We start from the raw sequence: 288,358 nt of genomic DNA on the forward strand, positions 1-288,358 counted from the left end.
AATTATTACCTGCTATGTTTAACTTTTTAAAATATGCAAAAAATTATGACCTTAATGTAAACATCTTAGTAAACAGTTTCCACTTCTGGCAATATTATTGAAAGTCAAAGAGCAGTGGAAAAAAATGCAAGGATATTACTAAAAGGTATCGGAAAATAGTATCTAAGCAGTATGTGTTTTAGAAATGTTAATATAGAAGGCAAAAACAATATAGTATGTAGGTAACTTGTACTGCATTAAATATTGTATTGCTGAAACGAGACAGTTCCCTGATTCCCCTCACAGGACATGCGAAAGGGGTGTGACTCATCTGTTTTGTGGCCCCACAGCTCCAACCCTTACGGGGAGCATGCAGATGGGCAAGTGCAGAGGCCCGGGTGAGTGCTTAGGGCTCTTGGTCACGCGGTAGTGTCTAGGGGTGGGTGCCTGCAACCCCAGTGTTACCAAGCTGTTTCAGCTTTGCCGTCTGCAGACGTCTTGTGTATTAATCAGCTCAGTGGACCCTCTACCTTATCGCAAGAGCAGCAGGACAGTGTGACAGCTTTCTGTATCCTGAGATCTTGCCCAGTGCCCTGAATAAATTGGATCACGCGAGGGCTCGAAGGATGAGTGAAAGGTGTTATTGAGTGGTGGATGTGGCTCTCAGTGAGATTGATGGAGATCGGGAAGAGGGGATGGAGTGGGAAGGTGGTCTTCCTCTGGAGTCGGGCTGCCCCATGGTCGGACTCTTGTCTGACCGCCCAAGTTAACTGAGCTCCCCTTGGCGTCTAGACATCCCTCTTCTTTCTTTCTCTGCCGTGTCATTCCACCGTCGCTCCTCTGCTGGTCTGCTGGTCTACTGGTCGGCCCTGGAGCTTGGGGTTCAAGGTTTATATATGGGCAACATAGGGGATGTGGTGGGTTAAAAGGCAAGTTTTTGGGAGCGAATACAGAAATGCCTGTTCTCATTTAGGGCCGTGTATATCCTGGCTTGAGGGTGGGGTCTTTGCTAGAGAATCGCCCTCTTCTACTCAGTATTTCCCTGTTTCCTGTTCATATCATCACCGTTAGAAAAATGTAATCTTACTTGAGTTTTTTTGTGAAAAGTATTCTATCCTCAAGGAGACTGAGCATATCTTCACCTCCTTAACCATAGGATGCATATAGTGATTTATTTCCAGAGTACAACATGGAAAGAAAAAATGATGTAACTTTACCATATAGAATTGTGACAAAAACTACCTCAGCTAGGCTGATCAAGGTCAACATCAGCAGTGGTAAATCATTTTGATAGTGTGTATTCTTGAAAGAATATAAGGATCAAGCAGAGGAAGATAACTTTTTCTTTCTCAGACTTTTATTGCATTCAGGTCCTCAACAGATTAAATGAGGCCTACCCTCATGTGGGAGGGCAATCTGCTTTACCAAGCCTACTAATTCAGTTGTCTTTGTTATCTAGAGACACCTTCACAGACATACCCATAAATATTGTTAAGCCAAATATTGGGGGACCTTGTGACTCTGTCAAATCGCACATAAAATTATCGCTTAGACTATCATAATCAAGAGTAGCCTAAGGAGACATAATGACTAAATGTAATATGTATCCTGGATGGAATCTGGAATAAAAAAAGGACATTAAGTAAAACCAAGTATATATGAATAAAGAATGGAGTTTAGGTAATAACAATATACCAATATCAGTTCATTAATTGTAACAAATATACCATACTAATGTAAGATATTAATCATAGGGAAAATTGGTACATGATGTATGTGGGAACACTGAAATATATTTGCATTATTTCTGTAAATATACAAAGTCATAAATAATGTCTATTAAAAATGAACCCAAAATTAAGAATTTAGTTCTTTAGTTGCTGTAAACACAATTCAAATGATCAATTATCACAAGTGGGTAATGGATGCCTCCATGGACAGTTCTCATGCAGAATATCACTGAAAAGTCTATTGAACCGTATTGTATATATGTTCTGTGTTCTTACGTAATCTGCTGTGCCAAATATCTGCAACAGAGTACGTCATCATTACGTGCTATATTCACACATTTTGGTTTGTTCAGAAAATCCTCAGTTATTATTATTTTAAACCTAAATTCAGTGTAATTTTAACAACTGAAAAGCAGAATGCCTGACTGTCCTCTAGTAGGGAGGGTACAAGTATTCTTTCTGTCTTAGGTTCATTCTATTATCAAATACCTTTATGATCTGCATGTTGTTTTAGGTACACTAGCTACACACCCTTTTGCATGAGTAAATAAGAAGATGAGTATTTTCATGTATTATATATTATAATCTTGGGACCAGATTTTATACATGGAAATGCCCAGAAAATATTTCTTTCATAAGTGAAATAAAAGTTTATCTGATAGGGTAGTTGCACTGAGTTTTGGAAGTTATTTTTTTTAATCAAATAAAACCACATCTCTGGTAATAAGTTTGCAAACAAGACAGGATAAAACTTGTAATTTTATTAACAAGTTAAAACTACTATGTAAATTTGATTCATTATTTTTAAAGAAACTTCCAAATGATTACCTAAGCTTAAAATGAGCAAATATGAAGAGTGTTTATACTGGAGGCTAATCTAATTGTATCTGAAAAGCAATGCAGTTCTCTCCACAGTTATCCTAACAGTGTATCTTGAGATAGTACCTCTTTTTGAAGACACAGAAGGTTTTTGAATCTCTTTTCATTAAGAGTATCTGGGTTTATATTGCTTGTTATCAATTCACTATTAATAATTGTCTTTTGTGCTTAACAATGGTTAATCTAGACTTACATTTATAAGCATTACTAATGATTACTTAAGCTTACAGATGACTAAACATGGCGGGGGATGCTGTCTCTAGAGGTAAACAATGGCTAGGGAAAAAACACCCTTTTCAATAAATGGTGCTGGGAAAATTGGATTGCCACATGCAGAAGAATGAAATTGGATGCCTATCTCTCATCACATAGAGGTGATGGTTATACTAAAAGCCCAGATTTCATCTGCGCAATATATCCATGTAACAAAATTGCACTTGTACTCCTAAAATTTATATGAAAAAGAAAACACACACACACACACACACACACAAAATGGTTTTATTACCAGTTGATTTTGGCGCATAGATACCTGTTTGTATGAAAGTATTTAACTCCTTAAGCATATTTTCTAGTCCAGACAACAAGCCTTATAGTTTCTTATAACTGGTAACAGAGATTTTCAGTTTTTACTTTAGTTTTTTTCCCCACTTACTAAAGGTATTTTGTTTAAGAATTAATAGAACACAAATTGTGTGTTAGGCACTATTCTAGGTATCTGGGATTCTTTTGTGAACAGAAGTAGAAAAATACCTATTACTCATGGTTTTCTAATAAAATTCCCAGATCTCTGAAGAAAGGGACTTCAGAGATTATCCAAGCATTCTTAGCTTTTATGTCCCTTATGAGAAACAGAGAGCTGTGCAATATTCATGTGGTGTATAGGGCGCTCAGAATTCTCTGAGAAGCTCCACTATTTGCCTGTGTCATTTTGATTTCTAGCCTTTGATTCTTAGAAACAAATAAAACAATGCAGAATGGACATTTATCTCTGAAGATATATAGATGGTTTTTAACCTTAGATTACAAAGATGTTCGAGCAATGTTTAGAGTATGACTGAATACACAAAGTGATCTGTCAGAATTACAGAGAAATAAGCAAAGAAGCTGAGATGTGAGAGGACTCCAAAATCCATGCTTATTTCCTCTCATCAGAAGAAGGAAGGACAATTTATTATCCCTAACTCACTGAATCAAGGAAAGCTCCTTGGGCGAAATTTTTGATGGGCTGTTTTGACAGAGAATAATAATGATAATTTTTAGAAAATCACTACTAAAGAAAACATTTGCCAAGGATCTTATTTTGATTTTCATACTCCAGGAATGATAAAATGGGTTTCCTGAAGATTTCAAAGAAAGTATTATAAATCCAAGAGATATGCGTGCATTTGCTTCTCAATGCAATTTGCTGAAAAGGACTTTGTTTAGAAAGCAGTGCATTTACATCTAATCATTTTTGAAATCCCAGGTGAAAGGATTGCTTCTTTCTCTAAAGATGGGCATCAATGAGGGAAACAGTGTTAGATGTTTTAAGTTCTAGTATATTTGTTAATCAACAAGCTTTAAAGATTCTGATGGATAAAAGCAAATGTTGTTCCATTTCTGAGCTCTGATATGTGCTGATTATGTTTTATCACAACCATTTTCTATGTGTTGGTTTATAGTATCCGACAATTAAAAAGACAACAAGTATACTAAAAATAAAATAGAGCTCCAGTAGCTTATTGAATGAACTATGTGATTGACCTCAGAGATTTTTTTCCATCTTGAATGTGAATGGACATGTGATAGTCTCTGAATTTAAATGAACTCTGCTAATGTCCACATTGAAAATCTTATATTGTTAGAATCAGTTGCACTGATGGGAAATACTGTCTCCTATTTTAACCCCTAGTGCTTTTTCATTAAGAGTATTTTCTTTTTCATAGCTTTGTTCTCTTTCAGTACACAATATTTTTATTAATTTTTTTATGTGTAATAGATTTTTTAAAATAATTGCTTCTTTTGTTTTTAACAAAAACTGGCTAAATCTTAGTGTATTGTTCTTTTAATTATTAATTTTATATTTACATACTTGTGTTTTATGTGCTTTTGTTTTATACAGCAAATGGTTTGACAAAGCATTTGTGAAACAAGGTAATAGTTGTATTGATATATATATGTATATATATAAAATACATACTTTATACTTTATATACTTTATATATATGTATGTGTGTGTGTATATATATGTATATATGTGTATATATATATATGTATATATGTGTGTGTATATATATATATATATATAACGTACTTACCATGTTCTAGGCAGCAAATTTATTAAGAAGGCACCTGAATATCTTTATGAGCCCAAAGACAACAGACTTTGGGTTATGGAAAAGCCAGAAACTGGAAAACTCTTGGCAATATTTTCTCTCTCCTTTTAATCTGTGTTTCCCTTTTTGAGTTATTTAATTCTTGCTATTTTTATTTACTTAGTTTTTTGGAAGATAGATTTTATCTACTACTCAACACACATAATATTTGCATCTCTTTTTCACTATTAAAGTTTCAGTTAAGGATTTTTGAGGATCTTGAATTATCTTTCTGCCAGCAATACAATCATCTGTGTCCATGGGTGTAGGGTCATAGCTTTCAGGATTGTACCCATGGAGTGACATTATCATAGAAAGAATATCATTGTTTCTTCTGCTAGCACTACAAAAGATGTTAGCTGAAACTTTGTGCTGGAAAGCTGACACATGTTATCTAAGTCAGTTCCTCCTAACAACACTTGGCAGGAATCAGAAAGGTTTTACACTTAGCCCATGGTGACAGGATTGATTGATAGATCTTTATTTAAATGCATCCTGTCTTCACTGCTGAGCTCAATCAAACCCTCAGAACCCCTGTAAAACAGATGTGGAAACTTCCAGTTTGTACTTTGATGGGAGAAAAAATCACATATGTGTGAAAGCAACCTTCAAAATTGAGCCATTTGTCCTATAGCTGCACTTATCATGAATGATCTTATTGTTTTTTATCAGATCCTGTACCAACATTTATCAATTATTTATTTGTGTTTCTGGTGAATACTCTGTGAAAACCAATAAACATTTTATTATGGGGAAAGAAATTACTAAACTTCTATTTCAAGAGAAAAGATGTTTAAGGTGATTGTATGTTCAACTAGGGATACAGTTTTACTTTTTTCTTATCCCAGGCATCAAGTTTAATGGACTTGTGTGTGGATAAATAGCACCACAAACCACAGTAGTAGCAGTGGTGCGTAGGGCTGCAAGTTACTGATAGGTGCATGCTCTCTTAAAGTGATGTATATCTATACATTAGGGAATGTCTACAGCCCATTCCTCAAGGTAACCTGAATGGCTGAGCAAGTGTGAGAGGAGTTTAATATTAGAAAAGTTGGCTTTAAGGAGAGGGGCATTTCCATATGTTCGTGGCACTCGCTTTTTATTAACCCACTTATGCCTGACATTTGAATTTGAAAAATCAGACCTTGGCAATGACCTTGAGCCAAGGTCATTATAATAATGACTCCCACATGCTTAGCGTTCCAATAATGGAACACTAGACATAAATGGCTTTTAATAACATAAATTCCCCAATTCCTTTTACAAACTGAATACCCTGTTCTGAGTCACCCAATGTACATTATATATGACACAATAATGCAAATACGGAAGGGGATCAAAGGAAGGCAAATATAGGAAATGCCATGTGAAACAAAAGCATTGTGTGAGCTATGGTTTAGAAGGTAAAAGCTGAAGAACAGAGTGTAGTTTCTGAATCATTACCAGGGCTCAGTTATGCTAATGTATGTATATCCATGGTATAAATATTGTATTATTTTATAATTAAAATAATTATAAGTTTAAATATAATATTTTAAGGAATATACTGTGTCTCATTTAATATGATTTATCACAAAATTGTCAGTGTTATCACTATGTAAGAATGGCCACTGAAATATAAATGTATTACTCTTGAAATCCCAAGAAGAGTATACTCGTTATCCAAGTAAAACAGTTTATGAAACAGATTTTTAATCTGTACACAAGTTGGGTATAATTTATCAGGGTAGGTATGTTTTCTAGTTTTTAGACGTACACAGTGTGTTAACAGAAGCACTTGGTATATAATGAGTTCTCAATTGTTCAGGAGACAGCCGACTTTATATGAAAATAGTTATGAATGCAAAAATGAAGTAACAGTCAAAAGTGAACGTTGGAAATTCTATACTGGTAACAAAAAGACATTTGAAGTAATTTTTTTCCCATCAGGTTGGTCTTGAATTAAAAAATAAAAGTGGCCTCTCTAGCTATTTGACAGCCATAATATTTCTTTTCATCAGGATCCCTATGGAATGAACCACATTTGAAGATCAGGGATGTAAAATCATGTTGTACACATAAAAGTAACATGTATTTTCACATTGACCTCTATTGAGAATATGACTTCTTCAGAATAAACTACATGAAACGACTGATGTCTCCTGCAAGATATTTGCCCTCTTGTAGAGGTGCTGTGTCACCCATGTGACAGGCACCACCAGCCAAGATTGCTGGGGCTTCTCTCCATTCCCTAGGGCACCAAATGCCTTAGTATAGTCTCCCAGGTATAACCCAAATAAAATACAGAAGTTTATTCACACTGAATTATGAATGACTCTGTGTGTATCTTCTTAATATAGAATAGCATTTAAACCATAATCAAGTAGGGACAATGGGGTGTTGTTACAAATATAAGTGAGCACTACTGGTAGATTGATGAAGGCTATAAAATCAGGTGATGGCTTCATAGATTTTCAATATAGTATTCTGCTTACTTTGTATGTGGCCAAAACTTTTCACTATAAAGGTAAAGATTACAAAGTGAACATATATATGTATACACAAACACACATTGCATGAGTGTGTGTGTGTGTGTGTGTTTGTATACTTCAGTAGTAGAATGGGGCTTGTTATAGTTTGGATGTTTGTTCCTCCAACCTCATGTTGAAATTTGTTCTTCAGTGTTGGAGATGAGACCTAATGGAAGATGGTTAGGTTAAGGGAGTTGATTTCTCAAGAATAGCTTAATGCTCTCTCTGAAGGAGAAGAGAGAGTTGTCACTTGTTTTAATTGCCACAAGAGCTAGCTGGTAAAAGGAGCCTGTCATCTCCCTCTCCTCTCTTTTGCTTCCTCTCTTATCATGTGATCTCTGCATATGCGGGCTCCCCTTTGTCTTTGGTCATGAGTGAAAGCAGCCTGAAACCTTACCAGAAGCAGATGCTGGTGCCATTCTTCTTGTACAGCCTTCAGAACTATGCATCAAATAAATCTCTCTTTTTAATAAATTACCCACCCTTGGGTATTCCTTTATAGCAATACTACATAGAGTAAGACAGTTTCAGTTCCCAAATTAGTCAATGGCAAGCTCTATTACTTTGGGTAACTTGCAGTCTTTCTGAGCCTTAATTTCTTCAACTGTAAAAATGTGAATTTATTTCTTCAACAAAGGTTGCTATATAAAATATATATGTAAACTCTAAAAGCAGGTCTGGTTTATGCATCTGCATTGTTTTAATGGAAATGACTCATCTACTCAAAGTATTTTCTATCATGTGTCAGAAAAATAGCAAAATATGTACACAAATTTGTGATAAATATGAAGCATATGGGGCTCCTAGTGTTGCTGCTAAACAGTCTACATAACCATATAGAGTAGCATTAAGATCTTGGCATACAAGAAGTGCTAATATATGTTGTTGCAATTCTCAATCACCAAAACTGTATAACAATGATAGGGAGCTGTGACTGTGAAATTGCAAACCAGCCAGTACACATGAGAGAAGATAATGATCATAAAGCCATGTGCTGTATTCTCAATCCCTGACCAGGATCCAATCCAATTTTAGCTTTGCTACTTACCAGTTTACCTTAGTTAAACATATTTGTTGGTCAGAAAATGAAAAACAAACACATTATATTTTATGTCAATTTTACCCATTTTACTTTACCTTCCAAAAAACTGTGAAGTGAGTTCCTGGTGGATCCCAAACTATTCACTTGCCTCTCCCAAGGAAGAAAACTATGAGCTCCATTGACTGATCCCCTTCTCTTTAATCATCACTTCAGTTGTCTCTAATTATCCTGTTTTGCATTATACTTGCCTTGTAAAGCTGTTTTGAATCATTTAGCTTAGGAGAAAATGGGGTTTGAATCAAAAATTATTACCTTCATAACTACACAATATATTTGAAATGGAAAATGAGTGAAACTTCACATTTTTCAGAGTTGTTAAGCAGAGAACTATCCTATGAGTTATGAAATTGTATTGAGGTGAGAATGCTAATGAGGTACTGAGATGCTGTATTGTTTGCTAAGGCTGCCTTTAAAAGTACAGGCATACCTCATATTCTCGCACTTTGCTTCGTTGCACTTCACAAATACTTCAATTTTCAGAAATTAAAGTTTTGTGGCAACCTTGTATGGAGCAAGCCTGTGAGTGCCATTTTTTCAACAGCATGTGCTCACTTTTGTATGTATGCATATTGTTTTTTAGACCTAATCCTATCAGACATTTAATAGACTACAGTATAGTGTAAACAGAATGTTTATATACACCGGAAAACCAAGACATTTGTGTGACTCATTTTATTGCAATATTTTATTTATTTTAGTGATCTGGAACTGAACCCTGAACAGCTCTAAGGTATTCCTGGACCACAAATTGAGTGAATTAAACAACAGAAATTTGCTGTCTTGCAGTTCTAGAGATTAGAAATTCAAGATCAATGTTTCAAAAGGGCTGTGCTTTCTCTGAAGGAGGGAAAGACGTGTTTCAGGGCTCTTTTCTGGCTTCGGATAGTTTATTGAATGATGGTATCATAACTATGATCTTCACATGGCATTCTCCTGTGTCAGAATCTGTGTCCAAACTCTGCCTTTTGTAAGGACTCTACTCATATAAGATTAGGAGCCCATCCTACTCTAGAATAAGCTCATCATAACTAATTATATCTGATTCTATTTCCAAATAAGTTCATATTCTAAATTACTAGAAGTTAGAACTTTAACATATTAATTTGGGTGGGCGGGAACAAATCAATCCATAACAGTTGCAACAGCATGCATTCCATAATTTCACTTAAAATTAGGATTCCAATATCATTATTTGAATTTAGGATTCAAAGATACTAGAAATATTCTTTCTTTCTTTATTTTAATAAAAGAATTTTAATATCTCTGTATTGAAAGTATAAAAATTAAAGTTAATTTTTTTTTTTTTTTCTTGAGACGGAGTCTCACTCTGTCACCCAGGCTGGAGTGCAGTGGCGTGATCTTGGCTCACTGCAACCTCCATCTCCCGGATTCAAGCAATTCTCCTGCCTCACCCTCCCCAGTAGCTGGGACTACAGGCGCGTGCCACCACGACTGGCTAATTTTTTGTTATCTTTAGTAGAGATGGGGTTTCACCGTGTTTCGATCCCCTGGCCTCGTGATCTGCCAGCCTCGGCCTTCCAAAGTGCTGGGATTACAGGCGTGAGCCACTGCACCCAGCCTAAAATTTTAATGTTAATTTAAAATAGACATGAAATAGAAGTTACTACTTTGATTCTTTTCATTTTATTGACGCTAAGTGTTATTTAGAAAGTCATTCATTTAATTAGCTTTTTTTCTCTGCATAAATCTGGGTAATATCATTTATTTTTACCGAAGTCGATTTTATTTTTTATTAATTTTGTTTTGTATAAGTAAGTACTTCCTACTGAAAATAAGCTAAGCCAAATGATAAATTGTTTTACATTTGACTTCTACATCTTTAAGGTTTAAATATCACCAGAGAATTTATCTGTATCTTGTATATACAAGATGGCATTGATGTTAACCTAGCTTTTTCACTGTTAAAGGCTACAGTTACATAAAAGGATTCTGTAGTAAATAAACTACAGATATGTTTCTTAACACATAATTATGCCCTGGAAAATTAAAGTTGTTTACTACACATGTTTTTAATTTAGTTAAATAAAATTATAGTAAAACTTTAATATAAAATCCATATGCTGAGAAATTCATCATGTCATTTCATTTAATCCTAATGACAATCTCACAAAAATATGATTATTATCACAAATTGACAGATGATCCAAGACCGAAAAAAAGGAAGTCCTAGCTCTTTCAAGGTCTCAAGAAATTCCAAGTTCTAAAGCCTATGTGTTTAACACAACCCTACATTGTTACTGTTAAGAATAAGCAGATTCCTTCAAAGAATTCATACATGAGAAAAAAAATCCTCAGAGAGGCAGAAGTTTCTATTTCCCATGATAAAGAGTTGCCTATGTTTAATGATTTTTAATAACTGAACCCTAACCCTAACCCTAACCCTTAAAGGAGAAAAATACCCCCAATCCCTCCATTTTACCCAACTTATTTAAATAAACCTAAAACTAGAATACTGTTAGATGGGGAATGGAGGAGTGGGTCTCAGAAACTTGTTTAATCTGAAGCATCACATAGACACTGACATCTGAAAGTACCCATTCCTTTCCCCCTACCCCACAGATAATAGGTGAGGTGACTGGACCTCAAAGAGGCAGAATGGAGAAGGTAAGTTTTGCGCAGTTCTAGAACAAACCACAATGACTGAAATCAATCTCTCTGGAAAAGCCTGTTGAGGGTTACTGTTCTGATCCTTGTTTAAAAGGTGGTGTAATAATGGGTAGAGTCAAAGAGGACAAGAGTGATGTAGCAATGCTCTGTGAGGAGTGAGCTAAAATATATCTATTTTTTCTTGATACGGAAGAGGATAATTATCCTAATATTATATAAAACACTAGAAATAATTATAAGAATAATTGATCCCACGCTATAGAATTAGCAATAAACAGAAACGTACTTTGTATAAAGATGAATACCTTAGGTTGTTTTATATTAAATTGTAATAATATAAGGTGATGTCATGCAGATTGTCTCCAACTTTTTCTAGTGCTAATTTTATACCATCCTTTGGATCTTCTAATTCTTATATTACTTTCATTACACTAGTTGTCTCTTGTACTGTATCTTAGCAATCTTGTATCTAAAATAGCCCAAAATGGTTCTCCGTCATGAATTTATACTGATCAATCTATTTTAGTTCCAATTAGTTACTGCAGTTTCATGTAAAGCTGAAATTTAGGAGAGTTTTAGCCAAAAATTCCTCTAGGAAACATCTGTTTTACCTTTTTTTAGATTAAGTGGTATATTAAGAAACTAAATTTTAGCAGAAAGTTAGCACCTAAACAGCATTCTCTCTAACACTCTCTATATATAAAAGTTACTAATTTATTTACTTCCTTTTATGTCAAACACCTTTCTACATCCCCAACTAGGATTTAGTTGTATAATCAACCATTTATTGTACATTCGCATGTAAAATATTCATTGGGAATAGTAAGAATGATCACAATTATCTCTAATTTTCTTTATAATACTTTAATAGAAAGAGGATAATACATGGGTGTTTTCGTGTGAGGGTGTGCATGTGTGCATGTGTTTTTTAATCCAGGGGTTTCTGAACCCCAGGCCATGACCAGTACAGGCTACGCAGCACGAGGTGAGAGGCAGGTGAGCAAGAGTTACCACCTGAGCTCCGCCTCCTATTAGATCAATGGTGGCATTAAATTCTCATAGGAGGGCAAACCCTGTTGAGAACTGTGCATGTGAGGGATCTAGGCTGAGTGCTCCTTATGAGAATCTAACTAATGCCTGATGATCTGAGGTAGAAAAGTTTCATCTTAAAACCATTCTCACATCTCTGTCCCTAGAAAAATTGTCTTCCTTGAAACCAGTCACTGGTGCCAACAGGGTTTGGGACCACTGTTCTAATCTATACTTGAATGGTGGTTAACATTTGAAGTTCTCTAATGACTTACACACTGTTCCAGTATGGTGTACTAAAAATGCCTCATTGTGGCCATATGATCTTCACTAGAACATTTGCTAATCACTATAAACAATTAGAAATATTTTTAATTGGAGAAATGTATGAAATTCTGTTTATGTGGATTAGTTAAGAAGATTCTATAGGCACCTGTGCTGTAATAAAAATCTCATAAGATCTCATTAGTAGCCTGTACCCTCAGGCTATGGCTCTCAGCCTAGGTTTTAGATTTGGTCTTGTGTCCTTGCAATTAAAATAGGATTCTGATGGATCATAAAATAAGCGTTACCTGCCATTAAATATTGTTGCATCTGCCTAAGTGAACTTCCCTGCAAAATACTTTTTGGAGGGTTTACAAGGTAAACAACTGAAACTTTATTAGAATTATAAAAAGATGTTTTATGATGGCTGATTGTCTATATAAAAGCATACTTATCAAAAAATATTTTTATGAGAAGAATAAAAGCTAAGAATTGAATCTCACTAAAACAGGCTACCTGATTAGTGGAGATAGAATAGAGACTTTTAAACGTCACCTAAACGTACTCTGAAGAAGCCATTAAATTTAAAAAACGAAAACTATAATTACAAAAGTCAAATTGACTTATTTTATTTTCCAACAATAGTTGCAATAGCATATGAATCTGACACTGTTCTGAGCATTTTATTTGTATTATTATATTTGATTTCCATAACAAAGCCATAGTTAATATTTATGTTATTTTTCAAATTGAGCAAAAATTTGCACAAACATAAATAGGTTATTATAGTCATTGAATACATTTAAAATTACATTATCATTTTATGTCAAATGTTTCCCACTATCATTATCTTTAGTTTTCATCATAATTATATACATTTAAGGACAAGGAAATAATAACTCCCATTGATGTGCCATTTCAATATTGTTGGACACTTAAGTTATCTCCAGTCATTTTGTCTTCTTTTAACTAATAGATGATGCATCAATGACTATCTTAGGGAAACCAAACATTTTTGTGTTTGGTTTTATGATAGACTTAGAAACACAGCACCCCAAAAATGGCATGTGATTATAAGGCACAGTGCATAAATGCCTTTATAATTATTGCTATATACTATTTAGTTGATGTTTAAAAGTTTAAACCAATTTACGAGTTCTTAAATGATCTCAGTGCTTTTGTTTTGCTACATCTTCTAGAAATTAGCATTATAATTGTAATATCTAGTGTTCACATTATAAACAGGGTGCCTCAAGGTTTATTAAATATGTAATCCCTTGATTACTCAAACACGAGAATATTGTTTTTCCATTTGTGTTTAGGATCTCTTTTTCTATGTTAATTGACCTCTTTTATTTAACTTTTTAAAAGTCATCTCCCTATATAGAAAAGTACATTAGGCAGTCTCTTTGTATTTGTCCTTTACTTTCAAGAGTGAAAAAAAAAAAAAACAGTTTTGTTTGGCCTTTCCATTGTCAAAGATGTTATCTCCACTAAGATGTAATGACATGACATTTGACAGATAACTTGGACAGTTGGAGGGTAAAACTTGAGCATGCTTAGAGTTTTCCTAAAATCTGGTGTTCTTCCTCTTAACTTTCCTTATTGACTAGACTTAAAATGGCAAAAAGGAAAAATAAAAACGAAAAAGATAAGCACTTCTTGAAAGCATCTGAAACAAAGCCATGTAAGTAAACAAATGGCATTTCCCTTGAAATGAAATTTTTAAAAGAAAGACTATAATTTCTCTGAAGTCTATAATGCAAATAGTATAGATATCAGCTTTAAAGTATAATTGGTTACAATGTTTACATGAAAACATAAATTGGTTGGGCACAGTGGCTCATGCCTAGAATGCCAGCATTTTGGGAGGCTAAAGTGGGCAGATTGCTTGAGCCTAGCAGTTTGACCCCTGCCTGGGCAATAGGACAAAACTCTATCTACACAAAAATAGACAGGTGTGGTGTTGCATGCCTGTAGTCCCAGTTACTCAGAAGACTGAGGTGGGAGAATTGCTGGAGCCCAGGAGGTCAGGCTGCACTGAGCCGTGAGCACACCACCACACTCCAGCCAGGGTTGACAGAGTGAGACCCTGTCTCAAAAAAAAAAAAGAAAAAAAAGAAAAAGAAAATGTAAATAAAGACATAAGCAAAACCAAAAGAGAATAAACATGAGAAAGAAAGAGATGATAGTATGAGCATGATGAAAAAAAGATCCCTAGTTGTCAGGGAAATAATAAACCATTTATTTAAATTTTCCAAATTTATTCCACAGTAGTTATGGCTAAAGTGATCGGGCACTGTAAAGAAATTTATAAATAAAACATCTAAGCATGGAGCCTTGCTTGAATTAGATTAGTCTACAATAAATATTACTGTGCTGTTATTAAATATCCCCCTTTCTCTTGCTTATAATGTAAGGCACATGGTAAGAGCTGAAAGAATGTGCTGAAAGAGTGGGAATCTTCTCTACAGCTTGTGTTTCTCAATCTTGTTAAGATCACTATCCCTGCAAAATCCAATTCTTTCACTGTTAGAGGCCCATGATGTGTAGGACACTTTTTGCCATCAAGATATTTCTTATATCCCTACGTCTGTCAAATCAATATCTTTTTTGGAAGTGATTTACAATTGAAAAATATAATTGTGATTATTAGTACATAAATTTCCTGAAATTTTTGCTTTGGTAATCTTTTAGCTAAAGTTAAATACAGGTAGACATAATGCAAGAACAAAGATCAAAGCAGAATTTTTTCAGTGATTAATCCATGAAGCTTAGGCAGAATAGAAATGTATATTTGTAATTCATGTTCTTCTGCTAAATTTTAAAGACATATTCATTCTATTTCATATTTTCTCTTATCCTTATTTTAAAGCATAAAAAAATCAAAATTCCCCTGCATAATACATGCCAGTCCAGGAAATGCTAACATCTAACATCTCTGTAAATAAAACCCCAACACACTCACATATATTTTTACTTCTCATTAATAATTTTTCTTGAACATTGCTTCTTTAAACAAGACTAAGTAAAAATCTACACATCATTCTTTTTATAGGTTAAAATCACTTTAGAAGTATATTTTTGAGATCAAAGGAGATGTTTTCCATCAAACAGTTCAGAATTGTACCTGGAGATCACCAGTTGTTACACTGTGATGAAGCATACTTTTTGCTGTGATTTAATTACATGACAGAACAGATTTGAAATCAGAAAAAAAATGAAAAAAGACCTATTGCTATAACAATGAGATTCTCGTATGTTTAAAATGGTTTCTCTTTAGACTGTAGTTCATACTCATTTTAGAAAATATAGAGAAGTATAAAATCTAAAGCTATCTACAATTATCTATCCAAGGAAAACATTATTTTTTTAAATTTTTTAATTTTTTTTTTGAGACGGAGTCCCGCTCTGTTGCCCAGGCTGGAGTGCAGTGGCGCAATCTTGGTTCACTGTAAGCTCTGCCTCCTGGGTCCACGCCATTCTCCTCCCTCAGCCTCCCGAGTAGCTGGGACTACAGGCGCCCACCACCACACCCAGCTAATTTTTTTGTATGTTTAGTAGAGCCGGGGTTTCACTGTGTTAGCCAGGATGGTCTCGATCTCCTGACCTCGTGATCCACCTGTCTCGGCCTCCCAAAGTGCTGGGATTACAGGCGTGAGCCACTTCACCCGGCCTGGAAAACATTATTTTTATATTAATATATATCATTTTCTGAAGACAGAGATAATTATGTTTCTGTGTGAATTTTGTGTGTGTTCACGTGCATGTGTATGGAGATGTATACATATGTGTATGTATACATGTAAAGATATGTATATGCACACATCTTTACGTAACTATATATAACATATACAAATAAACATGCCTAATTATATTTGTATCTATATAAGTGTTGTTTATATATACAATTACTGATATATTTGTTTATGACCATTTGTCCATTTCTTTAAATCCTCTTTGAAAACATGCTTAAAAATATTATATTTAGGGGGCAACAAGTGCAGTTTGTTACGTAGATGTATTGTTAGTGGTAAATGCTGGGCTTTTAGTGTATCCATGACCTGAATAGTGTACAGTGCACACAATAGATAATTTCTCATCCCTCACTCCTCTCCTAGCTCCCACTTTTTGGAGTCTCCAATATCTATTATACCACTCTGTTATATCTATGTGTGCACATTGAAAACACATTTTTTATAGCTGTGGAATATTCTATTGTTGGATATATCTTATTTTTAATCATTCCTCATTAAAGGATATTTCATCTTTTCTAATGTTTCACTATTTAAATAACATTTGGAGTAATAGTTCTGCAATAATTTTAAATAATCTCATTTGGCTCCCTTAGCATGGATTTCTATAAGTAGACTCATACCTCTTTCTTAGTAATTATTTTAAGGCTCTTGATACAAATTGCCAAAACACCCCATTAGGTACTCCATTTGTCCTTAATGTCTTTGTGGACTAGGTGGAAAGGAGGTCCTGCACTTTTCCTATAATTATGTGATGGGGTTGGGGAGAAAGTTAAATAACCAAATAGATACATTTCAAAAGCCTCGGAATAGCCTTCCTATTGCATGTCTGACCATGTCTTCTATATTTTAGGGCTTTGCCATCAGCTCTTCTATCTTCATGAATCAGTCTTTACATGAATATTTGCATAATTTTGTAGTACGAGTCCTTGAGTTGTTTTCTTAAATGTAATCTTTTCAAAAATACTTTTCCTAACTATAATATTTAAGGTCTAAATTCATTATTTTCCCTTATATGTTCTACCCTAATTTTTTCTTTAACACTAGGACCCTCTAATATATTATGAAATTTAAATATTTATTATGATTTCTTTGTTGCTAGATATAACTTTCTAATTTATGTCATTTTGTTCAATAAAATATCTCAGTCTAAAATATCTCTTACATGTCAGGCACATAATAGTTGTTCAATATGATGGTACTGAATGAATAAATATTTAATGGGTGATTGAAGAAATAGGCTTTCTTTGGGCCACTGTATTAGTCAGTTCTCACATTTCTATAAAGAACTACCTGAGACTAATTTATAAAGAAAAGAGGTTTAATTTACTCACAGTTTATACAGGAAGCATGGCTGGGGATGCCTCAGGAAACTTATAATCATGGTGGAAGGTGAAGAGGAAGCAGGCATGTCTTGTGTGGCCAGAATGAGAGAGAGAGAGAGAAATGAGAGAAATGAGAGAAATGAGAGAGAGAGAGAGAGAGGGAGGGAGAGAGAGAGAGAGAGAGAGGTGCTACACACTTTTAAACAACCAGATCTTGTGAGAACTCACTCACTATCAGAAGAACGGCAAAGGGGAAGTCCGCCCCCATGGTCCAATCATGGAGCAAGGAATGCAAGAGATACAGCTCTAGACATGGAAAAGGATGAAAAAGCAGATTTTCACCTAGTGCCTTAAAGAAAGTAGAACCCTGTTGACACCTTAGTTTTAGCCCAGCAAGATGCACTTTGGACTTCTGCCCTCACATACTGTAGAAAAATAAAAATGTGTTGTTTTAAGCCACTAAGTTTGTGGTAATTTGTTACATCAGCAACAGGAAACTAATACATTTTCTGTTCCTATATTCTGATCATATAACAAATAAATGTAAGAATCTAATCATTGCTGTAAAGGAACTTACAAAGTATTTGAAGAGTTTATACATGGATATATGTATAACAGGACTAGAGAGGCCAAAAAATTGGTAGAGATGATAAGTGATATACACATAACTTGAAGATGTCGACAGCCAATATTTATTTAGCATGGACATGCATTGCCTTGTATAATTTTACATAAAATGTTCATAACGAATTTTCAGAAAGACTCCAAATACCCTTACTCTTCAGGTGAAGGAAGTGAGCTAAGACAGATTATGTAACTTCGCAGGTCACATAGCTGGTAATAGAAGCTGAGATTTCAGTCTACATGTATGTTTCCAGAGTCAAAGCTATAAAATCTCATAACTTCTGCTAGGATCCAGAATGATTAAAAATAGCTTCCTGATTGGGGTAGAAACTCAGTAGGTCTCAACATTCATTGTGATTTATCTTTGACGAAGAAGGAGGAAAATAACAAATCTGGACAGTGATATGGAAGCAGATTTTTCATCTCTTTATTTTAGCAGTAACCAGAGTATCTTCTTTTGGCTTGTATCCTCAAGCTTTAGCAAAGGAAGTGAATTTGAGGTTTACGTATAAATATCATCTTATTTCATGCTGCTAACCAGGATTTGGAGTGAGAACAAAATGAATTTGAAAGGTATTAGGCTCTGAGATGATCTTGATCATACCATCTGGATAATACTAAGGAGACTTGAGTCTGGAAGGAAATTTCTTTCTCTAATCTTCATAGTATGAAAGTAAAGAGAAAAATGATTTTATTCTGTCCAAACTCATGAAGCCTTATTTCAGAGCCTAGAGGATTCATTATCCTGTAATGCCATCTGAATTGTCACATCTTGCGCATAATAGTTCCCAAGGCAGATAGAAATATTGGTGAAGACACCCATAAAACAATTAGGGTTAATAATAAACACACATTTTTCATAAGATAATATTGCAGTAATTAGCAAAAGACGGGCTATAATAGAGTTCATAAAAGAAAATAAATGATAAAGTATTGAAAGCCAAAACTTGGCCCAATGGTTTAGTGATTTGTTTTCATTTTTAACAAAAAGAAGAGATTTCTCCAGATGGAACACTCGGAAGAATTAGCAACCAACACCTCCTAACTCTGGCCTGTTCAGTAGTGGAAGATGAATTACTTCCTCCAGGGGAAAAAATGAATCAGGCTATTTGGCATTAGCAAGACTGTGAATAAAAATTTTAAAAATCAGAAACTGGCCAGACATGGTGGCTCATGGCTGTAATACCAGCTACTCGAGAGACTGAGGTGGAAGGATTGCTTCAGGCCAGGATTTCGAAACCAGTCTGGGTAATATAGCGACACTCCCCATCTCTAAAAAAGAAAAATGAAAATAAATGAAAAAAAAAGTTTGGCATGGAGGAGCATGCCTGTAGTCCCAGCTACTTGGGATGCTGAGGCAGGAAGATCACTTGAGCACAAGAGTTCCAGAATGCAATGAGCTATGATCATGTCACTGTATGCCAGCCTGGGCAACAAAGAAAGACTCTGTCTCTTAAAAGCAAAACAGAACAAACAAAAAATGAAAATAAAACTTTGGCGGGGGGTGGGGGGGAAGCACTTACATTATCATGTTATTATCTGTCTCTGTATTTATTTGGCAACACAAGTAAGAGGCCAGTTGAGACTAATATTAATCAAAGAATATGGGGAAAATTGTGTATCTTGTGCAATGGTTAACTGAGAATGTAGTCCCATGTCTCCCACCACAGATAAGCATACATTTATAAACACTGAAAAAACTTTCTGGAATTACTGAGGGCAGAACAATTTTAATAGTATTTATAGTGTAGCCCAACACATTTTCATATGTTTATTTTATGTATATCTATTAAACATGCATTGGAAAAAATATTCTCTGAAAATAAGGTGAATCCATATGTAAGAAATAGTTGTGATTTTCTCAGGCACAGATGTCTCAGATTCCAGCAAAGAGGAAAATGTTGTTAGAAGAGTTGCAAGTTTCACCAACCTAGCCAATTCTTCAGTTTTGCTATTAAAACTTAGATATCATCTGCAGCTGTTATGCTATTGAGTGATAGCACTGTGTTCTTGGCTTTTATGCTACAGAATCATTTTCCTGCTATTCAGCTAAAACACCCATGACCTTTGTTTCAGTCAATAGTGATTAATTCCCCTGAATTTACCACCCAGCCTAGCAACACATTTGGTTGTCTGCCCAAAAATGAGAAGATAGAAGCACTTTTGTTCCATCAGGTTTGAGTGATCCTAAACATTTTAGAATCTTTTAGGAAACTCATAAGTGATATTACTTTGCAAAGCCCACATATCAATGTGCAGATCTGTTTAAGAGAGGTGTGGACATTTTCTAGACATTGAAGATACCAGGATTAGAAAGACTTCACAATCCTAAATTGACAAAGTTTAAGCAGATGGTATTTCTGTATTTCAGGTATTAAATAAGTGATTCCACAAATAATGATGTAAATGAAATCTGAGTAAATTATTTGGGCCAAAACATGGTCACCATCTTATGATGTTTTCTTTGAAAAGGTCCATAGGATGGCAGTTGTGGAGGCCCCCACTAATGCTATTACTAATGCTATTTTGAAAAATGGAAATAAAGTTATTACTCCTTTCTACCTTAATTGTTTACATGACCTTTCATGTCCTGAACTGTAGAGTGGAAACAGTATGAGATTTCTTGCTTTGTCCCCAAAATTCAGATAATACTTAAGAAGATAAATTACGTTGCATATTTTTTTACTTCTCCCAATGTGCCTAGCATAGGTCTGGCCACTTTGTAGGCATCATGGAAAGCTTATCATTTAAGAATTTCTTCACAAACTTATATTAACTGTGATTACATATCTATATGTGTGTGTGTGTATATATATAGATATATATGTATATATACACGTATATATGTGTATATATATACACACACGTATATATATATACACACACACAGACACACACGTATATATTATCCATATATAAATATAAATACCTTATAATTCATATATTTATAAACTATCCATCACAATTATCTCTATTAAACATTTACTGAATAGTTATATACACATGGGAACTTCAATACATATTAATGGCATAATGGTTTTCTAGGAATTAAAAATGCTGTAGACATCAGCCAGGTCAGATAGTTATCAACACGGATGATTGTCTAATTGACTTGGTGTGGTGCCTAGAGGACTGGACTTAGGAGGATACTAAGCCACATTCACAACTGGAGAGAAGATATATTGGGAGATATCAGTGATATTTAACTTGGATATTAGACTGAGGCTTGTGACTGGTTTATCAATTACTTGACATCTAATGCCTTTAAAGTTATTGAGCAATAATTTTCTCTGACAGATTTTATCTAATTAAATATACCTTTCATTCTTTATTAAATAAAATTTTCTTTTAATGTACTTTTGGTATATGTATTATAGCATATAGCAATAGTTTGAAAACAAAGTAATTAAACTTACTGTTGGAATTGACTGCCTAAGAAAACATAAAACAGAGAATTATGAAAGATCAATAGATTAGACCATATAAAAATAAAAAGGTTAAACTTCTGCACAAATAAGAATTATGTAGAATTTCACAATTTAAAAAGAGTAGACAAGAAAAATACTTTAAATATAACTTATAAAAAGATAATATTAAAAATATATAAAGAAATCTCAAAATGAATAAAAATTAATTTTCCAAGAGCAAAAAGTACAAATGATATGATCTGATAATGTAATATTATTTCTCATAATTATATTAGAAAGAGAAATAAAACATCCAGTGTTACTTAGAGTGTAGTGGATAAGGCCCTTTAAATTCTGGATCAGTAAATGTCTATGAGACCTTCCTGGAGGATAATTAAGTTAAATTCAATTTAAGTTAAAATCAAAATAAAAACTGCACATACCACCTTACCTAATAGTTGAACTTCTGGCCATCTTTTCTAAAGATATATTTCTAGATACAGAAATTTATGTAAACAGGAATATTCTTTGCAGCTTCATTTTACTTTAGCAAAATTAAAAATACAGTGAAAGTCCATCAGTAGATTACAAATTAAATCAATTTAAGGCCTACATTGTAGTTATAACTTTGTGACCTTCAGTTTCTTTATCTGTAAAATGGAAATAATATATTTCCTGTTCAAAGACTCATCTGCCACTACCAAATTAACTACTTCCCACATTCTGGTCATAATAACTGATGATAACCTTTATTAAGGTCTTACGACGTGCTTTGATGGCTTCTTATGAGTGGCAAAAGCTCCAGATCTACACTCTCGACTATCATCTTTCATTACCCCAAACGCTGTTTCCAGCTCCTCAATCAAAGCATATCTTCTTACATCTCCATATTTTTATTCTTTGCACTAGTTTTGCCTATAAATATTCTTCCTCTATCCTTTCCTGGTTGCAAAAGAAATTTCCCAGTTCTCCAGTATTTGTCACTCTTTAGTGACCTTGTACTCTGTGTTAACAGCACTTTTTATAGCAAATCTCAAATGCTTTTCTTTTTCTTTCCTAAATTCCCAGAAGAATTTAAGAGAATAAAAATTCATAAAAGTTAAGACTTTTAGCAAGAGTTAATGGTTGACATGTGGCAGAACTGGGATTATAGCCCAAATTTTTATAACTCCAAAAATCTTGTTATTTCCGCTACAGAGGTTGGGGGATAAGACAGAACATAAAAAGTTCAATAAATAATACGACTTTCAGAGATAATAAATGCTCAGAAACAAATAAGCAGACAAATGATCCTACTGATGAAGAAACTGCTCATAGTTTAGGCAGTTTGGTTAGGGAAGGCCACTCTGTCGAGGTGTTACTTGAACCTCACATGTGAGAAATGAAGGAGTGAGTCATAAAGGGCTAAAGGCAGGTGTCTCAGACTGAGGATTTTGGGATAAATGAGTTTGTCTTGTTTCAAAAATTGTAAGACTGATTTCAGGCTAGTAAGGCTAGACCAAAATGAGCAAAGAGAAATGTTGCATGATTTCAGATTAGAGAAAGATGCAGTTACTGATTCACAACTGATCTTTATGGGACTTTGGACTATTTCAATCTGAAAGAAAGACAATCTGATTTTTTCCCCTTAATATATTACTCTTACTCTAGTGTGAAGAATACCCTGAGTGGGCAAGAATAATACCAAGGACATTAATTAGAAACTAAGTTTATTAGTCTAAGTGGTGGTTGATGTGGCCTTGGATGAGATTGGTAATGGTGGACATAAGAGATCAGAATAAGAAATATTTTCACAGCGGAAATAACCTGACTTGTTGATGATTTAGACAGAGAATTCTCAACAATTCGGGTAAGGTGTTGACATTAAGATATGAAAGATAAGTTATTGATTGCTTTTGTTGGATGGTGGCAGAAATGATAAATTTTGCTTCGAAAATGTTAAATCACATAGTAAAATAGCTTATGCAGTACTATTATCTCTGCTTCTATTATTTATTTGTCAATAACAATCTGCTGAGACACAAATATTTAATTAATGATATTGTATTTTTCCTTTTGTATATCTTCAGAAAGTTGAATTTTACATATAATCATCTGGGCATGTGGCTCTCTGCTCTAAAAGAAGGCCTCAGGGACTCTGAGCTTTGAAGTTCTTTACTCAGAATGTTACGCGTCTTCGTGTCCCACTCCTATTATTTATTGTTTATAAATAATAAGTTCCCAATCATTTATTTATTAATCACAGTGCACTGGGACACAAATATTAAAAGCCAAAATTATTATGTGGTTGTATAGATTTCTTGAATATAAGAAATATGGGTAATATTCCAACTTTAGATAGTAACAAGTTATAGATATTATCACAGGATAGCATCAACTGTAATATGGAAATGTGGAAAGCAAAGAAAGATGATTCACAACATAGATTTCAACCTTATCTGGGTTTAGGAACATAGATGGAAATGAATTGAACATAGTATAAAATCTATAATCAAGTGAGGAATTCATCTGAGAGACTCAACTAAGTACTGTAGGTAGCAGGTAACTACAAGGTGAGGACTACATAGGCCAGATAAATTTAGCATAAACAAAGGTAGAAGATTTTTAGTCAAGAGAAGATGAGGTACAGAGATTATTAGCAAAGGCTAGTAGAGGTGATGGATATTACAATTGCTTGAAATGTTTTAAATTTCAGTAGTACTTCATTCTTTCAATTTGTATTCCTATAGGAAAGAGCATATGAAAGAAGACAGTTTAACATAATAAAGGAATTTCATAAAAAGATGTGGGCAGACTTAAACAACAAGTAATGATAAAATGCCCAGACCTATCAGTATCAGGAAGTCACCATCATATTTGTAGGGAAAAGAAAGAGAGATCAGACTGTCACTGCGTCTATGTAGAAAGGGAAGACGTAAGAGACTCCATTTTGAAAAAGACCTGTAGTTTAAACTATTGCTTTGCTGAGATGTTGTTAATTTGTAGCTTTGCCCCAGCCACTTTGACCCAACCTGGGGCTCACAAAAACATGTGTTGTATAAAATCAAGGTTTAAGGAATCTAGGGCTGTGCAGGACGTGCCTTGTTAACAAAATGTTTACAAGCAGTATACTTGGTAAAAGTCATGGCCATTCTCTAGTCTCAATAAACCAGGGGCACAATGCACTGTGGAGAGCCGCAGGGACCTCTGCCCTTGAAAGCAGGGTATTGTCCAAGGTTTCTCCCCATGTGATAGTCTGAAATATGGCCTCGTGGGATGAGAAAGACCTGACTGTCCCCCAGCCTGACACCCATAAAGGGTCTGTGCTGAGGTGGATTAGTAAAAGAGGAAAGCCTCTTGCAGTTGAGATGGAGGAAGGCCGTTGTCTCCTGCTTGCCCCTGGGAACTGAATGTCTCGGTGTAAAACCCGATTGTACATTTGTTCAACTCTGAGATAGGAGAAAAGCTGCCCTGTGGTGGGAGGCGAGACATGTTTGCAGTAATGCTGCCTTGTTATTCTTTACCCCACTGAGATGTTTGGGTGGAGAGAAACATAAATCTGGCCTACGTGCACATCCAGGCATGGTACCTTCCCTTGAACTTAATTATGATATAGATTCTTTTGCTCACATATTTTTTGTTGACCTCCTTATTATCACCCTGCTCTCCTACTACATTCCTTTTAGCTGAAATAATGAGAATAATAATCAATAAAAACTGAGGGAACTCAGAGGCCAGTGCTGGTGTAGGTCCCCTGGACCCACTGTTGTTTCTCTATACTTTGTCTCTGTGTCTTATTTCTTTTCTCAGTCTCTCATCCCACCCGACTAGAAATACCCACAGGTGTGGAGGGGCAGGCCACCCCTTCAATATTTAAGATTAAAAAGGATGTATACACTTCTTCCCACACTGAGTAATTGGATAATCACTCTGTGATTTTCCATGACATGCATTGATAAATTTGCATGCCTTTTCTCCTAAACAAAGAAAAAAAAGAAAAGAAAAGAAAAGAAAAATGATTGAAAAGTCAAGAGGAAGGAGTGGTTAGCAAAACAAATGAAATTTACGGTTGTACATATAAGAGGTCTTAACAAAAGAAACAGATTATGACCTTTGGCAGAGGAATTTATCTCGATGGCACAGCAGAGATGGTACTTAATAAACTAGCTTTTTTTTTAGGCCTCCTTCAGATTATGTGATGGATCACTGGACCACTTTATTGGCCAAATCCAAAAGGAATCCAGAGAATAATTATTGCAATTTATAGTGGCAGGGCCACTGTTAGGTCATGTAAGGTGCCAGGAAAATATAATTCCTGGGTTACCTGTTATAATAAATAATTTGTTTATAAGATATATTTATTCATGGGTCAGGTGAGTTATAGTAATTTTTCAATGAAGATTTAACTCATAGAAAGAACACTTACATATTTTGATTACTAAATCTGCACATGTGAAGATTCTTCATGTTGTCCAGGTACCATTTTTTCTAGTTGATGCCCTGAAAATATCTTTTTGTATTCTTAATTTTCAAATATATTATTTCTTGCTAATTTTATATATCCTCCCACAAGAAAAATTTAACAATTCTGTTATTACCCAGAGTGACATGACTATTTAGAAGCTGTTTTCCATTTAAAATGTGCAGATACTGACGTTTAAGTAACTTAATACCATTTATTAATGTGGCTTATATCATTACTTCTGAAGCTATATCATCCACCATACTTCCTAGGAATACTTCCTACCAGTGTTTTTCACAAATGTTATTATTGTGTTTTGTTGAAAACACTAACAAACACGAGTTTACTTGGATTGTGCAACAAAATGTGAAACATAATATATTTTCTGATTATGCTAAATCCACGATTTGGCATTTTATATCATAAACATAGAACAAAACAACATCCAATTATGTTTCCTTTTGAAACCTTCAGAACTACTACATTTTCAGAATGCCATCTTTATTCAGTATTAATTACACCCCTAAAATCAACAGGATAGAAAAGTGAGTGCCAATGTGCGGAACAGGAACAAAAGTCTCCTTTGCACAGGAAATGTCCATCTCTTCCTTAGTATGGCTTAAAGCCATGGATGTTACCAAATCAGTTGGAAATAAGAGAGAACACCCATAAAAAGGGACTGTTAATATTGCAGGAATATGACCTTGAAAGCCCTGAAAGGAAAGAGATGCGCCACTCCTAGAGTATTGGTTGCTACCTGGCATGGGACCTGAAAAAGGGGTGAGATGATTGCTCTGAGACCCAGTATGAATGATTGCATGTGCACAGCGCAGAAAATGGTCATTGGGATTCCTACCACCCTTGGGTACTGTAGATCAGAGGCAGCACTCTGTTCAGAACTCAGATAAGCAAGAACCAACACATAGGCCCTCATAATGTAGCTCAAGCCCATGGGTCAGAAGTGGACTATTTATGTCCCAGAAACTTTATGGAATACTGTGGCTGATACTATGAGGGAACATTGCCCCAAGTCAAGGAGTCAGCACAACTCTGGCAGCCCAATATCATGTGATTACAGACAATGCTGCACCCACCAATAGGAGGAATCTTCTCACCAGGAAGCATCCGTGGAACCAGGACTCAGTCATAGAGACCAGAGACAACCACATAGGTACGAGTCCTGAAATTCCATATATATGCACTTTAGTCCTGGTCTGGAGTTTAAGACAGAATGTCTGGAGAACAATACTGGTCCCAGCCATTCCTGGCACATTTTTTTTTTTTTTTGGTATCCCAGCATATAGTTATCAATAAATAAATAATAGGAGGGTTATTATCTATAAATAATAGAGGTAGGACAGAGGGGACTTAGAATATTCTGGGGAAAATATTTCAAAGCTCAGAGCCCCTGAGGCATTTTCTCAAAGCAGGGGCCAACTTGCCCTGATGATTAGGCATGAAGTTTAGCTTTCTGTGGATATGCAATAAGAAACCATTACGTACATTTACCTATGTAACAAACCTGCACATCCTGCAAATGTACCCCAGGACTTAAAAATAAAAATTAAAAAAAGAATATTCCTAAGATTATAGCCATTCTCCCTCCAAAGATCTCTATTTATATTTTTAGTCTAGATGTAAAATATCTCCAAAGTGAAACACACAATTCCATTATTGTGTTTTCACAAGTAATGTCAATTAAGTTGGATCCACACCTGGGGAAACCTCAGTATCCACACATATATTCTTCATAGTAGATAAAGGGGTGGTAATAAATAATCAGTTATTAAAACAACATCTATATTAGTTGTCATTTCTGTATCCCATCATACATTTTAAATAAATAAGATAGTTTCTTCTTTGCACGATTCATCCATTCCATGTTACCTTGACCCAACTTCAATCACTTTGAATAGATATAATATTTATTTGGAAGTATAACACAGATTTTTGTATTTTGTGGTCATCTTCATTTGGTCACCATACTTTTCAATTGGCTAGTAAATTTAGACATGAAATTACAAAAGAGCACCTCAGTAAATACGCTTGCTTCTGGGTATTGCTTACCCTGCCCCTATTGTCTGGCAGCAACCCAATTTTTTGCACGTGATTAAAGCAATAACTCAGTCACTACAGTTTCTCTCTTCTCTTTCTCTTTTCATAGCCTCCTGAGGAGCCCCATATGACCATGACAATGATCCCTGGTCAAAGCATTAGCAGGGAACATTAACCTTGTGAATTGTGGGATGGGAAGATAAAATGGTGCAGCTGCTGTGGAAAAACAATGTGCTGGTTCCCCAAAAAATTACACACAGCATTACCTAGGATTCCCCAATTTTGCCTCTGGCTGTATATCCATAAGAATTGAAATTAGGGATTCAAACATATATTGGGACATTCATGTTCACAGCAGTGCTAACCACCACAGCCAAAAGGTGGAAGCAAACGAAGTGCCCATTTACAGATGAATGGATAAACAAAATATAATATATACATGTAATGGAATGTTATTTAGCCTTAGAAAATAATGAAATTATGATACATGCTACAACCTGGCTAAACCTTGAAGACATTATGCTAAGTGAAATAAGCCAAACACAAAAGGACAGATACTGTATGATTTCACTTATATGGGATATCTAGAGAGGTCAAACCCATAGAAGCAGAGAAGAAAATGGTGGTTGCCAGGAGCTGGGGGGAAGGGAGAATGAGGAGTTAATGTTTAATAAGTACAGAGTTTCAGTTTGAGAAAATTAAAAAAAAAAAAAAGGAGATAGATGGCAGTGATGGTTGCACAAAAATGTGAATATATTTAATGCCACTCAATTGTATGTTTTAAATTGTTAAATTAGTGAATTTTATGTTATGCATATGTTACCACCACCACAACAATAAAAAACTTTTCTACATTGAGCACCAAGAATTCAAAATTTACTAAAACAAATATTATAGGAATAACATGCAAAGCTTTCTTAAGTGAGTTATTAAGTAGAATTATAATCTGGTCACTTTTCCTGGGCCAGCTGACACTGTAGAGAATGGAAGAAGGCCAGTTTTCTATTGTACAAATCAGTCATTAGATTTTCACTCAATTCTTTAAATTCCTGGACACATGCATTTTAACTGCAGTGGTGACTTCATCATGTTTATATGTTTGAGTCCTATACTAAATCCCATTGAAAAGCATAGCATTCTTCTGGGGCAACTTCTCCTAGATTATACTACAGCTCAGTTTTTAGCAGTCTAATTTTTTTTTTCTATTCAAGCCTATTCCTCTGGTTGTTGGGATAAGAGTGGGATATTAATGCAACTTCAAACGCTAAAGACAACACATTAAATCCCAGGTGAGTGCATCATGGTATCAAATATAGAGTCCCTAGGTAAGATCCTCAAACATTAAAACTCCTAAGGGGCTTTCTACTTTTTCTCTTCACCCTAAGTTTGAGCAGTTAAGCTTTTACTCTGCCCTTTACTCTATGTACACTCTCTACTGTTGTCAGAAGTAGCAACTTATGCCATAATTGCTTTTTTTTTTTTTTTTTTTTTTTTTGAGACGGAGTCTCGCTCTGTCGCCCAGGCTGCAGTGCAGTGGCACAATCTCGGCGCACTGCAAGCTCTGCCTCCCGGGTTCACGCCATTCTCCTGCCTCAGCCTCCTGAGTAGCTGGGACTATAGGTGCCTGCCACCACGCCCGGCTAATTTTTTGTATTTTTAGTAGAGACGGAGTTTCACCATGGTCTCGATCTCCTGACCTCGTGATCTGCCCGCCTCGGCCTCCCAAAGTGCTGGGATTACAGGCTTGAGCCACCGCACCCGGCCCATAATTGCTTTTTAATAATTATTGTCTCTGTAATGACACAATGCCACAGACACTTCACCTCTCAGGAATTTTTCCCATACTTCTACTACTTTCCGTATGCCACCCTCAGTGATAATCTCATAATCATGATACCACCCCATGCCAAAGAATATCAGTGCTCTATTTCTCCTGATGAGAGGATATGGATCAATTTGTCAAATACATGAACAACCCCATATCAGATATCCATATTGAAAATCTCTTCCTCAAGTCACTAACGGTGTTAATTAATGTGTAAGATGGAATCCCAGAAAAGAAACAGATGTATGCTCAAAAGAAGTGATTGTATAGAGTGTAATGAAAAGCCTATGAGCACAAGCATAGTCAAAGTTAAAGGTAATTAACAAGATATGTGAAATGCTCTTGCGTTAGGAGTAGTAGGAAGTAGATATCATTCTTAGGCCTGAAGGAATCAGGAGGAGCCGTTACCAGAGCCTTCCAGAAATTTCTAGCTGTAGATGGGGACTCTCTGAGAGGATCTGTGGCCTTCAGTAGAGGAACCCATCCTCTACCAACCCAAAACCCCGAGTGGAAGGAACCAGGGAAATAAATATCTGTATCTCTCTTTCCCTTCATGTTCATGGCTCCTGCAGGTGCTTCAAATTCAGAGTGTGAGGGAACCATACATATTACACTCCTGGCACACAGTGGGGAAGGTAGAGAAGAAAAAACACTGTTGGCTTTTTCAGAGCCAACAGAATACACTCAGCACAGCTGTCTTTCCTTTTCTTGAATTGTCTATCTGGCAGTAGCCATCAAATAATTTTTTATCCTGTAAATTCTCTGTGCTTAAGCTTAGACATATATAACAAGGCTAAACTAATCCCCATTTGTTTTCAAACTTTAAACTTAAAATTTCACTACCTCAGTGGGACACTGCCCAGCTGAATCACAATTGCACATACATATTTTATGAGTTGTTCTGCAGGATGATAGCAGGCATGAGAGTCATTTGTCAGTGACGGTGGATTTTTTTTTTTCCTTCAAAACAATCAGTCAATATGGGTGCTAAATTACATCAATTCACTGAAATTGCCATAGCTTAAATAACTGCTGTACAGGCAGCAATTTGAAGTGAACTATTAGATACAAAGCTCTATAGATTTCCTTATTATGCCAGTCTCTTTTTATCGCTATCTGTGTTATAATAGAATAACGATAAAAAAGAAAGGCTTTGTGGAATAATGCACCTTAGCAGATACATTTTTATCCATTACATACCATGATCATCTTGTTGGAAAGACAATCTTTAAAAAGTTTCTATAATCTAGTCAGGGGTATATAAATCAACCCATAGACACGTTTTTTGAAATACGTACTGCTCTATCATTATTTTAGGCTTTCATGAATGACAAGAGCTCTATAGCATACATCTTTTTGAAAGATAATTGACTGATTTTTATAATATTAAAACTATTTGTATCATGTAAGTCGGGGTTCTTGCTTGTAAACAAGAAAATTATTTGCAACTAGTTTAAGACAGGAATTTGTTTTAAAATATTAGGTAGCTCACAAGATCTCTCAATGAAAGGCAAAAAGATTGGGACTTTGAGACTATGTAGTCCAAAAAAAAAAATTTAAAAAGTCTAGTTACAACCCAGTGGTGTTTCTGCAAAGACCCCACATACCCAGTGTGTGGACACATTAGCTCACACTGCTGACAAGGGGCACTGGACACTAAAATCTCTGCTGTTCTACTCCCAAAACTGGCTGTCCTTGATACTGTCCTCACTGAAAAAATAAATTTCTTGAGACATCTGCTTTCTCACATTGTTTCCTCACATAAAAGCCTCACACTGGTACCTCTGATTGATAGAACTGGGTCACACGCTTCCACTCCACCTTCAAGGAAACTGAGAATATGCGTTTCTGATTTTCAACTCAGAGAATAAGACTCAAATTACAGCACATTGACCAAACATAGGAATGTTGCCACAAGAAGGAATCTTTACCAGAGATTGGAGTATAAAAAAATTATCAATATCCTACTTTAACAAATGAAATATTTTTATGGAGATGGAGAAAAAGAAAGTAGTACTATGACCACGTAGTTGTAAAGGAAAATGAAATACATTTGATAAGAATTTTTTCTAACCATATGGTGTCCTTCAGGGGTTGTTACTAGTGATTCATATCCAAAAGTCATGCTGTGACATTAGCTTCCCCTTTGTTTTAGCTGTTCTACAGGGGAAAAGGACAATTAAAAAATGTATAAGTGTTATAAAACTTTTACACTTGATTTGAAAATAAAGCCACTCAAAAATAATATAGGCATTAAAAATGCAAGTTTCACTTTAAAGTCAAAGGAGCAATATTTAATATGTTCATGGAGATTTAGGAGACCAAAGAAGCTAACTAATTTTTTTCTCATGTTCTGTAACAAGCAGTTTAAGACCAAAATGTAATTACCTATATTGTTTACCTAAATCCTACTGTGGCAGAACCCATATGTTGGAGCACTCAGAAACAGTCAGAAAGACTAGATGTCAACTACCCCATAATAATATTTAATATTTATAGAAACTAAAGTTAAATTAACAGTTATTTCCAATAATAAATATTTGGAAGCAAGATATTAAATAGTAATTTTCAAAATTGTGTACTAAAGCAGTGATTCTAAAATTTAACCTACGTAAATCTTGCCAATTTGCAGATTCAGATTCACTAGATCTGGGTGGCACCTGCAAGTCTGCATTTATCAAAAGTTCCCAACTTGCACTTATGCTCCTGGTCCATGAACCACCCTTGGATCTACAGGTTTATTAAAAACATTATTACTGTGTTATATTAATAGATGTTCTCTTAGAAGAGGTTCAATGGTCAAATTAGTTTGAAAAATCCTGTTTTAAACACTGATAAAAAGGCTTATTTACGACAGAACATCTTAGAGCCTTAAATAAGCAAAAGAGAATAGAGCATGTAATATTAACAATTTCACACTTAAAAATGAAGCCTTCTGTTCACGGATTATCCTGAAGAATTTATGTGCCATAAAACACATTTTAAAAAATGTTGTACTAAAGTTTTAAGAACGTGATAGACTAACTTAAATGTTTTCTATTATGTTATTGATTAAATAGGATGTACATATTATCTTTAGAAAATGTATAAATTATGTTTGTAAAACATGCATAATATGTAACTAATGTATATTGGGGCAAATGTTTTTCCAGAATTAAAAAAAGTACAAACATAAGCCAATACTTCAATATTTAGTGGGAAAACTTCAAGTGAAAAACAATACCTAAAAGACAATATATATCCAACATAAGGCTCACTTGCAAGCTTAACCTTTAGAAAGAAAACATCCTATAATAAAATAATTATTAGGCAGACTCTCTGTGCTTATTCACAAATATTTGGAACACTTACTGTGGGATAGGTACTCTGATAGGTATGTAGTAAATTGTAGTGAAAGAATAAATTGTGTGTACAGATAATTAATGGACTTCAGCATAAATTATGGAATTCATTCAGTAATGGAAAAATATATCTTTATAAAATTATCTCTATAAAAATTGCACTGAGTTATTGAAGAAAGTGACACACTATTTTTTAAATTTGAATGAGGAAGCAAAAGATATATAACTGACTGTCAAAATAACCTTGAAAAATAAAAACGAATTTGGAGAAATTATGTCACCAGATTTTTAAACTTTCTATAGTCAAGACAGTGTGAGGCAGAGTAAGGATAGACATGTACACCAAGTGCACAGAAAAGAGAGTGTAAAATTGACAGACATACATGGTCAAGTATTTTTCAACAGAATTATCAAGACAATTCATTGGAGAAAATGACTTTTCTTTTTAACTACAGGTTTGTGTGATTAATAATGAATTTGAACCTCTATATTTCCTCATAAACAGAAATTAATTTGTTACAGGTCATACATTTAGACATAAGAGACAATACTTTAAAACTCATAGTATACAGTGGAGAATATCTTTATAACTCTGGTATTTACCTACCACTGAATAACAAATCATCCTAAAACTTTTTGCCTTAAACAGCAATAAATCACTTATTATCTTTCACTGATTATGTGAGTCAGATATTCAAGAGTAGCTGGTCTCCGGTCTCTCAAGAGACTCCTTCAAATGGTTGCTGGAGCTGTACACATTTAGGATATATAATTATTCTCTTCAGTCAATATGATGTGTTCGTTATGTTTGTTTTATTTTAGTTATCAAATAAGGAAAAATGTTAATAGATTCACTTATGGATGTTTCCCATAATCCATTTCCCTAATAAGGTTTCAATTTTCTTACTTATCAATTGACTACCTTGAGGTTTGTGTTTTAAGAAAGTGTTGTAAAATCAGAAGTGGTATAAAGGTTTCACATAGTATTAACAATTTATTGTTAATATTATCTGCCATCTTTTTTCCCCATGTAATCATACTGTGTATATAACATCCATTTTGCATGGAGGTTCAATGTGTTTTTTCAAGGGTTAGATAGACTGTATATTATAATTAAATGTACTGTAGTATTGGTATATATCTTCCCAAAAGATAGTAAGGTATGAGGTGAAATAAATTTTCTCACGGTTATTTTAATCCTCAATACATAGTTCACAGAAGTAGTCCATATTTGAGAAATAAATGAATGATGAAATAAATTCTGGAATGCAGGCCACAGTTACAACCCAGAGCACTGACTTTAATGCTTCTGTGTTGGACACCACTGGAAGTTGGAATGGAGATGGAGAGAGGTAGCCTTGCCTTGAAAGGCTTTAGCATCATCATGTTAGAAACTGTCTCTTCCACGACATATGAAGTGTACTCTCAACACAGTTTTTTCCTCCAAAATGAAAATAGTTATTTGCATGAAAAAAATGCTAGTGGTAAAACTTTTTTTCAAAACAGAAACCTTGTACTATATGACAAATGTCCACTAAATGGCAGCTATTCCCATGATGGCATGCAGTACCATGTATTGTTCAATTACAAAATTATTAAATTCAGCATTGTAAGAATTAGAAAAGGGTCAAAACTGGCAGTATACTTACTATTTAAGGATTAGGAACAAACACATGAAGACAGACATGAGCAAGTGAATGCTTAAGAGATGAGGGAGACAACAGGGGAAAGTGTCACTAGATAAGGTTATTTAACCTGGGTTTCAAATTGCCTTCAAACTTTCCCATCCTTTTCTCTTAACTCGTTTTAGTAGAATGTTAGAAGCATTTCATCATAACATACCTGTTAGTTCTAACCAAATTCAATAATGGTTTCAACAAACAGATAAAATCATTTAACCAGTAGTTACAACTAACAGAAATTAATTTTACCTCTCTTCACTTCCAATGAGATCCAGGTTGCTCTGCCACAAATGAAATATGGCAGTCCTTATATTTTCTTAGAAATTAATGTGTTTCAAATCAGTACTGTCTTGGCCTAATATACCCCATTAAACCATCTTTTATACATATGACATCAGCATATACAAACAGTTTAAACTTACCCAGATTGCACACGGCAGTAAAGGAAAGGATGTCATAGCTGTGATCTCGTAGAAATGTGTAATTTCAGAGATATCATAATATAAATGATAATAACTTATTTGTTATATATTCCCTAATGTAAACTTTCAGGCTCTGAATGTAGATATTTGATCAAGCCTTTTATCAAGTGCTTTTTATAATATGTTAAGAACTTTGTATCTGAAGAAAGAAACTGCTAATGAAGTAATAGAATTTAACCTTAAGAAACGTACATTCCCATTGAAGAGTAAAACTGTCTGTAAAAGAATTAGAGGGTAAAACTGAAAAATAGCATGGCAGGAAGCTTAAGACACAAGGGCAATCAAGTATGTTGAAGTGGACTTGAGAAGAAAGTAATGATATGGAGGAAATTAAAATCTCCCGAAATATGGCAAATTTTCACTAGATCTAGAAGGGCATGTTTAAGTTACAAACATACAGGGAAGACAAATAATGGACATTGGAGGCTGATGTGCTTATGAGTTATGAAATACAGATAGATATGAGCAAGTTGTTGAGAAGAGAAGCACTATGTACGAAGCATGGCTGTTAATATACATTGATCACCAGCTATGTGCAAAGTGCTAGCTAGGTGTTTTACTTTAATTATCTCAAGCTTCTCAGTTGTTAATAACATGTTAAAGGTTAGGACACAAAGACTGGAGAAATGAATTAACTTTGACATGGTCAAATAGCTGGGAAATTTAAGGCCCAGGTTCCAGACCATGACTATATAACAAATCATAATATATTCTATAGTTTTGTTTTGCTCACAAACAGATGAGCTTCATGTTAGAAGTTTTCCCTCCTGTAAAAACTCTTGATACTTACTTTATTTAATCTTAATCAAAACTCATGGAATTAAGGTACATTTTTTGCACTGTAACAATTAGAGAACATATTATGCTTGATGTCTTCAATTATTGAGTAACCTACAATTCCCATCACAAGGTCTTGCATATAAGCATGGCACCAATGACAAATTGATAGTATCCAACATAGAGGAAGTAAAGCAGATTCAATAATAGATTCCTGATATATTAATGATATAAAAGCAATAGTATTATATTTTTGAAGAATGTGGGCATAGGTTGTGGGTTATAAAAATGAGAGCTTTTGTCTAGAATACTCAGAAAGATCATGTTGACATTACTGATAAGAGGAAGACTGCTGTGGGTGGCCTAGGCCTAGGAGACAGCTCACACTTTCATTTTAAACCTGTTAAGTTTGGAGAACACTAATTCAATGAGTAAAGAGAAAGAAGGACCAAGTACTGAGAGTACTGAATACTGCTCATTCCAAAGCTAAAAAGATTGAGAAGCAATGGAACCTGACGAAAAATGGCCAGTGATGAAAAGGAAAAAATAGATCTCCAAAGAATAAATAAAAAGCACAACTATAATACCCAAAAGTATGAAAGTGAGGTGTCTTAGAAGGCCAATAAAAATTTCTAGTAAAGATAATGATCAACCATCAGAAATTTTACTGATAATATGAGGAAGAAGATTTCAGAATCAAGAATTGGCCAATTGATACAGCAATATGAAACTAATTGCATCAAGTTTCAAATCATTAAGAATTATGTTTATAACAGTGTTTATGGATTCTGTTATATATGTAGTAGTAGCTTTCTAAAAAGTACAAAAATATGTACATCAAATTCAAGGATAATTCTTGCCACTGGAGAGAAAAGAAAACAAATGGGATTATAGCATTAGAGGCAAATTTGATCTCCTTTACATTTTGTAAAGATTCCACCATTATTATCAGTATACTTTCATGTAATAAGACAAAGATTGTTGTCCTAACAATATCATAATCAATGTAATATATTTATGCCATAGGCAAGTCTACCTTATCCTGGTTTTCAATAATAAGGGCGGTGATACTGCCATTCATATGCCCCTGATCATTCCACCCTGCATGGAAAATTCTCAAATGATGCTGATGGAGGAAAATAAACCAAGCACATTGTATAAACCATCTTGCTTCCTAAATATATAATAGCATTTTATTGTCTGCTTGAGGTAAACATGATAGTTTAGATAGTAATCAATTAAGAACTAATTGTCCACAACAGTAAATATTTGGCGAGCTTTGATCAATGCACAAATAATAACAAGGTGTTCACTTATTCCATCTAATTAACTTTGATGTCTTTTATATGTCCTGTTTACAGACTGTTAGTGTTTAAGCATAACATTTGTTAAAGCAAAACACACTTATTTTTATTCAGGTAAAAATACAATTAATTTGGAAATATGCATTTTTATATCTTTGGCATAAAAATAAGAATCATTTTGGTAAACTTCAGACAATTTTTCTATGCAGTTAAGAGTGAGATCTGTTTTTAATCACTGTATTCACTCAGTCGTGTTCCTGAGATGAAATGATTTTATTGGTCTTGGGATTCACAGCAAAATATCAAGGAAAAGGCAGCAGGTGTTCAGGCCTTAATTAGGGATGTCAGGGCAAAAATATCCTCAGCATAATCATGGGTGAATTAACTGTTTATTTTCATAATGATTTCCCAGAAAATGTGTCTTGCCTAGTTACTGCTCTAGGTATAAGTTACTTCTTGCATCATAATGTTTTATATTGCCTGATAGAGGTTTGCATTGACTTGTGAAAACTGCAGGCTTCTGGCAATAAAAAATCTATTAAATTTTTATTCATCACACACATTTTGGTTATGAAGAGCTAGCTCATTTGTTCTTTCAAAACAAAATCTTCTGTATATCCTTTTGTGAATTATTTGTCCTAAAATCAGCATTTTAACTAAGATATTAACTCACCTACAGGTTTTCAGAATTAAATGATACATAAAAACTTTTCATAATTTTTATTTTTAATTTTTAGAGGTACATAATAGTTGTACATATTTATGGGTATATGTGATATCCAAATACAAGCATACAATGTGTAATAAATTAGGGTAATTGAAATATCAGTTACCTCAAATATTTATCATTTCTTTGTGTTGGGTACATTTCAAATCAACTTCTCTAATTATTTTGAAATATATAACAAATTATTATTCACTATAGTCTTCCTATTGTGCTACTAAATGATAGATCTTTTTCCCACTATCTAACTGTATTTTCATACCCAGTAACCAACCCATCTTCTTTCTCTTCTCCAAACTACCCCTTTGATCCACTGATAACCATCATTCTACCCTCTGCCTCAAGGAGAATCAGTTTTTATCTTCCACATGAGTGAGAATGGATAATAATTGTCTTTCTGTGCCTGGCTCATTTTGCTTAAGTTACTGACTTCCAATTGTATCCATGTTGCTCCATTGACATTATGTCACTTCTTTTATGGCTGAATAACATTAAAATGTGTATATATACAACATTTTCTTTATCCATTGATGTTCACTAAGATTGATTCCATATTTGCTGTTGTAAATAGTGCTGCAACAAACATAAAAGTGCAGATAGCTTACTGATATACTGAACTTCTCTATTTTGGTTACGTATCCATCAGTAGGATTGCTGGATCATATGGAAGTTCTATTTTTAATTTTTAGAGGGATCTTTATGCTGTTTTTCATAGTGGCTATACTAATTTACGTTCCCACCAACAGTGTGTGAGTGTCTCTTTTCTCTTATGATGATATGGTTTGGCTCTGTATCCCCACCCAAATCTCATATGGTTTGGCTCTGTATCCCCACCCAAATCTAATACTGAATTGTAATTCCCAGTGTCGGAAGAAGGACCTGGTGGGAGGTGATTGAATCATGGGGGCAGACTTCCTCTAGTGCTATCTTGTGACAAAACTGTCATGAGATCTGGTTGTTTGAAAGTGCATAGCACCTCCTGCTTTGCTCTCTCTCTCTCTCTCTCTCCTGCCATCCATGTTAATATGTACTTGCTTCCCCTTCATACTCTGCCATGATTGTAAGTTTCCTGAGGCTTCTCCAGAAACAGAAGCTGGTATAGCCTGAAGAACCATTAGGTGATTAAACATCTTACATCTTTCTTTAGAAATTATCCAGTCTCAGGTATGTCTTTTTTCTTTTTTCTTTTTCTTTTTTCTTCCCTGAGATGGAGTTTCACTCTGTCGCCCAGGCAGGAGTTCATTGGCACAATCTTGGCTCACTGCAACCTTCTCCTCTCAGGTTCAAGCTATGCCTCAGCCTCCTGAGTAGCTGGAATTACAGACACGCACAACCACACCTGGCTAATTTTTGTACTTTTAGTAGAGAAGATATGTCTTTATAGCAGTGTGAGAACAGACTAATACAGATGATATCTCATTGTACTTTTGATTTCAATTTCTCTGATGTTTAGTTTTGTTGAGAATTTTTTCGCATACCTTTTGGTCATGATAGGTCTTCTCTTCATGAAAGATGTCTACAATGAAAATTCTGAAACACTGATGAAATAAGTTGAAGAATACACAGAAAATGGAAAGAAATCTCATGTTTATGGATTGGAAGAATCAATATGGTTAAAATGCTCATACTACTGAAGGTGATCAACAGATTCAATGCAATCCTTAACCTATGACATTCTTCACATAAATAGAAAAAACAATTATAAAATGTATGTAGAACCACAAAATACCCAGAACAACCAAAGTAATTATAGGCAAAAAGAAAAAAGCTAGACACATCCCATTACTTGACTTCAAATAGTAAAGTTGTAATAATCATTGCAGCATGGTACTAGCATAAAAACAGACAAATAGACCAATGGAACAGAATAGAGAACTCAGAAACAAATCCACAAACTTAAAATGAACACATTTTTTACTAAAGTACCAAGAATTTACACTGAGGAATAAACAGCCTCTTTAAAAAATGCTGTTGGGAAAACTGGATCTCTGTAATGCAGAAGAATGAAACGAGACCCCCTTTTCACCATATAACATCTTAGTTAAATATTAAATGGATTAAAAACTTAAATGCAAGAACTTAATCTATGTAACTGCTAGAAGAAAATATTAGGGAAATGCTTCAGGATATTGGCCTGGACAAAGATTTCTTGAGTAGGACCTCAAAAGCACAGGCAACCAAAGCAAAAAATAGACAAATGGGATTAAATCAAGCTAAAATGTTTCTGCACAACAAAGGAAAAAATTAACAGTTACAACCACCTACAGAATGGCAGAAGATATTTGCAAACTATTCAACTAATGAAGAATTAATAACCAGAATATATAAGAACATTGACATTTTAAGACATTGGTTTGGGCAAAGATTTCTTGGGTAAGACCTTAAAGGCACAGGCAAGCAAAACAAAAATGGACAAATGGGATCAAATCAAGCTAAAATGTTTCTGCACATCTAAAGAAACAGTTAACAAAGTTGAGACAACCTATAGAATGGGAAAAAATGTTTGCAAACTGTTCAACTAACAAGGAATTAATAACCAGAATATATAAAGAGTCAAACAACTCAATAGCAAAATAAACACATAATTTGAGTAAAATATGGGAAAATCTTTTTATCTTTTATAAGCCGCATCCTGATTTCAGAAATTTTTAAGTAAAAAATTGTGTATCTAAGAATTGACAATGTAAAATATTTTCATTTCACTTTCATATTAATCACTATACACTACGCATTATCTTATGATTGACTCATGTTTCCTTATCACTTGAAAACTTACATGTTTGAAGGACATATACCCTTTTACAAAATATGTAGTTTTTAAATCCCATTTAAAAAATGTTTGTCTTCATTTCAGTAGTTTTAAGGGTACCGGTAGTTTTTGATTATGTTTATAAGTTCCTTAGCAGTGATTTCTGAGATTTCAGTGCACCCATCACCCAAGCAGCGTACACCCAATATGTAGTCTTTTGTCCTTCAACCCCTTCCCAGTTTTCCCCTTGAGTCCACAAAGTCCATGCACATCCTCATAGCTTAGCTCCCATTTATAAGTGAGAACAAACTATATTTGGTTTTCAATTCCTGAGTTACTTCACTTAGAATAATGGCCTCCAGCTCCATCCCAATTGCTGCAAAAGACATAATTTTGTTCCTTTTTTATTCCATGGTGTATATATACCCCATTTTCTTTATCCACTCATTGGTTGACGGGCACCTAGGTTAGTTTCACATCTTTGCAACTGTGAATTGTGTTGTTATAAACATACATATGCATGTGTATTTTTCATAAAATGACTTATTTTCATTTGGGGACTATATTTGTCCATTCTCACACTGTATAAAGAACTGCCCAAGACTGGGTAATTTATAAAGAAAAGAGATGTAATTAACTCACAGTTCCGCATGGCTGGGTAGGACTCAGGAAACTTACAATCATTTTGGAAGAGGAAACAGGCACATATTACATGGTGGCAGGAAACAGAATGTGGGTGCAAGTGTAGGAAACATTTTATAAAACCATCAGGTCTCATGAGAATTCACTCACTATCATGAGAAAAGCATGGGGGGAAAGCATCTCCTTCAACAGGTGGAGATTGCAATTTGAGATGAAATTTGGGTGGGGACACAGAACCAAACCATATCAGGTACATACCCAGTAGTGGGATTGCTGGAGTGAGTGGTAGTTCTACCTTTAGTTCTTTAAGAAATCTTCGTGCTGTTTTTCATAGTGGTTTTAAAAATTTAAATTCCCACCAGCAGTGTAAAAATATTCCCTTTTCACCACATCCAGGCCCACATCTATTTTTTTTTTACTTTTTAATTATGTCTATATTTTATGAAATATTTAAATTTAACTAAATGTGAAGCTCAAGCAGTCATATAAAGTGGCTGCTGTATAATCAGTTTAGTACCTTTAAAATAGGAAATTCTTTACACAACAATGACACATTCTAGTTTTAAATTGGATGCTTCTGCAGGTGATTTTGCTCTTATTTTGAATTTAATTAAACTTACAAAATGTAATGGCATATTTACAGCTGCCTGAGAGCAATGGTAAGTTTTATTTAGATCTGAAAACAATGTGATACACACATTTTCATAATTTATAATTTATGTAAGCATAAGTAATCTATGATTCTGAAATATGCCATAAAAAATTACTGGAGTTCAATCATTTCACTTTACAGTTATGCATAGTGCTATGATCCCATCTCATGATTTTAAACTTGTACTAAGATACTTATATCTTACTTATTCCTTATTGATTTCCTGAGCCTTTTCTCCCAGTCTTTCTCTTAATTCCTAAAGAAAATTATTCCAAAGAGAACATGGTTAATACATAATCTGAAACTGTGGTATAAGTTAGAGGCTCACAGTAATTTTTAAAATCATTGCAAGATTATTTTTTACAATGATAAAGAGAAAATATGTAATGTTAGGTTAGGTAGGACTTGTAAGTATCTATAGTTGTGTTTCAGATAATTTGTAGGGGACTTCTGGTCTATCCAGCATTTGACTAAACATCTATTTAGAAATGTTTCCCAGGTATTGATAAGAAAGTCCTGCCTTTTCATGCAGAAAAAAGTGGTAGGAATACATTTCATTTTTCCTTTTCCTGGCAGCTACATTGTGGACATGTGACCTAAGCTTGGCCAAATGCATATTCCTGTCTGCTCTTCTGTCTTATAGTAACAACAAGACACAACAAGACTTTTTTTAAGCCAGATAAGATTTATGGTGGAATAAAAAGACTCAAGTATTGTGAATGACTAATGATGCTAGTTCTAGAAACATGTAACAAAATTCCAGAAATGTAGAGCTCCAAGGATAGTTGGAGCCGAGCATGCGTTATTGTTCCTAATCAGTATTTCTCTTTCCAGATCCTAACTCTGCCTTTTCCTTTATTGGATCTGGGCATTGATACATTTTCTTCTGCTGGTAACCTCTAACTATTCTCTAGTAATTCTATCAAATATCACATATTTGCAACTAGGTATTCAGGCTTGTGCTGTGAACCTAAACCGGCATTTTGATTGGTTAAAAATGTGCCATGTGTTACTCATCAGTCTTGTGAGTTGAGTCAATACCACCCACACCAAAAGGTTTAATGTGGAAGAGAAATGTGACCCTTGGCAAAAATCTTGGGGTGATAACAAGAAGGAGAAACAGTAGAGGCTAGCTAGATAGGTAGAAGCAACAGCAATTTTCTCCATTTGGTAAAGACTGTTCTAAATGACTCCTCTGTATAATTCAAGAGGGAAACAAGCAGTTTCAGTTTTTTGGGGAACTAAGCCTGTGAGTTGAAAGCTGTAGGTCATGGATAAAATACCAGTTGGGAATAGTGGAGGTGAGTACAGCTACTGGATTTAAAACTATAATGCACAGTTTATTCAAGCCCAATTTTAATATATTCAGAAAAAATTATCTTCTTAAGTATCAGTGTCTTGCCAACGTTCAAACAAATGCTGGGCTAATAATCATTTAAAGAAATTTTTTCAATAAGAGGCATTGCAATCGTAAGCAAATAGGCAAGATGATCAGGACAATTAATGTGAGTTCCACATTTTGAAAACAATTTTACAGCACTTATTTTAATTTAGGCAATTAACATGTCATTCAGCTTTCCCTTTCCTCACACCAACAAAATATTCCTATTCCTCTTAAATCAGATCAATATGAGTAGTGAAAATGATAAAAATGCATTTATGTACAATTGTGCAATGCAATAACATTTTCACGAACATCATCCTGTTAGAACATAAAATCCACGAGGGTAAGGTTTTTCATTTTTTTATCACTATCTGTATTTATAGCCTCTAAAACAGAGTGAAGAATGAATAAATATATAATTTTACTGGTATCAAAAGGCAAAGTAAATTTTAGTTGCTGGGCTGGAAAAAATATCCACTCATATATGTGTTATATGTAATCAATTATATATGTATATTCTCATATATTTTTACAAAAAGTATATACACGGATTTAGAAATATCCATATATATGGTCCTTTCTAAGTTGAACTTGTCTTTTTACTTAACCATGCAATTTGTCAAAGAATATATTAATACTTTAAAAGTCAGAAGACCACTAATGAATGTATCAGGCGATAAGAACTGGAGTAACAGCTTACAAGTTACTCCAAACAAAGTAAAATAAATAAATAAATAAAAAACAATAAAACTTTTAGTTAAATGGGAAAAATATTGATAAATGGCTAAACTCTTTCTGAAAACTAAATAACAATTAGTCCCGACTTCAGTCAAACATCCATTAACTTACGGAGACTTTTCTGACTTCATGGGTTGCCTACAGCTAATTTGAAGAGAAAGGTTTGGAAACCATTATTTCATTAAAAGGTACATAGGATAACTGTGAAAGCTATTCAGATAACCTCCATGAAGGGCACGGGCCCGGTTTAAAGCATTGGGAAAAGCTGACAAGATGAAGTGTCTTCTCAATTTATTCTTAAAGAATGAATAGAAGCTTTCCTAAAAAAAAGAATAAGAGGAAAACTTCCAGCAAGGTGAGAAAAGCATTTCAGGTGAAATTTTCAGTTATTTGGGGAAACTATTTTATAATTGGTTTCAATTTTAATTTAGACTGTCAGCAGACCAGTTGACTCACTATGAAATCTACTTATAGTTGTGTTTCTTAGTGTAGACAGTACCATCTATAAAAGGTGTTTTGAAAATTAGTGGTGATACATTGGTCACAGTATTTGTGCAATAATTGGAAAATATACTGCCATGGAGTCAGAGGCAGGAGCAAAAAAGTGGGATATTTTGTAAAGCCCAGAAAGTTTTATACAAAGGAAATGTATTCCACAGCTCACCAAAATTTTAAATGCCCTGTCAGAACTTCATTTAGAACCACAAAATAAACTTAAAATACATAAAATTATATACTGTAAAATAAAACGAACTACTTACAATTATCTCAGTAGAGAACCTAACTGATTTTCTACTTACAGAAAGATTTTGTTTGAGTTTAATACATCATAAGTCTAGGTATGCAGCTACTCACTGAAATTAGGATATGCTTTTTAGGTTATTTTGTTCAGAACTTTACTAAGATTAGTGCTGCTTGTGATATTTGAGTTGCCAATGCAATAAGCCTTAATATTCTACATTTAATATGGTTGTACTTATGTACTTCCACATATAGGCATCAGCCTTTCTTAATTTTTCTGGAGGGTTGTGCCTGAAATTTACATATTAGGGTACATATTTATTATGAAATATTTTCCACCTATTTTTTATGACAGTGCAAGCTTTATTTTTGTTGTTATTGTCTTAATTATATATATAGATAAGTTATATTATGTGTGGGTATCTTTTCAGGAAAGTAAAATATCACAATGTATGCTTTATCTAAATGATATGATAGGGTTAGGAACTGCTGTTGGGAAAGGATAAAAGGAATAGTACAAATTGCAGAAACCTGTAAAAACTAAATTCTCGAAACCTATGCACTATTGAACTATACACTTTTTCTAAATTAAAAAAGTAAGTGTTGCACTAATCATGAGAGAAAATGTTACAACAGTGAAAAATTTCAAAGTCAGCACCCTTCTTCACTCACCTCTGCTACCTATGTCTCCAAAATGACTGTGTTTCTAACTCATGAATAACCACAGCAGGAGTTGTGACAAGAGGCTGCCCTGAGTCCAGTTCAGCTTTCTGGCTCAATGGGTGCAGCTGCAGCTGTTTTTAATCAGATACATTTTTGGATATCTTTCCAGAGAGTGAAGTGCTCTAATTTTGAAGTTCCAGGAATAACATTTGGCTTAATGGAAATGTATGACTGTACACAGTTGCCTAGAACTACCGCTGCTGGAGTGAACTGTGGACATGCATCAAAATCGCTGCCCATTTCAATGTGCCATATACGTTTCCATGTTCAGGCCTGACGGTCTTCCCTATACCCATCCAGATTTGTCATCCAAATGCGTTGTAAACATTTAACCTGAAACCCTGTGAATTATGCTGTCCAATCATATTGGAATCTGAGAAAATGGACAGAAAGGAATATCAGTAAATTCATCATTGTGTTAGCTGAGACAAATACCTTTTTTTGTCCTTTTTCTATTTAAGCCAATATAGTATATTCAAATGAAAGTGAATGTAGTACATAATACGCAGGGATCTCTCCAAATCTATAACATGCATGAAACCAAAGATTCTCACTAGAAATTTTAAAAATTAAATGCCTTTATGTCAATATAAACCCAAAAATATGCTAGAAAAAAGGAAGGTTTAAAATCATATTAGAACATAGCTATGATATAAAAGTAATGTATCCATCAAAGTAGACAGCCCTCATTTTAATGAACTTAAAAATAAAGTACTTGTACTTAATGAATACGAAATGTAGATATGTAAATATATACAGAGATCCACCAACTAGTTTTAAATGTTTGATCAAACTGACATTTACCAGCATTATTTTAGTTGAAAATCATGTAAATAATTAAATTGAGAATTGTTGATGTGATTTTATAAATGATATTCATCATATGCTCCCATTAATTTGACTTTGATGACCATATGAGATCACCATTTTTGAATTTACCCATTGCTTGATGACTAGCTATTGACAAATAGATTAACCATTTTGTCATGTCATTCTGATTTATATGTGAGAACACTGTGATAGCTAAACTAGATTTTGAGTGGAAAGGAGCAGTTATTGAGTATGATAGGAGCCACTTTTCCCTAAATTAAACTTATTGAGGCACTGGGAACCCCTTTTGCTCTGGCGTAAAGGAGTAAGCTATTTTCTTAATAATCATATAACCTGAATTTTTAAATCTAAAATATATTTTTGTACCTGTGATTATTACTGTAATAAGTATTTAATAATATTCATAAAATTGTGCATAGAAATAAATATATTTGTAGAAATATATGGATATATTTGTAATACTAGGAAGCTCTAAGCACAAAAATAAAAACAAGACTGTAAAGAGAAAATTTAGGACCACAGACGCTGAAAGCCAGGCATTGGACATTTAGAGGTGGTGCAAGACTTACTTTGAATCTCAGTAATACACAATGATATCATTATTATATTATGGAACCAGAGATGAGAATCTATGGAGCAAATCTGGTCTGGCATCTATTTTTGTAAATAAAGTTTTATTGAAACACTGCTATGCCTATTTTTCACCCTGTTATTGCTTTCACCCTTTTGGCTTTTGTGCTATGGCATCAGAGTTAAGTAATTGTGACAGAGACCATATGGTCCTAAAAAATTAAATTATTTACCGTTTGGCATGTTACAAATATGTTCTGCTAATCCCTATTCTAGCATATTAATTAGCATTTGTAGTTGAGTTCTGAGCCATTAAAATTGCATATGTTTATTTAATATGTTTCATTATTCTACTTAGGAAAACAGAAACATGCATGATACCTTTGGTTAATAATTCTACAACCCAAAAATTGTGTTCATAGATTAAACACTCCAGTGCTTCCTTTTAAATGCCCTTCTATTGAATGTGTCTGGAATCAGCAGATAATTTATTATTTTTTTATTCTGACAACCAAGTAGTGTGGCCATTTGGAGTTCAATCATGTGTTTTAGATATAATGACTTTAACTGAGGCCACAATCTCTTCCAGTGTATTTAATTCATTCATTCAACATTTATTGAACACTATATTTGTGCTATTCACTGAGAACATTTCCTAAGTGCAGGTGTATGAAGGAAACATGATTCTAAAGCTAAAGGAGATCTTACCCTAGTGAGAAGAACCAAAATAAGAATCATCACCACTATTCTGTTTGGTTCAAACTCATGCTTCACTGGGGGAGCACAGTGCAGTGTGTTGTAAACTCACTTCCATGTTCAGGGTGCCAAGACATTAGAGAAATAAATACAGTTAAGATTATTGCATAGTATTTACAGACAAGGTTTTCTTCCTTATGTTCTCCAGGAGCAAAATCCAGAAGAAGCTAATAGATGCTTTAAGTGTTTTCAAAATATGGATGTAAGATGTTCAACTTTGGCTAGTGAGTTCATACAACACAATAACATTCCTTGGAGACATTAAATTTCCAGCTCTTTCTATAGCATTAGAACCATCTTAATTAACAAATTTTCCTTGGGCATCAAAAACAAATAGAATACTGTTGCTGGTACAAAAAAGGGAAATAAATATCAGATCTGGATTAAGCTTTCAACTGGGGTGAGGAAATGCCAAATAATGAAACATGACTAAAATGCTCAGTAGACTACTCATAAGATTCCACAGTCTAAATAAAAGATCAGGCCGGATAGGTTCTCCCAATTTTTTTCAAGGAATCTGGCAAGATATAAAAGACCATTGTCTTTGAATGATAAGTCTGAAATCTGGACAGAGTACTCAACCCATGCATCCAAAATATTACTTTTCTTTCTCTGAAGATAATTTCAGACAATATCTCAACCTCATAAAGAGACTGAGGTTCCTTCTCAACATGCTTTTGAGAGGACTGACCAAAGTACTTCCATGGAACCTTGTAAAAGACAAGTGTTATGCATAATGTAAGCAAGGACCAGAGGCGAAAAATGCAGATCACTACTGTCAAATACGACCAAGTGTGAAACAGATTTATTTTGGACCTGATTAAAAAAAAAATAGAGTTTTTCATATGTATTTTTTCCTAGAAGTAAGTTAAATACTTTTATGATTTTTCATCTTGTGTAAACTATCTGAAGAAAAATGAATAATGGAAAACTCTTGATTTCACACAACCAGAGTGCATGTATTTATACTTAGGAAGTTTCTCAAAATAGAAAATTCACATTTCAAGATCATCGCTGAGTGCCTCCCTAGAAAAGTTTTGACTCATTCAGTCTAAACTGTGAGCCCTTTATTATTTTTCCACAGCTCATAAACTTCAGCTCCATTGTACATGTTATACTTTGTAACTTCATAGTTTTAAATTTATGTATTTGTGTGAATATATAGAAAAGTATATATGTATGTATATGTGTCTTTATATATATCCTGTTTTCTTGGATTTTTGATTTTGTTCTTGTTTTTTTTTTCTTTCTGACATATCAGAACTATAAACCACATACTCCATAATGTCTTTTTGAAAACAGAAGTAAGAGATACATTCTTCATTTAAAAGTGATCCATGGAGTGACATCAGCAAGAAAAACAACTAAATTGCCTGGCTTTGGGTGCCTTTGGCACCCCAAAATGTGCCAAAACAATGATTAAACAACTACATTTTGGCTAGAATATCTGAGGAATTGTACTGGAGAGTGCCAAGGGAACAGTGAAATGCTTGTGGAGCACAGAAGCTCAGGATAGTCAATAAAGAGGGCAGTGAGGCATCCTGCCTCTGCCACATTGTCTCTCTCACTGGGATCAGATCAGAGCCAGAGTACTCTTCTTACGGGCAAAAGGTGAGATGGATACCCTTAGCAATCCTCATTACCATCATAGACACCAGCAGTCATTGCTACAGGAGAGTCCTCCGTCCTCCAGTCTTCACAGACCCCAAGTCCAGTGTGAACAGTTAGTTGCCAAGAGTCCACACAACTGTATTTCCCGAGAGCAGGCACCCCCTTTATGTCCTCAAACCTTGAAACCTAAGTGGTTATGGCATACCTTCCTTTTGAAACTATGAACTTTATTTCTCAACTTAAGCTCTATCAACTTCAAGACACTACTGTTAAGTAAAATGATATCAGCCATTTATTCCACCCCTAAAGAACTGAGGTTACTGGGAATTTAGTCCTTTTAATGCAGCCTTTTTTACATTATTAACCGAAGAAAATTGGGTTCCCTTAAAAATAAATTAGAGAACAAAATTAAGTCAGAAAAAGCCAAATTTGGACTGTAAGGTGAATGCCTAATGATTTCCTGTTGAAACTCTTTCAAAATTGCCCTTATCTGATGAGAGGATGAGCAAGAGCTTTGCTGTGGTGATGAGGGACTCTCTTGTGCGGTTTTCCTGGGTGTTTTCCTGCTAAAGCTTTGGCTCACTTTCTCAAAACACTCTCATAATAAGCAGATATTACCATTCTTTGACCTTCCAGGAATTCAACAGGCAAAATGCCTTAAGCATCCCAAAAAACTGTTGCCATGACCTTTGCTCTTGGCCAGGTCACTTGTTCCCAGACTGGCCCACTCCCACCTCTTGGCAGTTCTCGCTTTGCTTGTGCTTTGTCTTCAGGAGTGTACTGTCCTGATATTTGATCTTCTGTTATGATTCTTTGAAGAAATGCTTCAGGATCATGATTCCACTTTGAAATTTTCATTGAAAGCTCTGGTCTTGTCTGCAGCTAATCTGGTGCAATCATTTTGGCACCCATCAAATAGAAAGTCTTCTCATCATTAATAACTTAGAACTGTGTGAGATGAACCAATTGTTATGTCTGTGCTGTTGGCTGTTGTTTCTGCTATTAATTGTTGATCCCCAATTAGAACACTAAGAAGATTATTTTCCTCAAATTGTTGTTAATGGACTGCCATTGCAGGCTTTATTCCTAACATTCTCTTGTCTCTTATTGAAGGATATGGAGATTATGCCAATTCCCTGAATTCAGAAGCTAAAAAATAAAACCGACATAGGCAGTAACTGAAAAATCAAACCAACCTGAAACTGCGACCACCAATACATCTTTTTTTTTTCATTTTCTCACTGATTTTGTAAACTCTCCTTTCAAAACCTCAGCTAGCATATTCCTTCAAGTATAGCCATCCACCTCCAGACTTGCAGATATGAAAAAGCTCTGAGGCTGCTCATATTTTTAGGTTGTCTTGGTTTATGTTATATGATGTGTGGAAACTCTTTACTCTTTTTCTATAAATCACCAAAACCCTTTTATGCCATTAGTGCCTCTTGATAACAATCAGTTTTTCTACACACCACTAATAAGAATCACCAACTATTCTTAATAGTGGTGTGTAGATTAAGAATCACCCACTCGGTGGGTCCCGGACTGCATTGCACGCTGAACCATATAGAGAAAATTCTAACACTAAATGACAGTGTCATTTGTCATGTTTTCTGATTAAACTACTGATTAAACTATAGGTATTTTTAATTATATCTAACCAACATTTTCTACTGAAGATTTGGACATTGCTTCTTGCTTAGGAAACGTAATTTGTATGGTGGAATATATATGTGGTCAAAGTCTCGGTTATTTCTTAGCCTCATAAGTTATCTGGCAACTTAGCGTAGTCAGGTCTCTTAGCCTTGTTGTTTGTCAATATCCCTGGGTGTAAACTGGGGATATGACAAATATATTTCTTTTAGAATTTTTGGAGAGAATCAAATGTGATTATGTTTATAAATATATCTTATAAAATGTTTTACTGTACATATGAAAGAAAATATTTTAAGTTAAATGTGTGAAATTACTTTCTCTTGTAACAACGGATTGCTTTCTATTTATCAGAGAGAAATATCATACCATATTTCTCAATAAATTTTCTGACCACTTTTTCAGAGTTCAGAAAAACAATGATCCTTTTTTCAATCAATAAATGTGTCACACCTTCTTAATTCAGATCTTTCTGCTTTTCCATCTCTGGATTATGTACAAGTATGTGTCAGTCCTTTTGTTTTCATGTGGTTTGCGTTTTTTCTTTGGTAAGTAAGCAATCAACCCAGTTTACCTAAGGCAGGATTCTTTGTTTTATTTAATTAAACATAATAAAGCCAAAAACTTCTTGAACATATTCAGTAGAATCCAAAATTCTGGGGCTCTGGTATATTTCAGGTTTTCAGAAACAAAGGACATTACGGCTTTTATCATGATTTAATTTCCTCGATACAGGGTTCACATGAGTCTCCTTATTAAAGAAGAATAATAGATGTAGACCTCAAGAACTAAATTCAATTTGTTAACATATTTTATTTGACTGTTATCTGGAGACAGTCTACAATATTACATTCTCATCTCCAAGTGCCTTTAACATACTAGCACAGAGTGAATTTCTTGTCTATTTTTGAACCCATCTCAGCTGAATGAAAATAACAACTGTTGTATAGGGATGTTGTAAGAGTCTAAATACTGTTTATAAATTACTACAAAGCCTGGCACATAGTGGCCAGTGAATCATATATTGATCCCTTCTATTTTTCATGTTTATCTTTTACAGAATTATATTTTAGAATTTAACTCATTACATTAGATTTAAACTAATTACTCATTACAAATAGAGTGAAAAGTAAAATATATTTTCCCTTTTCCATGATGCTTCACAGGCACACCTGAGATAGGTTTGATCTATATACTTATATTTAGATGTGAGAGACAAACACTGTACCCACAAGATAATCTCCTGAGAGTAGAAAGTCTCATAGCCTTTCTCTATCTCAAGGTAAAAGCTAAATCTCCATACAACGCTAACACAGTGATACATGGTTGCCCTGTCACTGTGGCATTGGTTCTGAAGTCATTCCCCTTCATACTCCTTAACAAGTCACCTTTAAGGCATGGTTAAATTTGCATTTTTTTTCCTGTTAGGAATTCCAGAACTACTACTAGCATTTTTATTTCCATTTCAAATTCAATAAATAAGAAGGTTGTTTATTATTTCCTTGCCTCTACTAAGAGAGAAAATAGTTGTGATTTATGAATTTTAAATGTGAAAACAACATATAAGAATGCTTGCTAGAATGTTATAGCTACACAGCTACTATAGCTCTGGGTTTGAGCAGAGATTAATCCATTCATTTGATATTTATTGAGTACTTGGTTATATAGCACTAAAAAAGTTAATCATTACATTTATACACAAGATGCTTACAGGGATTAATGAAAACTTTGGATAAGTACCCACACTGTAAATACTATCATATAAGCTTATGTTTTCATACTGTTATGTTTCACACAGTCCTCAACACATCTCAAATGGCATCCTTAATAGATGCAAAATTGGCTTCTTCTGTAATAAAGAAGGGAAGTCAATTGAACTTCAACCAGACAAGAGTGTATTACATTTTTATACTCAAGAATTATTTACATGATTATTGGTTTTCCACAAATTTTCTTCTATCTCTACAAAGTTGTAAAATAGGTCAAAGAAAATGAAAATCACAAACTTCAAAAAAACAAATAACCCAGAAAAGTATATACCAAACAGTGCGCTGTTTTCCATGAAAGATGCCTTTTGGCCCAATAACAAGTCTTTCAGAATTTTCCTTATAGCACATTCAGACCCCTAGTCTTACCCTTTATTTGTGGCCCCCTGTTTTGGAGAACTTACCAAACTCTCTTGATTAGAGTTTTGCACTAATTCTTCTTATATTTTAGCATGATGATTAATATCTCTGGTCCCACAGTTTAAAAGATCTTGATATCAATCTTGGGTCTGCCACTAGTTGTGTGACTTATGGACACTTGTTTAGCATCTGGGTCACTACTTCATCAGTAAAACTGACATAAATCTTGTTGTGATGATTGAATGTGATAATGTAAGTGTTTACCTCAATGCTGGGCACAGTCTATGTCCTTCATAAGTGTTTGATCTTGTAGCTATTGTTATTTATTTCACTGTCATTATTAATTTGATCTTTATTTTTGATTAGGGCAAATACATTTATCCCTAACTTCTGGGCGCCCGCAGTGCTCTAAAGCTCAGTTATCTCACTCTGCTTTGCATTGTCAGTATTTTAGTGTCTGCCTCCTTCACTTACAGAACGTTAAGACCCTGATACTGAGCCAGTATTCAGTGTTTTCCATGACATCTTGTTGATGTATTCAATCAATAAACAGTTATTAAATGCCATTCTCCCTAATCTGAAGGAGCTCATCTATCTGCCAAGCAAATGAAATAAGTAAGACCTAGCCTCTGCATTTAATATACCTCCAATATTTCTATGAAGGTAGAAATATAATAATACCACCCATTTGCTGAATATTTTTTATGTGACAGGTACTATGCCGAGAATGTACACACACATGACCTCATTTAATACTCTCAATAATCATTTAAAATTTGTTCCCATACCACCACTATATATCGGAGAAGCAACCAGACAAATTATGTTCAAAGTATGAAAACAATGTAGACTTTGATGAAGTGTCATGACCATTGAGTTAGACAGGTGCAAGAATTGCTGAAGGATGCTTAAGGTAAGGGGAATGGCATAAACAAAGCACAGAGGCATAATAGAGCATGAGGAGTTCATATTTCTTAAATAATAAAAGATGACTTTGTTGACCTGTAAGTTGCTGATAGGGGAATATAAAGCTAAAATATGTACTCATGTGCAGATACTCTAAGACCTTATATAACAGTGTATAAAAACTTCAGACTTCACTATTTACTAAGGCTTCATTGACTTCAGTTAAACATTAAAAAGATAGATACACTCTTGATGCATAGTTAAATCTATAAAACAGTTTTGTGAAAGTGAATTTGTAGAAAAAAGTAGAGGGACAGTGCCTTCTCTTTATAAATGTAAAATAAAAAACTTTAAGTCTTGCAAATTGTAAACCAGATGCCAGTGGCAAGAGGCACATTTCTCCTAAAAAACAGCTACTTGCCACTGAGAGATTACCAATGTAGTTAGATGTCAAAATGCATCATTCTCATGTATTCCCTTACTCAACTTTACCATTTTCTTATTTGAAAAACCTGAAAGGAATAAAGCATAGTATCTTACTTATCTAATTCTGACATGTAGAAGCCTACAATAAGTAAGATGAGGTAAAATATATCTGTAATAATTGGGTGATTAATTTATAACTACAGAGAAAAGTCAAAGTAACTTTCTTCTCCCTACTACTTTTCTACATCCTTACCTCTCCCATTCTAGTCTGCACTGTCATGACACCATCCAGATCTCTGCAAGAGCAGCTGCCTGAGAGAACTGTCTGCCATTCTTCTGTGCCTCCAAGCTGTTTTCCAAATTGTGGCTAGGAGAGTTTCTATCATGTTCCCCTTTCTGAAATACTTAGTACATTTAATAGTCTCTATTAGATAAGTTCTATTCTCAATAATTATATATGAGCTCCCTATGAACTGCTGACAGCCTCTTTCTTTATCAATCTTGACCTGCTATAAATATTTGTCACTGAAAGTCCTAAATATTACATACTTTTCATTTCTTATTTTTGTTCTTCTGCTCATGTTTTCTTGTCCCCACCCACTTCTGCCTGAAATGCCTTTCCATATTTTCTTTACTCAGATAATTCTTACTCTTTCATACAACTTCAATTTAAGTCTCATATAGAAAATCTTGCTGAATACTAACTTTGGGATAAGAGACCTTTCTCTTTTTATACATCATATTGAAAGTTTATATTTATGTCTCTTGCATTACTCCCAGTTCTAATGCTCTCAAGTTTTCCCCGGTATACCTCAAACACCGGCCAACACTTATACACTATTCAAAATACAATTAGACCCAGTACTCCAAAATTTCACACCGACTGCACATACAGAGGCCTGTTAACATGACTATGAATTTCTAGCAATGTGTGCATACCTCTATCTCTGCACTTATGGTCAAACAATGTATTTGATATCTCCTCCATGGTTTTAAAAGTTTTTAGTTGTTTTCTTAAATCACTTCTGGAGCTCTAGACTCAAGCGTGATTTCCAGCACATAGCAAATGCTTATTAATTAATTCAATAACTGCAAATTGAGAAACAACTGGATGCAGATACTGTGAAATCTTTCACAAACAATGAATACACATCATTCCCCTCAAGTAGTTTATGTCTCAAAACAGGTATCAGTCCACAACTTATCAAATGAATAAAATAGTACTGCAAGTAGAATTACCAGAATAAACATATAGCTAGCATAGTGCTCAGAGAGGTGTATAAAAAGGGCAACAAAATTAGTCAGAAGGGTCAGAGAAAGCACCCCTAAGAAAGTGTATTATTCAGAGTTCTCTTAGAGAGACAGAACAGTGAGGTGAAGAAGAAAAAAATGTGATAATATCAACAGATGCATAAAAACAATTTGACAAAGTTCAACATCCATTCATTCATGACTATATATCATGAATATATATATTTATTTATAAAATAAATAAACATATGTATACACACACATATAACTCTCATTAAACTAGGAATAAAGAAGAACCTCAATTTGATTAAAGTGAAATCTATAAAAAGCATACAATTAACATCATACTTAACGTTGAGAAACTAGATGCTTTCTTCTAAATCAGGAAAAAAGCCAGGTGTTCCCTCTCACTACTTTTCAACATTATACTGGAAATCCCAGCTATTGAAATAAAGGAAGGGTGTGTGTGTGTGTGTGTGTGTGTGTGTGTGTGTGTGTGTGTGTGAAAAAGAGAGGGAATGGGGAGAGAGAAAGGAAAATAAAAGTTATGCACATAAAGAAGGAACAAATAAAACTGCATTTGTATGTAAATAACATGAAAATATATACAGAAAATCTGAAAAAATCATCTCAAAGTGTCTCTCTTGGAACTAAAAAGTGATTCTAGCAAGATTGCAATACAGAAGGGCAATATACAAAAGCCAATTGCTTTTCTGTGTACCAGCAGTGAACAAGTAGAATTTGAAATTAAAAATGCATTTCTACTTCCATTAACACCAAAAAATAAAATACTTAGATAAAATCTAAAAAAAAATACATGAGATCTATGTGAATAAGACTACAAAACTCTGATGAAAGAATTCAAGAAAAAACTAAGTAACTGGAAAGATGTTCTAGGTTTACGAATAGGAAGACTCAATATTGGCAGTATGTTAGTTCTTCCCAGTTTGCCCTATAGAGACAGTGCAATCCCAATCAAAATCTCAGAAAGCTTTTTTTTTGATGATTTTCAACAAACTAATTATAAGCTTTACATGGAGAAGCAAAAAAAAAAAAAAAAGGAATAGCCAACTCCATATTGAATGAAACAAGCAAAACTGGAGAACTGACATAACCTGGCTTCAAGATTTACTTAAAGCTACAGGGATCAAGAAAGGGTTGGGTTTGTAGAATGGACAAATAGTTCAACAGAGAGAGCACTGAAAGTGGCCTAAATAAAGAAGAAAGTTCCGAAAGTCGGGATAAAAAAGGTCATGAGAAAACAGAGTTCTTTAATTCCTTAACCCTGCTATCTATTCAAAAGTCACCAATGTATTTTAGACCCTTGGCCACCCACTCCTTATAAATATACCTCTGATCTTGGGTGAGAAATTAAGAATAATTTCAGAAGTGTTTCTTCAAAAACACCTCTTGAAAAATGGAGAGTTTTCCCATGAAATCATGAGAAAAATGTTCTTTTCTTTATTTTATCTATTTTGAGACAGAGTCTCACTCGAGTCACCCAGGCTGGAGTGCAGTGGCGTGATTGCGGCTAACTGCAACCTCCGCCTTCTGGGTTCAAGCAATTCTCCTTGCCTCAGCCTTCCGAGTAGCTGGGACTACAGGCATGTGCCACCATGCCCAACTAATTTTTTGGTATTTTTAGTAGAAACTGGGTTTCATCATGTTGGCCAGGCTGGTCTTGAACTGCTGACCTCTAGTGATCTGCCCGTCTTGGCCTCCCGAAGTGCTGGGATTACAGGCGTGAGCCATCGCACTTGGCTGAAAGTTCTATTCTTAAATCTAACATGTATTTTTCTTTAATAAATACGAATCAGTTCCAAAATATATTGCTCTTCTCTTCACTATGCCAATGTAATTTTTTATTAAATATATACTTCTACATATTTTGGGTATGTTGACATTAAATTTCCCTTTAGCTTGAAAGTATATAGGGTTTACATTCTACACTAAGAATGTTTAAAATATGTAAGTGCTCTACTGAACTGTGCTGGGGGAAATACTATATTGAATGAAAATTATATCATATGCTTGCTCTGAGCTTGTTGTGTTCAGTTCTTCCTCTGCACCAAAATCCATATACAGATATTTTAAAAACATTGGTAATCTATGTAAACAGCTGGATATTCTAATTTGGGACATTTAGTTTGAAGCCTGAATATCTGTAGTTTTTTTCAAATACTTATATTTGGCCTGTGCAGCCAAATTAAGGATCATTTATTTAAGGAGTCATAATTTAGGTGAGCAAAAGACAAATAACTTAACAATGGTTAGATTTTTTTTGTAAAGCACTTGCAAAAATGTATCAATATTCTAACTAAAAGAGATCAAATGTGCAAAAAGGGGGAAATCCTTTCTTGTCTAGATAAGCTCAATATTATTCTCCTTCTTACTTCTATTGCCTGGCCTGATGCCAAACAATTATCTTTCATACAATTAGGTGGCTGCATGGATGGATGGATCATTTTATGAGGGAAAGCATAATAAGATAGATATATGAATGGACAAATTATTAATTGGTAGATGGGTGAGCGGGCAAATGGATGGATGCATGAAAAATGGATTGATATGTGAGTAACTGAGTGGAAAGATAAAGGATGAATGGATGAGTGAATGAGTAGCAGGATTTATAACTAGATTACTTGGTGAATGAATGGATGCATGAATGACCAAACAAAGTATGAAAAAAGAAAAGGAACTCTTGACATTTTAACACCTTCTTGTAATGCCCAATACCAAATTAAAGAAAATAAACATTTAAAACACTTGGTATCAATGTTGCATTTTGGCAATGTTTATTACTTATCTGGTTATATTAAGAATTTAATTCTGATTAAAATATCATTATGAGCTATATCCAAGTAGGAGTAAAGTAAAAATAGTTTACTGACCATCTTCAAGAATGGTTGAATCAACATTTTGACATACTAAGTACAATTTCAGAGGATGTAATCTGTTGAACCAGGGAGAAGCAAGGCAAGCCTAGACAAATAAAGCATTCTTTAAAAATCACTGGGGAAGCAACAAAGAGGTAACAAACGGATATATTCATTAAACTCTAAATTCTAGATAATCAGCCCAATGGTGAAAGCAATAATATTTATTATGCATCAGCTTTTTAGTCTCCCTAAAATTTTGATTGGCCTAAGAGGCAATTATAAGCTAGGAATAATATAATTGTGATTTACAGCAGTATATTACATTCTACGTGAAGAATGTATGAATGTTCTATGGGTTTTTACATGTAAGAATGTTCTATGGGTTTTTCATCACAGAAGCCTTTACAAATACAAAGATTATATCTAGGCCATATAAATTTAAAAAATATGTTTTCAGTTCATCTTTAAACAGTTAAGTATTAAATTTTAAATAAAATACACATCAACTATTTTCTTTATAGTATTTTAATACATTTTATTTTAAAAATAGTTTTACATTCACAGAAAATATTTTTAATATATTTCATTTTAAAAAATAGATTTACAGTCACAGATAAATATTGTTTTTAATACATTTTATTTTAAAAAATAGTTTTACGTTCACAGAAAAATATTATTTTAATACATTTTATTTTAAAAAATAGTTTTACATTCACAGAAAAATTTCAAAGATAATATAGATAATTCCCATATAGTCCACACTCAGATTCCCCTTTTATGAACATCTTTGGATGGTGCATTTAATATAATTAATTAACTAATGTTGACAGATTATTACTAAACAAAGTCCATATTTTGTTCACATTTTCTTAGTTTGTACTCACTGTGCTTTTTCTGCTCCAGGATACCATCCGGGATTCCACATTGCATTTAGTCATCATTACCTCCTTAGGCTGCTCTCCGATATAAATTTTTCACGTACTTTCCTCATTTTTTATAACCTTGGCAGTTTTAAAGAATTGGGTATTTTGTTGAATGTGCATACTATTATTATGACTGGATATTGATCTTGACATCTTGTGGCTGAAGTAATGATAATTTGGTTTCTTTACATCAAAGTTACTTTTTTATTCCACTTTTCATATTGTACTTTTTGGGAATGAGTCATTATGCACAACCTATATTTATGCTCCACCTCTTTGAGGACAGAGCCTCTACATGAAATTTGAAATTGGCGTGCATATGGTATTTGTCTTTTTTCTTAATTTATTTATTCAAATAATTATCATTATTTGAGAATGAGCTCTGTTCTCTCCCCTCCAGTACCAGGAATGTAGGCTAATTTCACAGTTACTGCTGAGTTGGGAAGAAGGGAATGAGTCTGGGATAAGTTAAAATGCCACAAAGTTATCTGTTCTTATTGAAAAATTAGTCTGAATATGATCAAACTTAAGATGATCATATTGAATATATGAAGTGACCAGCATCAAGAAAGCAAGTGATAAATGTACAAAATCAGCATTATGTTACTATTAGGGAACCTGGGTAATACTATAAAAAGATATAAATAAGGTTATTTGATAGGATAAAAGTTTTCTCAAATTTAACTCTTACTACATTTTCTTGTTTATGTGAGAACCTATCTAATCAGTTATGTATGACTGCAGTTTTCTTAAAAGCACAGCAGAATTCTCAGAGTACATTTAACTTTAGAAATTATAGCATCAAATGCAATAGGTACATCAGAAATGAAAGAATAAAAAGCTATTCAGAAAAGAAATGAAGATTTACAAAAGTAATGGCATTGTATACTAGAAAACAGAATTCCACCTCCAACCTCAACCCCAGGCTGTTTATTTCCATATAAATCACTGACTTAGACTTAATTAAACTTTACAACTTAAAGGCTATGGCTGTTGGACCTCCATAATTGGACAAGGGTTATTTGTCAATATTTCATATTTGTTTGGAAATGCTAAAGTCATTTATGGCAACAGGCCCTACCCAGGAGCTTGAAGACATCTGAATGCAAATTGCATTCTGCTCTGTATCTGCAGGTTTAAAGCAAAGAGGGTTTTTTTTTTATTATTTTTATTTTCTTTGCCAGAAATCTGTTGCGGAAAATTTTCCAAGAACCCTCAATAAGCACACCTGGAAACATCATAGATCAGTGGTTCTCAACCTGTGCCATGCGTTTTAATAACTATGGAACTGTAAATATTCTCATGCCAAAGTTCCATCTCCAGAGGTACTGATTTAATTGGCCTGGATTTCATTATGGGAAATGAACTTTATAAGAGCCCCTAGGTATATGACTTTATAGCCAACATTATGAACAATGGATATTCTTAACCTAGGAACAAAAGCAGACTCTAAGAAAAGGTCTATTTATTTTCACCATTTTCTTGCTTCTTGATAAGATGATCTCCCCTTCACTAGCCCAGATAATGGTTATCAGTATTCCATACATCTCTTTCTGAGCAGTTGTTTGCTGTTAGCTAATCACTCCATTCTTTCTATATTCTATCATTTCTTTAGCTATATTGTCTCCATTCTATTGCTAAGTACATACATTTAAATAATTACCTGAGATGACCAGAGTAATTTTGCAGATGGCAATGAGCACAAGGTATTAAAAACATTTACAAGGTATTACATAAATCTAAGAATTTTATTCAGGCAGATTTTGATGTCTTACCTATATGTCAGCATCATGGCATTTAAAGGGCAAAAAAAAAAAAAAAAACATATTTCTAAACTTAAAATACTTTATTTGTAGGTCAGTATATGCTTTTTAAAGTTTATGTGTATATACATTAGGGTACATTATGGAATTGGTTAAAAATGTCAGCCTAAACTAACTTTATGATATTTTGATGCTGCTGCATTGGTTAGCATCCTAGAATGATCTGAAATAATATCCTAATAAATTTTTACTAGTTCATCTTCCTTAATGAATATCAACTAATAACATTACTTGTAGATCTTGATTTCCTGACATATATCTTTGAATTCTTTTCAAAGGCATTTGTAGAAATGTGAAGAGAAAATTAACTGATTCTCCATCAAGTTTATAACACACACACACACAGACTTATCTGGTTCCATTTCCTTTTAACATGGTATTCTTAAAACACGCCTCTCAGTAGTAATGGTTTTCTTGCTGCTCCCAAAGGTGACCCCAAAGTAGCAAATACTAAGCAATCATAAAAATCTTTTGAAATAAATTTTGCTTGCCACATATATAGGCATAAGTTAGAAAGATGCCCATATCATCTTAAGACTTAGTTTTATCAAAACTAAGGGCAATTTTTGCTTTGAAGATAGAAATTATTGATCCACTATTCTTCCATTTATTTTTCTCCCATAAAATCATTAAGCATATAAATGCCAAGCATAACATTTTATTTCTTTGTAATATGTTTAAAAGGACATTCAATGTGGTAATTTTTTTCTTTCTTAGGCTTATCTCTCAGCCTGTTATGTAATCTGTACCATGAAGCCACTGGCAAATGGATTAAAGTGTCTAAGAAAAGGAAACACTTACCAGATTCGAATTTTAGAAAGATTCCGCAAGTAGTTAAAAGGGAGGGCAAAAAAGCTGGAGACAGGGAGAGTCATTAGAAGACTATTGCCATATTCTAAGTGAGCAATAGTGTCATTTTGGTAAGTGACATGGTAGCTGAAAAAGAGGGAGGGGATAAATTTGAGAAATGCAAATGTAATAATGTTGGCAGGAAGTTGTGAAGGCAAATGTGGAGGCAGAAAAAAAAAGATTCTTCCCTTAAGAGATATAATAGTTTCATGCGTGTCCCTGTGAAGAGACCACCAAACAGGCTTTGTGTGAGCAATAAAGCTTTTAATCACCTGGGTACAGGCAGGCTGAGTCTGAAAAGAGAGTCAGCGAAGGGAGATAGGGGTGGGGCCGTTTTATAGGATTTGGGTAGGTAAAGGAAAATTACAGTCAAAGGGGGTTGTTCTCTGGTGGGCAGGAATGGGGGTCACAAGGTGCTCAGTAGGGGAGCTTTTGAGCCAGGATGAGCCAGGAGAAGGAATTTCACAAGATAATGTCATCAGTTAAGGCAGGAACAGGCCATTTTCATTTCTTTTGTGGTGGAATGTCATCAGTTAAGGCAGGAACTGACCATCTGGATGTGTACCATCTGGATGTGTACGTGCAAATCACGGGATATGATGGCTTAGCTTGGGCTAAGAGGTCTGACAAATAGGGTCTAGGTTCATCAGGGATATTAAACTGTAGTTTTCTTTTAATGTGATATCCCTGGTAGGTTTCAGTATCAAAATAATACTGGCCTCTTAGATTGAGTTAGAGATAATTTCTTGCTTTTTAATTTTTTGAAATAGTTTGAGGAAGATTGGTATTAGTTCTTCTTCATATGTTTTGCAGAATTTGGCAGCAAATTTATCCAGTCCTAGGTTTTTTGTTTGTTTGTTTGTTTTTGATGGGGGAGACTTTTTATTACTGATTCAATCTTGCTACTTGATATTGGTCTGTTCAAATTTTCTATCTTTTTCTGATTAAATATTAGTACACTGTATGTTTCCAGGAATTTTTTCATTTGCTCTAGGCTTTCCAGTTTGTTAGCATACAGTTGTTCAAAATAGTCTCTGGTTATCTTTTGTATTTATGTGGTATCAGTTGTAATGTCTCCTTTTTCATTTCTGATTTTGTTTGTTTGGGTCTTTCCTCTTCGCTTCTTGGTTATTCTAGCTGGTAATTTATCTGGTGAACACAGATGCAAAAATTCTCCACGAAATACTAGGAAACTGAATCCAACAGCATGTCAACAAAGTCACATAGTATGATCAAGTCAGATTTATACCATGGATGCAAGGATGATTCAAAATATGCAAATCAATAAATATGATACATTACGTCGAGAGAATGAAGGACAAAAAACATGTAATTATATCAATACATGCATAAAAAACATTTGATAAAATTCAACATTCCTTTTACGGTAAAACTCTCAGCAAGCTAGGCAGAAAAAGGAACATAACTCAAAAAAATAAAAGGCCATATATAACAAGCCCACAGCTAACATCATACTTAATGCGGAAAAGTTAAAAGTCTTTTCTCTAATAACTGAAACAAGACAAGAATGTCTACTGTCACCATGCCTATTTAGTATAGCATTGAAGTTTTAGACAGGGCAATTATGCAATAGAAAATAATAAAAGGCATCCAAATTGGAAAAGAGGAAGTCAAATTCTCCCTTTTGGCAAATAACATAATTCTATATTTAGAAAAGCCAAAATACTCTGCCACAAGACTTTTAGAATTCGTAATCAAATTCAGGAAAGTTACTGCATATAAAATCAGCATAACAAATCACTAGCATTTCCATAAATAAATAATAAAAGAGTTGAAAAAATCAAGAAGGCAATTCCATTTAAAATGGCCACAAAAAAGGAATAAAATACAGGAATAAATTTAAGCAAAGAGGTGAAAGATCTCTACAAGGAAAACCAAAATCGTTGATGAAAATAATTGAAGAGCATACAAACAAATGGAAAAACATCCTAGGCTCATCAATCAGAAGATTTAATATTGTTAAAATGACCATACCACTGAAAGCAATCTACAGATTTAATTCAATCCCTATCAAACACCAATGTAATTTTCATAGAAACAGTAAAAACAATCCCAAAATTTGTGTAGAACAATAAAAGAGACAGAATAACCGAAACAATCCTGAGCACAAAGAACAAAGCATTACACTATCTGACTTAAAAATACATTACAAACTCTAGTAACCAAAATAGCGTGTAATTGATATAAAAATAGACACATAGACACATGAAACAGAATAGGGAACCCCAAAATAAAGCCATATATGTACAGCCAACTGATCGTCTACAAAACTGTCAGTAATATACATTGGAGTAAGGACACCTTTTTCAATAAATTGTGCTGGGAAAACTGGTTAACCATATCCAGAAGAACAAAAATGGAGCCCCATTTCTCTTCACATACAAAAATCAATTCAAGATGGATTAAAGGCTTAAATGTAAGACCCAAAACTATAAAACTATTAGAAAAAAACATAAAGAAAACTCTTCAAGTAATTGGTCTAGGAAAATATTTTATTACTAAGACCCCAAAAGCACAGGCAACAAAAGCAAAAATAGGCAAATGAGATCATATTAAACTAAAGCGCTCCTGTAAAGCAAAAGAAACAGTAAACAGAGTGAAGTGACAGCCTCTTGAATGAGAGAAAATATTTTCAAATTACTCACCCAACAGGGGACTAATATCCTGAAAATACAAGAAACTCAAACAACTCAACAGTAAAAAAAAATAAATAACAATTCCATTAAAAATGAGCAAACACTCTTAATAGATATTTGTGAAAAGAAAACGACATATCTATGGCCAACAGGTATATGAAAAAATGTTCAACATCACTAACCATTATAGAAATGCAAAGAAAATTTGCAGTGAGATACCATCTTACAGTAATAAGAATGGCTATTATTTAAAAATAAAACAACAAGAGATCTTGCTGAGAATGTAGAGAAAAGGGAATGTTTGGTGGGAAACTAAATTAGCTCAGTCAAAGTGGAAAGTAGTTTGGAGATTATTCAAAGAAATAAAAACAAAACTATAATTCAACCCAGCAATTCCACTATTAGGTATCTACCAAAAGAGAAAAACACATCATTGCATCAAAATGATACCTGCACCAATACATTTATTGCAACACTATTCACAATAACAAAATCATGGAATCAACCTAGGTGAATATCAACTGATGAGTGAATAAAAAATGTGGTATATATACACTATGGAATATAATGCATCTTCAAAAAGAATAAAATCATGTCTTTTGCAGCAACATGGATGAAGCTGGAGATCATTATCCTAAGTGAAATATCTCAGAAACAGGAAATCAAATACATGTCCTCTGTTATAAATGGGAACCAATCAAAGAGTACAGATGGACATAAAAATAAAATAATAGACACCAGGGACTCCAAAATGGGAGAGGTTGGGAGGTTGGTGAGGGTTGAAAAATTACCTATTGGGTACAATGTTCAATATTTGGATGATGGGTACACTAGAAACTCAAACCTCATCACTATGCAATACATTCATGTACAATACCTGCACATGTACCCCGTGGGTCTATAATTTTATGTTATTCTAGTTTATTTTTGAGACAGGATCTCACTCTGTCACCCAGTCTAGAGTGCAGTGTCCCTATCTTGGCTCAACCTCCTGGACTCAAGTGATCCTCCTGCCTCAGCCTTCCAAGCAACTGGGGCCACAGGTGCACTCCACAATGCCTGGCAATTTTTTTGTATCTTTCGTAGAGATGGGGTTTCACTATGTTGCCTAGGCTGGTGTCAAACTCCTGAGCTCAAGCAATCCGACTTGAAATGAAATGCATCTTCAAACAAGGAGTATTTTTTAAAGTAATCATAATACCAAGAGATTAAAAGGAGCTTAGTAAGTTAAATTATGAGCACATTTGGGAGCATTGACCTCCCAAAGTTCTGAGATCACAGGTGTGAGCCACCACATTGGCCATGGATCCATAATTTAGAAAAATAAAAAAAAATACACAGACACATGGATGTACTGTTTTTCTCAGTGAAAAAAAAAATGCATTCCTATGGACTGAGGGAAGCCTTTAGATGTTGAGAAAAAAACATTGAAAATCTCAAGATAACCCTCACCCATGACACTCTAACTCTGCAATTAAAATTCACCCTATAGCATTTTTCTTTTTTTTCAAGTAGTTATTCACCTTCTTTGTCCTCAAATTCTTAAAAAAATAAGTATGAGAAAGCACAATTTTTCCACAAGAGAGTGAATGGTAGGATAGATGAGAAGAGATGTAATGAAATGCGGCTTCAAACAAGGAGTATTTTTAAAGTAATCATAATACCAAGAGATTATAAAGATTACATTTCAAAAATAGATTTAAAAGGAACTTAGTTAATTATGAGCACAAAATTCTGAACAGCATACATTATGAAATTAAACTCACCTGAAATTCATTACTTTCTTGAGTCCTCAAATGTCATCTTCCTAAAGACAGGGTTTGTTTCTTATTAGATCTATGTAAATAACATGGTATGTAGGCAGAGAGAAACTAAGACTGCCTTTTCATTTCTGGCTGCTGATGAGTTACCGCTGTGCTTGCATGACATTTACAAGCCACGTTAGTGAGGTCACCCTCACTATACTAGATTCTCTTTTATACATTATTGCCCTGGATAATTGTGTTGGAAATTGCCATCAAATGCCTTTTCTGCTATGATACTAAATAATTTGACATTATTAAAACAATCCTGGTGCCAAGCAACAGGCATCAGAGTGTAGATTTTGGAGTATGACAGACTGTTTTCGCATACTGTTTTTTTTTGCTATTTTACTCCTTGGTATGTAAGACTTTGGAGAATTTACCTAAAACTGATGCCTTATCTATGAAATGCAGGTGACAATACAAACACATTGCACATAATAGAACAGGATGTATATGTTACATTTCTAACACAGTTTCTGGCAGGTAGCTCGGCTAGTGGTTAGGAGCAGACTCTGAGCTATGGATACCTGGATTGTAATCTCAGTTCTGCCAGTTACTAGCTGCATGCAAAAGAAAACAGATACAATTTCTGCTTTAGATTTCTCATTTGTAAAGTAAGAAGGACAGTGTGACTTTTTTATGGTCATTATGAAGATTGCATGAGTAAATGTGTGTAAAATGCTTAGAACAGACAAATATTGATTAATTAATAAAAATTGTTTAGAAATTTAGTGACATATTTGGGGAGCCAAAAACAATTAAGAAGAAAGATTTAATTCTGTCGATTCATAATACAAAAATCATGTATTAATATATGTTATATATTAATACATGCAAATTTATATAATTAGTATACATTCATATATATTCAATCTATATATACTCAGATATATATAGTATATGAGTATATATGAGTATATGTATATGAATATATATATGAATTCACAGTCAGAATATAGATATACATACACACATATATTTATGTATATGACACTGTGTATATATATATATATGTGTGTGTGTGTGTGTGTGTGTGTGTGTGTGCGCCAGAGGTAAAGAGTTGAAAATGAAGAAGATATATGCAACCACAGTCATTATGCAAATATTTTTAGGTATATTCCAGAACTAGGAATATAGGCCTTTAATTTACTTTTTCTGTTAACTACGTTCAGCTAGGGTACTGTCCATTTTATCTTATACATCCTTAACATTTTTATGCAATGAAAATTGTAATATAAAGTCTGTCAAAATAGCACTCAATAGCCTTTTTTTATTTTTTAATTGACAAATAAAATTATATGTTTTTATCAAGAAAAACATGATACTTTGAAGTATATGTACATTATGGAATGACTAAATCTAGCTAACTAACATATACATTACCACACATAGTTATCATTTTTGAGGTAACAACACATAAAAATTCACTCCTTTAGCATTTTTCAAAGATATAACATATTGTTAACTACAGTCAGAGAGAAGGAATATGTTCAAGAGATGTACACTAAATAATATTGAACATTAAAGCAATAAAGAACACAGAAGTTGCGTCTTAAATAAAGACAGGTAGTTAAAAATGTAACAGTGAAAATTAAATATATTTAGTGCTTCATATGCTCTCACAGGTTACCAAGGAAAGTAGAGTACTTTCCATGTGCCAGGTTCAGGATGCACACAATATCACTTAGTCTTCAAAATGACTTCATGAGGTTGGTCTAATAGCATTGTTCTTTTACAAGCAGGGAACTAGGGGCTCAGAGCATGTCTCTTCTAGACTGTTGGACTATATTTTGCTATTATTTTTAGAGTTTTCACCACTCTCTCCCTTCGATTTTTTAATGTTCTGACCTATTTGCCAGAATGTGACTCCAAGTCATAGATACATCTAGACTATATCTTTCTGGTTTGGTTTGCCACTACTATTTACATTGTTCCACAGTTGCATCTGCCAATAGAATGGGCAATTAGGTGACATTAACCTTAAGGCCCTTTATTTTTAGTTCAAAATAGTTCAATATACTCCACATAGATTGTCTTCCATATGAAGGCAGATGTGGTATATAGTTTTTCTTCTTGTCAGTGTTACCATGATACATATGTATGTTCATACATACCTAACATTTTTCCAATGTAACATATATATATATATATGTTATATAGCATATATATTTAGGTTGGTGCAAAAGTAATTGTGGTTTCAGACTGTAAATTTCAAATCATTATAGCTGATTCAAACACATCTTTATTAATCAAAATAGGAACAATTACAATCAGCACATTTTTGCCAATGAGATATTAGTTTGTTTATTCCTGTAGCGTAAAAATCCATGTTTCCGGATTCGACAAACTCTTGGAAAGCATTTTTCATTATCCTGCTGGTTGTGGAAGTATTTTCCCTGTAAAAAGTTGTTGAGAGGCTTGGAGAAGTGGTAGTTGGTTGTTGAGTGGTCAGGTGAATATAGCTGATGAGGCAAAACTTCGTAGCCCAATTCCTTCAATTTTTTAATTTTTATTTTATTTTACTTTAAGTTCTGGGATGCATGTGCAGAATGTGCAGGTTCCTAACACAGGTATTCATGTGCCATGGTGGTTTGCTGCACCTATCAACCTGTTCTCTAGGTTTTAAGCCCCGCATACATGAGGTATTTGTTCTAGTGCTCTCCCTCCCCTTGCCTCCCACTCCCAACAGGCCCGGGTGTGTGTTGTTCCCCTCCTTGTGTCCATGTGTTATCATTTTTCAACTCCCACTTATGAGTGAGAACATGCGGTGTTTGATTTTCTGTTCCTTTGTTAGCACTGGTTGTGTAACATGTAGTCGGGCGTGGTCATGGAAAAGAATTGGGCCCTTTCTTTTGACCAATGCTGGCTGCAGGCATTTCAGTTTTTGGTGCATCTCTTCAATTTGCTGAGCATACTTCTCAGATGTAATGGTTTCACTGGGATTCAAAAAAGCTGTAGTGGATCAGACTGGCAGCAGACCACCAAACAGTGAGCATGACCTCTTTTTTGGTGCAAGTTTGGCTTTGAGAAGTGTTTTGGAGCTTCTTCTCAATCCAACCACTGAGCTGGGTGTTGCCAGTTGTTGTATAAAATCTTTTCATCGCACTTCACAATCCAATCGAGAAATTTTTTGTTGTTATTGCGTAGAATAGGAGAAGATGACACTTCATAATGACAATTTTTTTTTTCACTCAGCTCATGAGGCATCCACTTACTGAGCTTTTTCACTTTTCCAACTTGCTTCAAATGCCAAATGACCACAGAATGGTCAACGTTGAGTTCTTCAGCAAATTCTCATGTAGTTGTAAGGGGATTCGCTGCGATGATTGCTCTTAATTTGTTGTTGTCAACTTCTGATGGCTGGCCACTATGCTCCTCATCTTCAAGGCTATTGTCTCCTTTGCAAAATCTCTTGAGCCAACAGTGCACTGCATGTTCATTAGAAGTTCCTGGGCCAAATGCATTGTTGATGTTGCAAGTTGTTTCTGCTGCTTTTCGAATAAGAAAATTGCTCAAATTTGCTTTTTGCCTAACATCACTTCCATAGTCTAAAATAAACATAAAATTAACAGCAAGTAATAAGTCATTAGCAAAAAGTCATAAAGCAAGAAATGCCCATTAAAATATGATATAACATAACCACATTTATTTAAGAGTATATTCCAATATCAAACAGCAAAATTCAACAGTACAAAAAACTGCAATTACATTTGCACCAACCTAATATGTATATAAAATACTTACACATCTATGATATACACAAAAGTCTTTAAGGAAGTGTTGATATATCTACACTTCTATATCTCTCTATCATGATCATCTATCTATTTATATCTGTATACATCTATGATATAAAGTTTTCTCCCTATATTATTTAAAGAGAAAAATTGGGAATTAAGCATATGGGTGTCTAGAAGCCTGTGAGGCTAAGTACCTGGTATTTCTAGACTTCGATCTTTAAGTGCTTACTCAAAGGGATGTACTGCTGAACTTGCTCAAGTTGCTTAGCTTAACACTGTGAGGTTAAGAAATATGCCTGATGTCTCACAACTAGTAGAACAATAGATGTAAACTAAGCTCTGGCAGCATAAAAATGAGTCATTTTTCTACTTTTCTGCATTTTCAAACAAAAGAGACATAAACCATTTATCCCTAATAGTTCTCAACCTAGTGTTTCACTATCTAAAACATGTAAAGCTATCCCCTCTCAGAACATGCAGGGCTTTTTATATTGTATGAATTCTTTAAAACTAGAAATATATTTCTAGACTCTAAAACTTTCTCTTTTTCCAATCCCTGGTTTCTTTCAACTTTTTCTCAACAAATATTTATCATCACTGTCTCAGTTCATTTTATGTTGCTATAAGAGGATACTTGAAGCTGTGTAACTTATAAAGAAACAAGGCTTATTTGGCTCATGATTCTGGTAGCTGAAAAGTCCAAGATTGGGCAGTTCCATCTGGTGGGGGCCTCACGTTACTTCTAGTCATGGTGAAAAGCAGAAAGGAAGCAGAGTTGTGCTAAGAGATGACATGGAGAAAGAGAAAGCAAGCGAGATAGAACTAAGAAAACCATACATTTTTTAACAACACACTCTGAAGAGAACTAATCCATTCCCAGGAAGCAAAGAACTTATTCCATAGAAGAACATTAATCTATCAATAATTTTTTTCCCACAATCAAAATACTTTCTTTTTTTTGCATAAGAATATCAATGTATTTATTTTCCTACAGGTAATTTTTCTATGGCTTCAACATTTTCTCTTCAAAATTAAAAGAAAAACATCCCAAAGTTTAGAACTGGATCACTTGTCCCTTTCTCTTCTTATCTCCTCCCAGTTTAAAATGCTTGTATCTCTTAATGGTCAGCATCCTCTTGAATCTGCAGTTAGATTCAACACATTCCATCCTTAGCACAATCTTCTTTGTGGTCTTAGCCTTCTTCTGGAAAATTGGCTTTGTCTGCCTACCGTAGCCACTCTGCTTCTAATCATAGCGCCTCTTTCCCTGGGCATACACGGAATCCTTGCCCTTCTTATACTGCGTCACTTTGTGAGGTTGATGCTTGCCACATTTCTTACAGAAGGTTATTCGGGTTTTAGGTACATTGGCCACCTTTGCATCAGAGCTGTTCTGTCTATATGATGAAAATGAGAAAAGGCATCTGAATCCCTCGCCTCATGCAGCTCTCGCCTAACAGGAAAAGGTCAAACGCTTTCTATTAGGCTCCACCTCCTGAATGCTGTCACATTGGAGATCAAATTTCAACGTAAGTTTCTGTAGGAACAAACATAGCAATTACTTCCTATGGATATTTCAGTGTGTCAAGTAGTAACGATAAAGCAGTCAGTAAGATATACACTGCCCAAACTGCATAGATTTCATGGACTAAATAAAAGCATAGTATTTTTTAAATTTTACATTTCAATTATGAGCAGTGTTACAAAGGGAAAAATGCCATGTTAAATCAAAGGGTAATATTGGAGACTCACCAAATATGTATAGTAGCCGTACCCAGGGAATCATTCTTTGAAGTAAAATTTTAGCTTAACTTTGAAGAATGAATAAAAATGTATTAGGTAAAAAGAGAAGAAAAAGGTAGGCAGAACAATGCTTCTGAAAGCCTTGCATCAGGAAAGATCATTTGTTCTCTGGAATCACCTGTAGTTGAGAAACTATGGAAAAGTGTTGGACATTGATTAGATGTTAGTTACTTAAGTAAAAGACTACTCTTGACTCTTGCTAAGGTTTTGGTTTTTATAGCACATTCATAGTACATCCGTATCTAGGCATCCCAAAGTTTTAAACTCTCTTTATCTAAACTAACACCATCCTTCTCTTTCTATTTTTTTCATTTATCATGCATTCTCTATTTCTACTCAATTCTCCAAATCATGTAGTTTCTAACCTTTTTTTGAACATTATGCCTATTTTCTGTAGATTTTATTTCCATTGATAATTTAGTGCATTCCTTTGTTACCCCAATCTGCTCTATTATTGGTTTAATAGCCTCTGTTTTCAGACCAGTTTTGGGTTCATAGTAAAACTGAACGGAAAGTACACAGAGTTTCCATTTATCTTCTGCCCCCACACACTCACAACCTCTTCTACTATCAACATGCCTCAGCACTGTGGTAGTAATACATATTTTGGCATCGATGAATCAATATTAACACATCATTATCACCCAAAGTTTATGGTTTATATTAGAGTTCATTCTTAGTGTTATGTATTCCATGAGTTTCCACAAATATGTAATGATGTAACATGTATCCATCATTATAGTATCATAGAGAATAGTTTCATTGCCCTAAAAAGACTTTGTGCTCTGCCCACCCACTGCTGCCCCATCATGTTAACAAGAGCTCAAATCAAGTCATACACATATCTTGGAAAATCTAAGGGCTCATCATGAATTTTTCACTTAACTACATGCTGTGAAGTTCAATCTTTGAATTCCTTGCTAACCCTTGTAGCATCATATTCCATGACTATTCTACCCTACACTAAAGCCAATCAAACTGGCTGACTTGTTCCTGGATCACTTTACTTATGTTTTTGTTCATGCTGTTTCCTTTATCTGAAATGCCCTTCTTCAATGTTTTCCATAATAATTCCAAAGTCCACCACTCCTTAAATAATCATATCAAAGATATTGATTTTGTTGGTGTCTTTTCTTGTTATTACAAATAAATTTGTTACCTGTTATTTCAGTCTAAATACAACACTGCTTACAAACTTTTTACAATCAGAGTCTCTATTGTAGGGTAGTGATTTATCTAAATAATTAGAAAGTATATACTGAGCACAAAGACAAACATTACCTATCTTTGTATCCTCCAACAATACTATCTCAGTACCCTGGATTGGTGGTTTTGTTAAACTAAAGTTATAGTTCCAAAACATTAAAGAAATTCACTTGCAAGGCAAAAGAAATTTAAATTTCCGTTTAATTTTGTATATATTTAGAGAAAAGATACAAAAAAGACGAAAAGCAAGAGCATTGTAAAAGATAGGAAATGCTAAAAAGAGAAAATAAGTGAGGTAGAAACGTTTAGTTCCTTTTTAAAGTACATTATTATTTTTATTTTATTATTATTTATTTCAATAGTGTTTTGGGAAACAGATGGTGTTTGGTTACATGAATAAGTACTTTCGTGGTGATTTCTGAGATTTTGGTGCACCCATCGCCCAAGCAGTGTGCACTGTACCCAATGTGTAGTCTTTTGTCCCTCACCCCCCAACACCCTTTCCCCGAGTCCCCAAAATCCATTTTATCAATCTTATGCCTTGTGTTCTCATAGCTTAGCTCCCAAATATGAGTGAGAACATGATGTTTGGTTTTCCATTCCTGAGTTACTTCACTTAGAATAATAGTCTCCAGTTCCATCCAGGTTGCTGCAAATGCCATTATTCCATTCCTTTTTATGGCTGATTAGTATTCCATGGTATACATATACCACGCTTTCTTTACCCACTTGTTGATTGATGGGCACTTGGGCTGGTTCCATATTTTTGCAATTGCTAATTATGCTGATATAAACATGCATGTGCAAGCACCTTTTTTGTATAATGACTTATTTTCCTCTGGGTAAATATCTAGTAGTGGGATTGCTGGATCAAATGGTAGATCTACTTTTAGTTCTTTAATCTCCACACTGTTTTCCACAGTGGTTGTACTAGTTTACATCCCTACCAACAGTGTAGAAGTGTTCCCTTTTCACCACATCAACAATTATTATTTTTGATCATTTGATTATGTCCAGTTTTGCAAGAGCAAGATGGTATCACATTGTGGTTTTGATTTGCATTTCCCTGATCATTAGTGATATTCAGCATTTTTTCATGTTTGATGGCCATTTGTATATCTTCTTTTTCAGAACTGTGTATTCATATTCTTAGCCCACTTTTGATGGTTTATTTTTTTTTTTCTTGCTGATTTGTTTGAGTTCCTTGTAGATTCTGGACATTAGTCCTTTGTCGGATGTACAGATTGTGCAAATTGTCTCCCACTATATGGGTTATCTGGTTACTCTGCTGATTATTTCTTTTGCTCTGCAGCTTTTTAGTTTAATTAAGTCCCATCTATTTATCTTTGATTTTTGCTGTTGTTGTTGTTGTGTTGTTTTGCATTTGTTTTTGGGTTCTTAGTTGATATTGTTTGGTTGTGTCCCCACCCAAATGTCATCTTGAATTCCCATGTGTTGTGGGAGGGACCCAGTGGGAGGTAACTGAATCATGGGTAACTTTCCTGTGTTATTCTTGTGAAAGTGAGTAAGTCTCAGGAGATCTGATGGAATTATAAAACTCCCCTTTATAAGCCCATTGATGGGTTTATAAGAGAGCTCTCCTCTCTTTACCCACCTCCATCCATGTAAGACATGACTTGCTCCTCCTTGCCTTCCTCCATGATTGTGAGGCCTCCTCAGCCAAGTGAACTGTAAGTCCAATTTTCTTTTGTAAATTGCCCAATTTTGTATATGTCTTTATCAGTAGCATGAAAATGGACTAATACAGTAAATTGGTACCAGTAGAGTAGAGCACTGGTGAAAAGATACCTGAAAATGTGGAAGCAACTTTGAATTTTCACCTCTTGTGGGAGAGACCTGATAAGAGGTACTTGAATCATGGGGGCAGGTCTTTCCCATGCCATTCTTATGATAGTGTATAAGTATCAGGAGATCTGATGAGTTTCTAAAGGGGAGTTTCCCTGAACAGCCTCTCCTCTCTTTGCCTGCCACCATCCATATAAGACATGACTTGCTTCTCCTTGCCTTCCACCATAATTGTGAGGCCTCCCCAGCTACATGAACTGTAAGTCCATATCATATAGCCAAAATATCCACTGTTCAATAAAAAAATTATTTAAAACAAGAATCTCAACAATATCTTTGGGATCTATATTATGGAGAGTTCATATGCTTGACACAAAAACACAATCCATAAAACAAAAAATTTATAAATTGAACTTCATCAAAATTTAAAACTTTTGTTCTCTGAAAAACCCTATTAAGAGTGGATGAGAAGACAAGCTAAAGTCTGACAGAAAATATTTGCAAGCCACATATTTCAGTGAATACTGCTATATAAAATACCGAACACTCAAAACTCAACTGTAAAGGTCCAAACCATCCAAACCATCCATTTGAAAATGGGCAAAAGGCAAGAACAGATCTTTTGAGGAATATAGAGATGGCTAACAAGAACATGAAAAGATGTTAAACACCTTTAGCCATCTATGAAATGCAAATTAAAACTATAAAGAGATATGATTGCATACTTATCACAGTAGCTAAGATAACAATTAAAAAAGAAACATAAGGCCAATACCAAATACTGGCAAGGATATGAAGAAATTTAAACACACATGTAATGTTGGTGGTAGTGTAAGATGAAAACCACTTTGGAAAAATATTTGGTAGTTTCTTAAACACCTATACCTGCAATTCCCATGTGACTAATCAGTCACACTCTTCAGCATTTATCTCAGAGAAATAAAAACGTATACTTATACAAAATCCTGTCCATGAATGGTCACAGCAATTTTATTTATAATTGCCAAAAACTGGAAACAGCCCAGATGTCCCTCAAGGGATAAATGGTTAAACAAACCATGGCACATTCATACCATGGAATACCAGTCAGCTCTAAGTAGGAATGAACTACTGATACACAACTTGAATGGACATTGAAAGAATTATGTTAAATAGAAAAAAAAAGAAGGTCAATCTCAAAAGGCTACATCTGTTTCCACTTATATAACCTTCATAAAATGATAAGATTTTAGCAATGAGGTACCGATTAGTGGTTGCCAGGCATTAAGTACTAGGAAGGGTAAGTTTGGGGAAAAAAAAAAAAAGTGCATACGGCCCTAAAAGGCCAAGATGAGGAATTCTTACGATGATGGCAATGTTCTATACTTTGTGTCAATTTCATAGCCTTGCTGTGATAGTATACTATAGTTTCCCAAGTTGTTACCATTGAGCCATATTGGTTAAAGCATACATGGATCTCTGTATTATTTCTTATACCTGCATGTGAATCTATAATTATCTCTACATTTAACAATTTAATATAAAAGCATCAAAACAAAACAAGAAAAACAACAACAAAAACCACCATACCAAATTGAGAAGGAAAAATTTTCTATGTAGCACCTTTAACAGCACAATTTTTCAGCTCTTTATACAAGGGTTCCTCATATGTTAGGTTTGCACTTGGCCCCACAAATTAAGTAGCTGGTAATATTTAAGGAAGATGTGTTTGTGTTTTGTCCTACTTTTATTAAACTTCCAAAAAATGTGTAAGACTGTAAGACTGCTAACTGTGACACCTTAGAAGGGATTTGCTGTCTGCTGTGTCTATCTTAAAGGATTTTCAGTTTCTGTTTTAGGTTTAAAGAGTAATCCTGCTCCAAATTGCAGTATTCTCCCCAATTCATTCACTTCCTTTTTCCTTCAGATGTCTCTCTCTCTCTCTCTCTTTCTCTTTCTCTCTCTCTCTGTCTGTCTTGTCTCCTTTCCCATCACCAGGTTCCACATTACATTCTGAGTCATTTCACTAACACACCATGTAGAGGTTCTCTTTCTAAACATTCCCCAGGAAATTGCTGTCTTTTCTGTTTCTACTTCCAAGAATCTATACCTTCTAACATAGAAAATGTTCAATATTCAGAGCTTACAAAATCAAATATGCTTAAGGGACAAAATGAGCAATGAAATTGAATGAAATGAGCTGTGAATAAGAAGGAAGCTATCAGTAGGGATTATGTTGAATCTCCTTACAAAGCTGGGGTCAGCAGTCTTTATCTCTCTTTGACTGTAAGGTGGTATCACCTGGGAGGATTTTTACAATATACTCATCCAGAAACAATTCAGGATCAACTAAATGAGAATCGTTGTTATTAGAGTCAGGGCATAGTATTTTTTTAAAGTTATCCAAGAGAGCAGATGTGCAGGTAAGGTTAGAAAATCATAATCAATTGTTCTTAAATGTAAATGAGCATAAGAACTACCTGAAAGGGTTTTATAAATGAAGATTACCCCGACAATTTCTCAGGAAATTCTAAGTGAAACAAATGTAATTGTCAGAAATCATCATTTTAGCAATGCCTCCCCACTATTACACATGCTGGGTCGTTTAGATTCAGAGGGTTTATTGACGAAAATCTCAGATTCACTGTTTGAGATTTTAAACACATCTTTTCTAGCATAATAGTGAATAAGTATTCTGCATTACCCTACTCTGATATATTTGCATTTTAATGAGGTTAAAGTTCTAATAAGCCTCCTAAATGGTGGGTATATAGGTGGAGATGATAGACTGTAATATGAGTTTTGATAGTGGGTAGATGGACTGATCTTAGCTCTTTTAATTGTTATGTAACTGTATATAAGGTATGCTCTATTCTGAGGTTGTGAGACTCATCAAAAAGCTGGTATGAGGCTGGGCAGAGTGGCTCATGCCTGTAATCTCAGTTCTTTGGGAGGCTGAGGCAGGCGGATCCCTTGAGGTCAGGATTTCGAGACCAGCCTGGTTAATATGGCAAAACCCTATCTCTACTAAAAACACAAAAATTAACCAGGCGTGGTGGCAGGTGACTGTAATTGCAGCTACTTGGGAGGCTGAGGCAGGAGAATCGCTTGAACTGGGGAAGCGAAGGTTTCATTGAGCTGAGATTGTGCCACTGCACTCCAGCCTGGGCAACAGAGCAAGACTCCATCTCAAAAAAAGAAAAAAAAAAGAAAAAAAGCTGGTATGAGATACAAATCTTGTATAACCTTATCAAGAGAATTATTTATCACTTACCTAATGCTTTAAAAAACAAAATTAAGTTCAGGAAGAAGATGGTATCTCCTGGGCAGGGTCATAGATGGCCTTCTTGTTTTGTATTGAGTACAACAGAGCAGCATGTTCAGATTGGCTCTTACGTGAGTAAAAAGCATAATAGGGTAAAAGGAACCACCAGGCACCTGGAACATGGGCAAATGCAGCACTTCAGTGTCTGTTCGTTCCCAGGTATATTGCTGGATATCACATTTCATTTCCTTTTATCATCAGACAACCATAAAAGAAATCCCATTTTATTTTTCTAAAATACAAGGAAACTCAACTTCAGAGTTTCCTTAAGCAATATGCTCAAGGTCACAAGTGTGATATTAACTGCAATCATAACAGTCCTAATAACACTATAACCCTCACATACTGAGGTATTATTCTATTCAGCATTTTGTTTTACACAAACTGTCTCTTCTGTGCCTCACAACAACCCCAGTATGTCCTGTGAGAAAATAGATACATAAAGAGATTAAGAAATGTGCCTAAAGCCTTATATTAGAAACAACTCTGCTGGGAGCTAAACATGGGAGTCTGTCTCCGGAGCCTCTTTACTAACTCCCTGCCTTAATCACAAAGCAGAGTTTGCATTTTTCTACAAGGCAAGGAAACCAAAGCTGTATTCATGACAAAGTAATAGAGACCACAGAGATTACAGTCAGAGAGAAACAGTTAGTGAATAAATGGAAATCCACTTGCTCAGTGCTAACTCACAGTGGTTAAGCTACAAAAATACTCAATGGAATCGAAGTATAGTGGAAAAACGAGATTGGGAGGAAAAAAAAGATCTCATATTATTGTTTTGAGTGGGTGCTTTTGCTAATTTTTTTCTATTTTTGCTTATATTTTATGTTATTTTTCGAGGAGGATAGTATTGGAGGGGCTGTAATAAGAGAATGTATTACCAAATAATAAAAAGCAACTGAATGGGATGTTTTCAGGCACTGAAACACTGGTGAAGAGGGTGACAACAATGTAATGTTAGAGAAACCTTTTCAACTCTAGGATTCTATAACCATCAGAAACTCAATGAACAGCAGTAGAAATGCACCTGATCACTTAGTGAAAAAATGGTTGCTTTTGATTCTGAGTGGAAGTACAGGACTCATCTGGTCCCCATTTCAAATTACAAGTATCATGGGTGTTTTTCCTCAAGATGTTCAACTGTCCTGATCACCTTCAATTTACACAAGTCAATTAATAAATGTATTTACAAAGTTTCAATATGAGAAAAATATCCTTGACCAAGAAAAAAATAAATAAACAAAACAACCCTATTCGTGGGTAGGTGACTACACTGAGTACTTTCTCCTATGAGAGAAGCATACCTGAGTTCTCAGTGGATAAAGAAGAAAGCGAGTCACCAGACCAATTACTCACACCTGAGATGGATTTATATGGGGGAGAACACTTAGCCTGGTACTCAAGAAGACATAAATTTTACTCCTGCTTTTGCTGATTCCTAATTTTGTTATCTTAGACAAGTAGCTTTGATATTCTAAATTTATCTCCATCTATAGAATATAAAAGAATGGTTCTCAAACTTTTTGGTGCTTTAAAATTCCCCAACATATTTTTTAAAACCATATATATAGGTTCCATTCATTCCTTTTAGGATGTGGGCAGGCCTCGAGTAAGACACAGGAATCTAAAACATCTTAAGAAATAAACTTTGATTATTCTTCTATAAAAGTTTTATGTTCATACTTTAAGAAACTGACACTGATGTCTTTCAAGATTATAACAATAATTATATGCATCACAGTTATTAAATATTTCTCATAAAAATTGTAGTCTGAAATTTTAATGTCAAAGATTTGTGAACCAAGGACACAGTCCCTAGGTTGCTATCAGGGATCATATTTATTCATAGATACCTCTCTGTGTTCTCATGCTCCCTGTACCCTCTTCAAGTAATATAAAAATTAGCATTGGTCCTTTGATTCGTTTTAATAGATGTAGAAAATTTGAAATGGCTCATCAAGACCTTAGAGATATATTAAATTTTCAGTTCAAAATATGTTTAAATTACTTTAGAATGACTTGGTATTCTCAGCAGTTTTGCTTAAATGACAACATTGAAGTCAAACAAGAGAAAAAAATACATATACCTTTTCCCATCTCATTTCCTCCAGCTTCTAAATGTGCCCGATACTGTTTTATAGCATATCTACGATTAAACAAATTGTGCATTTTATTTTAATTTAAGGATTAAGATTCAGTCCTCTATTTAAATGAGTTTTGCAATGTTTCCAACTCAGAGGTAAAAACCATTTAATTTGTCGTAATGCACTGAGGAAATGAAAAGCAACAATGCCTTTTGCTTTGCTTAGCACAGGGAGCCCTACTCAGTTTTCTGTTGTTAGACTTGCTTGCCTGTCCTTGACTAAAGGGAGTTTATTCAACAGAATGGCATTGTCTAGGGACAATGGGAGGAAAAAAATGTGTAGAAAGTAGTAAGTCTTAGAGTTGAGAAACGTTTGCCAGCCTTTTCAAGTTAGAACTGAATTTTGGCAGAGATTTGTGAAATCCTTGCTTGTTATTTTCCATGTTTGTTGTGTGATATTTGCAGGCTTGAATTAACTGTTAACAGACATTTTGTTAAATAAATTTAAAAAAACCGTAGGCTATTCATGCCTTGGTGAGCTGGACAGAGACCACATACCATTGTTACTTGGGCAACACTTCATCGTGCCATCTGAACAAGTTGGCTTCATATACAGCATTCTTATAAATGGCATTTTGCAATAAGCAGGCTTACCTCCAGATACTATAAAACTGAATGTGTAATTTCCAAGGTCTTTGAATCAATTGGCTGTTTTCTCACTGGGTATCTGTCATATAATACCTGAATTTAGAGTATGTCATAATATTACTCTAATTTTATTTTTGTATTGGTAATTAGGGTTAATTTGAGGAAATAAAATGGGAAATATAAACCACATTAAAATATATAGTCAGAAGATGGCCAAAACAACTATGTACAAATACAGTACAAAGCTGTATTTAATCCATAACTCTGTGAATGCTCACACCCTAAACCCCACCACCATACTCGTGATGGCTGCCTTCCTTGTGTCTCTGGAGTATTTCCTTTATAGCAGTACTAGAGCCAGTGTCACAGTGTATGTGATTACTTGTATAGGATTTTCTTAGTTACTTTTTAAGACTTCTCTTTTTGCATTAGATGGTTAACAATTCATCATCAGTTAGCATGTCCATATTGTATTAATTTTACCACCTACCAAAATATTTGCTTGTAACATACATTCAGTAATATTTGTTGACTATAATTACACAATTTTCAAGTTAGATGGCATTGTAGATTGTCATACAGTTAACTCTTTCACTTGAGATGAGGAATTACTATTCAAAGAGGAATCCAATTTGCCTATGTTTACCTGAATGCAGTGGCGTGATCTCGGCTCACTGCAACCTCCACTTCCTAGGTTCAAGCAATTCTCATGCCTCAGCCTCCCGAGTACCTGGGATTACAGGCGCCTGCCATCACACCCAGCTAATTTCTTTCATATTTTACTAGAGATGGGGTTTCACTGTGTTGCCGAGGCTGGTCTCAAACTCTTGCGCTCAGACAATCCACCTGCCTTGGCCTCCCAAAGTGCTAGGATTACAGGCATGAGCCAATGCACCCGGCCTAGTAGTTAATTTATATCAGAATCCACATGGCTTGTACTGTCTCTGCGTATAACACTCATACAGTTCTACAACTGGGTTTAGTCATTGTTTAGTTAAGCATGTAGTATTCCATCTTGTGAATTTTAATCTTTTTATTTATTGCCAATTTCTGGCTTTTTCTGAATAGTAACACTGAATTAAATCATTTTAATGTGAAAATTCCATTTGGTACAAGTGCTAATATTGAAGAAAAACTTGCTCAAAATGCAAATGCATTCCTAAGCAAGCTGGTTCTTGATTATGGTTATGTCCCTTTGGAATATTCTAAATAGGATGTTTGTTTCTGGTCTTCAACCTTTCTCATCTCTTAATTAAATGAGATGGGGGGATTGGAGTGGCTGGATTTTTTAATTTCATTTTGTTTTTCCTTGTTATATATATTTTCTGTGTACTAGAACTACTGGTTGCTTAATTATACATCTGACTTAACTATCTTGAGGTATTTAAATGTGTTTGAGAGGTGGCATAAGAAATTAAACTGGTCTCTTGTAGAACAAAGCAATAAATACAAAAACAAGATAAGAGCAATGGACAGAGAGAATAGAAGCAAATTCAAATGGCTTTGTGATAACAAATTGAATAACCACTTCATCTTTTTTATTAAAAAAAACAAAATGATTTGTTCTGAAATTAAAACAGTTATAAATAAATTTTTAAAAATAAGAAAATACACCTTTTAAAGGATCCAAGAGGGCAAGGTACTTGAGTGAAGACATTTTTTTCTTGCTGTGAATCATATAAAATGAGAGAGAGAGAGAGAGAGAGAGAGAGAGAGATGAACCACCACGAGCTCAGAGGAAAAACGATAGCAAATACTTCGATAATGTTAAGATAACATGAAGACAACAATCAGTATGCTGGCATCAGGGATTGTAAAAAATACAACAAATGTTGCCATTTCTCTTATATACATTAACTATTATAAAAGAAATTTTCATGGAAGAGAAGAGATGCTGGGGAGGGGTAGGAGGAAAAAAACTAAACTTAATTAAGCACCTACCATGTGGAAAAACTCTTCATATAAGGAAACAACACATGTTTTTTGTTTGTTTAAGCCTTCTAACACCCTTTTAAGTGAATAATATTTTGCTTGGTTTGCAGTTGAGGAATCATATTTCCAATGAGATGACACAACTTTTTCAAATCTACACAACAAATGTTAAAGGATTTCTAACCTGAAATGGCCTAACACACCTCTTTCTATTATACTGTGTTACCTATAAAGAGATGAGAAATTATTAATATCATTGTTGAGCAACTGTATTTACTTCCTGAGTTGTGTTGCACATGTCATCACATTTTACTGTGATATCAATATTAAGAATAAGTGTCATTTATCTCAACTTATAAATGAGAAAAAGGTTAAGTCTGTGTTTCCCAAACACTGATTGACAGAAGGGTGTTGCTTGTGGTAAAATTTTCAACATTTCGTATTTGTATTATAGAAAACAAGGCATTAAAAATACATATAATGATAACATAGTGATTTTTCTCCCTGTGTTTTCAGAGTTAAGACATTCTTTACTTCTCATTTTTGAAATACTGGTAAAAAGATAGGAATTGTTACCGATTATACTTACTGTTTTAATGTAAACTTTTAAAGTTAGCAATTATAATATTTATTATTCCTTTTTATTTTATTCTGTATTCATTAACACACAATTGCAAAGAGAAATGGAAAAGGTTTTTTTAATTAGATATAGGTATAAAATTTTAAAATTATAGACTTTATTTGGCATTTTATGGAAAAGCAAGAGATCTTTAAAACACCAATGAAACAATCAAGAGAACCATATTTCAAATTTTATGATAGAAATGATTGTACTAGCTCTCATATATTTTTCCAAATGCAATTTTATTCTTATTGGAGAAATGAGCACTTACGTTTCAATCTTTCTTTATTCCAACATCAAAGTTTCAAAACCTAGTAGACTATTATATTTCTTATCCTTTCACTTTTTACAGGACGGCTTGAGAATAGAAAATTTTCTAATCTACATTAAAATTACTTTTAAAGAAATAAGACATGTCTCTGTGAAACTGAATGACTCAGGAAAGACCTAGACCTCACAAAATCTATCAAAATATTAAAATAAAACCTTTTTAAACTTCTACAACTATTATACTTGCCTCATAAAGTGTCACTGTATTTCACCCTTGCACCTGTAGTCTGTACACCACAAAAAGGCCGTAAGAGCTCATTTAAAACATCGTGGAACCTCTCCCCAGAAATGTTCTTATGGCTTCTAATTTGATACAATATTCTCATCATGGTCCCTTTGTTGACCAGGCTGGAGTGCAGTGGCAAGATCTCAGCTCACTGCAACCTCTGCCTCCCGGGCTCAAGTGATTCTGCTGCCGCAGCCTCCCCAGTAGCCGAGATTACAGGCACGCACCACCCCGCCCAGCTAATATTTGTATTTTTAGTAGAGATGGGGTTTCCCCGTGTTGTCCAGGCTGGTCTTGAATTCCTGACCTCAAGTGATCCGCCAGCCTCACCCTCCCAAAGTGCTGGGATTACAGGTGTGAGCCATGGCACCCAGCCCCTATTGTGCGTTTCTTGTCCTTATCTCCTACTACTCTACCAAAGTCTCACTCAGCAGCTTGTCTCTATACCTCCTCTCAGGGTCTTTCTATTCCTCTTTAGACTGCTATTCTGGGGTTGCTATGCCTTCAATATCAAATTTCTCACTTTTTGGGGGCTTTTCTCAAATACCACCTTATCACAGAAGTGTATACTGATTATCTGATCTAAAATATCATCTCCACTCAGATGCCCCAATTCCATCATTTATCTCCATTTCTTTATTTGTTTTCCTAACATTTATTACTTCTTGACATTATTCCATACTGACTTGTGGCTATCTCAAATATCATCTCCTTTAAAGTAGAAATTTTATCTCTGATTTTCATGACTGCATATCCAAAGTTTGGCACAAAGTAGGGGCTTAACAAAAAATGATGGAATGAATAAATGAAAAATTCACTTTCTCACTGGCCTCCTTCCTTCTTTGTCATAGCCCTATAGTGACACTGAAATTGGCTTAAAATGTTTTCTGTTTAAGCCCTGGCTCTGCCTTTTGCAAGCTAATTATGCTTGTGAACTGAGGAGAGTATTCAGTCTTCCTGAAATGAATGAGCTTTGCCTATCAACCAAGGAGAAAGACACTTGCCCTCCTTACCTCACAGGATTGCTATGAGGACAAAATGGGATAACAAAGGTAAAAATGCATTGTAAACTTCTAAGCACAGTTCTTAAGGGATAAAATTAAAAGACGTGTCTGATAGCTTGGTTTTAGATTTAGTTTAACATCTTGTTAATTTAAATACATAGTTTAATACACTGCATAATTTTACTTAGGAGCAGTGCTCTTTTTAATACCAATTTTCTGGGTACAATTAAGAATATTTTTTTTAGTGTAATTAATGGTCTATTTTGACATTTATATTCCAGTGTATTTAACGATGTTTGTGTATATGTGAGTGCCCACACCAACAACTCTTCTTTAGATGTTTTTTTGTTTGTTTCATGTCAGATACCTCTAGTTTAACAACAAACTGATGTAGTTAAAAAATTAAGGTTACATGCCAACAAAACAGAGAGCAAATTTTTGTTGCATGAAAGAGTATTCAGACATGCTGTGGGTTTTTGAGATAGATATTTAACATTTTCAGAACATGAATGTTGACAATTTATTCTTTCCTTCCAAATCACCAGACAGAAGTATTAATAAAATGGACAAAATTAAATAGTCTGGCTACTTAAGGAGAACTATAAATTATCCTAATGAGAATGGCAAGGATTTGAAATAAAGATAGGTCAGTAAATAGACAGTTATATAAATAGATAGATATTGACATAGATAGAGACATATTAGATATATTTTACGTTACTGCATTATTCAGGCTACCCACACAAATAATTTAGGTGATTCCCTAGTAAAGAGGTGTTAGCTATGACATCCGCATGTGACTAATCAGAGGTTCACAATACAAATATGGATTTTTGTGTCGCATAGTAGATTTACCACAAAATATGTTCTTCAGCTAAATCCTAGGAAGCTGCTTTTTAATTATATACTCAAAATAAACCACTGCACACTCAATTTTAAGGTACCAGCCATACATATACACTATATATATACACACTATATATATACACACTATATATATACACTATATACACTATATATATAGTATACACTATATATACACACTATATATACTATATATACACTATATACACTATACACACTATATACTATATATAGTGTGTATATGTAGTATATATAGTATATATGTAATATATAGTATATATAGTGTATATATTATACTATATATTCTATATAGTGTATATATTATGCTATATATTCTATATATAGTGTATATATACTATATATTCTATATATAGTGTATATATACTATATTTTCTATATATAGTGTATATATTATACTATATATTCTATATATAGTGTATATATTATACTACATATATTCTATATATACTGTATATTCTATACTATATATTCTATATATAGTATATATTCTGTATATAGTATCTATACTACATATTCTGTATATAGTATCTATACTACATATTCCGTATATAGTATCTATACTATATATTCCGTATATAGTATCTATACTATATATTCTGTATGTAGTATCTATACTATATATTCTGTATGTAGTATCTATACTATATATTCTGTATGTAGTATATATAAAATACACTATATATAGTATACATTATATATACTATAATACACTACATATATACTATATACATACACTATATATTATATATACTATATATAGTATATAAATATATATAGTATAAATACTATATATAGATAGTATATATAGTATATATATAGAATACTGCCTACGTAATCAGAATTTTTTGGTATTTTTCCTTTGTATGAAGTCTACCTTGTTAAACTTGCTCCAAGTAAAAAGCAGTGGAATCACAAGCTTCTTAAAAAGAAGGTCTGTTCACTCCCCAGTAATGGCAGTATTTTTTTTTTATTTTTTCAGCTAGTATTAAAGCAAATTTGCTTTTTTCCTCATTCCTGTACCCTGTCTTTTATGTAGCAAACAGTATGCCAGAATGTGTCACCAAGTCTTCCTATGGGCAACTTATATCCTCTTCCTACCTGAATGTATGATAATATTTAAAATAGTAATGGCCAATTATTAGATGATTATTATTAGAATGATTGGAATGTAATCATTCTGATAGTCATCTAGTCAGCCTCCATGCAGAATGTCTGTGATATGATCTTTGTAGCAAAGACGTTTTTTGGAATTTACTGTTTTCATTTTTTTCTATGCTTTTGTAAATCATAATAAACTTTGATTTTATTTTCTCTTAAAAACAAAAAGTTTTGAATTTGACTTGTATTTGTAATGATTACAGACATCTAGGGACATCTCTTGGGGGTGGTAAGAAGAAGAAACTTGAGCCTTAATCATGAGAAAAGAGATATCAGACCATTAAAGTCTAATCGTCAAATGGCAAAATCATAATTCCATCCAAATATCAAACGTATGCATATCAAAGATTTTATTCAAGTTATCAATTTAAAAATGAACAGTAATATGTTACTAACAGTTCAAAGAGCAGTTGGAAAGCTAAGTGTATACAGAATTTTTAATTTTTTTAAATTTTTTATTTCAGTAGGTTTTGGGGAACAGGTGGTGTTTTGTTACATGAATAAATTCTTTAGTGGTGATTTATGAGATTTTGGTGCACCCCTCACCCAAGCAGTGTACACTTTATCCAATGGCTTCTTTCATCCCTCAGCCCCCTCCCATCCTTTCCCCAAGTCCCCAAAGTCCATTGTAACGTTCTTATGCCTTTGTGTCGTCATACCTTAGCTCCCTCTTGTGAGTGAGAACACACAATGTTTGATTGTCCATTTCTTCACTTAGAATAGTGGTGTTCAATTCCATCCAAGTTGCTGTGAATGCCATTCTTTCATTCTTTTTTATGACTGAGTAGTATTCCATGAGGTGTGTGTGTGTGTGTGTGTGTGTGTGTGTGTGTGTGTCTGTGTCTGTATCACATTTTCATATACAGTCATTCATTGATGGGTATTTGGGCTGGTTCCGTATTTTTGTGATTGCTAATTGTGCTGCTAGAAACATTCATGTGCAAGTACCCTTTTCTTATAATGACTTCTTATCCTCTGGGTAGATACCCATGAGTGGGGATGCTGGATCAAATGGCAGATCTACTTTTAGTTCTCCATACTGTTTTCCATAGTGGTCGTACTAGTTTATCTTCTCACAAACAGTATAAAACTGTTCTATTTTCACCACATCCATGCCAACATCTGCTATTTTGGGATTTTTTTTAATGGCCATTCTTGCAGGAGTGAGATGGTATCACATTTTGGTTTTGACTTGCATTTCCCTGATAATTAGTGATTTTGAGTACTTTTTCATACTTTTGTTGGCCATTTGTGTATCCTCCTTTGAGAATTGTCTATTCATGTCCTTAGCCCAGTTTTTAAAGGGATTGTTTGGTTTTTTCTTGCCGATTAGTTTGAGTTCCTTGTAGACTGTAGATGTTTGTTCTTGGTCAGATGTATAGATTGTGAAGAATTTCTCCCACTCTAGGGGTTATAAATTCTTATTATTTCTTTTGTTGTGCAGAAGCTTTTTAGTTTAATTCAGTCACATCTCTTTACCTGTTTTTGTTGCATTTGCTTTTGGGTACTTGTTCATGAAGTCTTTGCCTAAGCCAGTGTCTAAAAGGGTTTTCACAATGTTATCTTCTAGAATTGTTATGGTTTCAGATCTTAGATTTAAGTCTTTGATTCATCCTGAGTTGATTTTTGCATAAGGTGACAGATGAGTATCCAGTTTCATTCTTCTAAATGTAGCTTTCCAATTATCCCAGCACCAATTATTGAATAGTGTATCCTTTCCCTACTCTTTGTTTTTGTTTGCTTTGATGAAGATCAGTTGACTGTAAGTATTTGTCTTTATTTCTAGGTTCTCTATTCTGTTCCATTGATGTATATGCCTATTTTTATACCAGTACCATGCTGACTATGATATTATAATATGGTTTGAAGTCGGGTAATGTGATGCCTCCAAATTTGTTCTTTTTTCTTAGTCTTGTATTGGCTATGCGGGTTCTTTTTGGTTCCATATGCATTTTGGGATTTTGTTTCTAGTTCTGTGAAGAATGATGGTGGTATTTTGATGGGCATTGCATTGAATTTGTAGATTGCTTTTGGCAGTATGGTCATTTTCACAATATTGATTCTACCCATCAATGTTTTGATTTGTTTGTGTTGTCTATGCTTTCTTTCAGCAGTGTTTTGTAGTTTCCCTTCTTGTGGTCTCTCATCTCCTTGGTTAAGTATATTCCTAAGTATTTGTTTTGCAGTTATTATAAAAGGTGTTGTGTTCTTGATTTGATTCTCAGCTTGGTCTCTGTTGGTATATAGCAGAGCTACTAACTGGTGTACATTAATTTTTGTATCCTTAAACTTTGCTGTATTTATTTACCTTTCATCCTCCTAAGTTCTAGGGTCGTTTTGGATGAGTCTTTAGGGTTGTCTGCATATACAATTATGTCATAAGCAAACAGCAACAGTTTGACTTCCTCTTTTACCAATTTGGAAGCCCTTTATTTATTTGTCTTGTCTGATTGCTTTGGCTAGGACTTCCAGTACTGATTGCACAGAAGTGGTGAAAGTGTGCATCCTTGTCTTGTTCCATTTATCAGGGGAACTGCTTTCAAATTTTCCCCATTTAATATAATGTTGGCTGTGGGTTTGTCATAGACAGCTCTTATTACATTAAGGTATGTCCTTTGTATGCCAATTTGGCTGAGCGTTTTAATCATAAAGACATGCTGGGTTTTGTCAAATGCTTTTTCTGTGTCTATTGAGATGATCATGTGAATTTTTTAAAAATTCTATTTATATGGTGTATCCCATTTATTGACTTGCGAATGTTAAACCATCCCTACATCCCTGTTATGAAACCCACTTAATAATTGCAGATTATCTTTTTGATATGCTGTTGGATTCTGTTACCTCATATTTTGTTGAGAATGTTTGCATCTATGTTCGTCAGGGATATTGGTCTGTCATGTTTTTGTTGTTGTTATGGCCTTTCCTGGTTTGGGTATTAGGCTGATACTGGCTTCATAGAATGATATAGGGAGGATTTCTTCTTTCTTTCTCTTGTGGAATAGTGTCAATAAGATTGGTATCAATTCTTCTTTGAATGTCTGATAGAATTCAACAACTGTGAATCCATCTGATACTGGACTTTTATTCTTGGTAACATTTTAATTACCATTTCGATCTTGCTGCTTGTTATTGGTCTGTTCAGAGTTTCTAGTTTTTCCTGGTTTAATCTAGGAGGGTTGTATGTTTTCAGGAATTTATGCATCTTCTCTAGGTTTTCCAGTTTATGCACGTATAAAGGTGTTCATGTTAGCCTTGAATAATCTGTATTTCTGTGGTATCGGTAGTAATATCTCTTATTTTGTTTCTAATTGAGCTTATTTGGATCTACTCTCTTCTTTTCTTGGTTAATCTCACTGATATTCTATTATATTTATCTTTTCAAAGAACCAGCTCTTTGTTTAATTTATCTTTTGTATTTATTTCTTTCAATTTAATTTAGTTCTGCTCTAATCTCGATTACTTTTTATTACTTCTGCTGTTTTGGGTTTGGTTTGTTTTTATTTCGCTGGTTGTGTCATTATTATCATTCACTTAAAAGAATTTTTCATTTCCATCTTGATTTCATTGTTGACCCAAGGATCATTCAGGAACAGGCTATTTAATTTCCATGTATTTGCATGGTTTTGAGGGTTCCTTTTAGAGTTGATTTCCAATTTTATTCTTCTGTAGTAGGAGAAGACACTTGATAAAATTCGGATTTTCTTAAATTTGTTGAGACTTGGTTTATGGCATATCATATGGTCTATCTTGGAGAAAGTTTCATGTGCTGATGGATAAGAATGTGTGTTCTGCAATTGTTGGGTAGAATGTTCTGTAAATATCTGTTACATCCATTTGTTCCAAGGTATAGTTTAAGTCTATTGTTTCTTTATTGACTTTCTGTTTTGATGACCTGTCCACCGCTGTCAGTGGAGTGTTGAAGTCCCCCACTATTATTTTGTTGCTGTCTATCTCATTTCTTAGGTCTAGTAGTAATTGCTTTATAAATTTGAAAGCTCCCCTGTTAGGTGCATATATATTGAGGACTGTGATATTTTCATGTTGGACTGGTCCTTTTATCATTATATAATGTCCCTCTTTGTATTTTTTAACTGCTGTTAGTTTAAAGTTTGTTTCAGCTTATATAGAATAGATACTGCTGCTCACTTTTGGCATCCATTGCATGGAATATTTTTTCCACATCTTTACCTTAAGTTTATGTGAGTCCTTACGTGTCAGGTGAGTCTCTTGAAGACACCAGATACTTGGTTACTGATTTCTTATTCACTGCACCATTCTGCATCTTTTAAGTGGAGCGTTTAGGCCATTTATCTCCCATGTTAGTATTCAGATGTGAGTACTAATCTATTCATCGTGGTATTTGTTGCCTGAATACACTGTTTTATGTTTTTCATTGTGTTATAGTTTTATAGGACCAGTGAGATTTATACTTTAAGGAGATTCTATTTTGGGGTGTTTTGAGGATTTTTTTTCAAGACTTAGAGCTCCTTTCAGCAATTTTTGTAGTGCTGGCTTGGTAGTGGTTACTTTTCTCAGCATTTGTTTGCCTAAAAAGGCCGTATCTTTCCTTCAATTATGCACCTCAGTTTGAGTGAATACAAAATTTTGGGCTGATAATTGTTTGTCTTAGGAGGCTAAAGACAGGACCCTAAACGCTTCTAGCTTGTAGCATTTCCACTGAGAAATCTGCTATTAATCTGATAGTTTTTCCTTTATAGGTTAGCTGATGCTTTGGCCTTACAGCTTTTAAGATTCTTTCCTTTGTCTTGGCTTTAGATAACCTGACAACTTTTCGTGATCAATTTCCCAGGTGTTCTTACAACTTCTGATATTTCAATGTCTAGATCTCTAGCAAGGCTGAGGAAGTTTTCATCAATTATTCCCTCAAATATGTTTTCCAAACTTTTAGATTTCTCTTCTTCCTTGAAAAACCAGTTATTCATAGGTTTGGTCATTTAACATAATCCCAAACTTCTTGGAGGCTTTGTTTATTTTTCTTTATTCTTTTTTTTCTGCCTTTGTCAGATTGGGTGTATTAGTTCATTTTCACACTGCTGATACAGACATACCTGATGCTGGGCATTTTTTTTTTTAAAGAGGTGTATTGCACTCACAGTTCCATGTAGCTGGGGAGGCCTCACAATCATGGTAGAAGATGAAAGGTATGTCTCACATGGTGACAAACAAGAGAAGAGAGTTTGTGCAGGGAAACTCCCCTTTTTAAAACCATGAGATCTCATGAGACTCATTCGCTATTACAAGAACAGTGGCAAAAAACTACCCCAATAATTCAATCAACTAACACTAGGTTACTCCCACAACACATGAGAATCGTGGGAGTTACAACTCAAGATGAGATTCGGGTAGGGACACAGCCAAACCATATCATTCCACCCCTGGCCCCTTCCAAATCTCATGCCCTCTCATTTCAAAACCAATCATGCCTTCCCAATAGTCCCCCAAGTCTTAACTCATTTCAGCATTAACTCAAAGTCTACAGTCCAATGTCTCATCTGAGACAAGGCAAGTCCCTGCCACCTATGAGCCTGTAAAATCAAAAGCAAGTTAGTTACTTCCTAGATACAGTGGTGGTACAGGCATTGGGTAAATACAACCATTCCAAATGGGAGAAATTGGCCAAAACAAAGGGGCTACAGTCCCCATGCAGATACAAAAACCAACAGGGCAGTCAAATATTAAAGCTCCAAAATGATCTCATTTGACTCCATGTCTCACACCCAGGTCATGCATGAGGTAGGTTCCCATGGTCTTAGGCAGCTCTGGCCCTGTGAAAGGGTGTAGCCCTCCTCCTGGCTGCTTTCTTGGGCTGGTATTGAGTTTCTGTGGCTTTTCCAGGTGCATAGTGCAAGCCGTCAGTGGATCTAGAGGATGGCGGCTCTCTTCTCACACCTCCACTAGGCAGTGCCCCAGTAGGGACTCTGTGTAGGGGCTCCAACCTTACATTTCTCTTCCACACTGCCCTACCAGAGGTTGTCCATGAGGGCCCCACCCCTGCAGCAAACTTCTTCCTGAGCATCCAGGCATTTCCATACATCCTCTGAAATCTAGGCAGAGGTTTCCAAACCTCAATTCTTCACTTCTGTGCACCTGCAAGCTCAACACCATGTGAAAGCTGCCAAAACGTGGGGCTTCCACCCTCTGAAGAAACAGCCCAAGCTGTACATTGGCCCTTTTTAGTCATGGCTAGAGCAGCTGGGATGCAGGGAACAAAGTCTCTACACTCTACACAGCAGAGGGATCCTGGGCCCAGGCCACAAAACCATTTTTTCCCCCTAAACCTCCAGGTCTGTGATGGGAGTGGCTGCCACAAAGGCCTCTGGCATACCCTGAAGACATTTTCTTCATTGTCTTTGTAATTAACTTTTGACTCCTCATTACTTATGCAAATTTCTGTAGCTGGCTTGAATTTCTACTCAGAAAGTGGGATTTTTCTTTTCTATTGCATTGTCAGGCTGCAAATTTTCCAAACTTGTATGCTCTGTTTCTCTTTTAAAACTAAATGCTTTTAACAGCACCCAAATCACCTCTAGAATGCATTGCTGCTTAGAAATTTCTTCTGCCAGATACCCTAAATCATCTCTCTCAAGTTCAAAGTTTCACAAATCTCTAGGACCATGGCAAAATGCCAACAGTCTCTTTGCTAAAACAGAAAAAGAGTTAACCTTTGCACCAGTTCCCAACAAGTTCCTCATCTCCATCTGAAACCAACTTAGACTGGATTTTATTGTTCATATCATTATCAGCATTTTGGTCAAAGCCATTCAACAAGTCTCTAGGGACTTCTAAACTTTTCTACATTTTCCTGTCATCTTCTTCTGAGTCCTCCTAACTGTTCCAACCTCTGCTTGTTACGCAGTTCCAAAGTCACTTCCACATTTTGGGGTATCTTTTCAGCAGTGCCACCCTCTACTGTATTAGTCCATTTTCATGCTGCTGATAAAGACATACCACAAACTGGGCAATTTACACAAGAAAGAGATTTATTGGACTCACAGTTTCGAGTGGCCGGGGAGACCTCACAATCATAGTGGAAGATGGAAGGCATGTCTCACATGGCGGCAGACAAGAGAAGAGAGCTTGTGCAGGGAAACTTTCCTTTTTAAAATCATCAGATCTCATGAGACTCATTGACTAACACAAGAACAGTGCAGGAAAGACCTGCCAACATAATCAAATCACCCTCCACCAGGTTCCTCCCATGACACTGGGAATTGTGGGAGTTACAATTCAAGATGATTTGGGTGGCAACACAGACAAACCATATCATTGGGTTAATTAGAAAGTCTTGTTTTCAAGCTCTGAAGTTCTTTCTTCTACTTGTTAGATTTTATTTCTGAGACTTTCCTGTGCATTTTGCATTTCTTTAAGTGTGTCCTTCATTTCCAAAAGTTGTGATTGTTTTTTATCTATGCTATCTATTTCACTGGAGATTTTTCCTTTTATATCTTGTATTATTTTTATTTTATTTCAAGTTGGACTTCACATTTCTCTTTTGCCTCCTTGAGTGGTTTTATAATCTACCCTCTGAATTCTTTTTCTGGCATTTCAGAGATTTTGTCTTGGTTTGGATCCATTGCTGGTGAGCTAGTGTGATATTTTGAGGGTGTTAAAGAACCTTGTTTTGTCATATTACCAGAACTGTTTTCCAGGTTCCTTCTCATTTGAGTAGACTATGTCAGAGGGAGGGTCTGGGACTCAAGTGCTGCTGTTCAGATTCTTTTGTCCCACGAGGGTGCTCCTGTGATGTGGTACTCTCCTGTTTCCCCTAGGGATGGGAATTCCTGAGAGCTGAACTGCAGTGATTATTATCTCTTTACAGGATCTATCCACCCAGTGTAACTACCGGGCTCTTGGCTTTTACTGGGGAGTGTCTTTAAAGAGTACTGTGATGTGATCCATCTTCAGATCTCTCAGCTGTGGACACTGGAACCTACTCTTGTGGAGGAAGCAGGTGAGTGAAGTGGACTCTCTGAGGGTCCTTGCTTGCATTTTTTTAAGTGTGCTGGTTTTGTATTGGTTGACCTGGAACCCAGAGGTGATGCTTTCAAGAGTGCATCAGCTGTGATCGTATAGGGAGGATACAAGTTTGCCCTAGAGTTACCTTTGGATAAGTATTCAGGTATTTCAGGCAGTGGCATGGCCATAGAGCTCCCAAAAGATTATGTCCTTTGTCTTCAGCTACCAGGGTGGGTAGAGAAGGACCATCTGGTGGGGGTAAAGTTAGGTGTGTCTGAGCTCAGACTCTCACTGGGCAGGACTTGCTGAAGCTGCTCTTGGGGTTGGGGGTGTGGTTCTCAGGCCAATGGAATTATGTACCCAGGGAATTCTGGCTGTCTCGGCTGTGTCACACAGGTTACCAAGGATGTAGGGGAAAGCTGGCAGCCACAGGCCTCACCAAGGTACAGTGCAGCATGCAGCCCAAAATGCTGATCTCTCATTGTGCCCCTGCAACAGCACCAAGTTTATTACCAGGCAGCCAGTGAACAGGGCTGAGAACTTGCTCCAGGCTACAAGCTTCCTAGCAGAGAAAGCAGCTGACTCACAGTTCCTTGGCTGTCCCAGGGTGCCTGCAGTGGCAACTCACCGCCTTCAAAGTGTCTTTGGTTTCTCTCGGCTTTCCTGATATGTTCCTGTGGTAGTTTTTGGAGACAAAGTTCACGATGTCGGTCTCCATGCCCTGCTCTATCCCTCCAAGTTGGAGCTGAAAGACAGTCCTGTCCCCTATCTTGCATTTGTTCCCTTTTATATATAGAAAATTTAACCAAGAAATGGTTTAGGATGTTGGCTTATGTACAAATGTAGTTTTTGTCCAGCAGAGCCCAAAACCATAACTTTGAATGTTATCTGTTGTACCAGAAAGAAATTATTTGCATCTCTACTTGACAAAAATTAGCAAGTATATATTTATTTTTGCAGAATTTTAAAAGAGTCCAATCAATATAAATTATATCAAAATTGCAAGCCTGGAATTGCATTGGAAAAACAACAACAAAAAACACCCAGTAATCTCTTTGCCTATTTTTAAGTTACAGATAATTTTCCTGACAGGAGGAGGTAATTTTGTGGATCTTAAAGTTTATCTTCATCTAATTCAGTGTAAATTGTGAAGTAATGGGCCAATATCAGTTGTGAAAGAGATGACACAGAGACCATTTGCAATGAGCCAACTGTTCCTTAGATCATTAAAGGACCAAAATTTGGATGGTTTCTTGAATATAACATAGGAGTTGCTTCAGGCCCTTCTGTGTCTACAAGAAAGATTAAGTACAGCTAGGTAAAAATCAGAGGAGAAATTCTGTTTTCTATTCTTTAAGAAAAAGCTAGACTGCACAAGTGATTCTCATTTTACCATTAGAAACTACTTTCTGAGAAGCCAAATAAATTGGCAACTTGGAGTTGAAACTAACTTAAATATTTACAAAGGGATGGAGAAGTAAAGAAAATGAAATGAAAAATCAGATAATGTAACTCGTTGTTATTACAATTCAAGAGGCTCCCCAACACTTAAAATTCAAACTGCTCCCCAAGGCTGACATAAAACCCTGCAGGATCTTGCTTCTGGATCTTTTTCTGGCCTCATCTCCTCTCATTTACTGCTCTCATTGCCCTTCAGCCACAGTGGCTGAGTACACGCTTTAAAAATACGCGACCACAATTGCTCCTAAGACAGTTTCACACTGAACCACACATTTCTTTTTTTTTTTTTTTTTTAAGTGTGGTAGAAAACACATAACATGATATGTACCCTTTTAACAAATGTTTAAGTGTATAGTACAGTATTGTTAACTATAGTCACAGTGTTGTTTGACACATCTTCAGAATTTTTTGTTTTACATAATTTACTAAAGCATGATTGAGATAAAAAAGTCAATATTTCATTTAAACAGAAAGAATCAATAATAAGTATTTGAGGTAATGGATATATTAATTAGCTTAATTCAATAATTCCACAGTATGTACATATATTATAGCACCACTTCCTGCCCCATAAATACAGTCATAATTTGTCAATATCCAATCTTTTAAAGCTGTACATTTTTAATATATACAACTTGATGAGTTTGGAGATAAGTATACACCTGTGAAATCACGACTACCATCTATGCCATAAAGCTCTCCATCATCTGTAAAAGTTTCCACCTGTCCTATTTATTATTATTATTACTGATAAGAATGGTTAACATAAGGTCTCCCATCTTAGCAAATTTTTAAGTATACAATCCAATATTGTTAACTATACCTCAATATTAACCAAAGGGTACAAAGTTTCAGTTATACAAGACAGATAAGTCCTAGAGACCTGCAACTTTTTCTTCTTGCATGATTGATACTCAGTAATCATTGAACCAGCAGCTCCTCATTTCCCCTTCCCCTCATCCTGTAATCACCATTCTACTTTGTTGACTACTTAAGTTACTCATGTAAGGGAAATCATGAAGTGTTTTTGAAACTGGCTTATTTCACTTAACATAATTTCCTCAAGTTTCAGCTATGCTTTCTTTCATAAATGGCAGAATTTTCTTTTTTTCTGGAGCCTAATAATATTCCATTGTATATATCTACCACATTTTCTTCATTCATTTATCCATCGGTGGACATTTAAGTTGTTTCCATATCTTGACTATCCTGCACAGTGCTGCAATGAACATGAGGCTGCAGATATTTTGTTGAGATTCTGTTTTCAATCCTTTGGATAAATACCCAGAAGTGAGGTGGATGGATCATACAGTAATTCTAGAAAACCTCAATACTGTTTTTCCTAACAGCTGCATTATTTTGCATTCCTACCAACATTGCACAAGGGTTACAATGGCTCACATTCCTATCAACAGTTGTTATTTTCTGGGCTTTTTAGAGAATCGTCATTCTAACAGATGTGAGGCAATATTTCATTTTTTGACTTACATTTCCATAATGATTCATGACAGTTGGACTTTTTTTTATACTTGTGGGTTATTTTAATGTCTTTTTGGGGGAAATATCTATCCAATTCCTTTACCCTTTATTTATTTATTTATGTATTTAATTTACTACTAACCTATAGGAATTTTTTGTATATTTTGCATATTAACTTCTTATCAGATATATAATATGGCATGTCCTTTTGCTTCACTTCCTTCATTTGTATAGAAGGGGTAGTGTTATTACTTACTGCATGGTGTTATTGAAGGTTTGAATTGATTAATATTCACAATATGCTTAGAAATGTGTTTGCTCAACCATCAATAGTACACAATATTAACAGGATAAAGAATAAAAATCACATAGAGAAAAAGCATTTAACACAATTTAACAGCTTTTCATGATAAAAAACACAAATTAATGATAGAAATTATCTCAACATAATAAAAGTCATATATGAAAAGCTCATATCTTATATCATACTCAGTGGTGAGAATGAGAAGCTTTTCCTCTAAGATCAAGGAGCTTCTGTCTGTTGCTTTTACACTTGCAGATCTTCCTGCCAGTAATGCTTCTCCTGTGGAGAATTACATGACTTATTTCCACAGTTTATTCAAGCCATGACTCCTTTGTCAGCTTAGGGAGGCTTTCCTACTCAGCCTCATATAAATGCAAACCACCTACATGCCTGTCTCGCTCACTCCTTTTGAATTCTGTGATTATTCTTCTAAGTTAGTAAAGTGTAGATTCAGATTCAGACAAAAACAGTTTATAGAACAAACCCTCAAGTGGCACTTAGTATGTGCGAGGTATTGTTCTAAGTGGTTTCCACATAGCAAATTACTTAATCCTCACATCAACTCTATGATATAGTTTCTAATATCACATTTTCTGATGCTGAAACTGTGTCACAAAGAGGCTCAGGCACTTGGCCATTAAGCAGGGATTATTCTAATGTCTAAATGCTAATATGAATCAATGCAGTTAATAATCAAACACAGTTTGACCCAAGAATCAAAGCTTTTGACCACTAGATTATATTTCATTTTTTTCAAAAAGTGTACAGGTTGCCTTGATTTTGACCATTGAACATTAAAGACTTAAATGTTAGACCTAAAACCATAAAACCCGAGAAGAAAACCTAGGCAATACCATTCAGGACATAGGCATGGGCAAGGACTTCATGTCTAAAACACCAAAAGCAATGGCAACAAAAGCCAAAATTGACAAATGGGATCTAATTAAACTAAAGAGCTTCTGCACAGCAAAAGAAACTACCATCAGAGTGAACAGGCAACCTACAGAATGGGAGAAAATTTTTGCAATCTTCTCAGCTGACAAAGGGCTAATATCCAGAATCTACAATGAACTTAAATAAATTTACAAGAAAAAAACAACCCCATCAACAAGTGGGCAAAGGATATGAACAGACACCTCTCAAAAGAAGACATTTATGCAGCCAACAGACACTTGAAAAAATGCTCATCATCACTGGCCATCAGAGAAATGCAAATCAAAACCACAATGAGATACCATCTCACACCAGTTAGAATGGCGATCATTAAAAAGTCAGGAAACAACAGGTGCTGGAGAGGATGTGGAGAAATAGGAACACCTTTACACTGTTGGTGGGACTGTAAACTACTTCAACCATTGTGGAAGACAGTGTGGCAATTCCTCAAGGATCTAGAACTAGAAATACCATTTGACCCAGCCATCCCATTACTGGGTATATACCCAAAGGATTATAAATCATGCTGCTATAAAGGCACATGCACAGGTTTGTTTATTGCAGCACTATTCACAATAGCAAAGACTTGGAACCAACCCAAATGTCCATCAATGATAGACTGGATTAAGAAAATGTGGCACATATACACCATGGAATACTGTGCAGCCATAAAAAATGATGAGTTCATTCCTTTGTAGGGACATGGATGAAATTGGAAATCATCATTCTCAGTAAACTATCGCAAGGACAAAAAACCAAACACTGCATGTTCTCACTCATAGGTGGGAATTGAACAGTGAGAACACTTGGACATAGGAAGGGGAACATCACACACCGGGGCCTGTCATGGGGTAGGGGGGAGGGGAGAGGGAAAGCATTAGGAGATATACCTAATGTAAATGGCAAGTTAATGGGTGCAGCACACCAACATGGCACATGTATACATATGTAACAAACTTGCACGTGTGCACATGTACCCTAGAACTTAAAGTATAATAAAAAGTGTACAGGTTGCCTTGATTTTGACCATTGTTGTATAAGTGAAAGCTTAATTAATAATGAATTTTAGTGAATCAGTTTAATCACTAGCCATTTTATTCATTTAATCCATAGCCATTTTATTCATTGTAAATAATATTGATATTTTATTTTTTCTTTAAAAATTGCCATTTTGTAACACAGAGACTCATGCAGCCTGTGTATTAATCATGACATGTACATGTTAAACTTGTCTGAAACAGACATTTGTCCCCGACCTCCTAGATAGCCACATATACTAAGATGCAACAAATGAGTATTTGGTCAAAAATAGTCTCAGTGATCCTGAGAGCTTGCTTTCTTTGAGGTGAGGTGGCATTTTTTTAGTATAGAGAGACAAAATATCAAAATTAATTATTAATCCATGAAATACCAACACCAACCTCTACCAGTCAACATTATTAATCTTTGAACTGTCAATATCCATCTGTCCTCCATATTAATGTTTGATTCAATTCTATTTTTAATTACAGCAGATACTATTATACAGAATTTAGTTGAAATGTGTAAACAAATAACATGAAAATAGCCATGAAAATTTCTAATCTTGAAATTGGTGGGGATCAACAGAAGAAAATCCAAGTTAAAGGACTTTAATGTTGAGTTGTGGAAGTGGCGGAAAACAATTTAAAAAAATGCAGTCTTCACTGAATAAAATAATTTAAAATAAAATCAATCAATATCATAATAAAAATATATGTTTTGGTGTACAATGAATAGTCATAAAGAAACCTGACATAGATTAAGTATTCCTTTTGCTTCAAAGACATGCAGAATATAATGATAAACTTTTTTCAGTTCCTTAAACACGTGGTAGGTGCTAAATAATGATAAAATGAATTAATAAAAGGTTAGTTAACAAAAGTGGTAATTTTCTCCTTTTGTCTTTCCTGAGGTCAATTATTGACTGTTAAACAGCAACTGAATATAAATCACCAGACTACAGTATTATAGATTTCATTTATTCTCTTTATTTCTGTTCATTTAAAAGAGATCCAGTTACATAAACAGATTTTCAAGATGTAAAGCTAGTTATGGGAAATAAAGGAACTAAGAGTATACAGAATTTTCTGTTGTTTTATTACTTATAAAGAGGGATTAGGGACATGGGCTAAATGAAATACCAAACATGGACTAGATATTGAAAAAATAGACCTCCTTTGAATGAGTGCTAAACTGGGAAGATAATTTAGCTAGTCTTTCTTGACAGTGTTCCATTCACCCAGAGAATAGTTGTTGTTAAATATAGAAAGGCTTTAATTAAAAATCCTGTGGAAGAATCTTTTTTTTTTAATTTATTTCAGATCTCTCTCACAATCTTAAAATGATTAAGTTAATTAACTGGAGTAGCACACTCTTATGTGAATCATTGTTTCCAAAACTCAGACACAATGAGTATTGCATTTCTTATTACTGGCAAAGTGTGAAAAGTGATACAGATCATCTTCATTTTGTAGGTTATGATTCAACATGCCCCAAATAATGTGTCCTCCAGGAAATGTAATTTGATTGAACTTTGTGTATGGAAAGTAGAGTCCAACTCACCAACTCACTCAGTTTGTGTGGGGATGTGGTGGGGAAATAAGGAAATATCATTTCAGCAACAAAGAAGACTTATTTAAACATATAATTCATAGTTATGCTATGATCTTTTCCAATTATATCTAGTATTTATGAATCCTTGCTAAGAAATTGTGTTCTGTTATTATGAGCTTGGTAAAAATATAGATATGGATTTGAACAAGTGGTGTTTGGATTACATATAAGCAAAACATTTCATATTGTGCTTCAGTTATGAATAGGTTGTTCATTAACTAAGAAGAATCACTCTCAGGGTCTTCAGGGCATATATTTCCTACCAATGGAAAAGGTTGTCAGAACATTTTGATAATAAAAGAGCAGATGATAAAACAATCCTAATAACCACTTATTCCCCTTATGCCTTTAAATCAACTTAGTTTAAGGAGGTGGATCAATGTCTGTTAGGACAGGGAACAATCAACATTGAATAAATTTTCCTGTATGAATAAATTTCGAGGAATATGTCTTGCCATATATGTATGAAAAAATATATATACATTTCTATTTCTCTATATATTTTTTTCTTTTTACTTTTATTTCTATGTACCTTTCTCATGCCTTTTATCTTTTTCTCTTCTTCTTTATTCATTTCTATGTTTCATACTTTCACACAATATGAGGCACTCTACTGAGCAAATTATGTAACTAGTGTGTGAATGCAGGTTAAAAAGCGGAGGCAGGTTTATGGATACAGGGCAAAAAGCTGGTCACCAAACTTTAGTAGACTTCAATTCATTGAGAGTTGACTTATGCCAGGTACTGTGCTGGAAAATAATAAAGGAAAGCCTGTGTTCTAGCGGAATATGTGTTTTACAGGATTCTCCATATTCTCATGTGCCTGTGTTCAATGAAATTTTCTTCCATGGGATACTGATACCCATTTCCTAAGTTGTTATTCAGCCATCATTTATCCCGGAGGCCTTGTCTAGTTCCATCAGTCTATGTTAGATTACTCTACCATAAGCTTATTTGTAATTTATTTACTTGTTAATACCATATATCTTACTTTTGATCTACTCTTATATTATGTGGGAAAACAAATCTCTTCAGATGCCCCTATGCTACCTGAGTCTGTATTTTCATAGGTGTCTCAGAGCAGATTGTTTTCCTACACTCAGTGTTTTTGTGTGTGTGTGTGTGTGTGTGTGTGTGGTAAAGCTGCTTTTATTACTCTGGTAAAACTGTATATGGAAATTTTTAGCATAAGCAAATAAATTCATTTAATATAAGGAAGATATTTTCTTCTGTCATTAATACATAATCATGATTTCTAAATATTAACCACATTTACACTGTATTAAAGTAAAGTAATGCATAAAATATTTGTATGCAATTTTGAAATTGTGGGATTACCGTTAAGAATAAATATAAATCTGTGTTAATTCTGGGGGGGATTTTGTAGTATTTTACATTCAAAAGAACATTGATTATTATATAAAAATCTATGTTCCTACCAAAAGTCTAAAAAATAGTATAGTAGAGGAATAATTAAAGCCTACTCCTCTTCTCAGCTTGAACTATAATGAGAATTTTTGTTTTGCTTTGTTTCATATTCCTCTCTAGGATCATGGATTAAAACTTACTACTCTGAGCCATGGCCCTCAAATTGAGCAATTTTGTAAGCATCTAACCAAAAATTTGACATATGTTAATAAAAGATTCTACTACAATACAAGTCCATTATACAACCATTCAATAGACTTCATGAATAGTTAGAGTATTATAAATACTAGTTAAGATTAATCAAAAATTTTTTTTTATTTTTTATTTTTATTTTTTATTATACTTTAAGTTTTAGGGTACATGTGCACATTGTGCAGGTTAGTTACATATGTATACATGTGCCATGCTGGTGCGCTGCACCCACTAACTCGTCATCTAGCATTAGGTATATCTCCCAATGCTATCCCTCCCCCCTCCCCCCTCCCCACCACAGTCCCCAGAGTATGGTATTCCCCTTCCTGTGTCCATGTGATCTCATTGTTCAATTCCCACCTATGAGTGAGAATATGCGGTGTTTGGTTTTTTGTTCTTGCGATAGTTTACTGAGAATGCTGCATCTGGGGTTGGCATCATTTCCCTTTTGAATGACAGAATGTGCATAAAAGTCTCTTGCCCGCACTGAACTCACACGTGCCCGGCAGGAAGGAGCTCTCACGAAGTGCCAGCTGGATGTGAGCTTGCTCTGGCAGCAGCAGTGCGGTCCTTGTTTCTGAGCTGCCAGTTAGGTGGGTCAAAGCTGAAATTTAGCTTGGAATTTAAGTTTCTAATTTTATACTTTTCATTGTGGTCTGGTCAGATTTTAGTCGGCTTTAAAATCAAAAGGTCACTCAGTCACTCTAATGTGATCATTTTGAATATGGAAATTTGTTATTTACATGCTGTACCTCAAATCAAAGAAAAAGCAGGCCTCAATATCACAGGTAGGAAAAACTAGAAAATTGTTCCTTTTCCATTTTGCCACCCTGCTCAGTTTTCCTCATAAATGGTTCCAGCTTGGAAAACAAGAGCTTCCCCTCTCAGACAGATGCAGCAGCGGGAGGAAGGGCTTTGGTCTTAAACTAGAAGCTGCAGCTGAAACTCTCCCCGTCTAATCCTGCTGTGTGTATGGCTCACACCATCTTTCCTGAGTGGGGAAAACCGCTGGCACTGAATAGCTGAAAGGTTCGCTGAAATCTGTGCTTCAAGAACGAGTTAAAGACAATACAACAAAACACATAGACACTGAAGGGGTTCAACTAATGTCCATCACTTATTCTGCTAATTTCAGTGCCTTTCAATAAACTTCTCAACATCTGAAAAAAAAAAAAAAAAAGATTAATCAAAATTAGGAAATATTGTACATTTAATGTGAACATAAATGCATTACTATAAAGTATTTTGGAAAGTGTAATGGTGAATTAAAATTTATTTTATATCATATTTACATATTTCTTTTATACAACATTTTCTTTTGTTTCATATTTGGTGAGACTTTATTTTTCTTCTGCTTTGAGATAGTACTTCCTTCTTAAGTGTGTGAGTATAGGAAGCAAAATAGTAGTAAGCTATATTGATAGTATGTAAAATAAATATAGGAAAGGTTTACATTTCATTTGTTAGATTCCTGCCAAGTATTTTAAGTGCAGGATATATAAAAATAATGTTTTAAGTCATGAAAAACACCTTGATATTGGCTCATTTAATTACACTGTAAATTCTTCTCTGAAGGCAAGTATGGTATTTTATATTTTCTTTTTTTTTGTTATTATACTTTAAGTTCTGGGGTACATGTGCAGAATGTGCAGGTTTGTAACATAGGTATACATGTGCTATGGTGGTTTGCTGTGCCCATCAACCCATCATCTACATTAGGTATTTCTCCTAATGATACCCCTCCCCTAACCCCCACCCCTCAACAGGCCCCGGTGTGTGATGTTCCCCTCCCTGTGTCCATGTATTCTCATTGTTCAGCTCCCACTTATGAGTGAGAACATGCAGAGTTTGGTTTTCTGTTCTTGTGTTAGTTTGCTGAGAATGATGGTTTCCAGCTTCGTCCATGTCCCTGCAAAGGACATGAACTCATCCCTTTTTATGCCTACATAGTATTCCATGGTGTATATGTGCCACATTTTCTTGATCGAGTCTATCATTGATGGGCATTTGGGTTGGTTCCAAGTCTTTGCTATTGTTAATAGTGCTGCAATAAACATATGTGTGCATGTGTCTTTATGGTAGAATGATTTATAATCCTTTGCCTATATACCCAGTAATGGAATTGCTGGATCAAAAGGTATTTCTGGACCTAGATCCTTGATAAATCGCCACACCGTCTTCCACAATGATTGAACTAATTTACACTCCCACAAACAGTGTAAAAGCGTTCCTATTTCTCCACATCCTCTCCTGCATCTGTTGTTTCCTGACTGTTTAATGATCACCATTCTAACTGGCATGAGATGGTATCTCATTGTGGTTTTGATTTGTGTTTCTCTAATGACCAGTGATGATGAGCATTTTTTCATATGTTTGTTGGCTGCATAAATGTCTTCTTTTGAGAAGTGTCTGTTCATATCCTTTGCCCACATTGTGAATGGGAGTTCACTCATGATTTGGCTCTCTGTTTGTCTGTTGTTGGTGTATAAGAATGCTTGTGATTTTTGTACATTGATTTTGTATCCTGAGACTTTGCTGAAGTTGCTTATCATCTTAAGGAGATTTTGGGCTGAGACAGTGGGGTTTTCTAGATATACAATCATGTCGTCTGCAAACAGGGACAATTTGACTTCCTCTTTTCCTAATTGAATACCCTTTATTTCCTTCTCCTGCCTAATTGACCTGGCCAGAACTTCCAACACTATGTTGAATAGGAGTGGTGAGAGAGGGCATCCCTGTCTTGTGCCAGTTTTCAAAGGGAATGCTTCCAGTTTTTGCCCATTCAGTATTATATTGGCTGTGTGTTTGTCATAGATAGCTCTTATTATTTTGAGATACGTCCCATCAATACCTAATTTATTGAGAGTTTTTAGCATGAAGGTTGTTGAATTTTGTCAAAGGCCTTTTCTGCATCTATTGAGATAATCATATGGTTTTTGTCTTTGGTTCTGTTTATATGCTGGATTACATTTATTGATTTGTGTATATTGAACCAGTCTTGCATCCCAGGGATGAAGCCCACTTGATCATGATGGATAAGCTTTTTGATGTGCTGCTGGATTCGGTTTGCCAGTATTTTGTTGAGGATTTTTGCATCAATGTTCATCAAGGATATTGGTCTAAAATTCTCTTTTTTTGTTGTGTCTCTGCCCGGCTTTGGTATCAGGAAGATGCTGGCCTCATAAAATGAGTTAGGGAGGATTCCCTCTTTTTCTATTGATTGGAATAGTTTCAGAAGGAATGGTACCAGTTCCTCCTTGTACCTCTGGTGGAATTCGGCTGTGAATCCATCTGGTCCTGGACTCTTTTTGGTGGGTAAGCTATTGATTATTTCCACAATTTCAGCTCCTGTTATTGGTCTATTCAGAGATTCAACTTCTTCCTGGTTTAGTCTTGGGAGAGTGTATGTGTCGAGGAATTTATGCATTTCTTCTAGATTTTCTAGTTTATTAGCATAGAGGTGTTTGTAGTATTCTCTGATGGTAGTTTGTATTTCTGTGGGATCGGTGGTGATATACCCTTTATCATTTTTTTATTGCATCTATTTGATTCTTCTCTCTTTTTTTCTTTATTAATCTTGCTAGCGGTCTATCAATTTTGTTGATCCTTTCAAAAAACCAGCTCCTGGATTCATTAATTTTTTGAAGGGTTTTTTGTGTCTCTATTTCCTTCAGTTCTGCTCTGATCTCAGTTATTTCTTGCCTTCTGCTAGCTTTTGGATGTGTTTGCTCTTGCTTTTCTAGTTCTTTTAATTGTGATGTTAGGGTGTCAACTTTGGATCTTTCCTGCTTTCTCTTGTGGGCATTTAGTGCTATAAATTTCCCTCTACACACTGCTTTGAATGCGTCCCAGAGATTCTGGTATGTTGTGTCTTTGTTCTCATTGGTTTCAAAGAACATCTTCATTTCTGCCTTCATTTCATTATGTACCCAGTAGTCATTCAGGAGCAGGTTGTTCAGTTTCCATGTAGTTGAGCAGTTTTGAGAGAGATTATTAATCCTGAGTTCTAGTTTGATTGCACTGTGGTCTGAGAGACAGTTTGTTATAATTTCTGTTCTTTTACATTTGCTGAGGAGAGCTTTACTTCCAAGTATGTGGTCAATTTTGGAATAGGTGTGGTGTGGTGCTGAAAAAAATATATATTCTGTTGATTTGGGGTGGAGAGTTCTGTAGATGTCTACTAGGTCCACTTTGTGCAGAGCTGAGTTCAATTCCTGGGTATCCTTGTTGACTTTCTGTCTTGTTGATGTGTCTAATGTTGACAGTGGGGTGTTAAAGTCTCCCATTATTAATGTGTGGGAGTCTAAGTCTCTTTGTAGGTCACTCAGGACTTGCTTTATGAATCTGGGTGCTCCTGTTTTGGGTGCATATATATTTAGGATAGTTAGCTCTTCTTGTTGAATTGATCCCTTTACCATTAAGTAATGGCCTTCTTTGTCTCTTTTGATCTTTGTTTGTTTAAAGTCGTCTGTTTTATCAGAGACTAGGATTGCAACCCCTGGGTTTTTTTTGTTTTCCATTTGCTTGGTAGATCTTCCTCCATCCTTTTATTTTGAGCCTATGTGTGTCTCTGCACATGAGATGGGTTTCCTGAATATAGCACACTGATGGGTCTTGACTCTTTATCCAATTTGCCAGTCTGTGTCTTTTAATTGGAGCATTTAGTCCATTTACATTTAAAGTTAATATTGTTATGTGTGAATTTGATGCTGTCATTATGATGTTAGCTGGTTATTTTGCTCGTTAGTTGATGCAGTTTCTTCCTAGTCTCAATGGCCTTTACATTTTGGCTTGATTTTGCAGCGGCTGGTACTGGTTGTTCCTTTCCATGTTTAGCGCTTCCTTCAGGAGCTCTTTTAGGGCAGGCCTGGTGGAGACAAAATCTCTCAGCATTTGCTTGTCTTTAAAGGATTTTATTTCTCCTTCACTTATGAAGCTTAGTTTGGCTGGATGTGAAATTCTGGGTTGAAAATTCTTTTCTTTAAGAATGTTGAATATTGGCCCCCACTCTCTTCTGGCTTGTAGAGTTTCTGCTGAGAGATCAGCTGTTAGTCTGATGGGCTTCCCTTTGAGGGTAGCCCGACCTTTCTCTCTGGCTGCCCTTAACATTTTTTCCTTCATTTCAACTTTGGTGAGTCTGACAATCATGTGTCTTGGTGTTACTCTTCTCAAGGTGTATCTTTTTGGCGTTCTCTGTATTTCCTGAATCTGAATGTTGGCTTGTCTTGCTAGATTGGGGAAGTTCTCCTGGATAATATCCTGCAGAGTGTTTTCCAACTTTCAGGTACACCAATCAGACGTAGATTAGGTCTTTTCACATAGTCCCATATTTCTTGGAGGCTTTGCTCGTGTCTTTTTATTCTTTTTTCTCTAAACTTCCCTTCTCGCTTCATTTCATTCATTTCATCTTCCATCGCTGATACCCTTTCTTCCAGTTGATCGCATCGGCTCCTGAGGCTTCTGCATTCTTCACGTAGTTGTCGAGCCTTGGTTTTCAGCTCCATCAGCTCCTTTAAGCACTTCCCTGTATTGGTTATTCTAGTTATACATTCTTCTAAATTTTTTTCAAAGTTTGCAATGTCTTTGCCTTTGGTTTGAATGTCCTCTGGTAGCTCAGAGTAATTTGATCATCTGAAGCCTTCTTCTCTCAGCTCATCAAAGTCATTCTCCGTCCAGCTTTGTTCCATTGCTGGTGAGGAACTGCGTTCCTTTGGAGGAGGAGAGGTGCTCTGCTTTTTAGAGTTTCCAGTTTTTCTGCTCTGTTTTTTTCCCATCTTTGTGGTTTTATCTAGTTTTGGTCTTTGATGATGGTGATATACAGATGGGTTTTTGGTGTGGATGTTCTCTCTGTTTGTTAGTTTTCCTTCTAATAGACAGGACCCTCAGCTGCAGGTCTGTTGGAGTACCCGGCCCTGTGATGTGTCAAGCTGCCCCTGCTGGGGGGTGCCTCCCAGTTAGGCTGCTCGGGTGTGAGGGGTCAGGGACCCACTTGAGGAGGCAGTCTGTCTGTTCTCAGATCTCCAGCTGCGTGCTGGGAGATCCACTGCTCTCTTCAAAGCTGTCAGACAGGGACATTTAAGTCTGCAGAGGTTACTGCTGTCTTTTTGTTTGTCTGTGCCCTGCCCCCAGAGGTGGAGACTACAGAGGCAGGCAGGCCTCCTTGAGCTGTGGTGGGCTCCACCCAGTTCGAGCTTCCCAGCTGCTTTGTTTACCTAAGCAAGCCTAGGCAATGGTGGGCACCCCTCCCCCAGCCTCACTGCCGCCTTGCAGTTTGATCTCAGACTGCTGTGCTAGGAATCAGCGAGACTCTGTGGGCATAGGACCCTCTGAGCCAGGTGCGGGATTTAATCATTTAATATCCTGGTGGGCCATTTTCTAAGCCCGTGGGAAAAGCACAGTATTTGGGTGGGAGTGTCCCGATTTTCCAGGTGCCGTCTGTCACCACTTTCTTGGACTAGGAAAGGGAACTCCCTGACCCCTTGCAATTACCAAGTGAGGCAATGCCTCGCCCTGCTTCGGCTCGCGCACTGCGCGTGCACCCACTGACCTGCGTCCACTTTCTGGCACTCCCTAGTGAGATGAACCCAGTTACTCAGATGGAAATGCAGAAATCACTGTCTTCTGCATTGCTCACGCTGGGAGCTGTAGACCGGAGCTGTTCCTATTCGGCCATCTTCAATGTTATTACTTCTTAAGTGTCACCAAGAACACAATATTGGAGAATGGCAAATGTGACTTTAAATAGAAATCACTAACAAAATTGAGATATCAGTGGAATCAACTAATGGCAGATGTTTTTCCAAGGGACAAACATGAGTGGTTCACCTAAACTTTAGGCACCACGGTGAATTCCTTCTTATTCTCACAGGGAAAGGGATAGAGAAAACTGTCCATGGTTTCTGTCGTGAAATGAAAATGCAGACCCTGGATTGGGTCAGAGAACTATTCATTGAATAATATTCTGAGGTCACGCTGACTAATGGAAAGTATAGACAAGCAAATAGGCAGAATGTCATGCTGTAAGTCTTATGAAATATTTCATTTTATATTTATGTATCTATGCATACATGTATGCATATGTGTATCTATGCATACATGTATGCGTATGTGTATATATGCATACATGTGTGCGTATGTGTATATAAGTATACATGTATGCGTATGTGTATACATGTATACATGTAAGTGTATGTGTACGTATATATGTATGTATACGTGTATATGGATACATATGTATATCTGTATACATATATATGGATACGTATATACGTATATATCTGTGTACGTATATATGTATACATATATGCATATATATGTGTATATATCTATGTCTATGTATATATGTGTATGTATACATACATGTGTATATATACATATATGTGTGTATTGGTGTATATATATGTATATACGTATACACATATATGCATATAAGTATACACATATGCGCATATACGTATACATACATGCATATACGTGTACACATATATGCGTATACGTATACACATATGTATACACGTATACATACATTATACGTATACACATATATGTATATATGTATGCATATGTATGTGTGCATGTATGCATACATATATGCATATGTATGTATGTGTTTTCATACATTTATGTATATGTATGTATACATGTATGTGTATGTATATATGCACGTGTATGTGTATATATGTATACGTATGCATATATGCATATATATGTATGCATATACGTATACATATAAATACGTATATTTACATATATGTAAACAAATATATATTAGTCACATATATAATATATACATGTAAATACGTATATATGTATACGTGCATATATATATACGTGTACACACATATACGTGCATATTCGTATATACGTGTACACATGTATGTATATACGTGTACACATGTATGTATATACGTGTACACATGTATGTATATACGTGTACACACGTGTACACATGTATATACGTGTGCACATGCGTATACACTTGTATATACGTTTATATGTGTATGCATACACATTTATGTATGTACGTATATATGTACATACATAGATACATATATAATGAAATATTTCATAAGACTTACAGCATGACATTCTAACTGTATGTTAGATATGTATGTATATATGTATATGCATATGTATATATGTGTATACAATAATCTCAATATCTTTATTTTCTCTGTATACATATATGTATACGTGTGTATATACATATACATGTATACATGTATAAGTATGTATATATGTATACATGCATATATGTATATAGATATGTATATATATACGCAAGTATATAGATATGTATATATATACACATGTATATACATAGATATGTATATAGATATGTATATATACGCATGTATATACATAGATATGTATATTGATATGTATATATACGCATGTATATACATAGATATGTATATAGATATGTATATACATGTATTTATGTATATAGATGTGTATATATATGTATTTATGTATATAGATATGTGTATATTTACATATATGTATATACAGAGAAAATTAAGATAGTATTGAGATTATTGTATATACGTATATACATATACACATATATACATAGGTACACGTATGTGTATATATGTAAATATGTACAGGTATGTTTATATATACACATATGTACACATATGTGTATATATACATATGTACAGGTATGTTTATATATATATGCAGATACATGTACGTATACAGAGAAAATAAAGTAAGAAATATATTATTGAGCAAGCATTACCATTTGCTACATTTGTTAAGAGCAGACTAAGGAGACATGACAAGGAGAGCTATATGTGGTACCTAGACTTAAGCACTTCCTGGGAGCTAGCTTCGGAGTTTTATAAAATTCAGAAGCTAGCTTCTGCATAAACATCTTTCTTAGAGGTAGAAGTTAAGACACAAGCTTGTGAATAAATAGAGAAAATTCTGCCTTCATAGATACAAAATTCCATGTGCTTTGAATCTGTCCATGCCTCATCATTTCTACTGCTGCTACTCAAGCAATACCACACTCTCATCAAGCAATACCACACTCTCATGTAGATGTTGATAACTCCATAAGCTGCCCACCACAGGACTTTAATACAACTCATTTATTCTACGTGGTACACTCTTCTCCGGCTAACCTGTATCTCTCATTTTACCTCAAATTTTGCTTTCTTTAGAAAGATTTCCTTGACCTCAGACAGATTAGTCATCTCCAGCATTTAATCTCAAGACTACCTATATTTCCTTAGTGCATTTGTCAAAGTTAAAATAAACTAGTTGATGAGTTTTGTGAGGTCCTAATTTCCACACTTTTTCTTCACTTGACAGTCCTATGAAGTCAGTATTTTATTTCCTGTTTTCTGCTGTATCCCAAATGTATAACACTGCAGATGACTCTTAGTGAGTGCTGAATTCCAGGTGATGAATGAGCCACACATGGCTGCTGTGTTGTCTTTGATTTTGAAATATAATTAACCCTCATTCTTTCCTTCCTAATCCCCTTTGTTGATACCAATTCTGCAGTAAGTATACTCCTTTAAGCTGTGAAGTAATAAGCAGAGTGATCTTTTGAGAAGAGCATATGGCTGTAAATAAAAGCAGACAGATTGCCTGAGTACTTAGTAAAGGCACTGGATGAAATATTTTCTTTTGTAATTGCAATACAAAACATTAATAGAGATTATGGATGAATGTCTTCCTTAGAGGTAGAAGATAAGACACAAGCTTTTAAATAAATGAGGGACAAACAAATTATATTTTCAATTTCTTGGGGCTGGATTTGTAAAGTAAAACAAGTACACACTGACTACTCCTGTTAACATTCTATTCAACTTAAACACAAAATTGTGTTTCTTGCATTTGTCTTCTGCTATAAATAGTTTTAGAATTTGTGGGTTTGTACTAATCTTTTAGGCCATAGCTTACCTGAGGAGCAAATGGAAGAGCTGAATAAAATGACACAAGGGCAATTACTTTCTGGTAGAAGACATGAACATCTTCTTCTCAAAAATTCTTCTGGCATTTAACTAGTGGTGAAGCCTAGAATAAAGGCTGTGGCCCAAAGAAAGGCACTGATTTACTTGATTCTAGCTTCTACTTCCCTTCCAGAAAAGATGAGCAGGTTTGAAGTTTGACCTGTCTGTTGCATCACTTGTAGGAAGATCTCAGAGGATTGATAGGAACACCTACATTGTTTTGTTCAATTGAAAAAAAAAAGAAGAAACAAAAATAAACCATCATTTTACTCTCTACTTCTGTGAGATCTTTTTTTTTATTCCAAATGTGAGTGAGAACACGCAGTATTTGTCTTTTCCTGTGCCTTCTTGAAAAATGCCAAGAGAGTGGATGTTAAGTATTCTTCCCACAGAAATTATGACTATATGAGGTAATGTGCTTATTAATTACCTAAATTTAAGCATTCGACTCTCTGTGTGTGTGTGTGTGTATATATGAAGGAATTTAAAGGGCATATAAACTCTGAGTGCATTTTAACATGAGCTATGAAAGCCATGAATGAAAACATGCAGAAGGTTATTAAACTATTTTGAGAACAAGTAAGATTTTCAGGTGTCTGACGTATTTTTATTACTATACAATCAAGATGAAATTAGCTTAAATGAATCTAGGAATTAAATTATTTATTATTTCATTGCAATCTCAATTCCTAACTAGACTTGATTTTTCCTTTTTTTTTTTTTAGAAATTATATTGGCTTCTATAAGTCAACTCATATCTGTCTGGTTCAAATAGTCATAAAATTTTTAGTGTGTTTATAGGTAGATAAAAAGGCAGGTAGATAGATAAAACATGTGACATGGCCTAATTAATATTTAAAAACCAAATACTATAAAAAACTGTGATATTGATACATCAAAAGAAAAGTACAAATGAAAGAAAATACAGAATATGGTTATAATATTGTATATGTATATAAAATATTAAGGGACATGTGGGGTGTAAATATGTTGTTTTGAGCAAGCTAATTGATTTCATGTTAATGGTGAATATTTATCTTTCTTTCATGCAGTAACATTTCTTAAAAGGAGATGAAACCCCTTTGGAGTCAAAATGATTTTTAAATTTGCCATCTTTTTATTTATTTCCATAGACAAAATATAAGAAATGAGTTAAAATATAAATGATGCTACCTTTGAATAATTTTCGTGGAAATGTTCTAATTTTTTCTCTTTTCATGTTTTTCCTTTTTCTTCCCCCATGATCCACTCCACTATCAGCATCTTGTTCCAGCCTCCTATTTCTAGAGTCTCTTCTGTTTTCCCCTGGAAATCACCTTCCTTTAATAACATTCTTTGCTATCACACCTTATCCCCAAATAAAATGTTAGCATATAAGCATTGTATACAAACTTACCATCAACCAGTGTGTACATTATGGTAGTATAGTATATATATATATATATATTATATTTATATATATATCTGTCTCAATGGCTCCAAGTCAATTAGAACTGTCCCCTTCCCCGATTCACCCATCCTTGGAGTTGTGTTCTGTGGTGATTATATTTTTGCAATTTTTTAAAACTTAAATTTTCTTCTACAAAATATGTTTTTGACAAAACATTTTGGGCCTCTGAGACGTGGTCCTGTGCCAAAATTGTTATTCTAAAATTATTTTGTGACAGTGTCCTTTTAAAGCAGACAGGAAGACAGATAACAAAAAATTATTTATAGGGATTGATTTTTCAATGATTGAAACCTAAATGCAAAGAACTTATGGTATCCTTTTCTCCCAGTATGATAAACCAAATCTGTCAACCTAATTCTCCTAAGTTCACTATTCCTTTCATCCTCTTAAAGTAAGAGAATGGTTTCCATTAATCAGAGCACAAACTTGAAGTCTGGCTCCTTACACCAGTTTATTACAATTTTTTTTACATAATTTGGAATAAACCCATTACATTGTTTCCTCCTTTCACTCTCTAATGAATGATAGACAACACATTGGAATCAAATGCCAAAAATTAAAACATTTCTCAGTATTTATTTTTATTTATTTATTTAGCTTTCAGGAATTGATGGGAGACTCCCAACGTCTTTCTTTGCATTTTAGCAGAGTTCTAGCTTGGATGTAGGCCCTAGGGGCTAAAAATTGAACTATACTATTAATACAAATTATTAACATAATTCAAATTAAAATATAAAGAGGAGGGTTCTGTTTCACAACAGGCTTTGAAAAATATTTGAAAATCATATTGGTTTTGTTTGTTTGTTTTTAGATTTCCTATACAGTACTGAAACAAGTAACTAGAATCAATCATGTAGCAGTAAAACCATCACTACTATTTTCAAGGAAAACTTTCTCAATGCAGGAGAAACTGCCTTGCATCTTTAGAAATAAGATTTAATTATAGTCAAACTAAATATAGTTTATAATCCATGTGTTAACGAAGATAAAGTGCTAGAACATTTCTGCCCAGAAGATTTACACAATTCAGTTCACATGCTTCTGCTTTAGAGTCAAATGACTGAAACTTTCATGGCCCTCCTTTTACAGCTAGAACATAGAAGGAATAAAATAACAACAAAAAGCTTTGGAAGTTGAATAGAGTTTCAGCTTCTTGCTTGCCACATGGAATTTGCCAAGATTCATTTGGCATTTAAGCTTGAACCAAATACAAACATCTCAGTAAACAGTTTCACTTCAAACATACTAAGGCCAAGAAGCAGATAAAATGACGTGCTACTACTAAAGGAGCCAGAAAACTGTTTCCAATTATCATTTGTTGTCAAAACCTTAATGAGGTTTTGACAAATAATGAGGGTAATGAGAAGTGCATGGAATCCCAGGTATCATTTTTTAGGCAAGGTAATCTCACTTTCTCTGATGACTCTTCCTTATAAAGGTTGGCCTATTTCTCTTGCCAATGTGAGAAGGATGACAGAAATTCCTTAATCAAGAAAGCAACTGTGTTCCTGGTACATCCAATAGGATTTAATTAAGTATTGGAATGAAAGGAGTCACAGATCACCAATTCATTCTGCTATAAAGTGCGTGTAATCCCTCTACAGTATTGCTACTCAAAGTGTGATCTGAGGAACAACAGCAGTCTGCATACATGGGATTTGTTAGAAATGCAGAAATTTAAGCCCACCCTCCTGATTCAGAAGCTGCATTTTCTTTTCTTTTTTTTTTTTTTGTGATCCTCCCACCTTGGCCTCCCAAAATGCTGGGATTACAGGCATGAGGCCACCATGCTTGGCCTATTTATTTATTTATTTATTTATTATTTTATTTTTATTTTTATATATATATTTTATTATACTTTAAGTTCTAGGGTACATGTGTACAACATGCAGGTTTGTTATATATGTATACATGTGCCATGTTGGTGTGTTGCACCCATTAACTTGTCATTTACATTAGGTATATCTCCTAATGCTATCCCTCCCCCCTCCCCCACCCCACAACAGGCCTCAATGTGCGATGTTCCCCTTCCTGTGTCCAAGTGTTCTCATTGTTCAATTCCCACCTATGAGTGACAACATGCGGTGTTTGGTTTTTTGTCCTTGCGATAGTTTGCTGAGAATGATGGTTTCCAGCTTCATCCATGTCCCTACAAAGGACATTAACTCATCATTTTTCATGGTTGCATAGTATTCCATGGTGTATATGTGCCACATTTTCTTAATCCAGTCTATCATTGTTGGACATTTGGGTTGGTTCCAAGTCTTTGCTATTGTGAGTAGTGCTGCAATAAACATACGTGTGCATGTGTCTTTATAGCAGCATGATTTATAATCCTTTGGGTGTAGACCCAGTAATGGGATGGCTGGGTAAGCAATGGCAACAAAAACCAAAATTGACAAATGGGATCTAATTAAACTAAAGAGCTTCTGCACAGCAAAAGAAACTACCATCAGAGTGAACAGGCAGCCTACAGAATAGGAGAAATTTTTTGCAATCTACTCATCTTACAAAGGGTAATATCCAGAATCTACAAAGAACTCAAACAAATTTACAAGAAAAAAACAACCCCATCAAAAAGTGGGCGAAGGATATGAACAGACACCTCTCAAAAGAAGACATTTACGCAGCCAAAAAACGCATGAAAAAATGCTCATCATCACTGGCCATCAGAGAAATGCAAATCAAAACCACAATGAGATACCATCTCACACCAGTTAGAATGGCGATCATTAAAAAGTCAGGAAACAACAGGTGCTGGAGAGGATGTGGAGAGATAGGAACACTTTTACACCGTTGGTGGGACTGTAAACTAGTTCAACCATTGTGGAAGACAGTGTGGCGATTCCTCAGGGATCTAGAACTAGAAATACCCGAAGCTGCATTTTCATAACATCCCCAGGTGGTTGTTATGTGCATTAAAGTTTGAGAAGCACTGCTGTTTTATAATATCACCTCCCATTACTCATCAAGACCTATTTAAACTTCCCCATTTAGGAAAAAAATCACTCTCTAGGGAAGCTTTTATAGTGGTGGTGAACAGCTCTCACAGTAATGAAGTCTTTTCTTACATTAATTAAGGTAAAGATCAGCTTCTCTGTTACTTCCAGCTGATTTGTCAAGATTCTTCCCCTTAAGTCATTCAGAATAAATTCAGTTTTTCTCTTTCAGCAAAATATTTTAGATAATTGCAAATAGAACCTTTGTCTTCTTACTCATCTCCAGTTACTTCAATCACTTCTCTAAGGTCATAATATTTACTCTCCCTCAACATGTTGGTGCTCTATTCTAAAATCTGCCTTATTTTTTTTCCCATGAAAGTATGACTTCCAGAATTGAATGCAATATTCTAGGTATAGTCTGAAATTTGCAGAATTTAAAATGATTGTCTCCTCATTTACTCTCCGTATTTGACCTCTATTAATATAGCCAAATTTATTTTCTGTAGAGAAGGGGGGTTAGTATCTTGTAAATTATATTGAGTTTACAAATCTCTAGAATCCTAGTTATTTTCTACTTATGACATGTGTCTTCTTCTTTATTACTCATGTCAAATTGATTATTTGTATCAGGTGAAGCATTTAAGAAGCAGAAAATTTAAAGACTGACATTTTTCTGCCTTCTCATTGAAACAGCTTATCTGAAACAACTACTACAAATACTGTTAACTGTATTTCTTCCCTTCATTTCTCTAAAATTATACTGAGTATGTCGACTGATCCAATTGATAATGATTTAGATTATGACTTTGCATTTCATGGATTTGTCATTCCTTCCAGTTTAATTTTCTAATATATTATACCACCAGCCATCATGCCTGAAAGACTAAGATTCTGATATATTAATCTTATAAAAGAGTTCTTAAAAATGTATGAATTGAAATATGCTACTTTGGGGATTTATGGGTTAAAATGTGTTTTCCTTGCAGACTGATATATAAATACCATACCTTTAGTAAATTAACATTGCATTAGTCAGGGTTTTCTCTAGAAGGACAGAACTAATGGAATATACGTATGTATATACATAAATGGGAGTTTTTTAAGTATTAACTCACACAATCACAAGGTCCCACAGCAGGCTGTCTGCAGGCTGAGGAGCAAGGAGAGCCATCCGAGTTCCAAAACTGAATTCCACCAACAATTTAAAAGGAATGAAGCCCAGCTGACACCTTGATTTTAGCCTCGTAAGACATATCTAAGCCAAGGCCTTAGGTGTGTCATGCTGCACCTAGACTTGTGACCTACAAACGTGTGAGATAAATGGATGTCATTTTAAGCCACTAAATGTTTGATTATTTGTTACATCAGCAATAACCAAAATAACTGGGGTCAGGGCTACTGTAACTGTGTAATTTATCACAGTGTACTTCATTCATCAGCTCAAATCCAGCCTTAAAAGTCTTCATAACAAAGAATACCAGAAGCAATTAGAAAACTTCCAGAGATAACACTTCCAGTGAAACTACCCAAGCTTTGTGTGATATTCAGTGAGTACTTCTGCTGCAGAGTGGATTCTCTACAATGCTTTTTCTAATTGTTTCTTTCAATTTTATTTTGATAAAAACAAATACAGGTTTGTGTGAGTTTTGCAGGGTGAGGGAGAGACAAAGATAAACAGAAAGACAGAGAGAGACAGAGAGACACATTTGAAACTATGTAAATAAAGGACCAGCTCTTAGTCTTACTAGGTCTGTGAATTTAAATGAATCTTAAAACTTTTTGGCTTTTAATTAATTTTCTCATACATAAAAAGAGTAAGATCCCAGTAGTTTAAAATATGAAAAGTTTTCTCTTTCTGTCTCTCTCTTTCTTTTTCAAAGGAAAATTTATCTAGTAGTCTACTCTATATTCATGGAAATGCCAGTCTTTTCTGTTTTAAGGGGATGAAGGGGTACTCCAGCCTCCACTGCCAGGCTCTCCCCTACTAATCCATACTCCATCCACCAACTGAGGACAGTGAAACGTTTTCAGGGACTACTAGAACACCAAAGAATGTTGTCTGCACGCTACTCCACAACAAATTGCTTAACATATCTTTTCTCTCCAATGCTGTCAGCTTTTAAAAAAATAGACATATGGAGAAAAATAATGAAAAAGAAACCTCTCCAGCTCACTGAACTTCATGCTCCAATTACCACCAGATATGGTGCTGCCTAATTATTAAGAGCACACATTTATGTATAAATGCACCTATTCAGTATGTATCATTGATTATAAGAACTAAGGGCAACATTCTGTGTTTTTCTGTAGACATGTAGTCTTATTTGTTTACTGAGGTTTGTCTAATGACAACTAGACTGGTCAGTGATTAACATTCTTTGTGATTCATTCCTTATCTAATAATTCATTCCTTATGCATACAAAATATGAGACTATATGGTAACCAATCTTTAAACTTAAAGATTAAATGTAACATTTTTATCTAAAATACAGATAAACCATAAACAGTAGTGTAAATTATTAATATTAGGAATACATCAGAGAAAACTCAAGATAATGCTATTCTATTTAGTTATTTCAAATATTATGAGGAATAAACCATCTTGGTTGTGTTATTGATTCAAGATGAAATACTACATTACACTAAACAGAAGTAAGGCATATTTTGAAATATTTCAAAAAAATTAAGGCATATTTTAAAATATGCCTTACTTCTGTATAACATGTTCACCTTTTGAAACATAAATTATTATTCGACATTAAAAATTTTCAATAATCGAACAGACTCATTTAAACATAAAGCCTTTACCCTGACACACTCGGTTCATTGATGAACCAAATCTTTCCCATCTCTAAACCTTAGTGGCTGATGTCCACAACACACTGAACTCTATTCGACTACTCTCTAGCATACTGGTGCATTTATTCACATGATAGTTGAACTGCTTGCTTCCATAGATATGACATAATTTGTGCTTTTTATTTTAATTATGCAATTAAATAAAATTATTATGCAAGAAATAAGTTAAAGAAGGTGGGAATTTATGTGAATGCATGGAAGGATTATTAAAAGCAAATCATTAAAATGATTGATTTTTATTATAGAAGTTTGATAGGAAGTTTTAGAGGGATTTTAGCAATTTAGAAATATTTTGCATTCAGATTGTTTTTCAAGTGTCTTTTAATTCTTACTTCAGTTAAAAGGTTCCACATAGTGGAGCAGGTGGGCATGAAATGCTTTTAGTCAGCCATCTTGAAACCCTTCCCTTGTGATTTGCTTCTGTTGAAAGAGATCAGAATGCATTATGGGTGTGGTCATGCCGGAAAGGTGATGCAGAGCTCTGATGTGGATGCCAATTTTATGTACAAGTATATGATTTACGTGAAAAGGAAATAGGCATGGTATGCATATACACACATGTATGATTTTAATGGTTCTGTGCTTTAACAGTTTTTTCTTAATCGAACCACTTTATGCTCTAATCTCATTGGTTAAAAATCTCCTGCAGTACTTTATATGAAAAGGTTTATTAGACTAATAAATTCCATCAATAAGCAGCTAACACCACACATCAGAAGCAGGAAGAAAAATAAGCAATTGGTGAGAGTGGGAAAGATGTATCATTTGGTTGCTCCATCAAAAGAATTGGTAAATATGAACTCTTTAAAATCTTGGAAAATAATTAAACTGAAGGTCATTTTCTTTTTTCTTTTTTTTTTTTTTTTTTTTTTTTGAGACGGAGTCTCGCTCTTTCACCCAGGCTGGAGTGCAGTGGCGCTATCTCGGCTCACTGCAAGCTCTGCCTCCCAGGTTCACTCCATTCTCCTGCCTCAGCCTCCCGAGTAGCTGGGACTACAGGCGCCCGCCACCACGCCCGGCTAATTTTTTGTATTTTTAGTAGAGACGGCATTTCACCGTGTTAGCCAGGATGGTCTCGATCTCCTGACCTCGTGATCCACCTGTCTGAGCCTCCCAAAGCGCTGGGATTACAGGCGTGAGCCACCGCGCCCGGCCTGAATGTCATTTTCAAAGTGATTTTAATCTTACCTTCAGGTAACCTGAACAGAGCATTTGTTTTTCCTATCTTGGTTTAGGAAGTGTTTCTCTCAGATAATAGAGACCTATCAAATTACATACTCAAAACAAAAAAAGAAAGCAATTGTATTAACAAAACTATGCAGAAGAGAAATAGAAATACATAAAAGCACTACACAATCTACGCAAATAACAAAATTCTACTTGTATTCTACAAATATACAAATAAATACATCAGAAGAAAAAAGAAATAAAATCAATAGCTGGGAAAGTTTTAAATAACATCTTATTTTTTTTTCTTGTGTCTCTCACTAAACAATTTCCAATGAAATAGGTAAATTATTTGGAAACACCTTTAGTTAAAATAACCTATTAAAATCACATTATGGTACTCATGAATAATGATTTTCATGCCAATACACATTTTAGGACTCTTTGATACTTGGACATCCTATGCATTTTTTCTATTGTTGTTGTTCTGGCCTCTATCAGAAATGCAGTTTTAAGATAAAATATTTCTGGATTTCAGGATGAAAGCACACCTTTACATATCCAAGTCTTAATTTATTATGCTATCTTTAATAGGGGCAGATAATTAAAAATTACAATATCTTAGAAAAAATTTTTAATTTGCTATCTCTCTTCGTGGAAATAATTATATAGTATATATTAGGTTAACATACTATAACAACATGGTGTAAATCACATTATATTTTTAAATACATTTGTCTAACAGAGACATGTTAAAGAGAGTTGTTTAAAACATAATAACTAGCACCAGTGTTTTTTTTTTTTTCTCCACCACCCTTTTCCACAAAGTGAAGTAATTGTATTTCTAATAACTCTGTTCAATATGTGTGGCTATGAAAAGTTTTACAAATACAAACATGTGGTTACATGTATGTGCAATTTTTTTGTTTGTTTGTTTTGAGACAGGATCCCACTGTGTCACCCAGGCTGTAGTGCAGTGATGTCATCTCAGCTCACTGCAGCCTGGATCTTCTGAGCTCAACAGATCTTCCTACCACAGCCTCCTGTGTAACTGACTACAGGTGCTCACCACCACGCCTGCTAATTTTTGTAGTTTTTGTAGAGACAGGGTCTTGCCATGCTGCTCAACCTGGTCTCGAACTCCAGGGCTCATGTAATCTGCCTGCCTAGGCTTCCCAAAGTGGTGGTATTACAGGCATGAGACATCGTGCCCAGCCCACATGTTTTTTATTGATGATTTGTGAAGCACTAATATGATTCGCTCTGTGTTGCTTTTTGCTGTCCTGACAGTTTGATATTAGACCATTGATTTTGAAATTATTATAGATTTTCAAAATGGTTTATGCATTTAACAAATGGGGTCATTAACATTTAACACAAAATTAATTGTCCTTGGATGATCTTGTGCTATGAATGTCTTTTATACTAGATTCCCAATCAAAAGTCATTAGAAGAATGAGATTTTGACATTTCTCATTTTGGAGTTTGTTAACTGGTTCAGTGTTTAAAATTGTCATAGGTATGGAATCTCCCTATAAATTTCAGCAATCTTTTAATGATAACTTATCAGATTAGCAGATCATGTTGAGTTTTTAAAGGAACATATAAAAATGATCTCCCAATATTCTTGTGAAGAGATTTATCTTACAACCTTCTGATATATAAACACAAGGCCAAAATGTAAATGCTGTAATTGGTTCCACAAATTATTTTATTAAAAATATATTGAATAGAGAAAATGGATAAGGCTTACTATTTGATAGCACAACAAGGTGACTGTAGTCAAAAATAACTGTACATTTTAAAATAACTTTAAGGATGTAGTTGGATTGTTTGTAACTTAATGGATAAATGTTTGAGGTTATTGATGTCCCATTCTACATGATGTTCTTATTTCATATTTCATGCCTGTATCAAAGCATCACATGTACTCCTTAAAATATATACATACTATGTACCCACCAAAATTTAAAAAAAAATTAGTCTCGAAATATCTTGAAAATATCTTTCTTCCATTGAAATTCGGTATTCCTTGTAATAATGTGTAATTTACAGCAATCGCATTTTCTCCCCCTTACCTTTGCCAAAGAACTAAGGAGCAGTTTGTTGGAAGTACATTTAATATTTCAAAGACGCTTTCCTGGAGGTTTGAGATTGATTCCCATATATCTCTATGCTTTAATCACTATGAGTTTGTCCCAAGCCTGAGAACCAAACCTACATTTTAGGTGCTGCAAAATCTGATTTTTGAACTCTGAAGAATTGTAGCACAGATCCTAGGCTGCAGTGAGGCCAACACAGAAATGTATTTTGGAAAAGAGCAATTTTTTTTTTTTTTTAGATACATTGATATAGGGTCTCACTCTGTCACCCAGACTGGAGAGCAGTGTCATGATCTCAGCTCTCTGCAGCCTTGACAACCTGGGTTCAGCAGATCCTCCTGCCCCAGCCAAATATCTGGTACCACAGTCATGTGCCACCACACCCAGCAAATTTAAAAAAAAAATGTTTTTTTTTGTAGAGACAGGATCTCATTATGTTGCCCAGGTCAGTCTTGAACTCCTGGACTCAAGCAATCTTCCCACCTTGGCTTCCCAAAATGCCAGGATTACAGATGTGAGCCATTGTGCCCAGCTGGAAAAAAAAGCAACTCTCTTTGCCATTACTGTGCATCACAATTTTTCTTTCAAATATGATCTTTAGGGATAGTATTTTAATTATCCCTTTGTACCTCTTCGACCTAGGTCCTAAGACAGAACTGTGTGTAGGGTTATAATTCTCTCTCTCTCTCTCTCTCTATATATATATATAATTGCTTCTCAAGCTATTTTTGGCAGTTTTACTTGAATAAAAATTTCATCTCTTGGTACCACATCTACTCATTGAGTCATACCAGCCTGAGACAACAAGGGATTATGGGAAAGACCTTAGGTTCTGGAACTGGAAGACCTGAATTTGATTCTTGGCATCTATCAAGCACAAAGATTGTAATATTCAGAGGGTCCTTCTAACTTTCCTGAGCCTACTTATTCGTATAATTAAAATGGAGATTATAGTATTTACATAATAATATCAATACTAATAATAATACCTATGAAGTACTTCTAGTATGTCAGTAATCATTCTAAACATGCTATGTACCTCTGTGCCACATGGCTTCTCTCTTTCAGTTTCTTTACTTCTCCTTTCTGGTCTATTCTACTCAATTGTTCTCTCCTAACTTGAGTTCATGCATGATTCATTATCACTTATTTCTTTATTGGGAACTTATAGTTTCAGCTTCCATTGTTATGTGTTCATTCTTTTAGTTTCTTTGATTTTGAATACAGCAAATCTTTTATCATGACATATGTTACTCTATGATCTCACTCTGGCCTCCATCTCTGATCTAATTTTGAACTATGTGGAGAGCTCCCATGCTCAATACTGTGTTACTGCAACATGGCAGGTTTTATCAAACTTTGGGTCCTCTAGTTTTTCTGGTCTCTCTTCCTGGAATACTCTTCTGTTATATATGATTTACCTGTCATATTCACATTCCCCAGGTCTCCATAGCCATTTTCTATTTCATTGCTATATTTTATTTATAATCTTTTTAATAAAAATGCATATATCATATTTATTTGCTCACTTGTACATTAATTACCTCCTTAAACTAGAATTCAAAAATTATGAACGCAAAACTTTTTGTTATATTCATGACAATACCCATAATACCTATTGCAGAGTCTACCATGTAGTAAATCTGCAGTAAATATTTATGAAATTGATTAAATAAATGAAATAAAATAAAGTCACCATGCCCAAATACTTATTATGATTATTATTTTATTATGTATTACTCTGTCAATAATAGAAAACAAACTAATATATCTCCAGTTGTCCACATATTGTAGTAAAGACAAAGTGTTGTTGTGTCTTGGACTCCTTCTATTTAACAAATACCAACATGATCTGCCCTATCTTTACATATATTTGATGTATCACTTTCTTCATGACTAAGTAGAAATATACTTACACTTCTCTTCGATGACAGGCAAATGATGTGTGAGTTTATACATGTGTTTTCTCCAGCAAGGAATTCATAATTTTCATGAGCTCATCAAAGATTTGAATATGAGACTCTAAAAATGTTTTAATCACTCTCTTACCTCATGAAAACATAATTATTTTATCATAGTTTTAAGTCTATAACTACTTCCAAAATTGACAGGATGCTAGCCTAAATAGTTGAAGTTTAACTGTTTGTTTATATTTTTAAAGCAAGTAATAATACTTTTAAAAATTAAATACCTACGTCGTACAAGTACACAGTAGAGGATAAATAATCATAGAATGGAGGTGAATTTATGATCTAAGAATGAATAATCAACCTTCAGTAGCTTTGAATATAGATTTTTTTTATTAGTTAGAAAAGTTATAATCTATACAGTCTTCTTCAGTATATTTCATAAATAGAGAAAATGCTTCAATATATACAGTGGTCAAGCAGCATTTGCTAACATCAAATTAAGTTTCATTTTTTATATGCTTGAGAATATTAGAGATTGATTTGTTGGTAATTTATTAACAAGCTAAAACTACAATGTGTATTTTATTTATTATTGAAGTCACTTCAAAGTGGCCCAGAGTCATTTTATGTGACTTTACAGTGACTTTAATGTCCTGTGGCCTCCTGGACCCAATAATTAATCAACTTTGATTGTCCTGGCAGATTCTGTGGCTGATTTTGAAGGATAATCCATACAAAGTTACTGTGCAAATGTTTGCATTAGGACTTTCGGAGAACCTCTTTCCAGATTAGAGAGAGCCCTTAACCACTCGCTTTCCGCTTGCAACAAATACCCAAATACCTTGCGTTTGTGATGGGGAGATGACACATGGTTAAATAAAATGCACCACGATTTAGAATTTGGATACAAATAAGCACTAAAAGGAAGAAGCAAAATTAAAGTATAGTTTTCATTATATCTGACTGAAAACAGATCTGATATCTTATATTGAAAACAGAGTAGAAAAAATATCTGAGATTTTTTTTTCCTTCAGACTATTAATAATAGGTACTGCAGGGCTGTCGTTAATAAGAGAAGGGGGAGGAGGAGAATTGATGTGAGTCTATATGATTAACTCTGGCTTTCTGTCTAAAAGTGCTTTCTGAATCATAGCACAGGGAGAAGAATCCAAGCAGAACATAGTAGTTTTACTAAATTGAAGAGACAGGGATTAAAGTACGGGGAGCCTGAAGTGGCTAAATGTGTAGAACACAATATCCCAAGAGACACAGCTACTCTAAGAAAGGGTTCCATAAACCTTCACTAGGTTCCCACTTTAATCTGTTGCTGAAAAATATGCTGTACATGAACAAAGCAAAACTCTATAGACAGGTTAATAAACAGCATAGAGACCTGAAGGCCAAACAATCCCTGGAAATCAAGCAAAGCTTGTACACGTGTGAGTTCTAATCAGTCATCCTAGGACCATACAAAATATTTAAACTGAAACATGGAGAAGAGAGAGGCAGGAAAAAATATACAATAACAGAGCCTCAGTCCTCACTGACCTGTGGGGCTACAATACCAAGCTAAACTCAAACACGTGAGTAACTGGATTCTAATAATGCAGTGGTGATACTGGGGAGAGTGTCAATAAAGATAACTGAAGAAATAATGGACATTTTATCCCAATTTGATAAAAACTATAAATCATAGCATGTCATAAACATTTTCCTAAAAACCAGTGTTGTTTGTTTTTATTGTTACTTGCAACTAAATATATTTCCAAAATATATTTTCAGATATTTTTCCGGGGGGAGGTGTTAGGAGATGGGAATAATGGCACTGAGGGAGACTAAGTTAGGGTGCTGAGATTTGAGGTGATCTCAAAACCCAAACTCATTTAAACATAAATAATATACCGAGTGGTAAGCTCAGGAGGCCAAAGAGGGTTTACTAGAAAAAAAACAGAAAACAGTGGGTGGATTATCTTATGGAAGAATTACACTATTAATTTTGAAAAAGTCAGTGACATAAATAGGCATTACAATGTTGACAGAAGACCTATAAATTAAAAACAAACAAACAAAAGAAAACCGTAAAGTGTGTTGAAGAGGCACAGAAATGCTAGAGATGTATAATGTGTATACATATAAATACTGTATACTTACATATATATACGTCTCTAGTGTTTCTCTGTCACTCTGAATTTCATTTACTGTAATTAGACTTTCTTGACTTACTGAATACTGTCAACCCAATGCTTTTATTATCATAAGTGAACAATTACCTCTTATCTATGAAGACATCTCAGTGGCTACACAATCTCTTGGGCTTCTCGGTAGCTGGTGTATGACAGCAGACAATTTGGGTGGATAATTCACAGAGAAAACTTTTATAAATGTCCCTTATGATATTTATATAGGTCTGTTCATTTATATTGTCTGACATTTAAAACTAGATGGGTGAAAATATTGTAAAGCAAAGCAAGCACACTCTTCTAAAAAATAATTGATTGTCTGATCTCAGAGGTCATTTTCATCTTAAACTTGTGTGGATTGTGACTTGTCTTTGAATTTACATCAACTCTGGTAATAGAGCTGCTGAAAACCTCTTGTGATTAGAGCCCATTTGCCAGAAGTTTAGGGAAGTCTCTTAAGTCCCTTTTATCCCTTTGTTTTATGGCTATCTCTCTCTTCTTGAGTTTGACATTTCTTTTATCTTTATTATTAAATAAAGAAAGAGATTAATCTTGGCTCTTTTTTTTTCTAACTAATTAATACATGTGTTCATGTGCCTCTCTTTGATAAATAAATCTTAGAGGCAGTTTACAAATCAAACACATGTAGTAATTATGGTTTTTTAAGCCAAAAGATTAGGAGCTTGGGAAATACGAATGTATATAAACACACTGCAGGGAGAGTAGAACAGATTTAACCAGGTCAGATCATTCTAGAGAGTTAGAAAACTGAGCTTCAGGCCAGGCACAGTGCTGTAATCCCAGTACATTGGAGGCTGAGATGGGAAGGTGTCTTAAGGTAAGGACTTTGAGAGCAGCCTGGGCAACATAGTGAGATACCATCTCCATAAAAAGTTTAAAAATTAGCCAGGAAGCTGAAACAAGAAGATTGCTTCAGCCCAAGAGTTCAAGGTTACAGTGAACTGGGATCACACCACTGTACTCCAGCCTGGGTGACACAGTGAGACCCTGTCCAAAAAAAAAGAAGCAATATTGTTTCTATAACTACCACTTATTAAGTACCTGCTATGGGCCAGGCAGCATGTTATACACTAAATCCATACCCTACCCAGACACAAACAAACACACCCATGTCACTCACATTGCATATGCATAGTTTGTTCTGCTACAAAAAGAATAGCCTCTGATTTGGGCTGATTTAGATACCTGTTCTTTGAAATTTTCTGAGACTCTTTTGGGCTCTTTACTTTTTCTAATAGTGGAAAATATATATTATACAACATTTATCATTTTAGCCATCGTTAGGTTTATAATTCTATGGCACTAAATGCATTCACATTGTTGTGCAGTCATCACCACAATCCACCTCCAGAACATTTTTCTCCACAAACTGAAACTGTGCACCTATTAAATAATAATCCCCATTTTACAATTCCCCCACCCAGCCTGTGGTAACTACCTTTCTACTTTCTGTGTCTCTGAAGTTTACTACTCTAGGGATCACATGTAAATGAAAGCATAGAGTCCTTACGTGACTGGCTTATTTTATTTATCCTAATGCCTTTAAGGTCTATAAATGTTGTATGTGTGTGTCACATTTTCCTACCTATGTAAGGCTGAATAATATTGTATGTTGTTTTAAAATATACCCAGGATTTGTTTTAAATAAGTATAGTAAGATATCGTATTAGTGTATTCTCACACTGCTATAAAGAAATACCTGATGCTGGGTAATTTATAAAGAAAAGAGGTTTAATTGACCCACAGTTCCGCATGTCTTGGGAGGCCTCAGGAAACTTACAATCATGTCAGAAAGGAAAGTAGGCTCTCTCTTCACATGGTGGCAGGAGAGAGAAGAGCAAGCAGGGGAAATGCCAGACACTTATAAAACCACAAGATCTCCTGAGGACTCACCACTGTCATGAGAACAGCATGGGGGAAACTGCCCCCATGATCAAATCACCTCCCACCAGGTCCGTGCCTCCAAACCTGGGGAGTATGGGGATTATAATTCAAGATGAAATTTGGGTGGGGACACAGCCAAACCGTGTGAGACATGTAGATATGGAAATGCTTGTCATAAAGGAATAAAATCCCACTCATAGCTTCCTAGAAACAGAAGACAGGGCATGCCACACAGGGCCACATGGGGAAGGACTGGGTTAGTTAGGAGGCAGAAGCAAGAGGGAAAATGGGGATTCAGAACCTTAGTTATGATTTTCATGGGAAGGAGTGAGCAAAAAAGGGTAAGCAGGCTAAGGAGGTTTAAGATTGTCTACTTTAAATAATTTCAGAGGGCTCCCAGGTACAAGGGCTGTCTCTAGCGTCAAGTATTTGGTCCTGGGAAGATTGGGACAGTTAGTTAGTAGCCCAGAGTATAACAGCTAGACAAAAGAGTAGAGGGGGAAGAGTCTTTCGATTGGTTGGTATAAATTGGTTGGTTGATAGGTATTTTGTAAATAATCTTTGTATTGGTTGGTTTGCATATAAAAGGTGCACTTGCAGGCAAGTATTTTACTACCTCTAGAAATTCACTAATCCTGGGAGGCACAGTCTCTCCAGAATCAGTTTGTCCCCAGATGACAGTAGAACATACAGAACATAAAAAGGCATTATATATAAAAAGGCAGTACACACACACACAAACACACACACACCCAAAAAAATACTTCACATTTTGTTTATCTATCAATGGATAGATACAGGTTGCTTTCATCTTTTGGCTATTGTGAATCCTCACAATTCTTAATCTACACTCACTTATCTGTGCAGGGCTTCTTAACATTTTCATTGAAGAGACTCTATTTTTATTTGTAAATTGTCCATCTTTTCATTGATCATTGTTCAATAGTTACTTTAATTACTATCTTATCATTTGGTTTATAAGAATGTTTTGCTTTTCTCTAATACACTCATCAAAATGTCAGCTTTGCTATGCACTCTGATACAAATTTTGTCTCACCTCTTACTGTTGTTTTGCCTCCATTTTTTTGTGTTAGTCTAAATTCTGCCCTTTGACTCATATAATGCTACTATGGAGGTAGTTACTTTCACAATATGGTCCAACTAAATATAGAATTTTGTACCTGTGGAGTGTTGTCTTTATTCACTCTATGTAACACCATTGACTACGTGGTTATTAGCAACAGCTCTAGCAACATGCCTTTTTGTTTGGTTGGGTCTCCTTTCCAATCATTTATTTTCATTGTGGTAAAATATATTTACAACTTACTACTGAAAAATCTAAAATAAACAGTTCAGTGACACTGTGTTACAATATTGTACAACCATATAGCTTTTTAATTCCAGAACATTTTCATCATCTCAAACAAAAACTCTGTTACTATTAACCACTCATAGCAAATGCTACTTAGCTTTTGTGTTTTTTGCTGTGGAGATGAATGGGTGATATTTTCTTTCTTTCTTTTTTTTTTTTTTTTTTTTGAGATGGAGTCTTGCACTGTCACCCAGGCTGTAGTGCAGTGGCGCAATATCAGCTAACTGCAACCTCTGCCTCAGGGGTTCAAGCAATTCTCCTGCCTCAGCCTCCCAAGTAGCTGGGATTACAGGCACCCACCACCACGCCCAGATAATTTTTTATATTTTTAGTAGAGACAGGTTTTCACCATGTTGGCCAGGCTGGTCTTGAACTTCTGACCTCGTGATTCGCCCGCCTTGGCCTCCCAAAGTGTTGGGATTACAGGCATGAGCCACAGCGCCCGGCCAGGTGATAGGTATTTTCTAAAGGATGTGAGGTAGTAAGTCTTTTCTAGCTAAACATTTAATATCAATAATTTAATATTGGTATCTATTCTAGAGAATAGTAATTTTCTGAGATGATTAATTTTATAATCACAAAGTCAATGGTTATAATTTTTATTTCATCATTAACAGTTTGTTTTACACATTTTTGTGTTTATACTCCTCATTCTATTTCACAGGTTAAATCATTTGAATTGATCACTGATCTCATGCAATTTAATTTTTAATGACTAACCATATAACTCGTTTGTGACTAAGGTCATGCTACCACTATATGCTAAGTGAAGTGTACAATTTGCTATAATGAAATATCTTTTTAAGACCTGGACTCTTGACTTGACCAAATCCTGCCTCTGCATTAACCATGGCTGAAACAGGGACAAAACTCAAGCTTCAGGCATCCACTGACAGGTAATTAATTAACTTAAAATTATATGCTCAATTTATAGTATACTTTATAGTCTTATTAGGTTCAGACAGAATTATGTATAGAAAGAAAGCATACAATCTATGTTTAAGGGGAAAGAAACCAAAGCTAATACTGATCAGATAGACAGACATGTTTTATGTATATGGCATAAATGTATGGATTTGGTCTTGAAAACAATGAGAAGCCATAAAACTATTTAAACAAAGGAGTTGTATGAACGTACTTGTGTAAGAATGAACACCATAGTAGCAGTGAAGAATAACATTTTGGGGAAAGGGAGAAGGAAGCAGGTGTGAGTAGAGGCTTCATATCTATTACAGTAATTCAGTCAACATGTAATAAGCAACCACCTGGTTTACAGAGAGACCTGGGAGTTGTGCAGGGGCTTAACAAAATAGAATTTCCTGGGGTCAGGAGTAGTTAAGGGCTTCAGGCAGGGATATATAATAAAATATATCTTATGGCTTACATATATTTTCAGGGCTGCATAGGATTCAATATGCGCATTCTAGCATTATCCTGAAGTCTCTGTAGCAATACACTCTTTATAACTGCCTTGAGTTTGTTAGTATTTGGGAAAGTCATAGGGAAATCCTTATGTAGATTTATACTGAGCCGAGGGAAGAGAGCATTCATAAAAGTTGAGGTAAAATAAACCAAAAGTTCAAAAGTAACAGAAATCAATGTCAGGGTTCCAATGGGCTGCATGCACTGTGAGTTCCCAGATCTATTAGCAATTAGCCTGGACTTCCCAATTGTAGATTAGAACTCTTAACAGTTTTATATGTGTTAATAAATATTAAAGCAAAGGTGATCACAAAAGCTGGATAACCTGAAGATATACATATTAAGGTTACAATATTAAGGATTAATTAAGAAAATATTTTTAAGTGCTTTGCATAAATTATGACATATTCACTACTGAAACATGTAGCATAATTATTGGGAAAATGAATTAAGCTTTCTGAGTCTCATTCTCCATATTCTTTTCATTCCAAAGTGTTAACATTATACACAACACAAAATAATTAACTAAAGATAATGAGAACACAGTAAATGAAAATATATTTTGCCCGTCTGTTTATATTATTTGTCTTCAGGCTTGAATCTAAGTTTATATGAAATCTCTCATACAAAACATATACTCTGGAATTGTGATCTTAATAGAGACACAGACAAACTAATAATAGTGATTGCTTACTTAACCTCAAAACAATTTCAGTTAGTTAATATATTTTATATTATTTAAATTTTTTCATAAAACTCTATTGAGTTGTCTTTGCTATTTGTAGTTTAATAAAATACATGTGGGATCTTAAGGGACATGTTCAAGAAATAATTGACAGTTTCAGATCTTATGTTTAAGTATTTAACCCATTTTGAGTTGACTTTTGTGGATAGTGTCAGGCAAGAGCCCAAGTTTATTCTTCTGCATGTGGATGTCAGGTTTCCCAACACCATTTACTGAACAGACTATCCTTTCCTCATTGTGTGTTCTTGGCACCACTGTCAAAGATTACTTGATCATATATGCTGGTTTTATGTCTGGGATTTCTATTTTGCTTTCTTGGTCCATAAGTCTATTTTTGTGTCACTACCTTATTGTTTTGTTACTGTAACATCAAAATATATTTTGAAATAAGGAAGTATGATGACTCTAGCTTGAAAACATAAAACTCCTAGAAAAAAAAAAAAAAAAAAAAAAAAACTTCTTTGGCTACAACACCAAAGCACAGACAGCATAAACAAAAATGGACCAGTGGGATGATGTGAAAATAAAGTTTCTTCAAAGCAAGGGGAAAAATCACCAAAATAAAAATGCAACCTATAGAATGAGAGAAAATATTTGAAAATTATACATAGGATAAACAGTTCATATCCAAGGTATACAGAACTCAAACTCAGGAGAAAACAAATAATTAAAAAATGGGCAAGCCACCTAACTAGACATTTCTCCAAAGATGACATACAAATGGACAACAGGCTGTTGAGCATATGAAAAATGCCCAACATTACGAATGATCAGTGAAATGAAAATCAAAACCACAATAAGTATCACCTCACATCCTTTAGAATGCCTTTTATTTGTAAAATAAAAGATAAATGTTGTCAAGTGATATAGTTTGGATGTTGTCTCTGCCCAAATCTCACCTGGAAATGTAACCCCCAATGTTGGAGGTGGGGCCTGGTGGAAGGTGACTGGATCATGGAGTGAATTTCTCATGAATGGTTTAATATCATTTGCTTGGTGTTGTCCTTGAAATAATGAATGACTTCTCATGATATTTGGTTGTTTAAAAGCATGTGGCACCTCCCCACTCTCACTTTCTTGTTCCTGCTTCTGCCGCTTGATAAGCTTTCTCCTCCTTCACCATCTGCCATGATTGGAAGCTTTCTGAGGCTCCCCCAAAGCAAATGCTACTATACTTTCTGTACAGCCTCCAGAACTGTTAGCCAGTTAAACCTGTTTTCTTATAAATTACCTAGTCTCAGGTATTTCTTACAGCTGCATAAGAACAGCCTAATATTATCAAAGACGTGATGAAAAGGGAACTCTTGGGTACTGTATATGGAAATGTAAAATAGTGCAGAGACTATTAAAAACACTATAGAGATTCCTCAAAAAGTTAAAATTGGAACTACCATATGATCCAGCAATCCCACTTCTGAGTATATATTCAAAAAAATTGAATTCAGGGTCTTGAAGAAATACCCTCATTTCCATATTCATTGCAGCAATATTCACAGTAGCCAAGGCTTGGAAACAGTTTAAATGACCATCAACAGATGATGTAATTTTAAAAATGTGGTACATAGAAACGATGGAATATTTAGCCTATAGAAAAGAGAAAAAGCCTGTCATTTGTGAAGACATGGATGAATCTGTAGGACATTATTCTAAGGGAAATAATTAAGACAAAGAAGAAAAAATACCATTTTATAGAATTATATGACTCCAAAATAGTCAAACTCATAGAAGCAGAGAGTGGAATGATGATTGATATAGGCTGGAAGTAGAGCAAAAGAGGGTGATATATTTCAAAGGGCATAAAGTTATGGTTACAAAAGTCCTGGAGAGCTACCATACATCATAGTGCCTGGAATTGTTAATAATGTGTTATATACTGCCAATTCTAATAAATCTATTTTGAAATATTGAAGAGCAAAGAATACATTCAAACTTATTCTATGAAGCCAGCGTTACTCTGATACAAAAGCAGACAAATACACCACAAAAAAGTAAAAGTACGAGCCAATATTCCTGAAAAATCATAGATGTAAAAATCCTCTAGAAAATACTAGCAAAAAGAATTTAACAACACATCAAAAAGATCAGGTACCATGATCCAGTGGGATTGACCCCAGGGATGGAAACATGGCTCGAGATATACAAATCAATAATTGTGAAACATCACATCAGCAGAATCGAGGACAAAAATCACATGATCATTTTAATAGCTGCTAAAAATTATTGATAAAATTCAACATCCTTTCATGATAAAAACCCTTAAAAATAAGTATAGAAGAAGGAACATATCTGAGCATGACAAAGATTATGTATGGTAAGCCCATAAGTAATGTCAGATTGAATGGGAAAATAAATTGAAAGCCTTCCCACTAAAATCTGAAATAAGACAAGGATATCCAATTATACCAATTTAACTCAACATAGAACTGGAAGTCTTAGCCGGAGCAATTAAGCAAGAAAAAGCAATAAAATGCATCCATATTATAAAGGAAGAAGTCAAATTATCATAGTTTGCAGACTATATAATCTTATTTTTAGAAAACCCTAAAGACTACACAAAATCTCTTAGAACTGATTATTATATTCAGTAAAGCTACAGGATACAAATTAATATAAAAAAATAGTGTTTCTATACTCTAAAAGTTATTTGGTCAATCTAAAAGATAAATCAAGAAAGCAATTCCTCTTAAAATAGCTACAAACATACCTAGAAATAAATTGAAACGAAGTGACAGATATCTAAAAGGAAAACTATAAAACATTAATGGAAGAAATTAAATATAACAGAAAAATAAAATACACATCATGCTCATGGATTGAGATAATAGTGTTAAAATGTCTATACAATTAAAAATGGTCTACAGATTAAATATAATCTCTATTACCAATAGAGATTACAATTAGATTCCCAATGTCTACCAATAGCATTCTTAAGAGAAATAGAAAAAAAAATCCTAAAATTCACATGAAACCAAAACAGACCTCGAATAAAGTAATCCTGAGCAAAAAGAACAAAGCTGGGGGAATCACACTACCTGATTCCAGATTATACTACCAAGTTCCAGTAACCAGAATATCATGGTACTGTCATAAAAGCAGACATAGACTGATGGAACAGAAGAAAGAGCCCAGAAATAAATCCACACACTTAACAATCAAGTGATTTTGACAAAGGCATCAAGAACATACATTGGAGAAAAAAGTTTCTTTAATAAATTTTGCTGTGAAAAGTGGATATTCATATGCAGAAAAATGAATCTATAAATGTTGCTGTGAAAAGTGGATATTCATATGCAGAAAAATGAATCTAGATCCCCATCTTTCACTATATGCAAAAATCGATTCAAAATTGATTAAAGACATAAATGTATGACCCGAAACTATAACACTACTAACAGAAAACCTTGAGGAAACATTATAGGACATTGGTCTGGGCAATGTTTTGGGTAAGACCTAAAAAAAAGGCAACAAAAGCAAAAACTAACAAATGTGATTAAGCTAAAAAGCTTCTAGATAACAAAGGAAACAATTAACAAAGTGAAGAGAAAACCTACAGAATGGGAGAAAACATTAGCAAGCTATCCATTCAACAAAGGATTAGTAACCAGAATATGTAAGGAACTTTATGGCAAAATAACAAATAATCACATTAAACAATGAGCAAAACACCTGAATAGATATTTCTCAAAAGAAGACGAAGAAATATCCAACAGGTATATGAGAAAATGTCCAACATCACTAATCATAAGGGAAATGCAAATCAAAACTATGATAAGATATCTCATCCCAGTTAAAATATCTTTTATCAAAGGACAAAAAGTAACAAGTAATGATGAGGATGTGAATAAGGTAGAACACTATTATACTGTTGCTTTTTTGCTGCTTTTTTTAGCTGGGATTACAGGCGCCCACCACCACGCCTGGCTAATTTTTGTATGTTTAGTAGAGATGGGGTTTCACCATATTGACCAGGCTGGTCTTGAACTCCTGACCTCAGGTGATCCGCCTGCCTCAGCCTCCCAAAATGCTGACATTACAGGCGTGAGCCACCGCACTTGGCCTACTCACATTCTGCTGGTGGAAATGTAAAGTAGTACAGCCATGTATAAAACAGTAGAGAAGTTTCTGAAAAATCTGTTAGGGTTGGTGGAAATGTAAAGTAGTACAGCCATGTATAAAACAGTAGAGAGGTTTCTGAAAAATCTGTTAGGGTTGTTGCAAAAATAATTACGGTTTTACTACTACTTTTCATGGCTAAAGCCGCAATTACTTTTGTACCAACCTAATAAGTATAGAACTACCATATCATCCAACAATCCCACTGCTGGGTATATATCCAAAAGAAAGGAAGTCAGAGTACTGAAGGGACATCTGTACTCTCATGTTTACTGCTGCAGCACTACTCACGCTATCCAAAATATGGAATTAACCTTAAGTGTCTATCAACAGATAAATTGATAGTGAAAATAGGGTATATATACAAAATAGAACATTATTCATCCATAACAAGAATAAGATCTTTTCATTTGCAGCAACATGCATAGAACTGGGTCATTATGTTAAATGAAATAAAGCAGGCATAGAAAGACAAATATAACATGTTCTTACCTACATGCTGGAGCTAAAATAAAAAAAACTATCTCATGGAGGTAGTGAGTAGAATGACATTTACCAGAGGCTGGGGAGAAAAGAGGAGAATGGGTATGAAAAGCTGGCTACTTCAAAAATACAGTTAGAAATAATAAATAAGTTATTCTATTCAATATAGTACAGTACAGTAGGGTAATTATAGTTAACAAAAATCTCTTCTATATTGCAAAATAGTAGAAGAGAATAATTGTAGTTCTCCCAACACAAAGAAAAGATTAATGTTTGAGATGATGAATATCCCAATTATACTGATTTGATAATTTCACATTGTATACATGTATCAAAATATCACATATATTCTATAAACTAGGATATATCAACAAAAAATAAAAAAATCAGGAAGAGAAAAAAATTGCTAAGAGGGTAAATCTTAGTTAAGTATTCCTGTTACAAAAACATTATTATAATAATAAATAAGAGTGTGAGGAAACTTTTGGAGGTAATGAGTAAGTTTATGGCATTGATTGTGGTGATGGGTTCACACAATCCCTAAGGTCATTAGGTTGTATTATACATTAATTAGGTACAAAATTTTTATTATTTATTTATTCTTGAGACAAGATCTTACTCTGTTGCCAAGGCTGGAGTGCACTGGCACAAACACGACTCACTGCAGCCTCAACCTCCTGGACTGATGCGATTACCCCACCTCAGCCTCTAGGGTAGCTGGGACCATAGGCGCACCATCAAGGCCAGCTAATTTGTTTTTACATTTTTGTCGAAATGAGGACTTGCCATGTTACCCAGAATGGGCTCAAACTCCTGAGCTAAAGTGATCCTCCTGCCTTGACCTCCCAAAGTTCTGGGATTGCAGGAGTGAGCCATTGTGCTTAGCCTATATAGCATTTTTAATGTAAATAAATAAATAAAGTGATATAATGGAATATTTAATTTAGGCCAATTTTCACGAGAAGTATTAAGAACCTTAAGAGCAAGTTTTATCCATTGATTACAAAAATGGAAAAAAAACTAACCTGTCTTGCCCAAAGTGTCACCTGGTAATCCAAAGCAATTTAACCCAGAACTTCTGCTCCCAGGCACTTTTGGTTGATTACTAGATGTTTGTCAGTATTTTCTTTCCATGGGATCAACTTAAAATAAAGTAATGACGACTAAAGAGAATTGCATACTTACTTTGCTAAAATCTAAAATATAATGCCATTTAGCTTCCCTGTTGTCCTGGGAACATTCTCAACTGTTTCTTTGCATTTCTGCTTGCCTCAAGCAATATATTCTTAGGTGCAACAGTTCTGTATCACTTAACTGTGAAATAATATGAATAAGTTTAACATGATATTGTCCGAGGGAAATATAAATTGTGTAAGTTACCAGGAAAATATAGGTAGAAGTCTGTTTAATGGTATAAAATAAAGCCAATGGTTTCTATTTTACCAATAGTATCACATCTCATTTCTGAAGTGTTTTCCTGAGGGGAGATAAAGTGTATCATGATACCTAATAATGTCTGAATAATATGAAAGACTTGGAGACATAGGTGTGAATATTGCTCCTTAAAGTCTCATGGGGAATTAGGGGAGCATCTGCAAGTTTCCCATGGCCCTCTGGGAGAAATACAGTGTTTTGATAAAGGAGACAGGGCACAAAGAAGTCTGGACTCAGAAGAAGGACAACAGAATGCACGAACCTTGTGAGTAGAGAAAAGTGAGGGTTGAGGCTGAAGCAAAGAACCTGAAGAAAACTGCAGAGAGCTGACAAGATAAGCAAACACACAGGAGAAAGATATTAATACACTAAACCTAGATCAGAAGGGGTATGCATGAGAATTCTAAGAGGCTATATTTAAACATGAAGTGATTGAATTCCTTAAACTCTAAGGGGTCCTGAAGATCCAAGCTAATTTCAGTCAAAGAAATAGTTACAGCTATTTGGTCATTCATTTTGTAAACAAAAACTATGAACTGTTCACACTAGCAAAATAAAATTCTTCTAAAATTATATTTTTGTTGCAAATGAGAAGAAATTATAGAGAACCAAAGTCAAAAATATGACTCGAACCTGATACTTGTTTCAGTAAACATAGTGGTCTGGGAATGAAAATGCAAACAGGGTAGAAGTCAAGAAAACCACACACACACACACACACACACACACACACAACCCTCTTGAGCATACTAAGGAAATCTGCATCTGAACCTCACGATGGAATGAATCAATAAGAGTCTTTTTTGGAAAAAATTGAACAATGCAGTTCAAGGTCATAATGTTCTAAAGCTGGTTATTAGTAGACTATGTGATGGGTGTACTGACATGTATTGAGTGTCCACTCTGCTCTAGGTATTTGTTCTGGTTAAAACTGTTTTGATTTCCACTAACAGAAACGAATTGAACTTGCTTACAGAAAAATGGAATATTTACTGGAGAGTATGGGATATTTTGAAGAATAAGAATTGCTATATTTAACTATTAATAGAAATCAGAAGCTTCAAAAGCATCAGGAACTCTCACATTGTTACTTCTCCACTTCTATGCTCTTCATGTTTCTAGGACTGCTTCATTATTGATATCTCTCTTTATATATATATATATATATATATATATTTCTATATGTATATATATATTTCTATATGTATATATATATTTCTATATGTATATATATATTTTATATAGTTTTTCTTTTCCATACACAAAATACAAAAATTGACATCTCCCTGTAGCCAGTCATACAGTATATTGGAATCCCAGTTCCAAACACACGGAGATTTGGGCCATTTGTCCATCAGCCTCCATTCAGATGTCGCCATGGGTTGTAGGTTCATGAATTTCAGGATCTTTCCATTGTGGGGAAGTCTTCAGAGAAAGCGTGTCACTGTTAGCTCAGCAAATACTTTAAGAGATGTCAGTTGCAGCCTGGTGCTGGCTAGCTGTTGTTTGTTTTCCTGGTCAATCCTTTTGACAATATTTCAGAGGAAGCAGTTGGGAAGCTTAATCAGAATGGTTTATGTACTTTGCCAAGGGTCACACAGGTGATTGAAAAATAAGGAATTTGAATCCAATTTGCCATAAGTTTACAATAAAACGTGTAAGACTCAATTTGAGAACCCCTCAGTTTGATCTTTGAAAAGAAATAGATATATAGAGATGGATATATATGTGTTTGTGTGTGTGTGTATTCAGAGATTGAAAAAGAGTGTGTGTGTGCACGAGAGACAGAGAGAAAGAGAGAGAAGGGAAGGGGAGAGCAGGGGTGGGAAGGGGAGGCAAGAAGAGAAACAGTATCACTAATAGGCTGTTCATCAAATAGCTGCACTGATATGAATCTATGTGACTACAAGGGACTTTAAGTTCCTGTAAGCTTGACTGAGCTTTACATAGGGATTTCCCTAACTGTAGGATATTAACCTCCCTTTTGTAACATCATGTACTTTAGAAAACTTAAAATTCTACATTTTTTCTCTGTTCCCCATGAGATGTAAGTCTTTCCAAAAGTTTCTGGTAGGTTTTACAGCCCAGGGATATCTTTCTTAATAAAAGACCTGGGAGCTGTTCCTTTAAAATGTGTTCATCAAGGAAGATAGATAGCACCTTCATCTCCTAGTCTTTCTAGGAGAGTAGGAGTCTAACTTTGATGGGCACTTCTCTCAAGTTGTAAAACTATCTCCTGCTGTGAAGATATGTGAAAGTTTAATTTTCCTTTAGGTAAAGTCAGCTAGTAAACATAGATGACAATGATCCTCTCATCCCAGCTCATACAAATTTTCTCTTTATTTCAGCAGAGTTGAGCTCAGACCAAGGCTGGTATAACTCCCCTCTTGCAAAAGCCTTAAATGAAGCCTTCTTTTCCTATTTACTTTGTCCAGTGCAAGTTTTTCTTTAACATATCAATTCTATCCTTATTCAATAGTTTCTAAATGTGCAATTGTTAATTATGTCTTTGTATTGCTGGTGAATATTGTAGGAAAACCAATAAACATTGCATTTTTTCATAACAGAAATGTTCAGTTTCTATTTCAGTTCAGGAGACAGAATAATGCTATGTTTAGCCAGAATTCAGTTTTACCTTCTTCTTACCTTGGGCATCTGTTTTGACGAAATTGTGTAAAGACAAATGGCACCATAGACATATGGTAGCCATATTCTCTAAGATTCACTGACAACTATTTGTTTCTATCAAAGTGATGCATTGTTATTGTTGTATTTTAGGGAATCACATTTCCTATAGGCTTGTACAACGTATAATTTGAGTGGCTTTACAAGGCATGAAAGATGCTCAATATTGTTAAGTTTAAATTTAGGGAGAGTAACTTTTACAGATGTCTGTGTGGCTATTTATAAATAGGACAAGTCCCTAGACCTGCTTTTAAGCTCTCAGAACCCTACTCTTACTCAGCCAAATATAAACTATATATGACAAGATTCTATAGATATGACTAAAATGTTAATTTCATATGTAATACATGTAATTGGCAATCTCCTTGGTTCAGTATAAATAAAATGTTATGTTGAAATCCGTTTAGAATAAAATATGTCATCCATAAATAACAGTGATCAACAATCAAAACAAGGGAAGATGTTAATAATGTACAGTTCTTCATCTCTGTGTCCTGAAATATGTAGTTAATTTAAATAGATTGTCTACTCTGGTGAAAGAAACTAGATCTACCATTGAATATTCTAAAACAGCCAAGAGGTCAGCTTTGACCTTAGAACATTAAGGTCTGTTAGTTGCAAATAATAATATTTGATGATTATCATATCAATTATCCAAAATATAACCAATGTTTCTTAAATGGGAAGAATATTAATTTATCATGTATTACAGTTATGGACTAGAGGATATGGCTAGGAAAGCTATTAATACTTGCAATAACATCTCTTTGGATTTATATATTTAATAAGAGAAAGAAAACCACCGTCACATAACTTGGACTTTCTGAGGGACAAATTAAACACTGTTCCCAAAAATAATGTGATAACTGAGATGGCTTTAAGTGTAACGTGACAGTTGAGTTTGAATGAAGACATTTTCAAGAAGAAAAATTAACAGGATTATCATTTTAATAGACCTATGGAATTTTTGCTTGGAAACGAGAGATCCTAAGATAGAGGAGGATCTAACTGCATTCTCGCTAAAGAGGAAAAACGAGACAGGGCAGTGCATGACTACGAATATGTGTAGTAAACGGTCATGCATAAATTAGTGGTTTTTGCAATGTACAGTTTTGGTGGCAACCACAGAATAACAGTTTTATTTGAACTAGTGAAAAGAAAGCAGAAAGCAAAATAAGAAAGTGAGCCAATATACATAATAACATTATGAATAGGAAAGGATGAGAATCACAGATTCTTCAGTGGCAATTTCAAGAACATAGGAGATCAAGAGGTACAGACAAGGCAGCAAGGCAGCAAAAGGCCTGGAACATGAAGGTGGCTCCCAATACCTTCCCTCCAATATCACGCATGTTCCTCAATATGATGAAAATGCTAAGTGATATTTTCAGGTTATCTCATACAGTGTAGAGCATTCGAATTACGGAAGATCTTACTTTTTGTTTCCTGAGAGATGTATAATTTACAAGACATTCTCCAGTGTATGCCTCATAGACTCTGAGTTTCTTTTCCATAAGTAATGCATTAGTCAGAAGTATCTTCCTAAGAGCATTCAATAAAGTCTATTTCTCCTAGTAAATTCCATTAGTCCATTTACCCAGAGATTGACTCCACAAAGACATTGGACTTGGTCTCTGTGATGGTTAATTTTAGATGTTGTCTGTGCTAAAGTAAGGGATACGCAGGTAGCTGGTAAACGTTATTTCTGGGTATTACTTGAGATTGTTTCTGGAAGACACTGACATTTTAATCAGTGAAATGAATAAAGAAGATCTGCCCTCACCCAGTGTGGGTGGGCACCACTGAATTCGCTGAGGGTTCAGATAGGCCAGAAAGGTAAAGGAAAAGCGAATTCACTCTCTCTTCTAGAGCAGGGACAACCATCTTTACCTGCTCTTGGACATCAGAAGTCCAGGTTCTGAGGCATTTTGACCTTAGAATTTGCAACAGCAACTCCATGTTTCTCAGACCTTTGGCCTCAGACTGAAAGTTACATCATATGACCTCTTGATTCTCAGGGATTTGGACTTGGACTGAACTACACCATCAGCTTTCCTGGCCCTCCAGCTTGCAGATGGCATACCATGGGACTTCTCAGCCTCCATAACCATGTGAGCCAATTCTTACAGCAAATAATCTTTCATATATCTCTAATATATATCCTATTGGATCTATTTCTCAGAAGAACCTCCACTAATGCAGTCGCTTTCCTTTTATAGTTTCATCTGAGGGCATAACCTGGGAAAAAAAGAGTATATGGATTGCCAGCTAGCTGTCTTAATTTCTTCCCCAGGAAATAAGAAAGAGGAAAGACCAAGTGAAAAAAAACTATATGCATCTGGCTGGATGGGTTTATCGGAAATAAAAATGAATTCAGAAGCCAAAGTAACATTTGTTAAGTGTTTTCACCGGAAGCCAAGAACTGAACCAAATATAGATAACCAGAGACATGGGTAGGTTGAGCTGGTATGTAGAGGAAAGAATATAGGCCAGATTTTTAAAGATTTTTATGAATATTTAACATAGCATTTAAATGTATTGAAGTGAAGTGAATTTAAGCTCAAAATAAAGTTCTTGGACAGAAAGTTTTGGAGGCATACCTTGGCAATTTTCATTTCTAACACTTACCCTGACAATTATTATGGGCATTAAGATTTGAGACCTCTAAGCAAAGGTTAATGGCAATAGGGAGAAAGACATTTCTTCAGGAGGAAAATATCATGAATTAAAAAGAATATTCCGTTTGCTATCTTTAAGTCAATATGGAAAAGGGGCAAAAAGAAACAGCAAAACCATTAAGGAAGTTCTGTGTATAGCTCAGATAAGGTCGATGGCTTGAACTAGAGCCATTACTACAGAAATGGGTGGGAAAACACAGGTGCAAGATATATTTTAGAACTTTATTCTTTAGGATTTCATACATAATTTGGTTCAACAATGAAAGATAAAACAAATATGAAGAGGCATCACATCAAGGGGTCTGGTTTTAGAATAATTTGAGCAGAGTTTCTGGCTCATACATTTCTTAATTGTATGACCTTGGACAAGTTATGTGCTTTTCTAAGTCTTTGGATTCCTTGTCAAAAAAAAAAGAGATAATTAAAATGACTAAGGATTTATTGTGTTATTGAATGAATCATAAGATTATAGCAAATACTAATTTATTTGAATCCATGCTAAAATTGATAAAGAAATTTGAATGGACTTGTTAATTATAATGTTAGATAATGTGGCTAGTCACATATTACTGAATTGTGTCGGAAAAAAAATGACCATAGAACAATGAGTTACATAAGAAAGAAAATTGTGTGATGCTTGAAATCCAAGTATTATTCTGCAGTCAAATCACAGTCTGAGAGTTACATATTAACACAGCAGACTGGCTGGTTTGAATTTATCAAGATACCATTCCTGGCTTTTAAAAATATGGATTGTGCTTGCAAAAGCATTCAGCAAATTGAGTCATCATTGCTCAGAATTCAGCTGATTTAGAATGAAAATACTCAATTATAGATCAGATATAAAAATGCAGATGCATTCATAAACAAACATTAAACACACTGGACTGGCAACAAAAATCCATTCAAAATAATTTTCCTAATCAACATGTTCTTGAGTTAAGATAATTTGACTTTATAGCCTACGTGAGTATTGTGTTAGTAAAAATCCTAACATAATCATCCAAATTTGTAGGTTATAAATTTTAAAAATCACATTTTATAAGAGACATCGACATGCATTTTCACAATGTCCTCCACTGAAAATAAAATCTCCATAGAATAAATAATATAAAATAACTGATTTCTGCTGAGCGAGAACTGTCCTCCTGGTGGAGGTGCTGGGTCACATTACTGACGACCATCAGTCATCGACACACAGGACAAGTTTCAATCTTTGTTTGTTAGTGTTGATTTCTTCTTCAATAAAATGAAGATGCATTCCAAAGAGTTTATAAAGTAGATAATACATTTCACCTTCTTAGCACATGTCAGAGCCATTATTTACCCCTGTGTTGTCTTCATGTTAATAAAAACACATAATCTTCCTCAAAGCATCTTATTGACATTTTGTTTTTTTAAAAAAGTATTTAAGCCAGATGCTGGGGCTCACACCTATAATCCTAAAACTCTGGGAGGTCGAGGCAGGTGGATCACTTGAGCTCAATAGTTCAAGAACAGCCAGGGCAACTTGGTGAAGCCCTATCTCTCCAAAAAAAAAAAAAAAATAGCAGGGTGTGGTGGCATGCTCCCATAGTCCCAGCTACTTGGGAGGCTGAGGTGGGAGGATTGCTTGAAACCAAGAGGTGGAGGTTGCAATGAGCTGAGGTCATGCCACTGCACTCCAACCTGGGGTGACAGAGCCAGACCCTGTTTCCAGAAAAAAAATTATTTAATATATGAATTTAAGTAAATATAATGTCAACAGAGTGCCGGTGTTGCACAGCACATTACATGCTCAATTATAGGCAGCAGCACTAAGTTATCACAGTGCTAAGTGCATCATTTTTATAATTATTCCCAATCATGAAAGCCATATAAGAACGGCAGATGGCTGGGACACTAGAATTTCTCATTGGCTGGTGCAAATGAGAGTAATGTGTGTCTCCCTGAGTCTCCACACCCCATCACCGCTTCTGACTTGATCAATTTTTCTATTTTCATCTTGCCAGTCAGGAAATGACAGCAAGAAACCACAGCTCTGCCCATTTTACTTCATCTGCCAGGAAACCGTGAGGTGGGTTTCCATTATGGAGTTCTAACTATCAGACTCTCCATGGAGAGGATATTGAAATCACCTTCTGACTTCTCACGTCACCTTCCAGGGCTTCCTTTCTGATGTTATCCCTAACAGCACTTTTTATCCCCATTGAGTTTGTCTTGTAAACTGCTTCAAAACATTTCAATTTAAAGAAAATAGGATATTTATATAAACACAGTAATAAGTACAAATTTCATTTGAAACACATAATAAATATAAATTCTATTTGAAAATGGGCAATGTTTCATATTTTCTGGGATGGCTGAGCAAAGATACATTTTATGAATTGTGAGACTGCTGAGTGGAATACTGATGGGGTAGGGAGACAGTGTTCCTTATTCCAAGTCACTCCTGTACTTTCCAGAATTTGAGAACAAATGATAACAGAAGTGGTTTCTACTGATTTTTATTAAATGAATGTTGTTATTCTTGATGTGATCATATCTCTGCTTTTTAACTATGCCAACCAAAGTCACGCCTTTGACATAATACAAAATGCAGAGCTGAGAATTAAGTTGTCATTGTAACCTTTTTATTTTTCTTGACCATAAGACCTATCTAGAACATAATTTGAGTATAGATATTTTCTCAGCATAATTTCAGATAGCTATATATATATGCACAAATTTAATTTGATTTTATTGTATTTTTTAAATAAAGGACTCTACTTAAATGTATTTTGATTAAATAAAATGATTAATTCATTGCTTTGCCTCTTACTACCATGTTCCCACAGGATTTCTTACTAGTCTGTGATCAATATAATTAAAATTATTAATCAGCTTGATCTTCATGTCGCTGATAAGGACTATAATTATATACAATAGTTATGTTAGAAAACACAAAAGGAGTTTACTACAAAGAATTTGGAAACTGCATTTTCAATATATGTTTTAATGTATTCAAATAAGATATTATTAAAGATATTATTAGGTTCGTGCAAAAGTTTTTGTAGTTTTTGCTACTACTTTCAATGGGAAAACTGCAATAACTTTTGCACCAAAATAATATTATAAAAAATTATTTTCAATACAAATTGAAGGTATTACTTTAAAAGTAATTACTATGTTCCAGGAAATTATATACTTTTTAATATTAATAATCTAATGAAATAAGCATCATTGGCCGGGCAAGGTTGCTCATGCCTATAATCCCAGCACTTTGGGAGGCCAAGGCGGGCAGATCGCTTGAACTCAGGATTTGGAGACCAGCCTGGGAAACACGGCGAGACTACATCTCTACAAAAAATGAAAAAAGTTAACCAGGTGCTGTGGCACATGCTTGTAGTCTCAGTTACTTGGGAGGCTGAGGTGGGAGGATTGCTTGAGCCTGTGAGGTCGAGGGTGCAGTGAGCCAACATTGTGCCTCCTGCACTCCAGCCTGGGCACCAGAGCAAGACTCTGATTCGAAAAAAGAAAGAAGCATCTTTCCATTTTCAACTTATAGATGAAGAAACTAAGGCACAAAATAAAACAAGTAACTCTCCCAAAGTCCCCAGGCTTGTAGTGACAGCACCAGGATTCTAACCCCAGCCTCTCCAGCACAAAACTTTCTATTCTTAACACCACGCGGTGTCATCCTGTAGGTAACACATTGTTAGCTTAAAAAGAACATCCATCCTCAAACTTATGTAAGCGGAACAAGAACTCTCAAGAGTGCAGGAGTTTCTATCTTCCATAACAGAAAGTTTCACTTAAATATTATTCCCATAATACCTTTTTAAATGAGAGAGATGAAGTTGTTTTAAGGGAAAATGGACCACAAATCTCTTACACTAACATGATTATCTAAATTAACTTAGAATCAGAATATATTGGATGAGTGTGAAAGCACCACTCAGAGGCTTATCTACATTTCTTCACAAAACATTGAAATTCTGGGGATGGGGTGAGGTGCCTGAACCTCAGAAAGTGAGGAGGGAAAAGGGCACCTGCAGGTTGAGGAAGTCTGGCTGGTGACTGAAATGAAGTTCCCTATGACAAGTCAGTTAAGGTGGCACTTCTCACCTACATTAGAAAAATGTAATAAAAGGCAGATAAATAGCCACTCTTTGCAAAAAATAAGCTGACTGACCAGCCTGCGGAGGCACCAGAATATCACTCCCAAAAGGAGATAGAAACTTAAGTATTTATCACTAAAACCACTGGAAGGGAATATTTGACTCAATAGCATATAAAATCACCAGAAAGCACTATGTGAATAATTGAATTTGTTCTGTAGAATTAGAATGAACACATTTTACAAAATTATGTAGATGGACCCTAAATTTTGAAAACAACACTGAGTTCTAACATGATAATCAATCCCCAGGTCCGTCTTGAAACATAAGTGGTGAGTCTAGTGTGAAGAACGTATATTGTGTTCTTATATAGCCAAGGATATAAGAATCAGGTGAGTTTAGCAGCTTATACCCTAAGAGTGGATCTTTTACCCAAGGGTTCAGATTAGGCCAGAAAATGAGATTCCCTCTCAATTTTACAAGAAGAGGTTGTATAAATACTTGTTCAGATGTGTGCTTTTTTTGCTAATAAATATTGTATTTACAGCAGAATTTAAACTGAAATTTGAATTAATTAAAACAATTTTACCTAGTAATATGATTGTGGTCATACCTTCCGACCATCCTTCTATGCTGTTATAAAACTGTAATTATTATTTAATGTATTTATGACTTACCATGTGAGAGCAACTTCATGATACTTTATACAGTTGATCAGTTTGCATACAGCAACCAGTCATCTACTAGTCATTATAAGAAACCCATAATATCTACCACAAAGGACCTAAATCCTGTGAAGATCAAACTGACTTAAATCAGTTCACTATAATAATAACAGTAATAGGTAGCATCTGTTGAAGGCTTGCTATGAGTCAGATACTACTCTGAGTATGTTGTATGTATCATCACATTTAATTCTCACAACAAACCCAGAATTTAGATACAATTTTACCCCTATATTTAGAAGGATAAGGTGAGTCAAGCCCACACACAGGGATGTACATTTATGTAAGCATAATCATTATATTCATATAAATTTATTTATGATTTTAGATAGCATTTTAAAAGCCCACGCTTCCTCTCACTGTTCTGCTTTGACTTCATAATAATTAAACATTTAATGACAATATAATGGCTGTTTGTATTAATGTATCATTTTCATAATATAGTACAAGTACGTTTTAATTGCATTTTATAAAATTTTTAATCATAGAGAATTCATCTCCAGATTAAATTGTTGGGCTTTTATTGAGTTATAATTATAAATTCCTAGAGTCAGGTTTCTAGATTTGAGTATATAAATGCCTGTATACATATTGTTACGTGTTACCTTTTTGCCTTTTCAAGAGAATATAACAATTTACCATGGCAATCACAATAAATTTATGGCCCAATGGGTATTATCATTTTAATTATGTTTATTTGGTTAGGATAAAACCGGGTGCTGGGAGATTATTTTAATACATATTTATTTGATCAATCACAAGGGTAATTTAGTATCTGCCTTTCTTATGTTAATTGCCTCTTCATATTCATGTACTTTTTCAAAATTCAGCACCAAGTACAGAAGGTTCATTTAAGCATGTTCTGTGTTTAGTAGTTAGTTGTTTTCAATAGTACATTTAAAAGGAAAAAAGCAAAGAAACAACATTCTTTTCCATCAACACATGTTTGGAGTTTTCCATGATGCCACTGTCTCATTGTCTAGGCTTAAAACGGTTAAAGGGAAAAATAAAAATGAAAGAAAAAACATATTTTGAATGGCATTAAAAGGTATATTCAGGGGCCCAAACAGTTTATATTTCTTTGAAATCACTTTTGAAAAACACTGACTATATATTTCTTCTACTATACCGAATGCAAATAATACAGACACGTTTTGAAATATAATAAATTTGTTTACTGTAAAATACAAATAAGTACAGTAGCAAAATAAAGATAACACATATCAAAAGAAATAGAGAAAGGGTTCTGGAACACAAGTGATGAAAAGAAAACCTGTTTTCTCTGTTAGAGCACCATTAAATAAACTATTCATTTAAATATCCCTAATTGCTTTCCAACTGCTAAAGTGATTAGATTTAATATATGTGTTGATGAATGTAATGCCTAATTAAAGAGCTTTTCCTTTTGGTTTCACAAGCCCATATGTTCTTATTTTGTGCCTAACTAAATAGGAAGGTATCATACAGATCTGCCCTATTACAGACTGAAGAAACAGGTCCAGGGAGAGGAAAGAACATGCTAAATTTACATACAGATACAACTTTAAAACAAGACTTAAAAGTTCAGCTATCCTAATTCAGCATATATATGTATATGTACTCAAACATTGTTATTTTCTGTGTGTGTAGACTTAGAGACATTTTAATCTCATAGATATCTCTCTTTTGCCTTCACTACTCCTTTGAGTTCATTTACATAATACTTCAATCAACTTTGACAATGAAAATGCACCTGTGTTTGGCTGGTTGGGCCAGTTCTGCAATATGTCATTCCAGTGAAGACTGGGCATGACTAAACGTAGTGCAGGAACAAAAACCGAAGTAGGAGATAAATCATACCTGTGACTATTTGAATCTTGGGCAAAAAATAAATGAACAGGCCTGGCGCGGTGGCTCACATCTGTAATCCCAGCACTTTGTGAGGCCGAGGCGGGCGGATCACGAGGTCGGGAGATGGAGACCATACCATCCTGGCTAACACGGTGAAACCCCGTCTCTACTAAAAATGCAAAAAAATTAGCCTGGCGTGGTGGCAGGCGCCTGTAGTCCCAGCTACTCCAGAGGCTGAGGCAGGAGAATGGCATGAACCCGGGAGTCGGAGCTTGCAGTGAGCCGAGATCGCGCCACTGCACTCCAGCCTGGGCGACAGAGCGAGACTCCGCCTCAAAAATAATAATAATAAGAATAACAATAATAATTGAATAACAATTTGAAATTGTTCATATTTCTCATCGAAATTAATAGAAATCTTTTTCTACTTTACCAGTTTTTGTTCTGTACTACTATATGTATAGTAATTATTTTAGGTATCTTTATTTTTTTTTATTTCAATAGGTTTTGGGGGAACAGGTGGTGTTTGGTAACATGAATAAGTTCTTTAGCGGTGATTCCTGAAATTTTGGTCCACCCATCACCCAAGCAGTGTACACAGTCCCCTATATACACAGTCCCCCTTACACCCTTTCCCTCAGTCCCCAAAGTCCGTTGTATCATTCTTATACCTTTGCAAGGGATCTTGATACATATTGCCAAATTGCTTTCCAGTAACTTTTTGATCAATCTATTCTGAATACAGCTGCCAGAGTGCCCTTTTTTATTTATTTATTTTGATTATACTTTAAGTTTTAGGGTACATGTGTACAACGTGCAGGTTTGTTACATATATATACGTGTGCTATGTTGGTGTGCTGCACCCATTAACTCCTCATTTAACATGTTAATGCTATCCCTCCCCCCTCCCCCACCCCACAACAGGCCCCGGTGTATGATGTTCCCCTTCCTGTGTACATGTGTTATCATTGTTCAATTCCCACCTATGAGTGAGAACATGTGGTGTTTGGTTTTTTGTCCTTGCGATAGTTTGCTGAGAATGATGGTTTCCAGCTTCATCCATGTCCCTACAAAGGACATGAACTCATCGTTTTTTATGGCTGCATAGTATTCCATGGTGTATATGTGCCACATTTTCTTAATCCAGTCTATCATTGGACATTTGGGTTGGTTCCAAGTCTTTGCTATTGTGAATAGTGCCACAATAAACATACGTGTGCATGTGTCTTTATAGCAGCATGATTTATAATCCTTTGGGTATATACCCAGTAATGGGATTGCTAGGTCAAATGGTATTTCCAGTTCAAGATCCCTGAGGAATCGCCACACTGACTTCCACAATGGTTGAACTAGTTTACAGTCCCACCAACAGTGTAAAAGTGTTCCTATTTCTCCACATCCTCTCCAGCACTTGTTGTTTCCTGACTTTTTAATGATCGCCATTCTAACTGGTGTGAGATGGTATATCATTGTGGTTTTGATTTGCATTTCTCTGATGGCCAGTGATGATGAGCATTTTTTTCATGTGTCTTTTGGCTGCATAAATGTCTTCTTTTGAGAAGTGTCTGTTCATATCCTTCGCCCACTTTTTGATGGGGCTGTTTGTTTTTTTCTTGTAAATTTGTTGGAGTTCATTGTAGATTCTGGATATTAGCCCTTTGTCAGATGAATAGATTGCAAACATTTTCTCCCATTCTGTAGGATGCCTGTTCACTCTGATGGTAGTTTCTTTTGCTGTGCAGAAGCTCTTTAGTTTAATTAGATCCCATTTGTCAATTTTGTCTTTTGTTGCCATTGCTTTTGGTGTTTTAGACATGAAGTCCTTGCCCATGCCTATGTCCTGAATGGTATTGCTTAGGTTTTCTTCTCGGGTTTTTATGGTTTTAGGTCTAACATTTAAGTCTTTAATCCATCTTGAATTGATTTTTGTATAAGGTGTAAGGTTTCAGCTTTCTACATATGCTAGCCAGTTTTCCCAGCACCATTTATTAAATAGGGAATCCTTTTCCCATTGCTTGTTTTTGTCAGGTTTGTCAAAGATCAGATGGTTGTAGATGTTTGGTATTATTTCTGAGGGCTCTGTTCTGTTCCATTGGTCTATATCTCTGTTTTGGTACCAGTACCATGCTGTTTTGGTTACTGTAGCCTTGTAGTATAGTTTGAAGTCAGGTAGCGTGATGCCTCCAGCTTTGTTCTTTTGGCTTAGGATTGACTTGGCAATGCGGGCTCTTTTTTCATTCCATATGAACTTTAAAGTAGTTTTTTCCAATTCTGTGAAGAAAGTCATTGGTAGCTTGATGGGGATGGCATTGAATCTATGAATTACCTTGGGCAGTATGGCCATTTTCACGATATTGATTCTTCCTACCCATGAGCATGGAATGTTGTTCCATTTGTTTGTATCCTCTTTTATTTCCTTGAGCAGTGGTTTGTAGTTCTCCTTGAAGAGGTCCTTCATGTCCCTTGTAAGTTGAATTCCTAGGTATTTTATTCTCTTTGAAGCAATTGTGAATGTGAGTTCACTCATGATTTGGCTCTATGTTTGTCTGTTATTGGTGTATAAGAATGCTTGTGATTTTTGCACATTGATTTTGTATCCAGAGTGCCCTTTTATAGAGGCAAATCACATCATGTACATACTGGCCTAAAATATCTCAATGGATTTCTGGTCCTCTCAGAATAAAATACAAACTCTTAAATCTGGTCCACATGGTTCCAGTAAAACTTGATCCTGTCTGTGTCTCCACATCTCAAACCAACCTCCGTTTCACTCACTATCCTCCGTCTACCACTAGATACCCACCAAGGTTGGTACTTGTACCCACCACAGAAAGCCTGATCATAGGCTCACCAACCCAATCTCACCCAGTTTTGCACTTTCCAGCTGCTTAGGTTGTAGAGTGTAGTGGAATCCCTGAATGCCCCAGGTTACCATGTCCCAAGGGACACCCTGGTACCTTCTCCAATCAACAAAGGCCAAGTAAAAAATTTCACTGCTATTTTGTATGCAATTGCCTCTTGCTTGCAAGTGTCACCTACTGACCTGAAGATCAAATTGCATTTCCTATTACAACATCTGGTGATATCAGTGTACAGTGCTCACCTGGCTCTAATCTGCAACAACCATCTACTGGCCTTTAAGGTGAACTAAAAAATCCAGTATAATTCCTGCTGACAGCAATGCACAGCACTGGGGAATAAGCCTTCCAAGATGTCCACCTCCCCATCTCCGTAGAAGTCAGTGAGCCTGACCATGTGTCCAGCATGCCTTTACTACAACAGACAAACAACTAGCATTTGAGACAACCGTTACAATAAGGCTCTTCATGCCAAGAAATTCGTATAATACCTTTGATCCCTAAAACCAATAGGTGCAAAGCCAAAGGATGACACCTAACTTTCATGACAGGGACACTTTCAGGAAGGAAAGGAAAAAAAATGCCACTCAAATTAAAGTAATGAAAAAAATAATAAGTGACAGCTTCTACAGATAAGAAGGAACCAGCACAATAACTCCAGCAGCATAAAGAAACAGAATGTTGTGATACACCGCCCCCCTCCAACACACACACAAAGGGACACACTAGCTCTCTAGCAATAGATCCTAACAAAATGAAAATTTTCAAATGAGAAATAAAGAATTCAAGATATGAATTGTAAGAAAGCTCAATGAGATCCCAGAGAAAGTTAGAAACTAACATTAAAAAATCAAGACAGCAACTTGGGAGACGAAAGATGTAGTAGATATATTTTACAGAACAAAATAGAACTTATAGAAATGAAAAATTTACTGAAGGCATTTCAAAACACAGTTGAAAGCTTTAACAATTTACCAGATCAGATGGAAGAAACATATTTAGAGTTTGCAGACTGTTTTGTTGAATTAACCCAGGCAGATTAAAACAAAGCAAGTTGAATTTTTAAAAATGAACAAAGCCTTCAAGAAATACAGGACTATGTAAATATATCAAGTCTACAACTTATAGTATTCTTGAAGTAGAAAAAAAGCAAAAAGTTTGTAAAACACAATTGAGGGAATAATTCAGAAAAAATAGATCTTGCTAGAAGATATCCAGATATAAGAACTTCAGAAAATACCTGGAGGATACTATACAACATGAAAATCACCAAAGCATATTGTCATTAGACTATGCAAGGGCAAAAATGAAAGGACAAGTCTTAAAGGCAGCCAGAGAAAAGTGTCAAATCACCTGTAAAGAAAATCCCATCAGACAAACAGTGGACTTCTCAGCAGAAACCTTACAAGCCATAAGAGATTTGGGTTCTATTTTTAGCATCCTTAAACAAATGTCAGTCAATAAGTTTATATCCTGTGTGAACTCCCAAAAATTGAGACAGGTCTCAGTTAATTGCCAGGGTTGCCAAGGTTGAAGACATGTGCCTGTGACACAAACTCAGGAGGTCCTGATGATATGTGCCCAAGGTGGTCAGAGCACAGTTTGGTTTTATACATATTAGGGAGAGGAGACATCAATCAACATATGTAAGATGAACATTGTTTCAGTCTGGAAAGGCAGGACAACTCAAAGCAGGAAGGGGGCTTCCAGGTCCTAGGTAGATAAGAGACAAATGGTTGCATTGTTTTGAGTTTCAGATTAGCCTCTCCAAAGGAGGCAATCAGATATGCATTTATCTCAGTGAGCAGAGGGATGACTTTGAATAGAATGGGAGGCAGGTTTTTCCTAAGCAGTTCCCAGCTTGACTTTTCCCTTTAGCTTAGTGATTTTGGGAGCCCAAGATATTTTCCTTTCATACCTGCCAAGCTAAGCTTCTTAAACGAAGGAGAAATAAAGTTTTTGTCATACAAGCAAATTCTAAAGGAATGTGGCTTTTGTTTGGCTGGTCATATAAGAAATGCTCAGAAGAGTTCTAAACATGAAATGAAAGGACAATATTGTCCATCATAAAAGCATATGCAGGTAGAGAGCTCACATATCCTATAAGGCAGTTACACAATTGAGACTCCAAGGCAACTAGCTAACAAAACTATGACAAGAACAAACCTCACATGTCACCGTTAACCTTGAACATAAATTGCCTAAATGCTGTACTTAAAAGATGTAAACTGGAAAAGTGAATTAAAAAAATAAGACCCAACAATCTGCTACCTACAAGAGATGAATCTAATGGTTAAAGATGGCTACATAGAGAAAGTAAAGAGGTGGGCAAAGATATATCAAGCCAATGGAAAACACAATCAAGCTGAATAACTATTCTTATATCAGATAAAACAGACTTTAAACCAACAACAGTAAAGACATGCACACACACAGGCACACACACACACACAATCACATGCAGAAGGACATTATATAATGATAAAGTGTTCAATACAATAGGAAGATTTAATTATCCTAAATATATATGGACCCAACACTTGAGCACTCAGATTCAGAAAACAAATACAACTAGACCTAAGAAAATAGAGTGACAGCAATACAATAATAGTGGGGAACATCAACATCACTGACAACACTAGAAACATCATTGAGGCAAAAAGTCAACAAAAATACTCTGGTCTTAAACTGGACTCTAGACCAAATGGACCTAATACACATTTATAGAATATTCTATACAACAACTGCAGAATATACATTTTTCTCATCTGCACATGGAATATTCTCCAAAATTGGCTATATTCTTGACCACAAAGCAAGTCCCAATAAATTCAAAAATCAAAATTATATTAAATATCTTCTTAGACCACAGTGGAATAAAATTAGAAATCAATGCCAAGAGGAACTCTCAAAACCACAGAAACACATGAGAAGTAAACAACTTGTTACTGAATGACCTTGAGTAAACAACAAAATTAATGCAGAAATAAAAAAAAATTGAAATGAATGAAAATAGATACAGAACTTGCCAAAACCTCTGGAATATGGCAAAAGCAGTGCTAAGAAGAGAACTTACAGTTTTAAATGCCTATGTCAAAAAGATAGAAAAATCTTAAGTTAAAAAACAAATGTCACATCTCAAAGAACTAGAAAAGCAAAATCAAATCAAATCTAAAGTTAACAGAAGAAAAGAAATAACACAGATCAAAACAGAACTAAATGAGACTGACACCAAAAAAGAATACAAAAGATCAAAGAAAGTATAAGTTTGTTCTTTGAAAAGGTAAACAAAATCGATAGACTACTAGTTAGTTTAATCAAGAGAAAAAGAAAGGAGATTCAAAAAACACAATCAGAAATGATGACATTACAACTGGTAAAGAGAAATATAAAAGATCCTCAGAGATTACTATGAATATCTCTATGCACACAACCTAGAAAACCTAGAGGAAATTGATACATTTCTGGAAGTATACAACCTACCAAGATTGAATCAGAAAGAAATAGAAATCCTAAACTGACCAATAACAAGCAATGAAATTGAAGCAGAAATGAAAATTATTCTAACCAAACTGACTTGGATCCAATGGATGTATAGACAAATTTTATCAGATGTACAAAGAAGGACTAGTATTAATTCTACAGAAGATATTCCCAAAAATGAAGGAGGAGGAATTGTACCCCAACTCATTCTATAAAACCAGTCCTACCCTGATAGAAAAAATCAGTTGCGGACACAACAACAACAAAAAAGACAACTGCGGTCCAATATCCCTGATGAACATAGATGCAAAGATCCTCAGTAAAATACAAGTAAATGGAATCTAACAGCATATCAAAAAGAAAATTCATCATGATAAAGTGGGTTTTATTACAGCAAATACAAGGATGGTTAAACCTTTACAAATCAATAAATGGGATTCACCACAAAAACAGACTTAAAAACTAAACCACATTTATTACTTACAATAATTGTTATAGATGCGGAAAAAAGCATTTCATTAAACATCCCTTCAAGATAAAAATAATTAACAAATTAGATATTGAAGGCACATACCTCAAAATAATAAGATTACATATATAGCAAACTGACAACTATCATCATACTGAATAGAGAAAAGTTGAAAGGACTCCTCCTATGAACTGGAAAAAGACAAAGATGTTCATTCTCACCACTCATATTCAACATTGCTACTGGAAGCTGTAGCCAAAGCAGTCAAGTAAGATAAAATTTTTAAAAGCATCTAAATTAGAAAAGATGAAGCCAAATTACCTCTGTTCACTGATGACACGATCTTATAACAAGAAAACTGTGAGAACTCTTTCAAAAGACTCAGACTTAATAAGATACTTTAGTAAAGTTTCAGAATATACAATCAATATAAAAAATCAGTAGTACTTCTATATACCAATAACATTCAAGCTGAGTATAGCACACAGCAGGGGGACCTGGGCCTGTCTGGATATTTGTTTATTAATTTCATACCAATGCAGTTTTAAAAATCTATTTATTTAATTTTTAGAGGGCATGCCCATGTCATGCTAGGTTGTTATCTTGATAAACCAACAATCACATTCCCTAGCGTATGTCCTCCTGCATCTCCCCTTGGCCTTTGTCCCTAAACCCACATTGTGTTTTGACTACGATGTTGTCTCTGGGTAGTTTTCCTACATGATCTTCTTAACTCTGTTTTTGGATAAAACATAGTCTAACTCTTGTCTATGAATCTGCAATGACAATCTGCCACTTTAAAGCTATCCTCTTCATTTGGGTAATCCCTTACCCCAATTCTTTTACCCCTTTCACATTTCAGAACTCCTGTTGCTAGGTTAAAATATATTATTTAACTCAATTTAGCAATTCACCTTTGTGACCCTTAATTATTTAGACGGCAAGATTAAGATTTCCTTTACAAAGTAATTGTAAAATAATTGAAAATGGGAAAGTAATAACTGAACTCTGTAATAGAGTCTTAAGCGCTGGCTAGGGATATTTTAGTTTTAACAATGGGAATAGGGTGAGGAGTCACATCACCAGGCTTTAATGAAATTAGCTTTATGTAATGTTTGGCCTTATATTTGTTATGAGAATATTATAATAAAGGGTAGAATAAAAATATACTCAGAGATTCTGGAACATTCCTACTGGCAGAATAAGCCGTACAATGTATTTCATCATAGAAATTTTTTCTTTAAAATGTTATTTATATTGAAAACATGTAATATCAAAATTTTTCATATTCTATAATTTTTGTGACCTAGATGATTTGTAATTATTTATGACTTGAAGATGAAGATTGCATTTCTGAGAAGTGAGACAGTAAATTTGTAGTTTACAATGCATAGGGGAATACCCTGACCATGGTGCCATAGCTAAGAAGAAAGACTTCTTCTATTTTATATTTCTTTATTCATGATTAAAATATATACATGGAATATATGGCTAGGCAAGAGTAGGTCAGGATCCTGCCCTCTTTCCCTGTCAGGGTTGTGTGAAGATGTAAGTTTCCGAAATGAGAAGTGTTCTCTCCAGCAATGCTATATAAATATGGGAGTCAGGAGTAATTTCTCCAAAGAAAATCAGCATGCTATTTGGAAAGGAGATGGATACTGAACTCCACCCTTTCACCCAATAACTACCAAAAAGTCTCAGTAGACAGATCAGAAGAGAGAGAAACTTTTCACCCCCTATATGGAGGTCACATGGACATTCTGTATAAGATAAAAATCCACAGCAACACTATGTATGGTTGGAGAGAGAGTCCCCTGGCAGGAATACGTGTTTGCTGACTGTTGTGGTTTAATATACCTCTACTGCCTTCTGAAGCTTTCAGCTTGAAAACTGGCTCACTTAGAAAAGAGGCATAAAACATGCCTTATTATGACATCCCAAAAACAGAGAGGTAAAGTGATTGAAAGAATGTCTTCTATGATCATAGGTTGAGAGAAGGCTTTTAATTTTAATCACCAAACTATACATGCAAACAAATAGCTTTGTCATATTCTATATGCACAGAGTACATTTAATAAACTAATTCTAATGTAAATATGACAGCTATTTTAAAAAATGAAAAATCTTTGTCCTAATAGATATCACTTGCTATAATTAAAGGCTTCTTTATTCCATTAAATTTGATCAATAGAATGAAATCCCTTTTGGTTTGAGATCATGGGACTAGTAGAGCATCTCTCTCTCTCTCTGCCCTTCTTTAGAAGGTAATTTCTAATTTCTTTGAATATTGTTATTAAAATTTATTTTTTTTTATTTTTAAGTGAGGTTTTTATTGATCTATTTCTGTTTTGGGAATGCTTCAGTCTGTCACCTCAACTGCCACAGCTTTTGTTTCAATGTGTGGGTCCCAAGTAACAGCTGCAATGTATGAATACTCTCATTTGGTTTGCAAGAGAAAATGCTGCAAAATTTCCTGATCATGATGAATTATAGTGCTAATGAGCCAATGAGCAGGAGGTGAGTTCATTGTGAGAATTTGTGACACTTCTCAAATTTTGAACATTCTCCTATAAGCTTTGGAATTAAAAGCTAAAGTTATTCCAGTGACTTTAGCAAGAGAAATTAATTACCCCTCCTGGCAATAAATATTGGAAATTTTTCAGAGAATCATTCCTCTGCCCATTAGTGTCTTTGTAATGTATTTCCTCACAGCCAGTGGGATGGTTGAATGTGCTACTACAGCACATTCTCTGTATGATGTATAAAGATTAGGATTTAGTATCTCTGGTTTCATGCAGAATTAACTGATTTTGATACTAACCCAAGTAAATGACTCATGTCTTTCTCACCATCATTTTAGAAATCCCTATGGACAAAATGTACAGCTCTAATGTACTTGCTACAGCAGTAAGTGTTAGGATGGTTAACAAATTGATTGCAATGTAGCAGAAAAAGTTGCCTTTTGTTTTTGCTGTTTGTTTTTAAGAGAATGGGCTGCAAATTACAGAATTAACAGTTATATGCCATCCAACAATTTCTTTCCTTTTAAATTCCTTGTCTGGTAAAGGAACTGATTTAGAACACATGGTGATTGATGACTCCCTTTCAGCACAATATATCACTGCTACTTCCAGACATTTCCAATGGTGAATAGAAATTCTGTGTGTGCAGTCCAACCAAAGGGAATGACCAAATTATTTGACATATACTTAGAAATGTGTAGAGAAGTCGTAACTGATATAAAGTGAAGATGTCACACCACTTTCAGAAAAACACGTATTTTGCAACCTTTCAGACATGCCCTTTATGTGCCTAAGATACACCGAGATAGAAAAAATATTTTTGAAATATAAGAGCCAAATAACCGCATATATAACACCTCTACTTTATAGTGACGAATTCTCTCATGATATAATGCCTGTCAAATCACTGTCATAATTAAACTATGAAGTGAGTTTTCTCTCCTGAAGGATGTCAGCTAGTAGTTTGGATATATTCCTCTGACCACACTATACATGCTTCCTGCATGAACATTTCCAGCAATACTGGTCATTTGCTCTGTGCTCATTAGTGACTCATCTTAGACTTCTTTGAAGTGCCTGACCTTGAAAAATAAAGTTAGTGAAGTGTGACAGAAGAGTAATATACTGTAAAGAACAAAGTGATAGTACATGAAGGAGTACAATTTGACTAGAGTGATCTGAAATGAAATTAAAGCGCACACCAAGTTCCTTGGTTAATGCTTCATCTCTGGTGTCTGTTTTTAAGTGGAGAAATAAAGACACACTTTCTGAGAAAGTGACATAGATCTCCATTTCCCGTGTTTTTGAGCCCTATTAGAGTCAGAAAATATCTTTCTTTTTGATTGAAATTTCCTTTTCCAATGGGTCACAGCTTTAACTTTGAAGACGCACTTTAAAAATTACTTTGCACATGAACAGTTCAGGAGTGTGGTAAAACTCATTTAGCTGTAATGGGAAAATAAAAATTTTATTCCTTTTACTTCTTCATTTTACAAACTCAGTAAATTGCTTAAATTTTGTTTTATGGTATGTTCTTTTTTAAATATAATAACTCTGAGTTTTAAGATATCTCGCAATCGTAAAAATAAAAAGTATAATGTTACCAAAATATATTTGTATATATTTACTTTAGATAAATCAGTGAATAGAATTTGAAGGGCTTGAAAGGCTACTATGGAAAAAGAAAGTCCTCTTTTGACCTATTGTCTGCTTTGGACTATCACAGACTCTGATTATACAGAGCCCAAAATTGACTAGGCCTAAAGTCTAACTCATACCAATTAAACTATTGTAGAAACTGTAATGTCTTCAGATGACACCAGGGCCTGAGTCCGAATGGCAGTAAATACATTGGCTACCTTGAGCAAGAATCACTTAGATGAACACACAGTCCTGTTGCGGGGAGGCAGGGGGAAGGGTGCATGTGTGTGTACATTTGCTGTATACCTATAAAGAACAATTAAGAGAAAATTAAGAAAATCTGAGTTTGACTAGTTATTATGTTATACTAAAAGTTTTTCTTGGTTGTAAAAAAAAATGGTGTTATAGTTAAGTAGAAAGATGTTTATTTTTAAGATTTATTTACCGTAGTATTGATGATTGAAACATCATTGTGCCAATATGTTATATCAAAACGATCCAGTCAAATGTGTGTATGTTTACTCCCTTCAGGTAAAAAGATAAGCGTTAAAAACAAAAGATTGTTGTGCTTCAGTTTTTGTCTGTAGTGTCTCATGATAATAATCAGTTTCATTATAATCAAGTTGATTCAGACTGAGTTTTACTTTTCCCGTTCAATAAATGAATAATGTGGACCAGGAAGGATCAATGCTTAGAGTGTGTCATGAAGATAAAATCATATTTAGTCCAAGTTTTTACACGTGAGATTCAAAACAAGTGAATAAAATACCCAAATAACAGATATTCTTATTTACAGTTTCTATTACTGCACTTGTTAGCCAAAACCATTCTTTATGGACTGCATGGTCATTGGTTAAGAAAATGTGAACAGACATTAAATTTAGAGAAACCCAAAGTAAGTAGTTAAAAACTAGGGTGTGAAACCTGACATCATCAGTACATTCAAGATAACTTATACCAGAATCAGACATTCTCTGAATTGGAAATGAAGCCCCAGGAGTGATGGGAACTGCTGAGGGCCAGGAAATATAGGAATCAGGTGTCTAGGTAAGGAGAAGTAACCAGAAGATGGGCACATCCCTGCCCAACTATTGTAGTAGGTAGATCTACTCCCTCCCTTAACAGCTGTGTTCTAACCAAAGTAATGATTGGTGATAACTTCCTGAATGCACCATGCCCTGCCTTTGTACAACATGGCATTCTACCTAGTATAGTTTTCCCTTTTCTTCAACTAGATGACGTCTCCCAATCTTTCGAGTCTCAGCCCCCAGCACCAGGGTTATTTCTGAGATTCCCTCCCTGTATCCCAGTGTGCACTGAGTACTGCTTCCCTGCCTCTATGATTATGTTCTTAGCTCTGTCACAGCACTTTATCACGTTGCCTTCCTTCTCAGTTTATTCACCTGTCTTGCCTACTGTGTGCACACCATCAGATTGACACCATCTTGATTTATCTTTGTATATTTAGTGCATGTCTGCTATATGCTGAATTAATAAATGAAAGAAATTTTTGAATTTGAAACTAGGGCTCTATCTGAGGGCCATATTACAAGCTGTAAAGGTGATGACTTGAATTCATAAGCAGAGAACATACATCAATACATTTCCTCAGACCTAAGTTCAGAAAAAAATACAATATTGCTCAGCACTCTAAATCTTCCTGCAAAATTCTTAAATTAAAAAAAAATTGACCTTCAAATGTACTTGTATTTAAACTTACACTGTTATATAATATGGATGAGAGTAAGGTAGGATTTTGGAATTTGAATTCTACCTATTATTACTGTTTTACTCTGTGAGTCCCATAAAAAGCAACAACATAATGAGAAATTTCCATAGTATAAATTACGTCTGCCTAGTAAATTCTCTCTCAGGCTTTAATAAAAGTTACTTATATCCTAAGATTTAGAGAGGACTGGCTATATAATTTGAGGGACCAGTATAAAATTAAAAGCCAGAGGCTCTCATTAAAGAGAGAGAATAAAGTATCACAAAAGCTACTAAGCACACAGGTTTTTCCTTTACAAATACTTCAATCCTTATAAAACATAAGGGTGATATATGAATAACATTAGTAACAAAAATTGCATAAACATATTTTGGTATCATGTTTTTATATTACAAAGTAAATAACTCCACTTTAGTAATTCAATAGTTTGATTGATTATAAGACTCTTCTAAGATTTTTTTCTAAAATAATTTTTTGGTAATTAATATTTCTGCATCTAGAAATTTATTTTCAATTGAGGTAGTTGAAAAAATCAGTTTTCTAAGATTTTTTTCTAAAATAATTTTTTGGTAATTAATATTTCTGCATCTAGAAATTTATTTTCAATTGAGGTAGTTGAAACAATCAGTTTTCTAAGATTTTTTTCTAAAATAATTTTTTGGTAATTAATATTTCTGCATCTAGAAATTTATTTTCAATTGAGGTAGTTGAAAAAATTAGTTGATCTTAGTAAATGTAAGATCACATATAATTTTCTACGATTTTAATTTTGAGAAGAATCTTCCCGATAATATAATAGCTGTTAAGAATTTTCATAGGTTGTGACAATATTGGGATAAGTTTCTGATAGAGCATTTTAAAATGTAATTTTTATGCACCTACAGCTTATGATTTTCATGAATCAATTTTTCTAAATATATTTAGCATACCATACAAATCACTTCCTTGTATGTTTGAATTTAATTCAAAATGTAAGTTTATACAATGCTATTTCAGTATTTCTTCCTCTTTTTTTAAATTTTACTTTTAAGTTCCGGGATACACGTGCAGAATGTGCAGTTTGTTACACAGGCATGCATGTGCTATGGCAGTTTGCTGCACTTATCAAATCTTCATCTAGGTTTTAAGCCCCGCGTGCATTCCGTATTTGTCCTAATGCTCTCCTTCCCCTTGACCTCCACCCCCAACAGGCCCCAGTGTGTGATGTTCCCCTCCCTATGTCCATGTGTTCTCATTGTTCAACTCCCACTTATGAGTGAGAACATGCAGTGTTTGGTTTTCTGTTCCTGTGTCAGTTTGCTGAGAATGATGGCTTCCAGCTTCATCCATGTCCCTGCAAGGGACATGATTTCATTCTTTTTTGTTTGTGGGTGCATAGTATTCCATGGTGTATATGTGCCACATTTTCTTTATCCAGTATATCATTGATAGGCATTTAGTTTGGTTCCAACTCTTTGCTATTGTAAAGAGTGCTGCAATAAACAGAAGTGTGCATGTGTCTTCATAATAGAATGATTTATAATATTTAGGTTATATACCTAGTAATGGAATATATATATATGTATATATATATGTGTGTGTGTGTATGTGTGTGTGTGTGTGTGTATGTGTATATATATATATATATCTATATATCTATATATATCAAGAGATTCTTGCTATCTTGATTTGGCTTGGCACTCAATTTTACCACTGCAGCAAAGTTGGGCTTAAAATATGAGTCAGCTTAATTCTCTCTGGATAATACTGTCCTATGGAATACTTTTTTTTTGGTAGAATATAGCAGGTTTAAAGGTCTTATGGATATGAAGAATTTGACACATCCAAATAGATGAGTTAAGGCAGAGTGGCACAGATCACATATAGACTGTATTGAGGGATTTGATTATTATTTTCAGTTTATAAAGGAAGCTAATAAAACAAACATTTTAAGTAGAGAAAATAAAAATTCAATGTACATTTGACAACGATTATTGGTTGACATATTCATTAAAGTCTAATAAGCATGGAAGGTAGGAGAGGATTCAAAAAGCTACCTCCAAAAGTTTTGTTTCATCCTAGGAGGTAGCCCTCATTCAATAACTGATGGATGTGGAGATGGAAAGGCACAGCCCCTGTTCCTTATTTCAGGACAGTTCTGGAGAGCCACGCAACTTCACATTATCTCCATGATTGGGGGGAGAATTGCACATTTTCCCTCTGCCTCATCTCACTTCCTTCTTTCCTTCATAAGTATTGTTCTAGATGCACCTCCCATAATCTTCCTGCACACACCATTTCCCAGTCCATTTTTAGGAAACTGATAAAAGCTATAGATTTTATTCAATTTCAGCATATAATAAAATAAATACATGGCTCTTTTTCTGTCCTACCTAAAATCATTACTGCAATGAAAGCAAACTCAGTGAAGAAACTAAATTTAGTAGAGGTTCATGCAACTTGAGAGAAACCATTCAAAATCAAATTCATCAAGTAAACAAAAAGCTACCTGGAAATACCAACACTGACGCTCCCTCTGACTTTACAATAACCTGCTCTGATACCTCCGAATAGCCAGTCTGCATCCAATGATTAATTGATGTTAAAAGATAAAGGCAGGTCCATCTCAGCCCCACTTGAGAAAACTTTGATGAGCTACGTTAGCTCCAGAGATACCTGGCGTATAGGTCAAGACAGTCATTAGACTTAAAAGACAACTGGACTTGGCTTCTTCCTCTGCTCATTCCTGCCTCCTTCCACTCACTTATGAAGGTGATGATTACAAGGGCACTCCCTAATAAAACACCTACCTGCTAAATGCAGTCTCAGTCGTCTGCCGCTTGAAGAACTAAACTTATGATAGTATTTACAGTATCACACTATAAAAACTGATACATAGGGAAGGTTAGCAAGCTGAAGAATAGGAAAATCAAGATGGAACAGTAACATCTATGGGGGGAATCCAATATCACTCTATTTCAATTTTGTCAGAAATTATTTATTAAATATGTCCTGGATATCAGACACAACTTTATGTACTGAGGATACAATGGTGAATGAAAAGAAACACAAGGAAACTTACTTCGAGAGGCAGAAGTGCTTTCCAAAAGACTGATAATAAACTGAGGTATGAGTACAGGAAAGAATTGCAGGCAGAAGAAACAGTGTATACAAAGACAGGCTAGAATATGGTAAATGCAACAAACAAAAAGGAAGCCAATTATGAAGAGTAGTGAAACAGAGTGGAAGTCTAAGAAAATGCCTAATCCTACAAGGCTTTTGTAACCAATGCTTGAGCCTTTTTAACGTATCCTTAGAATGATGGGAATAAAATGAAGATGTTAGGATCAAGGGACATATATTGAGCTGTAAACCAAGGAAAACTGAAAAAGCAACCTTAAACACATAATAACTTGATTTGCACAATAAGAAATCTTGGAATATGTGGCCCAAGGCTGGTGCAGTTGTCAAAGAATGTCATCAAGCATCTAGACACTTTCTATTTTTCTGCTCTAGAATCCTTACCATATGCCATCTATCTTCATGTGTTCAGAGTAACTGCTGCCATCTACAAAAAATGGAATGTGTGGGTCAGATAGTAAAAGTAAAAGCAGAGATGAGCATAATGGGCAAAGTGAAAATATAACCTCCCTCAGAGACTTCTGACTAAATTATATTTTCCAGAACATATTAGCAATATATAGCTTAGTCACAGCTAGCTATAAAATGTCTAAAGAAATAGGCTAGTTTAGTTTCCAGGTTTTATTGTAGGAGTCAAGGGAGAGGGTATCTAAATGACTTTCATAGTATTCAATAGAAGAATAAGCTAGAGATGTAGGAGGAAATAAAAAAGAATGTGGTATGTTTAAATCAGAGGAACATTTTTTCACCACTAGTCTATTAGACAGTAGTGTTTAATGTTGCTAAAAGTGTAAACAAAATGGTGATTAAGATTATCCAATGATGTAGTGGCAAAAAGGCCAATGGTGACATCAGTGAGAGTTGCTGGCATGGAGTGAAGATGAAGACACCCAATTGGAATGAATTAATGAATAAAAGATAAAAACACAGAAGTAATAAATGTATATATTGGCTGTGAAAGAGAAGAAAGAGGATCATACTTGGGGAGTGAAATGAGTTGAAAGAGATTTCTGTTTCTTGTTTTTTATTTTTGGTTCTTTTATATAAAATGTATTAGAGAACATATGTACATCCAGGATGTGTAGATTCATATGAATTTTAACAACAGGAAGGAAAAAGTTGACAATATGGGGGGGAGTGAACAAAACATATTGTGATCTCCCTGATGTGATGAAAAGATGTGGCATTCAGATATATACTCACACAGACACAACGGAATACCACTGAGCCCTAAAAAAGAAGGAAATTCTGCAGTATGTGACAACATAAACTTTGAGTACATCGTACTAACTAAATTAAATCATGGAAGAACAAACAATGCACAATTCCAATTATATGAGGTATCTAAAATACTTGAACTCATAGAAACAGAGAGTGGAATGGTGGTTGCCAAGGCCCAAATAAAGGGAGAAATGGGGACCTGCTGTTCAGTGAGCATGAATTTTCAGCTATGAAGGATGAATTAGTTCTAGAGATCTTCTGTACAGCACTGTGCCTATAGTTAACACTGTATTGTACACTTAATGTTTTAAAAGAGATAATCTTATGTTAAATATTCTTATCACAATCAAAAAATGGTTACAGTGGGCAAAGATGAAAAAATAATCTAGAAGGCCGAGAGACTGTGGTAAAAAATCAATAGAATTACTTATTTAGAAGATAGAATGGTTTTAAAAATACACCTCATTGGAAAGATTATCCTGCACAGAGCCATGCAATTTCATGTATCTATTATCCTGCTAGAAGAGAGAGACTAGTAATACAAAATCACTTTCTCTTTAGCAATGACTAACTCTCAACTATCATCTTGGGAGATGTTCAATAAAAGTTTATTTCAAATTCTATTACAATAGAAGCAACTAGGCTATGCCATCAGACTTACATGTATCCACATTTCTGCTTCATTTCTTGGGTCTGTGACTTTGGCAAATGACATAATCTGCGTTTTAATTCCTTTGTAAGTAAATTGAGTGAAGCAATATATTTCTCTATGGATTTTCTTATGTAGTAAGTGGGACGACAAATATGAATCACTAAGCACAATGTCTGACATTTGGCAGACAATTTATGCATAACGACATATTTCCCTAATATTCTAAATGATTGGGTGTAATGAGAAATTTTATTCATTACAAAAATGACTTCCCAAGGTGTTACTATACAATTAGATTAAGGGAGAAGGTGGTAATTTCATGTCCAGCAGTGAAACCATTTTCTTAGCCAGCTCCAGAAATACTTGAAACAAGAATGACTTTACCATGGAAATAAAGAAAAGCAAATGTCCTGGAAAGTTGACCATTAAAAGTATGGATGATTTGTCTTTAGCTAGATGTTTGCTAGATTTTGCTTTCCCAACTCTGCGAAAAAAAATGGAATTGTTTCCACAGAAATGTTAATTCCAGAGTTATCCATGAAGAAGAGACACATGCTACTAGATTTAACTGTTCATTCTGTGAACTGCACATACTCTGTATAAACACACATTTTCATAGTCCTTTTTCAGTTACGCATATTTTATTGAAATTTATGTATGATGATTGATATAACATGTGTCCGTGTGCAAAAGGGAAATCATTAGTGCCCTTGTATTTTATAATTCCAGGGTGAACCAAGTTTAGCATGGAAAATGTTTTATGTTATATCCCTAATACCCATGAACTGTAGTAATGATAAAATGGAAGAAGTATTGAAAGGATCTCAGCAAGATTATAGTTAGATTGAAGTACAAACTTACTTTCAATAGGATAACTGAATATGTACAATTCAGTACAGGATCGTGTGACATCAGATTTTTATGTGTTTTCATTAAATAATTTAAAATCTTACCTTTTTTCTGTCAGAGTCCTACATCATATATCCGTTTCAATAGTCTGATGAAAGTCAACAGAAAGCTTCTGTTCAAATTGATCTGATGTTCTCCCTGGTGATTGCCTTCTTATTTATTCTCGGCTGGACGTCCACTGTCTTGGTGGTCTCTTAACTGGCCCTTTCTTCTCATTAGTTTTCTGTATCTCTCACAGAAGTCAGGTTGACTTTTGTTTCTTACAACTCTGATTATACCTAGCTTTTACTCTGAGACCTTCACAAGTGCTTATTGTCCAATACACAAAATGTTTTCAGCTTAGATTTGAAAAATGTTAAGATTTTACTCCAATCTACTTTCCAGTCTTACCTCTCCCTAACTTATGCAACACTATGTATAAACTCCATCTTAGTTGTTATTTTTTTCACCAAAATTTCCCTGATTACATCAGCCTTAGCCAGATGATCTCTCCTATCTCTAATGATTCATAGTTTCTTTGGAAATTTGTTACATTACACCCTGCATAACAGAATAATCATACCCCATACTTCTGAGACTTTAAATTTCATAAGAAGAAGAATCTGTTATTTTAAAGCTGATTTTATCCCTGCCCACTTGTTTAGAGAATAAATATTATTATATATTGGTATATATTTGGTTTTACAGTTAAATATCAATCAATGTAACATATCATATCAATAGAATGAAGGACAAAATCAAATTGCCATCTTAAGAGAAAAAATGAAATGTTTGTAAAAATTGAGCACACTTTCATGATTAAAACTTTCAAAAAAAGTAAGAACAGTAAAGAGCTTCCTCAACCTGGAAAAGTTGTATCAGTCCGTTTTCACGCTGCTGATAAAGACATAACTGAGACTGGGTAATTTATTAACAAAAAGAGGTTTAATGAACTCACAGTTCCACATGGCTGAGGGTGCCTCACAATCATGGCAGAAGGTGGAAGGTGAAAGGCACTTCTTACATGGTGGCAGACAAGAGAGAATAAGAGCCAAGTGAAGGGGGTTTCCTCTTATAGAACCATCAGATCTCTTGATACTTATTCACTACCATGAGAACAGTATGGGGGAAACTACCCCTATGATTCAATTATCTCCCACTGGGTGCCTTCCACAACATGAGGGAATTATGGGAGCTACTAGCCAAGATGAGATTTGGGTGGGGACACAGCCAAACCATATCAAGAGTACCTCTAGAAAACCCACAAATCACCGTGTTCTCTTTTTGGATGATGGGTTCACTAGAAGCCCAAACCATAGCATTACACAGTATACACATATAAGAAACCTGCACATGCACCCACTGAATCTCTAATTATAAAATACAATGAGCAATATGCACATGAAATGGTGCCTAACAATATTAGTTATCAGAGAAATTGCAAGGAAACCACAATGATGGCCAGGCGCGGTGGCTCACATCTGTAATCCCAGCACTTTGGGAGGCCAAGGCGGGTGGATCATCTGCGGTCAAGAATTCGAGACCAGCCTGACCAACATGGAGAAACCCCATCTCTACTAAAAATATAAAATTAGCCAGGTGTGGTGGTACTTGCCTGTAATCCCAGCTACTCGGGAGGCTGAGGCAGGGACTCACTTGAACCCGGGAGGCAGAGGTTGTGGTAAGCCGAGACTGTGCCATTGCATGCCAGCCTGGGCAACAAGAGCGAAACTCCATCTAAAAAAAAAAAAAAAGAGAAAAGAAAACCACAATCATATGCTACTTCATACTCGCTAAGATTTCTCAAATAAAAAAGACATGAACAACTGCAATTGCTGGCAAGGATGTGAATAAATTAAACCCTCATACATTGCTGGTCAAGATGTAAAACAATTGCATCTGCTTTGGAAAAAAGTATGACAGTTTCACATAATGTTAAACATAGAGTTATCACATAACCTAATAATATTGCAGGTATATACTCAATTTAAATGAAAACCTACATCCACAAAAAATTTATATGTGAATGGCATATAGCAGAATTATTCATAATAGCTAAAAATAAAACAAAATAAATGTTCACCAACTGATGAATAAATGGATACAATGTGATATATCCACAGAATGTAATATATTCAGCAAAAAACAGAACTGAAGAATATATGCTATAACATTTCTAATCCTTGAAAATATTATGGTAAATGATAGAAATTGGTCATAAAACACAACATGTACAACTCTGTTTTAATAAGATGTTTAATAAGGTGCTCAGAAGAGGTAATTCCGTATAAACAGATAGTAGACTAGAGATTTTCAGGAACTGGGAGAGGAGAGAATAGAGAATGACTACTAAATTGGTGAAAGATTTCTTTATGAGTCAATGAAAATGTTCTAAAATTAAATAGCAATAATAGTTGTGCAACCCTACAAATATACAAAAATGTGCCAATTTGTACATTATAATTTTAAAATGTTATGGTAAGTATTGAAATTATTTTTCAATAAAGCTTATTTGCATGTGTGTTTTTTTAATTGACTGCTATTAGAAGAATTTTATGGAATTACTGAAAAGACCTGAGTAAAACCTTAGGGCAAACCAATGAAGTAGATACACAGTAACCTAAAGAAACTGTTCAATTTGATGGTGAAATGATGGGTAAGGAGATGGTATCAGAGAAGCAGTATAAAGTATTAGGTAAACTAACAATTAAGATGAGTACATCTTTGTGACTTGAGCCTTTTATTTGCTAAGTGCTTTAATGAATGTGCAATAAATGAAGTGAAATCTAGTTGGTAATTTTTCCCATTCTCTCCATTTCATCCTCTTTTTGCATAAAGCTGTAGAATAAAACGGTAAAACATTGATTAATCCAAGGTTAAAATAAGAAGAAACTGAAGACGACTGTTATTAAGGAAAATCGAAGAGGAAATTATCTTACTTAATGAACTGGTTGCAATTCCAGCAACATTTGAAAGAGTTAAGTACTTAAAGATTTCTGCAACATTTATATAACCAAAAACCACATGTCTTTATCCAAAGCCGAATATTTTTCTCTCTAAATATAAAATTGCAGGATATAGTTTCCTAGGTTTACTTATTTACATCTATTTATAAAAACATTTCAGTTATAATTAATTTTAGTGGACTCTCTTACTCATTGTCCCCAGCATATTCCTGTATATGCCTTTCTCATGATTACTCTAATATTTGTGACATAAAAGGTACAGTAACGCATTGCTTAACAATGGGGATAAATTCTAAGCAATGTGTAGTTAGGCAATTTACTCACCATGCAAACACCATAGAGTATAGTTACACAAATGTAGATGGTATAGTTAACTACAATATGGGTTTGTGCTCCTGGCTACAAACCTGCACAGCCCATTACTGTACTGAATACTATAGGCAATGATAACATAATGGTAAGTGTCTGTGTATCTAAACAGACAAGGTACAGTAAAAATATGGTCAAAAAATTAAAAAAAAATAAAGGCTGGGCATGGTGGCTCACGCCTGTAATCCCAGCACTTTGGGAGGCCAAGGCGCATGGGTCACCTGAGGTCAGGAGTTCAAGACCAGCATGGCCAACATGGTGAAACCCCATCTTTACTGAAAATACAAAATTAGCTGGGTGTGGTGGCACATGCCTGTGGTCCCAGCTACTTGGGAGGCTGAGGCAGGAGAATCACTTGAACCCGGGAGACAGAGTTGCAATGTGCTGAGATCGAGCCACTGCTCTTCAGCCTGGGCATTAGAATAAGACTCTGTTTAAAAAAAAAAATTGAGAAAAATAAATAAAGCAAAGGTATACCTGTATAGAGCATTTACCATGAATGGAGCTCATAGAATTGGAAGTTGCTCTGGGTGAGTCAGTGAATTGATGAGAGAGGCTAGGACGTTACTGGAGACTTTTTGTTTGTTTGTCTTTTGAGACATTCTGTCACTCAGGCTGGAGTGCAGTGGTGTGATCATGGCTTACTGCAGCCTGAACTACCTGGGTTCAAGTGATCTGCCCACCTCAGCTCCTGGAGTAGCTGGAACTACAGGCCTGTGCCAACACACTCAGCTAATGTCTTCTTACATTTTTGATAGAGACGATGTCTCATTATGTTTCCCAGGGTGGTCTTGGACTCCTGGCCTCAAGTTGATCTCCCACCTCAGCTTGCTAACATGTGGGAATTACAGGCATGAGCCACTGCGTCTGGCTTGGAGACTTTATAAACACTGTACACATAAGTGACACTAAATTAATTTAAAATGATTTCTCTTTCTTCAGTAATAAATTAACCTTATCTTACTGTGTATTTTTTACTCTGTAAACTGTAAATTTTTAATCTTTTTCCTCTTTTGTAACAATACATAGCTTAAAACACAAGCACATAGTACAACTGTGCAAAAATATTTTCTTTCTTTACATCCTTATTCAATAAGTTTGCCTGTTTTTTAAAATTATGTATTTCCTTTTACTTTTTAAACTTTTATGTTAAAAATTAAGTCCCCTACACATTAGCCTAGGCCTACACAGGGTCAGGATCATCAGTATCACTGTCTTCCACCTGTACATCTCCCACTGCAGGGTCTTGAGTGGCAATAACAGGAATTTACACAACACCTTAAAGATACAAACAGGCTAATCCAGAATGCAAGAAACTCCCCAGAACAAATAACTGGATTTCTTCAACAAATATGTTGCATAAAATAACAGAATAGAATTGCTTTTAAGCTAAAAGGTACTTAGGAGATGTGTCAGCCACATGTTTGTGTTTGCATGTGTGTGTGTGTGTTGGTGTGAACCTTGCTTGGACCCAGATTTAAACAAATCAGTAATATAAATGTCCTTTTTTAATGCAAGCATAATAAATTGAACACAGACTAGATATTAGATTACAGCTGTTTACAGTTACACACTGTTATACTTTTTCAGACTTCTATAAATTCATATGTATATACATTACATAAGTATCATAGGCACATGTCTATTCACACATAGATTTCTATAATGTGTTTTTACTTTATTTGCTCATTTTATAAATTATCTTGGCTTTCCTTTTATGTCCATGTACATAGAGTCACCTTTTACTTTCATAATGCCTACATACTATTTAATTATACAGATATGCCAAAGTAATATTATTCCCTTATTAATGATAGCCATTTTGTTTTGTTTTGTTGTTGTTGCTATTACAAACAATTACATATATCTTTGTGCAAACATTTCTGTTGAGCCAATTGCTAGGAGAAAATACCCAATTTTTAAAAGAAGAGGAAATAGGGTCTCTGAAAGATTGACTTGCCTAGGATTACACAGTCTGTAAACAGCAGAGCTGGCACTGCAAACCTGGTGTCTGTGTCACTAAAAGCTGATCATATTTCCAATCGCTTTCACTGCCTTCTGCACTGGGGACTCATTTAGATGGTACAATATATTGACAGCAAAAATGTCAGAAGGGGGTGCCAGCAGCATCTCACTTATGTCTCTAATATTTCTGTGGTTCAGAAACATTACTCAATTTGGTAGCCGGTAAACTGATGGAATCCACAAACCATCCTCTCTTAGCATCTCAACAGTCCCCTGGAGGAACAAGGTGATGACTAAATGATGAACCAGTGGAAGCTGAAGAATTCCTGGCTAGGAATTATACTTGGTAACAAACACCCAGCCACACCCAGGGGCTTCACTGTCAATTCTATTGACGAGAGAGCACAGGAGAAGGGAAAACAATGATGCCACTTGAGTGGATGGTTCCAAGAGAGGCTTTCCTGTCCTGCCCCCTTCCAAGGGGAAAGGGGGCTACCTGGAAATAAGAAGGCATTTGTTTGTTGGTTGGTTGGTTGGTTGTGGTATCACCCTACCTTGTTTTGTCCATCTTGGGTGAAGAAGGTGTTTCTTAGCAAGAACAATAACATCCTTGCAATATGCTGTTCCCTCCATGTGATATGTAATACTGGTTGATTAGGAGCACAAAGACTGGGGAGGTGGCAACCACCTTAAAGAAAAACAAATTCTACAAAGTCACAATGAGACGAAAAGGGGACTTCTGGTGTGGCTTTGGGAAGGATTCTGGCTGGTATGAGATTCTCTTAGTTTTCAGAAAGGATCTTTCTTTCTAAGCCCACACGACTTCTTGGTCAAGTGGACAATAGGTGTTAAGAAATATGAGGCATGCCATTTACTCCCTGTAAAACTGAAATCTGTAAAATTGAAATGTAAATGTAGTGTTTGATGGAATGCCTCCCTGGACATTTATAGCCTTTATACTTTGTAATTACATTAAGCAACTAAAAATAATATTATGTAGGTAATTATGGAACTAATTCGCTTTCTGTGTCATTTTCTTTATTTTTCTTTTCAACTTTTATTTTAGGCTCAGGGGTACATGTACAGGTTTGTTACATGGGTCAATTGTGTGTTGCTGGGTTTTGATGTACAAATAATTTCATCACCCAGGTAGTGAGCATAGGGAGTTTTTCAGTCCTCCTTTCCTCCCATCTTCCAGCCTCAAGTAGGCCCCATTGCCTCTTGTTACCCTCTTTGCATCCATGTGTACTCAGTGTTTAGCTCCCACTTATAAGTGAGAAATTGTGGGATTTGGTTTTCTGTTCCTGCATAAATTTGCCTGAATAATGGCCTCCAGCTGCATCCATTTTACTGCAAATGACATGATTTCCTTTTTATGGCTGCATAGTAATCTTTGGTGAGAATGTACCACATTTTCTTTATCCAGTCCACCACTGATGAGCATCTACATTGATTCCATGTCTTTGCTACTGCAAGTAGCGCTGCAATGAACATACATGTGCACATGTCTTATGTAATAACAATTTTCATTCCTTTGGGCATATACCCAGTAATGAGATTGCTGGGTTGAATGGGAGTTCTGTTTTAAGTTGTTTGAGAAGTTGACAAAGCATTTTCCAAATTGGCTGAATTGATTACATTCTCAACAACAGTATACAAGAATGCCCTTTCCTCCACAGCCTTATCAGCATCTGTTATTTTCTGACTTCTTAATCATAGCTATTGTGACTAGCGTGAGATGGTATCTCACTGTGGTTTTGGTTTGCATTTCTCTAATGATTAGTGATGTTGAGCATTTTTCATGTGCTTGTTGGCCATGCATATGTCCTTTTCTGAAAAGTGCCTGTTTGTGTCCTTTGCCCATTTTTAATAAGTTGTTTGTTTTTGCTTACTGATTGTTTAAGTTTCTTAATTTCTGGATATTAGACTTTTGTCAGATGCATAGTTTGCAAATATAGTCTCTCATTCTGTAAGTTGTTTACTCTGTTGACAATTTATTTTTCTGTCCAGAAACTCTTTAGTTTAATTAAGTCCCAGTTGTCTATTTATTTGGTTTTTGTTAAAATTGCTTTTCAGGACATTGTCATGAAATCTTTGTAAAGGCCTATGTCCAGAATGGTATTTCCTGTGTTTTCCTTTAGGGCTTTTATAGCTTTAGGTTTTAGATTTCAGTTTTTAAACCATCTTGAGTAGATTATTGTACATGGTAAAAGGAAGGAGTCCAGTTTCAATATTCTACATATAGCTAGCCAGTTCTCCCAGCACAATTTTTGACATAGGGAGTACTTTCCCCATTGCTTGGTATGGTTGACTTTGGAAAAAGTCAGATGGGTTGTAGGTATGTGGATTTATTTCTGATTTCTCCAACCTGTTGCATTGGTCTATGTGTCTGTTTTTGTAGCACTATCATGATGTTTTGTTTACTGTAGCTATGCAGTATAGTTTGAAGTTGGTAGTGTAATGCCTCTGGCTTTTTTCTGTTTGCTTAGGATCACTCTGGGTATTCGGGCTCATTTTTTGTTTCATATATATTTTCAAATATTATTTTTCCAATTCTGTGAAAAACGATGTTGGAAGTTTGATACAAATAGCATTGAATCTGAAAATTCCTTTGGGAAGTATGTCCATTTTAACAATATTGATTCTCCCTACATATGAACATGGCATGTTTTTCCATTTGTTTGTATAATCTCTGATTTCTTTCAGCAGTGTTTTGTAGTTCTTTTTTTTTTTAAAGTTTTAGGGTACGTGTGCACAACATGCATGTTACTTACATATGTATACGTGTCCCATGTTGGTATGCTGCACCCATTAACTCATCATTTAACATTAGGTATGTCTCCTAATGCTATCCCTCCCCTTCCCTTCACCCCACAACAGGCCCCAGTGTGTGATGTTCCCCTTCCTGTGTCCATGTGTTCTCATTGCTCAATTCCCACCTATGAGTGAGAACAAGCAGTGTTTGGTTTTTTGTCCTTGCGATAGTTTGCTGAGAATGATGGTTTCCAGTTTCATCCATGTCCCTACAAATACATGAACTCATCCTTTTTTATGGCTGCATAGTATTCCATGGTGTATATGTGCCACATTTTCTTTTTTTATTATTTTATTATTATTATACTTTAAGTTTTAGGGTACATGTGCACAATGTGCAGTTTTGTTACATATGTATACATGTGCCATGTTGGTGTGCTGCACCCATTAACTCATCATTTAGCATTAGGTATATCTACTAATATATGTGCCACAATTTCTTAATCCAGTCTACCAATGTTGGACATTTGGCTTGTTTCCAAGTCTTTGCTATTGTGAATAGTGCCACAATAAACATACGTGTGTATGTGTCTTTATAGCAGCATGATTTATAATCCTTTGGGTATATACCCAGTAATGGGATGGCTGGGTCAAATGGTATTTCTAGTTCTAGATCCTTGAGGAATCGCCACACTGTCTTCCACAATGGTTGAATTAGTTTACAGTCCCACAAACAGTGTAAAAGTGTTCCTATTTCTCCACATCCTCTCCAGCACCTGTTGTTTCCTGACTTTTTAATGATTGCCATTCTAACTGGTGTGAGATGGTATCTCATTGTGGTTTTGATTTGCATTTCTCTGATGGCCAGTGATAATGAGCATTTTTTCATGTGTCTTTTGGCTGCAAAAATGTCTTCTTTTGAGACGTGTCTGTTCATATCCTTGGCCCATTTTTTGATGGGGTTGTTTGCTTTTTTCTTGTAAATTTGTTGGAGTTCATTGTAGATTCTGGATATTAGCCCTTTATCAGATGAGTAGATTGCAAAACTTTTCTCCCATTCTGTAGGTTGCCTGTTCACTCTGATGGTAGTTTCTTTTGCTGTGCAGAAGCTCTTTAGTTTAATTAGATCCTATCTGTCAATTTTGGCTTTTGTTGCCATTGTTTTTGGTGTTTTAGACATGAAGTCCTTGCCCATGCCTATGTCCTGAATGGTATTGCCTAGGTTTTCTTCTAGGGTTTTTATGGTTTCTGGTCTAACATTTAAGTCTCTAATCCATCTTGAATTAATTTTTGTATAAGGTATAAGGAAGGGATTCAGTTTCAGCTTTCTACATATGGCTAGCCAGTTTTCCCAGCACCATTTATTAAATAGGGAATCCTTTCCCCATTTCTTGTTTTTGTCAGGTTTGTCAAAGATCAGATGGTTGTAGATATGTGGCATTATTTCTGAGGGCTCTGTTCTGTTCCATTGGTCTATATCTCAGTTTTGGTACCACTATCATGCTGTTTTGGTTACTGTAGCCTTGTAGTATAGTTTGAAGTCAGGTAGCGTGATGCCTCCAGCTTTGTTCTTTTGGCTTAGGATTGACTTGGCAATGTGGGCTCTTTTTTGGTTCCATATGAACTTTAAAGTAGTTTTTCCAATTCTGTGAAGAAAGTCATTGGTAGCTTGATGGGGATGGCATTGAATCTATAAATTACCTTGGGCAGTATTGCCATTTTCACAATATTGATACTTCCTACCCATGAGCATGGAATATTCTTCCATTTGTTTGTATCCTCTTTTATTTCATTGAGCAGTGGTTTGTAGTTCTCCTTGAAGAGGTTCTTCAGGTCCCTTTTAAGTTGGATTCCTAGGTATTTTATTCTCTTTGAAGCAATCGTGAATGGGAGTTCACTCATGATTTGGCTCTCTGTTTGTCTGTTATTGGTGTATAGGAATGCTTGTATACACATTGATTTTGTATCCTGAGACTCTGCTAAATTTGCCTATCAGCTTAAGGAGATTTGCGGCTGAGACGATGGGGTTTTCTAGATATACAATCACGTCATCTGCAAACAGGGACAATTTGACTTCCTCTTTTCCTAATTGAATTCCCTTTATTTCCTTCTGCTGCCTGATTGCCCTGGCCAGAACTTCCAACACTATGTTGAATAGGAGTGGTGAGAGAGGGCACCCCTGTCTTGTGCCAGTTTTCAAAGGGAATGCTTCCAGTTTTTGCCCATTCAGTATGATATTGGCTGTGGGTTTGTCATAGATAGCTCTTATTATTTTGAGATACGTCCCATCAATACCTAATTTATTAACAGTTTTTAGCATGAAGGGTTGTTGAATTTTGTCAAAGGCATCTATTGAGATAATCATATGGTTTTTGTCGTTGGTTCTGTTTATATGCTGGATTACATTTATTGATTTGTGTATGTTGAACCAGCCTTGCATCCCAGGGATGAAGCCCACTTGATCATGGTGGATAAGCTTTTTGATGTGCTGCTAGATTCAGTTTGCCAGGATTTTATTGAAGATTTTTGCAACGATGTTCATCAGGGATATTGGTCTAAAATTCTCTTTTTTTGTTGTGTCTCTGCCCGGCTTTGGTATCAGAATGATGCTGGCCTCATAAAATGAGTTAGGGAGGATTCCCTCTTTTTCTATTGATTGCAATAGTTTCAGAAGGAATGGTACCAGCTCCTCCTTGTACCTCTGGTAGAATTCGGCTGTAAATCCATCTGGTCCTGGACTTGTTTTGGTGGGTAAGCTATTAATTATTGCCTCAATTTCAGAGCCTGTTATTGGTCTATTCAGAGATTCAACTTCTTCCTGGTTTAGTCTTGGGAGGGTGTATGTGTTAAGGAATTTATCCATTTCTTCTAGATTTTCTAGGTTGTTTGCGTAGAGGTGTTTATAGTATTCTCTGATGGTATTTTGTATTTCTGTGGGATCGGTGGTGATATCCCCTTTATCATTTTTTATTGCATCTCTTTGATTCTTCTCTCTTTTCTTTTTTATTAGTCTTGCTAGTGGTCTATCAATTTTATCTTTTCAAAAAACCAGCTCCTGGATTCATTGATTTTTTGAAGGATTTTTTGTGTCTCTGTTTCCTTCAGTTCTGCTCTGATTTTAGTTATTTCTTGCCTTCTGCTAGCTTTTGAATGTGTTTGCTCTTGCTTCTCTAGTTCTTTTAATTGTGATCTTAGGGTGTCAGTTTTAGATCTTTCCTGCTTTCTCTTGTGGGCATTTAGTACTATAAATTTGCCTCCCACGCTGCTTTGAATGTGTTCCAGAGATTCTGGTATGTTGTGTCTTTACTCTCGTTGGTTTCAAAGAACATCTTTATTTCTGCCTTCGTTTCGTTATGTAGCCAGTAGTCATTCAGGAGCAGGTTGTTCAGTTTCCATGTAGTTGAGTGGTTTTGAGCGAGTTTCTTAATCCTGAGTTCTAGTTTGATTGCACTGTGGTCTGAGAGAAAGTTTGTTATAATTTCACTTCTTTTAAATTTGCTGAGGAGAGCTTTACTTCCAACTACGTGGTCAATTTTGGAATAAGTGTGGTGTGATGCTGAGAAGAATGTATATGCTGTTGATTTGGGGTGGAGAGTTCTGTAGATATCTATTAGGTCCTCTTGGTGCAGAGCTGAGTTCAATTCCTGGATATCCTTGTGAACTTTCTGTCTCGTTGATCTGTCTAATGTTGACAGTGGGGTGTTAAAGTCTCCCATTATTATTGTCTGGGAGTCTAAGTCTCTTTCTAAGTCTCTGAGGACTTGCTTTATGAATCTGGGAGCTCCTATATTGGGTGAATATATATTTAGGATAGTTAGCTCTTCTTGTTGAATTGATCCCTTTACCATTATGTAATGGCCTTCTTTGTCTCTTTTGATCTTTGTTGGTTTAAAGTCTGTTTTATCAGAGACTAGGATTGCAACCCCTGCCTTTTTTTGTTATCCATTTGCTTGGTAGATCTTCCTCTATCCTTTTATTTTGAGCCTATGTGTGTCTCTGCACATGAGATGGGTTTCCTGAATACAGCACCCTGATGGGTCTTGACTCTTTATCCAATTTGCCAGTCTGTGTCTTTTGATTGGAGCATTTAGCCCATTTACACTTAAGGTTAATATTGTTATGTGTGAATTTGTTCCTGTCATTATGATGTTAGCTGGTTATTTTGCTCGTTGGTTGACGCAGTTTCTTCCTAGCCTCGATGGTCTTTACAATTTGGCATGTTTTTGCAGTGGCTGGTACCAGTTGTTCCTTTCCATGTTTAGTGCTTCCCTCAGGAGCTCTTTTAGGGCAGGCCTGATGGTGACAAAATCTCTCAGCATTTGCTTGCCTGTAAAGTATTTTATTTCTCCTTCACTTATGAAACTTAGTTTGGCTGAATATGAAATTCTGGGTTGAAAATTCTTTTCTTTAAGAATGTTGAATATTGGCCCCCACTCTCTTCTGGCTTGTAGAGTTTCTGCTCAGAGATCAGCTGTTAGTCTGATGGGCTTCCCTTTGTGGGTAACCTGACCTTTCTCTCTGGCTGCACTTAACATTTTTTCTTTCATTTCAACTTTGGTGAATCTGACAATTATATGTCTTGGAGTTGCTCTTCTCGAGGAGTATCTTTGTGGCGTTCTCTGTATTTCCTGAATTTGAATGTTGGCCTGCCTTCCTAGATTTGGGAAGTTCTCCTGGATAATATCCTGCAGAGTGTTTTCCAACTTGGTTCCATTCTCACCGTCACTTTCAGGTACACCAATCAGACGTAGATTTGGTCTTTTCACATAGTCCCATATTTCTTGGAGGCTTTGTTCGTTTCTTTTTATTCTTTTTTCTCTAAACTTCTCTTCTCGCTTCATTTCATTCATTTGATCTTCCATCACTGATACCCTTTCTCCAGTTGATCAAATCGGCTACTGAGGCTTGTGCATTCATCATGTAGTTCTTGTGCCTTGGTTTTCAGCTCCATCAGGTCCTTTAAGGACTTCTCTGCATTAGTTATTCTAGTTAGCCATTCGTCTAATTTTTTTTCAAGGTTTTTAACTTCTTTGCCATGGGTTCGAAATTCCTCCTTTAGCTCAGAGTAGTTTGTTTGTCTGAAGCCTTCTCTCAACTCATCAAAGTCATTCTCCATCCAGCTTTGTTCCGTTGCTGGTGAGGAGCTGCATTCCTTTGGAGGAGGAGAGGCACTCTGATTTTTAGTTTCCAGTTTTTCTGCTCTGTTTTTTCCCATCTTTGTGGTTTTATCTACCTTTGGTCTTTGATGATGGTGACGTACAGATGGGGTTTTGGTGTGGATGTCCTTTCTGTTTGTTAGTTTTCCTTCTAACAGTCAGGACCCTCAGCTACAGGTCTGTTGGAGTTTGCTGGAGGTCCACTCCAGACCCTGTTTACCTGGGTATCAGCAGCGGAGGCTGCAGAACAGCGGATACTGGTGAGCAGCAAATGTTGCTGCCTGATCATTCCTCTGGAAGTTTTGTCCCAGAGGAGTACCCAGCTGTGTGAGGTGTCAGTCTGCCTCTACTGGGGGGTGCCTCCCAGTTAGGCTTCTCGGGGGTTAGGGGCCCACTTGAGGAGGCAGTCTGTCTGTTCTCAGATCTCCAGCTGCATGCTGGGAGAACCAGTACTCTGTTCAAAGCTATCAGACAGGGACATTTAAGTCTGCAGAGGATTTTGCTGCCTTTTGTTTGGCTGTTCCCTGCCCCCAGAGGTGGAGTCTACAGAGGCAGGCAGGCCTCCTTGAGCTGTGGTGAGCTCCACCCAGTTCGAGCTTCCTGGCCACTTTGTTTACCTACTCAAGCCTCAGCAATGGCAGGTGCCCCTCCCCGAGCCTCGCTGCCTCCTTGCAGTTTGATCTCAGACTGCTGTGCTAGCAATGAGAGAGGCTCCGTGGGCTTGGGACCCTCCGAGCCATGCATGGGATATAATCTCATGGTGTGCCGTTTGCTAAGACCATTGGAAAAGCGCAGTATTAGGGTGGGAGTGACCCGATTTTCCAGATGCCATCTGTCACCCCTTTCTTTGACTAGGAAAGGGAATTCCCTGACCCCTTGCGCTTCCTGGGTGAGGCAATGTCTTGCCCTGCTTCTGCTCACGCTGGGTATAGTGCACCCACTGTCCTGCACCCACTTTCCAACACTCCCCAGTGTCACTCCCCAGTGAGATGAGCCCGGTACCTCAGTTGGAAATGCAGAAATCACCCATCTTCTGCGTTGCTCACGCTGGGAGCTCTAGACTGGAGCTGTTCCTATTCGGCCATCTTGGCTCCACCCAGTCTTTTGTAATTCTAATTGTAGAGATCTCTCATCTCCCTGGTTAGCTGTATTCTGAAATATTTTATTGTTTTTGTGACTATTGTGAATGATATTGAATGCTTGATTTGGCTCCTAGCTTGGACATTATCAGTGTGTACAAATGCTACTGCTCTTTGTACATTAATTTAGTATCCTGAAGCTTTACTGACCTTGTTTATTAGTTCTAGTGGTCATTGTGTAGACACCATGGTTTTCTGTGTAAGGAATTGTATCATTTGAGAAGAGAGATAATTTGATTTCATCTCTTCCTGTTTGGATGCCTTTTGTATTTTTCTTATGCCTGATTGTTCTGGCTAGGACTTCCAGTATTATGTTGAATAGGGGTGGTGAGAGTGAACATACTTGTCTTATTCCATTTCTCAAGTGAAATGCTTTCAGCTTTTTCCCATTCAGTATGACATTAACTGTGGGTCTGTTATAGATGGCTGTCATTATTTTGAGGTATATTCCTTCAATGCCTAGTTTGTTGATGGTTTTAATATGAATGGATGTTAAATTTTATCAAAACCCTTTATGCATCTTTTGAGAAGATCATGTGGTTTTTGTTTTTAGTTCTGTTCATGTGATAAATCATATTTATTCATTTGCATATATTGAACTAACCTCACATATCAGAAATAAAGCCTACTTTCTCATGGTGGATCAACTTTTTGATATCCTGCTGACTTTGATTTGCTAGTATTTTATTGAGGATTTTTGTGTCTAAGTTCATCAGGGATATTGTCATGAAGTTTGTGTTTTTCATTGTGTCTCTACCAGGTTTTGGTGTCAGAATGATTCTGGCCTCATAGAATGAATTAGGAAAAAGTCTCTCCTCAGCTTTTTGCCATAGTTTCAGGAGGATTGGTACCAGGTTTCCATTATACATCTAGTAGAATTTGGCTGTGAATTTGTCTGCTCCAAGACTTTTTTGGTTGGTAGCTTTTTTTTTTTTTTTTTTTTTTTTTTTTTTTTTTTTTTTTTTTTTTTTTTTTTTTTGAGGTGGAGTCTCATTCTGTCACCCAGGCTGGAGTGCAGTGGTGTGATCTGGGCTCACTGCAAGCTCTGCCTTCTGGGTTCACGCCATTCTCCTGCCTTAGCCTCCCGAGTAGCTGGGACTACAGGTGCCTGCCAGCACGATCAGCTAATTTTTTGTATTTTTAGTAGAGACGTGTTTCACCATGGTCTGGATCTCCTGACCTTGTGATCCGCCCGCCTCAGCCTCCCAAAGTGCTGGGATTACAGGCGTGAGCCACTGTGCCCGGCCTGGTAGCTTTTTTATTACTGATTCAATTTTGGAAATTATTATTGATGTCTTCAAGTATTCAATTTCTTCATGGTTCAATCTTGGGAGGTTTTATGTTTCCAGGAACTTACTCATTTATTCTATGTTTTCTAATTTGTGTGCACAGAGGTGTTTGTAATAGTCCCTGAGGACTTCTTGTATTTCTTTGGGTTCATTGGTAATGTCACCCTTGTCATTTCTGATTATGTTTATTTAGAGCTTCTCTCTTTTTTCTTTTTTAGCCTAGCTAGCAGTTTATCAATCTCATTTATTTTTTCAAAAAACAAACTTTTGCTTTCATTGAACTTTTGTATGGATTTTTGTGTCTCAAGTTTGTTCAGTACAATTCTGATTTGGGTTATTTATTTTCTTCTGCTAGCTTTGAGGTTGGTTGGCTCTTGTTTTCCTAGTTCCTTTTGGTGTGATGTTAAGTTTCTAATTTAAGATATTTCTAAATTTTTGATATTGGCATTTAATGCTATGATCTTTGATCTTAACACTGCTTTAGCTGTGTCCCAGAGATTCTTTGTATGATGTACCTTTGTTTTCATTAGTTTCAAATAATTTCTTGATTTCTGCTTTAATTTTGTCATTTACCCAAAAGCCATTCGAGAGCAGGTTGTATAATTTCCATATAATTGTATAGTTTTGAGAGATCTTCTTGGTATTAATGTCTATTTTTATTATGCTGTGGCTCAATAGTGTGGTTGGTGTAATTTTCCTTTGTAAAGTTTCCTTAGAATTGCTTTGTGGCAGAGTGTGGTCAATCTTAGAGTATGTGCCATTTACAGATGATAATATTATATATTCTGTTGTTTTGGGTGAAGTGTTCTGTAGATATCTTATAGGTCTATTTGGTCAAGTGTTGAGTTTAGGTCCTGAATATCTGTTAGTCTTCTGCCTCAGTGATCTGTCTAAAACTGTCAGTGAGGTGTTGAAGTCTCCCCCTACTATTGTGTGGTTATCTAAGTCTCTTTGTAGGTCTTTAAAAACTTGTGTTATGAATCTGGGTGCTCCAGTGTTGGGTGCATGTATGTTTAGGATAGTTAAGTCTTCTTGTTTAATTGAACCATTTATCATTATGTAACGCCCTTCTTTTTCCTTTTTGATCATTCTTAAAGTCTGGTTTGTCTTTATAAAAGACAAATAAGAATTAAAAACTCCTGCTTCTTTTGTTTTCTGTCTGCTTTATAGATCTTTCTCCATCCCTTTACTTTGAGCCTGTATGTGTCACTGCATGTGAGGTGAATCTCGTGAAGACAGCATACAGCTGGACCTGCTTTTTTTTATACAATTTGCCACGCTGTGCCTTTTAAGTGGGGCATTTTGCTCATTTACATTCTAAGAGATTATTGATAGGTAAGGATTTGATCATGTCCTCATGCTGTCAGCTGGTTGTTATATAGACTTGATTGTATAGTTGCTTTATAGTGTCAGTGGGCTATGTACTTCAGTGTGTTTTGTGGTGGCAGTTAACAGTCTTTTGTTTCCATGTTTAGCATTCCCTGAAGGACATCTTATAAGGCAGATCTAGTGGTAATGAATTCCCTAGGCATTTGCTTGTCTGAAAATAGTTTTATTGCTCCTTCACTTAGTTTGGCTGGATATGCAATTATTAGTTGGAGTTTCTTTTCATTAAAGATGCTATATAGAGGCCTCAATTTCTTTTGGTTTTTAAGGTTTCTGCCAGAAGTTTTTCTGTTAGCTTGATGGCGTTCCATTTTAAGGTGACCTGTCCCTTCTCCCCATCTGCCTGTAAATTTTTTTTCTTTCAGATTAACCTTGGAGAATCTACTGATTACGTGTTTTGGGGATGGTCATGTTATATACTATCTAACTGGGGTTCTCTGAATTTCCTGAATTTGCACAATGACCTGTCTAGCTAGGTTGGAAAATTTTTGTGGACAATATCCTCAAATATGTCTTCCAAGTTGTTGGTTCTTGTTCTCTCTTTCTCTCTCTCTCCTTCTGGAATGTCAGTGAGTCATAGGTTTGGTCTGTTTACATAATTCTATGTTTCTCAGATATTTTGTTCATTTTTAATTTTTTTTTCATTTTTTTGGTGTGACTGGGTTGATTTGAAAAACTAGTCTTGAAGCTGTGACATTCTTTCCACAGCTTGGTCTATTCTGCTATTAATACTTCCAATTCTATTATGAAATTCTTGTAGTAAGGTTTTAAGCTCTATAATATCATTTTGGTTCTTTCTTAAAATGGCTATTTCATCTTTTAGCTCTTCTATCATTTTATTGGATTCCTTAGTTTCCTTGTATTGGGGTTCAACTTTCTCCTGAAGCTCTGTGAGCTTCATTGCCATCCAGATTCTGAATTCTATGTCTGTCATTTTAACCATTTCAGTCTGGTTAAGGCCATTGCTGGTAAGCTAGTGCAGTCTTTTGGAGGTAGGACAGAAGATACTCTGGCTTTTAGAATTGCCTGAGTTCTCACATTGGTTCTTTCTTATCTGTGTGGACTGATGTTCCTTTAACGTTTGAAATTGCTGTCCTTTGTATGGACCTTTTTACTTTTATATTATTTGATGCCCTTTAGTGTTTAACACTAGTACAAGTTGGGTTTTGTAATTTGCTTCATTTCTGGGTAATTTCAGAGGGCCAAAATTCAGCTCAGCCTGCTCGGACTGCATATTCTATCTCTGGGAGGCTGAGACAAGGCCCACATTTTTTCTCTGTCCCATTGAGGCTAGAGAAAAGCTTTTTTCTCTGGCCATGAATGTTAAGCACCTGTTGTCTTGAAGGGGCCAAGGTGTTCCCAGTTCTCTGGCAACAACATTCTGTCAAAAGTGTTTTAGTGCACTGCTGGTAGGGAGGGAGTAGGTCCTGTGTGCAGTATGCACTGGCACTGGGGCAGCGGTGGGGGTCCGTGCTTCTGTGCATGGTGGCAAAATGATGGAGGAAGGGTGTGGGCAGGTGCATGCCAGTAAGGCTCTGTCTGCAAAACAAGGCAAGGTCTGCCTCTGAAAAAGCCATGGTCGTAGCCACTGGCACGTGCTTCAGTGGGGCAACTAAGGATGCCTTGCAAGTGGGTGCAGCCAGGCAGGGACCCTGGGATAGGCCAGCAGACAGAGGGACACGCAGATCAGACTGGCTGTATCCCAAAGGCAAGATATCCCTTCTTTGTTCAGATTTGTCACTCAACAAAGGCTAAACCTACGTGCGGGAGTATGGCAAGCCTTGAGGGATGGGCATCCATGGCTATGCTTCACTGAAGCCATTTCCACACCAAACCCAATGGGCTCTATGCAGGCTGGAGTTCTGTCTCTGACAACTGACCTGGAAGTTTTCCCTTTCAGCTCAAATGTCTGTGGTGGTTGTGGGGTGTCATATAGGTAGTATTCTGGAGGTCCATGGTGAGAGTGGGCCACTCCATGCCTATTTTACTCAGCCCTTCCCCAGGAGCCAGTCAAGGCCAGAAATGAGTCTTAGTAGTCGGCAATCCCATACAGCATTCCCAGCTTCCTTTCCTTTCAGCCCAGGGTCTGCATCCTTCCTCCATTTACTCTCAATGCCTCCTTCCCTAGAATCTGTTCAGGATGTTCTAGTCTTCTTGGTGGTCTGGTCTCTGTGAGAGAAGCTCTTTCTGGCTGACTCTAGTAAGCCATCTTTGCTAAGAAGATCTCTCTGTGTTCTTTTCTATAAATGTATTAATAGTTCACATTTTTACCTTGGAGTACTATTGACACAGTGGTAGAAGGACTTTTCATAAAGCGATTTCTATCATCAGGTGGATAATTCTAGATCCACTTTTGGTTATTATGAGACTCAAGTGTCTTGGAAACTTTAAGGAATGATCTTGGAAAAGTCAGCTTGGCTTCCTTCTTTTCATAGGAAAATGGCAATAAAAAAGAAAGTACTTGCTCACACAAAAGAGACATAGGGTGTTTTCCAGGGACTTGTGGTCCTAGAGTCAACACAAAGCAAGAATTGTCTTTGCTCAACACTGCAGGGCAAATTACAGTGATTTTGCCAACACTGACAATCAAAATCCCTATAAAAAGTGAAAGATAAGAAGTCACTGATATTCCAACATCTATAGATCCACTGTTGAAATTTTAGTGCATTTAATTTAAATCCTTTCTCTGTAGTATACGTGTGTTGTGGGATGCAGAGGGTGAGTGGCTTACATGAACTTTTGATAAAGTCGTGGCCATATTGTTGGTGTAACTTCACATTCTGCTTATTTCACTATAAACCTTGTTTGTAACATAAACCTATTAATAAAAATAATTGCAATGCTGGCAGTTTGGGGTAGAGTAAGTAATATCTTATCCTCATCCATTGTAAGGTTCATAGCTGACACCCATATAATGAAAGAGAGTTCTACAAAAGAATATCATAACAAATATATTCAGTCAAAGTTTTATATGACATGAGAGCCCTCAGAAATGAAGACCCAAAGATCCAGGGAAAACTGTACGGTGTGTGTGTATGTGTATACATATATATATGTGTATGTGTATACATATATATATGTGTATATGAAATATGCACACATACACATGTATATGTGTGTTTCCAACAGTTTTGTTTACACAGTGTACATACCTTTCAAATAATAATGTCATAAATAATGCAAGGATTTGGTGCTAACAAATCTACGCTACACAAAATAATAAATAAAACTTGTCAGGGGAACAACATAAAAAGGAAAATCAGAATTTCAGAAGTAAATAAAAACAAATGTGTAGATATAATATATTATGTTTTCTATTTCTTTAATAAAAAATATGACATTGTCTTGTCAATTTTACAGCATATGTAGATATAGTGCATATAAGAAACATGCCACAAAGAATAGAGAGTATATGTATTAATCTGTTTTCACATTGCTATGAAGATACTATGTGAGACTGGGTAATTTATACACAAAAAAGATTTATTGACTCACAGTTCCATATCACTGAGAGGCCTCAGGTAACTTATGATTATAGTGGAAGGGGAAGCAGGCACACCTTACATTGCAGCAGGCCAGAGAGAGGTACAAACAGGGGAAATGCCAGATGCTCATAAAATCATTAGACCTCATGAGAACGCACTCACTATCATCAGAACAGCATGGGACAAACCACCCCCATAATCCAATCACTTCCCAACCAAGTTTCTCCCTAAACACCTGGGGATTAGAATTCAAGATGAGATTTGGGTGGGAACACAAAGCCTAACCATATTAGTATGTAAGTGCATTTTCAAAGATTTTACATTTGAGATAAAGTGGTATTATTATATATTAATTATAAATAGATTGCAAAAATTTAGGAAAATATATCTTCATTCCTAGAACAACCACTAAAATAAAATGAATAAAATAAAATAAAATAAAACAATGCAAATAGGCACTGAGTAAAATTTAACAGAAAAATTAAAATGCAATTATAAGTAATATTTACTTGACCCAAAGACAAGTATAATGGAGATGTAACAGGGGTCAGATTTGGACAGATTTCACGTACAGTGAGACAAACTTTGGATTCATCATGAGGATCATGGAGAGCTCCCAGAGTGAGAGCTGTAGAATTTCTCTCTAGGAATTGTATTTGTTAACACACACCTGACCACCTGACCACCCCTAGAGGCTTCACTTTCTATTTCATTGAATTGATGACTCAGGAGAATAAAGAACAACCATACTACTTGAGTGGGTTGCTCTGAGAATCTTCCCTGTCCTGTCTCCTTCCAACACAGGAAGAACAGTCATTCTTTCATTTCAATTGCAATGGCTGTTTGGCTGGATTTGATTTGCCCTTTAGGAGAATTTAGGTCCTGAATGAAAAGTAGATTAATGAGACATTAAAGTGAGATGAAAATAGGCTAATTAGAAAATTATTATAGAATCAAAATAGAAATCCAGAGAGCCTGAATTATAGCACCAGCAATGGTGTTAGAAAAAAGGAAGGATAGAACACCAAATCCTAATCCTATTCTTCACAGAATTAGAAAAAAACTACTTTAAAATTCAAAGGAAGCCAAAAAAGAGCCTATATAGCCAAGACAATACTAAGCAAAAAGAACAAAGCTGGAAGCATCACGCTACCTGACTTCAAACTATACTACAAGGCTACAGTAACTAAAACAGCATGGTACTGGTACAGGGACAGAGACACAGACCAATGAAACAGAATAGAGAACTCAGCAACAAGACCACACATCTATAACCATCTGGTCTTTGATAAATCTGACAAAAACAAACAATGGGGAATAAATTCCCTATTAAATAAATGGTGCTGGGAGAACTGGCTAGCCACATGCAGAAAACTGAATCTCGACCCCTTCCTCACACCTTTTGCAAAAATTAACTCAAGATGGATTAAAGACTTAAACCTAACAACCAAAACTATAAAAACATAGAAGAAAATCTAGGCAATACAATTTAGGACATAGGAACAGGCAAAGATTGCACGATTAAAACACCAAAAGCAATTGCAATGAAAGCAAAAATTGACAATTGGGATCTAATGAAACCCAAGAGCTTCTGCACAGCAAGAGAAACTATCAACAGAGTGAACAGACACCTTATAGAATGACAGAAAATTTTTGTAATCTATCCATCTAACAAAGGTCTAATATCCGGAATCTACATGGAACTTAAACAAATTTACAAGAAAAAAACAAGCCCATTAAAAAGTAGCAAAGGACATGAACAGACATTTCTCAAAAGAAGACATTTATGCAACCAACAGGCATATGAAAAAAAGCTCAACATCACTGATAATTAGAGACATGCAAATCAAAACCACAATGAGATACTATCTCATGCCAGTCAGAATGGCAATTATTTAAAAGTAAGGAAACAACTGATGCTGGTGAGGCTGTGAAGAAATAGGAATGCTTTTACACTGTTGTTGGGAATGTAAATTAGTTCAACCATTGTGGAAGACAGGGTGGGAATTGCTCAAAGATCTAGAAGCAGAAATACCATTTGACCCAGCAATCCCATTACTGGGTATATACCAAAAGGAATATAAATTATTCTATTATAAAGATACATGCACACATGTGTTTATTGCAGCACTATTCACAATAGTAAAGACATGGAATCAACCCAAATGCCCATCAATGAGAGACTGGATACAGAAAATGTGGTACATATACACCATGGAATACTATGCAGCCATAAAAAGAAATGAGATAATGTCCTTTGCAGGGACATGGATAAAGCTGGAAGCCACTATCCTCAGCAAACTAATGCAGGAACAGAAAACCAACACCACATGTTCTCACTTATAAGTGGGAAAAAAACACATGAACAATGCGAACACATATACACAAGGAGGGGGAACAACACACATTACATTGATGCCTGACAGAGGAGGGTGGGAGGAAGGAGAGCATCAGGAAAAAAAATGCATTCTGGGCTTAATACATAGGTGATGGGTTGACAGATGCAACAAACCACCATGGCACATGTTTACCTATGTAACGCACCTACATATCCTGCACATGTATCCCGGAGCTTAAAATAAAATAAAAATAAAATAAAATAAAGGGGGAAAAAAGAGTAGAAGGAAGGAATATCATTAAATTTGAGGATAATAGAACTTGTCACACATAGTGACTGACTGGGTTTAGGATTATGATGGGAGATAGGGGAGTTGAAATAACTTTCAGGGGCATAATTGTGTGGTTCATCTAACATTATAAAATTCTTTAATAAAATTCTTGAACTTTAGTGGGAAGGAATATTTTCCTGAGGAGCTAGTTAAAAATTATTTTATGAACTCCACTCACCTCCAGAAATTCTAAAGGATTCTGGCTCAGGTTCAGAAATATTGCCCTCTGGAGTTTAAAGTGGTATTTATAGGCAATTTTCAAATCCAATGTTACAAATATTTCCTGAATGTGAATTGTGATTTCAGCATTGCATACGTAATTCTGGCTCTGATTACTGCCAGCATTTTTTTCAAATACATACGTAGATTTTTTTGAATCTTGCCAAGCAAATGGGTAAATAATGAAGCTCTTAGATAATTACAAAATACAAAACACACTGAAATGTCAAAGAGAGTGTCTATAAATAATGAAATTCACTACTGTCCCTAGCTCAAATGATAATGCTTTTTTCTAAGCACATTTTCCTGGCCTATAGTTACTGGGCACAATAAAAGGTGTGAAAACATTTTGGCATCCTTAACACCATTTATAAACTATTTCTTTCTAAGAAAATAATACAAATTATCTGAATATCTAAGTATTTATTTGACTTTCTGTTGTGTTTTTGTGTACTTTCCAAAATATGTAAGTCAGCCAGGTAGAAACAAACCTCTACCTAGATTAAAACAAAAATTTTAGTTGGTCAGTATCTGCTGTTTCTGAATGCCACATCATCCAGTTGTTACTCTCTAATTATTATATAAGAATATAACACCAATATTATTTAAAGATTTTATTTTTAGGTATAGCAGTATAGTGTAGTCTAGTATTAGAGATGTGCAAATCATGTTTAAAGTTAACAGAGAAAATTACACATGTAAGAAAAATAACTAATCCATAGTTTTGTTTGTTTGTTTGTTTTTTTCCTGAAACACTCTGTGAGTGCTGATGGAACTCTGGTGTCAAATATCTTCTAGAATACAAAGAACATTCCATCATCATGATGCACTGTTATGGCTCCCTCTATAGGCAACCCAGGCCTTCTAATTTAAAAGTTGCTGCATTTGTGATGATTTTCATCTTGACTGGGGATGGTAAGTTCAGGGGAAAAAAGAAAAAGATAAAAGACAGAAGCCTCCCTCAGATACAATTTAAATAGACTGGAAGTCTCATGAAGCTCTGAACTATACAGGTCATTGCCATGAAAGAGGTAGTATAGAGTTTCTAAGTGACTCAGAAAATTCCCTTTGCTCAACTACTAGGCAAGGGAACTGACCCTAGAGAGGACTGTTAGGGGCTGAATGGTATCCCTACAAAATTCATATATTGGAGTCCTAAATCCAGTTCCTCAAAATGTCACTGTATTTGGAGATAAGACCTTTAAAGAGCTAATCATATCAACGTGAGGTTACTGGAGTGGGTGCTAATCCAATTATGACTGGCATTCTTATAAGAAGACTAGATTAGGACACAGACTTTCATAGATGAAAGACTGTGCTTTGACACAGAGAGAAGGTAGCCATCTGCAACTAACACATTGACATAACCTCTAGGCTTCATAGTGGTCATTTAAACAGGTAGAGTATGTTTCCAAGGAAGCATTGACTTTGTAGTTCCCTTTTGAATTACTGGAAATTTGATGTGATTTATCTAATTAAGATTATATGTCAGTGCCCTCAAAGCCTTTTTTTGGCCAATTCTGTCTAGGCAGTGAGTCAAGGATGCTTATTGCTTGACATGCTAAAACAGAAAGGTCATCCTTCCATTTTTTTATTTGTAATTAGTACATTTACAGTGTCTTTCATGTCCAGGGAATAATCCTGTATATTTTGAAAACCAAATCAGTTCTGGAATTTAAGAGCTATTATTGCACTGTACTTTCATCAAAAAGCAAGTATCCAAGAAAATCAACCTCATTTTTTTTTTGTACTGGAGAATATATCCTCGAGATATGACCAGAGTCTTTGAAATCCCAAATTGAAAGGCTTGATGTGACAAAGGAATTTTTTTCAGTATGAGCTATGAATTCATTTGGATTGAAATTTTACAAATAGATAAATACAAAATCAATTTTGGTTTATCAAATGAATTACCATTACTGAAAAGAAAAAACTCCTAGAAAATTGGAATTATGGGGAAATCTCAAGACATACATTGGCTGAAACTTTAGAGAGAAGTTTAATAGCTTAGATTTACAGAGAGAATTTTAAATAAGAAAAGAAAAATTGCTTCAGAAGAATACAGAAATCTCTCCTTCTAGCTTATGACTGACTCATGTTTCCCAGGCATGTCAGCTCCAGGCAAGGATGCAGGTTTTGATGAATGAAAAAGCCCAGTTGAGATGACATAAGAAAAGTTATAAGTGTTTTCCCACACACGAAGAAGTCTGTAGTAGATTCTCAAATTGGGAATAAGAAGCCATGGGGAGTTTTTCAGAAGGAGTAAGAGAAAGCCGCCTTTTAGACAGCTCTGCCCAGTCCTTGGTGAATCATATTATTATACGCAGAATCCAGAGGACAGAGAAATCTCCCAGCAAAGGTAGTCTAGGTAAAAGACCTTGAATCCATTCCTCATGAAAAAGAGAAAGAAAAAAGGATCTGGCATTTTGCCATACCCACTCAGCAGCCATTTACCTGATACCTGGTTATTTTAAAATAACTTTGAGTTTGTGTGGTTTTACTAATAGTCTTCAACAGTATCCTAAAATGGAAACATAGCAGCCCAGAACAGAGTCAACATTATGTAAGAACCCATGGGATATTCATATAGAAGAGAATTAGAGAGCCAAGTATAAAGCAAAGAAAATAAAATTTGGGAGGAGGGCACAACAGAAATCACTTCCTGAGGCTTTCTTGTACAGGGCTTTATAGCATCCAGATAATAAGAACATGAAAGTCTTCCAGATCCCTTCTATAAAGTTTTGTCAGTAGTCAACTGTATCATTGTTAATGTTTTACATGTAATCTCATGCCAAACTATCAATTAGTAAATTTTATAAATCTATTTGTTGTGAATATAAATTTCAAAAGTTAGAAACTTCTCTAGGTATTATTAGATGTATATATTCAGGTCAAGTTTACATGTATATCAATAATCTGGTTCCTACAGTTGCTAACTTGGATTACTAGGTTTTCTTCAAGAACACTTTGTTAAACTGTCCATGTGTGCTATTTTTCACAAGTACTCAGAAAACAAAACATAAAGGTGGTGTCTATTGGCCTTTGGTCTACAGTCAAGAAAAGTGTCAAAGGAGCAACAAGTAATTTTACATTGTACTTGGTGACAATTTCTAATGAGCTGGGGAAAATTAGGGATGGAAATATAAGGAAGTAACAAATTAAGTGGAAATTGCCAAGTTTATAGAATGAAGAGTAGGTGTTAGAACACAAGAGAAAGTTAAAGTATGTTTAAGGAAGAAGCAGATCTCAAAATGCAGAGTTGAAGGCCGTCATTTATCTAAGCCATTGATAGTACACAGAACTTTGAGTTGTAAAAGTAAACAGCAGCATGTTTGAACAGAGCCAAAGGCTGAGGTTATATTATTTGGAAAATTCAGTAATATGCTGAATGGGGAGTCTTGAAGGGTACAAAGTGGGGGAGGATTAGCAACTAATTTGTAGGTTAGCAAGACTATTTGAGCCAAAAGAGCAAGATGAATGAAAATTTGTTCAGAAATATAGTCAAATCAGCAACCACAGTACCAGTTTCAATATTCATCTTAAAATACATTTCTTTTTGCATCCTCAGCTCTTTAAGAAAAGTGTGGGTAATGATGTTATTTTTATTACTACAATCACTACTATTTTTAACATCATTGAAGTATAATTTACACAATAAATGCATCCGTTTTACATATACCATTTGATGAATTTTGACAAATATGTACATCTATGTACACTTACCCATTTTTTATAACCATATTTCCATCACTCATAAAATTATCTCATGCTCCTTAGCAGGCATTTGGCAGATCTATGTATTCCCTTTGGGAAATAGCTTCACAAGCTTTAAATAATGCCATATACAAAGAAAATATTTTAATTTAAATGAAATAAAATTAGTCTTTTTTACTTCTTTTACATTTTATAATATTTGTACCTGGTCAAAAATATAATAAAACATCTTCTGTATTTTCTTCTGGAAAGTTTATAATTATAATTTTTATATTTTGTTCTGGCCCATTTATGGATATTTATATCTGGAAAGGTAATATGGGACATGATGATAAAATATTTTAAATGCAAATTCAAAAATAATTTCTATACATTTTGTAATTTAATGTTAATTGATCTAGTTAAAGACTGTAGAGTCATTGAAAATAGCTATATTTAGCTCTATTTTTAAAAAATAATCTGACAGCTCTCTTTATACTTTTTTTTTTTTACTGTTGAGTTGTAGGAGTTTCTTTGAAAGTTATCACCTTATCAGATGTTTGCAATTTACTCTTATTCCATAGGTTATCTTTTCACTGTTGATTGTTTTTCTTGCTAAAGAGAGCTGCTATTGTTGTTATTGTCAAGTTATTTATTTTACTCTTTAAAGCTTCGTTATTTTCAATTATTACAGTCCTATAATAGCTGTATATATTTATAGGTATGTGTGATGCTTTAGTATGTAATCACATCAGGGTAACTGGAGTATCCATTACCTCAAGCATTTGTCATTTATGTTAGAAAAATTCCAATTCCACTCTTTAAGTTATTTTAAAATATACAATAAATTATTATTGAATATAGTCACCCTATTGTATTATCAAATACTAGATTTTATCATTTCCATCTAATTATATTTTTACACTTATTAACCATTCCCAATTTTTACCTTCTTTCCATGACCCTTCCCAGCCTATGGTAACCATCATTCTACTCTCTACCTGAGTTCAATAATTTTAATTTTTAGGTCCCACATATGATTGAAAGCATGTGAAATGTGTCTTTCTGTGTCTCGCTTATTTCACTTAACATAATGTCCTTGAGTTCCATCCATGTTATTTGCAAATGACAGAATTTCATTCTTTTTATGTTTGAATAATATTCCATTGTGTATATGTACTACCTTTTTTTTATTCATTCATCTGTTGATGGACATTTAGGTTGAACCCAAATCTTGGTTATTGTGAATAGTGATGCAATAAATATGGCAGTGCTGCTATCTCCTCAGTATACTCAGTATGTATATATACAGTATAATTTTCTTTATTTTTAATACATACTTACCAGTAAAATTGCTAGATTATTCATGAATTGCAAGAGCCAATATTGTTTAAATGTCTATACTACCAAAAGTAATCTACAGATTAAATGCAATTCCTGTCAAAATACCAATGACAGTTTTCATGGGAATAGAAATAATAATCCTAAAATTTTGTGGAACCACAAAAAATAGAAGAATAGCTAAAATCATCCCGAGTGAGGGAAAACTGAAGGAATCACATTCTCTTACTTCAAATTATACTACGGAGCATTAATAACCAAAGCAACATGGAACTGTCATGAAAACAGTTTCATATACCAATGGAACTAAATGTAGAATTCAGAAATAAATCCACACACTTATAGGAAACTCATTTTTAACAAAGGTGCTAAAAACATGCACTGGGGAATGGATAGCCTCTTCAGTAAATGGTGCTGGGGAAACTGAACACATCTAGGCCCCTATCTCTCATCATATACAGAAATCAGATCAGATGGATAAAATTCAAGACCTCAAACTGTGAAATTACTAAAAGAAAACATTGGGGAAACTCTTCAGGACATTGGTCTAGGCAAAGATATCTTCAGTAATATCTCAAAACCACAGGCAACCAAAGCAACCAAATGATCAAATGGAATCACATCAAACTAAAAATCTTCTGCATGGCAAAGGAAACAGTCAACAAAATTAAAAGAAAACCCACAGAATGGGAGAAAATATTTGCAAATTACCCATCTGACAAGGGATTAAAAACCAGAATATATAAGGTGCTCAAATAACTCAGTAGGAAAAAATTAAATCCGATTTTTAAAATGGGAAAAAAAGATCTGAATAGACATTTCTCAAAAAACACATACAAATTGCCAACAGGTATATGAACAAATTGTTCAACATCACTAGACATCAGAGAACTGTTAGAAAACAACTATGAGATATCCTCTCACCCTAATTAAAATGGCTTTTATCCAAAAGACAGACAATAATGAATGCTGATAAGGACGTGGAGTCCAAAAGATAGACAATAATGAATGCTGGTAAGGATGTGGAAAAAGGGAAACCCTCTTACCCTGTTGGTGGGAATGTACAATAGTGCAGCCACTATGGATAACAGTATGGAGGTCCTTCAAAAATTAAAAATAGAACAAGCATATGATCCAGTAATCCCACTGCTAGGTATATATTCAAAAGAGAAGACATCAGCATATCACCATATTAAACAGATATCTGCAGAACTTTAAAATTAAGCATGCACGCACACACACACACACACACACACACACACACACGTTTCTACTTGTCTATGTTTGCTTTTACATTCGCTATGTTATATGGTGTCATAGCCAAGATATTATTGTAAATAGACTGTGATAAAGATTTTCCCCTATGTGTTTTTCCAGAATTTTACAGTTTAAGGTTTTACATTTAAGTCTTCAGTACATTTTGACTCTAGTTTTGTGTTTTGTGTAAGATAAGGCCCACTTTTATCTGTTCACATGTGATTTTCAGGTTTTTCCAGCATCATTTGTTAGACTATTCTTACCTCCATGGTGATTCTTGGCGCCATTGTCAAAGGCCAGCTGACTGTATATGTGTAAGTTTATTTCTGGGCTTTATTCTACTCATTAGTCTATATGCCTGTTCTTATGTCTCTGATAAACTATTTTAATTATTGTAGCTTTGTGGTATGTTAGAAAATCAGAAAGCATGACACAGATTTGTTCTTTTTTTCTCAAGATTGATTTAGCTACTAGGGGTATTCATAAGAGTTTTACGTGATTTTTTCCTTTTTTTTTTTTTTTTTTTTTTTGAGACAGAGTCTCGCTCTGTCGCCCAGGCTGGAGTGCAGTGGCACGATCTCGGCTCAATGCAAGCTGCGCCTCCCGGGTTCACGCCATTCTCCTGCTTCAGCCTCCAGAGTAGCTGAGACTACAGGTGCCCACCACTGTGCACGGCTAATTTTTTTGTATTTTAGTAGAGACGGGGTTTCACCGTGTTAGCCAGGATGGTCTCGATCTCCTGACCTCATGATCCGCCCGCCTCGGCCTCCCAAAGTGCAGAGATTACAGGCGTGAGCCACCGCGCCCGACCCTACTTTTTCCATTTCTAAAAAAAATGGATTTCTACAGAGATTGCATTGAATTTTTAGATCATTTTGGGTGATATGAACATTTTAATGGGAGTAAAGTTGAAGGTGAGGAAACCATTTAAGTTAGCTATTAGGGGGTCTTCATTTAGCTACTAGGGGTCTTCATATGGTTCCATATGAGTTTTATGTTGTTTTTATCTATTTCTGCAAAACATTATATAGGGATTGCATTGAATTTATAGATCACATTGGGTGGTATAAACATTTTAGTGGGAGTAAAGCTGAAGGTGAGACAACAACTTAAGAAGTTCCTTCCACAGTCCATGGCAGTGAGTAACCAATGACACAACTTTTGCCTTGGGTATTTAAACAAAGAGGGAATGATCTATAGATGCCTGATTTTTCTTTATATGATACAAGAAAAGAACAAGAAAGGATAATGTCCTTGTGTACTGATGCTAAGCTTCCGTCCTAAGAGTTATAGTTGTAGTAGATAAGCTAATTGACCAGGTGGCCAGCAGTAAAGGAAGAACTAATGCAAAAGTGAGTTAAACAATCAGGGGCCAGTGTCAAAACCACAGAGGGAAAATTTCTTTAGATCTGAGGAACAAGTGAAATGTTGAAGGATGACGAATTAAAGCAAATTAGTATGGAACAAGGTAGGAATAATAGTTGAGGTATAAAGGGATCAGTTGGTCCAAATTTCATTCCTGAAGGGACCTTGAATACTAGGCACAATAGGCATTGGGTTCTTATGTGCATGTTGTAGTCCAAGTTAAAGGTAGAGTTTTAGGTATAATCACTATAAACAGTATGACAAATTATCACCAAGATTAAAAATAGAACTTCCATATTATCTAGCACTCCCACTTCTGGTTATGTATCTAAAAGAAATAAAATCATTACCTCGAAAAGATAATTTCACTCATATTTATTGTACTTTTCACAATAGCCAAGATATGGAAACAACCTAAGTGGCATTCAACAGATGACTAGATAAAGAAAACAGAGTAAATACATATGACAGAATATCATCTATCTTTCAAAAAGAAGGAAATTATGGCATTTGTGACAATATAGATGAATCTGGAGGACATTAAGCTAAGTAAGACAAGCCAGATGCAGAAAGACAAATGCTGCATAATCTCACTTATATTTGAAATTTCAGAAAAAGACAAATTCATAACAGAGAGTAGAATAGTGATTGTCAGGGGCTGGAGGAGGGTGTGGTCATTTAATATCCTTTAACCATTAGCCTTAATAACATATGAGTATTATCAAATTTCATGTTCGACTCTATTAAAAATAATGGTTATGAGATTGAGAAATAATTGGCTGGATGAGATAGGGACAATAGGAGAATTTAAAATATTGAGTTCTGTCAAATTTGATGTGGCTTTGCCTTTTGTAGATTGAAAGCAAAATTCCACATTACACTCTCCAAACTTCCATATCAGCATTATACCCCCTCTATAGTCAATCTCACATTATTTCTCTGTTAAATAACTAAAATTGTTGCATTTATAAGCACTTAAGCTGGGATTCCAATCAAAAGAAAAAAAGTTAAAACAGAAATAAAACATTCTATGTGAAAGCCTGCAAGCTCAAAGACAACTAAGCTCCAAAGGGCAAGAAATAATTTGAAAATAGTTTGAGCCTCGGGAGACATTCTTTGCTTTACATACTAAAAAATGAATCTAATTATGTTATAAATAACCAAACATGTAAACACAAGCAGTGATTATCTTAGGCCAATAATAAAGTGGTTTGGACAGACTGCATCATAATGAAAAAATATACCCATGGGCCTATTTTCCAAAGGTCCAAAATCTAAACTTGTGTTTTACACTTAGTGAGATTTCCATGCTGTGTAGAGTTTATTGCACTTATCTTTATCAAGTCTGCTAATTTTAGCCTGCTGATAATTTACACATGATTTTGCTGACAACTTGAAAATTCTGAATGTGTGTTAGATATGAAATTCTAATATTTGTTCCCTTTTGGTATAGCACTGGCTTCCACTGTGAATAAACTGCTATTTCTTACAGGTAGGTCAACAACGGGCTGAAAATGAGTTATTCCTAAATTGTTCCTACCAATTAAAGTTAGATTGGTAATTTTTTGCACCATTATTAAGAAATTTTTTTTTTAGCTATAGGAAAAGTAAAAAATAAGAAGGGTTGGTGATAGCTTACAAACTTTGTGGTTTTGGGATGTATACTGTAACTGAGGGAAAATAAAGGTGATGGACATTATTTAAGTCAAACTTTTCAATGTGCTGACATTTGAAATATTTATATTTTGATTAGTGGTTATGTCACCCAGACAAACAGTATAGCCTGAAAGTGGATTAAAAATAAACGGAGAAGACACTATTTCCTGTAGATTTGCAAACAGAAATTCAAGAATTTAAGTAGAACTAGCCGGGCCTGGTGGCAGACACCTGTAGTCCCAGCTACTTGGGAGGCTGAGGCAGGAGAATGGTGTGAACCTGGGAGGTGGAGCTTGCAGTGAGCCGAGATCATGCCACTGCACTCCAGCCTGGGCGACAGAGCCAGACTCGGTCTCGAAAAAAAAAAAAAAAAAGAATTTAAGTAGAACAAAGAAGAATAAAACATTTTTACCAAATAATGGATGAGGAAGAAGTCAAAATTATGAACTATTAAACATGGAAATGGCAGCATTTTTTGTCTAGATGAAGAAGATCAGGTGTTGAAATTTTATTCTGTGAAATGTCCTTGCTTATTTTATAACATGAATATATTTCTTAACCACCTGATCCTCATATCTAAGATGTAGAGTTTAACGTTTATCATAAAAATCTCATTCATTTGATACTTACAAAAGTAAATGAGGTGAACTATGAAAAACTGTTGTGGAAATCTAGACAGTACTAAGCTCATAATAGCTTCTAAGAGCTCACATCAAGACTAGAGGAAAAGTGGTGATGGAAAAACTTTGTTTTTCTTCACTTCCCTTAACATTATCTGAGTTGTCATCCTTTTGAAATCACAGAGGTGGGAAGTAGCATAGCAGAAAATAAAAACTACAGTAGAAGAAGAAAATTTGAGCCAGAGGTAATGAGGAGAAATATAATCACCTTCAAAACTTCCTAAAATATTGAGGGTAGGAAAGTAGGAATTGTGATGGGATGAGGATTTGGTTATACATTTAAGCCATTCTTTCTCTCTTAGGTTAAGGTAGTAACTACTTATATTAAGCACTCATTAGGCCAATCCTTGAATAATATATAATCTATTGTGCTGCCAAAGATTTAAGCAACTATTCAAATATGCCAGAGTGAAAATAGTGGCTTCAGTAAACAAACACCACTAGCTCATATAAAAGCACATCTTATCTGACCATGATTCATTGTTTTAAAGTAACTTCATATCTTATCCAGGGAGAAGGGATAGTGTTTGAATATATTTCACTTAGGAGAATCAAGAGCTCTACGAAATTCTCAAACTACTCACAGGCTTATTAATATTGCTATTAGTCTACTTTAAGAATAAGTATTGAGTGTATGCTAACATTAAGCATTATATGAATAACGTTTTATTTTAAGAATGCATAATGTTAGCATGCACTTAATATTTAGGAGTGTAGAAAAAGCTTTCTTCTACTTTCATCTTTTTCCCAAGATAGGGTTTGCTATCCTCATTTTACATATGAGGAAATTCAGGCTTCTAATGATGAGATGACTTGTCCAAGGCTATGCAAATAATGGCATAAAAGCAGGATTAACACCTGGGTGTTTTAACCTATGTTATTCTACAAACATTGTTCACTCTTTTCCACCACTTGATTTCATTTGTGCTATAATTTCACTAATGGTAGGTGTCTGATTTTACCAAAGTTGTTGCTCTAATTTTTCTGTAATTATGATTATTTACATAGAGTCTACTCTTGATATTGGGGACGTATGGAGAGATAATTTCATAGAATATTGGGAGTTAGAAATCCCAAATACAAGTAAAATATATAGTTTTTCTTAAAAGACAGTGAAGTCTAAGAAAAAAAGTAAAATCTGTCTACATAAAACAAGAATTACTGTATAAAGAAAACAAAAGTTTACTGCATGTGGACACTCTGTGGTCTGCTAAAGGGGTTATCAATCTGCCTGGCTGTGTTTCTGTTTCAAGTTCACTACAAATAAATAAAATACATATAATGGGCTATATTCTTCGCTACTAATTTCACATGATGTTGTCATTCAGCTCATGTTTGGATACTACTACTTTTCTAATGATTTCTGTCTCTCATTAAATTCATCTGAATATAATATAAATATATATATATATTTATATATTAAGTTGATGCTCATCTTTGTTCTTTTGAGTTCCCTTCCAAGTGAACTTTTCTATTTTGGTCTAAAAATAAATAATTCATTAGACAATATGTAAATGCATATTGTATTATTTTTATATGTCCAATTAATTTATTTATTTTGGGTTTAATCAAAAGAGAAATGCATTAGAACATCCCACAGAAATCAAGGGAAATTTGAATGTGTACCTTCAGAGGTGTGGGATCCAGGATGGTTTCAGAGATCTTGAGATGGTGTAACTATATTTTGGGATTATCATATTTACTTAGGTATAATTTACACAAAATAAAATTCACTATCTGTGGGTGTATAATACAATGTGTTCTGATAAATATATACAATTGCTTAATCATCCACTATATACAATAATTTCGTCACCCCAAAGATTCCCTTGCCACAGTGCTGCAATCACTGACGAGCTTTCTATCCTTGTGAATTCGATTCTATTAAATGTCATGTGATGAAATCACATATGATTCAGTATTTTGTGTCTACTATCGGTTAGCATAATGCTTGTAAGAATCTATATGTTGTTGTCTGTATCAGTAGTTCAGGGTTTTTATTGCTAATTAGCATTCATTGTATGAACATAGCATAAATTCTTTTTTTTTTCTTTTTTCTTTTTTTTTTTTTTTTTTCTTTTGAGACAGCATCTCTATTACCCAGGCTGGAGTGCAGTGGCGCAATCTTGGCTCACTGCCAATTCCATCTTCTGGGCTCAAGAGATCCTTGGGGCTCAAGGAATCCTCCCGCCTCAGCCCCCTTACTAGCTGGGAGTACAGTCATATGCCATCACACCCAGCTAATTTTTCCTTTCTTTCGTTTTGTGGGGGGGGGGGGTTATTTTTATGTTTTGGTAGAGATGGGGCATAATTTATTTGTCCATTCACCTTTCATGAACATTCTCGTTATTTTCAGATCATTGCTGTTATAATAAAGCAGCTGTGGACACTTGAATACAAGTCTTTGTGTCTACTTGTGTTTTTATTAATTTTGAGTAGATATCTACAGGTGAAATTTCTGGGTCATATTGTATATTTATTTTAATTTTAAAATAGTTTGTAAATTATTTTCCAAGGTTGCCATACTATGTTGTATTATCAGCAGCAATATATGAGAGTTCCTCTCAATCTTCCCCAACATATGGTGATTTCAGTAATTTTTAATTTATTCAAGCCAATAGGTGTGTCATAGTGTGTTATCATGGTCCTAATGAACATTTTCCTGAAACCTGATGATCCTGGACATTTTTCAGATGTTTATTTGCCATCTTATATTGTTTCAGTTAAGGGTCCAGTCAAATATTTTGCCCATTCTTTTATTTAGTTGATTCTCATTATTAAACTACAAATGTCTGTGCATGTGTCTGTGTGTACATGTATTTGCTGGAATGTATTATACTATAAATGTGGATATTTTATAAATGTGTAGTATGATATATCACATATTTATACTCTAAGTATGTAAAGTGCGCTATATAATTTCTCACATAAATGGTACATACATCACATATATTTTCATAGCATAGTGATTTCCTATTCATTTAAGTCTAATTATCAAAGTTTCTTATTTTATGTTTTTATATTTGCTTTTTGTGTCTTTTTCAAGAAATATGGAATTAATGTATAGTCACTATAATTTCAATTCTATTTTTTAAAGGTTTTCATTTTGACTCTGACAGTTATTTTATTCTTTATTGAAGAAGAAAAATAAATTTCCCCACACTATTGTTAAAAACGTTAGTATTAGAGACACAACCAAAAAAGAGAATTTTAGACCAATATCCCTGATGAACATTGATGCAAAAATCCTCAATAAAATACTGGCAAACCGAATCCAGCAGCACATCAAAAAGCTTATCCACCATGATCAAGTGGGCTTCATCCCTGTGATGCAAGGCTGGTTCAACATACGCAAATCAATAAATGTAATCCAGCATATAAGCAGAACCAAAGACAAAAACCACATGATTATCTCAATAGATGCAGAAAAGGCCTTTGAAAAAATTCAACAACCTTCACGCTAAAAACTCTCAATAAATTAGGTATTGATGGGACGTATATCAAAATAATAAGAGCTATCTATGACAAACCCAAAACCAATATCATACTGAATGGGCAAAAACTGGAAGCATTCCCTTTGAAAACTGGCACAAGACAGGGGTGCCCTCTCTCACCACTCCTATTCAACATAGTGTTGGAAGTTCTGGCCAGGGCAATTAGGCAGGAGAAGGAAATAAAGAGTATTCAATTAGGACAGAGGAAGTCAAATTGTCCCTGTTTGCAGACGACATGATTGTATATCTAGAAAACCCCACTGTCTCAGCCCAAAATCTCCTTAAGCTGATAAGCAACTTCAGCAAAGTCTCAGGATACAAAATCAATGTACAAAAATCACACGCATTCTTATACACCAATAACAGACAAACAGAGAGCCAAATCATGAGTGAACTCCCATTCACAATTGCTTCAAAGAGAATAAAATACCTAGGAATCCAACTTACAAGGGACGTGAAGGACCTCTTCAACGAGAACTACAAACCACTGCTCAATGAAATAAAAGAGGATACAAACAAATGGAAGAACATTCCATGCTCATTGGTAGGAAGAATCAATATCGTGAAAATGGCCATACTGCCCAAAGTAATTTATAGATTCAATGCCATCCCCATCAAGCTACCAATGACTTTCTTCACAGAATTGGAAAAAACTACTTTAAAGTTCATATAGAACCAAAAAAGAGCCCGCATTGCCAAGTCAATCCTAAGCCAAAAGAACAAAGCCAGAGGCATCATGCTACCTGACTTCAAACTATACTACAAGGCTACAGTAACCAAAACAGCATGGTACTGGTACCAAAACAGAGATATAGATCAAGGGAACAGAACAGAGCCCTCAGAAATAATGCCACATATCTACAACCATCTGATCTTCGACAAACCTGACAAAAACAAGCAAAGGGGAAAGGATTCCCTATTTAATAAATGGTGCTGGGAAAACTGGCTAGCCATATGTAGAAAGCTGAAACTGGATCCCTTCCTTACACCTTATAAAAATTAATTCAAGATGGATTAAAGACTTACATGTTAGACCTAAAACCATAAAAACCCTAGAAGAAAGCCTAAGCAATACCATTCAGGACATAGGCATGGGCAAGGACTTCATGTCTAAAACACCAAAAGCAATGGCAACAAAAGCCAAAATAGACAAATGGGATCTAATTAAACTAAAGAGCTTCTGCACAGCAAAAAGAAACTACCATCAGAGTGAACAGGCACCTAAAAAATGGGAGAAAATTTTTGCAACCTACTCATCTGACAAAGGGCTAATATCCAGAATCTACAATGAACTCCTATAAATTTACAAGAAAAAAACAAACAACCCCATCAAAAAGTGGGCGAAGGATATGAACAGACACCTCTCAAAAGAAGACATTTATGCAGCCAAAAAATGCATGAAAAAATGCTCATCATCACTGGCCATCAGAGAAATGCAAATCAAAAGCACAATGAGATACCATCTCACACCAGTTAGAATGGCGATCATTAAAAAGTCAGGAAACAACAGGTGCTGGAGAGGATGTAGAGAAATAGGAACACTTTTACACTGTTGGTGGGACTGTAAACTAGTTCAACCATTGTGGAAGTCAGTGTGGCGATTCCTCAGGGATCTAGAACTAGAAATACCATTTGACCCAGCCATCCCATTACTGGGTATAGACCCAAAGGATTATAAATCATGCTGCTATAAAGACACATGCACATGTATGTTTATTGTGGCACTATTCACAATATCAAAGACTTGGAACCAACCCAAATGTCCAACAATGATAGACTGGATTAAGAAAATGTGGCACATATACACCATGGAATACTATGCAGCCATAAAAAACGAAGAGTTCATGTCATTTGTAGGGACATTGATGAAACTGGAAACCATCTTTCTCAGCAAACTATCGCAAGGACTAAAAACCAAACACCGCATGTTGTCACTCATAGGTGGGAATTGAACAATGAGAACACATGGACACAGGAGGGGGAACATCACAGTCCGGGGACTGTTGTGGGGTTGGGGGAGGGGGGAGGGGTAGCATTAGGAGATATACCTAATGCTAAATGACGAGTTAATGGGTGCAGCACACCAACATGCACATGTATACATATGTAACTAACCTGCACATTGTGCACATGTACCCTAAAACTGAAAGTATAATAATAATAAAATAAAAAAAGTTAGTATTTATTTTTCATTGATTTGTTCAGTCATCCATGTTAATAATTGGTCACATATATGTGTATCTACTTCTGAACACTATTTCATTGATCTATATGTCTATTCTGTATAAATATTACACTTCCTTGATTATAATAGCTTTATAGTAAATCTTGTATTTATGTGGTGTTGGTACTTGAAATTTGTTCTTTTTTTTGCAAAATACTTTGACTAGTTTAATTCATTTACATTTAAATGTAAACTTTGGAATCACCTTGTTAATGTCTATAAAAATCTCCATTGGAAGTTGATTTCACATTGATTGAATTTATAGATTCAAAAAGAAAAACTATTTTTAAAAAGTAATTGACTCTGTTATGTTCATTAGTGTTAGGTTTATAGAAAAACTGAGTGGAAATTACAGAGACTTCTCAAATCCTACCTTAACACCCTCTTCCTTTGGCCTCAATCTCTCTATCCCGTTCTTAATTTTCCCTATGGTTAACATCTTGCATTAGTGTGGTGCATATGTTAAAACTGATGAGCCAATATTGAAACATTATTATTAACTAAAGTCCATAGTTTACATTAGGGTTCACTCATTGTGTTGTACATTATATGGGCTTTGCCAAATATAAATTGACATGTATCCACCATTAGAGTATAATATGAAGTAGTTTCACTGCCCTAAAAATCCTATGCTTCACCTATTCATCCATTCCTCCCTCCTCCAGAACCTCTGGTAATCCCTGATGTTTTTACTGTCTTCTTGGTTTTGCCTTTTGTAGAATGTCTTAAAATTAAAATCATACGGTGTGTAGTCTTTCCATATTGACTTATTTCACTTAGCCATATACATTTAAGTTTCTTTGTTTTTTCATGGCTTGACAGCTCATTTCTTTTTATAACTGAATAATATTCCATTGTGTGAATGTACCATAGCTTGTTAATTCCTATAATTTTAGTAATTATTATAGTTCTATTGAGCACAGTATAAGTTTCTATTTATTGAGGCTTTATAAAATTACACACAGCAATAACTTCTATTTTTTGTGTAAATATTTTGGGCGACTCTTTAAAATGTTTATGCCTAAGGTCATTTTTATTGTACTGTGAAGGGTACGTTTTTCTTTTTTTGTGGAGGGCATTTTAATCACTTTATGATTAGTTTTTAGTTATAATCACTATGTATGGCAATGCCATCAATGAGTAAATACAGCTATACTTTTTTCATTTTAATATGCATGCTTTCTATTTATTTTTCTTGATTTATGGAATTGGCTGGGACCATGAATATAATGTTGAAATAAAGTGATAAGAGAAGACATCATTGCTATATTGCCAATCTTAGGATGAAAACAGTCTTTCAACATTTTGATGTTAGCTATAGGTTTTCCACAGATGCTCTTCATCAGATTGAGGAAATTCCCCTTTATTCCTTGGTTTAAAAAAGTTTTTATCATTGAAGGATAGTAAATTTTTTTTCAAATGCTTTCTATACCTTTACTAATATATTTATTTTAATACAGTGAATTATTTTTATTGGTATTTGAATGTTAACACCTCTTTCTTTCCTGGGATAAATTCTACTTGACTCATTTGATCATGAGTATTTTTTATATATATTGCTAAGTATTGATTTCCTAAAATTTACTTAAGGGTGTTTGTGTCTGTGTTCATGAGAGGCAGTAGCCTGTAAGTTGCTTTTCACATCTTACTCTTAAGGGAACACTGGTGGTGGGGAGTAGAATTTTGCAGGGCTAGCAGGGTGGTGAGCATTCTCCAATGTTCTCATTAATGTGAGTTGAAAGCCAACTCTGTGTTTCTGGATTTCGAAGTGTTGCCTTCACATGTGCTTCTATTCCTCCTCTATATGTAGCATGGATCTAACAAGTATTTCTGTCTCTCTCTCGGGATAGTAATGTCCTTTTCCCCCTTCCCAAGCTGCAGTGGGTTTCCATCAGTACCTTCAAGATGACACCTTTTATTGCTCTGCCACATGCAGAATAAGGCATTTGCTTTATAGTGATGTAGCGGAAAGAGATCCTGGCAGAGTTTTAGCAATGCCTGCTGTTCTCTCCCAGAATCACCATGAGAATATCTTTTCCAAGATTCTCCCTGTTCTTCTCTATGAGCACTGGTAGAGTTTGTAGAGAAACACATGTAAGAGGGCATAAACCCTTATATAAACACAAATAAGAGGGCATAAACCCAACCTCATGCTAACCCACAACTAGTTATCAGCAATTCATTAAAATTTGTTACCTATATCTTCCTACAAGCTTATGAGGCAGCAAGCAGCATCTGTCCTAGGTGAGCAGATTCTCAATTGCCATTTCTTCCACAAGACACCTGTTTCTTTACAAATTGAAGATTTATTTGAATATTATGAAAATTCAGTTTTGTGCTGAATTCAGAAGCATTGTGAATTTTCAGTTTGTCCATGATGATTGATTTCTGTGAATTGATGCAATTTTAGCATGCAATTACCGTGTGTGTGTGTGTGTGTGTGTGTGTGTGTGTGTGTGTGTGTGTGTGTGCAGTGTTTTTAAAAAAGAATGAAAAAACAAAACACGGTCTCTGACAAATGATTATTTTCCCAATGCTTATTTCCCTGAATAACAATTCTATTGGATACTTGTAACACTGTAGTTCACTGAGGCAGTCTCAAAATTGAGAGTTTTAAACTTTAAATTGCAAATTTTTAGAAAAAGTGAGGATTAGTTGGTCTGTTTCCAATATACAAAACCCATAGGATAATATTTTGGTGGGTGAGTAGGTGGTGTGGGTTTTCCAGGTATATTGCAGAATGCGCAGAAATAAAAGGCCACTGTGCTTGGCATTTATCCTTTGCTGTTTAGGTCCTCTCTCCACCTTTCACCATCTCCTTTGCTCCAGAATGTGGCCTTTATGGATCATATCATTTGAGTTCCTTAGCATTCAGATTCTGGTGCAGTTAGACCAAAGGGGACATCAGCAGGAGATTAGCGGGTGGGAGAAAAGCAAGATAGAAAGTACAATGGTGGTTACCATAGGCTGGGGGCAGAAAGGGAGATGTTGATCAAAGGGTACAAAATTGTAGTTAGAGGGAGGAATGAGTTCTGGTGATCTGTGGCATATCATGGTGACTATAGTTAATAATAGAATATTATCCAATTTGAATATGAAGTTTACTTAAAAATATCAATGGTCCAATTTCAGAGCTTGCATTATTCTGCATATTCCTCAATATATTTAAAATTTTAATTTGTAACCTCTGTATGTTAGCATATTGCTATTAATTAAATGGATAAAACATCATGTTAGGTCTACATCTAAGTAACTTAACATTTCTGAAGAGAACTCATCATTTATTTGACTCCCTGACAAAAATGTACCAAACAGAAAACAAAATTAGTACTTACTTGTTCACATCTTAATTAATGTAAACTTGCTGTGTCCAAAACATACACCTTACTTTCTCTAATTCCTTATAATTTCCAATGTTTCAGCAGGAATTGATGAAAGAATTGAAGAGTTGAAAAAATATACTAAAACCAGTGATTTCTCATTACTGCTACCATTACAGCCTCTTTCAAGCCACCATCAGCTTCCACCTGGACTGCTGCAATAACTAATACCCCTCGCCCCAATCGTAACCTACCTCATACTGGCCAGAATCACAACTGGACTAGACAGGATTAGGCCACTGGTAAATTCTTAGATGGAAATTCCCACAGCTCCTCCTTTTATTCTCTCTGATCTGGCATGTAGTCTTCTTGAAGTTTGGAACACATCAAGCTTAGTTCTGCTAAGGTGTTCAGGCTGGACTACCTGCCCCCAGGGCTTTTCATGATTTGCTCAAATTCTCCCTCTTTAGATAGAACTTTTCTTCTTAAAATGCTTAAAGTGAAAGCATTCCCTTCATCATTCTATACTCTCTGTACCTTATCTATATATTTTCCAGGATTCATGTGGTACTAGTAATTTAGTTACTGATTTCTTTATTGCCTCTGCTCCCCACAAAATATATGTTTTGTAAATCAGTAACTTGATCTTATTTACTTCACCATCCTCAGTCTCTAGGTAATGCCTGACATTTTGTTATAACTAAATGTTAATGTTATAAGTAATTTACTTCACCTCATTCATTTGACAGTTATGAGAATTTAAAATGCATTTCTTGTCTCTGAGTGGTGAGTATTGAATGTTTATTTATAAAACTGAGAAAAACAAAGACATGTCCAGGATCTATGAGATTATATATGTAAAAGTAAAAAAAATAGCAACTTTTAAAATATTTCTTAATATTCTTAGTCTCATCTCTTAGGCCTCTAGCCCATAATTATACCATAAGATACATAGCTCTAGGAATTTTATTAATCTAGTTTCTATCAGAAACTAGACTGCTTTGAATATAAACACCAAACATTTTTTGTCTAGTTAATGCTATATAAAATTTGAATTTTCTTTTAAAATTAGAAATGAAAGCTAATACAAAATAGAACTCTATCTGTGCTCCTCATTTTCTTTTTTTGTAGTACTTTTTTTCCCTGGTATTTTTAAATTTTAGAAAACATAATTTTAACAATGAATATTTATCTCACCATTAGACAATCTTATGATACGTAAATTACTAACAGAAGATTTAAATATTAGTTTAATCATTTGCATAATTTTTTACAGCCTTGTATTAAATTACTATCATAAATGACTATAGTTCAGCTAATAAACAGCATTAACTATGACTTTCAAAGTTAACTCTATAATAAATTGGCTTCATTTTGTAATTAATGAAAACAAAATATTATGGTAGCTAAGATATTAGTTGATAATAATTAAGGAAGCTTCAAGCTACAAAGAACAGAATAGGACTCATTAAGCTAGACAAATTTGGGTAGAATCTTGTATTTTAATTTCACAAGGTTTTAAATTGTTCCTCATCTTCACTTTTTCACACAAAATGATGGTTTGTGGTAAGTTTTTTTGGTTTGAGTAGGTTTTGCTTTTTAAAAATAATATTTAAAAATAATATTGCAAGAAATCCTGGCAAAATAATCTTAGCAAGGACTCATATAGATCTTAGTAAAATAGGCAAATAAACAAATATTAACAAATAAATAATTTATAATGTTATTAAAGCTGATAATATAAATGAAGCAATATAGTTTTTAAAAAATAAGGTGACATAGAAATTGTAATTTTTTTGGCATATTAGATAATTAACACTGCAGCTTTCTTTGGGGCTGCAAGATTCCTTTTTTTTTTCTTTTTTTTTTTGAGATGATGGAGGCTTTCTCTGTCACCCAGGCTGGAGTGTGGTGGTGCCATCTTGGCTCACTGTAACCTCCGCCTCCTGGGTTCAAGCAATTCTCCTGCCTCAGCCTCCCGAGTAGCTGAGATTATAGGTGTGCACCAGCATGCCCGGTTAATTTTTGTAATTTTAGTAGAGACAGGGTTTCATCATGTTGGCCATGCTGGTTTTGAACTCCTGACCTCAGGTGATCTGCCTGCCTCACCCTCCCAAAGAGCTGGGATTGCAGGTGTGAGCCACTGCGCCCGGCCTCCAAGCTTCTTTTGACCTAACTTGGAATGCTCATAATGTCACTTCCAGTGTATCCAATATCAAAAGAATTTACTAAAGCAGGTGAAAATGCAAGGAGAGGAAAGATAAATTTTATCTCTTTGTAGGGGGTAATGTCTAATAATTTTCTGGCATCTTCAATCTGTCATAATTATGAAAAACAATAACTTTTGCATTGAGTAATATAGCTTGTTTAAGTATGTCTCAAAGCATTCCTACTCTGATGTATTTTGAAAGTAACCTAGCATTTCTGAGGAGAGGAATCAATCAGGGAGAAAGCCTTGATGTCAGTGAAAGTAATAGAGAGCAGGAACGATCACAAAATCTTGGCACAAACTATTCAATGCTGCCTAGAAACTTAGCCTTTGAAGGGAACAGGCACAAAGAAGTGACAAATGGCCACACTTACAAATATCAATCTAGTCTTGAATGGGAAGATGCGAAAAGGCAAGGCAGTCAGGGGCTCACATGCCAGGCTGTTTATATTCTTATTCTCCTCAGAATACATTAGATTGGAACACAATGGCTGGACATACTCTTTTCCAAGTTTTATGAATCTTGTGTTGGAATGGGAAAGAGTTTATATTGAGTCTGGAAGAAGGCATATGTCACTGTGTTTGGCAAGGGTAAGCTACCCCAACTTTCACATGTATCAATTACAGATGGGTGTGGCCATATTTAAAAACTATTGGTAAACTGGGTATCCTAATGAGAGGTGACAATGTGCTGGTGGACATCGCTCGCTCTCAGCACCTCCTCGGCCTTGGCATCTACTCTGGCCATGCTTGAGGAGCCCTTCAGCCCACCGCTGCACTGTGGGAGCCCCTCTCTGGGTTAGCCAAGGCTGCAGCCAGCTCCCTCTGCTTGTGGGGAGGTGTGGAGGGACAGGCATGGGCAGGAACCGGGGCTGTGCATGGTGCTTGCAGGCCAGTGTGAGTTCCGGGTGGGCGTGGGCTAGGCGGGCCCCGCACTCAGAGCACCCAGCTGGCACTGCTGGCCATGGGTAGTGAGGGCTTAGCACCCAGGCCAGCAGCTGCAGAGGGGCCACCGGGTCCCCCAGCACTGCCAGCCTGCCCACACCATGCTCGAATTCTCGCCGGGCCTCAGCCGCCTCCCTGTGGGGCAGGGCTTGGGACCTGCAGCCCACCATGCCCGAGCCCCCACTGCAGTGGCCTCCCGCACTCCCCCTGCTCTGCAGCACCTGGTCCTGTCAACCACCCAAGGGCTGAGGAGTGCAGGTGCATGGCGTGGGACTGGCAGGCAGCTCCGCCTGTGGCCCTGGTGCGGCATCCACTAGGCAAAGCCAGCTGGGCTCCTGAGTTGGGTGAGGACTTGGAGAACCTTTATGTCTAGCTGGAGGATTGTATATGCACCAATCAGCACTCTGTGTCTACCTTGGAGTTCGTGGATGCACCAATCAGCACTCTGTATCTAGCTAATCTGGTCAGGACTTGGAGAACCTTTATGTCTAGCTCAAGGTTTGTAAACACAACAATCATTGCTCTGTGTCTAGGTAATCTAGTGGGGATTTGGAGAATTTTATGTCTAGCTAGAGGACTGTAAATACACCAATCAGCATTCTGTGTCTAGCTCAAGGTTTGTAAATGCACCTATCAGCACCCTGTCAAAATGGACCAATCAGCTCTCTATAAAATGGACCAATCAGCTCTCTGGAAAAATGGGCCAATCAACAGGATGTGGGTGGGGTTAGAAAAGGGAATAAAAGCAGACTGCCTGAGCCAGCAGCAGCAACAGGCTCGGGTCCCCTTCCTCACTGTGGAAGCTTTCTTCTTTTGCTCTTTGCAATAAATCTTGCTGCTGCTCACTGTTTGTGTCTGCACTGCCTTTATGAGCTGTAACACTCACCGCGAAGGTCTGCAGCTTCACTACTGAGGCCAGTGAGACCACAAACCCACCAGAAGGCAGAAACTCTGAACACATCCAAACATCAGAAGGAACAAACGCCGGACACACCATCTTTGAGAACTGTAACACTCACCTCAAGGGTCCACAGCTTCAATCTTGAAGTCAGTGAGGTCAAGAACCCACCAATTTCTTACACACTAAGAGGCTATAGCTTCTTTTAGCCAATGAGTTCATGAGTAAGTTAAGGATGGCGTACCTAGATTGCCTTTAGCCAGGATACCTAACTAATAATTTTGAGTAAATTCTTCAAAGAATAACTGAACAACCACTTTACTTTATATTGTGCTTACCGCTGCTCTCCAAAGATACAAAGATGAAATTTGAGAAAGCGTGTAGAATAGACCTGATATATAGGATAGCATAGGTGTTAACTCAGTGAGAGCTGTTGCCTTGAAATATCTATGAAAAGTCACTAATTTTAGGTATCGAAGCCAATCAATCTCTTCAGATAGACACCTATCTTCTATTACAGAGAGGCTTTTCTGTACCATGTAGATCAATATCAAACATAAAAAGAATTCTAGTTTTACACTAGAGGCTGAGTGTTATTAATAATAATTTAGACATTATATTTTTAACATTATAGACATTTTCTATTTTATATTACGTATATATTCATTTGGTACCTCTTTGCCCACTCTGGGCAGACCCTGAATTTAATTTTTTCTTCATGGTGTCAAATTTTGAACATAAAAAGGGATTTAAAAAAAGAAATATGTGGTGACTCCAGGGTTATTTCACATCTTCATTCCATTAGAAAAAATTCAATAGTTCCTGTAAAAGCTCTTCTATTACCATGAAAAATCTAGAGCTAAATATGCATATCAAAGCTGCTAAAAAATATATCAAAGTAAAAAATACAGTAATAAATAATTACTATAAAAGTTATTTTTTTCTCAGAAGATGGGTGATTTCTGCATTTCCAACTGAGGTACCTGGCTCATCTCTTTGGGACTGGTTAGAGAGTGGGTTCAGCCCATGGAGGGTGAGCAGAAGCAGGGTGGGGCATTGCCTCACCCAGGAAGTGCAAGGGGTCGCAGAACTCCCTCCCCTAGCCAAGGGAAGCCTTGAGGGACTATGCCATGAGGAACTGTGCACTCTGGCCCAGATCCTACACTTTTCCCATGATCTTCACAACCCTCAGACCAGGAGATTCCCTCGGGTGCCTATGCCACTGGGGCCCTGGGTTTCAAGCACAAAACTGGGTGGCCATTTTGGCAGACACCAAACTAGCTGCAGGAGCTTTTTTCATACCCCAGTGGTGCCTGGAATGCTGGTGAGTCAGAACCATTCACTCCCCTGGAAAGAGGGCCTGAAGCCAGGGAGCCAAGTGGTCTGGCTCAGCAGTTACCACCCCCATGGAGCCCAGCAAGCTAAGATACACTGGCTTGAAATTCTTGATGCCAGCACAGCAGTCTGAAGTCAACCTGGGTTGCTTGAGCTTGGTGAGGCAAAGGGTGTCTGCCATTACTGAGGCTTGAGTAGGCAGTTTTCCCTTCACAGTGTAAACAAAGCCTCAGTGAAGTTCTAACTGGGCAGAGCCCACCACAGCTCTGCAAAGCCACCGTAGCCAGACTGCCTCTCTAGATTCCTCCTCTCTGGGCAGGGGGGTCTCTGAAAGAAAGGGAGCAGCCCCAGTTAGGAGCTTATAGATAAAACTCTTATCTCCCTGGGACAGAGCACCTGGGGGAAGGGGCAGCTGTGGACACGGCTTCAGCAGACTGAAACATTCCTGCCTGCTGGCTCTGAAGAGAGCAGCACACTTCCCAGCACAGTGTTTGAGCTCTACTAAGGGACAGACTGCCTGCTCATGTGGGTCTCTGACCCCCATGGCTCTGGAATGGGAGATAGCTCCCAGCAGTGGTTGACAGACATCTCATACATGAGAGCTCCAGCTGGCATCTCATGGGTGTTCCTCTGGGTTGAAACTTCCAGAGGAAGGAACAGGCAGCAATCTTTGCTGTTCTGCAGCCTCCACTGGTGATATCCAGGCAAATAGGGTCTGGAGTGGACCTCCAGCAAACTCCAGCAGACTTGCAGCAGAGGGTCGTGACTGTTAGCAGGGAAACTAACAAACAGAAAGGAATAGCATCAACATCAACCGAAAGGACATCCATACAGAAACCCCATCCGAAGGTCACCAACATCAAAGACCAAAAGTAGATGGATCCATGAAGATGAGGAAAAAACAGGGCAAAAAGGCTGAAAATTCTAAAAACCAGAATGCGTCTTCTCCTCCAAAGGATCACAACTCCTCACCAGCAAGGGAACAATGAGTTTGAAGAATTGGCAAAAGTAGGCTTCAGAAGGTGGGTAATAACAAACTCCTTTGAGCTAAAAAAAAAAAAGCGTGTTCTAACCCAATGCAAAAAGCTAAGAACCTTGAAAAAAGATTAGAGGAATTGCTAACTAGAATAAACAGTTTAGAGAAGAACATAAATGACCTGATGGGGCTAAAAACACAGCACAGGAACTTCGTGAAGCATACACAAGTATCAATAGCCGAATCAATCAAGCAAAAGAAAGGATATCAGGGATTGAAGATCACCTTAATGAAATAGAGCATGAAGACAAGATTAGAGAAAAAAGAATGAAAAGGAACCAACAAAGCCTCGAAGAATTATAGGACTTTGTGAAAAGAGCAAACCTACGTTTGATTGGTGTACCTGAAATTGATGGGGAGAATAGAACCCAGTTGGAAAACACTCTTCAGGATACTATCCAGGAGAACTTTCTCAACACAGCAAGACAGGCCAACATTCAAATTAAGGAAATACAGAGTACACCACAAAGATACTCCTTGAGAAGAGCAACCCCAAGACTCATAATCATCAGAAGTTGAAATGAAGGAAAAAATATTAAGGGCAGCCAGAGAGAAAGGTCGCATTACCCACAAAGGGAAGCCCATCAGACTAACTGGATCTTTCTGCAGAAACCCTACAAGCCAGAAAAGAGTGGGGGCCAATATTCAACATTCTTAAATAAATTTTCTACCCAGAATTTCATATCCAGCCAAACTAAGTTTCATAACTGAAGGAGAAATAAATTCCTTTACAGAGAAACAAATGCTGAGAGATTTTGTCACCACTAGGCCTGCCTCACAAGAGTTCCTGAAGGAAGCACTAAATATGGAACGGAAAAACGTGTACCAGCCACTGCAAAAACATACCAACTTGTAAAGACCATCGACACTATGAAGAAACTGCATCAACTGACAGGCAAAATAAACAGCTAGCATCATAATCACAGGATCAAATTCACAGATAACATTATCCTTAAATATAAATGGGCTAAATGCTCCAATTAAAAGACACAGACTGGCAGATTGTATAAAGAGTCAAGACCCATCAGTATGCTGTATTCAGGAGACCTATCTCACGTGGAAAGACACACATAGGCTCAACATAAAGGGATGGAGGAAGATTTACCAAGCAAATGGAAAAAAATAAAAAAACAGAGGTTGCAATCCTATTCTCTGATAAAACAGACTTTAAACCAAGAAAAGATCAGAAAAGACAAACGAGGACATTACATAATGGTAAAGAGATCAAAGCAACAAGAGGAGCTAACTATCTTAAATATATATGCACCCAATAAAAGAGCACCCAGATTTATAAAGCAAGTTCTTAGAGACCTACAAAGATACTTAGACTCACACACAATAATAGTGGGAGACTTTAAAACCCCACTGTCAATATTAGACACATCAATGAGACAGAAAAAATGGATATTCAGGACTTGAACTCAGTTCTGGACCAAGTGGACCTAATAGACATCTACAGAACTGTCCACCACAAGTCAACAGAATATACATTCTTCTCAGCACCACATCGCACTTATTCTAAAATTAACGACATAATTGGAAGTAAAACACTCCTCAGCAAATGCAAAAGAACACAAATCATAACAAACAGTCTCTCAGACCACAGTGCAATCAAATTAGAATTTAGGATTAAGAAACTCACTCAAAACTGCACAACTACATGGAACCTGAACAACGTGCTCCTGAATGACTACTGGGTAAATCATGAAATTAAGGCAGAAATAAATAAGTTATTTGAAACCAATGAGAACAAAGACACAAGATACCAGAATCTCTGGGACACAACTAAAGCAGTGTTTAGAGGGAAATTTATAGCACTAAATCCCCACAGGAGAAAGCAGGAAAGATCTAAAATCAACACACTAGCATCAAAATTAAAAGAACTAGAGAAGCAACAGCAAACAAATTCAAAAGCTAGCAGAAGACAAGAAATAACTATGATCAGAGCAGAATTGAAGGAGATAGAGACATAAAAAAACTTTCAAAAAATCAATGAATCCAGGAGCTGGTTTTTTGAAAAGATTAACAAAATAGATAGACTGCTAGCCAGACTAATAAAGAAGAAAAGAGAGAAGAATCAAATTGACACAATTTAAAAAACGATAAAAGGGATATCACCAATAAACCCACAGAAATACAAACTACCATCAGAGAATACTACAAATACCTCTTTGCAAATAAACTAGAAAACCTAGAAGAAATGGATAAATTACTGGACTCATATACCCTCCCAAGACTAAACCAGGAAGAAGTTGAATCCCTGAATAGACCAATAACAAGTTCTGAAATTGAGGCAGTAATTCATGGCCTACCAATAAAAAAAAAAAAAAAAGCCCAGGACCAGACAGATTCACAGCCAAATTCTACCAGAGGTACAAAGAGGAGCTGGTACCATTCCTTCTGAAACTATTCCAAACAATAGAAAAAGGGAGACTCCACTTTTACTCATTTTATGAGGCCAGCATCATCCTGATACAAAAACCTGGCAGAGACACAACAAAAATAGAAAATTTCAGGTCAATATCCCTTATGAACATCCATGCAAAAATCCTCAATAAAATACTGGCAAACCGAATCCAGCAGCACATAAAAAGCTTATCCACCACGATCAAGTAGGCTTCATCACTGGGATGCAAGGCTGGTTCAACATGTGCAAATCAATAAACATAATCCATCACATAAACAGAACCAATGACAAAAATCACATGATTTTCTCAATAGCTGCAGAAAAGGCCTTTGATAAAATTCAATATCCTTTCATTCTAAAAACTCTCAATAAACTAGTTACTGATGGAACATATCTCAAAATAATACAAGCTATTTATGACAAACCCACAGCCAATATCATACTGAATGTGCAAAACCTGGAAGCATTCCTATTGAAAACAGGCACAAGACAAGGATGCCCTCTCTCAACACTTCTATTCAATATTGTATTGGAAGTTCCAGCCAAGTCAGTCAGGCAAGAGAAAGAAATAAAGTGTATTCAAATAGGAAGAGAAGAAGACAAATTGTCTCTGTTTGCAGATGAAGTGATTGTATATATAGAAAACCCCATTGTCTCAGCCCAAAGTGTCCTTAAGCTGATAAGCAACTTCAGTAAAGTCTCAGGATACAGAATCAATGAGCAAAAGTCACAAGCTTTCCTATAAACCAATAATAGACAGAGAGCCAAATTATGAGTGAAATCTGATTCACAATTGCTACAAAGAAAATAAAATACCTAGGAATACAACTTACAGGGAATGTGAAGGACCTCTTCAAAGAGAACTACAAACCACTGCTCAAGGAAATAAAAGAGGATACAAACAAATGGAAAAACATTCCATGCTCATGGATAGGAAGAATCAATATTGTGAAAATGGCCATTCTGCCAAAAGTAATTTATAGATTCAATGCTATCCCCATCAAGCTACCCATGACTTTCTTCACAGAATTAGAAAAAACTACGTTAATTTCATATGGAACCAAAAAAGAGCCCATATAGCCAAGACAGTTCTAAGCAAAAATAACAAAGCTGGAAGCATCATGCCACCTGACTTCAAATTATACTGTAAGGCTACAGTAACCAAAACAGCATGGCAATTGTACCAAAACAGATGTATAGACCATTGGAAAACAAAAGAGACCTCAGAATAATGCCACAAATCTACAACCATCTGATCTTTGACAAACCTGACAAAAACAAGCAATGAGGAAAGTATTCCCTATTTAATAAATGGTATTGGGAAAACTGGCTAGCCATAAGCAGAAAACTGAAACTGGACCCCTTCCTTATACCTTATACAAAAATTAACTCGAGATGGATTAAAGACTTAAATGTAAGACCTAAAACCATAAAAACCCTAGAAGAAAACCTAGCCAATATCATTCAAGATATAGACATGGGAAAAGACTTCATGACTAAAACACCAAAAGCAATGGCAACAAATGCCAAACTTGACAAATAGGGCCTAATTAAACTAAAGAGCTTCTGCACAGCAAAAGAAACTATCATGAGAGTGAACAGGCAACCTACAGATGGGAGAACTTTTTTGCAATCTACCCATCTGACAAAGGGCTAATATCCAGAATCCACAAGGAACTTAAACAAATTTACCAGAAAAAAACAAACAACCCCATCCAAAAGTAGGTGAAGGATATGAACAGACACTTCCCAAAAGAAGACATTTATGTGGCTAACAAACATAGGAAACAAAAACTCATCATCACTCATCATTAGAGAAATTCACACCAAAACCATAATGAGATACCATCTCACACCAGTTAGAATGGCAATCATTAAGAAGCCAGGAAACAACAGATGCTGGAGAGGATGTGGAGAAATAAGAATGCTTTTACACTGTTGGTGGGAGAGTAAATTAGTTCAACCATTGTGGAAGACAGTGTGGCAATTCCTCAAGGATTTAGAACCAGAAATACCATTTGACCCAATAATCCCATTACTAGGTATGTACCCAAAGGATTATAAATCATTCTACTACAAAGACACATGCACACATATGTTTACTGCGGCACTCTTCACAATAGCAAAGACTTGGAACCAACCCAAATGCCCATCAATGAAAGACTGGATAAAGAAAACATGGCACATATACACCACGGAATACTATGCAGTCATAAAAAAGAATAACTTCATGTCCTTTGCAGAGCCACATATGAAGCTGGAAACCATCATTCTCAGCAAACTAACACAGGAACAGAAAACCAAACACTGCATGTTTTCACTGATAAGTGGTAGTTGAACAATGAGAACACATGGACACAAGGAGGGTAACATCACACAGCAGGGCCTGTCAGGGGGTGAGGGGATAGGGGAGGGATAGCATTAGGAGAAATACCTAATGTAGGTGATGGGTTGATGGGTGCAGCAAACCACCATGGAATGTGTATACCTATGTAACAAACCTGCACGTTCCGCATATGTATACCAAAACTTAAAGTATAATGATAATAAAAAAAGAAAAGTTCAATTGCCTAGTATGTAACTGAATCCAGTAACTAATGAATAAATAAATAAAAATGATGTGTCCATGCAATGAAATATTATTCAGTTAAAAGAAGAAATTAAGTCCTGAACATGTTACAACATTATAAAAAATTATGGTAAGTTAAAAAAGCCAGACATGAAAGACAATATATTATAATGTTATTTGTATAAAACATCCAGAATAGGCAAACCCATAGAAAAAGAAAGTAGATTAGGGGTTGCCAGGAGATGGGGATAAGGGAGAAATGACAAGGCAAGGAGTTTCTTTTGGAATGGTGGAAATGTCCTATAATTAGACAGTGGTGATGATTATACAGCATTGCAAATATTCTATAAGCCAATTAATCGTACACTTTCTAATAGTTAAAATAATGAAGTTTATATTATGCAAATTTTATGTTAATAAAAATTTGTTTTTAAAAATTAAAGGATGTGACATCAAATATCCGGTGCCTAGGTCACAAATATCCTCTTCTATGACCATGGTTGATATCACTAACATCTACCAACAGTCTATCCTTCTAAGTCTGAGAGTGCTTCAGAGGGTTTTCAACACAATTCTCCAAGTAGCTCAAAAAATCAATTCAAGAATGTGTACTGCTACTTAGTTATTATCCTTGGTGTTGTTTATCTCTAGAATTTCTTTCAACCATACAATATCCTTACAGCATGAAGTCATATTGGGATTTCAAGGCCCATATAAGTATGCAGTAACTATTTAACTACAATCACTATTATATCAACCAAGACAATACAAGGTAGCGGAGGAACTCCTCAATTATAGAATTTCCAGTGTACCATAAAATGTTCAGGGCTATGCTAGAAATTAGTAGGCCAAAGACCTGAGAACCTGGAACAGAGAGTTGGGGAGGGTAGGTACAAGTCCAGAGGCTGGAGAGCCTGGAATTCTAATGTCCAAGGACAATAGAAGAAGGCTGACCTAGTTTTTTGGTTTTTAATTGTTTGTTTTGTGTGTGTGTGGGGAGAGGGGGGGAAGAGAGTGAGTGAGAGAGAGAGACAGATTAGTCTTTCCTCAGTCTTTTTATTGGATCTAGGTCCCCAGACAATTGGATAGTGCGGACCCACACTAAGGGTGGATCTTCCCCATTCATTCCACCAACTCACATGCCCATCTCCTCTGGAAACACCTTCACAGGCACACCTAGAAATAATGCTTTACCAGATGTCTAGGTAGCCCTTAATCCAGTCAAGTGGATGCCCAAAATTAACTGTCACTCTAGCACATTTTTCTGCCATCTACACACATTTTTCTGTTACCTGTGTTTTTTCATCTATTATGTTATTTGCTTGTATCCTCAGTGTGTTTAAGAGACAACGCATGAAATAACCACAGAACAATATAAACTGAAAATTATTGTAAAGACAAAGTACTTCAAAAAGACTTCTTGAGATTTCACAAAGGAAGGACATTAGCATTTAGAAAATGTTCTGTGATCATCATAGCTGAATCATGGTGCTTTGTATTATTGCATCCTTCATTTACCTTCTAATTGAATTATTAAGCCAAAGTCAGAGCCACCCAGTGCTGCTATGGAATCCAAGTGTTCTCATTTGCCCATTTTTGTATGGAAAACCATTGAATTGCATGACATTTAGGTGAATTCAGATAAAGCCTTTATTGTTAAAGACAACAATGGGTGCAAATATTTAAGTGCATAAACAAGGTGGGATCTGATGCATAAAAGCTAAGAAGACAGTGTTACCGTTCAAAAATATTTTCATGATAACTTAGGGACATTATACAGCTCTGGAAAGCAAGACCACTTGGCTAAGAAGAATAAAGGCTATTCTTCCTCTCACAGTTTTTCTCCTGTGTGTTAGAAGCTAAGATCATTTTTAATCTATCAAAATAGCACTCACAATATTTGTGTGAAATCTGTATTTCTCAGAAGAAAGTATTTTAATTTCTTTCATGTTGAGCACATACAACGTATGCACCAGTGTTTCTGGCTACTGGGGCTACTACTATAAATGCTATTAAGATATTAACTAACTTCAAGGAATTTAACAGGTGTGTGTGTTTGTGATGGGATGTGGTAGTGCAGTATGCTCATAACTAACCATAGGGCAAAGCATAAAGTTTCATGTTATTTTATCTCCAGGTTGATTGTGCCAGCTACTTAGTCCAAGGAAAACATTTTTCCTCTTAAAAACAAATAGTATGCAGAGTTTGCCGCAACTTATGATAATATATCTAAATAAAATCCTCTTCTTTGTTAATGCAAAATAGCCAACTTGAAATAGACTTTTTTTTGTGTGGTAGAGACAAAAGTGAGTAGTCTGCACTAGTGAATGTAGCTTGGTAGTAGGCGATGGTTGCTGATTTTCCTCCTGAAGGTTCATAGCCTTGTTACTATCACTAATGCAAACAAACCTGTGACTCATTAAATGCCAGTGTTTGCCTCTTAAAACTTTATCATGTCTCATCTTCCTTAAGCTCTTTATAACTCATATTTTAAACTTATGACATTTTGCCCATTACAACATTGTTCATTAATCTGAGTTGCTTCTTCAGTTTTTTCCACTAAAAATTTTGTTTGCATTGGTTTAGATTATAAACAGTACAGAAATGCAACTGGTCTGACAAATGATGAATTCTTCAGGCACTGAAATAAGATTTCATACACTTGGCTAGATAGGATGAGTTAATTTTTCTTTTTTATTTTTATACAATGAGACTGAGAGAAAGGAATCAACCCTTCTCCTCAAATCTTTTTCAGTAACCCTGGGACTTCTGTAATATTGGATCATACTGATAAACCTAATTTCTGACAAATTCTTCCTCATCCAATTCATGGTGAGCAAAAATAAATATTGAAGCAGAAATATTTATTTATAGTAACTTTCAAATGACTTCCTATGCTGGTCTCTAAAATCATTGGCCAAGGGAAAGCTGTAGGATGATGTTATGTTATAGAGGTGATAAATTGACTTTACTATCCTTAAGCTGGGGCTTCTATTTTTCTTTCCTGTCCTTTCTACCAAGCTAAATTGTAATGACTTTCAGGACCACTCAATTTCTAGCTTTACAGGGAGCTACTTCTGATTATTTTATTTTTCATCCAAAGTAATGCGATTTAAAGCTTGCTTTGACTCTTGAGGCAGATAGATCTGGACTGAAACCTTGACTTTATCTGTCTCCAACTATGTAAACTTGGCAAGTTGATTAACATCTATGTTATCAGTTTCCTCACATGAACAGTGAGAATTATTTCAACATATTTCTCATAAAGCTGTTAAGAGACTTACATGTAAAGGACATAGGACTGTGTATAGTACATTTTAAATACTCTCCAGTTACTATATTCATCATCATCATTATACCACAATGCTTAACTCTACCTATATCACATCCACCACACTCTGGGCCTTTCTGCTATTATTTAATTATTCATACATTTGTGCTACATGTCTTAAGCTACTTTTTAGCATCCTTTAAGTCAGGAAATAAATTATTGTATGTGTTTGTTACAGGGAGGGTATAAGTGATTGGACAATAAATTGGATCAGGAATCTGGTCACTATGAAAAGAAGTCTCAGTGAAACTACAAGTTATTCTATAATGGGAGAGAGAGGAAGGGAAGGGAAGGGGAAAACATGAAGGAAGGAAGGAAAAGAGAGAGGATGGAGGGAGAGAGGAAGAAAGCACAGGCACATATACTTACATATATACAACAAAAAGAAGTGGTGACCACACACTTTGCATTTATTTTCCTTGGCAAAACAGATTGTTTCATGACTACTGAGCTGGAGATGTCAGAATATGTGAGCACATTGTGCCATCTGAATAAATAAATAAATAAATAAAATCTAGTATACACGTCGCAGAAGTAGACAGGAAAAGCAAACTTGAAATTCGCATTGTGTCAAGGTTACTATTGCAGGCATCAGGGTAATTAGAACTTTTTCTTTGTCTCAGACCAAGATAGTCAGAACATTAACATTTCCATTATCTCAGCCCTAGTCACAATAATTAATAATTTGTGACTGTAGAAAGGGATTTTACTGTGTTTATACATCTAATGAATTTATGCTAATAGGTCATATGTATAAATATAATGGTGTGATAAGATTACCAGTTTGTTAATTAAGTCATTACCAATGAAATCCTGAGTGTAGAGAGAGTGGTGTGTGTGTGTGTGTGTGTGTGTGTGTGTGTGTTGGAGAGTCAGTACTGAAACCAACACTGAACTTTACCATGATATCAATACATGAAAAATTCATATTTTGTGTTCTCATTTTCTTTCTCTTAAAATAAGCAGTCTCTAGGAGAAAAAACTCTAAAGGAGGCTCAGATTAAATTGCTCATATATTTTCCTTTCAATTTTGTGCCTGTATTGAAACAACTCATTTCTTCAGTGGGATGACAGTCTGTTTTTTCAGCCCAGAAGGCACTGCAATTTTTCAGGGGAAAAATTACGTCTTGATCTTAGAGACCACTGCTGGGGATTTTTCTTTGTATCTCTCACATCTTTTTCTGAAGGACTTTTTAAGATGTCATAATTATTATCTGATTAGGCAGTACTTGCTCTTTAGCCCAAAGGAAAGCTATTCACTACTCCACCATGCAACTGAGAGCCTTTACTGTGAACTTCGCACTGTTTTAGGAGCTGAGATACATCAAGGAACAAAGAAGATAAAGATCCCAGTATTAATTGAGCTTATATTCTAGCAGGAAGGGGCGGAGACACACAGGAAACAATAAACATGATAAATAAACTATAGTGTATAGTAGAGTTAATAAATGTTATGGAAAAAGAAAAGTAGAACAAGTTGAAGGGGAGGAATGAGTTGTAACTTTAAAGGGATAGTCAGAGAAGGGCCTCTTTTAGAAACTTAAAGTGGAGCTCAGACATGAAGAACAGCAGAGGGTGAGTCATGTGGGTATCTGAGCAAGAACATTCCTTGCCAAAGGGTGGGGGTGGGGAATCGGAGTAAAGGCATAAAAACAAAGCATATCTAGTATATTTATAAAACAGCAAAGAAAATGCTGTTTCTGGAACAGATTTTAAAAGAGGGGAATTAATAGAAAATGTGGACAGAAGGGTGAGTGTGGTTCTATGTAACTTTTGTAGGCATTTTAGTGACTTTGACAATGTATCTATGCCAGGTCCATGTTGATTACATTTCTCAATTTTAATGGTGAACTCTAACCCAAGCTAAGAATGAGTCTGAGTATAAATGGGTAATCAACTGGATGGCTAAATAGAGAGGGGGAAATTTTTAGAAGAAAAAAACAGTTTTATTTTTTCTTCTGCATTGTTGATTCACCTTTTTTCCTCTCTTGTGGACTGTGCTTCAGGGAGATGTTTTTTTTAGTGGATTAGGTGGATTCAGATTATATCACAAGAGAATGAAAGCATGCTGTTTTCTGCTAATGTTTGCTTAGAGGAAAAGAGGTCTTAGAAAAGTTACCAAAGAGGATTTCTGTTGTTTCTAAATGATTTCCATCACAACTAACTAAACAGCCTCATATGCATTTGAGACAAATGAAGGGAGAAAGCATAATTTTGCCATCATAGTATATCCTATCACAACCTTCAGAATAAAGATAGATAAAGGATCCTGGATTTTTATCTTAGCAGATATTCCTAGCTCCATGCCAACCTTAATAGGAAACTGCTGCATAGATTAATTTTATACCAATCTAACCTCTATAAGATGTAATCATGTTGTTTCTGTCTTAGGTTTGTGTTATAAGGATTGAGATAATGTCTGTTGCAAGACTAGCATGAGCTATTCAAGATGCCTAGCAAGTAATAGCTGCTCACCAATGACAAGGGAGGCTATTATTTTGTTGCTACTTTCCCTTAGAAGGCATATCCAGATTCTACCTCCCAAACCTTTTTACTCTGTCTTTTTTGTTTCGCAGCTCCTCATTCTGAACACCAGCATCATGCATCCTTTGCTCTGTTCTAGGCACAACAATCAAAAGTGCTAATTCCCAAACTGGACCGGACTTCAGCCAGAGTAAGAACAATACTGATCCTCACCTACCCACTCCCACCATAGTCCCACTAATGAAGCCCTTATTTTACTTCAGAGATAGTTATTTGAACAACTATTAAATCAATTTGGTACATTTAGACAACCATGCTAGAGGATGCAACTTAAACACTAGAGTGTCTTCCTTAGTGTCCATGTTTGTATCTTAATACATCGGTATTCTTCTAATTTACTTGAACAGAATATAAAAATTGCAGCAAATATGTATTTATTCATTTTTATTCAGCAATCACTTCATGATCATTTACCGGGAGCTAGATATTATCCTAGGTGTGGACATATATGAATGTACAAGTTAGACAAAGTCCCTGCTTTGTGAAGTTTCTTTCAGGGACTGAAATAAAGGTAATAACTAAGTAAACTAAAAATCATCGTTGATAGGTGCCATGAAAAAAATATGTTAGTAACTTCACAGATGCTGACTGGAGGTGGGAGATGATGGAATGGGCTCCTTAGATGGAGTGCTAAGGAGATCTCCTCATGCGTGCCCATTTCTTTGATTTGAAGAACTTAGCAGATCCAACCACAAAAAAAACAAAAACAAAAACAAAAAAAAACTGAGGTTAGAGTTTTTCAGAAAAAGGGAAGAGTAAGTAGAAGGCTTAAGATGGAAAACTCTTGTATACCTGAGAAAGAAATAGAATGTCAGTGTGGATGTCTTGGCAAGGAGCTACTTCAGAAAAGAGATAAAGGAAGAGAGGAAGGCAGAGCTTAGATCATGGAGCACACAGTGATATAATGTTTCACATGAGACACTTTATACAAATATCAAAAGGAAATTAAAATAGAAAAGATCCAGTAATCACACTCCTTGTTACCCCCAGGAGTTGAAAACGTGTTTACACAAATATCTGAACAAGGATGTTTATATTGCAGCAGCTTCATTCATAATTGCAGAAACTTGAATACAACCAAGATATCTCTCAGTAGGTGAATAGATAGATAAAGTGTGGTAAATCTAGACAAGGAAATATTATTTAGTACTAAAAAGAAAAGAGCTATCAAGCCATGAAAAGACATGAGGTAAACTTAAACGTATATTTAAGTGAAAAGCAGTCAATCTGAAAAGGCTGCATACCGTATGATTCCAACTATATGACATTCTGGAAAAGACAAACCTGCAGAGACAGGAAAAAGATGAGCACTTGTCAGGGGTTAATGGGGAGAGAGGCACGAATAAGCAGAGCATAGAATATTTAAACACAATGAATCTATCCTATATGATACCATAATAGCAGTTACATGTCACTAAATATTTGTCCAAACTCATGGAGAATACAGCAACAAGAGTGAACACTAATGTAAACCATGAAATTTGGATAAATTATGTGTCAGTGTAGGTTCATTAAGTGTAACAAATGTACTATATTTGGCCTTCTGTATCCATGGGTTCCACATCTGTTAATTCAACCAACTATAGATAGAAAATGTATATTTTAAATTGTATGTGTGTGCTGATCGTGTGAAGACTTTTTGCTTTGTCATTATTCTCTAAACAATATAGCATAATGACAATTTACATAGGATTCACATTATATTAGATATTATAAATAATCCAGAGATGATTTAAAGTATACATGAGCATATGCATAGGTTATATGCAAATATTATGCCATTTTGTATTAGGGACTTGATCATCTTTGGGTTTGGGTTTCCAAAAGAGGTCTTGGAACCAATTTTCCACAGATACAGAGGGATGACTGTACACTGGTCGGGAATGCTGATGATGGGAGAAAATATGCATATGTGGGGCCAGGGGGTATTAGAGAAATCTCTAAATGTTCCTCTCAATTTTGCTATGAATCTAAAACTGCTGTAAAAAATTAAGTATTTAATATAAAAATGAAAAAGAAATAAAAAGCAAAAGGAAGAAGCAATTATGCCATGAGACTAATAGCATTTCAATGTATATTCTCCCAGTATCTGTCTCTGAATATTTTTGTATTTCTCACTTCTCTGTTTCAAATTGTCTCTGTTTGCCACTTTCCTCATATGTACTTTGATGATCATAGGTTCCTCAATTTTCCTCCTTCTCATTCTAATGGTTCTATGCCTCTACATTTTGGATGTTCCTGAGACACAGAACTTCGTAACTCTCTTTCAGGATCCCTGAATTTAAAGCCCTAAATACAGAGTACTAGCCATGTGCCAGGCCTGAACTAAGTTGCTTGGGTTATAAAAATGTATCAGACACCACCACTGCTCTCAGAAGCCTGACATCTGGTTATCTATCTCTTTGTTTCGAGCATATTACTTTCCTTAGACTCTGTGCCAATTCTGGCATGAGTCCATGGCCTGATTTAAGCCAAGGTATAGGCTTAGATCATATTTAGATCAGTTCATTCAAGCTTTTAATATTATTGCCAGGATTTTGAGGGAGGGAATTCTAGACACCCAGATTGCATCCTCTCATGTTATTCAAATAAAATATTAATATACTTGTAATAAAATGTAGGTTGATTTAATCTCTCACTTATTTTAACAGTTAATTTTGGACTTTATACTAAGAGTATTTATTCTTCTTAGAAATAGTTATTTTAGGAGCAGAGAAGTAGAATTCAATGAGAAAAGATTGGAGGATCTTTCTCATATCAGATTTAAAATTTTAGAACTACATACCCTGCTTTCCATATACTGACAATTTTCATCTTACAGAAAGGGTATAGCATTCAACTTTCATTTATTTTGAAGGTTGTTCTCAGCCTCTGTCTATCCTCACTTTCAGCATTATTAGAACCGCCAAGTAATAAAAAGTGAAATGACAGGATCGTAAATTCTGAGATGTAGAAAGTCTTTTAAAGGTCGTATTGCCCTACATATTATGGAAGGGGTGAATAACTTCTATACCATATAAATTCAACAGTCAACTGAGTATTGGCAAAGAATTTGTGATCAGGTTTTACTCATAACTTGTGCTAGAAGTGAGGCCTTAGACAAATCACTTCTCTGAAGTACTGTTAAATTATTCTGAAGTGTGGTTCTTATCCCTATCTTGCCCATATACCACAATTACTATGACAATTAACTTTGTTGTAAAATTTCTGGATAATGCAATCTAACATAAAAAAATGAACAAACCGACTACGTAATTTGTAGTTAGTTATTTCAGCTATAAAAGGGTAGCACTCCCTCAATCTTAAAAATAATTTTTAAAAAATGTTTCTTAAGAGTCAGATTGCAAGATCTATATATAATTGGGCAAACAATAATGTAGTTTTTGTTTCTATAGATGTATGTATTCTGGACATTTTATATAAATGGATCATACAATATGTGGTCTTTGGGACTGGCTTATTTCACTTAACATCTTGTTTTCATGACTTAGCTTGGTTTAGCATGTGTCAGTACTTCATTTCTTTTTTATTGTCAAATAATATTACCATATTATATTTATTAATATATTAGCTGATGAGCATTTGGGGTTGTTTCTACTTTCTGGATCTTATGAATAATGCTGCTATGAATATCCAGGTATATAGCTTGCATGAGCATATGTTTTCACTTATCTTGCATGTATACTTATGAGTGTTTTCATTTATCTTGGACATATACCTAGGCATTGCTGGGACATATATAAATCTACATTTAATATTTGAAGACTTGCCAGACTGTTTCCTAAAACACCTGCAGCATTTTACATTCTCACCAGCAAAGTACGAAAAGCTTCCAATTTCTCTAAATCCTCACCAGCAATCAGTTTTTTATTTTAAATGCTATAGTTACAAAGAAAAGTTTTAGAATGAATTAATGCTGTGATTTTAATCACAAAGATTAATTTTGCAATAAAAATCCCTGATAATTATGATTATATGTGTGTGTTTGTATTTCAACTGAGAATTGAAGGTTGAGAACTTGGATTGAGACTATATTTGAAAGGTAAATTTCTTTCCATGGATATTATGAAGTCAAAGAATATGAATGTTTTAATTTTAGATATATAAAATTATTTTTTCCAATATATTGTCACAATTTGTAGTTCAACTAAGTCTTCCCAGACCCTTTTCTCTCCTCAGTAACATGAAAGAATACTTGTAAAAGTTGTGACTGGCTTTACTACTTAATTAGAGGTTCACCATTTAATACAGTGGCACATATTGAACAAGAAAATGTTTGTACTTTTTTTTTTAAAAAAAAGAAGAAAGTTAAAATTGTCAAATAGAATAAAGGCTTTTATTAAATTTAATAGGGGAAGAAGAGAAATTTTATTTCTCTTCCGTTGTAGATTCATAGATTAATCAGTGAAGAGAAATTTACTACCTGCTTTTATCTTTATTTCTGCACTTTGTTACCTATCTCCAACTGACACATTGCTCCAAGAATACTTTACATGGATTGAATAGCTATGCTGAGACATTTGTGTTTCCATAATGTAAGTGGATTTAAGGGTTATGTAATTATCCAAGAAACAGAGGAACAGTGATGGTAAATATAAAAATGCACACCTGAGGAATAAGAATAACCCAGTGTGGGCCTCCCTCTAATGTCTCTGGTTGTGGAACCTCAGCAAGTCTCTTCTCCTTCCATGTACTCAGTTTTTTCAGCTTTGATGAGAGAGGAGAGGTCTGCATAAATTCCTCCTGTTATTACTATGAATCTCACGCTGAGGAAAAGATTTTAGATACTATTAGACCTCTCAGCCATAAAGATCTGACTTGAGAATTCACCCTAGCTTTATTGCCACCAACTTCCAACATCAACATCTTTTAAATACAAATGAAATGGAGGAAAACACTGCATTTGACAGCATCGTTTTTCTTCTTAGGACTAGCTCCTTTACAAGATTTCCACTACAAAGCAGATTTTAATCCTGCCAATCCCTCAAGTGGCATTTTCTCAATATTTTATATGTTGAGGGAAAAAACCAGCACTTTAACAGCCATAGCACTGAAGATGATGGAGTTATGATTCAAACTCTTGGCTGTCTGACTTTGGTCCCTTGTAAAATTTTAGTGTATAGCAGGACAATTAAAATCCCATTCCACCAGTCTGCATTCTGCCTCAGAAATCAATCCAAACATTTCAGAACTTACATTTATTCATGTTAAGACTCTATCTTCCCCAGATATAAAAATGTATCCAAGTTGATGATTTGACAGATTTAGGGACAGAATAGTTATATCTAGCCACATTAGATGGATAGCAAAATTAGCTGAGACATTTCTATTCCATGTTGCTAAGGAGAATGAGTCAGCCTCAGTGGAGGAATCAGACTGTGAAGGATGTGTTTTCTCAGTCAGAGCAGGAAATGAAAACTTACGGAAGATTTTCTACTCATTCAGAGTATTCTTTCAGCTCTTACTTTCTGCTTTGTATTACAAGTGAGAAATAAGTATGTTTAATTATTACAAAATAATATTATAATGTGGGCTAGTTAACTTGTGGTAGTTTCTAACTCTTGTATCTTATTTATATTTCTAAGTATTGCAACTAGAGGGAAAATGGGATAAGGTAAATGAAGGGTCTATAATTTATTTAACAAATCAAAATCTCTTTCAGTCCTTCTTTTGCCAAAATCTTTCTCTCTCTCTTTTATGCCTCACCATTGTTTTGGCAATCTCTGGATTATCTTTTCCTGCAAACATTGCAATCAATTACATTTTAAATCCACTGTCTATGTTATTTGCAATACATACTCTGGAGAATTACAGTCTGTCTTAAAACGGGTATTGATGGGAAATGAACCTGCTTTGTTTTTTGCCTTTGCCTTTTAAATTCTAGTTTTTAAGCTTTATCCTTTCAATTCTATTCTGCCTTTTAAATATTTTAAGCCTTGTCAATAAAGCAGCTTTATGAAAAGAGTTTCTGGAATCATGGGAACATAGAAAGTGCTTTGGGAGTTTTTATTCCACCATTCCCAGAGATCTTTTACATATTTGACATTGTGTTATTATGTGTCATTAACTCAAATGGATGTAACAATGTTGCAAATAGAAATACCATGTGAACTCTTTTGTTTTTTTTTAAATTCTTACAAGCAGGTCATGATTAACAAATTTAGAGAAAATGACAAAATGTAACCTCCCACATTTGTTGCTAAAATATGAAAAATTGCATGCATGCAAAATGATCAGTTGACATAAGAAAGGCAGGTAGTAAATATACAAAAGTGAAAATACTCACCTTTGTTAAGTGATAATAATGTGTATAAATGTATATTTGAGATCAAATTATGCATATAAAGGTATATCAAGGAGCTGGTTTTTACACTAACACATTATTAAAAATTACAATTGTTGAAGCCATTGCTACCAAAACACAGTAAAATTGGAGCATGCCTATACTTTTTGCGTTGTAAGGTGGTATAGGCTTTTGAAAAAACAAGGCAATATGTACCAGTATTTCTAATTACTTCAAAATTTGTCACCAAGGGATTTATCCAACAATTATAGCAAAACACAAGCAGAAAACTTTATGTGCAGAAATGTTCAGTAGTATATAATTTAAAATTATGAAAAATTGAATTACATAACACTGAAATTTATGCATGTCACTACGTATCTGTTAAATTATAGTTACTATAAATATTTTTTAAATCCTGAAGAAAAGCCTTTTATAATGCTATGCAAAATCATAAATTTATGTTTGTATAATAGTTGCAATTTTACGTTTTTGTGTGCATATGTATTTTTTACATCTTATTTTTCTTTTCAGAAGAATGAGAATATTACCTCCTTCATAATCTTTTTCAAGGATTAAATGTGACAATGCAAATAAAGTGCTCAGTTCAGTGTCCATCTCCTAGTAATCCTTCTATGGATGCAGTCTATTATTTCTATTTGTTGTAAACTGACATGAGCCAATTTGAACCTCACCACCATGTGTTATTTTTGGAGATGGGGCAGACAGCCTCTAAAATGGTTTTTAGCGACCTCACCTTTTGATATCCATGTCCTTGTGTAATCCTCTTCTCCTGAGTGTGGGTTGTGCCTAGTGACTCATTTGTAACAAATAAAATTCTATAACAATGATGAAATATCTCTTTTGAGATTATGTTTAAAAAGACTATGATTTTCTCTTGCTTGTCCTTTCCTGTTCTTTCTCATTCTCTTCCTCTCACCTTCATGGATCTAGATATGTCACTGTGAGATTCCCTATGCAGAGGCCCATGTGGCAAGAAACTGATGTGTCCTTCCAACAACCAGGCCTGAGACCTCACAAGACCCAACTGGGTAAGCCTGGAAGTGGATCCTCCACTCATCAAGCCTTGAGATGATTTCAATCAACACCTTGATTGTAAACTTGGGAGACACTGTGATTCAAATTCAGATGTCACACCTGAATTCTTAAACTATAGAAACAATGAGATAAAAAAAAAAAAACTTGTATTAAGCTACGGAGCTTTGGAGTAATTTTCTAGGAAACAATAGATAGCTAATAGATTTCACTGGTTTTATAGAATTATGGTTTGAGGATTCTTAGACACTATCCCCATGTAAGGTAACATGTTTAAATGGAATAAAGTTTCAACTTAGATCTTGCCTAAAAACTTTCAATAGCAAGAAGACACAAACACACATACATATACACACACACACATGCACTCATACACAATAACTATATGGCCTTGTTGTTTAAATTTGATGAAATTTTAGATCTTAAACTCATGAGAACTCCACCAAAAACTTTGTGTGAAAGTAGTCTTGAGGCAGATGCAACAATTTGTAACAGACATCTCAGCTAATTTTATGGTCAAATTAGGTAATATCAATTCTCCAGTGCATTGCTGTGCATAGAACATCCTGAGGTGATCAAAATATATTATGGTATATCTTGTCTATCCAACACTGTAGCCACTAGGTACATGTGGCCTTTCAGTACTTGAGATGTAGCTAGTGTGATAGATATTAAATTGTATGTAGTTAATCTTAGTGAATTTACATTTAAATTGCTTCATGTGGCTAGCTTCTATCAAATTGGACTGCACAGCTCTAGTAGGTGGTGGGACAAAAGAACCACATCTGAGTTCTAGACTAAGAGCACCAAGGGGGAAACTGGCTGCTAAAACTAACTAGATTTTTACATTCTTAATGATGTCAGAGTACAGAGTACAATATTTCTAACAAATCCACAAATGTTAATATCATTTATTTCATCAATGAAAAAATATCTATCATCACTTATTGTAATTAGCACAGTCTAGTGAAAATTATATAACCATATTAAAGCACTTGTAGAACAATATCCCTGGAGAGTATATTGTTGATTGGCAAGGTTCCAAAATTAACTTCCCTAGATAGAGGAAAGAACTAAGACATGCAGGCATTGTACACTACTTATACTGAAGTTGCTTAAAGCACATTGCAGATAATACAATGAGTGTAATTAGTGTTATTATTTACAATTTTATTTCATGTAGAAGTAGAGAATTGATAATTACACAACAAAACCCTGGGCATTTGCAGTGAGAAGCATGGGAGACCTGATTTAATCACACATGAAATAATAGTGGCAATAACTTCTTCAGAGAATAAAATCATTTTGTAGAGATAATTCTGTTTAGATATGATCCTCCTGCTAAAAGGCAGCCTCTATTATCTCTCCAAGCTGCTGAGCCACAGAGGAGGTGGTCCAGATAGCTGTGACACGCATTCTTAAAGAAGAGCAGACTCTCCTCATCTTATGATTTATTGAATGTGCACAGTAGCTAGTAAGGACCACACTAGACAAGTCAATACACCCAGTGAAGATCTGGATTGATCTACTATATGCTGAGAGACAGATTTCTTTTAATTAATGCAGATGCTGCAGTGCCATTTCAATGTAAAATGATGTGAGAATTTGAAGATTAGTGGGTAACATAAAATTGTGATGAATTAGAAAAAAAAAAGATGCTGGTAACATCAGGTCTGTGCTATTTTCCTTTGTGATATCTGCACAATGGTCTTAGTTTTTACCTGGAGGGGAAGCACTAGATATTAATATGAAAACTTACTAAACCTTATATTTAAAATATGAGATCTTTCTCTATACTTACACATGCACACACATATGCACACATGCTTACATTACGATTATTGCATATGTATACGTGCCTATATATAACGTTATATGCACACATATGTTTATATACATATATAGCATCATTACATATGGTTTTATAATATATATTTGCATGTGTTCTAATTTTATATGGGGGCTTAGTTTCTCATTGTTTCAGTGACTTCATTTTACATTGGTCTTAATTATCTCTTTTGGTATTGGTAAATATATATTTAATCTGCTGCCTACAAAAGGCAGCAACATTATACATATTTGTCTGGGTTTCCTCATCTGTAAGTTGAGTGTAATAATGCCTACTTCATAAGGTTATTATTAGGATTATATATAATCCTATTATATATATAATAAATAATAATCCTGTTATATATATAATTATATATATATATATATATTAGGATATATATATAAATTGTTTGGCACAAAACAGTTGCTTTGTGAGGAATAGCCATATCATCATTTATTTCACTAAAGTAAAAAACATATAACGTTTGCAATAAACACATTGAATTTCCACTATGAATACTTTGTGTTAAAAATACACATTAGTTTATTGTTTATCATAACTGTGATGTCCAATTATAATTTATTAACAATCTCAACTTATTTTGATGATAGACTACTGAGAAATGTTATGGTATAATTTATTAAAGATGATCACCTTCAACTCTTACTAGTAAAATTTTAAATAATGACTTAAACATCTTAACCTAAATTTATTTGATTAGGAGGTAGTTAAGTAAAAATATTCAACATTCATATAAAAAGGAAATTATTTACATACAGATAAATGACTTTTTTCTGGTGTTACACTAAGGAATATGGGTACATTTAAAATAATTTTCAGCATTTTCTTGGGACAGATCTCCCAGACAGAGCAGGCAGAACACCATTTCTGCTGCCCCACAGCCCTCAAAGTTGTTACTCCCCGGCTCTGGAAGGTGCTCAGTGACTAGAGACTGGTGCGGACCCCCAGCACAGTGTAGCCACCCCCATGAAAACGTGGTGAGACTATTTCCCATGTGGGTTCACTTCTTATTGGGTGGGTCATCCTGGCCTGAGACTCCAGCACAACTACCCTGCCCCTGCCTGAACACCTCAGTCAGAGGCAGTTCTGAATTTCTGTTAGAAGGAACTTCAGAGACAAACCACAGCCCCTCTGCCTTTGCAACTGCAGGGCTATTTCCCTGACCAGCCTCAGGCTGGGGAAGGAACAAAAGGCCTGGTCATTACTCTAGTACCTCCAGCACACAGCAGCCATTATACAAAAAGAAGCCCAGTCTCCCTTCCCTGTGAGCTCCTATACCCCACTCATCACCAGGCAGGGCCCCCAAGATCAAGACAGCACAAGAGCCACCCCACCCCAAGCTGAGCATACCCACAGGTAGTGGCTCTGTGTTTCCCTTGGGAGGGGCTTCCAGAGGCAACTGACAGGCCCTCTAATACTGCAATGGCAGGGGTTTTGCCCCTGTAGCCTTTGGTCTGATGAAGAAACAAAGAACCTGAGGGCTTCATTTGTGCCTCCAGCACATCATAGCCACCATAGGGAGAGGAGCCTAGTGTCTCCTCCCTGGGAGCACTCAACACCCCACCTCTCATCCCACTGTCTCCAGCAGGTAGAGCCCTCAGCTAGAGCCAGCAGCTCAGTCATCCAGCCCCTGGCTGAACATTCCTGGTAACACTGGCTTCACGTTTCTCTGAGGTAGAGCTCCCAGAGACAACTGAAAATACCTCTATCCACTGCCACTGGATAGTATAGAGTATAGTAGTACTATCCTTGTTGTCCTCAGACTGGAGAAGGAGCAAAGCCCCTTGAGTGATTTAACCACACCTCCAGCAAGCTGCAGTTCCCCTAAGAAGGAGAGGCCAGTCTGTCTCCCTGATGACCTCCCTACTTGACCTCCCTGACCTCCCTACTTAGGGGCAAGATCCCCTAACTTGGGCCCATAGCACAACTGCCCCACCCCAGGCTGATCACACTGATCGATAGTGGTTCTACATCTCTCTTAGGGAACCCTCAAGAGACAAGTGAAAAAATCTCTCTCACAACCATCATCAAGATCCCATTCCCTGCTGCCTCCAAGCTGGGGAGAGAACATAAAGCTTGAGCTTGCCTCAGACCAGTGGTATACAGCTCAGGACAGCCAAGGTGAGATCTGCAACCAACACTCAAGTGGAAGAGGAGCACACACTTTCAGACCACTGAGGGGGTGCATGACTGCAATCGTGAGCAAAATACAGATGAGCATGTGGCTGAAGAAGAGTCTACCTACTGGCCATTATATTTAAGCACCATCTACTGCATCACAGTGTAACATCAACAGCAAAAATACTTTGTTAATATACCCCCTGGGGAACTAAGGACAATAATTTAACTACAAATAAAGACCCTACCTAAAGCCTTAGCCCTCTGAAAATATCCAGAAAAAAAAGTCTACTGACTGTACTCAAATTACACTGCAGTTAAAGGAACATCAACCCACACAGATAACAAAGAAACAACATGAGAACTCTGGCAACTCAAAAAAGCCAGAGTGTCTTTTTTCCTCCAAATGACTACATTAATTCCCCAGTAAGGGATCTTAACTTGGCCGAAATGGCTAATATTACAGAAATAGATTTCAGAATATGGACAGGAAGGAAGATCATTGAGATTCAGGAGAAAGTCAAAACCCAATCCAAGAAATATAAAGATTACAATAAAATGATACAGGAGCTGATACACAAAATGGTCATTATAAGAAGAATGAAACTGACCTGATAGAGCTGAAAAATGCACTATAAGTGTTTCATAATGCAATTGCAAGTATTAACAGCATAATAGACCAAGATGAAAGAATATCAGAGCTTAAGGACTGGTTCTTTGAAATATCCAATCAAAAGTAAAGAGAAAAGAATAAAAGATGAATAAACAAGACCTCTGAGAAATATAGGATTATATAAAGAAACCAAATCTATGACTCATTGGCATCCCTGAAAGAGCTAGGGAAAAAGCAATCAACTTGGAAAACATATTTCAGGTTATCACCCACAAAATCTTCCTCAACCTCACTAGAGAGGACAAAATTCAAATCCAGGAAATTCGGAGAACTCATACAAGATACTACAAAAGACCATCCCCGAGACACATAATCATCAGATTCCCCAAGGTCAAATGTAAGAAAAAAATGCTAAAGGAAACTAGAAAGAAAGGACAGGTCACCTACAAAGAGGACCCCATCAGGCTAACAGCAGACCTTTCAGCAGAAACTCTACAAGCCAGAGGAGACGGGGGCCTATATTCAGCTTTCTGAAAGGAAGAAATTCCAACCAAGAATTTTGTATCCAGCCAAACTAAGCTTTGTAAGTGAATGAGAAACAGAATCCGTTTTAGAGAAGCAAGTGCCAAGGGAATTTTTTACCACCATACTTGCCTAACAAGAGGTCCTAAAAGGAGCACTACATATGGAAAGAAAAGACTGTTACCAGCCACTACAAAAACACACTTAAGTACATAGACCACTGACACTACAAAGCAACCACACAAACAAGTTTGCATAAATAATAGCTAACAACACAATAACATGATCAACTCCACAATATAAATATTAAGTTTGAATATAAATGGGATAAACGTCCCCCATTTAAAAGGCACAGAGGGGCAAGCTTGATAAAGAAGCAAGATATAGTTAATGCTGTCTTCAAGAAGTCTGTCTTACATGCAGTGACACCCATAGGATCACAATAAAGGGATAGAGAAAAATCTACAAAGCAAATGGAAAGTAGAAATTACCAGGGTTTGCTATTCTAATTTCAGACAAAACAGACTTTAAAGCAACAAACATTTTTTAAAAAGGAAATTACATAATGCTATAGGGTTCAATTCAACAAGAAGACATAACTATCCTAAATACATATGCACTCAACACAAGAGCATTCAGATTCATAAAGCAAGTTCTTACAGACCTCTGAAGAGACTTAGATTTCCACACAATAATAGTAGGAAACTATAACACCCAAATGACCATATTAGACAGATTATCAAATTAACAGGGATTAACAAAAAAATTAACAGAGATATTCAGAACTTGAATTTGATGCTTTACCAAGTAGATCTACTAGACATCTACAGAGTTCTTTACCCCAAAACAACAGGATATACATTCTTCTCATCACAACATGGCACATACAGTAAAATTGATCAGATAATCAGACATTTAAAAAACCCTTAGCAAATTCAGAAAAACTGAAATCATACCAACCACACTGTTAGACCACAGCACAATAAAAATAGAAATCAATACTAAGAAAATATCTCAAAATCATACAACTACATGAAAATTAAACAATCTCCCACTAAATGACTTTTGGGTAAATAATGAAATTAAGGTAGAAACCAAGAAATACTATGAAACTAATGAGAACAAAAATTCAACATATATTTAGGATGTAGCCCAGGCAGTGTTAAGAGGGAAGTTCATAGCACTAAGCACCAACACCAAAAAGTTATAACAATCTCAAATTAACAACCTAACATCACAACTAGAGGATCTAGATAAAAAAAAAAAAATACCAGAAGAAATAACCAAAATCAGAGCTGAATTGAAGAAAAATGAGATGCAAGAAAACATACAAAAGAGTAATAATTTAGGAATTTCTCCATGAAAAAATTAATAAGAGACAGCTAGCTAGACAAATAAAATACAAAAGGGAGAAGAGCCAAATAAATAGTCAGAAATAACAAAGGGGACATTGCCACTGAATTATAGAAATACAAAAAAAAAAAAAAAAAAACTCAGAGACTACCATGAACACCTTTATGCACAAAAACTAGAAAAGCTAGAAGAAATGGATGAATTCCTGAACACATACAACATCCCAAGATTGAACCAGGAAGAAATTGAATCCTTGAACAGACTAATAACGAGTTCTGAAATGGAATCAGTAATGAAAACCTACCACTACCAGCAACAAAAAGCCAGGCAGATTCATAGCTGAATTTTACTAGATGCATAAAGAAGAGCTGGTATCATTCCCACTGAAACTTTCCCAAACATTGAGGAGAAGGGTCTCATCCCTAACTCATTCTACATGGCCAGCAACATTTTGGAACCCAAACCTGATAGAGCCATAACAACAACAACAACAAAAACCTTCAGGCCAATATCCTGGAAGAACATAGATGCAAAAATCTTCGACAAAACATTAGCAAACCCAATCCAGCATCACATCCAAAAGCTCATCCACCACAATCAAATAGGCTTTATTCCTAGAATGTAAGGTTGGAATATACACAATATGCACAAATCAATAAATGTGACTCATCACATGTATATTTCAATAGCTGCAGAAAAGGTTTTCAATAAAATTCAATATTAATAGGGACAAGAAGCAAACAAATTCTAGGCAGAAAAGGGTGGATCCTTGGCAAAACCCCACCTTCAAGCCAGAAAGCCTGAAACCATAGCACAAAGTCAGAACTTATATCTCTGCTTTTCCACTAGAATCCTGCCTTTTCGTAAATCACGCATGGCCACACCTTACCCCATCTTGTGCCTATAAAAACCCCGCATTCAGCTGGTAGATGAGACTTAGTGCCATTTCAAAGCAGTTAATATTATAATATTAACCAGACAGTCAACCATTGTATAACATTTCGTGGAAACAATTTCTGCTATCTTCAATCTGAATTTAAGAAAATAAGGGCTACCAAATTGTAGAAGGTTGAAATTTGTGATTAGCGCAACAGACAGTTATGCTATAATTAGCAGTCACACAGACACATGTAAATATCCCTTTCACTGAAACCGATCTTCCAAGCATTGAATATTCATCATGCTTTCCCAAGCTACTCATATTATGTTTTACAATAGCACTGCAGAAAATTTTGTTGTAGAATGTATAGAACACATTAACAGAACATGCACCTAGGGGTAACTATCAGTCCTACAGACCAAGGTTACCAGTATATGCTGTGGTGCTATGTACCATACATAATCTTATCAAATCCAAAGGTTAGGGTATGGAAAAGCTAAAGTAATTCCTTGGTTGAACATAACATAGTTTTCTGTCTTTTTTTTTTTTTTTGAAATAGAAATTTAACAACCTTTTTTCCACAAGAACATAATTTTTCTTATGTTCTTCTTAGAGGATTTTCTGGTCTTCTTAGAGTATTTACCAGTAATATTAGGAAACAATTTATAAGCTCCGATGCATAAGTGTAGTGTCTTTCATGATTAGTGCCGTTAATTGAAGAAACAATAATCTTCCAGAAAAAGTTTTCATGGTTACTACTGTTTTACTTCCTTCTTCCCTTTCTCCTTTTCTTCCTTCCTTGTTGTTGTTTTGTCCCTGTTTTTCTTCCATGCACACATGCGCATGTGCACAAACACACACAATACACAGCAAATTGGAAGCTTTCATGTTTGTTCTATTGGGACTCTTATCAGGCTTTGAATTTAGCTCAGACTGGATGCAAATCTTAGACCTGACAATCAGCTTTGTGACTCTGGTTGTATTACATAGTTTTATAACAAATTACACAAACGAAGATGTTTTAGACAACGCTCATTTATTATCCCACATTGTCCATAGATCAGAAGTCTGGGCATAGTAGAGTTCTCTGCTCAAGGTCTCACAAAACTAAAATAAAGGTGTCAATCAGGGCTACTAATCTGAAATTCAGGTTCCCTTTTAAGCTCATGAGGTTTTTAGAAAAATTCATTTCCTTGAAGCTATGGAATTTATGGAGGCTGTTTCTGCAGGGCCAGCAAGGGAGAGTTACTCCGACCACCAGACTTTGTTTTAAAAGCTTACTTGGCTAGATAAAGGTAACTAGGTAATTTCATTTTTGATTAGCTCTAATTAGAGACCTTAATTCCATTTTCAAAATTCGATTTTGCCATGTAACATAATCACAAAAGTGATACTCCCTCATATTCAAAGATCTCATTGACACTCAAAGAAAGGGTATGATATACAGATGTGGATCATTCAGAGTAATGTATTTATTCTGCTTGACACTATGAGCAAACTGCATAATATTTGTTTGCTTTTTAGACTCCTAACTAGCATGCTCTGAAAAATTACTGAGAAGAGTGAAAGATTAAATACTATAATCAATATAAGCCAGTCTATATTGCTGTAGTAGACATCTTTGGATGTTTGCATATTCACTATGTCACCTTTTTTTCTGGGAAGCTCACCCTCTTTCCAACCTCCAGGTGAAAGACTCTAGAATTCCTAACCCTGCCCAAATGCTACAGTTGGTTGAATGGCTAGTCTACAGATTGCTCAGATACTCAGGAATTTGGAACTGGGATACATAGACATCTTATGACTGTGATTGAGGGAGATGTGTGTGTTGTATGTACAAGAAGCAGAGAAAGTCTATTTGAAAAGAGTGAGCATAAAATTGCATTACCAGCCTAACAAAATTCAGTCTCTACTGTGTAAATTCAAGGCTTTAAAATTCTCACTCATCTTTCTCATAATCAAAATTATTTGGCTGTTGCAAGAACTGGCAGGTGTATAATAATTCCTTGTATTGTTCTCTGCTCCCTTTAGCTTCTGGTTTAGGGTTATTTATCTTGTCAGGTCCCTACAGCTTTGCAGTGCCCTTCACTGGCCCCTATTTGCAAGGTCCACACACTCTACATTTTGTTGTCCTCCCTTCAGTTTGCTTTCCATCCTTTATTACGAGTTTGTCAATTTCCATTGCCTACTTGGGGGACCATAAGGGTATTAGTAGATACTTCTCTTTATTTCATGTTGAAATGTATAAGATCTGGAGACCTTCTGTAGTAATTATGATTTTATTGTTTAGCACTAAATACAGAAATGTATTGTTCAATTAATTTCTAGTGTGAAATTGGAAACTAGTAATAATTAATCTGGGACAAGAAGTGCAATGGTATTTTCTCTGCACATTGGAAAATATGATGGCTGTGAAGTAGAATACAGTGTTGTAATGTGATACACTGCAAGCTAACCAAATTATCTGCAAAGACTGTCAAGTAATGCAACATCACATAGGGGTTTAGCACTGGAAAGATCAGAATGCCAGACTCTTTAAAGCCCTGTGAATCTTCGTCTTTCCAGAGCTGGTCCAACTCTTACTACTTAGAAGGGGAAAACTAGAACTAAATGAGTTTAATTTTATAATCACTTAATGCAATTTAATTATTTTAAATAATTGTATATTACTTTGCAACCAGCAACACAGTGAACTGTTAGAACATTTTATTGCAAAAAGTTTCTTTGTTCCTGTTTTAATAATTCATTTTTAGAGATAAATTTTATGCCTTCTTCCTTCAAAACTTTAAATTTTAATGTTGCAATAGAAGCCTTTTTTTCAAGTTCCTGACTCTTACAATTGAAAATAATAAATTTTCATACTACTGTCTCCATTGTTGATTTATTACAGTTAGAATAGGGTGGAAAAAATTCAGAAACATGACTCTTTATGTTAATTTGCATAATCTCATCCATGGAAAATAAGTCTCACATCTAGGTTTAAGTAATTAAGAGAAAATAAGTGGAATTAGTAAGAAGAAAGTGAAAATGTAATAAGTAATTTTACTAATAATATTCATCAAAATTATTATAAAAATTTATAAAACATCAATAAAAGGTAGACTCTAATGGAACTTTGAAAATATTCATATATTGTTGAATTTACAACTTTTGGACATTTGTATTAATTCAGGTTCACCTAAAGAAGTAGAACCACTTCTTTGTTTCCCATAAATATTATAAGAATAATGTTTAAGAATAAGAATAATTTATCTATGAATTAGATCTCACACACCAGTGGGAGTTGATAGAGACATGAAGTCTGGAAAGGTAAATCAGCGGATTGCAGAAAAGATCCTTCACATGTCTGTCTGAAGTACTAGCTTGGGTAGACAAGCTGCATCATAAAAAACAGACAAGGAAAAGTACATCAACTGAATAAAATAAAATCATGAAGGAGGAATATATATACAAGCCTTTGGGCAGCTATTGCCTGTGTGTATGTACTTCCTCTGTGAATCTCTAGCCAAGCATCTATTGATGCTCCTGGTACCACTAGTATTGAACACAGGAAGATAAGTTGGATGCAAAGTCAGGAAGTATTAGTTCAAATGGAACCCAATGAACATCTTTGTGATTATTGGTTCTATATCTAACTTCAGTGGCCTCTCAAGTGCAATGTTGCTGCTTCTATTCTGCAGTACAAGTCTTGTGGAAATTCCTTTTTTGGCCATTCTGACTTGAAACCATATAGCAAAGATGGTGCTGGGAAAGCTTCACAAACTGATGTGGTATAATACTTCAAAATATCAGTTGAATAGAAATTAATCATGGACAAAATCAATACCAATCATAATATCAATAAAACCAGTAAGTTACAGTTAGTGATTTAGAGGTCTATGGTATGGAATGACATGGATATAGTGTTTACACATGAATTTCTTTTTTTCATATAATCATGAAGGAAATATAAAAGAAAAATAATATTTATTAAAACATAATAGATAAACCACTGTACTATGAGATTTTGATATATTCCCTCTTTCAAACCTGAAAAAAACTATGCTTAATTATAAATATTCACTTTTACAATGTGTCAAATTTAAGGCTAAGAATCACATATGAACTTTGATTTACTTCATAGTTATTTTAGAAGAGATAGGTGAAACAAAACTGAGAAAACTGAATTTCGTATCAATAGCTCTCTTTGAATCCTCCTTGTGCTAAAAAGACAGTAATAGATATGGCATTGTAAACCTCATTCAGTATATAATCCAATACTCAAGTCCTCATATAATTCACTCACCAGTGAATAGAAGCTGAAAAGTAATGACAATGAAATATTCTGAATTTGCAACCTGCTTTTGACATTTAGAGACTTATGACCTTGGATAAGTTACATAAATGTTTATAAATCTTTATTTTCTCCTCTGTACAAAAAAGATAATAATATTACACATTTCACATGTTGTGAGAATTAAATGGGAAGACAATTTCTCACAATGCCCTAAAAATATTAAACATTCAGATAATGCCAACTACTATGAATAAAATAAGAATATAAAAATTCTATCATCTATCTTTCTTTCTTTCTTTCTTTCTATCCATCCATCCATCCATCCTTAACTTCCAAGAGACTCCACAGAGGCAAATGAAATGACAAACTGCAAATATCATCACCAGTCCACCAGTTTTGAAAATAACAACACCCACAGTCCTCTATATCATTTTATTCTCATCTAAATTAAATGTTTTACTTTACAACCTGACATGCCTTTTATATCAACCTCGATCAAAAACCTTCTGAAATAAGATTGATTAACAAAACAATTTTAAAAACACCATCTGCCTTGTCTTCAATGAATAATAATTATGCCCACTGAATATGACATTACTATCATTTATGGTAATTTGGAATATTTACTGTGCTTTGCATATTACTTTACAATCAAAATATTAGAAGCCTTTATAACTCTGTGAACCATGTGAAACTCAATGAGGCATTTCTTATAAAGCAGGACAATTTTGTTGTGAATATCTCACTAAGCTGACTTAATAATAATTTGTCTGCATTCTGAGAACTGATCTCAGCAGGTTTTATATATATGTACTTTGAATTGTGAGTCATTTAGAGCACTGTAAAAATATAGCAATGCATTCAGGGTGTCAATGGCTCCTTGAACAAATTTAAACTAGTAAGAAAACCCAGATGATCTACTAGTAATTGTGGGAATTGCTTTTCATTAAATTTAATATTGGACAAGATTGATTTTGTTCACTATCATGACATGAACTTATCGTCTATAGTATTCAAGTAACATTACATGGGGGTGCTCCTTGTCCTTTAATGAAGCAACAGGATGGAAAAACTAGTCATACCATTTTATGGCTGAGTGCAACAAAACTGCTGCACCTAATAGAGTATTGATTGAGGCAAGCAAATATACGAAGAAACAGTTGGGAACAGTCCCAGGACACCTGAGAAGTTAAGTGGCATTGCATGTTAGATTTTTGCAAAGTGTTCATGCAATTCCCTTAAGAATTGCTGTTACAACATTTCAGGTTATTTCCTTAGAATGAATATGCTGACAACTACCTATAAAACAATAAAGAGGTACTAAGAACAGAAGTTCCTCTGGCCTTAACAGAGTCCACAGAGTACCAAATGACTTTTTAAGCAAGATTATTTTTTTCCTGTAATCTATGGATAAAATATGTCCTAATTGCTATATGTGGAACACATATTAAACAAGCTATTTGCTTGAATCATCTCTTGAATATCCCCTACTAGAGGTAATTTTTTTTCTTTTCTATAAAAAAGAAAACTTAATTTTGAAATATATGTCAATAAGTAAGCTAAAATTTATTAATGTCAGATTTTCATAGGTGCTCAACGAATAGTCACAATTATTATTTCATCTGGGTTTCTTTTAGAATTGTTTAAAATCACAGGGCTAGGATCTTTTTTTTTTTTCCTTTTAGTGAATTCACGCATACTAAAAAAGTTTGAGAGACAGATTTATTTGAAGAAAGCAAGACAAATCTTGCTTTCTTTCCTTATGTAAGGAATTTTCAACAAATACTTATTGCTTTCCTTCCTTATGTAAGGAATTGTCAACAAATAGTTATTGAAAATATGTAAAATACAACAGATACTCTCGATTATTTTTTCCAGCTGAGCAAATATAAGAAACCTGACTAGAAACCATACCTTCTGATTAAGAATTATTATATTGCACATTCAAAGGCTGAAAGTGTCAAAGTTTGTACAAATTATTTTCATATATTTTGCTAAATCCTTAAAATTTTATTCAGTATAGCTCCAGTTTTTTAATTAATAAGTTAATTCTTAAAAATTCTATACCCCCAGTATTCTGCTAAAGCCCTCCAATGTTTTGATATTAACTTTTCCTTTATTTCTTAGATGAAACAAAATTGTGGAGACATAGTTCCATATTTGATGCTAATTTCAGGTCCTTATCAAGATTTCTTAAGTTCCAATGAGGATCCATTGGACAAAACTCCCTCTGATGCAAGGCTGGTTCAACATATGTAAATCAGTAAATGTAATTCATCACATAAACAGAATCGATGACAAAAAACACATGATAATCTCAATAGATGCAGAAAAGACCTTCAATATAATTCAATACCACTTCATGCAAAAACTCTCAATAAACTAGGTATTGATGGAATGTATCTCAAAATAATAAGAGCTATTTATGACAAACCCACAGCCAATATTAAATCGAATGGGCAAATCCTGGAAGCATAATAATTATGCTTTATTCAATTTACATATAAACAAAAACACTCCTCTCACTTGAGGAAATTCCTTTAGTTTGGAGTTACTTCCTAGGAGCCAAGGAGAAAGACAGGAAAAATTTTAATACATAGTATCTGTATTAATTTATTTTCCTGAGTGTCAACATGAAGTGTCTGCCTCTGATTCTCTTGGACATCTGAAAGATGTCCACTTTCCCCTTGACATAACACAGTGTATTCCAGAGAGACTCTGCACATAAGGAGTGTCAGTAATTCTGATAGGGTACTCTTAATATTATAGATGTACATGCTTTTCTTCTGCTAATTTTAGCATTATTTCCTTCATGTTGATCTTAGACCAGGGTTCCCCAACCCCTGGGCTATGGATTGGTACCAGTCTGTGGCCTGTTGGGAACCAGGCTGCACAGCAGGAAGTGAGTGGTAGGTGGACAAGTGAAGCTTCATCTGTATTTACAGCCACTCCCCATCACTCACATTACTGCCTGAGTTCTGCCTCCTGTCAGATCAGCAACGTCATTAGGTTCTCATAGGAGCACAGGCCCTATTGTGAACGGTGTATGTGAGGGATCTAGGTTGCATGCTCCTTGAGAGAATCTAATGCCTGATGATCATAGGTGAAACAGTTTCATCCCAAAACCATCCCCACCCTACCCTAGTCCCTGGAAAAATTATCTTCCTCAAAGCCCATCCCATGGGGACCACTCGCTTAGACAGTCTGATGACTATGTTTCTAGTTAAGTCCATTTTGCAATGTATTTTACTAGTGTTTGTTGGGACTCCTATATCTGGATGTCTAAATCTCACGCTAGGCTAGGAAAGTTTTCATCAATTATTTCTTTAAATAGTTTTACTGAACTTTTTACTTTTTCTTCTCCTTTGAGAACCGATGAGTCATAAATCCAGTCATTTTATGTGGTCCCATACTTCTCAAAGGCTTAGTTCATTTTTAAAATTAATTTTAATTTATTTGTGTGGCTGGATTAATTCTAAAGAGCTGTCTTCACGTCCTGAGATGCTCTCTTTTGCTTGGTCTAATCTATTGTCGAAACTTTCAAATGTATTTTGCAATTCCACCAATATTTTTTTTTTCCTTTTGAGAAGTTCTTCCTGTTTTTTTTAAGGTGCCTATCTCCTTGGTAAATTTTTAGTTTATGTCCTGAATTGATTTCTGATTTATTTACATTGCTTTTAAGATTTATCTTGCATCTCATTGAGCTTCTTTAAAAATCAATATTTTGAATTATTTATTTGACATTTTGTAAACTTGTTTTTGGTTAGGATTTATTTCTAGAGAATTACTGTGTTTCTTTTGGGGTGCGATAACATCCTGCTTTTTCATATTCACAGTATTATTATTCTGATTTCTTTGTATCTGGAGAAACAGTTGCTTCTTATTTTTGAATTTATTTGCGGTGAGAATTTTTGTTGTTGTTGTTTTCCTTGAGGAAGTGACTGACGTATATTGAGTAAGGCTGTTTGGCTTTGCTTCTGAGTGCATTCAGTGATGAAGACTCTGTATGATTTCCTTTGTTATAAATAGCCTTAGTGTGATGGTTTTCTTGAATGCCGGTTGTCGCGGTGGTATATCAATGGGTGAGTTGGTTTGCATTCTGGGTAGCAAGGATGGTGTGGAGATGGTGGTAGCAGAGGTGGAAAGAAACTTGTCTTTTTTCTGAGTGCTGTGAACTTGTGTCTGCAGATATCGTAATGGACCCTGCGGTTTGATCTCCAGGCCAGTAGGCGATGCTTGCACATAACAGCCAGGTGTGATAACTAAAGTTTATGTTTGGCATTTGTTATCTTGCAGAAATGCTCCAGTGTCCTAGATTGTGGGTTGGGCCCTGGAGTGCTCAGGCCTGGGTTCTGCCTTTCCTCTAGGAGGAGGGTGGTAAAACTGGGCAGAGCCGGACTAGGGAAGCCTGAACTCAGGTACCCCAATGGTAGGTGCAAGCAGCAGCTCCTGTGGGGGTCACAGGGGAGTCTCCAGGCCCCTGGAGAAATAGCTGGGAGGTGATGTGTGGTCACTGAGTTCTCTGCTCAGGGAGGAAGGGTCGTCCCAGCACCAATTTCTCAGCAGGCAGGAATGTGATCTGTTTCCCTCGTGTGCTCCTGTCCCAGTGTTCAGGATATTTGGTTAGGTTAGGCGCTGCAGTTTGCTTCTAGACTGCAATGTGGCTCAGGGCTGTAGGAGACTCCAGCCCACTGGCTCAACACTAAACGTCTCTGGCACCTGGAAGTGGGTGCAATGTGGAATCTCTGCTCATAGCCCTAAACACCCAGACTTTGGGCTCTCCTGCTCTCTGTGATAGCAGCGCTGCAGCTCCATGCCGAGAGGGAAGGGTGCAGGCCCAGGCCAGGAGGCCATGCTGCCAGTAGAGTTGCAATCACCCCTCATAGCCAGATGGGCCACCTGCTGGCTTGCTTGCCCCACGTTTCTAGTGCAGCAGTAGGGACCATGCCTTCAGGGGTGTGTGAAAGCTGGAGAGTATTCTTGTTCTCTACTCCTAAGTCCCAGCAAGCACAGTCCGCTTGCCCAGTAGAAGGGGTTTTAACCCTTCACCTTTAAAGCCCAGCACACAGTTTGTCTGCTGAAGTCAGAGTCACTTTGCACAGCCCAGAACAGGAGCTCTCAGGCTCTCTTGCTGTCTGTGGCAGCAGTGCTACAGGGCTGTAAAGAGTGGGAGAGGGCCCCAACTTTGTTTTAAGTGCAGGTCTGGAGGCTATGCCATCAGTGGGGTCACAGTTGCCACTCTTGCCTGAGAGAGGCAGCCCTCTGGCTCAACCATGTCAACTTCCTATGCCAGTAATAGAGGCTGTGCCTGCATCAATGTGCAGAAGGGGAGGAGGAATCTCCTTCTCTAGGCCTGCATTGAAGCACAGAAGCTACTCAGCTGGTTGGAGGGGATTTCACTCTTCACTTAGAGAAGCATGGGCAGGGAGTTTGTGCCCATGCTGGAAGCAGGGTCACTTTTCACAGACCCAAGCAGGGAGCTCTTGGGTATGATTTCCTTTGTCCCAAGAGCTGTCTTTTTGGTGTGCTGCCCTCTCCCATCTCCTAGGAGTGGCACTTCCTGAGGGGTAGATTACTGGGAACCCTGTAGCTCCTTTGGGTCCAGCTCACACTGTGTTGCTGCAGCCCTCTGTGCAGGTAGTGAGAAATGTCAGCAGAAGCTCCCAGAATGTGGACATACAAAGGCTAGAGTTCCAAGAGCAAGATTCAGCCCCCTGAAGGCTTTGTGCCACACAGCCACTAGAGTCTTGCAGGGAGAGTGAGTGAGTGAGTAATCCAGCATGAGTTCACAGTCTGGGGCAATGCCCTCAAGGGGTCTCCAGGTCACCACCCACACTACTGTCAGGGTTTGGGAAGGCAGAGGAGTTCTCTCCTAGGTAGAATCCTGGCAGGCTGCAGCAGGGATGAGGGCCACCAAAACACTCTCCACCCTTTCCATGCAATACAGGCTCCTAGGGATCTCATCAGAGATGGGGGTCATGCTTCCCTCTTTTTCTGTTTCGCAGGTTTTTTCATTGGTTTTCCTTTAGGTTCTAATGTTCTCTACTTCATATTGTATTTGAGGTATGGTAATATATGAATAGCATTCATAAAAGTGCTGCTTCTTTCTAGAGAGAACTGACATGTCTGGTTAGCCATGTTTAACCTATCTTAAAATCTAAAGTATAACCCTAAATCAGGAGTGTACCTGGTGTGTTGAAGGAAATACAGAAGAGTAACTTGACTCAGGAGGGAGTGACGGAAGGGAAGAGCAGTAGGTATGATATTTGTCAATCTCAGTACTAGTGTCTAATGACTTTAGACATCATTGACTATATAAAACAATAAGAATTTAAGTAATTTCTAACAACTAAGTATTTTTTTATTGTTCTCCTGCCAGTATCTCTTTCTCTAATTATTCTTCTGTTTTCTTCCTTGTTTTGTTCTCCTCTTGATTTATGTTTTCCTGAAAACAGTGCAATTAATTATACTTTAAAACTAATGTCATGTTATTTGCATTATGAATTTCTGAAGAATTATAATCTGTTTTTTAAGTGTCATTTCAAAATGTAACATTTTATTCCTTTGCTTAGACTTTCAAATGCTGTTTTATCATATTTATTCTTTCAATTTAGTTTTTCCCTTTAGATATTTAACAGTCAATAACACTTTAGCCAAAGAGCCTCTAATATGAAGAAATCCTAAACATACTCTATAGAGTTTTTCCTTCATTTTTTTTGGTCATCAATCATACACCACATCGTCACATCAGGAGGTATCATTTATCTTAATATATTTAGTATCTCTCCTAATAGAAATGCCCCCAAAATAGATGTTTTGTTTTTCTTTTATTATTAAAAGTAATGGAAGATTACCAAATAGGGGAAATGCCTATTCTTCTTTATTTGATGCTGAATTTTGAAGAGTTATACATATGAGAGGCAATTAATAAAAAGAAAATACAAATAGTAAACACTGTCTGAAATGTTTACCAATTTGAGAGATAAAAAAATACATATGAAAACTAACAAGGCAATATTTTATATTAACTAAACAACCAAAATAATAATTGTAATGCCTACTGCTATCAAAGTTTTAAAGAAAGTACTCCTAGCATCATAAATTGATAGAAACACTTCAAAAAGCAATGAGGTAATGTGAAGCAATAGCTACAAAGACATTTAAATAGTTTGGCCTAGTAAGATGGCTCTAGGAAACTTATTCAGAATGTAACTCACGGAAACAAAGTAAAATGCCCAGTCTCATTAAAAGAAAACCAAAATACTACAAATAGCCAAATTGCACGACAATACTGTGATTGTATGTTATTACAACCAGCAGTTATATATTCATTAAATTTATAATTCTTATGAAGATTAATGAAATTTCTATAAGACTTTTAGTTTAAAAGTCTTGGGTAGAAGGAGAGATGAAATGCAACACAGTGACGAAAATGCCTCAGCTACCCATATAGCATATATGGTTTGTCTCTGGACACAAGGATCCCTAAGTTCCTATATTTTACACATAACTTGTAGGTTAATAGGATTTTTACTGTGTCATCTGGCAAAAGCACACTCCATTTCAGGATTATTTCCAATCTCCTAATAGTCTCTCTTTCTATTGCTTTCTATCACTTCCAAATTTTACTCTATATTTCTGTTATGTGACCTTTCTAACACAAAAGCATGTCAAAATGGTTTCATAGACTCTTACTTCCAGGGCAAAGTCCACATTTTTTGAGTAACATATGAAACACTCTTGCTGTCTGATCTATATCAGTTAAAGTCACTCCCCTATCAAAGTGGTTTCATCAAAGCTTTATGTTGTGCCAACAATTAATCCCACTCAAGTAATTGGGTATAGGCCTTACAGGGAAGAGTGTGTCCTTCAGCAAGGTAGCTCTTTGCAGCTGAGACAAACCATGATGGATCTGTTATCTGGCAGCTGTCTGCAGATTGCTGGGACCACAAGTCTATTCTTGATGATGATTGGGCAGATACTTTCCATGTCCACCCTATTTCATCCACTGTGCTATTCACATCCAGTTTTTCAGATCTGTTTGGGCAACAGCTCCTCCAAAATTCCAGAGATTTTTTTTTCTTGGGTGACTCAGAAGAGGAAAGTTACTGTGATTACTGTGATGACCTACAGCCCCTACCACTGCAGCTGGTCTCTGAGCAGAAACCTATACTCATTTGCTTCCTCTTTTATCCATTGTAAATCCCCCTTGTCCTCAGCTACAATCTCTGCTAGTTTCAGTGACTTAGGTGATATGACCAGTTTCTCACTTTTGAGACAACCAGATACCTGTTTACTATGCTCTTTTTAGACCAGGGTTGTGGCATTACCATCATATCTGGGAAAGAGGCTCCCAAGTGTAACATCAAGTTGTCAATCATATTCCTCTCCATATGCTTTGTCGAACAACAGCCCTACCTTGTCCTCTTGATCAGCAGCCCTTGTCAAAATTATGACATTTCATATAGACTGCTTGTCTCTGGACACAAGGATCCCTAAGTTCCTATATTTTACACGTAACTTGTAGGTTAATAGGATTTTTACTGTGTCTTCTGGCAAAAGCACACTCCATTTCAGGATTATTTCCAAACTCCCAATAGTCTTTCTCTTTCTATTGCTTTCTATTACTTCCAAATTTTACTCTATATTTCTGTTATGTGACCTTGCTAACACACAAGCATGTCAAAATGGTTTAATAGACTCTTACTTCCAGGGCAATGTCCACATTTTTTGAGTAACATATGAAACACTCTTGCTGTCTGATCTGTATCAGTTAAAGTCACTCCCCTATCAAAGTCTTATACATATTTTATATTCCTTTAACATAAGCTTCTTGAGGTATCTTATGTATTGAATACACAATATTAAGTAACACTGTCTTACTTCTCTTCTGTAGCTTAGGGTGTGAGCTCCATAATAGAGTTAGCCATGTAGAGGGAGAATTGTCCCCAAGGGGGTCATTGATTAAAGCGACACATATATTTGTGTTAGCTCATGGTGGCTGTATTAGACAGGGTTCTCCAGAGGAACAGAACCAATAGGGTGTGTGTGTGTGTGTGTGTGTGTGTGTGTGTGTGTGTGTGTGTGTGTATTTTCTACAACGAATTAGCTTATACGGTTATGGGCACTGGCAAATCTCAAGATCTTTAGGATGAATAGGCAAGCTGGAGATCGAGGAGAACTTACAATATAGTTCCAGTCTACATCTGAGAGCCTGAGAATCAGGAAAGCCAATGGTATGGTTCAAGTCTGAAGGTCAGCAGGCTCAAGAGCCAGAAATAGCTAATGTTGAAATTTGACTCCAAAGGTAGGAAAGAAACTGATGTATCAGTTTAAAAGCAGTCAGGCATGAAGAAGAAGTTCCTCTTAATCCGGAGAAGATAAATCATTTTGTTTTATTCAGGACTTCAACTAATGAGATGAGGCCCACTTGCATTAGGAGAGAAATATGATTACTCAGTCTATCAACTTAAATGTTAATCTTATATAAAAACATACTGACAGAAGCACAAAGAATAAAATGTTTGATGAAATATCTGAACACCTTGTATCCCAGTCAAGTTGACAGATACAATTACTATCATAGTGGCTAGGTGATTCCAAGTAACAACTGAGTTATACACTTTGTTGCTAAAGCTTAGAATAGATGTGAACATATATCAATGAAAATTGACCTAACAAAATAGTGAAAAGATAGAACAATACCAAAATTCATTTAATTGACTGTACACTAAGAAAAACAGGATTAGGCTGGGCATGGTGGCTCACACCTGTAAACCCAGCACTTTGGGAGGCCAAGGCAGGTGGATCATGAGGTCAGGAGATCAAGACCATCCTGGCCAAAATGGTGAAACCCCATCTCTTTTAAAATACAAAAAAAAAAAAAGAAAAAAAAAGCCAAGCATGGTGGTATGCACCTGTAGTCCCAGCTACTCAGGAGGCTGAGGCAGGGGAATTGCTTGAACCAGGGAGGCGGAGGTTGCAGTGACCTGAGATCGCACCACTGCACTCCACCCCGGTGACAGAGAGAGACTCCGTGTCAAAAAAAAAAAAAAAAAAAAGAGAGAGAAAGAAAAACAGGATTATACTTATGTGTGTGTGTGTATATGTATATATATTTATATATACATATATATGCGTGTGTGTGTGTATATATATATATATATATATATATATATATATATAAAGCTGCTATGCAATTAAGCTAATTTTTTAAAAAAGTATCTGTAGCTTCATCCTAACCACTGGTAATAATTGGGTCCAAGATATGACCAAATAAGCTGTGTGCCATGTTTTATGTACTAAAATTTTCATCATAAGAGGCATTTAATAAAACTTGCAGCCAAAGCAAATTATACCGAGAGTTGGAGTAGAGAAATCCAAAAAAGATTTAGTTTTCTGTGGAGTAGAAATAGCTAACACAGCTTTCTTAGAACCTAGGTGAAGTAGAATAAATAAAACATTCCACATTCTTGTGCTGTATTTAAAAATAACATTCTGATTGCTAGCAGACTTTCCAGGTTGCTAAATACTAAGCAAAAAAAAAAAAAAAAAAAAAATACATCTTTTCAAGGAACCCAAGGATTTTAGTTACTAAAGAAGAAATACCTTGACTCTTTTGTTCTCTCATTTTTACGTTCTCTTGATTGAAAAGGCTTTGAAATATCTAAGAAAAAAATCATAATTATAAAGGCAGAGAAACAGATTAGGATTGCCATAAATCAACTTATGTTTTGACTTAGGAAAGTTCTGCATGAATAGACAGCTATCATAAATAACCTCTCTCGTTTCATCTCCCACAGTGTCTTTTCAGGTGCTTGTATGATTTGTTCTTCCAATTTGTTGGCATGGCTCTTACAAAGCCTTTGGAAATACTGAAACATTGTTCAAGACGGACATGAGGATAATGTAAATCATGTTGCTATGTTATAGTAAACTAATGTTAATTTACTGTTATTTTTCTAAAGAAATAAAGAAGCCATTTGAAAACCTTCCAGGACAGGTGAAAGCTTTTCTGAATAGTTAATGGGTATTAGAAATCAAATTATATGAATGTTCATATATTCAGTACACCTTTTAAGAAACAGTGAGCACTCAAAATTCTTTACTCTGTTCCTTGGCATTACTGATCTTAAAATTCTGCTTCCAGCTTGTTAACAGCTGTCTACCTCACATACCACTTTTTCCACACATTTAACAAATATCTATTGACATGGTTTGACTGTTTCCCCATCCAAAATCTCATCTTGAATTGTAGTCCCCATCATTCCCATAATCCCCACATGTCAAGGGGGAAGCCAGGTGGAGGTAATTAAATCATGGAGGCAGTCTCCCCATGTGTTCTCATGATAGTGAGTGAGTTCTCATGAGATCTGATGGTTTTATAAATGTGTGGTAGTTCCTCCTGTGTTCTTTCTCCTTCCCGCCATCTTGTGAAGAAGGTGCCTTGCTTCCCCTTCACCTTCTGCTATGATCGTAAGTTTTCTGAGGCCTCCCCAGACATGCTAAACTGTGACTCAATTATACCTCTTTCATTTATAAATTACCCAGTCTCAGGCAGTTCTTTATAGCAGTGTGAAAATGGATTAATACATCTATTAAACAAAACTTGTCCTCAGTGTGAAAGTCGAAGCTTAAAGGTTTGCTATGAATGGTTGAAAGTAGCAATGCTATGTTTTGGCTAATAACTAGGTATGGAATGGTGTTATATAGAGGGAGGAAGAACAATAGGCAATAGGAGCAAAACATTTATTTCTTAATTGAGCAGCAATCCAGATATGAGTCTTTCACATGCAACAGTAGATGGCCCATTTTTCCATCAAAATGTCTCTGACATTGAAACAGGAGACTGCAACAGAGAACAGAGACCCAGAGTGTCTACGTCAGGAAGACTGGAAAAAGTCATTGTATCAGGGTTCTCTAGAGGGATAGAACTAATAGGATAGATGTACATATGAAAGGGAGTTTATTAAGGAGGATCACAAGGTGAAGTCCCACAATAGGCCATCTGCAAGCTGAGGAGCAGGGAAGCCAGCCCAAGTCCCAAAATCTCAAAAGTAGGGAAGTCAGCTATGCAGCCTTCAGTCTGTGACTGAAGGCTCAAGAGCCCCTGGCAAACCACTAGTGTAAGTCCAAGAGTCCAAAAGCTGAAGAAGTTGGAGTCTGATGTTCAAGGGCAGGAAGCACCCAGCACGGGAGAGAGCTAAAGGCTGGAAGACTCAGCAAGTCAAGTCTTCCCACTTTCTTCTCCCTGCTTTATTCTAGCTGTGCTGGCAGCTGATTAGATGGTGCCCACCCAGGTTGGGGGTGGGTCTGCTTTTCCAGCCCACTGACTCAAATGCTAACCTCGTTTGGCAACACCCTCACAGACACACCCAGGAACAATACTTTGCATCCTTCAATCCAATCAGGTTGCCACTCAGTATTAACCATCACAGTCATTCCTAAGTGAACAGAATAGCTAGCATTTTGTTAAATCCATTACAGAGAAACAAATAATTTATCAAGATACTTAATCAAGACATATCTGAAAGTTAATTTAGAGCACTTGAAAATGTCAGATTTAGAGCAATTTGCAAAAACAAATATAAATAACAATGCTTATAACCCTTCACAGTTGATACGGGCCAAGAACAGTGAGAGATCTAGCAAAGCATCCACACACATTGAAAGGAGAGGACATTAGAAATGGTAAAAGCACTTGCTAAAAATATATTAATTTATAACAAAAAAGAAATACATTACAGGCTTCTACCCGTATAGATTATATGTATGTGCCCCCAAATTAATGTATTCAAATAGGCACCTTGTATTTTTAACCAATTTAAATTGAATTCAACTAACTTGACTAATGTAAAAAAGGAAATCTAAGTTCAACCCAAATTATTAGTGTGAAACAAATTCTTTGTTGTAAGAGTCAGTTGAATTGTGATATGGTGACTTCCCTAAACTTGACAATGTTTAACCAGCAACTGGCTAACTGTAGCTGGGTCTCTTATATACGTATAGTGGTTTTGGCAGATAGCGGGGTTCAGGGGACAATGTATTGTGCGACATATGCAGGTACTTGATAAATGGTAGCAATGGAAAACATTTGAGGCTCACGTTTATAACTATGTAAATTAAGTGACTTACAGATTTATGTTCTATCCACGCACAAATCTTTCCCTTCTAATTTACATTCTTAAGCAATTAATATTACACTTTTAAAAAGTTTTATTTTAGGCTATTTTATTGAATTAAAAGCTGCCTTTAATTTTGTACTGCATAAAAAATACACACACGCAAGCATTTATTAGACGAAAAATGAACTGATTCAACTGCTTGACGAATTTTTAAAGCGAAAATATATGAAAAGTAATCTTAGCCGGGCAGGGTGGCTCAAGCCTGTAATCCCAGCATTTTGGGAGGCTGAGGCAGGTGAAACATGAGGTCAGGAGATCGAGACCATCCTGGATAACATGGTGAAACCCTGTCTCCACTAAAAATACAAAAATTAGCTGGGCATGGTGGCATGTCCCTGTAATCCCAGATAATCAGGGGGCTGAGGCAGGAGAATCACTTGAACCCAGGAGGTGGAGGTTGCAGTGAGCCGAGATGGTGCCACTGCACTCCAGCCTGGCGACAGAGCAGGACTCCATCTCAAAAAAAAAAGGAAAGGAATACCATGTATTCATAAGGTAACTAAAAAGAAAGAAAACGAATACTTTAATGGAAGGGAATAGCAGTAATAAATCTTGAAAAGTTGAAAAGCTTGCTGAAAATTGTAGAAAACTCACTCAAACAAAATAAAGTTTTCAACAATTACATCAACAGAGTGCATTTAAGCTCAAGGAAAAATCATAGATCTATGCACATTCATGATGAGAATGACCTCTGAGGTCACACTGTGCATATTTTAGCTACTGAAGACTGTGGTCTGCTTTGCTTCACAATTTATTTTACCCTTCTGGTTTACCATGTTAGGTGGTATAAATAGACAGAAAAGAATGGCCTTCAGAGATCACAATACCTGGCTTAGCACCACTAAGGCTGACTCTGTAAAGAGCCCACATAAATTGTCAACAAATCTTCGATTGGTTGCAGAAAAGTCACAGACAGTGTAATCAGAGATGTCCTATTGTCTTCATAAATAAGAACAATTTTTTTACTGGGTTTTTTTTTTTTCTTTTTTTTTTTGAGTTTCGCTCCTGTTGCCCAGGCTGGAGTGCAGTAGTGTGATCTCCACTCACTGCAACCTCCACCTGCTGGGTTCAAGCGGTTATCCTGCCTGAGCCTCATGAGTAACTGGGATTACAGATGCCCGCCACCACGCCTGGCTAATTTTTTGTATTTTTAGTAGAGATGGGGTTTCACCATGTTGGCCAGGCTGGTCTCAAACTACTGACCTCACGTGATCCACCCACCTCAGCCTCCCAAAGTCCTGGAATTACAGTTGTGAGCCACTGCACCCAACATACCCATGATTTTTTAAAAGCCTAGAAAAGAATGTTTGCTAAGCCAAGGGAAATTCTTAATTTTGGCAAAATAAATGGAAACAGAGAAATGTACACCAAGCTCCAGCACTTCTTTACTTCTTCCCTAGTCTTTAGTTTTATACACACACACACACACACACACACACGTGTGTATATTAGTTTTTTTTTATTTTTCTGGACAAGATTAGACTTCATTAAGTGTCTTCCAATAACAATCATTGTCTCAATATCAGCAGTGTAACTTTCCCATAGGAAGATCTTGCTACTCCACTTCTCCAACATCCCCTTTGATCCCCTGAATGAATTGTTGTACTATCCTCTTAACAATATAGAATATGTAATGGAATGAGTTAGCTCAAGTCTCAGCTCCTTCACTTACTTTGGTGTAACCTTGAGTCATTTAGTGTCTCTAGTCCTCAGTTCCCCTAGTATCCTCCATACATATATGTAATAGTAATACATTTATTAGAAATGTAATTAACTACATGTAACAACAACGACCACAATTACTGATTTAAACAGGGGTCAGTTTTTTGACTAAAAATCCTGAAGCCACGCATCACTGTTGTTGATTGAACTTCTTTTTGACGAAAGCATAAACCCAAACAGTTCTTGTGTTCCTACCATATCATTCTTACAGTGCTATATTTTATCCCGGTATTTGTTATTTCAAAGTCACCAAATGGCTTCTGCCAGTCCACATTTATTATTACAGGGCTCATGGTAAAGAGCAGAGGAGGAAAGATGCTTTCAGATTAGTCTTTTTATGTTTCCGTTTGTTAGGAAAGCAGAAGCATTTTCAGATTCTTCCCACCACCCAGAAGATTCCCTCTCAGTTAATACTGCCCAGGATTTAGACAGCGGGGCTCAGGGGACAATGTATTGTGTGACATGGTAGGTACTTGATAAATGGTAGCAATGGAAAACATTTGAGGCTCACTTTTATAACTATGTAAATTAAGTGACTTACAGATTTATGTTCTATCTACGCACAAATCTTTCCCTTCTAATTTACATTTTTAAGCAATGTAAATTAAAATGTAAGGTAAACCTCTGGCTTTAAGGAAGGCACATACATCCCAGAACATGACTGTCTTGATTGGCTTTGACCAATCATAAACCATCAGAAGATTGGGCATATTGGAAGAAGGAAAAAAATGCACAGGTTAGTAGCAGTATATGTGACTTCTTTATAGACTCTGTAGAGCTGGTACGAGGATTCAATAAGAAAGTATATAAATGTTATTCCAAAATAAATGTTGAATAAATATTAGTCCCATAATATTACCTAGAGTTGTGTGCTTGTCTTGTTCTAACATACATTAGGGTATATTAATTGCTATCTAAGGAAGCAATTTATATTTAATTGACCCACACATGTCACACACAACCTAAAATAGTGAACCTGGAAGCAATATATTGGAAATTAGTACATTTACACCTATGCCTTTAACTTCAGTGGTTAAAAGTGTGTATCGCTGTATGTTGACATTTGTTTGAAAACGCTCAAATTAGACTGTAAGCTTTGTGAGGCCTAGTACTATAGGAGTTCTTTTTTTGAATTAATATCCCAGCATATCAATCTTTAGGTATTATTTGAATGAAAATATTAAGTATCTGGCCATTCATGTGATAAGAACAATTACTAAAGGATCCTTGGCATGACTAGATTTTTAAAATCTGTAAATACACATAGCATTTTGTTTCTTGCTTTGCTAATATTGCACCGGACTTTCTGTTCTCTACTTCCAATATCATCTTCACATGACCTTTCTGAGTTATTTTAAGAAAACACAATAATCCTTTATCTGACACAGATGGAGAGTAAGGAACTAAAATTAACCAGGACTTTTTATATATCTTCAGGAAGATAAATATTACCACTATTGTGAAATATTTGTATCAAAGAATAAATTCCAGTAGCAAGAAATAAGCAAAAACATAACTTCTCTGAAATCAAAATAAAATTAAAAGTGTCTAATTTGAAAAATGTAAATGACAAGCAACAAAATATATCAAATTACTTATAGCAAATGTGTCATTATGTGCATTTCCTAAAGTCCATTTCACTGAAGACAATTGAGATTTACTTCATGATAGACTCAAAATGTATTCTATTAAATTAACCCTGGGAAAACATGGTTGGGACAACATTAAAAATGTTTTGTTTGTTTTGTGTGTTTGTTTCTTCCCATACTTCCTAGAACCTTTAGTATATTAATGTACTGTGAATTTCCAAGAGGAAAAAATGCATACAGTGTCTCCCAAACTTAATCTGTCAAAGAACCCCTATAAAAGCAGATATTGAACAGAAGAAGTATTTAGGGAAACACATTTTGAAGGACACTGGTTAAGTAACTCTGTTCAGAAATACTACAGCCTGGAAAACATTGCTCATATTATAGAACACAAAGGGGTCCGCTTTCAGAGGATGCATAGCATCCAAGTAAACTCTTAGTTTAGGGTGTGGGGGTGGACAGTGGTTTGTATTTACAGGTCAAAATTCATTTAGAAAGTTATTTTTATGTCAATAAGAATTATTTTAAAAACCTCTTGCCACAGTTTATAGCAACGTTGTAATTCAATGCAAAGAGAATAGAATGTACAGTTTAAGAATGCACCTTAGCATCAAACAAACAGCTAAAGAGAGAAATTAGCCTGGATTTATTAGAATATACTGGAGAAGCCGGGCGCAGTGGCTCACGCCTGTAGTCTCAACACTTTGGGAGGCTGAGGCAGGTGGATCCAAGGTCAGAAGATTGACACCATCCTGGCTAACACGGTGAAACCCCGTCTCTACTAAAAATACAAAAAAAAAAAAAAAATTAGCCGGGCGTAGTGGCGGGTGCCTGTAGTCCCAGCTACGCGGGAGGCTGAGGCAGGAGAATGGCGTGAATCCGGGAGACGGAGCTTGCAGTGAGTCGAGATTGCCACTGCACTTCAGCCGGGGCAACAGAGCCAGACTCCGATTCAAAAAAACAAAAGAATGTATTGGAGAGAAATATCAATCTTAGAACTATCATAGAAACCTATTATATTTACAGATAATGAAGCATAAGATACTTACAGGTTCCTGAGAATATGTGGACTCTAGGAAAGCCCTATTTCAACAGAATATGAAAGAATAAACATATAAATAAAAAAAGAAATACCAAAGTCTGGACTCACAAAGAGAATTTCAGATCAGACAATTCTCCATCTACACTACACATTAAAAAATTATACTGAGAAATCTAGAACTAGAAATACCATTTAACCCAGCCATCCCATTACTGGGTATACATCCAAAGGATTATAAATCATGCTGCTATAAAGACACATGCACACGTAAGTTTATTGCGGCACTATTCACAATAGCAAAGACTTGGAACCAACGCAAATGGCCAACAACGATAGACTGGATTAAGAAAATGTGGCACATATACACCATGGAATACTATGCAGCCATAGAAATGAACAGTTCATGCCCTTTGTAGGGACATGAATGAAACTGGAAACCATCATTCTCAGCAAACTATCGCAAGGACAAAAAAGCAAACACTGCATGTTCTCACTCATACGTGGGAATTGAACAATAACACATGGACACAGGAAGGGGAACATCACACTCCAGGGACTGTTGTGGGGTGGGGGGAGGGGGAAGGGATAGCATTAGGAGATACACCTAATGCTAAATGACGAGTTAATGGGTGCAGCACACCAACATGGCACATGTATACATATGTAACAAACCTGCACATTGTGCACATGTACCCTAAAACTTAAAGTATAATAATAATAAAAGAAAATAAAAAAATTATACTGAGAAAAGAATTAAAAGGTATTGCATTTCAGTTAACTTACATAATTTTAAAATTATGGTAAGACACACATAACAAAAAGCTACCATTTTAATCAATTCTTAAATGTAATACAGGAAAAATGCAAGAATTTATTTCAGATGTCACCCATTCTTATTATTTTCCTTTTATTTATTACATATACATACATTATAATCCCAACAATATAATTAAGAAAATTATTAAGAGTAAATAAAGGCGGGCCGGGTGCAGGGGCTCACGCCTGTAATCCCAGCACTTTGGGAGGCCGAGGTGGGTGAATCACCTGAGGTCAGGAGTTCAAGACCAGCTTGGCCAACATGGTGAAACCCTATCTCTACTAAAAATGCAAAAAATTAGCCGGGCATGGTGGCAGGCACCTGTAATCCCAGCTACTCGGGAGGCTGAGGCAGGACAATCGCTTGAACCTGGGAGGCAGAGGTTGCAGTGAGTCGAGATCATTCCTCTGCACTCCAGCCTTGGTATAAAGAGTGAAACTCAGTTTCAAAACAAACAAACAAAAGAGCAAATAAAGGCAGAATTCAATCACAAAAAAACACAAACCACCTGATTTTAAAAATAGCCAATAACTTGAGTAGACATTTCCCAAAGATAATGTACATATGGCAAATAGGCACATGAAAAGATGCCCAACATCACTAATGATTAGGAAAATGCAGATCCAGACCATTATAGGATACCACCTCACATCTGGTAGGATGGAAACTATCCAAAACACAGAAAATAACAAGAGTTGGCAAGAATGTAGAGAAATTGGAACCTTTGTACACAGTTGGTGGGAATGTTAAATGGTGTCGCCACTATGAAAAACAGTATGGTACTTCCACAAAAAAAATTTAAAATAGAATTACTTTATGCCCCAGCGCTTCCATTTCTGGATATATACCCAAAAAGAATTAAAACCAGGGACCTAAACACATTGTATACCCAACATCATAGGAGCATTATTTACAATAGCCAAGGGTGGGAGGGAGTAACTTAAGTATCCATCGATAGATGAATGGATAGAATAAGAAATGGTATATACATAATGGACTATTATTTATCCTTAAAAGGGAAAAAAATTCTGACACATCCTAAAACATAGATGAATCTTGGGGCCATTATATTAAGTGAAATAAGCCGTAACAAATGGACAAATATTGTATGATTCCACATATAACATATATGGGGTACCCAGAGGAGTCAAATTCACAGAGACAGAAGTTTAAATGTGGGTCACCAGAGGAAGGGGGAGATGGGAATGCGGAGTTAGTGTTTCATAGACACAGAGCTTCAGTTTTGCAGGATGAAAACAGTTCTGGAGATGCATGGTGGGGATGTTTCACTGCAATGTGAATGTACTTAATGCCACCGAATGGTATACTTAAAAATTGGTTAAAATTGTAAATTTTATGTGGTATATGTTTTACCAAAATTTTTAAAAAGCCCAAATGAGGTTATATGTGAATATTAAATTTGAGCTCTCACAGAAGGTAAATTATCTGCTGTGCTAGAATTTGATATAGGAGACCTTCTGTTTCTGCTGTCAGTCAGCACCTCCCACAGCTGGGCAGCACGTAACACACCCCTGTGAGGCAGCCTACAAACATTGTAAGAAGTCTGTACCAGGACTTCACGCTCATTGTTTCATTAGCTAGAATAACTTCTGACTTCTAATGCTGTCTCTGCTAAAACACACTGGGTTGAATTGTTTTTACTTGACCCACTGTGACACAGGCAGTAGTTAAACATCTGCCAGAACACTTCTCACTGGAAAATTTTTCAATCTTTGGAATCTACACATTTTTATATGTTCTTACAATATTGTCAAGGTGATGAGTACTTCTTTCAATCAAAAATATTTTTAAAATTAAAATCTTAGGAAAACGTATCACTTATTTATAGAGGTAATATATTCAACATAAATAAAGGAAGTAAAAAATATAAAAATAATTAGAAAACACCTATCTGTAATTTTTACCAATTCTTTTGAATCATGCATTATCATGCTGTGTTACTGACATAATTCCTAGCATTTTTGAATGACGACTAAAAAACCAATTCATATTGAAATACTATTCTTCCTTCTGGAAAACACAATAATAAGAAAATATTGTTTTTATATCCAGGTAAAATGGAAATTTAAACTATCATTTTTTTGTTAGAACTTCAATAATCTCATTTAAATCATAAAATAAGTGATGATAAAATAAATTAATACATCTTGTAAGAGACAGTTCTATTTTGTGACCTTGCTTTCCAAATCAGTAACAGCTTGAGCAATGTAAGATGATTAAATACTGAGTCCTAGAAGATACAAAACACTATATTGACTGTTGGACTTTGAGCCATTTTGGAATAGCCCCAATAATATAATTAGTAAGAAGTATATATTAATAAAATGTATATATTAGCTGTGACTAATATACTTTAAATATACTTTAATTAATAAGTATATGAAAGCTAAACCAACTTGCTTCAAACCACCCTGGTACATGATTAAAATTTTGGTTTTCCAATTCCACAGTCCATGGTTTTCCCACTCTGCCTTGCTCCCTAAGAGAAAGTCACAGCATCTCTTCAATCTGCAATGACTCATTAGGTGGATATGTTTTAAAATAAGATGACATTTTTCACTCAATGTAAACTTCCAAGAATTGTTCCAAGTGATAGTTCCACATACAAGAAAGTAAGTTGCTATGAGCACAGCTGTGTTCTGGCTTAGAAGGATACAAAGAAATAACCAAAATATGAACTCTAGAGATTAAATATCAAAGCTAAACTTGGAGGGGAGAAGATAATTGCTGTCTTTTGAGAGACTTCACTGTAGTGAGTTCACTGCATTTGAGAGTCTGTCTCATAGTCTTTCAAATTTTGTGAATATGCCTGGCAGTGGGTAAATCAACATTGACCAAGACTCTGAAAATATGTTCAACTCTATCCAACCCTCAAAGGAAACGTCTTTGAAATATTAAATGTACTTACATCAAACTCCCCTCAGCTATTCACATTAGAACTTTAAATCAGAGTGAGAAAAATGCAATAGTTATAGATTTTACACTATAATTCATCAATGCCCACTCCTTAACAGAGAAAGATATTTTTCAGTTTACTGAAAATGTCTAGATAGCTAAACTAGGCTGTTAAATTTTTGCTTTGCATTGATGCTTTGTGTATTGGAGATTAAAAAAAAATTGTGGAACTCTTGAAAGGTTAGTTATATATAATTTTATTTTAGAAAAGCCTCAACATAGCCAACAAACAAAAATAATTATTACTAAATAATTGTAGAGAAAACAACCACAATCATTGAAGATCTAGGCAGATGATCACAAAATAAATTTTGAAGTGAAAAATCAGAAAGCATATACCTCTAAAAACATTTGGTTGGGAATTTAACACAGAAGGAATCCAAAGAGCAAAACCACCAAATCGCAATTAATTTTGTACAAAATGTTAATGACCCAATTAGTTAAATGCAGAAACAATCTGGGTATTATTTTCTGACTTCAAAATCAAGGAGTCAGTCATCAAACTCTTGCTGGGTGACAGGCTGTTTCTGGCAAGACAGCAAAAAGCTACGGGCATAGCATTTCATCACAACCATCATTAAACCACAAACATGTTAAACAGAGAAACATTCCAGCTCAAAGACTTTTACTTTATAGGGATAGGGGAGGGAAAGAGAAAGAAATACTAATTTTAAACACCTAACTTGAACTAAGCAATATATTCGATAATTTATTAACTCATTCTTTATGTTGGATATAAAATTTCTTTATTGGCACACAGTATTTTACATCTTTATGAGGTACATGTGAGTATTTGTTCCATAGAATGCATAATGATCACACAAAAGTATTTGGGCTATCCATCCCTCACCTTGATTATTCATTATTTTTATGTGTTGGGAATACTTCAAGGTCTCTTTTCTACCTACTTTTAAATATACAATACATCATTGTCAACTATAGTCACCTTACTATGCTATGGGACATTAGAACTTACGACTTTTATCTAACTGTATGTTTATACCCACGGACCAACCTCTGTCTCATTCTCAAAGGAAAATAAATCAGTGCATCAAATAGATACTTGCATTCACATGTTTACTGCAGCACTATACACAATGGCAAAGATATGCATTCAACCTAAATGTCCATTAATTGATAAATGGATAAAGAAAATGTGGCATAAATATATATATATACACACACAAAATAGAATACTACTTAGCCATAAAAATTATGAAATGAAATTATGACACTTGCAACATGAATGGAACTGGAGGTCATTATGTTAAGTGAAATAGCAAGGCACAGAAAGTAAAATATTCCATGTTCTCACTAATATGTGGAAGCTGAAAAGTTGATCTCAAGGAAATACAGAGTAAAATGATAGATACCAAAGACTGAGAAGGGTTTGTGGATATACACATTTCAATGCAAGGAAAACCTACATCACACTTATTCTATGAAATGAGATGTATTTAAGCATATGAGTATTTTATTCAGTAAGGCTATATGAAAATCTACAGAATCAGCTGTGAAATGTTAGACTTTTATTCTGAAATATTGTTTTAGGTATCAGCTAAAATACTAATTCACTAGAAAAACTGCGATTTTAGAAGTCAATTAGAAGTATCAAAAAACGGAGAGGGAGAGTACTTCCGTATCAGAAAGTCTCAAAACTTTCTCTGAGATATGAATCCAAATGAGCATTCGCAGCAACTTAATTTTTAATAGACTGTATAGAATAGACCTTTTCCTCTAATCTATCTGTTTTGCTGGATCCTACTAGTAAAAGAAGGACGTGCTGATCTTTAAACTCCTTTTTAAAATACTAGATGTATATAGTTCTATTAACCATGGATCTATTTTATGATTTCTTCTATATTGAGATATAAATTGTTATCTCTGATTTCTTTGGCAATAAAACATTTCCAAAAGGAAAGCACAGTCTATAAAATTCAAATAATTCTCTTATGGTTGTCTTTAGACAGAATAAATTCACACAAATGGTATTTTTTAATACATTAGTGAGTTCAAATGTATCAATTTTATCTATGTGAGAAGTTAGGAAATAAATCAATGCATTATAAACCAAATAATATCAAGTTTATTTTTCTCTTTTCTGATTTTTACAGTTTAGCAGTGAGCTATTTGTTTTAAGTATAATAGTGAACTTCTATCCTTTAGTGTACTCTTTATTAGATGGACCAAAGGAGCCTTTTTATCCAATGTGATTAGGAAGAGTAATGAGTCAGTTAACAGGTAAAGTTAGTTAAAATGAAGGACCACTAAACATAATACAAATATCGTGTACATGTTTTAATTTAAAATATATAAGCTTTTATGTGATGCATATTTAAATTCAGATGATAACTTTTCTTAGGTTGACAAACTGAAGGCCTATCTCATCTTTTATTGCACAAACTACATATATTATGCATCAAAGTTTCTTTTACATAGACAAGAATTTTAAAACATTTAAGAAACAATTGGAGTGCAAACTATTACTACGCTGTTACAATTTTTCCCCAATTTTGTATGGTTACTCCCCACAACAAATCAGAAGCAATTATTTTTACTAATTTACTTTCACCTGTCCTTTTAGCCCTCATATAAATAAATTTCTCTTGGTTATAATTATGCACATATTTAAATGAATATTTACTTATATACTGACTTAATTGAATTATGTTACAATAGCAAGCACAAGTGGAATCATTATTTTTAGGAATGGCCAATTTATTTTTAATAAATGAGCACAGAACCCCATGGATATCTTAGAATGTAAATTACTAGCCTAGAACGCCTGGTTTATATGAGTTAGAGACGGAATAGAGCTCATTGGTAAATTGTGTGTATCAGTTAAGTGTACAACAGCTAAAAGAATCTGTATTTTTTTTTTAATTTTTGAGTGTTAAAAAAATACATGATGTCTTAAAACAATAAGATTTTACAATGAAGTAAGGACTTAATATGAATAACTCTGGGTCTGTACCACATCCTCAATCCTTTGCATCATATTCATAGAAAAATAAACAAATACATGCTAGCTTTGCTGTCAGTTTTCTTAGAGTGTTTTTACAATTTTGATATTTTAATAACAATACAAATGTATCATCATATTTATATAAAGAAAAATTCACATCAGAAATATGTTGGGAACACTATAGGACATACTAAGAGCTGACTCTTCGGCATCATCCTAGATCTACTAAAGCAGAATCTCTGATATTAAAGGTCCTGAATGTGCTTTTAATTTTATTAACAAGCCATCTCAGGGGATTTTGTTGCATATTTCGGTTTGAGATCCACTGCATTAAGGAATTAGGGTAAAAAGCCTATGATTTCTAATCTTAATATGCAACTTTAGACGCGTTTCTAGTTTGAACTTTATCTGCATGACTACATTTTTGAAAGTCTTAACTTTATAGTCCAAATAATCATTTTCAGTCCAAATAATTAATTTTGCACATATAGATATAAAAGAGTAAAAAATTAGAGACATGTCTGAGCACTGCCATAAGGAAAATTAGCCTTCCCTATGTCTAAAGACAATATAATTCTACAGAATAACTCCATTTACTTAAGTCTCGCCATATACTGCTTTACGTCTTCTAAAATAGTTCATGATCCTTCTCTGCCTGATAAGCCTAATTCAGCTTTTAAGATTCGGTTCAAACTACTATCCTCACTCGTGAAAGCTTCTTTATGCTCAAGTATTCTTTCCAGGATGATCTCATATCACTTTATATAAAGTTTTGCAATAATAACTACCCTTTTCATACCAATTTCTGTCAAAACATTTTTTAACACATATTTTTCTTTTTTTTAATTTTATGATTATTATACTTTAAGTTTTAGGGTACATGTGCACAATGTGCAGGTTTGTTACATATGTATACATGTGCCATGTTGGTGTGCTGCACCCATTAACTCGTCATTTAGCATTAGGTATATCTCCTAATGCTATCCCTCCCCCCTCCCCCCACCCCACAACAGTCCCCAGAGTGTGATGTTCCCTTTCCTGTGTCCATGTGTTCTCATTGTTCAATTCCCACCTATGAGTGACAACATGCGGTGTTTGGTTTTTTGTCCTTGTGACAGTTTGCTGAGAATGATGGTTTCCAGTTTCATTCATGTCCCTACAAAGGACATGAACTCATCATTTTTTATGGCTGCATAGTATTCCATGGTGTATATGTGCCACATTTTCTTAATCCAGTCTATCATTGTTGGCCATTTGCGTTGGTTCCAAGTCTTTGCTATTGTGAATAGTGCCGCAATAAACGTACATGTGCATGTGTCTTTATAGCAGCATGATTTATAATCCTTTGGGTATATACCCAGTAATGGGATGGCTGGGTCAAATGGTATTTCTAGTTCTAGATCGCTGAGGAATCGCCACACTGACTTCCACAATGGTTGGACTAATTTACAGTCCCACCAACAGTGTAAAAGTGTTCCTATTTCTCCACATCCTCTCCAGCACCTGTTGTTTCCTAACTTTTTAATGATCGCCATTCTAAATGGTGTGAGATGGTATCTCATAATGACTTTCTTCATAGAATTGGAAAAAACTACTTTAAAGTTCATATGGAACCAAAAAAGAGCCCGCATCACCAAGTCAATCCTAAGCCAAAAGAACAAAGCTGGAGGCATCACGCTACCTGACTTAAAACTATACTGCAAGGCTACAGTAACCAAAACAGCATGGTACTGGTACCAAAACAGAGATGTAGATCAATGGAACAGAACAGAGCCCTCAGAAATAATGCCGCATATCTACAACCAAGTGATCTTTGACAAACCTGACAAAAACAAGCAATGAGGAAAGGATTCCCTGTTTAATAAATGGTGCTGGGAAAACTGGCTAGCCATATGTAGAAAGCTGAAACTGGATCCCTTCCTTACACCTTATACAAAAATTAATTCAAGATGGATTAAGACTTACATGTTAGACCTAAAACCATAAAAACCCTAGAAGAAAACCTAGGCAATACCATTCAGGACATAGGCATGGGCAAGGACTTCATGTCTAAAACACCAAAAGCAATGGCAACAAAAGCCAAAATAGACAAATGGGATCTAATTAAAGTAAAGAGCTTCTGCACAGCAAAATAAACTACCATCAGAGTGAACAGGCAACCTACAAAATGGGAGAAAATTTTCACAACATATTCATCTGACAAAGGGCTTATATCCAGAATCTACAATGAACTCAAACAAATTTACAAGAAAAAAACAACCCCATCAAAAAGTGGGCGAAGGATATGAACAGACACTTCTCCGAAGAAGACATTTATGCAGCCAAAAAACACATGAAAAAATGCTCATCATCACTGGCCATCAGAGAAACGCAAATCAACACATATTTTTCAATGTGTTGCCTAGAAATAAATGTCACCTTTGGTGACTACCAAAGATACTAACCTATAGTGCATGAGCAAGAACTGGTTCTTTTTACCATACAAGGGATGTTTAGTCACAAATTAGCATTAGGTTTGAAACCATTTTTGAGTTTTATATAAGGTCATGTTCCCTAGCAGAAAGAGAAGTCCCTATAACTCGCACTTAATTAGTTACTTTTCTGCCTTCTCTAAACCACTATGTAAGTCTTTCAGTTTTCCTTAACTATTAGGAAAACCTTTCACACAAAACCAAGATGATAAGAAAAGTGCAGCATTAGTCATATGCTCATATTAAAACACAAATAGAGTAAATGTCCTAAATTTTAAAGGAGAGAAAACCCAATGGCCCATCAAATGAGAAAAAAAAAAAAGAAAAAAAAACCATGAAACATGGCATTAAGGCTGGGCACAGCTGCTCATACTTGTAATCTCAACACTTTGGGAGGCTGAGTCTGAGGTGGGCAGATCACTTAAGGTCAGGAGTTTGAGATCAGTCTGGCCAACATGGTAAAACCCCGTCTCTACTAAAAATACACAAATTAGCTGGCCCTGGTGGCATGTGTCTATAATCCCAGCTACTCAGGAGGCTGAGATAGAAGAATGACTTGAACCCAGGAAGCAGAGTTTGCAGTGAGCTGAGATTGAGCCACTGCACTCCAGCCTGGGCAACATACTGAGACTGTATCTCCAAAAAAAGAAAAAGAAAAAAGAAATGTGGCATTAAATAACAAGACTCATAGAAGCTGTGAAACATAAATAATTGTTATATGTGTCCCCTGAATTTCTCATAAATTGAATTCATTTTATATATCCAAAATTATTTGATTATATTATGATTAAATAATTTATATTTCTTGGAAAAGGGGAGTAAAGTGAGACATAAAGGAGTTAAATAACTTATGTAATAAATAATAAATGCTGCAGTTCAACACAGGTTTCATGTTTCCAGAATCTATACAGTTCTCCCCATGTTATGCCATATGTAACTGGTCTAAATGGTACAAATCCATACTTGTGTGCCTCTCCTGTGTAAGATATTTTAAGATAAGTAACAAGTATCTGGTGAAATACAAACGCTGCCTCATAGCAAAAGGAAGAGAAGAGAGTTTGGAGGTGGGGAGAGAACTAGATAGAATAGAAGGGTGCCCAAAACCTAACTACCTGATAGGGCCAGAAAAATGGATGATTAATACTGTTTCTAAGTAAATAACTAGTATAAAACAGGGAAGAAGAATTTGCCACCACACAGACCTCTGTTCAAGTCATATATTTTTAAGTTCCTGGAGATCGAAGAAACATAATCACCTTTAAAATACACTTTTCTAACTTTCAAGAGAATTGTCACTCCCTTTTAGAGTGGGGAAGATTTATTTATAATTTACATAACACACATGACACATTCATTTAAAAAATGTTTCCTCCTTTAAAGTTTTTGTCATTGCAATAGTTTCACAAGGTAAACCAAAAGGCTGTCTTAAAAAGAAATCAATTGTCATTAACATTCAACAATGTTAACATGGGTATCAAACGCAGAATGCAAAAACTGGTCCAATCTCTTAAACCACACTTCTTCATATGTCCAAAGCAGGAAAGAAATAGTATTTTACTTCAGTGTCAATTTATTCTAAATGGAACAAGCAGGTAATTATTATTTACATTTATGCAGCTATAGAATAAAATTTAGACCTAAAACAAACCTTTGAGTCAATGTCCTACTTGATATAGATGACCGTATTGAAATCCAGAAATGTTAATTTACTTCTCAAAAGTCTTACTGCTAATTAGTGATAAAGCTAAGATTTGACTTTGTTTCCTAACAAGAGTGTACACCAGAAGTATAGAATTTTTGGAGTAAAACTAACAGCACCAGAAGAGGAAGGATAATGATACATAAACAAAATGATAAAGCAAGTATGGATTAAAACAAAAACCTCTTTACAATATGGAAATTTCTAGAGTAGACTAAGAATGCCCATTTGCTCCAAGGGAATTCATAAATGTCTGTAGTTGTGACTCAATCACTTTATCTATAGTAATAATTAATAATATGTACTTTCCCATTAAAGGGGACTTATCTCTATGGAAATTTTAAAAAGGGATTAGGAAGGAAATTATGCAAACTAAATCTACCTTAAAATCTATAAATATATTTTAGTTATGCATTATTCTTTTTATCACTTGGAAATAAATTGTTGCATTCACTTAGTTAAAATTTTTGAGCACTGGGAGAATAAAAACAAATCTTCTGATTCTGATTTAAATAAAACACATATTGTTTGCTTACTGGAAAAACATAAATCATTAATATATTTATTAAACATATAAATGTTATTGTTTGAAATACAAGATATCATTTTCACATCAATTTGATGGGAAAATATTCAAGTTGGATATCATCAATGGTCCCTAGCTAATGTCAGGGTTGCCTTTCACCAGAGCTTTTCTTGACTCCATTTGATATTTAATAGTTTATGGGATATGAGCAACAGGGCAAAGAGACTTTTAGAAGATCTAGCATCTTGTTGAAGAAGAACAAACTGATGTAATTATTATTAATAAACTATTTAACATTCACAGAGGTCTTCTGAAGAATAATAAAAGTAAAAATATTTATATAAAGCATCCAATTTGAATATATTTTCACAAAGGGGACCTGAATATTCTTTTCATGAGAAAAATAAGAATAAATGATAATAAATAAAATAATAGCAGAATAAAATAAGGCACATAAGTAAATAATATGGTTTGGCTGTGCCCCGACCCAAATCTCATCATGAATTGTAGTTCCTATAGTCCCTGCATGTTATGGGAGGGACCAGGTGGAGATAATTGTATTAGGAGTACAGCTTCCCCATCCCGCTCTCATGATAGTGAGTTAATTTTCACAAGATCTGATGGTTTTATAAGGGGCTTCCCCCTTTGCTGGGCTCTCATTCCTCTTCTTCTTGCCACTGTGTGAAGAAGGAACTGTTTGCTTCCTCTTTCCCTTCCGCCATGATTGTAAGTTTCATGAAGCCTCCCCAACCATGCTGAATTGTGAGTCAATTTAACCTCCTTTCTTTATAAATTACCCAGTCTCAGGTATGTCTTTATTAGCAGCATGAGAACTGACAAATACAGTAAATAATAAATAATATTTATTTATTTATTTAAAAGTTGGAGACTAACATACAATTGCCATTTACATAAGAAGAAAAATATTAAATATACAATTAAGAAAAATTTGCTTGAAAAGGTATATTTTGAGCCCATGTTTCTGAAATAATACCAGTGTGTACCAAATGGGTGTCTCAAGTACTAAAAAAAAAAAAAAAAAAAAAAAAAAGCTGATTTAGCACTGTTTTGAATTTTTTTAATCATAAATTCAAATAACAAAAGAGAAAAGTTCAAAGACAAAAAACGATGACTAATCATGGCAATGTCTCTCTTTGCAGTTGATATAGCTGATGGTAAATCAGTATATGTTACACTAGACATATACTTTCAAAACTGATATTTTTTCTAACTGACTGCAATTCTGGGCAACTCACACGCCCTTTCTGAAATTTAATATCTTCACCTATAAAGTGAAAGTGTCCAATTTGTTGAAATATACAGTGCCATCTTTCTTGAAAATTGTATGTTTTCATTTGACAATTATCATTAAGCTTCTGCTAACATGTATTTGGAGAGGTGCTTAATATAAAGATTTTCTTACTGTCCTTTTCCTCAAATTGCTTAAAATCTATTATATAAAATAAACTTTATGCAAGTAATAGAAATGCAGATTAGTTTGTGAAACAGACTAAAATATATGTGTAAACCAAATAGTATGGGGATCACAGAGGCAAGAGCTAATAATTTTCTGGGGAAGGTGACATAATTATGGATATCTATATTTGTATATTATTGATTTGGTGACCTCCTCTGTTAGCATAGCTTCTCTTTATTTTCTTCAAAATTAACAAATTGGCCCCAATATTTCTTTAGAGCTCCACAAATTTTATGGTAAGAAAATATTTCACATTATCCCATGTTCTTAGATCAGATATTGTATAAAAGAGCTATCTAATAAGGAAAGTAGTCATTTAGTCCGAAAAAAACATGTGAAAACTATTCACCTGGTTTGTAACATCTACTGGCACAAATGCTTCTTTCTGAAAAATACCATAGTAAGGAGAAACTTTTGTATGAAGGCAAACTTTCCAGAGTGTTTTATGTAGTGCAGCCACAGTGATATTTCTGGATATGTGCTCTGTGGTTCAAATTAGAGCAAACCACAATTAACCTAGAAAATAAAATTAATCAAGCTTATGTCAAAAGCTTATCAAAGCCTGCAAATGTCACACATATGATAACCACTGGGAATAAGGACAAATGAATGTTTCCCAAATTTCTAAAATAAAACCAAAAGAACAAACAAAAACATACTTAACTTGAAACTCCTGACATTATTGTCTCTCCTCTGCTCCAGAGCTTAGTTTTTATATATTCCCTTTCTTTATTGTCCCCAGACAATGACTTACTCTTGAATAACTCTCCCTGGTAAGGGATGTGCATGTGAGTGTAACAGCAAGAAACTTAGCAAGACATCCCATTGCGTGCCATTTTTGCTTTCCATTCCCTCAGCTCATTAAGAAAAAAATGAAAATTGCTACACTTAGAAGTTGAAGACATTTGAAAACAAATTCACCTTGACCATTAAGTCTTAATTCCTAAGTGAAAATTAAAATAAAATGCACAATTTCTTTAATTTTTGCTATACCATTAAACAATATGAGGCACAATTTCAAGCTGCATGAAAATGGAACAGAACAGGTATATCCTTTGCTTTCTCTATGTGACTTCAATATTATCCCTTAGGAAAAGCTGCTGAAAATAACTAGTCATTTTACAGTAATTTAAACATACCCAGGCTGACAATTCAATATGCCTCTAAACTCTCCATAATCCATTTCAAGTTTTCTGAATCAATTTTTAAGAACAAAACTACCAGAGAATTCAAATACCATTTACTAAATAAACCAACCTCACTTATAGAGAATATATTCAGCCTGTGTAATGAACCTGGTATAGTTTAGAGCTGTTCCCCCACCAAATCTCATGCTGAATTGTAATCCTTAATGTTGGAGGTGGGGCCCAGTGGGAAGTGATTGGACCATGGGGGCTGATTTTTCATGAATGATTTAGCAACTTCTCTCTTGGTACTTTCTTTGTGATAGTGAGTGAGTTCTTGCAGAGATCTGATTATTTAAAAGTCGTGTATGATACCTCCCTGCTCTCTCCCTTGCTCCTGCTCCTGCAATGTAAGACATTTGCTTCTCATTTGCCTTCTGCCATAAATGTTAGCTTCTCCAGAAGCTAAACAGATTCCAGCATCATGTTTCCCGTACATACTGCAGAACTGTGAGCCAATTAAGCTTCTTTTCTTAATAAATTATCCAATCTCAAGTATTTCTTTATACCAATGCAAGAATGACTAATACAGAAAATTAGTACCAGAAGTGGGGTATTGCTATAACAATACCTGAAAATGTGGAAGCAGCTTTGGAATTAAGGAATAGATAGACATTGGAAGAGTGGAGAGGGCTTGGAAGAAGAAAGGAAGATGAGAGAGTTTGGAACTTCCCAGAGACTGGTTAAATGATTCTGACCAAAATGCCAATAGTGATGCAGGCAGTGATGTCCAGACTGATGGGGTCTCAGATGGAGTTGAGCAAAGGTTACTTTTGTTATGCCTTAGCAAAGAACTTGGCTGCATTATGCCTCTGCCCTAGGTATCTATGGAACTTTGTACTTGAGAGTGATGATTTAGGGTATCTTGCAGAGGACATTTCTAAGCATTAAAGCATTCAAGAAGTCACCTGGCAGCTCCTGACAACTTATACTCATATGCATAAACAAAAAAACGACCTTAAGTTGGAACTTATATTTAAAGGGGAAGCAGAGCATAAAAGTTTGAAAAGTTTGCAGCCTGGTTATGTGGTATAAAAGAAAAGCCCATTTTCAGGGGAGGAATTCCAGGAGGCCAGGCCCAGGGCCCCACTACACTGTGCAGCCTCAGGACAATGCTCCCTGCATCCTGGCAGCTCCAGCTCCAGCCATGGCTCAAAAGAGCTAAGGTACAACATGGGCCACTGCTTCAGAGGGTGCAAGCTGTAAGCCTCAGTGGCTTCCACATGGTATTAAGCCTGCAGGCTCACAGAATGCAAGAGTTGATGTTTAGGAGCCTCTGCCTAGATTTCAGAGGATGTATGGAAAAGCCAGGATGTCCAGGTGCCCTCACAGAGAATCTCTACTAAGGCAGTGGGGAGGGGAAATGTGGAACCCCCACACAGAGTCCCCACTGGAGCACTGCCTAGTGGAGCTGTGGAAAGAGGATCACCATCTTCCAAACCCCAGAATGGTAGATCCATCAGCAGCTTGCACCCTGTACCTGGAAAAGCTGTAGGCACTCAATGCCAGCCCAAGAGAACAGCCTTGGGTGCTGCACCCTGCAAAGCCATAGGGGCAGAGCTGCCCAAGACCTTAGGAGCCCACCTCTCACTCCTACGTTCCCTGGATGTGGGACATGCAGGCAAAATAGGTTATTTTGGAGCTTTACGGTTTAATGACTGCCCTGAGTTTCAATCTTGCATGGGGCCTATAGCCCCTTTCTTTTGGCCAATTTCTCCCTTTCGGAATGGGGATATTTACCAATGTATCTATCCCCATTGTAATTTAGAAGTAGTTAACTCACTTTTTATTTTGCAAGCTCATAGGTTGAAGGGGCTAGGTTTTTTTTCAGATGAGACTTTCGACTTTGGACTTTTGAGTTAGCGCTAGAATGCGTTAAAATTTTGGAGGACTGTTGGGAAGGCAGGATTGTATTTTGCAATTAAGAAGGACATGAGATTTGGGGGTCCAGGGGCAGGATCATATGGTTTGGATCTGTGTCCTCACAAAATATCACGCTGAATTGTAATCTCCAATGTTGGAGGTGGTTGCCTGGTAGGAGGTGATTGAATCATGGGAGCTAATTTCTCATGAATGTTTAGCAACATCCCTCTTGGTACTGTCCTCATGATAGTGAGTGATTTTGTATGAGATCTGGTCATGTAAAAGTGTGGGGCCCCTCCCCACTCTCTTGCTCTTGCTCCTGCTATGTAAGACGTTTGCCCATTTGCCTTCTGCCATGATTGTAAACTTCATGAAGCAGATTCCAGCATCGTGCTTCCTGTACAACCTGTAGAACTGTGAGCCAATTAAGCCTCCTTTCTTTATAAATTACTCAGCCTCAGGTATTTCTTTATAGCAAAGTGAGAACAGCTAATACAGAAACCAAAAAGATATTTCAGAATAAGCAGGTTCTCTGAGACAAACCTTGGCCATTGAAGATCCAGAAATCTAGAATATTACAATTGCAGAGCAGCTTCTGGAGAAATTACTGCAAAGGAGACTGAAGATATGTTAAACACTGTTAGTGTAATATTAATTATAGATGAACATCTCCATTAATCTACAAAATATTAACATCTATTTTTTTCAATGTGTGGAATAAAAAAATGTGAACAGCAAATGTGCAAGTGACATATTCACAAGTTCACAATATATGTATAATTTACCCTAAAATCTGATAGCCTCAATCATTATTATATGCCTGAGGAGCCCACACTCAGAATAAAATGGTCATTTGTCCAAAGGACAAGCAATGTCAGGATCTAAATCCAATTGTATTTACCAAATGCCTTTGGTTTGTCATTTGTTCACCAAAATATCAGCTGTGTTCCTACACATTTTCACTGAAGTCTCTCATCGTTATTGAGTCCTGGAGTTGAAAGACATTCTACATTCATTATCTAGCCCCTAACCCCACATTCCCAATGTCTACATCCATGAGTGAATATTTTTTTGTTATTCAGTACTATAATTTACTACCTCCACAAGTTCTTTTTTCTATTTTTTTCTGTTTTATATTTAATTGAAATACCCTCTGTGTTGCTATTTTCATGAAAGTGTTTCACATATACTCCTGAAACAACAACTGTATCACCTACTTTATTTAAACAGATCTTAACATCTAAGTTATCCACTAGTGCATTGAATCTCCAGCATTTGGCATTGTTACTATACATGATACCTAACTAACTGTATTGAATTAATGCATGGGAGTCTGCTGATAAGTAGTACTTCACACAGTGCTTCTAGTCACAGAATAATAAGGACCTTATAAAGTTTTGCCATACTGATGTAGTCTTTGGGAAAGGTGGAGGCATTGAGAATCTATTTCCGCTATCCCCCAAAATATACATTATGTTGACTCTTTTGTGTATCACTTTATCTCCATGACAAACATGCAAAATGCTCAGGTAGGGCACTATATACCACAGAGACACAATTATAATATTACTAGTAAGTGTACGAAGATTCATTCTGACTCATCTGAGATCTCACATCAGGATTTCGTGTCCACAGACAACTGTAGCTTTGGTCCTTGCAGTCTTTTCAGTGAAAACACCACTGGGACGTAGATAATTTTTACAACTTACAAAAAGCTTCCTTCAAGCACTCAGGACATTTTGCCAATATATGAATTGAAGTCAACATTTGATATCTTAGTAGCATGTTCAGATTTTGAGACCGTGTTATAAATCAGGGGAATACATTTATTCAGGAGCCAATATGCAAATACTAATTCTAGAAAAAAAACTCACATAGATAAAATATGTTGTAAAATGATGAAAATTTGATTTATGTTTATTCTTATTACTGCTCCTCTCTGCATCCTCTGACTCAGCAAAAAGAACAGCAAGGAGAATAACAAAGTAAAGAGGCTATAAGTATTATCTAGTAATCTAAAATTGTGTAATAAGAGAGTAATAAATAAAAATTAACTGTGACATTTATCAAGTGCCTTTCATGTGGCAGATGCTATGTATGTCTGTTTTATTTCACTATCTGAATGGTCTATTGCAAAAACAATTCACTCTTAAAATATATTAAGACTGAGGCTTGGTCATCCAGCAAAAAGTGGGATTTGAACCCAGGTTAGTCTGATTCCTGAACCCATTATCTTTTACTATACCATTCGCATTCTGTGATGGGCTGGGTAAGAATGAAAAGAGCTTAGTAAATTTTCATTGTAGAATCAAACTATTCATGTGACTTCTACAATTAGTTCTCCTATGCTGTTGCTCAGAATTTTTTATAGCAGTGGAACTTTTAAAGAAACGAAATCTATTGGCACTTTAGAAATGACTGGATGATGATACAGCCTCAGTCAGAACTAATTAGAATTTTGAGCTAATGTTTGAGGTAAGATTCCCTAGGTATTCTCTAACAAAAGCATTTCTCATAAGAAAAAATCCAGAAATAGTGGAAACGGGTGTCAGGAAAATGACAGATGAAAATAAACTATTGAGACAACATTGAAATTTATGCATGAGCAGACATTTTAGTTCTTAAAAAATGAATCTATTCAGCAAGACTTGTTTTCTTCTACTACACAGAAATTCGCACCCCTGCAAATGGCATGAAAATAAAGCTAAACGTGTCTTGCTTTGTAGAGAAGTGAAAACCCTGCTTTGTGACTACCACAGAAAGGTACTGAAGCCACCCTGGAGATAAAACACCTGTATTTAAGTCCTGGCTCCACTATTTCTGCTATAATCTAAGCATTCATTTCCTCATCTGTAAGATGGGGATAATGGTAAAAATTACGTCCTGGACATTGTGAGGCTCAAAGGAGATGATGTGGTACACTTGTTCGTAAATTTGCTTGCATATTGGAATCACATGAGGAGCTTCAAAAATTACTTATGGCTGCATCCACCACCAATTACCGTGGCTTAACCAGTCTAGTGTAGTTAGTCTGGGCTTTAGAGATTGAACAAGATCCCCAGGTGACTCTAATTAATAGATAATGTGGCAACCCCTGGTCTACTAACATGCTGATGAACACTATGTCTCAACATATAGTGATTCCATTATTATTGTTAATCCCAGATATGCGACCTTGGGCATACTGGTTAGCCACTGATAGGAGTTTAATTATACATTGTAAAAGAATAAAACATGATTTTATTTCTGGGTTGTCATGAAATGCTCACCAAAATGCCTGGGTAGGAGGACATAGAATAAATGTTATTTTTCCCCTTCTTTTCAAAACTACCTTGTGGCTCTTCAGCATTATACCCTCTCACATGATTTATTCATACTACTTTGAAAGAATCGCACCTACGTGTTCTAAAATCTCCTGTTTCTGTACATTTGGTCATATAGTCAAAGACCTAACCATTTTTTAAAATAAGCCTTCCTTACCTACTATTCTTTCACTTATGGAAGTAAATCACTTCCTCCACTGAACATGTGGAGAGTTTCCACCCCTCTTCCACATTAATATGTCCTATTTGTATTATTTTTGCATATGCCCTCAATCCCTAAGAATGAGAGCAAGGTTGTTGAGTTATTCATCTTTTTGATATTTTTTGACAGCCAACAGAAAAATGGGGCTAAACTGGTTTCATATATGCATGGATAGATACAAAGACAAATAGATATGAACATATATTAGAAATATAACTAGAAATAAAGAACATTTACAGAACAATAATAAAATGCACATATCTAATAATGAAACTTTAACATAGGTAACGTGAAAGATGATAGAGTTGAAAGAGCTAGTCAAATTCACAATTACAAATGGAGAATTCTAACATTCTCTTTCTGCAACTGACACAACAATCTGATTGTCAATAAGGATATAGAAGCCTGAAACCATGTATCAACAAAATTGGCCTAATGGACTTTTATAGAATATTACAGACAATACTAGAATACACTACTTATTTCAAATTCACGTGGAATATTTATCTAAATCGACTATTTCTTGGCTATAAAACAAATATTTGTAAATTTAAAAGTGCATTCTAATATATTAAAATTAAATGGAAAAATCACAAATTAGGCAGCATACTTTCAAATAAACCACGGTCAAAGAAGTCATAAGGAGACTTAACAAAATATTTTAATCTCAATAGAAATAAAAGCACAGCATATTAAATTTATGTGATACATCTAATGCAATACCCCAAAGGAAATTTACGGCAACACATGGTTATATTAGAAGTGTAGCAGATCAATCATCTAAAAGTTCACCTAGGTCAGGTACGGTGGCTCATGCTTCTAATCCCAGCATTCTGAGAGGCCAAGGTAGGAGAATCACTTAAGCCCAGGAGTTGGAGATGTTCCTGGGTAACATTGCAAGACCACAACTCTACAGAAAGTTTAAAAATTAGCCATGTGTAGTGGCATATGCCTGTGTTCCTAGCTACTCAGGAGTCTGGGGTAGGAGGACTGCTTGAGCTTAGGAGATTGAGATTGTAGTGGGCCATGTTCAAGCCACTGCACTCCAGCCTGGGGTATAGAGTGAGACCCGGTCTCAAATAAGTACATAAATAAATAAATAAAATTTCACTTAAAAATCTTCAGAAAGAAGAGCACAGTAAACCCAAATGAAGCATACATAAGAAATAATAAAGGTAAAAGCAGAAATTAACAAGATAGGAATCAGAAAAATATTAGGAAGAAAACAATGAAATTATAAGCTGCTGTTTATACACATCAATAAAATTAATAATTTCCTAGACAGAAAAATGTAGACAAAAGGAGAGGAGGTTCAAGTTACCAACATTAAGAAATACTAGAAGGCAGGCCGGGCGTGGTCACTCACACCTGTAATCCCAGCACTTTGGGAGGCCGAGGCGGGTGGATCACAAGGTCATGAGATCAAGACCATCCTGGCTAACACAGTGAAACCCCGTCTCTACTAAAAAATATAAAAAATTAGCCAGGCGTGGTGGCGGGCGCATGTAGTCCCAGCTACTTGGGAGGCTGAGGCAGGAGAATGGCATGAACCTGGGAGGCAGAGCTTGCAGTGAGCCGAGATCACGCCACTGTACTCCAGCCTGGGCGACAGAGTGAGACCCTGTCTCAAAAAAAATAAATAAATAAAAAGGAAATATAAGAAGGCACATTACTACTGACCCTCCAGATATTAAAACCATAGTGATAAACTATTAATAACTTCATGCTCATTAATCTCAAATGTAAATTACATTGAAAAATTAGTAATACAAATGACAAAACTTTCCTTAAAATCAAAGGGATAAGATCAGGATAAACAAAAATATTAATTTTGTTTCTGTATACTAGCAATGAAAAATTAGAAATTAAGAGAAATTATCATTATAATATAATCCAAAGTTGAAATACTTTCGTGTAAATTGGAAAAAAATATTTATAACAGCTGTGCAACAACACACTATTGA

General features: G+C 35.4%; 1 long non-coding RNA gene and 1 pseudogene across 1 annotated transcript; one reads left to right on the forward strand and one right to left on the reverse strand.

Moving 5' to 3' along the window:
• Positions 1–71,706: 71,706 nt before the first annotated feature.
• LOC107967275 (large ribosomal subunit protein eL42-like) lies at positions 71,707–75,322 on the reverse strand (annotated as a pseudogene).
• Positions 75,323–95,376: 20,054 nt separating this feature from the next.
• LOC129136339 (uncharacterized) lies at positions 95,377–237,873 on the forward strand. The gene is made up of 3 exons (XR_010147517.1): positions 95,377–95,631; positions 230,434–230,531; positions 237,639–237,873. It is a non-coding gene; the product is annotated as an uncharacterized LOC129136339 (long non-coding RNA).
• The last annotated feature ends 50,485 nt before the right edge of the window (positions 237,874–288,358 follow it).

Source organism: Pan troglodytes, chromosome 9 (assembly GCF_028858775.2).
Source record: "Pan troglodytes isolate AG18354 chromosome 9, NHGRI_mPanTro3-v2.0_pri, whole genome shotgun sequence".
Taxonomy (NCBI): Eukaryota; Metazoa; Chordata; class Mammalia; order Primates; family Hominidae; genus Pan; species Pan troglodytes.